Source organism: Taurulus bubalis (assembly GCF_910589615.1).
Source record: "Taurulus bubalis genome assembly, chromosome: 10".
NCBI classification, from domain to species: Eukaryota; Metazoa; Chordata; class Actinopteri; order Perciformes; family Cottidae; genus Taurulus; species Taurulus bubalis.
This window is the reverse complement of record NC_136598.1, coordinates 10,755,736-11,044,093: the sequence shown is the minus strand read 5'-3', so window position 1 is coordinate 11,044,093 and position 288,358 is coordinate 10,755,736. Positions and strand designations below refer to the sequence as shown.

The following is a 288,358-nucleotide window of genomic DNA, read 5'->3' as shown; positions in this document are numbered from 1 at the left end:
TGACCCCAATTCTTTCTTAGTGTCCACGAACGCTTTCTCTTGGGGTGCTCCCCATGTCCAGCTGTTCTCTGTCTTCAACAGATCGCGAATGGGCTTTGTCAAGTCGGGCAGGCGTGGTGAGAATTTTCCTACAAAGTTCACCATGCCCATGAAACGGCGAACATCTGCCACATCCTTTGGCTCAGGCATGTCACGGATCGCCTTTATTTTATCCGGGTCTGCTCTGGTGCCCTGTGAGTTTATGACGTGGCCCAGAAAACGGACCTCTGTCAGTGCAAACTGGCATTTTTCATTCAGAGTGAGCCCAGACTCTCTGAATTTCTGTAGCACCCTGTGCAGCCTATCGTCGTGCTCTGCCCGGTCCTTTCCTGTGATGAGAACGTCATCAGCATGACATAGCACTCCGTCAATGCCATCAATCAGTTGGGAAATCCTCCTTTGAAAGTGCTCAGGGGCCAATGATATACCAAAGGGTAACCTCTTGAAGTAGTATCGGCCCTCTGGTGTGATGAACGTGGTCAACAGCATTGAGTCTTGATGGAGTGGTACTTGCCAAAAGCCTGATGTCGCGTCAAGCTTTGTGAAAACTCTGGCCCCTTCCAGCTTGGCCAGCGTCTCGTCCGCTGCTGGTAAGATGTGTCTCTCTCTGATGACGCTCTCGTTCAAATGGGTTAAATCTACAGAAATGCGTAGTTTCCCTGACATTTTCACAATAGGGACCATGCCTGTGGAGTGGGATGGCTACACGTCGTGGGGCAGAGAGGGCATAGGGTGGTGCATTGTCTTTCAGCTTAACTTTATAATCACCTTTAAGCCTACCTAGCCCTGTAAAGACATCTGCGTAGGTTGAGCGCAAGTGTGTCTCTGCACTGTCTATGCTATGGAGCTGAGGAATCATCTGCAGTCTGCGAATAGCTGGGAGGCCCAATAAGGGTGTTGTCAGGTCTTTCACGATGAACACCTCCTCCTCAATCTTTCTGTCGCCTCTCTGAATGACAGCATGCACTTGTCCTTTGACCTCCAGAGGTTGACTGGCGGGGCCCAGCAGAGGTAGGCGTGTCACTGTGTAACTGCCGTATTTCTCTTGCGTGTATTCTGTTTCTGGGATGGCAGTCACAGATGCCCCCGTGTCCACTTTAAAGCACATTGGGCCACCATTAATGGTAAGCATTTCAGTCCATGTAGACACCTGTGGATGGTCAATAGCTCCCAAATAAGCTGCCACATAATCCTCATCAATGGATTCTAGCTTTTGGGATGATCTGCACACAGATGCAAAGTGTCCCCTCTTTTGACATTTTCTACATTCAACATCTTTTGCTGGGCATTCAGTCTATGCATGTGTAGGGGTTCTGCCACACTTCCCGCACTGTTTTGGGTTGGTTGAGGCAGGCTGAGGCTGAAAATGGCTAACGCGTTGAGCAGAGTTTTTCCTATAAACCTGTCTCTTACTGTTGTAAGCCACTGCATCCATTTGCTCCGGTGAATCGGCTGCCCGGAGAACAACTTGCTGCTTTTTCACCTCTTCGTGCTGCCTCACTTGAACTATGGCTGTCGCTAAATCCAATTTTGGGTTGAGCTGCATTTTTTCTGACAATTTGGCATTACGTATCCCGACAACAATCCTGTCTCGGATCATCTCTTCACGCAAGGCGCCATATTTGCAATGTTCAGCTAGCTTGTGCAAGTTCTCTGCAGATTCGCTAACTTCCTGACTTCGTTTATTAAACTTGGCTCGTTCAAAAATCACATTATGCACTCGTACAAAATGTCCATCAGAGCATTTTATTACCTCGTCATAGTCATCTTGTTTATCCTCAGCCAACTGCAGTGCGCTCAGGATATCGTCAGCCTTATCACCCATTGTGTAAATGAGAGAATTCACCTGGTAAGCTTGGTCTTTTTCTTTCAATCCAGAAGCAAGCCTGAAGCGTTCAAATCTTTTTATCCATGCGGGCCACGAACTTGGCTCGAAGTCGAAAGGTCCCGGTAGTGGGATGGTAAAGATGTGATCCATGCTGTGCGCTAGTAGCTTCCGCTAGCTTGTTGTTAGCTTTCACCGTCAAACTTTCTCTCTAGCTCCACACGTCACCGTCTTCTCTCTCCACACCGTCAAACTACTCCGACTAGTTGTCTGTACCACTAGACTCTGTCTGTCGCGGGTTACAAGCTTCTGACACCATGTATTGTGCCTATATACTCGGTACTCAAGGACACAACCATCAGGATGCAACTCGACAACTTTAATAGTACTTCTTCTCACACGTATATCACAACATCATATATCAGTGCGCCCTCACCTGGCCATAGCCGGCCACTACAAACAGAAAGCCAGATTTGCAAATAAGAAAAACCCTATTAATATATGTTTTAGTAACAAAATGTTTGATCAACTATAACTGTTGACCTTTATTTTACCTCCGAGTGGACCTCTGTGTACTGTCAAGAAAACTTCACCAATTATGAATTCCTCAACCCAAAAAGTCTCAAAGACCACATACTTATAATTTATAATTGGAGGTCAAAACATTGAAAAGCTAATTTCTAACATGGCCAATGGTAGCCAGTTTTGGGATTTGGTGCTCTCATTGAGTTAGCCCCCATTTGTGTGGGGGACACGGGAGCTAAATGTGTATTTCCAGTGAGGAAAGAACCTCTACTTTCCACGGTCACAGAATTGCTGGATATGACCCAGCTAAAGAGGGAGTCACTCTTGGCTGTGCCTCAGTCTGTGAATCTCAGCAGGGCATGTAGGCATCACAAGAAACCAATCACTTTGTAAATGAGATCAGTAGGAAGCTAATAATACACGTACACTCCAGTGTCAGTGCTTCAGACAGTCCTCCACCGTGGGCGTCCACAAACTTAGTTGTCATCTACTTCCAGCAAACAACAGACAATACCCGTAATAAGTCCGGCAAGGAGATACGTCTAGTTTGTTGCTCCAGTTTTTTTTCAGCGCTCACCATGATGGATAGACCGCAGCATCAGTACAGTAGTAGTCTTTCTGTCTCCTCTGACTTTGAGCTGGGGATCCGCATCGGCTCGTCTGTCGGTCACTTACTGAAACAGAATATCTAGAACACCACCAATCACATTCTTTTATACATACAATTTGTTTCGCCATGTTCTAAATTGCTCTGATTGAACAAACAAAGTGCACCATCACTGAATGCATCTCCTCCCTCCCCTGGCAGGCAAGTAACACCAGGGAAAACCTTTTCAACTTCTTGGCCCATTACCGCTCTGCATCATTTGTGGGGCACCGTGTGCATGTGTTTGTTGTTGATGTGCTTGTTTAGTCCAGCTGCTCCTACTGTCTTGTCTCCTGCAGGTTTGCTTCCCTGAAATCAAAACAAACGGACGCTCAGACGAACACAGCGCTGCACTTGATGGATGTGATCATTCATTTTTATGTCCATCCAACACCTCCCTCTGTCCTTTTGTCCGTCTGCGACCAACATGTCTCTCTAATAGGCCAAACGTTGACTTACTTTACATACTTTTATCAGTAATATGTTGACATGAACGTTACAGAGTGTAACGTGCTCTGGCATATACCACCACCGTAAGGAATGTCGGAATTATTTTAACAAGGACCTGTCCTTTGGCTCTCACGTGAAACAGATCTCAAGGACCGCCTTTTTTCACCTACGGAACATCTCAAAGATCCGGCACATCCTGTCTCAACGCGATGCAGAAACATTGATTCACGCATTTGTTACCTCAAGACTGGATTACTGTAACTCCGTATTATCAGGCTGCTCCGGTAAATCCCTTGGATCTCTCCAACTGATCCAGAATGCTGCAGCTCATGTACTAACGAGGACGTGGAAGAGAGATCACATTACTCCTGTACTAGCTGCTCTCCACTGGCTTCCTGTAAGATCGAGAATCATATTTAAAATCCTTCTCCTTACCTACAAAGCCTTAATTGGTGATGCACCATCATATCTTAAGGACCTTATAGTGCCATATTACCCCACGAGAGCATTACGCTCACTGAATGCAGGATTACTTCTGGTTCCCAGAGTGTTAAAAAGTAGGTTGGGGGCTAGAGCTTTCAGTTATCGGGCTCCTCTTCTGTGGAATCAGCTTCCACTTTCAGTTCGGGGGACAGGCACGGTCACCTCATTTAAGAGTAGACTTAAGACTTTCCTCTTTGATGGCGCTTACAGATAGGGCTGTTTCAGGCTTATAGTTAGGGTTGGCTCAGGTTTGCTCTGGTCCAGCCCCTAGATATGCTGCTATAGGCCGAGACTGCTGGGGGATACACTGATACACTGAGCTCCTCCTTTCCTTCTCTTCCTCTTTTCGCTCCTCCTCTTCACCTCTTCTTTCTCTCCTTCTGGATAAATGATTGTCTCTTCAATGCATATTACTAACTCTACTTTCTTTTTCCATGGATTCGTGGCTGCCTGGAACCAGGGGGAGGACACCGGTCCTCCCCCTGGCCCTGCTGATGCAACCATGGCCCTGCTGATGCAACTGGCCTGGAGCCGTCCTGCCAGCTGCCATGGCCCTGCTTTCTCCTCCCACTGCCCCTGGGATGCCCCTCCTCTCTACCTCCTTCTGCTTAATGGGTCGTGGCTATCTGGATCATGGACCATGCATACTACTCATTATATGAATCATTTCTGTCACATTCATTGAATGTGCTGTAACTCCGTTATGTTATTCATTCTGGCCACATGACATCTATTGCTTCTGTCCATCCGGGGAGAGGGATCCTCCTCTGTTGCTCTCCCTCAGGTTTCTTCCCCTTTTTTTCCCTGTGAAAGGGTTTTTACTATCTTTTTGGGGGAGTTTTTCCTGATCCGATGTGAGGTCCCGGGACAGGGATGTCATGTGTACAGATTGTAAAGCCCTCCGAGGCAAACTTGTATTTGTGATGTTGGGCTGTACAAAATAAACTGAATTGAATTGAACTAAAATAATCAATAAGACAATTTATGAAAAATTAATTGACAGCAATTTGAATAATCAATGGACTGCCTGAGTCATTTATAAAGCAAAAATACCGTCTTCCAGAAACTATGTATGTTTGATTTGTTTTGTCAATTATGTAAAACAGCTGACTTCATTTTGTTTCCATGGTAACGTTTTTTTCTCGTAAAAGAAACAGATTGTATTGCAGGAAGGGATACTGAGCTAAAACTAAATAAACAGATTCGTGAAAGTTTTTCTGATACATTAACCATCAATAGTTTTGTTCCTTTGAAGATCTGTTAATTTACAACATTTCATCATGATGCTGATATTATTTCATGAAAGTTGAAATGCCAAATATGTTGTCAATTGGATAATTTTGAGTTCTGGACTGTTGGTTAGACTAAAATCACATTTGCACATTACTAACTTTACTTCTTCTCCGGAGTCTTCGTGCTTTCTCGCCTCACAGGTTTACATAGATCGTGGTTTTATCTGGACCCTGGTCCTGGCCGACACCTACTGCTATTATCATTTATATTATTTGATAGTTGCATCGCAATCTGTGTTGCCAATATCATTCCTGATTTTATTAGAATTATTATTATACCACTTTTGCTGTTAGTTTTGGTAGTTCTAACTTTGAATCGAATTTTCTCAACATCAAAATGTTGGGTTTTGGAAATATATTATTGGTATTTTTAACTTCCTTTTACATTTTATAGACTAAACCATCAATACAATGTATTAATTGATTAATCAAAACCGTAATCAGTTGCAACATACCATTGAGTTATTTATTTGAAATGTACACTTAATGAGGTCTGAAGATAGAGTCTATGATGCATCAAAACCTTCCACACTCAGTAATTGCAGGTTTTTGCACCTCATTGGCATGAATAACAGTAGGCAAAGAAAACATTACCGTTGCTCTTTGAGAGTGCAGTTTGCAGAGTTTGGTAAACATACAGTAATTGTGCCCTTTTGCCCTTTTGCCATGTATTGATTGAGTGTTTACTATGTAGGGAACTGTGTGAATTATTTTGGTCCTTTAAAGCAAATAGTGCTTTTCACCCTCTCAAGGCACGGAAGGTACCATAACTAATCCCAAGCTTTCACCAGTGAACACATTCATTTCAGTCAACTGAAAGCGCTGAAGCAACACACTCCAGTCGGAGGTCATGGGAAGTCAATAACGAGTAGATGCCTCATTTATCCCTTTCAGTTACAGAGTGTATACACACAGACCCAGTAATGGAAAGACAGGTTATGTAGAATATTCATTTGATGATACATTTATACAGGTGTGACACTTCTCAATTTTGTGACAGTGTTACTCAAGGCCATCACTGAAGGTGTCAGTCTGCATCTGTGATCCTGTCCCCAAAATGTCACTGTGTGCACACTTACAAGGCTGTTTGGAAAAATGAAAAGACCACAGTGGAGGGAAGCGGGTGTCTCAGATTGCTGCATTTGAAGCCTAGTAGAGGGAGGTAATGAGTGAAAATAAAGTGAAATCAAACACGACATCTTCCTCAACACACTGATTAAAACAAAGCGATGCTATATTTAAGATGAGGTTATGATTGTTCTTAAATACTAAAACCAGATGCTCAGCCAACAATTAAACAGTTCCTCTTTTCCTCACGGGGCTGATAGCTCATGTAAATGCAAGAAAAATAATGTCTTTTAAGTTATCGCTCCCAGACAGTTATTGTTTGCAACAAAAAGCCCATCCTAAATCTGGTGACACTGATGATGGCTGCCTGCTGAAACAGCTTCACTCTGACTGGAATGGAATAAATTGAATAAAAATAATCTGTACTCTGCACCCTTTTTCATTCTACAGTATGGACACATTTCTATCTGAAGATGAAATAGCTGACTACCTTTAAGACTACAAAACCTTTTATGTTTGATTATAAAGCACTATTTAGTGATACAACTGTCTGCATGGATCACTAGATCAGCTTGATTTTGTTGTTATTAAATGTTTTGGTTGGGAACATGTTATATTCTTATGAATTATGTCTCTGAGCCAGGATTGACAGTGAAAGGGGTGAATGTGAAATGTGAAATAAGTACTTTTCAAGGTGATCACTGCATGATTTGATTCAAAGGGGTCAATATGTTGTGACAACTGTGAATAGTGTATGTATAAAATAACACAATAATAAATATTAGGAATGCAACACATTTGTTTGTAGCATGTAGAGCCTGGAGCCCGGAGTCTTTTTTCAGAGCAACCTGCCTTTTTTTATTTAATTTTGTAGATTATGTTTATTCTCAAAAGCACAGAGTACACAGTCATACATTGCACATTTTCCATTCCCAAATTCCCCCGCCCCATCCCCCACTCAAGTTCCTACCTCCATATTCCCCCAACACAGAACAAATCACACTGCCTCGATTGTCAAAACTCACATTTCCACCCTGACTTTATTGTGCGGCCGCTGCAAGCGCTATTAGTTGAACATCTTTTTTAGAAGGACGCTGGGAGGTCGTCTTCGTTGAAGCGCCCGGCCGCGCTTTTCTGCGAGAGAAAAACGCGACATGAACAATAAGCATTAAGCACGTCATCTTTATTGGTTGCTGTTCAATCGATTGGTGGTGAATTGCGATCATATTTGAGAGCCGTTTGTTCATGTGGAAGCTGCAAAACTGCAAAAATATTTTTATTGTTGTCTTTTCCACAATGCACAAACAAACACAAGACAGAACAAAACAAGACAAAACAAAACAAGGCACAACAAAATAACGTTTAAGCATTTCAGATAGATATATCAATATCAATGGCATGTTCTTTTTACATTTTTTTTTTTTTTTAATATATTTATTTATTTTTGTTAGGCGTTACTGACTGTTCCTCAACAGAGATCCAAAACATAACAATAGAGGGTGACAGATATGCATATGCATATAATACATACATATAATATCCCACAAGTGGAATGCTCCCACATTCCTTAAATGTGACCTGGGCCCTATTTCTTGTATCTGGCTTACTGAGTTAGCGGGCTAATTGTCAGGATAAGATGACGTAGGTCTGGCTTTCTCGGTTTCTCGAAGCAAGCTTAGATGAATCACCATAGCAACACATCCAAAAATGTAAACCTGCTCCCGTGAAGGCTTACTAAAATTCACTGGATAAACTGGACACTCCCACCGGACAAAAAAGGCAGCTCCCTTCCTCATTGACAAAGGAGCGATATTAGTTATATTAGTTTTATAGGGAGAAAGTTCTTCCAGATCGCCAGGATCCATCCTTTACATCATTATGACTTCCTGTACGCGGCGATATAGATTTTGCCGGCAAGAAATAATTTATTTACGAGAGCTTCTCAAGCCGCGGACATTGATCACCACAGGCGCAGCTGATCGCCCGTCTCAGACACAGACTATCAGCCGCTGCATGCCGCGTTGTTCTTAAGTTTATTTAGCTCTTAAGTAACTTATGGATGTGTTGAAAGCACTCATAATTATACGACAGTGTTATCAGTACACCATACATATCATTATTGTAGAACATGATTAAGGTGATCGTGATAAGAATACAGAGAATCACACACAATTTATTTTCACTGCTTCAATTGATTGAATTTCTGATTATGAATAATACATACATACTGATCCGCCCATACACATATTCAAACTCCTAGTTATATAATATGCACATACATGTATATACATATAGTACATGAGTCATACGTGCATACAGTACATATATCCTCATAAGTATATATTTATTCGTAAATATAATCTGATTGATTTGGGTGATGAAGCACTTCAAATTTGCCGATACATTTTACCAGCACTGACGCATTTAACTTGTCTGATATATTTGTGACGCTTATGTCTCGCAGCGGGCGATGTTAAAGTTGCGTTCAGGGCAACAATGTTGCAAAAACGTTGGAATATTCGCAAAGTGTTTGCTGTGAATGACTACGGTATTGACTTCCTCATATGCCTTCATGATCATCTCCTGTTTCTCATCAGAGGAATACAAATAGGTTCCTCTGAGTTTATATGCCATTGTACTGTTAGAACATCGTGGTGTCAGTGCTCGATTATTATCCCTTCTGAAGAGGAGCGGGCGCGCGCATTTATCCAGATGACTAACGTCTGGCTAGAATTAACGAGACCGTTTCAGCGCGGATCAGCCGTGAAGAAACCCATATAGCCTGATGTCAATCATCTCGCTAATTTAAGATGGAGATTAGAACATTTGCTTGACTTTGTTTAGCCAGGTACGAGAATCAGGGCCCAGTAAGAGAAGAAATAAGAGAGGACCAAAAGAAAAGAGAAAAAAAAGGGGAAACGATAGACTACAGGGTTACAACAAAATCTTCCCCCTCCAGAAACTCCATAAATGAGCCACAAATGTTTGCAAAAGTGTTATATTTCTTTTTAACTACATAAGTAAGTTTCTCAAGGGCAAGGCACCGCAGCAGTCCCTCTATCCACTTTTGTTTGCTCGGCCTGTGGACGGATTTCCAAGCCATTGCAATGTTATGTTTAGCTTCAAGGAGGCAAAATATAACCATCTTTTTTTGCTTTTGTTAAATGTACAGTTTGCTGGGAAACACTCAACAAGACAGAGTTTTGGACACAGTGTAATTTGTTCGTTGATACAGATAGAATTAATTGTAATGTAGCTTCTTTAAGGCTTATTGCTTGGCAGAGATTCAAGAGTCAGTTTATAGGTTGTAATGTTTCAGTAAAATTGTATATTTACATTAAAGACTGCAGATGTAGGCGGGACTCCTCTGTCCCCTGTAAGTGTGCCAAACACACACACCTGCACAAATATACAACAATCTGCGGTTGTTGGGCTGACGATGGCCGCTTGGAAAATTATTTATATATATTTCGTGCAACCCTATTTCACATTCACAATATCTCAACAAATGTAAGTGCCTTGTTGGTTTCCAAATCTGCTATGAGAGCATCCATAATTTCAGCCATGATACCTACTTTTTTGCCAGAATAACTACTGTATGCGCTCCTTTTACATATGGCCTACTTTAAGTATGGATTTCTTTTCAAATCCAAACACCAATCTAATGTCTCGTGTATATTTAAATGTCATTTACAGCGCAACATTATAACCCTGTCTAAAAGTTTCACCGCTCAATTAGAAAAGGTCACCAGAGCACCATTTCAGATCTCATTCCGTTTTCAGTCAAGCATGTCTTCATTTTGCACTCCCTACTTTCTATTTCCCTCATTATTTATTTTTTATTAAAAAAAGGTGCAAAATGTCACTGGAATATGTTTGTCTATCCAGGTATTGAATGGCAGAGAAGTCAGATTAATGTTAGCAGGTACGCCCTGAAAATGTAAGGTTTTGTTGGAAAATATTGTATTGTAAAAAAGCTACCTAAAATGCACAGTTAAACCTCAATGAATTTAAAAAAATAGTTTTAACTTAAGGCTACATCTGAAGAACAGGTAGTGTTTGAAGCAGCAGTGGGAGCCCGGTGGTGGATTTGGAAGAAGGAATCACACCGACTGGGGTCATGCACATCGCCAGTGGGATTCCCCTGAGTATTGGAAGGTTTGAGTAATGTATTTATTTGAAGCATGCTGGCTTTTGTCTTTAGTAGTTGAACTGGATACTTGCTAATTTTTTTCACAGATTATTTTATTTGATTGTTGTTGTTTTTTAACGTTTGCCAGGATATTGATTATTGTGTTGGCTTATTAGTTTGAGACTAGAATTCTGTGTGACAGAGAAGTTGAAAACATAAACATTTGATTAATTTTTATTTGTATGGCCTACTGTCACAAATCACAATTTGGCCTTAGAGAGCATTACTATCTGTACAATACCCGAGGCCCTCTGACAAGGGAGGGCAACCAAGAAGAAATCCTCTCCCAGGATGGGAAGAAGTGTAATACATGTACAAAGTGAACATCATAATACAATTACAACATAGACAATCCATATGTCAGAAATGTTATATAGAATGAGAGAACAGTAGCAGTAATAACAGCAGAAATAATATAGAAAAGTTGAACAAGACTTACTACAAACAATAACAGCAGCACTGGATACAAAAAGCAGTAATAGTAGCATTACAAGTAATAGAAATGTAACTCATAATACTTCATAAGCAGCACCAGCCTGCCGCTGACAGACCCAGAGAGATTTTCAGACCATCAAAGCAAAGCTTTCCACAAACCCCTACACCCCTACATATTGTAGGTAAAAACTGCGGCAGGTAGTGTTCCTCAGCCTCTAGCCAACTCGGCAGGTGTTGAATCTAATTCTGACACTCATATACAAAGAAACAATCACACTGGCCAACACAAAGCAGAGTGTTTGCGAGGATACTGACAGCAGGTCTAAGCACTGCTGTAATTTTCTTTCATATTAAAAGTGGGTGATGCAAATGAGAGCAGTGGAATGTATGCAAATTGGAGGGTGTATTGATTTATCATTACCAGTTGGATTGTTCATCTTGTACCTTTTTTAAACAGCTCTGCCAATCAAAATGACATAAGATGGAAATGGCTCTAAATGGAGGGAGACTGCAGATTTGCCTCTCGCATTGGGACATTACTTAATGTTGTGAGGGCTCAGATTGGATTTACACAAGAGCAGGTGATGTACCTGAACCTGAGTGTGAAGATTTGGTAACCATGTTTTTTGTGAATGTACATGCTTTCAATAAAACATATTTAAAAACAATTGTATTGCTATAATGTTAGCTTGTCAGTTAAGCTTTAATCTCGTCAAGCCAAGTGAATTATAATTATGTGGACCATAATCAAATATTTGCATTCGACACCCAGTGTACTTGAAAAAAAAATGAAGGAAGAAAACCTCAGGAAGAGCAACTCAGAAGGGATCCCTCTCCATGGACCGACAGACATGAAATGGAAGTTATGTGTACAGAATAACAAACATAATACAATTACAGTAGAGACAATAACAATCAAATTAAATATACATAAAATGTTAACATGTCATATAGAATGTAAATATAGATTGTATATTAAATTAATACATGACATATTTTCATAGTCCGAAATACAAATATTTCACATTATTTAAATCAGTGCTATTTCAATTATGTGAGGTTACGAATGGTCAAGTTTATCATCATCAGTTCTGACTAGATGTGAAGTCTGCACTGTTAATGTATCCTTGTCAGGTCAAATATATGATCCATTTTCTATTAGCTAGTTCTGTCACTCGGTCACCTTATGTATCAACTACATCTATAGGTGTAAATAATATCTGCTGCATGAGAACTCGTTTGTGGGGAACCAGTTTTAATCTAGTGATGCCAAAGTCTCAACGCTTACCTCTGCCATGTTTACTGAGTAAGCACTCAGTCTTTTCAGATATTTCTGTTGACATGGAAATTATTGTGAACATTTAATCCCTGTGCACAGATTTCAATAAATGTAAATGTATGGTTACCTCAAAATGATAAACACATCATTGCATAAACCGGTATTTAAAAATGCATCTAACAGTCTGAGGAAATATGAAAATGTAGTTTATGCATATTCAATTAGACAGGTTCTTAAAAGATTCATTACGCAAAAGCTAATGGGCTCTGAAAACTGTAACACTTTTTGGATCCTAGCTTCATAGAAGCATCCGAGCAGAACATCTCATTTTAATAGTGTACCCATCGTAATTTAACGCTCAAGGGGTGACAACTGTCAGCTATTTATTAGAAAGCGGTAGTGTATATGTTGAAATGTACTTATATGAACTGCGCTAAAAAATTTGGGCTCGCCTCCCACAAAAGCGTGCTTCGTTACAATCCGATGGCTGGAGAGTGCTACTCTACATTTTTTAATCGTCTTTCAAGCTTCTAGGTTGTAGAAGGTTTACAAAAAAAAAAATATGGAGAACAACACGCTTGACATTGGTTCAAGCAGACACATGAAAGGGCATTTGTAAAATAAAGAGTTTCAGTGCTAGGTGCACGATAATGCATATAACCAGTTGGAATTTTAACATATTACACATTCAATAGAAATAGAAGGTTCGTCCAGGGTTAGCACTATTGGTATTGTATCACCGAATATGAGCTTGGACTAGATAAATCTACCCACTGAGGCAGCTGCAGAGGGGCCAAAGAAAATGCTGTTTCCCAGAATATTTTGAAGCCAAATGCACTATTATTTTTTCAATAATAATTTTCAAATTCTGAGCCCAAACTATTTCAAATATAAGTAATACATTTGTTATCTGAAAGATACTTTTAAAATAGTCCTTATTAAAGAAAAAACTATAACAGGTGACCATACACTTTTGAACAGCAGTGAGTGTCACTGGAGAACTTTTGAAGGACGATCGATACTTGTAATATTCATGTAATATTTGTAATTTTTTTATACAAGTACGCAATCATAATCCACCAGAATATCCCATTACCAGGTGGTATTTTAAATATCATATAGGGCCTTTTCACACACATGAGTGCGTGTGATGATGTTTGGGGGCAAGTCAAAATAAATGCATCATCGTTAGTAAGGATTTGTGATTTCAGTGACATTTTGCTTCCATTATTATGTATGTTTTGAACTCTACCAGGTAAAAGCGGAAATTTACTTTTTGAGAGTGCTATCCTGAGATAACAAATCAATAGCGTTATCTTAAGTATAATATTATTTCCTTAAAATCATTATTAAAATGAAAAAATAATCGATGAATAGCAGGCTGCTTTATTGTAAGCACCAGAGCTTCAGCCAGGGGAAGCAACTCAAAGTCACGTTTGCGGGCCCTCTCCTCCTAAACGATGGCATTTTCAGGTTGCTCTTCTGCATTTTGCATGCCTCTTCCGCAATCCTCGGCCTCAACCACGTATGTACTGCTGTCTGCGGTGGCTTCCGCTCAGCTTGGCTCGTCTCCTTGACATGACTCGGGAAGGGCTCAGTCAGTCTTCCCCCCCCCCTTTTCGGCTTTCGATATTCATTTGTAAGGATTCTGTTATTCTGCAGTATTATATTTGTATTTTTATTTGTTACTGAAGCATTTTCTTGGTGTGTTTTATTCACGTTTGGAATCCCGATGGGATAAAACAAAAACTAACAAATATCTGTGTACCAAAATTGAAAATGGAATACCTACCCAACAAACAAATATCCATCTAGTTGGTTATTTGGGTTTCATATGCTTTTATTGTCACAACAATGTAGGTTGCGTTATGGAGGCATCACACAGCATTAAGTAGCAGACAATTCCCTGACTGCTGAAATGGGAGTTTGTAATATTGGTATTAGAATAATATCAGTGTCTTTTCTTATACCAACTCCTTGCTGTCTTTTGAAATAATTAAATTTTGAATGAAACATTTGAAATGGTGCTGACCATTATATCAGTGGACTGTTTTTCTTGAATGCGACTGCATACTTGAAGATTTATGACTCCCACTGTCCCCTTGAAGTCTGTATAATAGTAATTGTGTACAGATTTGCATGTCATCAGCATGTCACTTCCCCAATAATAATCTTCTGTATACACGCTGTGATTTGGGAGAGTCTGACAGTAACAGCAAACCCTTCATTATTCACCCCACACATACAGTTTCATATTTATCTTTGTATTCGCACACTCCTAAAACCCTCCGACAGTCAGTCTGACTGACAGCATGTGACAGCTAAACATAGGTTTCCCATGTATTTGAGGGTGTGAGTGGCTCGGATTCTGACAGAAATACATTTTGAATATGATGCACACCAAAGTTTATGACGAGAGTGCTTTTCCATAAGCAACTTAAACTCATCAAGAATGCTTGTACGAATAAACACACTTTAGTTTGCCAAATAAATCTTATTTCGCTCCTCAGAAACAATTATATCCGTGGTATTGTAGTCCTGATGTGATACACAAATACTGCATAATGGAAACTGGATCAGTCTGACTGTGTACGAATAAGCAGGTTTTGCAGACAGGAGGAATAATATCACATGCTACAAATTGAACATATGTTGCAAGCTAGCAACCACAGTTTCTCAATGCAATATGAAAGCACATGAGCAAGATGACTTAATATAGTTTACATTAAAAGATAAAAACCCCTGCATTAAGGCTGACATGCTACGTTTACACAACGTGCTCTTTCAAGCTCAAAGAAGCACAGTTTACTGAGACAGCTATTTAAAGCCCTATCTGATATTTCTATTCTATTATGCATATGCAGCATACTTTACATGTAGATTAGGATCCAACTTTGAATTCATTGCATGTTTGGTTTTGCCTATTTCTTTCAGCTACAATATACTTATCAGCTATGGAAATAACTAGTCCTCTGACATAACTACCCGACTGTGTGCCGACATGAAACTATCATGCGCTTACTGCCTGTACATTGTGGCCAGCAATATATGCATCTGCAGCGCATAGATATGTATATCTTTGTGCATATTGATTCTAAAACGTATTGAACAATGTACAAAATTAACTTGAACAAATAAGCTCGATACAGTTCCCCTTTTTTAAAGGATTTGTGCTTTCTGGTAGACAAACTATTTAGTTGATTTCCAGTTACTACATTTAAAACCTACAGAACCCATTTTTGTACTGCAAATCTCTTGTGTATTATTGGCTGACGTATACTGATATATCTGCAAAAAGAAAATATATCAATCGTGCCAAATTTTTGGTCTAGCTCAATTTTTGATTGAAAAATGCACGATTTATTATGACTGAAGTTGGACATGAACTTAGTTAGCCTTCTCAGAGCCCAGTAATTTTCAAAATGCTGAACAATTTTGCTCCATTTTGATAAAACCTAGTTATTTAGTTACCTGTTCAAACCTTTCACAGTGGTTCACATAAATGGTCAGTCATTATTATATTTACAGTAATTAAGGGAGCCAGTTGGGTCAAAGCAATGCCGAGGCCTTTGCATGACCTTATACAAGTCAGTCCACATTTTCCACAACAGTCAATCATCCAGCAGCCAAAGCCCACAACAACACAACTACATGAGGTACATTACTGCCAAGGAGATTAATCATTTTACAAAAGCATTAATTATATTTGATCCACTTTATATTCTCTTAATCTCATCTACAGCAGCCAAGCACTCGGAAAAGAAAGAACTGTCATTTGGAGATGGGTTGCTTACATGACATAAAACAAGTAGCTCAAAGTTAAAACTAAACAGCTGAGCAATTCCTAACCTAATCAACAAAGCACATTTATCTAAGTCCGATCTAAGTCCATTATCAGCATGAAGCTAACAGCTGCTCTGTTGTAATGGAAATCTTAATTACACACATTAATTATACTGGGATGAATGCAAGAGAAATTATATATAAGCCATTATCATCAAAATAAATTGAACCATGCAAGACGTAATGGACGCTTGCACTACATGCAGAAATGTGCTATACTTTAAGCTGAAATTGTATTACACAGACCCCCGCGGAGCAGACAAAAGTCCCTCTGAAGACTCAGGGCCTAGCTTTGTTTCTATCAGTCCTCACCCCTCGCCCATGATGGGATTTTTATCTGGAGGCCTGAGGGAGGGATCTGTTTGAATAGAATGTGGACAGGCCCTGAGATAGCCTGCTATTACCACCACCCAGCACCACAATAACCATCAATCTCCGCAAGTTTCTCTGTTTACACGCAGGACAGCACAACAGTCATGAGTCATTGCTGCTTACGATGCTGTTAGAGTGAAATTATGTTTCCTCACCTCCTCTGCCCATCGCCCGGACACTCGTAATCAAGCTCTGCGGCCGATATACTGTCAGAGACGTTGTGAGGAACAGCCGATATCCAACCAGTTATTACACCCAACATTGTTCACCGTGATTGCAATCACATGTCCCGTCTTTGTCTCGCATGAGCTTCAAGGCTCAAAGATCGTTGTGATTTGCTGCTTCTATACAAACTGTCAGATACACCAAGCCTGTCTGATTTCGCACTCTGGCTGCACTGCCATGCCAATTAATTGTCTATAACAGCAGACGTTTGCTGGGTCTCTACCATGTAACCCTCATGAAATAGTTTAGTGGGTGTGTACCTTCACAGAGTTATTTTGTTTTATAATTTTGAAACAATTTGAACAGGGCACTGTTGAAAATAAAACTCTGGTACAAAATACCTAATTCACACAAAAACTCTAACATGTTAGAGAATATAGAGAATAGACAGGATTGATAGAGGAAAACTAAAATCAGATGTCTTCCTGGCTCTCAGTAACTCACGCAAAAACACACTGATGCAGACACAGACACCCCAACGCTGCGTCCCACTGAGCAGTAGATTACCATTACTTCACAAGGAAGGAAGGAAAGAACATGTTGCCAGAATTTTAATTAATTTCGTTTACTTTTGTTGGAAGAGGCATGCTGCTTTCATTGGCAATTTACCATACAATAATCATGTCAGAAAAATCTGACAAGTCAAGCATAAACAAAGCCCTGTGGGAGTTGATAGATTGACAAATGACAACAAAGCACAGACATCTAGCTTAGATCAAATCAAAATAAAGAGGATTCTACAACCAATCATTGTGTCAATTTTAGGCCCCCTTCTTGTGCCTGATTCTTCCAATGCCCCTCTTAAGCATTCATTGTACCCACAGGATTTTGGGAGGCTGTGGTGGGCCAACCGTGGACCCTTTAGGGGTGTTTAAGATGCTCTCCCTGAACATTTTGTTGTATATTTAAAGTTAAATGTATCCATCGGGTGCACATTGAGAGCAAAATAAGGAGGCTAGATCTATAGAGTACTTTTGTTCCCCAGTAAAATATTGAATCATAAACACATGTGTTGTACAGATATGAATGGAGATTATATCGCAAAAAAAGTCACATCAGTCACATGATGGTAAACGAGACGAGGTCTTTCAAGACAGGTCAGGTTGGTTTCCAACATCGTCACAGACCCTTGATGCTCTGAAGACAGTATACCTAAAGTTTATAACACTTTTTTGTTGCGTTAACGATATATTTTCATAGCATTACAAATGTAAATGGATACTCCACTAAAAACACATGTATACCTCTTTTTACTCTTGGCAATGTAAGGGGAAAACAATAAAAAATGTAAAATCAAATTCTGTGAGGAATTTGTTGTATTAATCCACCACATGATTAGACCCTTTCTGATGACAAAACATGCGCAAATTACAAAGCACAGAATTTAAGAATAACTAAAAGGGAATCTGGGAAAAATGGGTTTCATACAGCCTGATATAATTAACGATTGCTTTCTATAAGTCAAGAGTAATGCAAGGCAGGGGCAGCGAACAAGCTAACTGTAGCCGAAGCTAGGTTAAGGTTAGCCAGCTGGCTTTAATTAGCTACACGCATGGATCTGGCGTTGAATGCTTCTTAACTTTAGCTAATTGAGTAATTTTCAAGTGGTGACTTTGTTAGTAATGTTGATGATATACATTTTATTATTGCAATTTCACATCACTGTTTTGTGTGAGGCTGACTGGAGTTCACTTCACGGCCACCGGTGTCATTAATAACGATTTTCTGAAAGTTACACACATAGTATAGTACTGGTTTCTATTGGATGGTTATCCCTATGCCGTTACTGAACTACTAAACACACTTCAATTATGTGTTTGTAAGGAGCTACAATAAGAGTACAATGGGACGTTTGTCATTGCTAAATGTACCTGAATCAAAGTTAAACCACACAGACCTTCCCTCAATAACACATTATTGGAAACAGAACTGTTATCACAAGGGAAACATCTTAATCTTCATCTCTGTGATAGGTTGTGTTGCTCTGAATATCTCATTATAAATAACTTTTGTACATTATGTATCTTGGCTTTCATAATTGCTGTTGTTTGCTCACAGCAGGAAGAGGACTGAAAGCCAGTGCACCACTGTTTCTTTAGATCACTCCAGGCGATAACTGCGGCTCATTATGCAGAGGAAATCAAATCATTTCTAATGATTTTCGAAAACAATACTGACACTGAATATGATGGCATTATTTGTCGGTCTCCACTCAGCGTCATTCAACTTTTCTAAGGATTTCAACTGAATCTACCACTACTCTAATTCATCGCTTTAATTAATTGTGATCATGTTATTTTATTACAAAAACAAACACAAACCACGACTGTCCTCTCCACCTTTTCTGCTCTTTTCCTTCAAGATGTCTCTATTTATTTTCAGCCTCTCATTGAGTCTGTTCTGTGTGTTGCAGAATAAATGATTTACCCATTTGGAACCATAACGCCTTTAATATACACTTTACTGATAGTTTATTTAATCTGTTTTCCATTTAAAATTCCCATTTACAGCAACTGCTGTCACATACGCTACTACTGTTTTTTATATAATGAACTCAGTCAAGCAATCTGAGAGGGCAAAATTGGCTGTTGAAGAATGAAATAAACATAACCCTGAGCTATTAATTAGGACAATGGAGCAAAAACGTCAGTGACACTAAAGTACTCACTCTTGCGTTTGTCACAAAATGAATTTACATTAACAGACTACGGCTGTTTGGTTGTTGTGTAGAGACTTTAACGCTTCTCGTGAACTTTCATTTAGATTTCAAACTGAAACAGTCCAAAGAAATCCTGCTGGTTTGTTGTGTAAAATTCTGTGAAAAAGACAATGATGATTTTTGTACTTTTAATGGGGCTGTCTTCATAAATAAAGGTTCAAGGAAGGTTAAACAAAAGTAATCTAATAAACTTATTATCGTTTCACCAGAGGAACGCTCCATTATACAATGTCCTGTGAAACTGTCAGAGTGATAGACTAATTTCCCCTAGCTGATTCTCTTTTCCCTCCCCTGTTACTATTTTTGAAAGCTGTCACATCTGGCTGCTCCTCACAACAATATTGCTCAATGAACTTTCATTTCCTCTCTTGTTAAATAGAATTGAATCTGCTCTCCATCACAGGTGGGAGGCAAACTTAATTGACTCGTGTTAACATCTCACTATGCCTTGTACACCTGGTCTCGTTCAGTATGCACATTTCATCAATGCATTTGATTCCAATCTGGTGATTTGATAGTTAACCCGCTGATGGACGATCAAATCACATCAATTTACGGTCCTAGACTTCCATTTTGCATGGATGCTCAAATTATGTGGCTCAAATATATTAATACGAGTTTTACTATACATGCTGGATATCGGAAATACATATCAGGAAAAATATAAAGTTGCAGACTGATGGTCATGATGTCAGAGTGGTTTCTAGTTTGTGAAGTGCAAAAAATAACTCTAAAGCCCCACATAGGGAAAATAAGTAGCAGTCTATTGCTGCGTTCACACCAAACGCAGCGCGAACATTCTCGTTGCGTTTACCGCGTCAGTTTACTCGCTTGACAAAAAAAGTGTGTTCACACCAAACGCGGCGCGAATATTCGCGACACGTGAAAGGGGCCGTAGCTTACCCCCCGATGCTTCTCTCCGTGAAAAGAGCTATCATTTCTGCCATCGACCATGGAAGAAATTACCATTATTTCTGCCTTATACTTGTGGAAGTCCCAAAAACGTCGGAACGTCAAATGCCCTTGTGTTTGGGTTCATAACACCATCAAAAGCGCACACAGCTCAGTGAATTTCACCAACTCCTCCAGGAACTGCGTCTGGCTTACCGTTTCCACCATCCACCATGGAAATAACCACAAGTTCTGCTTTATACTTGTTGTGTAAATTCCACATACATCGGAACATCAAACTCCATCTTGTCTGGGTTCATAATATTATCCGTATTATTATTATTATTATTATTATCGGTATTTCAATAAAAATTGGGGGCACTTTTTGAAACTTGTGAAATAACATTGAACCTTTGATCAAAATAATAAATATACTTATTTAGGCTTACAGTATATGAGCAATTGTCATCAAATGGCAACAATCCGACTATTAGGTAGTAGTCTACAGATTCAAAGTGTTTTTATTAGATTTTTTTAACAAAAGAACAAACAGAAAACATAAATCAGACAATCATTTTCAACTGTATTCTTATTTCTTTGTGGTAATTTATTGTTATTACATTTTTTAAACAACTATTAACAATTATAACTTTTCCTTCTTTTTTAATAATTTGTTTGTTATCTTCCCACGATTCTATTTTATACTGCGATATATTGAGTATTGCGACGTATTCCCTTTTCTTCCACCACAAATTGACCCCAAAGGAAAACTTCGTCAACATATTGTATCTAAGAAGATCAAGTTTCATCTCACTGCAATCATTTTTATTGCAGCAAAATGTGATTGTCAAGCAGACAAACTGACCAACATGTCTTCAATAGGCTTGTTCAAGATGAGCCAGTTCTGCGCAGAATTGATTGGCGGCGATCGGCGCGCAATGCATGCCGGTTAGATTTGTGTCCGACTTGGTCCCGACTTGCTCCGACGTCATGCACACGTGGTCAACGATACTCTCACGAGATCAAGCTGTCATCACGAGATCACACTAGCATAACGAACGACAACACACACGTCACTTCCTCCCTAAAATGAGATGAGGAATGAAAAGGGTTTGACCACAAAATCATGATCATTTTTAGTGAGAGATAATTACGTCGGTAATTTCCTGATGCGAGGCAAGTTCTCTAAACATCATGGAGGAGAAAGATTATGGAGAAAAGACGGACAGAAGCAGCGAGAGCACTTCTTTACATCGGTGGCTGCGTGTCATCCTCCACCCTGCTTCCAACCGGGTTAGGGTTAAGCGATTTACTGACCAGGCAGTCAGTTTTATAGTCCCATATGTGCGTCCCGTGCATCCCGGGACTATTTTCTCTGTCGCTGAAATGCGATACACAACGTTTGGTGGCTAAAACTATTTTGTGCTGAAAGGAAGCTTACTATTACTATTTATAAAGTCGCAGGTACCCGTATTATAAAAGCAATAAGGTACTCGAGGCAGTACTGTGTCTACAATAATGTACAGTTCAAGGGTTTGCCAGCCCTCCGCTGCGCGTCGGGCCTAACAACTCCCTTGAACAGTACATTATTGCATGACATAGTACTGCCTCTCGTACCTTATTGCTTAATTTAAGAAGCCCACTCTGGATCCAGATGTGTTGGCTAACTACAGACCTATCTCTAACCTTCCCTTCCTCTCTAAGATACTGAGGAAGGTAGTCGCAAACCAGTTGTGTGACTTTTTATATAACAATAGTTTATTTGAGAAGTTTCAGTCAGGATTTAGAAAGCATCATAGCACAGAGACAGCACTAGTGACAATTACTAATGACCTTCTAGATGCATCAGATAGGGGACTTGTCTCTGTACTAGTCTTGTTAGACCTTAGTGCAGCATTTGACACCATTGACCATGACATCTTATTACAGAGACTAGACCAGTTGATTGGTATTAAAGGTACAGCACTAAGCTGGTTTAAGTCGTATTTATCAGATCGATCTCAGTTTGTATTTGTAAACGATGAGGCCTCGGTTACCACTGCCGTTCGCCATGGAGTTCCACAAGGTTCTGTGCTTGGACCAATTTTATTCACCTTATATATGCTTCCTTTAGGCAATATTATCAGAAAACACTCCATAAACTTTCACTGTTATGCCGATGATACTCAACTATATCTGTCTATCAAGCCAGATGAAACCCACCAGGTCGCCAAACTTTAAGCGTGTCTTAAAGACATCAAAACCTGGATGACCTGCAACTTCCTGCTGCTGAACTCGGACAAGACTGAACTTATTTTGCTCGGACCAGAACACCTCAGAAATCAAGTATCTGATGATATGGTTATCGCTCTGGCATATACCACCACCGTAAGGAATCTCGGAATTATTTTTGACCAGGACCTGTCCTTTGGCTCTCACGTGAAACAGATCTCAAGGACCGCCTTTTTTCACCTACGGAACATCTCAAAGATCCAGCACATCCTGTCTCAACGCGATGCAGAAACATTGATTCACGCATTCGTTACCTCAAGACTGGATTACTGTAACTCCGTATTATCAGGCTGCTCCGGTAAATCCCTTGGATCTCTCCAACTGATCCAGAATGCTGCAGCTTGTGTACTAACGAGGACGTGGAAGAGAGATCACATTACTCCTGTACTAGCTGCTCTCCACTGGCTTCCTGTAAGATCGAGAATCATATTTAAAATCCTTCTCCTTACCTACAAAGCCTTAATTGGTGATGCACCATCATATCTTAAGGACCTTATAGTGCCATATTACCCCACGAGAGCATTACGCTCACTGAATGCAGGGTTACTTGTGGTTCCCAGAGTGTTAAAAAGTAGGTTGGGGGCTAGAGCTTTCAGTTATCGGGCTCCTCTTCTGTGGAATCAGCTTCCACTTTCAGTTCGGGGGGCAGACACAGTCACCTCATTTAAGAGTAGACTAAAGACTTTCCTCTTTGATAGCGCTTATACTTAGAGCTGACTCTGTCAGGAGAGGGAAAGTCAGACAACTCCCCTCGCGATTCAGGAGGACACCCATCCCGTGATTCAGCCTGATTCCGTCAGAATCCCCCCCCCTCTTTAAACAAGCGTATAGTTATGACTGGCTCAGGTTTGCCCTGCTCCAGCCCCTAGATATGCTGCTATAGGCCTAGACTGCTGGGGGACATCTTAGGATACACTGAGCTCCTCCTTTCCTTCTCTTCCTCTTTTGCTCCTCCTCTCCTCCTCTTTACCTCTTCTTTCTCTCCTTCTGGATAAATGATTGTCTCTTTAATCTACTTTTACTCTACTTTCTTTTTCCATGGATTCGTGGTTGCCTGGAACCAGGGGGAGGACCCCGGTCCCCCCCCTGTCCCTGCTGATGCAACCATGGCCCTGCTGATGCAACTGGCCTGGAGCCGGTCCTGCCAGCTCCCATGGCCCTGCTTTCTCCTCCCACTGCCCCTGGGATGCCCCTCCTCTCTACCTCCTTCTGCTTAATGGGTCGTGGTTATCTGTATCATGGACCATGCATACTACTCATTATATGAATAATTTCTGTCACATTCATGTAATGTGCTGTAACTCCGTTACGTTATTCATTCTGGCCACATGACATCTATTGCTTCTGTCCATCCGGGGAGAGGGATCCTCCTCTGTTGCTCTCCCTCAGGTTTCTTCCCCTTTTTTCCCTGTGAAAGGGTTTTTACTATCTTTATTGGGGGAGTTTTTCCTGATCCGATGTGAGGTCCCGGGACAGGGAAGTCATGTGTACAGATTGTAAAGCCCTCCGAGGCAAACTTGTATTTGTGATGTTGGGCTATACAAAATAAACTGAATTGAATTAATTAAAACATGTCTTGTGTGGTTGATAATACAAAATCGTATTTATATAACACATATCTAAATGAGTAGTAATGTATTTCACAGGCAGATATAAAAAGAGCAAAAGATGCAGCTCCACATACCTTTCTACATAAATATATATTTATAAACACACGAATAAATCCAAACGTCATCTGTAAATTACAAGTAGAAAAATCTTCGGAACTAACAGGAAGTCATTTTTTCTGTGACTTCCTGTGTATACTTTGAAGGCAGCTGAAAACTGTCCGACTTGATCGCAGTTTATTAGGCTAGTTCGAGATGAGCCAATTCTGCGCAGAATCGATTGGCGGCGATCGGCGCGCAATGCATGCCGGTTAGATTTGTGTCCGACTTGCTCCAGAGGGGGCGGGGCTTATCTCTGTGCAAGCAGTTTTCATTTACGCCTTCCACCATGGGTTTATATTATTATACGTAGCCACACAGCTCGGCGGATGTCACGCGAGGAAGTGCGTCTGAATGACGGCCGCTTCCAGCGCTGCTACAGGACCCGTAGCCAGTTTGATGCTTTTCCTAAAGTCTTTGAGCAGCGGCGTGTCGCGCATGTTGTCCTGTGTGTTGCGCAACAGCTGTGCGAGCAGCGGCACTACTAGTGACAGGAAGTCTTGACGGTTGATTTAAACGCGGACGGCGCATTTCTAATTTCTAATTTCTAAATTCATCATAATTATTAAAGGAAATTATGGGGGCATTTTGTGTCCCTCTCCAAGTAATATGAGGAGCAAAATTATATTTCTTAGGGGCAGTTTTGCCCTTTGCCCTCGTGTATTTCCGACGACAACAACAACACAAAGAAGATGCCTACCTGTATATCTCTCCCTCTCTCTCTTCATTAAACATGACAAACGTCAGTAAACTGCTGGACAAGGCTTTGAAATTACGGATTTCTTGAGTTATTTGTTTGTTTATTTTTTTAGGAAACGTCGGACCAGTTGTGACGTAATGTTTTCAGCGGCGCTAATGTTGTGGTTAATTTATCACCAAACAACTTCGGAGGATTGCACACACACCGTCATTACCTGTTTGTCTGATGTTGCGGGTCAGAGGAGTTAGGAGTCCCTAAAGTAGGCTGCACCCGTTTGGCGCTCAGCACTGCATGAGCACTAATGCCGTGTTCACACCAAAACAGTTGCGAAAATTCGCAACGCTTTTTCGCTTCTATCGCGCCGCTGGTGTTTTTTTTCGCAACCATCGCTGGGGAAAGGGGGCGGGGCTTCAGTCCCTTTTATGGTTCATAAAGTACAACAAATAGCTAGAATAAAAGCATATAAATACAATAAAAACTTACCAGGTAGCCCCACGGCTTTGCTGACGGCTCTCCATGCGGTGTCCTTTTTAATTCTATTACGAAACTCGTATGAGTTTGTGTTGTAAAGCACCGGGTGACCGCAGACGGCAACTATAAGTTGGTCCTCCATTTTGCTGATGCAACATAGACGACCGGACGGCGGTGACGAGCGGAGCTTCTCAACGCTGATTGGCTTTCGCAACTCCGCGTCATGCGAATTATTCGCTGGAGTTGAAATATTTGAACGCCAGCGAAACAGCGAAAAAGCGGCGTTGCGACGCCGTTTCGCTTCTATCGCGACGCTCGGCGAAAAATTCGCTTTAACGCAGCTGTGCATTGACTTAACATGTAATCTGGACGCGCGAATATTTCGCAACTGTTTTGGTGTGAACACGGCATAAGAGGAGGAGGATGAAGGGGCGCGCAGGGGCTCGTGAGCGCCGCGTAGCATGTCGGGGCAAAATTCTCACACAAAAACTCAAATAAATGCCCCGTCAGATATCAAAACACATTTGGGGGGAATTGATGACCGAGAGAGTCATTTTTATTCTTAAATATTGATGAATGAAGAAAAAATTGGGCTCCAGCAGAAGGGGCACTTTTCTCATCCAGGGCAAAAGGGCAGGTGCTTGAGCACCACTAGGGGTCTATCTGTGCACTTGCCTGCCGCCACCTATCATTGTTGTTGATTCAATAACTTAAGAAGCATTTCATTTAAAACTGCAGGAACATAGTTAGAACTTCTCAAACAGAAATTCAAACGGCTCTCACAGAAATGTCATGTGCTCAGAAGTTATTTTGTTATCACAAATGTCTGACAATGTCTGAGTCCAGCTGGAAAAGGCTCATCACTTTCTTGAAGTAGTCTTGTGTACTGCCGACCAAATATTTACTATTCTTCCCTTCAACTTCTCTCCAAGAATGTTTTAAAACTTGACGAAGCCTCTGGAGCATGCACCATTTAATGTCAATTCCAGGTAATTTTTTATAAACTGTAGTGCAGAGCCATGATCATTAGTGCACAATGCAAGAGGACCTGATTTATAATAAAGTATCCCCATATTTCCTACACAATTAACCTTGGGCTAATGCTAATTTAAGCCTTCAGTGCCCACAAGATACTTGCTGAAAATGATGGGTAAACAGAAGAGGGCCAGGAGCATAAAACTGTAAAGATTAAAGACTAAAGAAATATGCAAATGCAGTTTTTCAATGCCCTTGAGTATACAATGTTCTATAATATACATCTCAGGCATGATGAAGAAATTAGCATTTGCAGGAGTCTATTGCCAACCTCCAGTGATCTAGAACTGGATGTCAACAAACACTCCAACCATAAATATATGGAGATAATGATTGTTCTGGTGTGCAGTCACGGTACTAAATATTGCTGTGGGCCATAGAACCTTGACTGCTGATGGTTGAATTTACATATGGGTTTTGGGTGATGGATTGCAATGGGATAGTGCCTGACCACATGAAAGTACAGGTGTAAATGCACCCAAAGTGCATTGGGGTTATGATCCGATTGGGCAAACCACACAAGCGGAAACGTAACTGCATTTTCATTCCACATACAACTACGTGGGCGTTAGAGATTTCCGGATCGACCCACAGGATTCGGGTGAGCTTCCGAGAAACATATCGCACATTTTGGGCAGGCGAGTCAAAAAGAGAAATAATAAAATAGCTTTCCGAAGTAACTTTGCAATAGTCCACCTTCCACACACACACACACACACACACACACACACACACACACACACACACACACACACACACACACACACACACACACACATTGTTTTGTGTTGAGTTGCGTAAATCACTGGGGTCATCATTAAGATGGTTTAACTAGTTCACTGTGAGTACTGTGATCATCATGGTCCAGTGGTGTTTTTAGATCAGAAGGAGTTGAGAGAGTGAGAGAGATAGAGCAAGAGAGCCAGAGAAAGAGAGAGAAAGTGAGAAACCTGCTTACGCCTTTGATCATCTGCGATGCTGAGTATACTGATTTACTGCTCTCACCAAACCCTTTGAACGCCCTCATGCTGGGCCAGGTCAGTCCTCTGAGCTTCACTTATTTATTTATTCATCTCTCCGGAGCCACACAAGAAGATAGTCTTGACTCGTTTTGGATGCACACTGAAAAAGTATTTTGAGAGATTTAGCAGCATCAGGGACAGCCGTTTCAGATATTGTTCATGCTGGACCTATTGTTAAAAGTATTGTAAGTTCGGCATTGTGTCAGTCACCATCTTGACTTTATTGCAAGTGCCACGAGAAAGTTAAGCTAATTACAACCAAACACTGAATAAGACATTTTTAGATGAGCAAAAAGGTTCAAATAAACTTTCATGAACTAAAAAAACACGTGGTGAAAGGGTAGAAGTTCCATGACGAAACCGGACACAACTCACAGACCATTAGTCAATCACAATGTAGCCACACCCTTAATACTATTCGCTTTGTTGTTATTTGTTATTTTCCAATAGATGGAACAATCATTTACTAAATGAACATCATGCTGTATTGAAGAAGACTTGAAACTTGAAATTACCATAAACTTATGTTTACAATGTTTACTGAGGTAACAAATCCACTGAGAAATAGGTTAATTTAGAATTCTATACAATCAGACTTTTTCTTTCTACCAGAGTTGTTGCCCCCTGATGGCCATTAGAAATAAAGCACGTTTAAGACGCTACCTTATTGGCTTCACTTTTCAGACCTGGAGGTTACCACTTCAAGCCTGTACTTCAGATGTTGAGCTGCTGGTCTGTGTAACAAAATGTCCACTCAGTGATATAGTATGAAATAGAAAATGTTGAGGCTTCTAAAAAGAAATGTTTGAACTCAGAGCGATTACATTTGGACACATAAGATGATTCTTCAAATACCACAAAACAAGTCTGTTATGAAGATTTTCTTTGCATTTGAAATGGGATTGTCTGTTGACTTCAATCTGTCATCAGTGATCAATGTCCGCGGCTCAAGAAGCTTTCGTAAATAAAGTATTTCTTGCCGGCAAAATCTATATCGCCGCCTGTTGATCTGAAAGAACTCTCTCCCTATAAAACTAATATAACTAATATTGCTCCTTCATCAATGAGGAAGTGAGCTGCCGTTTTTGTCCGGTGGGAATGGCCAGCTTATCCAGTGAATTTCAGTAAGCCTGCACAGGAGCAGGTTTACATTTTTGGCTGTGTTGCTATGGTGATTAATCGAAGCTTGCTTCGAGAAACCGAGAAAGCCTGACCTACGTCATCTTATCCTGACAATTAGCCCGCTAACTCAGTAAGCCAGGTACGAGAAATAGGGCCCTGGAGTTCTTCTGTTTTCACTTTCCTCAGAAGTTTGTTCTCTTTCACGCAACGTAGGAGGCACATTCTCCACAAGGACGCAAGTATAGACTTTAGTGTTCTTGAACTTGATAATTACTTGTTATATCTTGAACAGTGGGCTTCACAATGACTAATCAAATTATAAATGTGATAAAGTAATAGTGGTCAAATTAATTGAATTACTATTAAAGTACAATCAGAAAATGCGAGGGCTCTGTAGGGAAAAATACCTTTCGAACACTTAAGTCTTTTCTCTTGATTAGATTTATTGATATCATCAAGTTAATGATTAATGGCCGAGAGAGTCTTGAACTAAACCCGCTGCTCATGTAGGGTTGGCTGTGACTCAGGAGAGTAGAGTGGCTCTGCATGTCCAAGTGTCAAATTTCGTATATGTATGCATGCGAAGATAAAAAATAACATTGCACTTTTAGAAAAGACACAAAAGTACCTTAAACTCCACTTGAAGAATTATGGCCTCTTTTCTTGCATCGCCCCTCAATAAACACAAGCGCCTGCATCAACATGTTAACACTGTAATACCTCCCTCAAGTATCCAAGCATTGTCTATGTTCTGCTTTTTCCTTTGTGAATGCCCTGCAGTGTTTCTGGATTGTACTCTCAGCGAGCACAAAGCGCAATATGACGCTGATTTTAAAAAAAATACAGGAACCTGAGAACTGCGCACCTGCTACAATATGCATGCTCCAAGACATTTGATTTGTGCCTTTCATGTCCTAAACCTCTTGTCTCTAATCTATCCCACTTGATGTGTAGGTGTGTATGGGTGTGAAATATGCTTTCCTTCCATGGCGAATATATATATATATATATATATATATGGTCTGGTGTGTGTTTTTTATTCAGAGCATTCAATTATCCACATCCTTTTATTTATAATTAAGTTGTATCTTCGTCATTTATGATAATGATGTTGATACTTAATCATAGCAAATCCTAAGCATGAATTAAAGCTGCTCACAGCTGTGACTGGGCCCTCGCTCCAACACGTTGGGGCAAGCCGAAGGGTCGCCGGCTCGTCCGGCCGAGAACGTTCGCCTGCCAGGCGGAGGTTCTTGGCCGGGTGCGTCGGCGACGCCTGCGGGTCACGCCTGCGGGTATATATGCGACACGCATATATATATTTTATATATACACACAGATAAAAATATGTATTAAAAGTGATCAAAAGCTCAAGGTTTCATGAAACGGCGTGGAAGTGGTGTGGCGACTATTTCATATTGTTATGACCGGGAAGCAGAATGTGTAACCAAATGCAGCACACAGGAGTCACGGGTGAAGTGGAAAAATAAAAAGATTTATTTACACTAAACAAAAAGATAAAGTGAGCAGGACAGGGTTGAATCCGGCAGCGGGTGAGCAGGCATGTAGCAAGTGGGGATTCCGGAAAGCTAGAATGAAAAGGAACAGGGTGAGAAGGAACCAAGAATCAAGATTATGGGACAGCCAAAACAAGGCGGCCTGAATGTGTCGCTACCACTATGGTGACGAAACGATCTGGCGATGACTGGCAGGAAGACCTGGATTAAAATAGAGCAGTCGCCTGATTGCAGATTGCTGCCAGGTGCTCCTGCAGCCACCACCCAGGAGGAGAAGGAAGAGATGTCTACGCCTCCTTGTTGACAGACAGACAGACAGACAGGTTAGAAACACACAGGAGACAAGAGGACAGGGAAGCAGAGGAAACACTGGGGAGCTGCCAGACTGGCTAGATGAAAACATGACACATGGTTCTTGATCATACAGCAAGCTGTTGTAACTCAACTGTACTTTGTCAAAACTGTTCCAAAGTTAACATGCTTTACTTTTTGTTTTGTTTACCTTTTTTATCATCTATTTCTAAATGTATGTTAGCATCTCTATGTGGTCATATTTTGTCCCTTTGTAATCATTTTGCGTCTCTTCGTTGTTGTTGGACTGGCTTTTCAACCAGACATGTTACGTCAAACAGAGGCTCTTGCACAGAAGCCCCTTCATACCATAGGCCCCTCGCAGACCTGTTCAGTCATCTCCACTGACAACTGTATTTTTTTTTTTACAGCGTTTTACACCCTTTATTTATTACTTTTTTTCCTCTTTGCACCAACTTTACAAGTTTCGCAACTTGGAAAATGGAAACTAAATTCATGCTGTGAAAAGCTCACTGAAGAAGCATTCCATGTTCTATTGTAACACCATTTGCACCGTCTTTCACAGTACTAAGCCTCAGTGTTTAGTGCCGCAACAAATGAGATTCACAGAGCTATATTAGATAACGATAAATGAAATCCATACATCAAGTTAAGTTTCTGCGTCTGCCGGGCTCCTGAGAAGAAAAATCTAATATTGTTTGTGGCATTAATGCGCCTTTGTGGGTAAATCTTTAGAACATTATTGAATCTTTGTTTGCTGGCTTTCTACTGCATTTTATTTTTATTTTTCCAAACAATGTGTGTGTAAAGTTAGGAGTTAAGTAAAAGGTTGCCTGATGAATGCACTGTACTTATGAATGGTGGTAATAGTGGGTTGTTAAAACAGCATATTTCTCTTTTACTAACTGCATAACCTAGAATCTGTTTGATCGTCCCTAAAATACAGCGGTACTGTTGGCCAGTTAAAACACAATATGAATCCCAGCTTTATGAAGTAGCAGAGGGTTAGTTACACTACAGTTGTAGATAATGGTATGGAATACATGGAATTATAGTTATGTAATGTAAAACAAACGTAATCATCTCTTTTGTGTGCATTTATGGCCAAATAATTTTCCCATTTGCGTTACCTTTTCCACAATGGACAATGTGTCCATTTACAGCCATGGAATGCCCTTGAGCGAGACACCAAAGGCCTACCTACTCAGTTATTATAAGTGAGCTTAATACCTTCTGAACCCCAGAGCCCCCAAAAATGGGGACTCAGCCCTTCGTCGAACCTCTTCATTGATCTCCCAAGCCCTACAAGTCCAAATAGGGCCTCTGGTGTGAAAAAAAACAGCACATCATGACCTTACAAGTGTTTAATATTAGTAGAATCCCGGGTGGTCGTGCGAAGGAAAAGCTTCCGCTCTACAGACCGTTCCTGTCTCCCTTCGACTCAAAGACCAACGCACAGGCACCTAGTCAGCACATTCCAACACTCCAGCACATTTTCCCAGTCCCTTCGTGTCCGTTGGTCCTGCGCTACCAGACCCGGAGATATTCTTCTTCTTTTTTTTAAACATGACTTTTCTTATTGATAGCATTAAGCCACACATTACCATACTGTTTTGGAATCCTTAGAATCTCCTGAATCCACCAATAATGCCAAATCCGCTGGGAAACCAACCTCCAACCAATCAGTATTTTTACAATCAGGTGTCGAATGTAGCGACGAGGGAGAATTATCTTCCAAATCTAAAGGTCCCGTCAGCTGTTTTAGAGTCTTTTAACTCATTGATTTGGTTTAACGGCCTGCAACTCTGTTATGTAATACAGCTTTAACTATGCAACGTACAATGCATTATGCTGTGTTCCTTCATTTTCAAGATGCAATTGAAAGCAAAGTCCAATAGCAGCAGACACCCCCACACCAATGCCACAACGCTATGAAGAGAAACTAGTGAAGCTTGTTGTTTTTCTGCTGTGACTTAATTACAATAGTAACCTTTGGCCCTCATCTGCCACTGAGTGGATAGTTTTAAAATGATCCCTCCAGGCACTGTAAACACAAAGCGTGCATGCAAGTATGTAAATAATGGTGTTCACATCACAGCTGGTAAAAGCACATATGTCATAAGCCTGTGTCTTTTTCAAGTCATGTTGATGTCCCGTTTTGTATGTCTGTCCACAGGTGTTTGGTTAATGCGTAACGAAGCCGAAGACACCTCTTCATACTCATACATAGAAAACATACAGTAATATAAATAAATACGAAAATAAAAACATGTAATTTTTAATATAAAATGACAAGTTTAAATTTAAAAACTGTAATTTAAACAGTTTCCTCAAGTTTCACCAAGTTGAGTCTTTGTTGAATCTTTGCCACACATTCAACGTCCCCCTGATTATATAAGCCTTATTGGAGCTGGTATGGATTACACAATAAATCTGGCTCAATCTATGCGCCGCCACAGAATTTTCCTGTCCATTTTCATCAGTGGTGTCGACGTGACAGGCAAAAGCAAATTTGTCAGTCTGACTCACGCAGGAGCTGAGAGTGGGCTGGTTGCAAGGTTAATTGGCAATGGGAATAATTGGCCACTGGGCTCAATTTGTCTGATGGGAGGAATTGGAAACCAATCTTACTGTCTGTTTGGAAGCATTCCATGTGAAACCTCAATGGAGGCATCTTTATCTGCTGCTCTCTGCTTGAGCTGTATCACCTTTCTCATCACACTTGGCCATGGGCGGTTGTGCTGGCGCAGATCTGTGAACAACTGGGACATTCTAACAGCAGTAGTTTTGGTAATCAATTAATTTAAATCTTTCAATTGTCTTCATGTGCATACAGCAAAAATACATTAAAAAACATAGTGTTATGCTTCACATGACCAGGATGTGAAAACAAATAAAGAAAATGTGCTTGTGTGAAGATAGAGGTATTAAATTCAACTGGATGATGCAATGAACCCATTGGTACCAACCATTCCATATTAGCTGGTCTTAAAGGGGCTGAATAATGCTCCAAAGCAGAATTTTGGCACAGGGAAAAATAAATTGCATGGGGCTTTTTGAAGAGGTCCCTTGAACCTTCACCCCTCATATCTGAATGAAAATGGTTTCTCTCAGTATTTGAATGTTTCTGCATACTGGGCAGCCTAAACAGTCTTGGATTAATCGGGTGGGACTCTTGTGAATCCACTTATCCCAACTGTATTAATGTGTGATGATGTCAGTCCCCATACTAGCCATTTTACATAGTGAGACCGTTTTTTAAACTTAATATCACGCTATACAATGGCCTGTAGTTACCTTTTTGATAATCCCAGGATGTATAGCGTTCCTAGGTATTGTGACGACCCTCTCGAGACCCGCTTCGTGACAGTATATTGACAATATCCATTCAATCACGATCCAATTTTATGAGCCAAATCACAGGACTCTCAATATTTTGGTGTTTTAATGTGGCATTAAGAAAGGATTCCCCCACCCCCTATAACAAAGACTGAGTCTCTATGGGTTGAAGATCTGAATCATTCAAACTAAAAGTAAAATTTTCTAGATAATAATTTTTGCTCGTACGGGTTGTATTACGATCAATTTCACTGATAATGCATTTTATATTGGAGAAATGCAGGGACACTCCTATGTATGCCGATGAAGGGTTATGCTCGATAAAGTGTTTTTTCAAATAAATTGTGTGTTTTTTTTACTGCAGACCATTTCACTCCTAGCTGCTTGCTAAGCACAGCCTTGTCTCCAGGGCATGATTTGCCTGCCTTTCTGTTGATGGCTATTTGTATCCACAAAGAGGGGATCAACAGAATCAGCATGTGATATAGATTTTTCATGTACTTTCCAATGATTTTCAAATCAAAGCCGATGATGCAAATTTAATGGCGTTCTGGTCTTGTTTTTATACTCTAACTCTGCTCAGACTGTCTAATGGGATGACATGTTGCATTTCCTCAGTTAAAATTAAATCATTTTTGTCATGAACACTTTGGTTGAGATTTAAATTCTGTCAATTTTTTAATCAAATTTGACATATCCATACTGTTGTGGTATTTGAATATAATTTGATGCTTGAGTGATCTTTTTAAATGTTTAATATTAAAAAGAAATGTTAAATTGTAAATATTAAGAGAAAAAATTAGAAGCAATTTCCACAGTTATGGTGTACAGTTGAGTATTGTATACTTTGTGGCCCTGATGCCTATAACTAATATATAGAAAATATGACAGTATTTTGTTCTATTACCATCTGCATGATAAGAGCTCAATGCACTCACAAACTAGTACAGGTAACATGCCGTTATAACTTGGCCTGACTAAGAGCTTACTAATATTTTTCTGACAAAATTATAATCTCCACGTAGTAGTTAGAAATACTAAGGGACCCAAGTTACTGTAAAATCTTCCCTGTGGTATCTCATCCTTAGCATATGCAAAGGGAGTTTTGCTTGATCGTATTAAACAACCTGCTTGACTTGTTTGACAAGAGTCAAGAAAAGTGTTGAGTGGGGAAAACAAACTACCGCGTGATTGACAGTGCCACAAGCTTTGCAAAGTACATCAAATAAATTAGTTTAGTGCGCATTTCTTCAGTACATTTGAATTAAGATGTCACATTTGATGAAGATGGTGTTAAATCGTTTTTTTCTCGTAACTACAACATAACAGGAATTGTGCCATTTTGTGTGCAGGAAACGTGAAAAGACAAATAAACCTGCTTTTAGAAAGTGCAACCTAATATGTTAATGCCACGGAATACAAACTTCAGAGGAAAGCTACATAGTTGATTTTCATGATCACTCTTTGCCTTTTTCATGATCACTCTTTGCCTTTTTTTTCAGGTTTTCATTTACCTAATACACTCCATTGGACATATTTATTTGTATGTTAGACATATTATTCATGTTTATATTTATTAGTCTAATTATGGACTGTTTAATTTGACCCAGGAGTCCCTCGGATCAGAACCCCATATATAAACGCCTGTTGTAAAGGAGGCCGGAGTACACACAGTTTTCAGTATATTAGATGCACATTTAATTTATCTAATACAATGGTTATTTTCATAGTCATTTAATTTATCTGTTAAATTCTCCACATTACTTTGGAATTACATTGTCTTACTTGTTTGATGTGTAATGAATTTCTATATGAAGTTCATCCCTTCTTTGTCTTATCCAACATATCAATATTCAACATGCAAATATAAATACCAGTCAGACATCACCAGTGTCTTTTAGAAGTTGATGTAGATAACATTTGAAGGATATAAAAAATACATTTGCATATATCGCTGCATTGCAAAGTTCTTCACTAATGATAATTCATTCCAGATATTTATAGTGCAGGCAACTGAATCCGTTTAATATCCAGTCAAATTCCTGAGGCATTTGCACTTAGGGGAATTTATTTACTCTTCTTCCATAATTCAGCTGCCATATACAATCAAATTAGAAAAAAGAATTTAAGATGAAGTTTAAGATGAAAGTCAGGTGGGTTTTTCATCCTTTGAGACTCCAGGTCTGTTTTAGTGATGGCACCGTTTCATTGATTGGGCTTCGTTAAATTAACTTTTGCACAATCCTCAGCAGCAGAATTCACTGAATAAGCCAGTTTGAAAAGCAGTGTGGGAAACCTTTTTCGAGATCCTTTTCTGAAAAAGTAATATGATGAAAAAACGTCTTTGTTTTCTGTCTCTTCGAACAAGTGCTCCCAATCGCTACATAATTCCAATTTTCCTTCAACATTTAGTTTTCAAACTAATCCGAATGTGAACGGGGATTTTTTTAGAATTAAGCCCCTGAATACCCACATAATCAACATTATGAGAAATATATTGAACATGAGTAACACAAGTATACAATGTAAAAGGATTGGAGTTAAAAATGTGTTCAATGTCATCCCCCTTGTAGAACAATTTAGTTCATTATAATGCAGTTGTGGGATGTTCACCTCACTCTGACTTTCTGCTCAGACAATAGCAAGTCAACCTTTCATCCAGGGGCTCTGCTAAACAATGCTTCCCCAATCATTAAAGTGGCTAAGCCTGCAGATGAGCTTATCGGGTATAACGCACCCATCACAGTAATCATTACTGACAGGACATGCAGCTGCTAATGATCTTCTCTTAATCACACTTAATCAGGTAATAATGATTTTGAGGTGAGCGATGAAGTGCCTGCTCTCTGCTTTCGCCATGGAGATGTGTTGTTTCACTTGACTGGTTTTGGTGTCAGTAGGGGGGCTAAGGGAGGGGGAAATGCTTCACTTCTCCCAACTCACAGGGTCACTTCTTAGGATTGGAGGGCGGGAGGGATGTGTGTTAGGTCCATATTCTTGTCAGGCCGACGGACCAAGATAATCAAGAACAAAAAAACAAGACAAACTGGGGTTTACTGTGCTGTGAGCATAAAGTACTACACAAACATTTTGGAAGTTTGGGGATAAGGTTTTAAAAGATCCAACAAAAGTATAATTATACATACTCCAATACTGGATACACAAACTTAAGTAATACCCATTGTATATGGATTGTTTCTGCACTACAAAAACTGAGAGAAGGTACATGTTGCACTATCGATCATACGTGTGTGAGCCAGAAGGCGATCTGAGGCAGGTTTGCCTGATGTGATGACGGGAAAGACAATTTATTATTATGTTGTTCTGTATTATTTTAGGCTTTGCTCTGATTTCAGAAATCCACATCACATTTTTGCTTTACCTTGTTTCTGTATTTGGGTGGAGTGGAAAAGGGGAGCTTCGTTTGGAAACAAGCTGCATCTTTTTGGAGGATTTACACTATTGATGTTATCCTTCTAAATCCAAATGGCACTTCTTGAAAACATGCAATTAACACATTCTGAACTCATGATTGATTGTTTTCTTGTGATTACAGATTACATATCACAGTGATGCAACACAATGTTTTCTCTTTCTGAAAAAAAAATAATTGTGGTTGTGCCTCTATCATAAACTCAAAGAAAAATGTATACATTTTGTTCTCTACCTGATTGTTTCTCAACATGGCAAAATCATTAATTTGGTGACTAAAATACAAGGATTCTTAAATCTTATCTCATAATGAACATATGGTAATTAAAAAAAAATTAGCCCAGGAGTTTCTAGCTTACATATCGGACTGCATGTTGCACAGGAAATACTAAAAATTATTATAAACAGAACGATTGAGCAGCCCAACTGTGCTGCAGAGATTATGTTTACTTTCATTAGAACTATACTCTGATTCACTTAATCAGAAAAAGACATGATGACAATAGCTTAGCAACGAATGTTGGTCAAAATAATAGTTTAATTTAGTTTAAAACTTTTGTATAAATGGAGATTATATGAGAGAACCTTAAAACAACAACCACCGCTCAGACGTCCTCACTTTGACTTTGTACGGTGTGATATTAAACTATTGCGATATAAACTGATTGTAATAGTGCCCATCCATCCATTTACTTTCAAAATCTTTTATTTCCTCCCAGCATGCATTGGGCATCAGGAATGGAAACACCCTGGACAGGTTGGTGGTCCATCACAGTGCTAAAGCATAAGACAAACAAGCAAAACCAAGCTCCCACCTACAGGCAATTTAAATGATTCAACTACGGATGGACGTCCGTCCAACTACTGAGACTCCATACAGATTAAACTGTCTTGTGGTAACTACTGATTCCAACACAGTGGTCATTTATTTATCGAATTACCAGTAAACTAAATCATGATGTATATTAAAATGTTCATATGAAGATCGGGAAACAGGTCATGGCCATAACCCTTGAACCACTAGTCTTTTCAATCTCAACTACACACCTGTAAAGTGTTGTGACTCCATCTTGCACAGTTGCGGCGCTATCACGTTGACAAAGTCTATCAACAGACATACATATGTAAGTATAAACACCTGACAAAGTCCTTAAAATCGTGTCCGTGAAAAGTTATTGCTACATTGGGCGTCTCCAGGGCCACATTTAGCCGTGATGTCACACAGACTCACAAGGTGAAATCAACACCAGACAGACACACTTCCGGCGCTGGTAATTATAGAATGATGATACATTGAATGTTCCCACCTTCATTTAACATCTCTGAAGGCCGGTGCCTTAAATGCATGTATCATTAGAAACCTTACGGAGAGCGAGTTGAACAAAAGAAATAAAAAAACAAAGTCCAAGCATAGGTACTTTAAGTATAGCAGTAGCACAAGATGAAAGTCAATAAGTCAGCTAACTACAATAACAAAAACAATGCAATATTATGTTGGTAAATAATGGAAGTTTAACCAACAGTGGGCACAGCCCCTGAAACGTGGAAGCATTAAATTCCCAGCTGAAACAGTCCTAAAAAAATGAACGTTTTACTTCGTAAAAAAAAAACAGGAATATATATGTAAAATGCCCAGCTTTTTTTTTAAATTACTGTTTTGGGAAAAATTAGCAATGGGCTCAGAGAGGCAAAATCAGGGTCGGGAAATCTGAAAATATTGAAAGACATTGTCATCTTTTGTCTTTTCATGTAATGAGTTTAAAATAATTAAAAACATCATAATACACTGGACATGTTTGACTTACTTTCATGAGACCTGTTGGATAAGTATGCCTGATAGTTTGCCTCCGCACACAGAATACAACTCCAACTACTCTCCCTCCCACTCGAACATCAAAGTGTTACAGGCTCTTGGATTTGCCCACTCTCCGTGGTCACACAGCCTGGCAGTGAACCGTGGCCTTTACTAATTGTAAACTCAATGAGGCATTCTTAACAGATGCTGGTGGAACGGCTCCATTAGGCCTTACAGGGGGCTGTCATCCACATATCAAAGCCATGAAGAGTCAAACTGTCATTATCAGGCGGCTCCAACCGCATCTATCCACCCGCCAATTTAATTCTTATTAAATGCACATTATGAGTGGCGATGGATGGTCTTGGTCGAGTGGAGTTAGCGCTTTGGAAAGACTTTTGATAGGACACACACTCCTGGGACTCAGCTGCACCACAACAGTTTTTAAAATGTCAACTATCAAGTATTTATGAACAGAAAAATACAACTCATAATGATGCCAGGGGTGGAAATATGGAATATTTACAGCTGTGGGCTGTGATTTGAATGGATTTAATAGATAAAAGGTGGTCCAGAATGTGTGCAGACCCTCTGTAGAGAGGGATTGTGCAGGCAAAACAAAGCTGTGACCGTCCTGTGTTGCTCTGCCAGCTTGAGTGAGAACAACTGCATGTGACACAACAAATAGGCTTTGGGCTGTGTGATGCAGAGGTTATACCAAATGACTCCCAGACCACAGTCCCTTATCTCTATGCAGCTTTATTTTATGTATTTTTTTTTATAAATGAGGGATTAATTATTGCGTCCAAAAAATGAGAAGGAAGCTGCATTGAGAAGATAAATCTATCGTAACGGTTGCCCACCCTGAGGGGTCGTGGAAAAATAATATCATGTTTAAAAAAAGCGTAGGATTGTTTTGTAAGTAAGTAGGTAAATAAAACTGGCAAAAAACACAATTTAACACATTTTCTCTTTAATTAGGAAAACTAAATAGAAACAATTACTCCTGCAAATTTCTCAACTGGTGAGTGATGAATGTTTTGGCATGTTTAAATGATTAATTGATACACTTTACAAAGTAATTAGCAAGCAATCATCATTTTCTGTTCCAGCCATCCAAAACAAAACAAACTGATAATAAGCTGTTATCTTTATAATATCCGTGAGATTCGGGTTCCTCGCACCGCAGGACCCAGAGTTACCTTTAAAAGGCCGCTTCACATTCCACAGCACCACTGGTATTTCAAACAATCATGTGATTGTGACAAGATGCGAGGAAAGCCTCCCATGTGTGTGCAACAACAAGCCAGCTGCTCCTCAGGGATATTACCACAGACAATCTTACTGGAATATTCATCAGGCACTGTTGCCGACACACACACACACACACACACACACACACACACACACACACACACACACACACACACACACACACACACAGACGATCATCATATACAACAATGCTCCTCTGATCAAAGAGAGCTCATTATCTCCCTGTCGTGCCGCAGAGTTCTGCTGAAATAACCAATCAGTAGAAGCTTTCAAAGTTGGGTTCTCTTTCTGCCTGTCTCAGCACACCATGTCCTTTGGCTGGCAAAACATTAACCGAGGCACATTTGATTCCTTTCCTCTAACCGAATGTTGATTCGAGAGTCTGTTCGGAGAGAGAGCCCTTTGATTGCATTAACGATAAGTGAGAAATTGTGTCTGATGTATCTGTAGTGCCGTTTGATTCTGACGCGGTGAAGATGCCTGTCTGATAATCAGCCTCTTGAACTGAGTGGTCGAATCGTTCTTCAAGATGTCCCATTTGATATGCGTGGGTAGGCATTAATGCATATGTGATGACAGTCAATTTCTGAGAAGTGAGAATGAGATTTGACCCGGATTATCCACTTTTGGAGCAACCTGAATTAGATCAGATTTGTCAATTGACCTCCACTCCCATCAGACAGACCTGCAGCAGGTCTGCTAATGACGACACCCACAGGAAGCAGTTTGTGCAAAACTGTGATGCAGTTTGTCATTAAAGTGGCACGCGGACAGAAACTAGGTGGTGTTTTGTTTCTATATTCAGTGGTTTTCATTAAAAATTCTGCTTTGTTCCTTTTGAAAGATTTTGTGACACATTGTGGTAAGGGGATTTGTATGGTTAGGATATATTGTTTATTTTATCCTGTAAATATAAGTAATGGCACTTTGACACTTTGATGTATAAATATAAAGAGAAAACAAATCCTCAACCAGGAAATTCTCAGTTCACGTAAATGCCTGTATTTATTAGCAGCATCACCAAAAGCAGAAAGACACCTCATAGATAATAAGCTATTTTTAAAGTGCTATGGTGTTTATGTAATTGTAAAAAAGTCTGCATAGCTCCAAAAAGCCCATTTAAGTACTGTACTTAAGTAAATAAGCAGATGAAACATATTTTTTTCCATTTATCCACAGTCTATATTGCAGGGTGGAGGGGAGCTGGAGCCTGTCCTTACTCACCCAGGGAGAGAAGCACAGTACACCCTGAACAGGTAACCAGTTTGTCATAGGGCCGATACTCCGTAAATAGACATACAACCATGAACGCTGACATGCACAGATAGTGGCAATTTATATTCTTACCTGTGTTTGCCCATGCAGAGAGGCCCATGGCGGTCAGTGGAGTCAGACCCAAGCCATTTGACAACTGGTCACAGAGTCAGTAGCTTCAGTCCCTCATCAGTGTCTATACCGAATGTGTTCGTAGATTTCCCTGTCGTTAACCCATTGTCGTTGGTGATTCTTTTAAGTAATCTGTTTGTAATATAAAAAAATAGGGAAAACTGGCATCAAAATACGCAAAAATACAAGTTGACGTTGAAATTCCAACAGTTCAAAACCAAATAATATTCAGTCTACTATCATAGAAAATAAGTAATATTTCTATTTGAGAGACTTTACCGTGTACTTTTGTCATTTTATCCATGAGAAATAGCTAAAGCACGATACATCTGATAACAGTGAATGACACGTTTCCTCAGAACTGTCAGAAAAGGTGTGACCCACTTTGAAGTATGTTTTCTCTCCTTCGATTGGGGGAGTCGGAGGTGCTACCCAATCAGCAGCGACGTATTTGCCTTTGACATCCTGAAATGTGAGGCAAATGTTTGATCACTATAATTAGGAAGCACAGTTTCCACCCCTTCACTCAATTGGGATGTTCTCTGCTATTCTGGAAGGAAACAGCAGTAACTGTAACATTGAGCTTATTTTGAAATATTAAAACACATTCAAACTTATTTCATCCGGCTCCACAATTCACAATGAACGGCCTCCTCAGCTGCCGTAGTTGCAACTCTTGCCGAACACACCGAGGGTGTTCAACGCACCACCATTTCCGTTGTGGATGTTTACTTGCTAATTTACTGATAACAAATACTTGATAATAATCAGCTGTAGCTATCAGAATAGGAAGGTTACAAATAGCTCCATGGACAGGGAAGAGAGAGATCCAAAGTGATGTTTCATGCATAGGTTCAGCAGGGAGATAAGAAGCAGGGAGATAAGAAGCTTAGGAGCACAGGATAACACAGACTAATATATTCACAAACATCTGGGTTTGCATGAGGTACTGATACTTTCATAGGTTTCGAAAGTAGCAGGATCTAATCGAGCACAAACCTTGATGCGGTGTTTAACATTAGTGCAGGTTTTTTTTTCCTTCCCCGGCTACTCTTGACTGATCCTTCTCCGCTTGAAACAGCAGGCTTTTTATTATTGTTTATTTGCCTTAATTTGGTTTTATTTTACCAGTCCACTCGGCTAATGGTTTTCAGTATTCTCACAGAAGCAGAGCCCTCCTGGGGTGTTTCAAAGTAATTTTGTTCCACCTGAGGTGACACACACACATGCTTGCTCAAATGCAGAATCAATATTAATCGACTTTTTTTTTTGGGTTGTGGGGTGATGCATGTCTTGGAGTAGATGTTGCAGCCTGGAGATAATATTTTAGGTGGGTTGAAGTGTTCGGACAGTGCTGCTGCGGCCTACGCTGGGGTTATTGATGACCTCGAGAGGCTCTTTGTCTCTATGTTTCTGTCTTATTCATCTTCTCGCTCCCTCTCCAAGAGCTTTGCGGCCATCGTTCCATCACTATGAATTTCCTCTCAGTTTCTTTTTCTCCGGGCCCGTATTTATAATCTGAGATGGATTGAATTAATGCAAGACATGGCTCCGAATTCGATATGTTCAAGGCTCACATTGGGATCTGGTGGATAGAATATTGATCATTAAATGATGCCTTGATTAAAATTTTAGAGTTGCTCAAATGGCTTCTGCTGCTCAGTCTTGAAAGACTAGGTGGCCACGTTGGCCGGGTTCCTTGCTCCACTGCACTGTGATACAACTGCAAGCTACTTTATTTGCAAATTGACTTACAATCCAAAATAATTGCCGGAGAACTGGTTCTTTAAGTATTCCTCACAATTTAATATACTAACCAAGAAATATTTATTCAGTAATTGTTTCATAAATAAGTACAAATTAGTGTTAGAAGAATGCCCTTCCTCGTAAAACATTTGCAAACACAATGTTTTCTATACTTTAAATTGTGCATGGTTTATATATCCCAGGATGCAGTGTTCTTCTTCACTGCCTTTGTGAATGTACTGAGTTTTTTTTTGGTGCATTAAAACAAAACAAAATGGGGACCCAGTGCCTTAACATTTTATTTTTGTTTGTAATTTTATTGTATGATGTATTATGTGTACATATAATACATTGATTGTAGCGAACTGATGATCTCGTTCGGTCTTCATTTAATTTAGGAATAACTCTTTTTCATTTAGAAATTGAGTGAATTTTGGACTCAGTTAAGGTCTCAGGATAAGGATTCAAAGTATTTATAGATCTAGACTTCCTTTTTAGTAATTGACACATCAATAGTAAATATGAAGTCTGAAACCCCCCTTCAGAAGCAAAAAGGAAAGACTCACATTTTGAGCAGTTTTGTCAAAAACCATCAATGTTCAGTGCTGGCAAAAATGCATCATCCGAGAGGAGCATCAATAGTTCACAATGCGGCACAGCAGAACCAGATGCTGTGTTTTGACGAGCAGGCGTGACCCGTCTTCCTCTATTCTCTGAAAAACAGTTGCTTTAAACTATTGATATTTTTTACACGGCCACGTTCAGGCCCCTTTTCAAAGCTGAAGATACAACTTTTCATAAATATGACTGAAAACACTGAATATCACTTGATAGAAAGGAATCCTGCAAGAATATTCTCAGGTGAATGTTTTCCTTTTCATTGCATGCCTTTAAGATGCAAGTAAGGATTTTACTGAGACACTTTATCAGTTTTGCATTGGCATCTCACAGTGAAGGTAAAATGATGACTTTTCTGCTTACTAGCCCACATTTCTAACCTTTACACCTGAAATGTTGAGGATTTTTAAACTGGCATGACACAGCCTCCGGCAATACTGCAAGCGTTCACAGTAACAAACCACAAAGAGACTTTGAAATTCAAGAGAAATGTAGACTTTATAACAACCTCCTCTGAAAATGGTTTCATACGTTACTTAAATGATTTCATCGTAGTAGTTGTTTTTTTAAGTTTCCTTAGCCTTTGTTTATTCTACACAAAGTGATGTTACCCATGTTGGCTTAAATGTGCATCACATTAAACAGAAAGGCAAAGAAATAAATCAAAGCATATAATATATTGTTGCTAAGAAGCCACAGTTGTAGTTATTATCCACACTGCCAAAGAAAAACACGTAAATGTTTTATTTGCCAGCTTGCATGCATTGAACTAATGCTTGGCAAGAACAAAATATCATATTAAACATGGTCTGATTTGACCATTTGTGACCTGTAGTTAAGGACAGCATCACTTTTAGTCGTCATTTTAGTCATATTGACGATAGTGTATTTTGTTTTGTGTTACAAACAAATACTTGGACAACAGAATGCCTGCGAACCCCGTCTTGATAAATTCCCATTTTGAGCGCCACAACGTGCTGTCAGTGGTGGGAGCCGTTGATTGATGGGGCTGATGCTCTCAGCGGCCTCTCAGCACACCCAGTGTGTAGACAGGTGTGGTTAAAATCCTGTCACTCAGCAGTTCAATCTCCATTACTTATTCAATACTCCTGCATTTGGATGGTGCAACAGAGAGGGGGATGAACACAGTTAATGAAGCTATGTCTTCAGGATTAGGCAGCGCAGCACACGCAGCTCTTACCACTAGACGCCTGGACCTTGAATGGATTCTCTCTTTATTATATTCCGGCATCCTCAAAACTCAGCCTGCGTTATCTCTCAGTATGCCTGGAGGATAAACAGTTTCTCCTGCCCTTGAGGCGAAGCTTCTTTTTCTGCATTTGTTTCAAGATGACTCAGTCAGCACATAACGCTGGAGCCGTAGCAGGACAGTCAGAATTGGCGGGGTAGAAACTCGCCGATATTGCAACAATCACATGAACGTATGAGTTCGGTGAGATATAGCCCTGTGTTCACGCTGTTGGTGCGAGATAAGACGAGGCCAATTTAATATTTTACTCTGTCGACAGCGGCTGACAAGTTTTATTCCTGTTGGATGGTTTGGCTATTGCTCATGTGTCAGAAGTGAATTCCACTTGGCAAGATTCACAAACTTACACCTCCCCTTGCGTTTACGTTTGGCCTCAACACACAACTTTGCTTAACACCTTACCAATATGTGCTCTTTTCCGAATTTTTTTTTGATCAAACAAACTCACAAGAAATAGTATAATGAACTCAGTTGATGTGAAACAATTATTTCACGTTTAAAAAGCACAGTATACAGACTTAAAATAATGCCAAGAGGATGCTGTGTGTGTGGGATTTTGTCAGGATATACATACAGGTATGTGCCTGCATTTCAGACTTGATAAGAAATTGTATGTATTAATGTATGCTTTGATTGGATGAGGTAAAAAAAACTATTGTATTATAGGTTAATCCAAACAAATATTGCACAAGACACATAACAGTAAAATGTCAAAGTGTACACTATGCCCGAAATCTGTGACAATTTTAAATAAAAGAGCTTGTTGGACCCTCTTCTTCTGAAATGTGCTACCAACTACTCATGTTTCTCAATGCGCTAAACTTCTCATATCTTATCACATTAATAATGGAAATGCATATTGATTCAAATCCTCATTTTATAATCTGCACTACATTTAGAAGACATGACTATTGGCTTTACTACTCCTAAGGATTGCTTTTATACTAAATAAGGAACAATTTGTTGTTGAACTATTGTTGTTGTTATATATGCCATGTGTAAACAAATATATATTAATTTAGTTTGGCAACATTCATTAATTAGTCCCCGGAGGTCAAACTCCTTGTAAGATCTCAAATAAACAATCTCAAATAACAGACTCTTAATAACTCTTAATTGGTCTTTTATTTGGTTTTGTATTTGACTTATGAAAAATGTCATGTTAGAAATTATGTTATAGCAAACAAAGTAATTAAGTATTTAGGTGATCAAACAATGTTACATTTTACGGCAGACAGCAGTCTTGTTAGGCTCATATAACAGCTCCTCTTTTAAGTGCAGAGATTCTGGATAAGATCCAACACCTGCACCTTGTCTTAACACCCCTGCACAACAGATAGGTGAAGCATTTGATTTCCATCTATAATTACCTTCAGGTTGACAGTTGCCAATCCACTGTGTATTGTAAATATAATCTTTGTAAGCATGTTTTTCGTAGATTCTCCCTCCTGTCAGAGAGGCTTCGAGAGCCCCGCGCACCCGTCTTTGAAAACTTGTCACAGAGCTCAGCAGCTACAGCGTTGCCCCGGCTCACCGGCAAGAAAAGAAAATCATTTCACATTTGATTAAGTATTTATGAGCGCATCTTTTATTAATTTATTTTGATCAATGCGTCCCGTTTCATGCTGCTGTCGTTTTGTATGTCGGAGATCCTCAAATCGCATCTTGAGTAGACATTATAGGTTTCCAGTGCCAGCTGATACTCAGGGAATCATGTAAACTGTGAATCTCAAATGCAATCTTGAGCAGAATGTTTCCGCATTTCCTCCAGCCTATGCATCCCTCCATTATATTCATCAAGGCTGGATGAATTACCCTCATTGTGGCTGAATGTGATGGCAAATGGGGAATCACTGAAAAATCATTGTGTTCTCCCTCAACACAGAGATAAATCTCAACAGAAATGATGAGTCTTCAGCAGACAACAATGCAATCATGATTACATGTACGGGAGAGCAGGTAATGGACATGCTTGGTGTTTCACTCTGTAGTTTTTTTGATTGTATTTCTAATGCGAAATGCATTCCCCTCACGAGAGGTTGAGTTGCCTGAGTCAATACTGTAGCACTGTAGCAGACCCAATCTCTGCCATTCACTCGTGCAGCGAGATAAGCCCCGAGTGTTGTGATTGTCGATGAGGATGCCAGCGGGAGTTCTCCAGGATTACCAGGTCTCGGTCTTCTTTTTGAGCTGACCCACCGGGCCCCCGGCAAAAATGGCTTGATCATACACCCAGACCTCTCAGCACTGCTTGTCAGTGTGCATTACAGACTGACCTCCAAGCAGAATCTCCACTGTACGATTCAATGAGTGGTAAAGCTGCTGGAAAGTGCGAGGACGGGCCCGAATCACAACGAGAGCCAAACGTAGTATTTTCAACATTAGCATTCGTGGCTTTGCTCTCCAGGATGAATAAACATGAAGGCATTTCAGTATTTCTGGCACCTGTAGAGATGGAGTCAGAATTGATCCCTTACAAGGCTTTAAAAAGCATGACTCATTTCTGATATAAACTTTCTCAAGCAGCGTTTTGTGGAAGTGTTTCATCACAACTCCAAGGCACAAATGATTAAAGCGGTACACAATCAAGATACAGTGCAAAGTTCTCCTTTCATTCTATGGGTTTCTTTGCAAGAAAGTGGAACACAATGCCTATTTATCCCTTCTAGTTCCTTCAGACTAGTACTGTCACCATACCAGCATTTCTAACACAATACCTTAAACATATAGATTATTCAATACCACATAGAGCAGAAACAGTTTAGATTTTTTACTTTAAGTAATAAATATAAAAATAAATATAAAAATGCTATAGCATGACAACAACATTTCTTTTCTTGGCTAGTAGCAGAGAACAGCCAAGAGAGACTAAAGTGATATGAGCGATCTCAGCGATGAACTCGGCCATATACCACATTTTATATACACTATATAAATGTTTCCTTCTTGACTCCCAATTACACGGCTAGCTGAACCAAGGTAGTGGTCAGGGGCCACAATACCTTTCCAATTCCTTGCGGATTTTACAGAGAGAAGAATCGAAGTACCTGGAAGAGCTGCACCCTCCTGTCGCCATCTTGAATGGCTCGTCTTCCACATCACAGCTTGAGAGTTCCCGGTCTGGCCTCCCCAGGAAAAATAATTGGAGCACCAAGGTTCATCCCTTGTTAGATGTGCCACCACCACTGCCACAATCCCCCTCTCTGCTTCACCCCTTGACACTGATTCTTGTAAGCTCTATGGTAAGGAACAGTGCAACCAAAGGCAGCCACATTGACTGGTTTCCTGGGGCCTGCATTCTGGACATCTGCAATAAACTACCACTACTCTCTATCCTAAAACACCATCCGGACTGCTCCACAAAGCCAACAGTACAGACCCGATGGACTCCATCCAAACCCACATGGGGAAAAGCTGTTCTCTACAAACTATGCACTGGTTAACCTGCAAAATGCCAGTCTGTCCATGCCGGCATGAGATAATTCACGCTTTAATAAATTAATGTTCACTGCCACTGTACATTTACTGGCAAGGTCCCTGTCACAGGTGAATGTTCTGCAACATCTGGCCAAATGTATCTCCTTCCACTCATGGTCGTTAATACCACTTAAAAACTGTCAAACTTACAATGAGCTACTCTACTTGTCCAACTCTCTCTTACACTTGTACATCGTAATTCTGTCTCCAAGGTAGGGGTGTAACGGTACACAAAATTCACACTTTGGTACATACCTCGGTTTTTGTGTCAAATAAAATATGTTTTTATTTTTTTAATACTTCAACAGTTAATGCATACAAATACGTGCATGTTGTCAATAAATAAATGCATTGATGACCTCCCTGAACGTGGCTGTAGCTCATGCTTATTATTATTATTGTAAACAACTAATCAAATTGTTCAAATCAACAGGAGAACTAGTTAATGATAGCAGCACTGCTAACGGCCAGCAAAGAAAGGTTCTGTTCGATTACATTATGATGCGTTAAGGCTCTGTTCAGTGAAAATGGCACAATCACATTAATATAAAATAGATATTAGAGATGAATTATGAGCCGTTTAACTTACTAACACTAGCTCTAATGGTTTACAGACTTCACAGTGGTTGAAATAGTGGCAAAAGAAATAATAGTCTGGAGCCTTGTAGACCAGCTGCTATACTCAAACAACTAATTATTGGCAATTGATATCTGCAGCAAAAAGAACATGATCAGAGATTTTTTAAAGTTATATATGCTCCCTTTTTATTTTGTGCTGATCCGATCTGTCAGCCGATCCGTGACTCTGATCCGTGATACGAGCCGAACCGTAAGTTTTATGATCCGTTGCACCACTACAGGGCAGGCATGACGGACTGACTAAAATGCACACGTGAATGCACATTTTAGTGAAGCTCAAGCACTTTAACCATACGTTTTAAATCTGTTTCGTCTACAATCAAGTGTATATACAGAGCACAGTAAGAGAATGTTGCATACCGAACAACCTGTGCCGAATGCTTTAATTAATACAATACACAGTGTTACACCCCTACTCCACAGTATTCAGTATATTATGACAATCTGCTTCCACACCCTATAAGTCCATACCCGCCTTCCCTTCCCTCCAAATGTAACTGCAACCACATAATTGATGACCTCTCCCTGCTCATTAAAACCATTCCTTCAGGCTAGGTGGTGGGGTTATTTTAAGGTGGTGGGGTTATCCTAAGTCACACAATGCCCTCAAGAGCTTCTTTATATCTATCGAACCTTTTCATCTTTTGAATTTCTGGCTTTTGCGATAGATAGCACCCCGCTGGTCTTCTGCCTAGTACTCAGACCCCCTAAGCTCACTATTGATTTCATCAGTGCATTCTCTGATCTCCTCACATACATTGCTCTAATAATATCATTCTCAAGAATATCATCATTCTCTGAGATTTCAACATCCATATTATATCCCCCTGAAGCTATGACCCATTATTGTATCCTTGTACTTGGTAAATGGATGGTAAATGGACTTGTACTTGTCTCGAGCTAATCATTCATATAACATTCACACACCGTAGGCACAGCTATGGGGTTAAGTGTCGTGCCCAGGGACACAGCAACACGGACTATATTGAAGGACGACCCGCTCTTCTACAAAGCCACAGTCACCCTTGATTCCTTTGGAATTCCTTTGATTTAGCTCTCTCCTCCTAAGTCTCTCCATCTCCAACCCTTTAATAGAATATGTTGACCTGATTACAGTTACATTTTTATTTTGGTTTGCCACACGCTCCTACGCTAGCGAGGCCCTCATCACTACCAGAATTGAAGCTGATGGACTTGTTTCACTATTCAACTCTACTGTTCAGGCTACCCCTGACTCTGTTGCAATGGCCAAAACTGAGAAAGCTAAGCCTTTGGCCTCACCTTGTTTAAAAAACAGTAATACTTGAGAAACAAGAGGAGCACATAGAAGGACAGAGCATGGAAGGTGGAAGCAAAATATATCGCTGATCTCATTTCAAATTCTTTCAGATAAATACCAGCTGGCTTTCAAAATGTCCAGGGCTCAGTACTTTAAAAACATGTTATTGACAAAAGTGTCATAACCCCAGGGTACCGTTTAGCATGTTAAACACTTCTAAGCAGGGTGTGGGAGTGGAAGCGTGTTTGTCTTGTCTTTAGATGTGAGTAAAATGCGACCATAGGCGGGTTCACAACTGAGACTTCTGTCTTGCTTATGATGCAAAACTGAGTGTTATGGGGACAGGGCCTTCTCTATCGCTGCCTTAAAACTATGGAAGTATCTTTCGCCCACCATCTGATAATCCCTCAACTATAGGGATCTTTAAGTCATTTCAGGACACACTTCTACTCATTAGCTTTAAACTGTGCTCTTACTTAACCAGCACAGGAATTTCTCCAGAATTTGCAACTCACTTTGAGTCATGGAACTTGAATAATGTGGACCTGCAACTAAGGAGGATTTTTTTTATTGTGATCATTAATTAATGATAATTTTTTGATTTGTAGTAGTCTTGTCAACTCTTTGGTCTATTAAATGGGACACAACTAAATGGGACACAACTGTTAAACAGTTTAAATACAAAATATGTTGAAATTGACACTAATGAAATAGATGCAGATTGTCTGTAAACCAAAGGATTTTATTATCCTGACGCTCTGTTGCTCTACCTTCCTGCTGAATGCTGATGTGTGTAGTCTACTGTGAAAAGATCCATTGACCATACATTCCTGCTGATTAAATTGCACCTTCAGACAACCAAGAGATTACAGGTTCATCCACACCTTTAACAATTTAAATATTGTTATATTATTATTAATATTATCATTATCTAAAAAAGGATTACAATATTTATGCTGATTCAATACCTTACTGGATTATTTAGACTGCTTGAGGAGTAAAAACATATTTTCGAAATGTCGGATTTTGGGGGTCCTTTTCTGAATTTAGTGATGTTGTCTGAAGCACTTCATGAGGTCTGGGCTGCAGATTGATGAATAAATTAAGATTTACTTACAGCTCAGACCTGTTTTCACAACCTGAGAAAGGCCTAAAACAGACAGACAGACAATCTCATGGTTCCTTTTATCATCACTCGTGAAAAAAAGTCCCAGAGATATTTGAGGTCCTTCACTCGAGGAAACCGCTTCCCCATTACCACTTGCGGATGATGGTGTCCATTTGGTTCCATTGGGCCGTGAACTCCTATGTGCACTGTAATGGTTTCAAGCTTCAGTGTAACTCAGCCAATATGAAAATCAACAGCTCCAAATGGGAGACCATGTTTCTCTCTTTAGTAAAACTTCTGTTGGAAGGTGGTGAAATGCAGCTGCTCCGGTTAATACCGTCTTACTGCATCAGTTCAGCACATAAATAAAATATTCATGTCACCTTGTTGAGAGTCTTTATCACAGACATACTGAAAACGAGGTGAAGGATTCAACAGGGGATTCACATCAGTATTGATTAAGCAGCATTTTTCCAATTGCTCAATTCATTGTTTAGTCGATAACATGTCTGGACAAAATAACCCAATGAAAGCTATGACATGTCATAGCTTTCATTGGGTTGTTTTGTTCGATCAACAGTCGAAACCCAAATATCTTCAAAATAAATACAGAATAAAAGGTGAAAAAAATCTGAAAATCTTTAGAGGCTTGAAACCACAAATGTCAAATCTTTAAAAACTCACTTGCCACTCCAACACGCCTATTTTAAGAAGCTTTTTTCTAACTGTCTCTTCATTTCCATCAAACCCATCGTAGTTGGTTCCTTCTGCCCCTGTGTGCACTGCTGCGTGCTGCAGAGGGGCCCTACTCCACACTAGCCTCCAAGGGTGATTGAAAATAGGATTTTTAGAGTGCTGGGATTTTAAAAAGAAAGCCTGGGATGCTGTACAGTGGATATACATTTCAACGGCCCCTGGGAGCTTGTTTTTTTTGGGATATATCCATACTCTGAAGTATTGTGCCACTAAGGTTGAGAAAATTGCTTTTTAAAAAGGATGCTTTTGAATGATGCATATTATAGCTCTCTTTTTTATCCCCCAAGGGCACAGTTTGGCCTTTGAGACACGGTGAAGAGGTGAATTAAGTAACCCTGGTGTCCTGGCTCCGTTTATAATAGTTTGCTCAGGGCAGGATAGGTCCGCACTATCCCACGGTTTTGTTAGAAAAAGCCATTGTACCATTGTACTTTGTTCATTTGCTGCAACTGTTCCTCTGTTCTCAAGTCAGACATGAAGCTTAACAGAAACGAGAAGCGGAAACAAGCGATAATCATGTCATTTTCAAAAAGCTATATAAGCTATATGCAAGTCGAGAAAGAAATCACACAGCTTAACTATACAGATTGCTGATGACCATTCCAGGTTTAGCATGTAACCAGAAGTGCAAGAAGCGAGTGCACTGTGATGAACATATGTATTGGGGTAATAACTAGAATAAACAGTAGTTAAGAATACACGGTATGAACAGTATTGTCATGTGTAAAGCTTATACTTACTTTGGCATTATTTCCCTTAAGAACCTGGACCCATTTCTCCTTCAGGGAAAATTATGGGGGACATAATACAGATTAAATAGACCACATCGAACACATTTCTGACCCAAAAATGTGTCCCACCACGTTGCCCGGTCAGAAATAACTCCGGCCAGGTGATGGGACTGGGACTTTCTGACCCGACATTGTGGGACACACCGGGTCCTCATAGAGCAGTGATTCTCAACTGGTGGGTCGCGGAAGAAAAAAGTAAGAATTCTTTGTTTTTTATTTATCCTGTGGTTTTATTTTGAAGGGACTTTTTTATGCACCGGAGTGTGGTTTTTTAGCTGGCTCTGGTTTCAACTTGTTTTGCACTTGTCCCTCCATGTTTTCAGCAGCGTGTGCCAGGTTGGATCAAACCATCCTTATATGGGGGAGACTGGGTTTTTAGGATAATTAAGTTAAACAGCCTACTGAATATAAAATTCACAACTGATGGCGCTGCCTGCATGACAGGAAAAAACTTGGGGGTCGTGAGTGGAATTGAGTGCTGCATATTTTTCTGTAAAGCACAATGTTTTTCAGTATTTACTGATGAGGACATCACAAGAAAAAGTATTTTTAGTTTTTAGTTGTTGGACTTTTTTGTTTGTGCATGGAAGCTATTGAGTCTGTTTACAAATGGCTAAAGACAATTCTGAATGGTTATGTATGTTGTAATGCCTCGTGTCCTGAAGATGCACTTTTTGGTTTTTAATTCAAATGCAGCTAATTCAGTGTAAAAGGGAATAGTTCCCTCTCTAGTATCGCCACCAGCTGGTTGTTTTGGTTGATCATTACATTTGTTTTTGTGTTGGCATATATATTCTGTACTATCTCAGGTTTAAACTGCACCATATTTTCATTAAATAAATTTGAGATGTTGAGAATGTTCCTCGATTTGGGTCGCGGCTTGTCATTCAGGGGGGATGGTGGTTCCTGGAGCCAGACCAGTTGAGAACCACTGTCCTGGAGGGTAAACGTGTGTCCCACGTTGATGACTGATCGCGCCGTGATGCACATCAGTGGCACGAGTGTTGACATGTTCCTCAGTTTGCTGGTACAAATGATTGATTATGAGTAGGTCACTATCACCTGGATTGGTCTGCTTACAACTCAGGTGGCGCAAGCTGTTGTGTCTATTTCCCTTTTATGTTGAGAAGATAACTGAGACTTGTGTTAGCTTTGAGGCACTGCTTATACATGCTTTGTAAAGCATAGATAGTCTTCACTTTAGATGAGGTCACAGAACATACTTAACTAACACTTAACTAACGAGTCGTACCTAGTATGTCTTCCTAAGCCATATTGAAACATGGCTCCGTTGCAGCTAAAAAGAACATTAAAAAGAAGTAACTATTGAGACTCTGACTTCTTGAGATTTTTTGGAAGAGGTGATGGAGAATTTTTCACTTGACATCTACACAGTTTCCTTGGAGTCAGCATCTCACCGCTGCAGTTGTCCCTTATCCCATCCCAGACAGCCAAATCAAAAGTTGTATTTTCCCCGATTCTTTTCTGTACTCTCAGGCTGACTCTCATCACTGTAATTTACCAGTTACACAACAGGATTAGACCTTTCAATGATTTGCCGTCATGACGACTTTGATTGAATGAATGATGCCGTGTTTGCCGAACAAAAGACGCCTTTTCTGACCAACAACTCAACACTGCAATAGTAAGGTAAGATTCGAGCTTTCATGTTTTGTGGTGGTTTTTCCTACTCAGAGCGCACTGAGAAGGTGAAACTTTTAATGTTACAAAGAAATCTGCTCTTTTCCTGGCTCTCCATATTTCTGTGTGTCATCATTGGTCAGACTGAGTCTTACTTTCACAGATATTGAATGTTATTTTAATTTAATTTCCCACCAACTGTGCTTTAAATTAGTTCTGAAAACTTTGTATTACCTGCCAGGCTTTTTGTCCTAATATAATCTAAGGTATTCATATTGTGAACACAGTATCTTTTTTTTTATCAAAGTTAAACATATTTCAATTATTTTATCATATAGTCTCCTTCTCTCCCATTTATAAATGAACCTGTGAACATGCATATACAATGGAGATTATTGTAAATGTTTGAAAGATGCTGCACACTTGTCAGGCTTTACATTTAAATGCTAATTTGGAGAGAGTTTGGGGAATATTTCATGCCATTACTCAGAGACACTCTAAAATGAATCCTTTATTTCTTAAGTCAAAACTTGAGTAATATCTGAACAAAAATACTGGATATTTGTTACATTTCCCTTTTATTCTCAGTACATGGCTACATCCCCAATGATACATTGATTCACTTTCATATTTGTACTGTAGTAAAATGTACTGTATAAGTTTTTTTGTTTTTTTTTACAAAACACTGGAACAAATTAAATGTATATTTCCTATTTTCATACAATGAATCAAAGTTATAATCAACAGATTAAAACATTTTCAAAATAGTTGGTGGTTGCAGCATGAAATGTGGTTTAAAGTTCCAGAATCAAGTTAGTAAATGGATTTCAAGTTAGCGACTGTTTCCAATGTCAAGAATGAACCTTGATGCTAATACCATGCAACGGTTTTCATCATCCCAAAAGAGTTTTACTCATTATGAAGAATTAACGGTTGAATGGTTTTCAAGAAGTTTTCCATTCGTGGTTAATTATTTGGATCACACCAATTAGCTACAATAGATACAGTGTACATCAAGTGAAAGAAAAAGGGCAGTCTGTTTACCGAGTCAGGGCTATTACAGCATTTTCATAAATATGGATAACATTTACAAAAGCTACTAATATCTTTCTTATTCCGACTGATACCAGGACTGTGAAGAATGAAAGAGACAGATGGACGGAGAGATGGCAAATTCAGTCAGGCTCTGCTGCTATAGTAACAGTAATGGGCCAAAGTCCATTCCTTTGTGAGTAATTACTGGCCCATGCTTACAAAAAAATTGGCAGTTTTCTTAGTATCTGACAATATGAGTCCAATAAATCAGCAGCATGTTTGAGAATAGAGCCAGAGCCATAGGGACACATCTCACTCACTGCTCTAGGCTGTTCCCACACAATGGACTTTGGGTATGTTTAAGTGTGTGAATGATATGCCTGCATTTGGATATCAAAACAGTCACATGAATCACACTGGGCACTTTTTTCTTTGGGGACTGGAGATAAAAAAGGAAACATCTCAGTGAAGGTTTCTGTAGATTTAGCTCCCAACTGTATGATTATTTTGAAGATTACAAAGGCTGACTGTCTGCAGCACACACACACCAAAGATATTATTGACCATTGTACTTAGAGGACCTCCCCAAGGACAAGTCGCCTCCTCCCTGTAGAGCCGGAAATGAAAAGTGCTTTAAACAGTTTTCACTTCAACACGGTGGAAGTGTCCTTGCTGGACCCAGAGTTGGAGTGCTGACGGCAGAAGGGCTGCGTGATTAGGCTGGGCATCTGATAGAAGGTCAGGATCGGTGGTAGGTCAGAGACGAACACAGATGCTATCAGGATCAGCCTAGAGAGCGGTGATAGTCCACCAAGACTGTGATTTACAGAGTGACAATACTGTCAGTCCTCCTTTCCGCCAGCCGTCCCACCGGAAGATATCTAGCAGCTAATCGATGACGATATAAACCGCGTTTTAAGCCACTCTGCACAGGTTTACAGTTCTCATGGTGTAAATCCAACTGTGGAAATGTACTAAAAGCTTTAATGAATCTTACAACAACAACAAAGTGTAACATTGTTGCCATTATTGTTTACAATTATTGGTGATGAAATCGAGCCTGGCTTCAGGCATTTTGTTGTGTTGACTGCAGTATGGCCGGGTCATACGTGAATTTGCTTTTCTCCTCTTCTGAGGCATCAACTTATCCTGACCATTACATCACTTCTTGAGCAGTTGCTGGCCTGCTTCATGGTAAAACGGGATGTCCAGGATTGTTGCATCAATAAGTATAAAGTATTTAATATGTCCATAACTGGACTTTTCCAGAAGGTGATCATTCTATCAACAACAAGGTGTCTCAATTGAGCATCCAGAAACATTGCAAGATCAAGAAATACAACTATTTCACAATATAAAATGACCTATTGTCACAACAGAAGATTCCATCTTTACCGTCCAACCCTAGTAAATCATACACACTAGTTGTTTGGTCCCATATGCATCTGACCGGGCTGCACAAATTATTTATGCAAGTGTTTCTACACTGGATGTAGGCTGCATGCAAGAGGCTGGATAAAATCATCCTGTGCAGCAAAATCTATAGAAATCATATTGATTGACAGTATGTGCTCCAAAGCTATTGGTTAGTCAGACACGATATCCTTCTGGTGTGACAAATCGTTCCACTCACAGTTACCTGGCAGTACATAAAACACCTAATCAAAATATATACTGATACTGAGGACATGGAATTACTTATACAGGGATATAGGATTTCATACATGTCGTCCACCCGTATTTTTATATCCTAAAAATTCTTTTTAGTTTGTATTATATGCAAAATCAAAACACAGTTTAAATATATAGAAGCACATACGTGTTGTGTTGCATGTACAGTTTGCTGTTCCACACTAACTGGCGAGTTTGAATGGTCTTACATTAGTTCTCTATTGGTGACTAAACATGACAGGAAACTCTTCTTTAAACGTGGCCTAGAAGAAGAATAAAACTGACATCAGAAATGCAGATTTAAGTGTGGTCAAACTTCCTAAAATGCAATCACAAAAACTGCATTAAAAAATTCAAGTGCAACCATGGCTTTTTGTTACATTCAATATGACAACCGTAGGGGAAAACAACTTGCTTAAAGGGAAACATCTGTGTTTTAAAGCCTTTTCACTAATTACTATCATTTATTCAACACTCAAGACTCTCCAAAAGAACAAGTGAGCCACTTCCCTGCTAAAACCGGACAGTGTGTGTTGTGAGATATTCAGAGTCTGATTCACATTCCTCTCTCACTGCTTACAGTTTCCCATTGAGCTTGTAAATCAATTAAATGCAGTATGTCTCGGACAGGCTTCCGACTCAAACATCTATCAGGATGAATTTTGTTAGGCTCCTTTTCCGTCCTTGTGTATAATGACGTGCGATATGTGCATGAATAGCAAAAGAGAGGCAGCCCCCATTGTCTGCTTTGTTGGCATTTCTGTATTCACCGCATGGAATGCCTCCATTTGAGAACTGGATTGTGTGTCAACATATCCACGCTTCCCATCTTCCCCTCAGGCGCTTTTCTCGATGCAAAGCGGGCTTTAGCCCCTGCTGACCTGTGTAGTTCTTCAGGAAGACATTGTTTGCCCTGGGAGAAACAAACATAAAACAGACCATCTCTCTAACTCTACCTTTAATAGTAATATGGGCCTTGTGGGTGTGCCTCATTTCCTTCGTGCTCCGACACAATATCTCAGAAGACCGGCAGCGGCGGATTCACTGAATCTACGGAGAATAATATAGACTGAAATCCCTCTCAGGCCTGTTAATCCTTAACATAAAAAAAGGAAAGAAATCTCAAAATGAAAACTAATTCTCTGAAGTGTGTATTGGAAGTAATATCTAAATTGTGTCAAGATGAAATAGTATATATTCACTTTGCTCATTATTGTCTCCGCTGCAGTTCCTGCCAGCAACAGCAGGTATAACAAAGACAAATGACAAAACATTAGACATGTGAGATGTCACTGTGCAGTTCATAAAATCACTCAACTCACTTGTCAGGCCCCTATGGCTTGATTAAAATCGGTTTAGTTTTTGTGTCTGGAGAGCATAGAGTTCATTCATCCCCCCCTCAAGCTAAAAGGTATGAAGAGTGTAGAGTTATCGTCCGTCTCACCAGGAAGGACAGCTACTTGCTTGACTTTGGGCAAGGACGGGCAGAGGCAGACCGGCGCCACATGGGACGTCTGGATTTTCACACTTCTCGACACCCACGTGTAATCGACAGCGACAGGCAGTGACTGACGGCATCAGCTCCCGAGTCGGAATACTCAGGTGGACAATGATTCCTCAATCATCTCTGTGGCTGGAACAGATCAGCGTTCTCGCTGCGTGCCGATAATACTTTAGCTGCGCGAGTTGGAGCAGAGTCTCTTCAATGCGGACTTTGTCAGTTAAAAACCCACATTTACATTGTTTGTTTTTTTCGGGAGATGGCAGGTTATTTGGGAGACGGGTGACAGCTGCATTGGGATGATAAGGTTTTCATGAAATGGGGGTCCACATACAATCATGCCGAATAGAGAGCCATCTTTCTTCATATATCAGATGTGAAGGAGGGGAAAACCAGTTACTGATCAAAGTCAGAAGAGATAAATTAAATCTGAAAGAAGCTAGGGAAAAATATCAATGAAGAATTTCTCATAATGCCGTCAGTATAATGCTGTTATAAATACGCCCCTTCTGTTATAAATAATCAGGGACCAAGTAATTCTGGATTGGGAAAAATAGTTACCACAACAATAACAACACCGGCTGTCATGTAACTCTTAATTATTTTCTTATAATTAGGTGTACTTGTATGGCATTACATTTCATAAGTGTTTCAGTATGTCTACACCAAATTAAGATCAACACCCACTTAAAAGTAAAGTGATACTATATTGTAAGTACCACCTCTTACAGGTATAATTAAGAAAGCTTATTGTAAAATTGTTTACCTTGTGACAATTGGTCACAAATAGATGAAATTGTTTAGCAATTGTACAATTATTAATACATCACTCCAAGGTTGAATAATGCAATTTAACTGTTTAAGCTCAGCCCCCAGTGTCTTTTAAAACAACTTAAACTTAATTATCTCCGCAACCACAACGTTTATTAACTTCATTTAAAGTGCTACAATGCTGTAACCATTGTGAGAAGATACATATGATTACAACATTAAAATAAAGTAACAGTTAAGTTTAAGTACTTACTTAACTCTGTGAACTTGCTGCGGCCACCGTAACGTTTCACTAAACTTGTGATAAGTAACCCTTACAGTACTGTGTTTGTTAGTGAAATTTCACTAACAAACACATCCACGTAACCGTACAGGCTTGTGGGAGTCTAGCAAAGCAATACAAATCATTATAAACCCCCTATTAGTACCTGTAAAGTCACAAAACGAATTTTTTTTTTGTCTCTCTGTCTCACGTACTGTGCCTTTTGTGTACCGCCCACTTTTCTAAAAACACGTCATACAGCAAGGACGGAGGCTTATGCAAATTATAAGTCCCAGCATGCTTCAATGAGACAATGTTTTCCCATACAAAAAGTATTTTTTCCAGTTTTTCCATCGAAAGATTAACACAAGTAATATAACTCATTTGGGGTGCAGAAGTGTTTGCAAAGGTGTTTTCTTCCCTCCATCATCTAATGTGGATGAACTCTTAAAAGCATCATCTCACACATCAAAATCCAGCTGACATCTAAACACAGTTCCCCCTCTTTAACGCAGCAAACTTTTGACGTGCTGAAAATGGGCATTTCTATGGTCGACCATGCATTCAGAGAAAGCTCCGATACGAGTGTTTTCACCTTCACCGGCCAAGCATTCTATTTACCTGCAGAAATTTCTTGAATACGTATTCTGTCTTTATTCCCTCTGGCCGTGGTGAAGCCAATCAACAATTTTCTTTAGAATCTAACAAAATGTCTTGAACTATGCTCAAACACTGAGCTAACCTGACATACTTGTCATATTGTATCTAGTGTTATTATTTCTGGTTTCTCTGAGGAGCAAAAAGGTTGGCTGAGCTTGAGTTGAACCTGATCCGCACAACACATTTCCACCATCGATCCCAATAGTTAGCATGCATGTAAGTGATTGGTTCGATAGCCACCAATCCTTATTTGTATGCAGTTTATTGCAAGGACACACACCGACTGCCCAAATTGACAGTTCATGAGTGACCACGATCTAAGACCTATTGAGTCCACTGTGGCAGACTGCAGACTCTGCAGAGCCTAACAATATGTCTTTCTGTCAAGATGGTGTGTTGAAGTTTCTTAAAGGTTTTTTCCCAAACTTCCCAGCCACTCATCTACCAAGCTGTAGTCTGCCTGACAACCTGGATATGTTAAGGTCTCTACATAATACATGAATGGCATACAGGGAGAGAGAAAAAAAAAACAGGTCCACACAGAGGTGCAACAGACACATCATTTCAGAGGGATTAAGCGAGACGAGATTCAATTCCGTCTTGCCTGCTAGACCGCGTCCCTCTCGTCTTTCACTTCCTCCATTTGCCAACACTTCCTGAGCCAAAAGGACGCCATCGTCACATTTCCTATCACGGCTCTCTCCTGTTCCTATTACACACTGGACATGGTTAAATCGACATACTTGACACTTAACATTGTCCTTTGGACGGAAGTCCATCCATTCCCACCCAAGTGCCAGCTCCAGCCCATTGCAGTAGTTGACCAAAACAAGGGCGAAAGCCATGAATAGAACTGCAAAAGTAATTTGAGGCGGCCAAATGTTCAAATAGTGAGAGTGTAGGTAATTGGTAGCTCGGCCAGTCTGTTCTTTTCAGACAGTGGCATGCTGGAATCTGGAGAAATGTACTGTGACTTTATGTTGTGGAGGGAATAAAGCTTCATGATGAAGCAAGTTAAGATGTTAGTTTAGTTTTTGTCGCATAAAAAACAGTCAAAGATTGGTCAGGTATTTGTAAAAGCCTAAAGGGCTCTTGTACATTAACTAAATACTCATCCATTGAATGAGAGCAATATCCACACAAAGAAAAGAATGCTCGAGCTATTGAATACTGGCTCCATTTTGCAACGCACTGCAGCTTGGCATTTGAGCCAATGTCTAGAAAAGGAAAAAAATAAAAAAACACAACTGCTGTGCAAAATGTCTCAAAAACGAATCAGAATTATATCCGAGTCCAACTCTGTTATTGAACTCTGTGTTATTGATTTTTCACACAGCCTGTCAGGAAATATTATAGTGAAATGATTAAATAAGAAGTATACGAGGATATTGAAACAGTTTTCGGGTTTTATCTTGAGGGCAGTGTTGGAAACAGTTGAGAACAGGAAGAGTCGACTGCAAGGGGATTTCCTGTTTCCACGTGAGACCATTAGCAAAGATCTGTTTCAAGAAGTAAACAATAATAATATAACAACACCTATGTATGCTGCCAGACATGTTTCATAATAATGTACTTTTGTCATAAAGACATGTTTGTTCAACATAATATAAATAATAATAATAATAATAATAATAATAATGGCATAATAATAAAAAGAAAATCTTTTTTATATATATTTTATTGGAGAATATGCACAATATGATGTACAGGGATCAGCGAACAAATATTTTAATTTGTGTGTGTGTGTGTGTGTGTGTGTGTGTGTGTGTGTGTGTGTGTGTGTGTGTTTGTGTGTGTTGATCTGTTCACAATAGTAATGAAGAAAGTGACAGGAAAGTAGAGTAAACAGACAACATAAAGTAAAAACTGAGAGGAAATACAACTAGTAAAAAAAGAAGAAAATTGAAAATAAGGAAAAATTTCTGTATCTGTATATATTTCTGTATGTTTCTGTATCATATCTGTTAAAAAGGAATGAAGTCTCTGAATCAAAGTGGTCTTAAATCCGTTTATTCCTGCAGGAAGGAAAAGTCTGTCAATGCTACTGGCGCAGCCTGTAACACAGAATTCTCAGAAGCGACTGCCATTCAGCCCATTTTATAACACCATGAGGTCACCATGAGGTCTCCGCCTCTAAACCCCCCAATGAAGGAGACCAAATAGCTGATTCTGTTACGAGAGACATGAACAGGCACTGTCCCCATAAACAGAATTCACATTCCTTTTGTCCTCACAATCAACACCTTATCTGTTTACGACCCCTTCATAGACAAATGGTTTAGATCAACATCCCTTTGATCCCAGTATCTCTGCTTCTCCTCTCCATTTGGCTCTGAGGGTCATTTAAGATTCAATTTAGACTCTCTTATCCTCACAATATTACCACACTATATTTTACCATTACAATGGTCTTTACATTTGTTCACAGAGTTTATAATACAGTATATTTGGTTACAGTAAATCAGGCAGATGAAGGACAGAACCTGACGCGCCTCAATCATTGGGCAACACTGACAGGTCTTGAAAATAGGAAATGAAAGGCTGCCACTTCGTCATTAGCCTCCAAGTGTATATTTTATTTTTTTCAAGACTCAGGAAAAACATTACATCCTTAAGCCAGGCAGACTGAGATGGTGGACTTGGAGACTTCCAAGCAAGAAGTATTCTGCGACGAACCAGAAGAGTGGTAAAGGCAATTATATAATTTTATTTTGGTACTATATAGGATGGGTTTGGCAGGGATTCGAAAGATTGCCGAAGAGGCCACGGTTGTAGCTTGATCCCTAAAACTATAGTTCAGATATTGAAAACATAACACCAGAACTGTCCACGTTTAGGGCACGCCCAAAACATGTGTGGTAAATCTGCTTGAGGATAGTCACATAAAACAAAAGGTCGTCAGCGTACAGTTATACACAATGTTCTATCCCACCCCGCCGTACTCCCCGCAAAAGTGGAGATGTTTTCAATGCAATGGATAGTGGTTCTATCGCAAATGCAAAAAGCAAGGGGGAAAGTGGGCATCTTTGGCATGTGCCTCTCGTTAAGGATAAATATGTGCTAACACATGCTTGTGGAGATGAATATAAGAGTCTAATCCAGGAGGTGAAAATATCACCAAAACCGAATTTCTGGAGGACCTTTAAAAGATTCTCCCACTCAATCCGGTCAAAAGCCTTTTCAGCATCTAATGAGAAAACTGCTTCCGGAACAAGTGCGGAGTGGGAAGTGGGAATTATATGAAGTAACCTGTGGGTGTTGGAAAATGAGTGACGATCTTTTATAAAAAACAGTCTGGTCTTCAGAAATAATTAAAAAGGTGTAATATTTTCAAGTCGGCGTGACAGTACCTTTGCAATGATTTTTGAGTCTACATTAAGAAGTGAGATTGGTCGGTAGGACCCAGTCAGACGGGTCTTTGTCCTTTTTTTTAGTAAAAGTGTGATGGTTGTTTGCGAGAGAGTAGGTGGGAGAGTACCCATAATCAGCGACTCCCGAAGAATTGGAGAAAGCTTGTCTTTACATGTTTTGTAATATGTTTACTGGTATCACATTAGCCTGGGCACCTGTATCTATCTTGCGCTTTAGCTTGTGCCTTGCTTTTCCTAGTTCCACCTCTTTAAATGCCTGTTCCTTGCTGTATTTTCGTTTTTCTTTATAATAGTGTCAATGTACAGATCCACTGGTACCTGTTCCGTGCTTTCTGTAAAAGCGTGTACTTTCCTGGGCTTGTACTTTGTTGACTGATACTGTGTTTTCATCCTAATGAAAAAATGGATGGGCTTCTTGCACTTGTTACACTGACGTTATTTTCCGTCCATGATACCTTTGTTCGGAACTGAATGGCCTTCTGCTAACTGCATGGACAGACTGGATGGCTGTGTTAGCAGCGGGGAAACCCATCGTCTTTAGCTGCTGCTGTGATAGCTTTTCTGAGCGTGCAATGTCAATCGCTTTCTCAAGCGTTAAATCCGGACCATGACAGAGTAGTTTCTCCCGGACTCTTGCAGAGTTTGTAGCAAAAACCATCCGGTCTCTAATTATCTCATCAGCGTTAGGGTAGTTGCAGTCCTTTACTAGCAGCTTTAGCTCAGTCACAAACTCGTCGAAACTTTCACAATCCCTTTGTAGCTTTTCATGGAATTTATATCGCGCGAAAATGCGGTTAGCTTTGGGTGTTACATATGCTTCAAACTTCCCGTAGTACGTTTGGAGTACCTTTCTCTCATCTGCCGTGAGGGTCCATGTATTATATACATCTCTGCCTTTCTCCCGATCCACAGGAGTAGATAACTGCACTTTTCTTCCTCCTCTTTAGCGCTCAGCCGCTTAGATCTAAAGATGAAGCCGTACAGGCAGAATTACCAATGTCAGGGCTCTCAAGTGTCACGCATGGAGCGTGACTGTCACGCATTTCGGTCTTAAGTCAAGCCCTCCCGCCACACATCGTATTTCTCATGCTGAAAAAAAACTAGGCTATTTAATGTGCCGCAGCGCGCAAACATGACCTGGTCGCGCTGCCCTCACCATGGAGGAATCAAGCACGTCTCCCCCGAATCCCCAGAGATGGGCAACACGAATAGCCAATCAGAAAAACGTATCTGTTGTATCTAAGTGAAATGTAATCCCGGCCGTGCCTTTTTATCAAAAGTGTTGGCAACGAATTTCATTATCGATTCGTTGTGTCGCGCGATTATTACGCCGGCAATAAGTCGCGGAGAAAAAATAAAAAGAGCGGCGCAGAGCAACTGGCCGGCCAGCGTTTCTGAGATTGGAGTGAGACACGAGAAAAGCTGAGGTCGTGATCATCTCAAAAATAGAAGATCTTTGACGAGTCTTGGCCAATCAGCGTCTTCATGTTCCTCAAACTTGTTTTTAATGGAAGCTAGTCAGCTTGCTATCACGTTAGCTAACGTGTTTGGGTTGTGTATTGTCGTTAAAGTTATGTTATGTTCCGTTACAGTTCAGTCTTGCTTGTAAAAAAACGTAACGTGATGAAACATGCCGTCACCCCCCGGTCTGGTTCAGTTCACGCTGTCACTCGTTAACGTTAAACCGGCACACCGGTGGATCTGGCTGCAGGTTTTTTTTTTTTTTTACTCAAAGTAGAATGAAGCAAATCACGTAGTTGGGCTTAGCCAACAACGTGACGTCGTGGTCTTAAGAGACCCAGAATGAAAGAGTTAAGGAAGAGGACGCTCTATATGGAGCAGTACAGCTTCCCTCTGTCCCAGTATTACATACATATTGATAACGCAGGGTATGCTAAATGCAGCCTCTGGAGGGATCAATTACAGTAAAAAGGGCTCACATTTGGCAGATGTAAAGTATACATGTGTATGTTTTTAGTGTTAGTCCATTTTGTTGTTTTAATTTACAGCTCAGGGATGTTCAAGGAGCAACCTGTTTGTGCACTTCCTGAAGATATCTTGCACTGTCACTTCTGTTTTTGAATAAAGGGTTGGAAATGACCGCTTTTTTATTTTTTTTTATCCGATTCATCGATTAATCGAAAAAATAATCAACCGATTAATCGATTATTAAAATAATCGTTAGTTGCAGCCCTAGAGTTAATAATGAAAAAGTAGGGAAGCACGGGAGTCTCCCTTAGACACGTCTATCCCCCCTTGCATGCTAACCGGAAGCCGAAAAGTACTCTTTTATGTAATTGTATGTATGTCTGTATTCCAATGCATGCCATTGGAACATGCCATTTTTTAAATGTGGGTAGTATATTCAAGAAACAGTTTGTTATATTTGTTAAAATTCCCTTTTTATCGCAAAAGCAATCAATAAATCAAATGAGAAGACAAATGAGAAGACAAATCTGTGGTTGTCCCAAGACTGTAATAAGCCTGTCCAATCATTTAATTTGCCTACGTGCTCGTCTACCTGTGTGCTCTCTGCCCGTGCACTCATTGCTGATCACTGAAATATTCCAGAAACTGTGACCTTAACAGTTTTGATTTCAAACAATAGTTTGTCATGCGCGTCATTATGATTATTTTGGGGGATTGGCCTGAAGGGATGGGCTGTAAGTGTTGCCTACTTGGCGACTTTTGGAGCTTTGGCTGCTAGCTATACTTTCATTAAAACATATTGTATATTTAAGATATATATATATTTTTTTTTTTTCAATTTAACTTACTGTTGCTGGTTTACCAAGGTTAATGGATGGAATTGAAGGTAATGGATTTGGTTGTGCAACATACAGTAATCATGTAGCATTGTGATGTAAAATCATACTGTACAATGACGCATCAGGACGACAGCCTACATGTTAACTCACTGGGTAAATTAATCCATGTGTCATTGCACATAGAGTAACGTAAGATAACGGCATTGCCCGCTGTAAGCTTTTACAAACAGAGTCCTGACTGCAAAAATAACTGGGATGAAAACAGAGGGCAGTGCAGCTCGCTCCTGTTTGCTGCTCCAATGCCCTCCGCCTAGGTGCTGAACGCTGGCAAAGTCAGCTTAACAACTTCTGAATCAGACACTGGCACAATCTCCTCTGCTGTTTAGTGTGATTGACAGCCAGGCAGGAGAGACACTCCGAGGTGAACTCAGATTTTATTACTGAACAATGACCAGGATGCACACTTTTTAGCTTCTTTGACTCAGTGGAAATGTGATGTATTTATATGACAGCTGATGAACAAAAGGCATTCAAATGAGAGTCACATGCAGGCTGCTATCGGAGTAATTCAAAATATCTCAAAAAAGAAAAGGCCACAGATACAGGATGTGTTCACCTCATCCGCATTATCTTTATTGAGGTTAGAATAATGTTTTCGACCACAGTTGAAAAAGAATATCCGCTCAAAATTATGTGAGAATGTTAATTTTGAATTTTGTGGGACTTTTTTTCAGTCTCATGAGTCTGCATTCATAAGATTTCATTCCAAACTCCACACAGAAGGGCCGCTCGGGATCGAACCCGGGGCCCTCTTGCTGTGAGGTGACAGTGCTAGTCCCTACACCACCGTGAAGCCGCAGTCAAAACATATCACGCAAAATATTGATGCTATGCTTTTTGGAACAACAAGTAGGATTATGATATCAACTGAGCTTTTAGTGGCCATCTCAGCACTCCAGTGTAGAAACTGCTGTGTTTGCTCTTGGCTGCTGTCCTTGGTGCTGAAACGCACTGCTTATGGCCCTCCTGTCACCCAGAACACCTCCTGATTTACAGCACACACCATCACCGCGTCCTACCTGCACTGTTGTTCTTCATGTGTATATTCAATCTGCAGCCTGTTGTGCTGTACTTTTAGTGTTTGTTTTCAGATGCCTTTGCTGTTGTATTACTTCCAGGCAGAGAAGGAGGCCTTACTCTGAGAGTGAAAAAATACATGAATGACAATAAGTGAAAGCTAGATTGAATCTATACATTTGGTTTGATGAAGGCAGGGAAACAGAGCAACAACATAAAATCCCCCTCTAGTAATTTAACAGACGAGAAGTACAGTAGTGAACTAAGCAGGACATGACTTCCCCGATGTACCAATTATTCATTAACTGGGAAAAAAAGCCAGTGAATGTATACAGTGACAGTCGTACGCATGTTAGCTATTTTAAGTGTCAGGTTTTATTTTCGTTACTAAACAAGGTAGACGTATGCTGCTACTCTCCAAGGTCTGAGTTCAATTTTGCTGGATAGCTTCCAGATAAAAGCTTATAGTTATAGTTGTGCTCTTGGATCGAGAATCCTCTATGAGTTCATGCTCTACAATCACAGTTACTGATCCAAAAAACTTAAAATTGGGTTTGCTTTTTGCAATCATGAATTAAAAGCTGGGAAGCTGACCCAAAGTCAGATTATGGACAAACATCAAAATTCTGATTCACCAATGGGTATTGATTTATGAGCTTTGGTTTTGTAGTTTTGTAGCCATCTTGGTTTTTGGCCGTCACCATCTGTTATTTCTGCTACTGGAAGTGAAAGCCAAATTCTCCATTAAAGTAATTTTTGTTCGATCAGAATGTTACAATTAACATTTCACATGTTTAATACATGTCTAATATATTTATATTGCCTTTCTTTTGTGTTGTTCTTTCATATAACTAAGAATATTAAGTGTAAACGTCAAATTATACTAAGGGACATATATGAAGGGGTTTCTGACATAATCCCCAAGTTGTATATAGCACTATGAACACTAAATCTGTTATAACATCACTAAATGTTTTAGTATATAGTATATATATATTTAGTATATAGTTATAGTTTTAATTCCAAATCCCAAATTATTCAGAGGTTTTTTACAGGGCACACTGGACATCTACAGGGCACACTGGACAACATCTAAATTAGAGTCTTAAAAAGGCTTATGCCTCTACATGTACAGTATTGTGTACTTTTACACTGCACTCATTTGAATAGCATGTGCCACCAATATTACCTCAAAATGGCAGATTTAAATAACGACTGCGGTCTTTTTTTTACAAGTAGAGGCCAGTGCAAGTAATGGTGAGAGTCAGCGGTTTGACCTGCCAGAGCGTCGGCTTAGAGAAAAGAGAACACGCACTGGTGTCTTGAGAGCTGACAGAGGCAGCAAATGGGGAGCATGAAATGATAGCACTTCTTGTTTGAACTAATTTCCAGAGAGAAAGGCTGCTCTCAAAGCGCCAGAGCTTCTAACTGACGGCTGATATCACCTGTGAAAAAAGGTTGCGACGAACCCACAATTGCTTTGGCAGCACCCATTTTACAGATGTCACTGCAATATGTTGTGCCCTACATTTCTTTTGTACTCTCTTGTTTTTCAAAGATATTTCTATACTTTTGTTTTAAATTCCTACCAAAATGGAGTATCACAATATTAAAAGACACAGATGTTTTATCAGTAAAAAAAAAACATGACATGATGCACTATATCTACCATCTTCAAAGCTATTTGTATATTTTCTTATAATGGTTTTTGGATACAAGGCTTCCTTTCATCTATCTTTGATCTTACCATCTTTTGGTAACCCAACCCTAAAATACTGCTTCTATCTACTTTTGTCACATTTACTCTCAGAATACATTAGTGTAAAGGATGCTCAAGTGGACGAGCCCAGTGAAGGAGATGCATATCGTATATGGCCAGATTATGAGCCGTGATATGTTAAATTAAAACCGGAACAAATCAAGTAGGAGTCTTTTTGGTGTTCCATTGAATATTAATTAAGGTAATTAACTGAGGGAAATTGCAATTTAGAATGTAATTGGTAGCGAGATGACATTTGAAGTTCAAACGGGACCGAAATGCAGTCACCCCTAACCATATGCTAATGGAATTTCCCTAATCTTTAGCCTCACTTTTGAATGGATTGGATTTTACTGTCCAATTAGTTTTGACCAAACAACCTCTAGGTCGACAAAGAAAGTGTGAGCGAAAGGAGTTGATGGAAAAATAGAGGGATGCGTTGGCTGTTGGAAACTGTAAGAGCTAGTGAAGCCCATGTACTGAGTGTAATGGAATACGTCAGCAGTGAGCAGCAGGTACCAGTGGGCGGAAGTCGAATGAGGGAAAAACTCAGCACAGGGTGCAAATACAATTGCCTTAGAAATAGGAGCTGAAGGCTTTGTGCTCACCCACCAGGGATACGCTTTGTACTCTTCCATGATTGAAGAAAATCACATAGTATGGATCTGTTGTACTTCCAAAACGAAAATGATCCCTGTGCTTGAAACACAAGATTTGGGGCTAGAGAAAAGAGTTGATTGTCGGTTCTATCAGATATTAAATTGGTCACAATGGAATAAAAGGGTTTGATGGATAAAGCGTTTTTCTCTTGAATAACAAAAGTGAAATTCAAACAGGTCCTTTTGAAGTTTGTTCCCTTCATTTACATCATATACAGATATGATGTAAATTAACAATCTGATAAAGCTAACAGAAAACATCGTCGTCGTCATTGAGTACTTTTAAAAGAAATCGTAGAATTGCAAGTGAAAAAAACTTAAAAGATTTAATAAAAAAAAGAAAACAAATCGGCATGTAATGTTCCTAAGACACTGAGCTCCTCTGACTTCTTGATTGAGGTTGAATGACCTGGCTTGAGCGCTTGAGCTGCACAACGGTGTGTTGGAAAACAAGTGAGTCATCAAGGTCATCCATTCAACACCACATGCCACTGCTGCACCAAAAGACGCTTCAAAAATATGTTTCTACATCACACTGCTCTATTCTATCCTACCTATCATGGTCATAGTGGACTTAAGAGGAACACACAACAGCCACATCACAAAGTGTTGTATGATCTGATGTGAATCCTTTGATGCTTGCAGCCCACATAGTATGTCATACGGACAGCGTTGCATGTCAGATGTGGAAGGTGTGCGTTACCCTTGTTTTAGCCTGTAATAGTTGTCTTTTGTACCAATTTACTGTAACAAATTAAAACAGCAACTAATTTCAGGAATTCAGGAAGCTCATAGAATAACAAAGAAAAAGAAAAAAAAATACCAGCTCACACAAAAACAGTTTTTAAAATTCTATGAATTAGTTTATTCTGGAACACAAAGAACACTATAACGACTTTTTTTTTTTTTTTTTTACTTTTACAACTGTGATCTACCACATTGTCATGCATTACCCTTTTGTACACCATCTTATAGTTATGGCCGTCCACAGGAGGAGTTATGGTTGTTCACAAATGTACGATAAACACTTATATCGACTTACTACTTCATTATAGTGTGTCATAAACCATGTAGTAAATGTTTAGTGCTTATGAATGCATAATAGGGGAACTTAAAAGTGTTTTTGTCTACAATTGTGCCTCTATGTTTACACCAACTGTCTGAGCAGCTACTCGGCACCACTGACACTCCTGTTCAACATGTGAGGACTCCAGTGGAAGCAAAAGTTCCCCTTAATTTACAGTATCATTACATGACACTTGCACAATGTTGAATTTGTTGTCTAACTGTTTGTGTGTCTTTGGGGGCTGTGGCACAAAACACATATTCTGACTGTACTTTAATTACGACACGTTGCTGTACATGAAACTGATCCCAGGATGACAGTCTTCCATTGCCTGGTTCTTAAAAAAATTGTCAGTGACCCCATTTAAAAATCTCTCTTTGTGGTATAACAATCTCTTTGTGGTATAACCACAAAGAGATGGTATAACCACAAAGAGAGGCTACTGCCGAATGTAATTAAGGTTGATTTTGTGATTGAGCGCTGCCCGACAGGACCAGCTGGCACTAAAGACGTATCGATTAATGTGTTGCAGGCTTGTTCTGACGCATTGCTTTTCCAAATGTCTGTGTACTCGGAAATATTCTGCCATTTTTTTCTTGTGAATCTACTGCCATCACTATGATACTGATGCATGAAGCCTTTTTAAGCAGTGCAGCGTGGCTTCAGGGACGGAAATGACCATCCGTCTGTCGGTCGGCCAACAAGGCAAACATGTTAGCATTGTTATTGGGAGAAGGTTAGCATGCAGCTGTTTAGCATTTAGCTCAAAGCACTACAGTGCTAAAGTACAACTTCACAAAGTCACTAGCATGACTATAGTTTCTTAGTCCTGTGTACAGAACATTGGACATTTAAATCATGCGTTTCATGTACTTAATGAATGTTTTCATTGTACTTTGTTGCATTTTGTTTTTAATCAATACTTTTCTTCCTCGGTCAAGCATAAAAACTTTTTTTGCTCATGCACATGAAGGTGGCTGGGAGCACACCTTATGACTGGCTCGATTGGTGCATGGGACCAATTGAGAAAACGTTAACAGGTAGTCTTACATCACCTCAGGTAGGTAAGGTAATAGGGTACATTTTATGCCACTAATGCTTATATTCATCTGACACACTGTAAAATGAAATGGAGCGTAAAATGATTTCTGATAATCGATACTTGAATCAGTACAAGCTTCCAAACTAAATCACATAAATCTGCCCCGATTTTTGCGTCATTTCAATCAGCACACGTCTGAACCAAACTTCACACATCTGTGGCTCTGACTAAACACAGATCCTACAAAGAACAATAAGTGTCTGAAATAGAGCCATTAGTCTCCAGCATGCTTTGCTGCAATAACAAAGGCACAGAAAAGTCACGGCGAGTGGACCGAATGGAGAAGTGCATATATCTAAATGAAAGTTTTTCAGAGATCGAATCACACAACAACTCTGAGAGGGAGGGAGCCAAATGAGGGAGCCAAAAATGAGCCACCTCACAGATAGAAATCACACCTTTCATTTGAACGGTAGGTATTGTAAAGGCTCACTGACGGCAAGAGCTGGCCACACAAAGGTGTGAATATATTCTCTTTTATACTTGTCGAACCCAACAGCCACTCAAAGCCACAATTGAGGGGGCAGTATGTACTGTACAGTATGTTCTCCGAGCTTGAACTGCTATCTAAAACACCATTGGAAGTGTGCTCCTGTTAATGCCCAAAGTGCTTCAAAGTCTGCCCAAAAAAAACCAAATTGCTTAATTTACTACAGATCATTTTGATGTTTATTTTTTCCAAAGATTGGAAGTATGCTGTGTTTTCATAAGTGTGCTGCAGGGCTTTTCATGGAGTTTGGAATTCAAGAATTTAACATCTATCATTGGTTCCCCAAAAACAAAAGTGCACTCCTGAGAAAGGAGTAAAAGGGCACAAAACACAAAAGCATAGATCCTATAAAAATAGGAAATTAATAGAGCATTTACATAGACTTACTATTGTAAAATTATCAAAGTAATGAAATGGTTATATAGTATTTTAAGTGAATCGCCAACAATTTTGATCACGCAAAACCCCCAAAACGTCACTGTTTCCACCTCCTCAAATGTAAAGATTTGGTATGTTTTGCTATTTTCTGATACCTCACAGACTTTTTTAAACCCCTTCAGTGAAGACTTTTTCATGGCACCCCTACATTGCAACATATGCAACATTCATAACTCTTTTATCCAAACAACTAAACAAATATGACTGATCCAACTTTACAAGTGAAATAAATACATCAGTCCTTTTGTCACTCATTCAGAATGAAAAGAGATCATCATGCAGGCCAATATGAATAGTCTCTTTGCCTAAATAGGGGTATATTGTATCAAGCCTGCTCTCCCTGCAGATGAAGACAGTGAGCTTCCTTTCTGCATGAGAAGACATAAGCCGAGCAGCTTCCACCACACAGCCTGGTTTTATCTCTTTGGGCCGGCTTGGGTTTGGTCATCTCATACTGTTCTGAGCCGAGATATATGAGCGTTTCTTTGAGCTGCATTTACAGCGATACATCTTTTTGTTGCTCAGCGCTTGAGAGTTGTTATTTCTGACTGTTGCGCATAAATAATTACTGCATTACTATGTGACATGGAAATATGTATCTACTATCTTTAAAGTTTATCTTCCAGTTTAATGTGTTTTAAAAACAAACCATAACATTCACCTTTGAATATGTCAGTATGAAGCAGTCAATGTGGTCCATATTAAGAGCTTTATGTAAGCTAGAAGGATTCTCCGTGTTGTGCTGCCATGGCCCCTCTGTCACATGAATGATGGGGATTATTCATGGTCCCTTGGAAACAGTCTGAACTGAGGACTGTTAAGGTGGGACTCATTGACCTATTCTAGACTGGCAGTGACACCAGAGACCGCCTTGTGTGGGCCAGTGGGGTCAAATTAGATCAGTGTGAGGTCAGCGCTGACATGGAGACCTGGACAGTTCCGCTGAGTAATTGGGTGAGGGAGGAGGCCCTGCTGCCTCCAAAGGTTAGCCTCCATCCCTGAAAGCCACCACCACTTACGACATCATTCTGCCTTACAGGGGCAATAAGTGAGCTTTTTACCACTCTGTAGCACAATATGGCCACATTAAATCTGGAGGGAGTTGATAGAGCTCTTGATAAATACCAATGACTCTGCGATTACCTCACGAGGGGCTGACCTTTTTTGGCCGGTGAATCTCACTCTATGGACCAGTCTGTCTATTGGGCAAGAAAAAACAGGTTTCCCAATGCACATGCCAGAATTCTCCAGGCCCTCCACTGCTCACATGTCAACTCCTCCTCAACATTGATATGCTCTAAAATAGCTCATTGCACAGACCTATGTGTAGTAAATGAATGCACTACATTTCAAAACTCCTGATACCTGTGTTTACCGTGATTAATAATCAAGTTAATGTCTGAGCAGTAGCAGACGGGCCCGTAGGGAACAGCAGCATAAGGGCATGTAGTGAGTTGATGTACACGGTTTGTACTTGCTGTGTAAGCTGTAAAAAATGAAAAGCAAATGCTAACCTTGCTGCTTTTTTGTCAACACGCGACTTTGCATCTGGGTTACAATTGTGGTGAGCAGACATTTACCACAAAGATAAATCTTTTCAGGCTGACATTACTCCTCACACGGAAAACCATATAGCTTTGGTCTCATTATTACAGTACTGTGATACATTATGTTGAGATTCAGACTAACACAGTCGCTTTATGTACCATTTGAGAGAAATGATCTTAACAACTATTACCAACATTCATGGTCCCCAGATTTAGTTTTACAGCACCACCATGAAGTTGACATTTGTATTTCTGAGAGAAATATCATAACAATTATTAGCTTCACAATCATGCTCTGACTTTTCATATAACTCAGGTCAAAATTTCAATTTGTCCAATACTTTATCACTAATACCTGCAAAACTAATGAAGTTGGCTTCAGCCTCAGCTGCACTTTGTGTTGAGTGTTATTTAGCGAATGCTAGCCTGCTCCCAGGCCCCCAGTATTACATTAGAAGAAAGGGCAGCCCGAAACTTGTACAGAAGAAGATCAATACTACAATTCATTCTGTTTGCAGGATATAAATGTAATAGATTATGTTTTTTCTCTGTACTTTCAGCAGAAAGCACCAACTTTTTCAGGTATACAGTTACTTTTTCGGTGTGTGGTAACAAATAAATAAGTTTTTCAGTTCAGCTTTTGATGCAAAAATATATTTCACAATCGTCATTTTCATTAGATTCTTGGTTGCTGTGTATCTGAGCTCCTACATTGAGCCCCAATAACCTTTAAGACGACACACATTCAGGGGGAAGTTGTCCTGAAGGACTGATGGAGTCATTAGTATGCCAAGACCTCGGAGCAGATAATAATCTGCAGTTCGTCTCCGCCGCACGGATGCAGGCCGGGAATAAGCAGCACCTCGGTGTTCAACATTCGAGTGAGCCTTTACGGGGATGCTCTAATATGCTTAAAGGAGCTCATCCAAAAATTCACCAGCTCAGCAATGCCTCTCAGATGGCCCAGCCCAGATATTTGTGAAATGAGGTTCTGATGTGTGCTTCACCTGTGTGGGCTGGCCAGGGGGCTGGAGAGTAAGCAGGTTTTACCCGAGTAATGTTTTAATCATGTCCACTTGAGGGAATTTATATATATATATATATTACTTTAAAAAGTATTCTCTTTTTTTTCTCTGTGCTACAGTGACTTTTTAACTTTTGAGAAAAGATGCAATTAGTAAAGTGGCTTTGGATAAAAACATTAAACTAGTTCAGAGTTCAGAGAGATTGTGCAGATGTTTTACTTTTAGTCAGCCATCTCAGCACAGTTAGGTCAACCAAAGGGCTAAAAATAATGCAGATGAAGTTCCCTTTTACCCAAATATAAAACACAAGGACGTTATCGAGCACATTTCTTTTTTCTGCATTTGTGAATGTGCCCTTCTACTGCACATGGAGGACATTTGCTGACATTCTGAGTGTATACTTTGCCTTTGGATGGGTGTTTTTTTCTGACAAGCCTTCGAAAAATAACAGAGGTGTTTTTTGATACGACTGAAAGCTCAGTGGGAATCTGCTACAGCATGTGGACCTTTACTCAATATATGACACTATATAAAGGGGCCGCTCGTAGGGATGAACCTGCAGATAATTATTACTTTGCTTTTTTGGTTTACTCTCACTCATAGAGGCACTTTCAGTTGCAGCAGTTGTCAGTAGCAAAGCTCAATAAGGTTCAGCCATAGCAAAGGGCATTGGGTGCATTTTAAATACATCAAGTAAACAGGGAATGAAATCAGTATGATTAATTTTGTTGCTATGGTAAAAAAAGAGGCACATATTAACCCGCATATTCACATTGCTGTATGGCAAAACTAGTCTTGCCCTTAGTTACCGGAGGCTTAGTAGTTGGATGGCAACACATCTCCATGGAGTTACCCTATTTAACACTCTGGGGTCTGGGTTCATTTTCTTGATTTTACATCATTTTTAAATGTCTCTTTTTAAAGTCACTTGCATATGATACATACATACAAAAATTACAGAAGAATCTCAGCTATCTATATAATGAGGCACCATTGTCCCAAGGCACAAGTGTAAAGAGAAAATATGACTAAAGCTGAAAAATGTAATCTTGATTTTGGAAATTGTTCATATTTGTTGTGAAAACATAACTTTACTCATGTGGTATAGCGGTTTTGTTGATGGGAATTGGTTTACCAAAGGTCTTTGGTTCACAAAAGCAGTGGAATATATGAATAAAATGGTAGACACATGTAGATAAATGTCAAAAACCAAATTTATTATTATATGGTGGGGGGGGATGATGAGGTGTGGCTGGCTTTGAGGCCTGCTATGGTGATGTGTTGGCAGGCAGACGGACAGGGAGACTGCTGCAGCTGCATGTTGTCCTCTGGACCCTCACAGCTCTGAATACACTCTGTAAAATACATTAATACAAGTCAGTATGAGTTCACTGAAATAAAGTTAACGGTGATAGAGACAACAGTTGATTACCAACCGTTTATAGCTGTAGTCAGCTATCTCCGTTAGCTCTCGGTAGCTCTCTCTCAAAGCTGTAGGTGAAGATGACTTTTACAGTTATATGACATAAGGAAGGTACGAGACAATATACTTCCAACAAAACAACTATATGATTGCATTAGTCTTACTTCCTGGTGAAGACAAGCTCCATGTCTCAGAAGACGAATTTAATCAAAAACTCTCCAGTATTTAGTAACAGCCGGATAAACTGCAGGCTTTGCTTTTATATCCTATAAGTATGAATTTCCCTCATCAATGGAAATCAGTGGTGGGCCGTCAGGGCCTTCTAAGTCTTCTTTGCTGGCCTAAACAGAATCACAAAGTTTAAATAAAAAAATGGTATCTACCTATATGACCTCCCTCCATGTTCGTGGTGGTGCCGTGTGGCGTGTGCCACGCCGTGATCAGCTGTTAAACTAAACAGCAGGACAGCAGGCGTAGGTACAAAATCCACGGCCCGCCACTGATTGAAATGGAAACAGAAGTTTTCATTAGGCTTAAAATCCGTCCAGGTTTGTGAAATCCAATTTCTTCCTGTACTAAATGGTTTGATAAAGTCATCCATGGAAAACTACATGTGTCGTTGAATGATGGCCACCGTCAACAAACACAACTCTAAATCTACAGTTATTTCAAACAGAGCCTCTGTCATTTTTAAAACATACTAAATAGGGCTTGAAATAGCAACTCTAAGCTTTTGTTGCTTTTAGCATGCTCAGCTCATTCTATTGTCCCTTCGGCTCGTAGCCAACAAGTTACTGTACAGATGTCGTCAAAGATGAGATGTATAGGCCGACTTGCACTCCTCAGCCTGTTTTTATGCCAAACTTTACTTTTGATGATTTAAAAAAAAAAAAGATAGGCAGAGAAACGTAAAACAATACAAATGATTCAAGGTTAATTTTGAAAATGTTTGCGTCAATCAAGGTTGTGAAATCTAAAGGTCCATTTTGACTTGATTATTTGTAACAAAGAAAGTTAACGTCACACACCATTAAGTTTCTTATTTTTATTCTTCCTCTACTTGACAAACTCATCCTTGAACACATTTTTGCTAACAACATGTGATGACATGACACCAAGTGGGCCTCATTATTTATACCGAAGGCGAATGAGGAATTCTATTTGTATTGTGGTGTCAAGGAAAGCTGGATATTAGTGGTACTCTCACAACTGTCATTGGCTTCAAAATGTAAACCGTCTACACATACACAGCAACATATTAAGTGTCTTTTACGGTTTTGAAAGCAGACATCTTCTTATTCCATCATTTCCGCCCGGAGTCAGCCGACTGGTAAATATGCCACTTGAATTCATTAGACACTTGCTCATAAAGAGAGTAATTATTTGGAGTCCTGTGCCTCCATCCGGTTAGTGTAAGAGTCAATTAGGGTGAACAACTGAATCTTAACTGGCTCATTAGATGGAGGGAAACAAAGAAAATGTCACATTTCCATAGGGGTACTGCCACTTTGCATAGTGGGGAGTTAGTTAGCAGGGCAGTTTAAAGTAGCGAGTACAATTCATGCAGAGCTTCTTTTACTTTGCATTATCACAACTCACAGGTAGATGGAGAACTCAGGCAATAGTCAAAGTATTTGTTTTCTGTATGGAAATTGCCACACATTAACTTGCACACTTTATTTCTACAGAGAACTATATTGAAGAATCCGAGACACACTGCAGATGACATTCAGCATTCCACTTCAAGCAGTGCAAAAGTACAGAAGTTCATCTTTATGTGCTGTTCTGATGAGGGCAAAATCAGTTGGTTAAAAGGAGAAACAAAGAGTTGCTGTATTTCTTTTAAAGAGATCAACGTATGACAAAATGGCTGGATGAAATATTGCGATAGTCCATAACGAGAATATGAGTGTAACTCATTTCATGTCAAAAGTGAGATCTTATCGAGCAGTTTCTGTCCTGTTATTTATTCATCATCTTAAACATCACCGTATTTGTGCAGTGTTAGCCAAGTGGCTAATCTTAAACTGTTCCGCAGCCTGATAAGTTAAATTGGCCATCAAAGAAAACAAATAAAACACCTGTTTTGAAATTAGGAGAGGAGAATGAAAAAACATGAACAGCTGAAGATGATAAAAAGCTTTGAGGAGTATGGAAGCATCGTGCAAAGTATGACATTTAAGCAAAGTGAAGCAGACAATCTGCACAAACAGTTAAAACATGACAACATAAAACCACATGGCATCACAGAAAACAGGTAAAACCAGAAGGGACGTAATCTGACAAACAGACAAAAAGCCAAGCAAACAAGAGCAGAAGGGGAAAACATGCAGTGACTAGTTATGATGCAGGGCTGTTTTTTTTTGTATAAGACAGAGTGATAGACCGGAAAGGTGGAGAGGAGCGGGGGGGGAGAGAAATAATTGTATTATATCAATAAACTAATCATTTTAATGTATCAAGAATGTTGATTATCTCTGTAATGTTGTTATTTTAATGCTTTGCAATATTGTCTCTTTTTTCACTTTCATGCCAATAAATCCCTTTCAATTAGAGAGAGAGAGAGAGGGAGAGAGAGGGAGAGAGAGAGACTAGCTTTGGTAGGTTGAGGGCCGCTCCAGCAGGATAGCTACCAGGCTGCGTCAGGTCTGTTGTCCTTTGTTGTGTGCAAAGGAATGTTAAGCGTCGCTATCGGCTATTTAATGGAAACGGGGAAGCTATTACTGCTATTGTCCTCCTTGGGACCGCCATGTCTCATTTTAGAACATGGACCCGTATGTGTATAGCGCTTTTCTAGTCTTCCGACCACTCAAAGCGCTTTAATATGGGTGACTGTGGATAAGTGGTTAGCATGCCCATCTTTCAATCAGAGGATTGGTGGTTTGCGCCCTGGCCCCGGCCTTGCTGGGCCCCGCCCTGGCCCCGGCCTTGCTGGGCCCCGCCCTGGCCCCGGCCTTGCTAGTCCCTGTTGTTGTGTCCTTGAGCAAGACACTTAACCCCGAATTGCTCCCCGTTGCTGTGTCTACGGTGTATAGAGCAAACATGTAAGTCGCTTTGGATAAAAGCGTCAGCTAAATGTAATGTAACACTACGTCATTCATACACTGATGATAGGAGCACCGTGCAAGGTGCCACATCAGATTATCAACCATTCATACACCATAGGTGCAGCTACGGGAGACAATTAGGGTTAAGTGTCTTGCTCAAGGACACATCAATATGGGCTAGCGGAGCCGGGGATCGAACTGCCAATCCTCTGATTGAAGGACCACCCTGCTCACCACTGAGCCACAGTCATGTGTCCCCAATGTGTTTTTTCCCCGACCGCTCAGTGCCCCATCCTGCTGCTGCCGTTTGAAGCATTGTCAGTCATGATGAATGTAACTGCCACCGTGTTTCTTAGTATATTACAAACAAGTTTGACTCCATCTACAAAAAAGGATAAATTTATACATTTATCAAAATGTATTTCTTGAGAATCATCCACACAGGAAAATAATTCTAGGTCACTATTGTCCACATACCATAAACATAATATAATTATAGCGTACGAGGGGTTTCTGCTATGATTACTGTACTTCCACAATTATAAAGTTACGCCACTAATTTATGGGGCAGAGCAATTCACTGTACTTTCCATATCACGGTCCTGTAAATATTTCAAAATAAAAGCTTTGTGTTAAAAAAAGATTAAGGATTATGTCCACAGAAACACTTGAGGGCTTTTAATTCTGAAAGGAAAGGGGAATTGTTAAGTTAAAAATGATATTTGTTGCATGTCTATGACATATTCGACAGATATTGACATTGAAAAGGTGTAGTGTTGCTGGAATGTTGTCAATATGACTATCAACAGATCATTTTCAATGCAGCTTACAACCACGCGCAGTACACAGAAGAAATAGACAGCATGACAAAGCCGCAGCCGCGCCTACACTTTCCAAGACTTGATGTGCCTGACAACATTTGAGGTTGTAGAAATTATTTGGTGTTTGAGTATGTACAGTGTACCAAACAAAATTAGAAGTTTGCACTTTTATCAAATTAAATTAAATTTTAGTTATTGCAGAGAGAATAAAGTAACAAAAAGGTGCCCTTGGTTAACGGTACCAAATTACAGGAAACAGTGGTGATGTCAACTGTACCCAATCCTACTAGAAACACTTCATAAAAGAACTCTGGACAAGAAATTACATTGAGTCGTAGCACTGGGTGTCCACAGACAATACGTGTGTCCTTCATTTGGGATTATCAATGACCTCTGGAGAATTTCAATGCTGATAGGCTTCACAAAACAGAGTCATGTAAATTATCAGTTGAAGTTGAAACATTTCAACTTGTGGATGTGGTACAATTACATACAAAGACAGCCAAACAGTGGATTTCCAGAATATTTTAAGCAGACACTATTCTGCCAATGATTAGGCCTTGAATTTGAAAATATAGAAAAAGAGAATTACAGACAGTTAACTCTTCCGCTACAGCCGACGCCAAACTGCGTTTTGACAGTGTTTATGTTTTACCAATATTCATATCTTCGCGATAATACATCGCAGAAATATGGTTTGACGTCTACCGGAAAGAGACTTCCTGCTTCCGCTGCCTTCCTCCTGTGACATCTTACGCGATTCAGACAAGAGGGGCGTGTCATATGACGCGGTGCCAAAAAGTACTCGTCACACAAAATCCTTCACCGTGATTTGTTGAATCATGTGTCAGTCGACATTTTGTGAAATAAACTAACCAATGAACACTCAAGAAAATTTTTAAAAAATCACAAACAACAAGCATGTAACTACACACTTGATCTCTGTAAACACGCTGGCGTTTTCACTCATATAGATCAAGAGATATTGTGGCAGGATGCACTTTATTACGGAGGAAGCTATGGCGGTGATTTTGGCGATGAGGACGACAGGAGCGTCAGACCCTGAAGGCTTTGACTCCTGCGACGAAGAGGAATATGCAGACAGAAGGGATCCATTTGAAGATGAGTAAGTGTATTTAGATACTAAACGTTGTGTTGCAATAGCATATTTACGCTAGCACATTTAGCTGGTACCTTGCTGCTCGAGTCTGGCGTTACACAGATACGCACGTAGGTTGTTTACATTAGCAGTTCGCACATTTAGCTCAGGCCCTGAGCATAGTCCCTGCTGGATCTGTTATGGGTTTTGGTGTGCAATCGTAACTTTCTTTCGGTGAACTTAGTAGTGACCAGTAGTCATTTATTTTACAGAGAGAATTCACATCTGCAGCAGTGGACAACATGCAGCTTCGCTCCTTCCACTACGCTGTCGTGGAAGCCTGACAACGACCCGGACACTGTTTACCAGGTACACAGCTCAGCTGCACATGTACACCTGTTGAACTGTTCAAACTGTGTGAAGTTAGTATTGACTATGTGGCAGAAGGCTGCTCTTGTCATTGGCTGGGGCAGCGGCGCACCCCTTAATCACAAGCGCATCGCTGGCCAATCGCAGTGGGTGGGCAGCTATAAAGTCTACGGGTATTCCCTCGGGCCCCTCACTGACGTCAAGCGCGTGCCCGGCTTCCGCCCTGTTTGGATTTCCGCCCGTTCGCAGTCTATCCCTGGGGCTCCCCCTCTTCCTGCACCGTAGACGCACGGCAGATTCGTGTTGGTGAGCTCCAGCATTTATAGTACTATGTGTCATAATAAGATTGTTTTATATACTGGAACCACGCTTCTGCCTAGAAGTCTGTAAAGTGAACCTGTGTGTCCTCGGAGTCCTGCATTTTGCAGACATGCTGAATCTTCCGGTGTAATTCCGGAGGTGGCGTTGTCGGGCGCTGACATATAGTTTCATACCCATTCAAACCAACGGAAACCACGTAGTTTCTCCCTCTCGCCACAACTAGTAGTCATATATTTTACAGAGAGGATTCACCACCACCGGCCCCTCTAGCACAGCCATCCCCACCAGCCCGGGTCTGTTTTCTATTTCTCATTTTTTTTAAATTTATAATACATATTTGATTTGAATTTTTTTGTTGTTGTAATGGTCATTTTTCATTTACACACACCCCATGAAGCTTGATCTGCAGTGTGAAGTCATTTCTCAGTCCCATTTTTATCATTTTGGTGAAAGATGTGAAAGACCACATTTCTACTCAAAAAACAATAATACAAAATGTGGTTTTAGACATTTATTTACATGTTTCTACCATTGTATTCATATATTTCACTGCTTTTGTGAACCTAATTCCTTTGGTAGACCAATTTCAAGCACCAAAACCGTTCGACCTCCTGAGTAAAGTTATGTTTTCACAAGAGGTATGAAGAATTTCCAAAAATCGAGATTACATTTTTCAGTTTTAGTCATGTTTTCTCTTTATGCTTTTGCCATATGACAATGGCGCCTATGTATATAGAGAGCTGAGATTGTTCTGCAATTTTTGATGTAAAACATGGGTATTTACCTTATATGCAAGTGCCTTAAAAGGTGAATTTAAGAAATTATGTAAAAGAGTCAGAAGGGTTAATACTCTTTGCCGTAATAGATATAAGGGGGCCCCTAACTTCCAAACAGATATGTTCATTTTGTGATATTTAGAATTTCATGTTGAAACAGCAGAAGCAACAACAGAAACTAATTTCTAACCTTTTGTCTGGATGATTTCTGGTGATTTGTGACTTGCGTAGATTGTTATCTGTAGCGAGAATAGATACAGCTCAACAAAACAAGCCAACATCACACACAGCCACAAGGGAGCGACTGATATGGAGCCTGACAGATGTAACAAGCAGACTTTTGGGGTGGTGATAAAACACATGGAATAAGAAGAGTGACTCTGGACAACAGAGGACCTGCATTTTCTTTCTGGGAGGCAAGGGAAGTAATACTCCAGTATCTCGAGCATAGAGCTGGCTGCAGCTCTGCTCTGATATGAGAGCAATAGCCAGCAAGACAGGACTTCTTCCAAAATAACAAGAAAAGAGAGAATTCAAAAACAAACAGAGATATAACTATGAAAATAAATGGCCTCTAAATATCTAGACTCAATCAAATGAAGCTGGTTTTCTTTTCCTGGCCGCAAATAAGGGGTGGATGGAGAGAATGTGAAGTTGGTGCAGGAGAAATATTCAATTTTTATTCTCATCCATCTCTGTATATGCCCACGACTCCACTGAAAGTGTTTTCCCATTGGCAAACGTGGCAGCGCCTGTGTAATAAATCATGAGTAAAAGCCGTGGCCCCCCCAACTCTGAGCTGACAATGATTCTGACAATGATTCTCAACAATTGGATTTTTCTCGCCGTACATCTGTTATCCTGGCACCAGCATCAGGTGCTGGTGAAGCCAAAGCAACAGAGGTTCCATAAGTGCATCTTCTATTTATAGTCATGAGGTCAAGCAGAAGTCATTAAAGGATGAGTATATTTCTTTTCCCACAGGTAAATATCAAGGGCGTAGGTTTGGTCTCAGCATTGGTAGGGACCCCCCTTTTTCTGCCCCAAAAAATTGTCTGGAGCCGCAAAAGCTATTTGATATCACAGCTTATAAAGTTGTATATATAGTCATATTATATATACACAAACTATAGTTTGTTGTATTTATGAAATCATAGAACAAGAATAAAGACAATTATTGACATTGTATTGCTATTTCACCTGTCAAACTCTTATAAAGAAGAGAACAAAAATACTGTCATGTGTTGACTATGAGACTAGACAAAACTATGCAGAGCCAAGGTCCTATCAATATTTGTGGCTAATCTGGTAGGGTGGTCGTCCTTGGACTGCAAGGTAGCAGGTTTGATCTCCACGTGAGGTTTATATTTTAAACGCATATTCTTTGCTACGTTTACACTGAGCGTCCACACTACGCTGGAATTTTAGATTACCGCAAACGGAGGAGGACGGATCCGTTTTTACTAGCGGCCTCAGTGTCTCATGACCTGCCACACAACCAGCAGCAGGAGTGGAGTTTACGGCTCCGGAGCCACGGGTTGCCGACCACACTTCTTCAACCTGCATGTCAAGAATCACATAGTGTTCCTGACTCGCCACTTCAGCCAATTAAATGACAGCGTCTTGTCTCGAGGCTCGAAGGCGCAATGGAAAACGTGGAAATGTGTTTTTCTCTCTTCTGGGCGACGAACATAGTATAGAGCCCACACTTTTTGGCTTGCGAGCTACTTTTAAAATGACCAAGTCAAAAAGATCTACCTTCAATAATAATGCTTATGTATGTGTGTGTGTGTATATATATAGCATTATTAATGTATAAATATACAGAGTTTACTTTCTATTTACAATAGTGGCGTACCTTGCATATCTGCATGAACCCTTATGACACAATACAATTCTGTACATTTTTGGTCATTACATTTTACTCTGGTGACTTCACTGCATGGAACCAGCAGGTTTGCACAGTCCGGACAGTAGCTGCTGATAGCCAGCCTCAGGCAGACCAAATTGTCATCTGTCAAGGTGGAACGGTGTTTGGACTTAATATTTTTCATGTGGGAAAAGGCGGACTCTAGGGCTGCAACTAACGATTATTTTCATAATCGACTAATCTATCGACTTTTTTTCCATAGAAATAAAAAATAATAACTCAAAATGTTGGAATTTGAACTTCAAATGTATTTGAGTAACAAGATCTGAACATCAGAACATCGTCATAACAAATACATTAAATAGTAATACAAATTAAAGTGCAAATATGCTTTAAAAGTAAAGAAAAAGTATAAAGCTTTAAAAGTAACTCAAAATAGCAATCAAGCCTCTGAAAGTGCAAAAATAACTAAAGAATAACTGGGCTGCAAGTGCCATTCAAAGTCCACCCCAAAAAATTGTCCAATTAAAAAAATTGTCCATGTACCCGATAATTAAAGTAAATCAAAATTACTTATTGCAGTCCCACTTCTTGCTTCTCCCTCCTTCGCCCATGGTAAATAGTATATCTATGCAAATAAGCTGAAACCATGCCACTCTAGTAGGTACACATTGCATATATTCAAGTCTTACTCTCCTTTCCAAATACAGCCAAAAAAAACTCGAGGCATAACAATTGTACCTGCAAGCGAGGTTAAACATTCACAGCTGTGTCCTCTACCTGCACTACTTCTGCCTCTGTCCAGCAAATGGTGAGTGGTGTTCAGTCGGAGGGAGCGGAGAAAAATAAGTAAAAAAATGCACCAGAAATTAGATTTGTGTTTGCCAGAGAAGCATCCTGAAAATATGCGATGCGCTTCACGCAGCCGGAAACAAGGAGAGCGAGCGAGAGGGGGGGGAAAGAAGGCAGTGGGAGTGGAGGTTAGTGTGAACAACAGCGACTGTACGAGTTTTGAAGAGACAACAAATGATCCATGGGGCGAAATGGAGAGCGCAGACCTTGTGACCTGTAATTTCCTCTTTTTCTTTAATTTTGTAGAGTCTGTTTGGACGCTGTGATTAGAGAATGATGCCCATGCACAGTTTCTTAAAATGCACACAGGGAAAAGCTTTTGTGTGTGGTGGGGGATTTCCTCTGATTTAAAAACCCAGGAATTATTAATTGTCATTCCCATTTGCCTTCCCCTCGCGCTTGGGGCCATCCATGGCCATTGGGTGCCAATGAGGCCTGTGAAGTTGTCGGCAAAGTGCTTGTGTGCGCTAGCAGATGGGAAGCAAAAGAGCATCAGAGCATGACTAATGAATCCACTAATCATAGCAATCAGCCAAGCAGACAGCAAAGCTTTTGTCAACAGTTACAATGCCGTCTCTGCAAACAGAGGGAAAAACTTTCATGTAGACGTTCCATTGTAACACTGGTCAATGACGGCAGGAGTGCTGTAATAATGTGTATGTCATGTTTGTAAGACTGTTTGGGCTTCGCTTGCATTACGTATCAAATGAGCCAGCACTTTAAAAAAGCACTTACTGAAGCAATTTATGTTAGCTTTAAAAAAAAAATAAAAAAAATCAAGGTTTATTACACATTTTCTATTTAGGTAAATACCTCTTTTTATGTTTTGTTCTTGGCTATTTGCCCATAAAATAAGTTTGATAGAAAATATTTCTCTGTATTTTAGGCAGCCATTTCAGTGGTTTAGCATATGAATTCCCTCAGGAGTTGGTTGAGACCAAAACAGAGCTAAAAGAGAGATACTATTGACTTTCATTCATCAGGTGGCAAGACATAACTCACCAAATCAACTTTCTTCTTTGTCTGCTGGATGTGTAAAAATTAATCTGGTAATCTCAAAATACATCCGTCTTGTTATTATAGTTTGTACAGCGATGCCCCCATTTAACCCAATGATGTTGAAACTAAACTAGCCGAACAATACATTTTATTAAAGTCAGGAACTTCCTGAACTACCTTTTAGTTAGGAACTAACTAAAAAGAATAAATACAGAATAATTCATTTTGAGCAAGTACTTCCACCACTTGCTAGAGACATATTTTGGTCTTTACCAAAAACAAATGGTACACATCAGCTGTATAGTAGACCTTTGATTATCCATACCCTTCTCAAACTGTGAGAAAAATCATCTGGTGCTACAGAATATTGATCACACCTCACCGAGAATGTGAAATATGCACAGACTAACAGGCTCGTCTATATGCAATATCAGTGGAGCTGGTCTTTTATTCTTGCATTACATAAGAAGAACAAGCACTTTAAAACAGATACAAATAAGTAAGTTCATTATTTGATGCCTTGTTATCTTCCTCAACACAGGTTCACTATTAAAAAGCTTTCATTCTATCTTGTAATAGGCATTGATTTTGTTAATGTGCATGACTTTAATGCACAGTCACTTTAATGACTTTAATTTTTTTATTGTATGGCTGATGAGACACATCAAATTCCCCTGCAAAGTCTAATAATGACAACTAGCACTGACATTGTTAAATATTGCCTTTGCGACATCAAATATTTTAGGTCACATAACAGAACTAATGATGATCTGTCTAAGGCATTTATGGCTCCTGAACTGACACTGAATAAATGAACAAGTATTGAATGTCAAAAATAAAATCTGTCACTATAGGGCATTTTAGGACAAATAATTAGGCAACACATATAAACATGCGATACTGCAGGTGGAAATGCATGTTTTAGTAACTCAATCATGTATTTTTCGATTTTAAAATACCAGCTCGTCCAAAAGCTATTTGTGTACTGAATGGCAGCTGTTTTTAAATTTCAACTCAATATTCAAAAGGATATATATATCTATATATATATATATATATATATATATATATATATATATATATATATATATATAGATATATATATATATATATATATGTATAAATAATAGACCTTCATCACTTAAGCATTTCAAATCACACTTTATCATTATGATGTTATGCATGGTTATAAAATTATATGAAAACCAAGCAATGCAAGGATTTCAGCACCAAGGACAGCTCCTAAAGTAGTCTGCTTTCAACCAGGAGCATTGATTTAGGAGAAGCAAATACATCTCCGATGACCTCAATACTACGTCTGAGAAATGGTTGATGAAGAGGCTTGGGTGATTACTATTCACATTTACACTCTATTTAGCGGCAATGCAATCACCTTGAATATCAATGGTGCATAGCATTGGCACAGCATATACTACACACTTCATTTTTAATTCCCTCTTTGGGTTTTCCCACAACGTTTGTCAGAACTTATACAATCCTTCGCGACCCTAAGCTGTCAAAAAGTACTGCATTATCTACACATCTTGTTACACAATCACAGAAACTGTGGCTTCACAAAATTAGACAACAAGGATTTTAAAACTGTGCATTTCAAATCTTTTTTTCTTTGATTTTTCCACACAGGTTGTAATATCCAAATCCAATTATGATTGGCTTTTGTGCGTTTTGTCAATCGGAGAAGATACTTCTGTGAAATTGCGGATACAACTTGTTCTTGTGATTTGTCAAACAACTTAATAAGCTGCAACATTGCACTGAAAATTGTAATGGTGTATAAATTATGCTTGTGTGTTCAGAAAGCGGCGGCTTCCTGCCGCAAAGTGCCGTAAAGAGAAGTGAGATAAGGTGGCTATTTGACTCGCAATCTAAGGTGAGCAGGCTTGTTTATACTAACTACTATCTTGCTTAACACGCTTTACATCAAACATACGTTGTTGTTTTTTCAATGTATGTATGATCTTTACTGTTAAGGCTGCCATTCATATATTTGAGATGCACATGCATGTGAGCTGCTAATTAATTAAGTATATGTGTGTGTATGTACAGCCTCACAGTACCGAACATGTACTTAGTTTATATTTTTCCGATGTGATTTATCCATCTCGACAACTTGCTTTCTTGCAAATTAATAATAGCTAATGCAGACACAAAGTCCAAAATTAGAGATTGCAGTGTGAGCAAATAAATATTTAGCTAATGCAATTTTGCATTTAAGTGTAAAGTGAATAGATTTACACATTATATGGAGATGGAATTATCGGAAACGTTTGGAATTTGCCAGATAGGATATGGAAAACAGAGATGTAATTTAGTCATTGTTGTATTATTATAAAATAAATACAAAATTCACTCCGGTATAAAGTTGGGATTATGGTCCCCACTGTACACCCAAACAAAAGACCAAAAACCATATTCATAAGCCAGTCCGACTAAAATGGCAAAAAAAATAAAATCCTTTGAACTTTCACACCATGGCTTTTGGCTGCCATATAATAGCTCGATCCGTTTTGGGGATTAGTGACCAGTGAAATTAAACTTGATGGTGTTCTGCTCCACCACCCAGCTGTATTAACCTGATCCATCAGAGATGACCAAGTGTCAACCTCTGGTGCTGAGAAATGAAGCCAACGCATGAGTGGCAAAAGGGGCAGATCCTCAAATAGCCACTTGAGGAGGAAAGAGTGTCAATCCAATGGACATCCCCAAATGCCCAACTTTCCAGCAGAAATAAACATGCAAGGCTTAAAGTGTTGACATAATTGAAGGCGTGGCTGTTTGAATGACAGGTGGGTGCCATCTCAGGTCGCTCACCGCTAGCCTTCTGCTCTGCTCTGTAACCTGGGCCCTCCTCAGCTCCACCTCTTTGCCCATTGTTTTGGATTGGCCAGGGGTTGAGCCGTGTCGTCACGAGCAATAAAGCAACAGCGGCTCTTCAGATGACATGCAGCATTTTACCGCCTGTACGTGTGGGACATCTATTTCAGTACACCTTATCATTTCCTGCTGTAATGAAGGCATTGACTAAGTTAAATATATGTGTTTAGTTCTGAAGGTGAAGTAGCACAACCACTGTAATTAGCTAGAGAATGTGAGTTATTTTTATAGGGGATTATGCTGGCATCTCATTCCTGTTTTCGTACACCCCTGGTGTTATTTCCAGAGACGGACACTCCTTGCTGAACTTACATTAGTGCAGAACAGAAGAGAGAAGGTTAAAAAATGCAGCTCTTGAAGGTTGATGCAACTTTAAAGCTTAACTCGCTGTTTGTTGCGAGTCTGTAAATGAATGATCCTCTTAAAGTGATGCTGAGAATGACATCACTTCCTATATCTACAGAAGGCTGTTTGATTAGAAGAACGATAAAATAGATATCATCTGCTCTATTGCAGATTAACCTTCTTCATTCAGAAGAGCCTACTTTCCAGTAGATTCTGTAATCCACTTCAGACACATTACAAAGTTGTATTCCCTTTCATCTCTCACATGCCCTACAGGCCAAAACAATTCTGCACATGGAGAACCTTGAGACGAAGCAAAATCAAAGCTAGGATAAAAACAGGAGAGCTGTGCTGCTTCTTTCCCAGTGACATCTCTAAGGACAGAACACCAGTGATGGCAGCATGTTTTTCTCACCGACATTTCTGTGATGTTTACTATAACGGTGTCTTACACGCAACAAAACGCTGTCGCAGGAGTAGTTTTGTTTTGCAATATTTCAGATTAAAAAACAAGTGGCAGATAATCTCGAAGCATTCAGACTTCTTTTGTTTTGAACTACTTAAAGTACATTACTGATCATTTGACCCCAGTTGAGACAGACGGTGGCCCGACCTTCTTTGGCAGTTCTCTATTGATTTAAATTGTACATTAAAAATGTCTGATAGTGCCTTTGCTAGCAGGGCTTCTATACTTCAGAATAACCTGCCTGTGGCTGAATACATGTTATACCACTTGTAATTCTAAACAGACCTGCTCCCATGTGACCTTCTTATGTTTTTTTTTAAATATTGGGAAGTGCTTTTTAAAGTGATTTGTAGTTTTAACATGTGGCACTAATTATATTCATTATTTTTGCAGTTTTTTGCAGTTTTCTGTTCTAGCTACGCTCTCTACCTTTGCTATTGGTTTACCCCAGCAAGGCTTATTTTCAGCCCCCTGACACTCACCGCCCAATCAATTAAATTCAGTTTATTTAATATAGCCCAACATCACAAATACAAGTTTGCCTCGGAGGGCTTTACAATCAGTACACATGACATCCCTGTCCCGGGACCTCACATCGGATCAGGAAAAAACTCCCCCCATAAAGATAGTAAAAACAACTTGATCTCATCCTAACTCATCATATTTTGACGCATGGTTAGCGGTGTAAAACTGGGCCGGTTAGGTCAAGGCAACATAAACACCTGATTAGATTTAGAAAAGAAAAAAAGAAATCATGCTTTGGCTTACAATAAGTACGCCTGTAACATAACTTAAACTACCAGGCTGCCAATCACGAGGTAGCAAGCACACACACTACCAACGCACACTCAACAATCTGCACACACCCCCTGGTGTTGTAGAGTTATTTCTTTGACCGCCAGCAAGGTCTCCACCGTCTGCTTTTCAACGCTGCCGAATTGTGCATCATGCTCCACCAGCAGCAGCAAGAGAGAACAGTGCGTTTGGCTAATACACAGCTAAAAGCTAACGGACACGGCTTAGTATATCGCAACCAATCAGCTACTTTTACAATGGCAGATAGCTTGGTGAGAGATTATAGTTATTGTTTTATTGTCAGTGATATTTTTTTCCTCAATCTTGTTGCTATATTGCTGTTGGATGGTCTACGTTGTTGTTGGCATCGTTGTTGTGAGACCGCACATATCGTCCTGCTGAGTCAAGAATTTCCTCAGAATTTCTCACAATTGACCTAAGACAAATAAAGACATTTTTTCCCCCTTTTTTCCACATCTATAAGAAAAGTAACTGCAGCATTTGACACTGTTCTAGCTAGAGATAAGACACAGTAATTGGAACAGACTCAGTGCACCACAACATGAGTGAATAATGGTCTTAATCTTCGCCGAGAGCCTCATTAGTATCATCAACCACAGAGGTAGAGCAGGACCAAAGCGGCTCCCTGAGGCACACCAGAAACATTGCCGTATTGCGCGCATAAAAACATGACAATCCTACTGCAGGACACAATGAAAATCTAACTGGTGAACAGGTTACTAATAAAAAAAAGTAAAAAGCCTTTTGGTGAACCTCATCTTGCACTCCTCAGTGGTGCATTACCATGCCTGATTAATTCAGCATAAAAAAAAAGTATAAATCCATGTTTATATATCATTATGAAGGTGACTTTCTCCACATTTAAGTTACTATTCATAATGATGAACAGCTCTAATGGTCACATTATGGAAGCTGTAGCAAAATAAACAACAGAGAACTCCCTCAGGGTAATATATATTCTAACATTTTATTGCAGAATAAGTCGTGTTTTCTCGTTGTTGACTTTACACTCTAAACTGCAGATGCAGTCTGAGGCGCATCCTATATCCAGGATGTGTGACAGAGGCATGCAGAGCTTGCAAAGCAGGTACTAGCTCATCACAGGCATGAAAACAATATATAATTATTTATAGGTGTAAAATATGTATTTGGAATCTGCCCCCATTGCTAAATTATAACATAGGTTACTGAGCAGAAAACCTACAGTGGGCTGGAGACATTGACTGATTAATCTCCCCTTATTTCTCTGCTCCAGCACAATGGCAACCTATTTGATAGTTTTTGGGACCATAAAACCACAAGTAATTAAAGTAAAGGTAATTGTAAATAAGTGAGTTGTAGTTTTTTGCCCTAGGATACAGGACATCATTAATAACATCTAAAAGTCACAATAAACACTACTGCTTGACAACGGATATAAACGGATATAAAAACATCCCTTCATATGAGAAATATCAGATATTAGACAGTACATCAGAAATGCAGTGACACACCTACAGTCAGCAGATTTGGTTTAGGTGACTTGTTAAATCATTAATTAACTATTTTGCGCGAGGCTAAATAGAAGTCAGGATTGACTTTGTTCGAATACCGTTGTGTAGCAGGAATACAGAGAACGCCATTTGTTTTTTCAGGCTCCCGAGAAGAAGAAGAGGTTCATGGGAGCTGCTAAAAACAAGACATTCTACTAGTGAGATATCTGTACGGTTCTTGATGTTTATCAAGAAGGACGCTGGGTGATTCAGAGTGCCGACCTATGTATCAAAGCAATAGCTGCTGTGAATCACCTGATCTCTAAAGATGAGATGTTTTCATGACAGCTTGATACATTGGAAATACGTAAGTATTTTGCATTATGAAAAGTACCCGCTGTGTATGTCGGAATGGAAGACCAGTCTTTGCCAAAAACAGGTTTAAAGTGTTTAAATTTCCTTTTTGAGTGCGTCCTAATGATGCTTTCAACAAAAAGGCCGATGTAACCAGTCAACTGCTTTAATTCTCTCAGCACTTCCAACATCACAGACTTGCTTTAACACACACAAACGCCCCCTTGAAGCCAAGGTAAAGTCACCAAGGTAGCAATGCGGAGGATAGTGTGACAGTTTTTAGTTAAAGACAAAAAACAGACCTAATAATAGCGATCCATCATGTCCCATTTCACAATGAACCTGTCCGCCAGCCAGCTCGCATAGAACACATTTATTATGTGAATAGAGGATTGTGGAGTTAATATTTGACACCAAGTTCAATTACAAGTTCTGATGTTGTCACTCTCAGCAAACATCCAGACAGATGAATGACGATCATGAACTAAAGCCCTCATAACTAGAATATATCCAGAGCAGGATGCCAGCTGTTACGCAGAATCTACTCGGCTATGTGTTGGCAAGCAGGGCAGTCGTTTCTCACAACCACCACAGAAAATGTATCGTGAATTGAGTTGTATAAATCGAAACCAAGCAATGTTTGCAATGCAGCAACAGGTTTAGTCAGGTCAGCTATGCAGCAGATAGTTATGCACGCATCTAAAAATCACAATAATTCATGGCAGGTAAAGTACTCACGGTGTGAAGCTGAGAATCTCCTCTTAAAAACAGCAGATAACCGTTCAGCTGAGTTAACAGCAGATAGCCTTAACCACAGAGCAGCATCTCAGCAGTTTACATTTAGGTCTGATGTAGGGGATAATAAAGCAAGCCGTCACAAAGCCATAAAGCCAGTACATCATAGGGAAATAATTACCGGTTATGTGAATAGGCTGCAAGGGGGGGGGGGGGGGGGGCCGCAGAACATCCCCAAAAAAAGCTGTTAAAACAAATTTGAGAGGTGGCAGCAACCAGCGGGGAAAAATGATGAAAAAACAATAACAACATAACATGACCGTTCATAAGCCACCACTGCAACGTCGACAAAGGTCAGTCAGGAAGGACAGAAGTACAGAAGGACAGCTAATCCGTCACAATGCAAACAGGTGGCAGACATGCACGCAGCAAAAGCAATTAGCTGCAAACATGCTGGAAACAGAAACACCGACACAGCAACTCCAACGACTCACACTCCAGCACGACTCAGCCTGCTGAAGTCCACTAAAGATCGTCTGTAATCCAGCTGTAAGTGAACCCTTCGGGGGAATGGCGCGCAGAAAACTCCGTTGATGGCAAACTGACACCGGAAGCGGCGGGGGAAAGGCCTCTGTTATTTGCTGAAGTTAAACAATCGGACTTCCGGCCTCCGGTCTGTTTATGAGCAGCAGCAGTAGCTAAACGTGTCCTGGAACTTAAAGAGAAAACACACGCCAGTGTGCGGTGTCTGTACTGAACTTAAATTTGCCACGCTCGCGTAAAAAGGTGCGCTGGGTATATGCGACATCAAGTGGTGCGTCTGTGTGCGCGTGCGTGGCAGCATCGTGATCAACAGGGTTTAATTAAGCTTAGTGAAATAGGCTTTTGACAATTGTACTGCATTCTAAGAGCTAATTATATTAGTCTAAGTCTTTAGCAATACATTATTATACATAATCATCTTAATATATGTTTATTTTACATTTTGGCTCCTTAAGGCAGGACATTATATTGTCGTTAATAACATTATATATATATATATATATATATATATATATATATATATATATATATATATATATATATATATATTCAACATCATTTATTTGTATTATTTTTTTTTAACTTTTATTAGAACAAGTTCCTTAACAGTGAGTCTCACACAGCATATCATACAATATTATATATGATTATAACAACCCTATAAAAAAAACAATGTGTAATACAAGTGTATACCAAATACAAATAGAACACAAATGACAGAAGGAATATCCCAATGAAATCACCTAGTTTCATATTCAATCTAGCTTGTCCAGTCCAATGTCAACCGAATAATCATTTTGATCAATACATTGTGACAGGTGACCATCTTGCTAGGTAAATGTCCATCCGGAGTTGTAGGCTTGCAGTTAAACTCTCCATACAATTCACAGCCTGGAGCCTCTGGGCCCACTGGTCCACAGTGGGTGAGTGGGGCCTGAGCCAGTTAACTGTGATCATTTTGTGGGCAATTAACATCATAACCCTGATTATATACAGTTTCTTTTTCCCTAGCCCCCTTGTAGGTGTAGTTCCCAAAATCAGCTGTTGTAGGTCAATCGAACTGTCTAAGTTCAAGATCTTACCTATCTCCCTCTTTACCTCCTCCCAGAACTTCTGTAATTTCGGGCAATCCCAGAATATGTTAGAAAAGTCTCCTATTAGGCCACAACCTCTCCAGCAGAGAGGGGAATACTTCTTGTCATATTTAGCTATTACTAAGGGCGTTTTAAAAAATCTCATCCTTAGCTTCCAACTAAATTCTCTCCAGGTTGGACTACTTAAACATTTGTGCCAGGACAACCAAGAGCATTCCCAATCATCATCTGCAATAATGATGTTAGCCTCCAATTCACATTTACTTTTCATATCCAGTGTGTCGATGAATGTATCCATATGAATTCTGTTGTTTAAACAAGATATTACATGTTTTGTTTGGATTCGATACTCAGCTATCTCCACCCAGTACTCCTCAAAATTGCCTGGTATGTCTTTAATTTTGTCCCAATCCTTGTGTGTGGTCAAATAGTGTCGAAGTTGGAAATATTGGAATAGATCCTTGGCTTCAATACCATACTTTGCTTGAAGTTGTGCAAAAGCCCTGAGAGTTGTTCCTACAAATAATTGATTTATTGTGGTCAAACCCTTCTCCGCCCATTTACTAACACCCCTGTCTAAATTAGCAGGCAGAAAATCACAAAGAGCAGCAATTTGTGTTGCCCTAGATACAGATAATGACAGGTTTAATACCTGTTTTATTTTCCTCCAAACCTTTAATGTATACTTAACCCATTCATTTTGTATTTTTAGTTTACTCAATGCCTTTGTCATCAGAAAGGGGAGTGCTGACAGTGATGTGCTTACTGAACTTTGCTCTCTATGTACCCATTTTGTGTCTCATCCAGGAGTATTGATCTCATCCAGGAGATCAATACTCTAAGTTGTGCTGCCCAGTAATAACTTCTGAAATGAGGCAAAGATAAACCGCCCTTCTCTTTCCGTAAGCAAATAACTTTGAGTCTCACTCTAGGCCTCTTGTTCTGCCAGATGAATCGGGAAACAAGCCTATTTACGAACTTAAAAGTAGATACCGGGACAGCAATAGGAAGAGAGCAAAAGAGAAATAACAGCCTTGGCAGAACATTCATCCTAATGTTTCTACTCTCCCAACCAAGGAAAGGGGAAGCATCTCCCACCTTTCCAGGTCCTTTTTTAATATTTTTTTAATAATTTAGAAGCAATAGGAGTCAAAATCACCCCCAAGTACCTAAAGACCCCTTTGACCATCTAAATCTTGCAAGTCTGTCCAATTGTGTAGGCCAGCTTCCTCTAATCATCATTGCTTCCGATTTCCCCTCATTAACTATATGTCCTGAAACTCCCCCATAGTTCCTCAGACATTGCATAATCGCTGGTATAGATGACAATGGATTTCTTATAAACAACAGGATATCATCCGCAAACAACGATATCTTATGCATCATGCCCCCCTCATCTACTATACCTTCAATTTGATCATTACTCCTTATTAACTCAGCCAGCGGTTCAATACTCAGTGCAAACAAAATTGGAGACACTGGATTTCCCTGCCGAACCCCCTTCTTAAGTTTAAAGAATTGAGAGCAGTGTCCGTTAACCCTAACTCTAGATATTGTGTCTTTATTTAGAGTGTTAATCCATCTAATAAATGTCCAATTAAATCCCATTCGTTCCCTAGTAAAATTTAAATACGACCAGTCCACCCTATCAAACGCCTTCTCTGCGTCCAGACTGAGAAGCATTGAAGGACAGGCCGAGTTATTTGTATTATTAAGCTGACGCTTTTATCCAAAGTGGCATAACAACAGGAATATTCAACCGTGTGGATACTATCCAAACAATCAACTTTCTCAAATACGCATAATATATTAGGTCGAAAATGATTGAGTGCTAGATGACAGAAATTGAAACATGATTTTTGCCTTCACAGAAGCAATTTCCTTCCAGATCGTGGATAATATAGCCAGGAAGAACATATTCATAAAGCACTGTATAGAGAGTACAATACTGCAAACAATAAACAGAAATGTCTTGATGTATATCTTCTCGAGATAATTCAGTGAAACATAATCACCACAATAATTGACAATCCATTATCTTATTTTGTCTTCAGAAACACTAATTGTGAATCGAGAAGAAACACCAGTGGGAGACTTCTTAAAAGAGATCCAACACATCGCAATAAATTGTCCTTTGGGGCTAGTCAGTCTGGAAAGCATTGCAATAAAATAACCTTTGCCTTCACTTGAAATAATGAGCAGGCTCTCTTTTCTAGGACAGCACCATGTGTAAGCCATTAACTAATCCTTATAGTGTCTTTATTCAGCCAGGTCTGTCCATTTGTTAAGATGACCTTTTTCTGTATTGACTGTACCTATTATTTTTGCTGTTTCCTGTCCACTCTGCTTGCCTCGGGGTCACTGCAATCATTAAAATGAAACGCAACACTGACAGCTCTTTAGCGCACACTTTTCACAGCTACAATGAGTCGGCTTCATTTGGATTAACAATGAAAAATCCCCATGTGCACAGACTGTGTAATACCTGGACTCGTGATGATATCAACTGTTGTTATGTCAGTCAGGATCCAGATTTTACAATTAGTCAGTCAATACCACAAGACATAGGAAATGTATACTTTTTTCTCTGTGATCAGAAATAATTTGTCCAAGAATATGGGCAAAGATCTTTATTTTTCATCGACAATGAGGAGGGAAAGCACACAGTTTTTACGCTGCATAAATTGCAGTGCTGCATGTAAAAAATCGGTGCCATAAAAATACAGTCAAGTCATCTATTATTCACACTGCCATATCTTTTTCTTGTGCATACATACGCGAGACATGCAGTGTGATAAATACTAGCATTCCTCTCCACATTATCCATTTCTGTACAGTATATGTTCGTCTTTGATGTAGTGCATTTGTGGAATGGAAGAAACACATTCAGTGTAAACTAGGAAAGCAAAAGGGAGCTCTGTGTGAATGACTGCTGCTGTCATGTATGGAGGAGATGTGACCCCACCATCCTGGCAGTGTGTTACCTTGCAGTGGCCCCTCTCCCCAGCCCCACACTCTACTCCAGTTGTGTGCTCCCTAGGTCCATCTGCATCCGGTCTTCTTAGGCTCTAAACCACCAGGCAGAGGAAGATGTAGTTTCTCCCAATCTCTCCATGGTTTCACATAAACATAAGCCTCCAATGCCGTGCCTGGCATTATTTTAGGCCCTGTTAAATTAAGCCAGACATGCAAAACTGAACTTCTAATAAAGTACATTAACCTGGAGCACAGAACATCCATTGTGTTGTTGTCTTGCTCTCACCATGGGAGAGAAAAAAGAAAAAAAGAGTGAGGAGGAGATCAGAGAGAAGATACACTTGACAAGCATATTATTGAGGAAAAGAGTCTGCAATGATTTGCTGCCTGAGAATACACTGATACATTTCAGTGTCTTCTTTAAGGATAGAAAAGATGAAACACTTTGTTCGATATCAATGATGCTGCTGACAAAAGAAGACGAAGGAGGAGAGAAAACAGAATACTCTCCGGGTCACATTTGTCTGGCCGACACCGCCGATGTGCCCACAGACCGCCGCGTCAAAATGAGCTATTGTGTTTCCGGCTTTTTGAAAATGTATCCAGTCGTACATTTGAGATGATTCAGTGTCGCCAACCTCCCGTGGAACACACACTAGCATTTAGGTTTGGACTAACACTGAGATCTGTCAGCCCTGTCTGGCTACAGAAACAATAAATACATTCTGTTTGTGTCAGGGGGTTTATTAAAAGTGCATCAAGTGAGATTTGTGTCTGATGCACAAAAGAATTGCCATAATATGTCTGCAAGGGCCTGCAATGTTTGCCAAGGATGCTGATCAATACCAATGGCTTTTATTATTTGTATACAGGCAAGAAGCCTGCAAGATGCTTCCAAGCAAAAGCAGTATATTTTAACCTAAATAAACTTTAAAGAATAACTTAAACAAAACGAAAAGTGCATTCTGTTGCACCTCATTATCTTTCTCTGCTTTTTTTCTGGTGCCAATACAAGCTATCATAAATTAATGGCTATTTAGTAATCAACAAGAATATACACTGGATGATATGTCACATTGTTTAGTACACTGGCCATGTTATAGTGGAGAAGCAGAATGTGTCCTTCATAAAGAGTGGAGCTCTTGGTTCACACACACGCAGGCACGCACGCGCACACACACACACACACACACACACACACACACACACACATACACACACACACACACACACAGATAATATGGGTGGATCAGAGACACAAGTGAGGAGTTTGTGGAGGTCGACGAGCTGCTGAGCGGAGTTTCAGTGCTCAAGTCGCGCACCACTGAAATGACATCTGCTATTCTCCATTAACAAGTACAGGAGGGAAATACTGGGTCAATACAGAGATTTTAACTGGACGGATTAATTATAATTTAATGATTATATTGTTCAATTAATATTAAAATAAAATGGCATTTTATTTGACAAACGATTATTCATCTCGGCATCTTTAGACAAACTGGATCAGTTGGTTCGTTCACTTTAGTGCAGACTGAAATATATAGAGAACGATCGGCTGGATTGATACAACCATTCATGGTCCCGCGAGGATGAATCCTTCTGACTTTCGTGATTCCCTGACTTTTATGAGGAAATGGCTCAATAGCTATTGGATTGATTACCATGACATTTGGCCCACACATATATGACCAACTCAGGATGAATTGTAATAACTTTGGTGATCCTCTAACTTTCGATCTAGCACCAACATTAAGTTGAAATATGAATTGTCCAATACTTTGGTTTAGAACCAAATACTTGCATGTAAAATAATCTTGAGATGCGGGTTCTTTTTTGAGCTACCATAGTGCAAAAAATAAAACTGGCAATGCCTCTTTGAGCTTCTTTTCTTTCCTGTTAGTTATCAGCTGGAAGTGTTTGCCAGTGTCATTGCCTTTGCAAGTGTGAAATCCAATTCTATGGGCGCAAATGACTCAAAGAAAAATCTGAAAAGACGTTGATTATAATGATTTTGCCGCACATCGCACAGGCGCTAGCCTCACAGATATTCTTGTCTTTGCAGATTGGACATTATTTTTTTTTTTATGTGGCCAGGAGGAGACAGTGTCAGAGGCACAAGTCAGGGATAATGAGAAAGCTAACAGCATAGGAGCTGAGCTAACTGACAGTAGTTAACTGGATTGTCATAGTTTTTAGAGCTGAAAAGTGTGAGGAGCAAAAAGAAAAAAAAACATTAAATGGAAAATTGGAGTCTAGAAGAAATTTGCAGGAAAACTTAAACAGGTAAATAATCTAGTGACTAGAGTTAAATTGCATGAATATGCACATCAATATATGTATGGGATGTTGATTTTTGTCTTATTTTTCTTCATTAGTTCATCAAATTCCTGGTCACAAAATGTGGTGACCAATGACTTAAAACTATGAGGTCAACTCTAATGGCAGTGCCATTGCTTCACATATGCCATGCTCAGACAGAACATTTTCTAATGACTTGAAAGCTTCTTCTTTGCTGTTATTTTCTGTCTCTAAGTCTGTGACACTGAAAGTGCTGAGCTTGGAAAGTTGGAGAAACTTCTACAATGAGTAGCATTGCGTCATCGGCGCTGTATCACTGATGCTGCTCACCCTTATTATGAAATCCACGCGGCCTGTCCATCACTGAAGTTCGCTGTCAGCTACCATAAGTTTGTAATGCGCTGGCACTGGGATAATTGGCTCGATTTATTAACTTGATTAATCCGCCTCATGATAAATTGAGTTTCCAAAGGGCTCCTGACGAGTAGTCCGACTGAAGGGAGAAGCTGTCAAAGGTGTCTCTTTGTCAAAATGTCACCCTCAAGGACTTCACGAGAGGAAGTTTCCATTGTGTTACCTCATCCTTCATCTACACAGGTATATAGACATATGTATGTTACCTGACACATCGTGCAAAACATTAAAAAAAGACAGTAAATAAACATATTGATGATGAACATTGAATTAAAGCAGCCACAGATTAATGTATTTGCTGCAGAATCCATTTCTTGAATTGTGTTATGATTATTCTCCCTAACCCTAATTTAGCTTTACACTCTAATATTATGTTATAAAGGTATTGCTTTAGGACTACGTTTAGACTTATAGACATTTCTGATTAATGTAAAGGTTAGTTGGATAGTCATTATCCACGATAAAATCAAATTGACAAGAAACAATAGAAGCCTAACTTTGCAGTTCTACTTTGTCTGAATCTGCTGGTGCTGCAGCGCCTCCCTCTGTGTTAATGGTTGTACATGTGTTTGATGGAGCAGCCAAGGAAACCTAACTTGACATGATGACCATATAGAGCAGTACCCGCTTTGCCTTCGGGTCAGATGACGCATAAATAATGCACGTCAATATGATAAAGCAGCCTCAGTCAGCTCGTTGATTAAATCACACAACCTTCTTTCCTTCGACCCGGAGCTTGTCACACAGTAAGGCCACAGTGTGACCCGCCGCTGACCAGTGACACCACTTCCCACTGACCTGGGCTGATCCTCTAACTGGTTGAGCTGGCTGCCCCCTGGTCGATTAGTTTTACCTGCTTAGTAAACACCCTAAGGTTCAAGCTAGTGGAGATGCCTGAATATTTCATGAAAGATGTGAGACAACCCCATCCCCCATCATCTTAATATTGTTCTTCTTGGTGAGTTATTATTTCAAGAAGAGCTTCTGTTTATCTTAGCTTAGCACAAACTGACGGGAACAGATTGCCTGGCTCTATTCAAAGTTGATAGAATCGGCCTATACCAACACACCTAAAGCTCCCCTAGTTTAAGACTAGCTATTTCTCCCTTTTCCCAGTCTTTATGCTAAGCTAGACTAATCACTTATGGGTTTCAGCCTTATAATTAAAAGTACAGTGTGAAGCATTATGGGTCTTTTGTCTGTTTGTTGCAGAAATGGAATAAAATATTCAGAGCCATGTTCATATTGATGTATAATAGGGTGACCAGATTTGCGTTTGTGAAAAAGAGGACACTTCGTCGCGGGGTGTGGGGGGGCATATAGTCATGACACAAATGACTATATGAACATCTGTTTATTCAACTTTAACAAAATTGCAAAGTGCACATGTAAAACAAATCTTTTTTTGTGGCATTTAGTCCAGTGCTTCTTTAATGTGTCTTGTCCATATATTGAAGCAATAATGATAACGAATAAAAAATTCTAAATAATAAATACTTTATATAGCCACATATTAAAATAAGAAAATGAAGATACTTTTCAGTCCTCCTCATATATTAAAGCAATAATGATAACACATACAATATTCTAAATAATAAATTCTTAATATGGCCACATATTAAGAATAAGTTTTATTTTATTAAGAATAAAATAAAATATTTTATTAAGAATTAAGAACGTAAGTGCCTGCTCTGCATGTCATGCACTCAGCTTCCGAAGCATCACGGCCGAGGCGAAAACATGGGTTTTTGTTTTTTAGTTCATCCATGAACTTACATTTACGTTTCGGCGTGGCTGCAGATGTCATGTGCTGCTGTAAACAATGCAACTAGTGGAGGTGGCAAGGTGCTCAGTGTTGCCAGATTGGAAATGGCGAAGTATCGTACCAAAGGCTCAAAATTGTCGTATTTGGAGGATAATTATCGTGCATCTGGCAACACTGAGATCGGTCGACCAATGACAGTTCTCTCTACAGTCAGAGCTCGCGCAAGAAGGTGGAACATAAGGGAGATACCATTTCCAAAACTTGTAAGGGTGTAGTAACTAGTTTGTGAAAGACCCAGAGAAACACAAATATCCAACGAGGCAAAATCCCGGACGTTTTTAGAATCCCTGCCGGACGCATTTTTTAGGTCTCGAAAAGAGGACATGTTTGGGAAAAAGAGGACGTCTGGTCACCCTAATGTATAATCCCTGAAACTAAGAATTGTTGTGTTTTCATTAGCTTAGAATGAACCCTTTCTATCAACAAAGGGAGCGGGTAAGGTAAGCCATCGAGTGCAAAACTGTGGTACCGCCAGCCGCTGTCTGACTTCCGTTGCTCTTAACCTTGTGTTATTATGGTTAAGATGGCCTCTGATGGAGCAGAAGACAACCTAAAGACTGGTGCTTTGCTTAAGGGCACCTTGATGGAAGCTATTAAAGGAGCTGGGATGAGAGAGATCAGCTTTTCCTGTATTTTCTATCTGGAGTGTCAAAAGTCAAGCTCGCAGTCAGAAGTCAGGCTAACCTCTAGGTTAGAGCTCCCACACATCCCCATCTCGAGGGGATACCACCTTAAATGGTTAATAAGCACAATTTAAGAGCAGCTGAATAAAAAGAAAATTACAATCCAAAATCACATGACTATTAAATTAAATTGAATAACATTACATAACTAAATAAGGTGTGGAAAGAATTGCACCGTGACAGGGTTTTGGTCATGGAAATTATCTGCAGTTGAATAATAGTACTTTTATTCATTTTAATGATACAGGCTTCCCTTTTATGAGCACGTTTTCAATGGGTCTTAAATACGTTAATTGAAATATAGTGCTGTGGTGATAGGAGCGCTCAGAGTTGAAAAATAATCATTGTTAGACTTTCGTCAATTTGTGCAGGTTTACAACCAGGTCGTGTGAGGGGAGAGGGACATTCTATTACAGTAAGTTCTCAGATAATACATTTAAGGTCACGGTGAATGGCTTGTGACAGATGTATTAATGGAATATTATAAATATGATTCTTCCTCGGAGTAACTAAAATTAAACCTGCATTATGAAATCTAACGTTCATTTTAAAACCATTGTGTTCAAGCTGATAAACACCTTTAATAGATTGAATCAACTAAGCCAAATGTCATATAGATGTACAGATAGGTAGACAAATAGACAGACAGACAGACAATTTGCTGCTGTTTAAGTACCTCAAACATTTGCATATTTGGATGAACTTTTTTTTCTTTATGTCACCTTCAGATGGAGCCATCAGAGTTTAACTTTGATGAAAGCCTTTTGTGGAATTGTCAGCTGGAGCCGGAGCTCCTGCCGCGTTTACACAGGGTTCCTTAGATTGGACAGAAAGATGTGCGACACAGACAGTTTCATCTGATCTGTGTGTGGTTTTAAAATGTCTCCTCGTGCACAGTTGCTCTCTGTGTCTTTTCAGGTCTGAAAGCCAGCAGCCGGTGCAGCAAAATGGACAGAATCAAAGAAAGTCTCGATTGAAAAATGACAAATTTCTCCTCCCCTGGGCCTTCTGCAGACATTGTATTGAGCTGTTGCAGTACATGAAAGCCTGCCAATCACCCACAACATCGATGTAAATGCCGCAGTGGAACATTTGAGAAATATTTTCCTTTTAAACACCCACAAGACATGTACTCGTGTAACGTGGGCAATACAGATAAAGAAAGGTTGTGAGAAAAATACTCAATATTAATGGAAATAGCAGTTAAGTGACAGTGGTGTGAAAAAAGAAAATAAATCCCAGATGATTAAAGTCGATAATGAGTGACTCAAGGTGCAACGAGTTAGAGGAGTTAATTAGTTTGACATGTCTCAATCTCCAACACCCCTGGCAGCAAAGAATAAGACAGGTCAAAGGTTACAGCCACACTGATAATAGAGGTAACAAAGTATTACAGTGATCATGAATAATCACTCTAGTGTGTTGTCCTGCTTCCAGGATCACACACGCAGACACACACAGCTTCAATCTTTTGAAGTGTAATGTATGAAAATTACTTTCTACACGATAGCACGGAGCACCCTCCCAGTCCACAGGCGCCTTATCTCGGACTGTCTTTTGTTCATCTGTCTCCTCACCGCCACTTTCCATTTATCAGCTGCTCTGGCATTCCCGTTAAAGCCTCCCCCGTAGCTTGTCTCTTGGACATGATGGACACAGGTGGTCAGAGAAAGTGTCCACATGGCTGAGACCAGAGCTCTGTCCTGCGGCTCTGGCAGTGGCCTTGAAGGCTTATCATCTCTCCACAGAAGTGCTCTTTCATGCTTTTGATCTCGTGTAAATTAGTTTCCCTGGCTTTTCTGTTAAAGCAATTTTCCTCCCCGCCCCTGTCCCAGAAAAATCCCAATGTTGATGGGTATGATCGGGAATTTATGGGAGTGTCATTTCTGCTGCCCCCCTGTCTGCAGCTGTGACCTTGATTAGCGATCTGAAGGAGGGTAGTCCATGAGATTACCAAACCGGTAGGACCACTTTCAAGAAAACAACAGTGGAGGGAAATAACATATACTTATTATCTGACCTCACAACACTGAAACAGAACTGCCATAAATATGTCACAACGAACTACAATTTATTTTGGATTTTTAAATGAATTAATTAAAATTAAATCATTTAAATCTTCAAAAATTCAGAAAAAAGCTATTTTTAACACCCAAAAACAGTGTCATCCAGACTTCATAGTACAACGACAATAATAAAAGAACAATAATATAAAGTAAAGCTAGAGCTAAAAGGTTTTCTTTATAGCAAAAAAACTGAGCTACGCACAAAGAGCAAAACAGATGCTTTTGATATCCTTGTCTGAAAGGTCAAGTGTTCTAAGGAAATTGCCTCGTCCAACCTATCGGAGAATGTAATGAGATGGAATTGTTTATGCACCCGCTAAACACTTGTCACAATTGATGTTTTTTCCCCAGTTATTCTAATTTGTAACAGGAAATGAGAAATTACTTCAGGTGCCTTTAAAATATGCTCCCGGTCAATACAGTGATAGAAAATAGTTCCTCGTTTCATAAAGCACTTCTACTCTCCCTACCAGAAATAAGTGGCCTCTCCAGTGAAGTGACAGCACACAAGCAGGCCTTCTTTATTGTACCATCTTTTAAGCAAGCAGTAAAGTAGTTTTAGGCTTTAGAGTCCAAGGAACTTTTAGAGCGAACCAACATGCATTAATGTTTGAAATGTAAAAAGCATCTAACATTTTTTTACATTATTTATGTATTATTTAGCAATCTTGTCCCTGACTCATGTGACATAGTCATCAACTTGTGTAAAATATTAATAACGTTTTGTTATGTACAATATCCAATATTCTTTTCACAGGTTTTTATTAGTGAATTTGTACCTTGACATTAATGCAATGTTATAATAAGCCATGTATTAGTCATCTGTAGTATCAATACTTTCAGTTTCAACCTAAAGTATCCAGACAGTGACGGCCACACTACAGATACCAAGTCCCTGAGTTAGCGACAACAAATTAAAGGTGTCTCATGTTCTCATTCTAGCCACATGGGCATTTATGCACACACCTTTTGCTTTGCAATCACCTCAATAGTTCAGAGAATCCACGCAATAAACATTTGCTATTTTCCACAAAAGGCTGTCGTGTGTTTTAACAAGCATGTAAGCAATTAACAGAAAAGAATAAAGAAATGCTTAATATTTGTAAAATCCCTAGGAGGTAATTAAATGATGAGTTTTCCTAGATTTAAACATAAAGATGTAGATTAATCTCATATGACAGTGTTCTAAAATACATACTTTAATCAAAACATGTACACATCATCAACTAAGAGCAACACATCTTAGTTAGTTTGAGAGAAGTTTGACTCCATTTTACTCAACCTAGTCTCCCTTTTTCATCAGCCTCACATCACACAAGCAGAAACACACAATGACACATGGTCACCGTTGTGAACATGTAAACTACACCGCTGCATGAAACGATATTACATAAAACAATGACGCAGCAAACTGGGCTGATTTTGTTACACATACTATCCATATTGAGTTTAGAAAAATAAGAAAAAAAAAAAAATTGACAGACTGATAAAATGTCCTCAAAGGGATTTGTAATTGCCTGTGACCAGAGGAGTTAATCAAATGCATTACTGTCTGTGGATGTGATGAAAAGCAGATATTTTTCCAGTTCCCTATGCATTGTGTGCCTCATTGTGTTTTATTGCACGGGGGGGGGAAAAAGGTTTTGTGTGATCCTCAGGAGTAACTTTAATTTCTCGATGAGTTCTTGCTGATAAACAGAGTCTGGGTATGTCACTGCTCTGCTTCTGTGCTTCCGCCCTCCAGGCTAAAAATGTTATCTCCTATTCATTACTTTGCTTGTCATATCATATGAACTGCCAGACTAGAGGACCTAAATAATATGAATCCGTTTGCAAAACTTCAATAAACTTCAGCAGAAAGTCAGTCGACCAGAGCTGCTATTCCAACAAGAAGTGATTAGGAAGAGGGGAAAAGGGATTTACTATAGGGATTGGGTATGATGCATAGCAGGAGGGATAATGCTTATTGGTTGTGGCCACTGTGAGTTAAGGGCCCATATCCCTCTGCTGAGGAGTGTCACATGGAATTTGTTTCCATTTGTGCAAGGCAGCGAATCAGTCAATTTCATCTCTGGCTCCCCTTTTCTCTTCTATGCATCCCAATGAGGTTAACACAATATAAAAAAAAACCAGCAGAGAGCTGATGATAAAAAACGAGCGCAGTGCCCATCCGAGTAGGTTCCTGCGCCGCCTGTCCCTGTTTCGTGCATCCACAGATGATTCTGACTGCTCAAGTTTTCGTCAAATTTAGACGCATTAGCAGTCCACACGCCCGCACGCACAAAGAGCAAAACAGATGCTTTTGATATCCTTGTCTGAAAGGTCAAGTGTTCAAAGGAAATTGCCTCGTCCAATCTATCGGAGAATGTAATGAAATGGAATTGTTTATGCACCCGCTAAACACTTGTCCCAGTTATTCAAATTTTTAACAGGAAATGAGAAATGACTTCAGGTGCCTTTAAAATATGCTCCCGGTCAATACAGTCTTTCATTTTGGGTGTGACAGGGATCTCTTTAAAGCCTTGTATGCACACTCTGCACAGTAATTGGTCACAGACATGTTGCACGTGTGCTGATAAATCCCATACAGCATGCCAGAGCTTAGCTTTGCCCATTGCTATGCCACCCTGCTTGGTAACCAGGGAGCTTGTTAGCGAGCCCAGATACAGGAAGTGGAAAATAGGAGAAACTTGTTCAATATTACACAATCCAATCCAATACAGTGGGTCTGCAATATCCAGTCTTTGTGAGGCCTATATTGTGTTATAGAGGTGTTGCATCAGCTGCAGCAGTGCAGCTATTTCTCAGGTAAGCCTGGAATTGTGTTCTATCAAGTTACATTTAGTTTTACAGAAGCAAAACACAGTTTTTTTTACAGTGGTGAAATGTTACAACCTTTACTCAAGAGTATGGCTACTTCAGTAAAGAATTTGAATACTTCTTCTCACCACTTTTTTATTGACAAATGTTTAATTTTCCCACACGTCTTCTTGTGTGTCATTGCGTGTGAACGTTTTAGGATACTAGACATGAGCCTGCAGTGTATAGCAGTAATGTTTTTAACACATTTCCCTGGATGAGAACATCTTGGCAACTCTACTCTGACCGTGTTTAGAATTAAGGTCAGTGGTGGGTGGTTGGGTATATATATCATCACAAAATAATTAAGGTTGACAAAAACATCATGTAGAGATTGGGAAGATATTGTTTGACATATATACATACGTATATATATATATATATATATATATATATATATATATATATATATATATATATATATATACGTATGTATATATATCACTAAAGACCACCGCTCACAGCCCATCTCCTCCCAACAGTTATGGTTCTAGACCATATGTTACCACTTTTTTTACTTCTCTACTTTTATTCCCTGTGTTCAAGTAGTCGTATGAACCCCATTTAGTTATATTACTTGTATTATTTTATATCATTTTTTTCAGAATGTTTTTGTGAAAAAAATGTATATTTTCAATAAAATTACTTTTATACCATATTTTGATCATAACTATGAACATCCAACATGATCTAAATAAGATTTCTCAAACATATCTTTTGGAGCGATCACCGACATGTACTACCTCCATGGTTCAGACCCTTACCAACATCCCACATACTAATAAAACACCTTTTTGGAAAGGTTATGACCTAAATAATCGGAATATGCAAGAAAATCGAAGCATATGGGGTGTTGGCATTTATCTTTAGTAAAAAAACTGTGTCGTTTGGTTGAAAAATGGGAAAATTACTGTTTCTATGTGAAAGCCTTCTCTCACCTAGAGCTGCCTGACCTTAAAATTTGCATAAGCCTTCCCCCTTGCGCTGTGACGTGGTTTTACAAAGGTGGGGGTCGCACAGCACAGGGAAATGTCCAGAGGAAGCGATTTCTTTTCAAACTTCTTGCCGTTTTGTGTTCTTTCAGGTACTTGTAGGTGGTTTGTAAGCCTACGGATTCTTTTGTTAGAATCCCACAAGCCCGTACGTTTACGGAGATGTGTTTGTTAGTGAAATCCGACGTTGTAAGGGATACTTATGAAGGATCTTGTGAAACCGTTTTGGCCACCGCAGCATGTGACATAGGGTCGTTGGAGATTACGTAAATACTCCAATTTAACGGTTACTTTAATTAATTTCTACAATATATTTCTCTTCTCACAAGGGTTGAGGTATTTTAAGCAATTGAATGAAGTTAAACAACGCTGTGGTTCCGGAGATAATTAAGGAAACGTAAAAAAAAAAAGTTGAAATTTTCATGTCTGATAATAGGCGCAGGGCGGCGAGGCTTACAACAGGTTAAACCTGACCTACCCTTAAGGGAAGTGCGATATCTTTACACATAAAAGTCGGCCTTGAAGATTACTACTGCATATGCTCTAGACCAGGGGTGTCGAACTCAATTGCACAGGAGGCCAAAATTCAAAACACACTTTAGGTCGCGGGCCGAATAGAATAAACATTTATTGAACACACTAAAACTAAATGTTTTTTTAACATAAATATGAATAAAAACAGACAGGAATGTTATTCTGGAATAAATAAACTTAAACTTTAAATAATTTAAAATATCTTGCTCTCCATAAAAAAATATCCAGTCAAAATTATACAAGTTAGACATATGAACATGCTGCAAAAAACGCCTGAAAAAATAAATAAAAATTGTGACAGTGCTTGTGCTTTAAGTAAACATTAAAATAACAAATCAAAACATTTGAATTTCTTTGCTTTTATGTCATTTTATATAAAAAACTTAAATTTTAAATATCCCAAATGATTTTACTCTCCATAAAAATATCTCCTGTCAAAATTATACAAGTTAGAAATATGACATGCTGCAAAACAAAACCTGGAAATATAAATAAAACTTGTGCTTTTTTAGCAATAACAAATAACGAATCAAAACATTCAGTTTTCTTTGCTCTTATGTCATTTTATCAGAGCTGGATGCTTGGCATCTTTTTTTGGCAACAAGTTTGTTTATGTTTGGCGTGAGGTCCCGTGCTGTGGAGACTGTCAGGATGGACTGCAGGTGCTCATCAGTGAGACGACTCCTGTGTGCTGTTTTGTTTGTCTTCATCACTGAGAACAGCTTCTCACACAGATATGTGCTACCAAACACAAGGTTCGAGCCACAAGTAGACAGAGCTGGGGCATTGCTGCGGGAATGGAGTGAATAAACTCTGTGGGCCCTGCAGTGTCGTACTTTGCCTTTAGTGTCTCATTATACTGCAGCTCAATCAGCTCCATCTGAATCTGCACAGGTGCAGTTTCCACGTCGACGGCAAATGGGTTGCGAAGCAACTCAAAATTCTTTTTTTGTTCTTTAAAGTCACCAAAGCGCCGTGTGAACTCTGTGCGCAGTGCGCTCAGTTTATCAGCAAAGTGCGTATGTGGGAACACCGTTGTGCCGACTTGGTTCAGCATTACTTGGCAACAGGGAAAGTGGGGCAAGTTGCACTGGTGCATTTGTGTCTCCCATAAAAGCAGCTTCACTTGAAATGCCTTCACTGCGTCATGCATGTCAGTGATCATGCGGTCACGTCCCTGGAGCTGGAGGTTTAAGGCATTGAGATGAGCTGTTATGTCAGCCAGAAACGCCAACTCACATTTCCACTTTTCATCCCGCAAAACGGTGGAGTCTTTTTTTTTACTGTCCATGAACTGACAGATTTCGTTGCTGAGCTCAAAAACTCTGTTGAGAACTTTTCCCCGACTTAGCCAACGCACCTCTGTATGATAAGGAATGTCGGCAAACTCTGAATCTATCTCTTGCATAAAGGACTGAAATTGCCGGTGATTTAAACCTTTACTTCGGATAAAGTTTACGGTTTGCGTTACAGTGCTCATTACATGGTCCATCTTCAGGACTTTGCCACATAGTGCTTCCTGGTGTATGATGCAGTGATATGCTGTTAACTCACCAGTACAGTTCTCCTCCTGCATCTTTACTCGCATCCTTCCCACTAGTCCACTTTTTTCACCGCACATAGCCGGTGCTCCATCAGTTGTAAGTCCAATAAGTTTGTCTCAGGGCAGTTTCATGTCGGTTACACTTTGACATACGTTTTCAAAAATGTCCTTTCCAGTCGTTGTCCCGTGCATCGATTTAATGTCCAATATTTCCTCTGTAACGCGCAAATTGGAGTCCACCCCACTGATGAAGATGGCTAGCTGTGCAGTGTCAGTCACGTCAGTACTTTCATCCACAGCAAGAGAGTATGCAACAAAGTCTTTGCTTCTTTCACTCAACTGTGTTCTTAAATCAGTGGCCATCTCACAAACTCGATCAGCAACCGTATTTCTACTCTCTACTGTCTGGACATACGACGTTGCACACCTTCATCATGCAGCTCTTCAGAAATTCTCCCTCGGTGAATGGCCGGGCTGCTTTGGCGATCTCCTCCGCCACGATAAAACTTGCTTTCACAGCAGCTTCCCTTTGTAATTTTGCACGGGTAAAAAACGTCTGCTGAAATGTCAGCTTCTTTTTTAACTCTTCTACTTTCTGTATCTTCTGCTCTGTATTCAGGTCTTTCATGTTATCCTGATGTTTTGTCTCATAGTGCCGTCTTAGATTAAATTCTTTAAATACAGCCAGATTAGCACCACAAATGAGACAAACGGGTTTACTGGCAATGTCAGTAAACATATACTCAGCCTCCCATCGGTTTTGAAAGGCTCTGTTTTCAGAATCAACTTTTCTCTTCGGCATCATGAGGGGCTAGCTTCGCAATAACTTGCAGCAACAGGCACTTGACCTGATTGACGCGGGAAGTGCTCAGCAAGGCAGCTGAAGCGCTGCATTATGGGATCTGTAGTTTATTGTGTTACCAGCGCTTCATATCGCCGGGCCATTAGCAACAATAATATAAAATGATCTCGCGGGCCGGATATAATTGCAAGCCGGGCCGGATGTGGCCCGTGGGCCATGAGTTTGACACCTATGCTCTAGACGTTGTATAAAGCCATTTGTGGCTTCAGACGGGGATGCGTGAAATCGGATAAATTAGTGCTGTCATTTGTGTAGTTGATCGTAGGGTAAATGTAAATCAAGTTGAAAAACCTTTTTTTGCTTGCTTTTAATCTGGTCTGAGGTGGCCCAGTAACTTATTTCTAATGTCCTCTTACTGGTTTTTAATCTTGTATTGTTTTAATGTATTATACTATGCATTATTGCCTGTTATGCAGCTTTGTATGTCTTTAATTGTGTATTCCTGTATACACAGGCATATCCTATCATCCATGTCAACTCCTTTTGTTTTTAAATGTACTATATAAATAAACAGACTTAGCTAGTTAGAAAGAAGCAAGCTCATCAGACCTCTACTTGAGGCTAGCAGCTTGAGGCTACATAACCTCACCAAATGTCCCACGGAACTGTCTGCAGTTGCATGGCATTGTGGGTAATGTAGGCAGGTTTCAACAAGGAAGAAGAACACATGGAATAATAGCACATGGAATACTCTTTTAATCAAAGAGATGGCTCGTATGAATTAATTAAGTATCAGTCATATGCATTCTGGAAAACACTGACAAACAGTAGTATTCTAATGAGAGGGATGCTGCAGCAAAAATGCTTTTGCACATAACTTCAATAGGCCTGGATATCAAGTCCTACTGTAACGGGTATTACTAGTCTGTGCATATATATCAGTGGCGGGCCGTCAGGGCCTGCTAAGCCTTCTCTGCTCCCACATGTACAATTTCCCATGAACATCCACCAAACATATATGAACATAAATGTACAACATACAACTATAACAAACACCACATCTCCTCTTTCTAGAGAACAAAGGGTAGACTGCCTTTGTCTCTTCAGACCTTAGAGGATTATTCTGCCTCTTACGTTGGTAAGGGTCTGTTCCTATCTAAACCTGAACGGAAGAACATTGTAAGCAACATACTTAGGCATTTAAGTGCTTAAAACATACACTTTTAGCAACATTAACAGAGGATTGATCTATTTCCTTTAAACAATACTTAATACTCAATAATAGGTTTAACAATGGCTCTCCCAGACCTAGATCTGAGTGTAGGAGTCTCTGTAGGTGTGACTTGGGGTATGACAGCAAGTGACACAGGAGTCTGCTCAGAAGTAGGCTCTAGAGTGTGTTGTTGTGATGGAGACAGTCTGTCTCGTGCAGATGCGTGTAGAGGTATCAGGTGTTGACAGTTGCGTCTCACCACCCCCTGAGGTAGATCCACCAAGTAAGACCTCAGAGTGGACTGGTTCTGAAGCACAGTTCCAGCTAACTTTGCATCAGTTACCCAAACCCGTTCTCCTGGTGATAGGAAACTGAGCGTTTTGATGCGGTGACGCCTATTGTAGATTTCAGCATCAGATATCCCTTTCTTCTTTTCCTTCTGATCGATTGCGGCGCTGTCAGGCAGTGCAGGGTCCAGCTGAGAGGGAAGTGTGGGCACTGTGGTGCGTAGACGCCTCCCCATGAGGAGCTGAGCTGGGCTATAACCACACTGAAGTGGGGTGGCTCTATAAGCCAGCAGAACTAGGTAGGGGTCTCCTGCCTTTTTTAGTAGATTCAGTCTGAACTGCACGTTACTCTGCAGAAACCTCGGGCTGCTGGTTACATGCTTGAAACCATACAATGCTGCAAAGGAAGTGAAGGCCTGTCAAGAAAACTGAGGCCCATTTTCTGACATTAGGACCTCTGTAATGCCATGGCGGGCAAAAATTGATTTTAAGGGGTCAACAATATCAGTAGACCTGGTGTGGGACAACGGAGCAATCTCAACATATCTTGAGAAATAATCAATAACAAGCAGATAAGATTTTCCTCCCAGAACAAACAGTTCCGCCCCCAACCTTTGCCATGGTCTTTCAGGGTGTTTGGATGACATGAGTGGCTCCTTGTGATTGTGTCGCTCCTTTATGCATGTTCTGTAGTTGAGCACCATTTCGTTCAGTTGCTGGCTGAGTCCAGGCCACCACACCGGCTGGCGAGCGCGCTCTTTGCACTTCACCACACCTTGGTGTCCTTCGTGTATTTTGGCTAGCATCTCGTTCCGCATCACTGAAGGTATTACGAGCTGTGTGTCCTTTAGCAGTAAGCCATCTTGCACTGTGAGTGTAGCTTGCTCTTGCCAGTAGCTCTTTAGCACAGGTTCCTGCCTTCCGTGTACAGGCCATCCTTCGGTGCACAGCGTCATGACACGTGAGCAGACACTGTCAGCTTTTAGCTGCTCCCTAAGATTTTCCATGTATGTTGAACTGACAGGTAGATTTTGCATAACACAGTCCACGTAAATGTTGGTGCTCTCCATCAGCTCCTGTTCTTCTGTGGACATACGTGAGTCCACAGGTGAGCGTGACAGTGTGTCCGCTGTCCAAAGTGACTTTCCACTTGCGTGATGGAGTATGTGTAGTGCATCAGTCTCATCCTCAAGCACTGGATTCTTGGTGGAAGAAGATCAAGTGTTTGTGTTCCAAGCAGGTTGACGAGAGGTTTATCGTCGGTCTTGTAGTGTTTTTTAAGCTTAGTTTGTCACACAGAAATCTATCAGGAAATCCCGGAACTGTTCACAGGCTCATGTGATACCCAGAGCCTCCTTTTCCACCTGCGCATATCACTGTTCTGTTGGAGTAAGCGACCGCGATGCATAAGCAACAGGCTTCCATTCCTCCTCCCACCTTTGGAGAAGAACACCTCCCAAGCCATATGATGATGCATTAGCTGATACCTTAATGTCTCTGTTTGGGTCATACATGCCCAGCACCGGAGGACTTGAAATTGTTTTCTCCAGCATCTCAAACGCCGTGGCCTGGTCCACATCCCAGATCCAGCAATTTTTCTTCGAAAGAAGGTCGCAGAGTGCCTTGTCTTTATCCGCCAAGTGAGGAATAAACTTTCCCAGCTGATTGACCATCCCGTGAAAACTCCTCAACTCACTGACAGTAGTGGCCGCCTTCATCTCCATGATGGCCCCCATCTTCCTTGGATCAGGGCAGATGCCCGTGGCTGTGATGATGTGACCCAAGAAGACCAGCTCGCTCTTTGAGAGTTCGCACTTGTCCATATTCAGGGTGATGCCTGCTTTTTCCAGTCTTTGTAGCACAGCATGGCCGAGCATCATGCTCTCCTTGATCTCGCCCCCACACCGATATATCATCAATGTGACAGACCAAGCCTTCTAGCCCCTCTGTTACCTCAGCCATCATACACTGGAAATGTTCAGGTGCTGAGGCTATGCCAAATGGAAGACGGTTAAAGTGGAACCGCCCGAAGGGTGTAATGAATGTTGTGTACTTAGCTGTTTCCTTAGTAAGTGGAACCTGCCAAAACCCCATGTTGGCATCAAGTTTGCTGAATATTGTTGCGCCGGCAAGCGTTCCAAGGCTCTGTTCTACTGACGGTAGTATGTACTTTTCTTGGCGCACGTCCCATATTTGCAGTGTTCAGCTAATGCATACAGGGCAGTGACAAATGCATCAACAGTCTTGTTTTCTTCTTGTTTGCGCATATTAAAACGTGCACGTTGGTAAACGATATTCTTTTTTACCACAAAGAATGACTGAAAACCATCCTTCACATTAGCATATTGGCGGTGATCTGCATCACTGAGCTTCAAGCCTCGCAAGACATCATCCGCTTCGTCTCCCATACAATAGATCAGAGCAGGGCTCTCAAGTGTCACGCATTGAGCGTGACTGTCACGCATTTCGGTCTTAAGTCACGCCCTCCCGCCACACATCGTATTTCTCACGCTGAAAAAAACTCTAGCGCACAAACATGACCAGGTCTGCCCTCACCATGGAGGAATCAAGCACGTCTCCCCCGAATCCCCTGGAGTTCTGCCGCGAGGTGCCACTCATCAGCCAATCAAAAAAAAGACATGGGCTACACGAATAGCCAATAAGAAAAACGTATCTGTTGTATCTGGGTGAAATGTAATCAGAGGTGTCAAGTAACAAAGTACAAATACTTCGTTACCTTACTTAAGTAGTAATTTTGGCTATCCATACTTTACTGGAGTATTTATTTTTCAGACGACTTTATACTACTACTCCTTACATTTTCACGCAAATATCTGTACTTTCTACTCCCTACATTTTAAAAATAGCCTTGTTACTATTTCATTTTGGTTTGTTTTCACTCCGGCTTGTCATCGTTCAAAAACACACACACACAAAAAACCTCTACGCCCCGTTGCCCACAGATACGTGCGCGCGCACACAGGTGAGTGCTGAGCACACACACCAGCGGACAGAGAGCGTCGAAAAATATGTCGCGTGAAAAGTAGACCGCTATATCTGCGTTTTAAACGCTCCCAGGGTGAAGATGCAACAGCAGCTCTCCTGTGAGGAGCACCGGAGTTCTCCTCGCACCGGCGCAGCTCTCTGAACCCGGAGCAGCTCTCCTGCTCCAGGTGAAACGAGCCACGGTGCTCGTGTCTTCTACCAACAATGAGCTGCTGGCTTCACATATTGCAAAAGTACAAAGTACACGGATATAAAACTAAGTCATTAATAAATACATGGACAAATGCCTGTACTTTCGGGTAAATGGTTACGGTACGCCGTTAACAGGTTACGCTTACGTATGCGCGATTTGACGCGACGCCGTGAGCTACCTGAGCTCGACTTTTCCTGCTGTTGCGTTTCTCAAAATAAAAAAACAGATCTAAGCTCAATATTGAGCATGAATTGAGAGAGGCCGTCTCAAATCTACAACCCCGTTTATAACATATGTGTCGAGGAAAGCAGGTCACTGCTCCACTAATACTGATACAACGTGATGGTTCACATATCTGCACTCATTCTGTTTTGTTTGGCAAAAAAAATTAAAAGCTTAATGTTTTCCACAATGAGCTATTTTGTAGTAACTAAATATGAGTATTTTTTTGCACAGATAGAACTTACACAAAACATTGTCTGATGGGGCAATCTGATTTACTTGAAAGTGATTGCAATTTTCTTTATTCTGTTGTTTATAAAAGCACAGATGAGTCACACAATTATGTTATTTACAGAAAAAGTTTGAGAACCACAGCTTTAAGTGTTTGTGTCGGAGTCGCCGCCCCCTATTTTGCACTATTACAATACTTGTAGGCAACTAGTTATCATGTCTTCCGCTCCATGAAACGCATGTTAATGCTCAGTACACATATGGTACTTTAATGTATTTGCATTGTAATAAAATGTGATCATTTTAAATGGGCATATATGCAGCTGAAACGGGTAGCCTAGTGCATCCCACATTTTTCAACATAACATTTTAAAACATTATAGTCATTATGGCCTTTAGAAAACTGATTGTTTTGGGGTAGGTGGGGTAGTGCACTATAGGCCCGAGACACGGCTTAAGAGTTTGTCCTTAATGGAAAAAAAAACATTCCCCTTACATTACTTTTATACTTTTAAGTAGTTTTTAAACCAGTACTTTTACACTTTTACTTAAGTAAAAAGCTTGAGTTGATACTTCAACTTTTACAGAAGTATTTTTAAACCCTAGTATCTATACTTCTACTTGAGTAATGAATGTGAATACTTTTGACACCTCTGAATGTAATCCAGCAACCAATGAATATAAAGCTAATAATAATATTGGGGGGAGAGGGGCTGGTCTGTGGGCCTACGGCATGGGCGGAGGTGCAGCCGGGGGGAGGAGGAGGAGGATATGTCACTCTTACATGTCTTAAAAACTTGAGAGCCCTGTCAGAATATTCACCTGGTTTACTTCAGAGCTCACTGTAAGGTTGCTTGCTTGGCGGAACGTTTCGAATCTACGGCACTCTTGGGGCTTGGAAAAGTCAAAGGGCTCCGGTGGCTGTATGCTATATGTAGCGCCGGGTGTGTTAGCCATTCTGCTAGCGCTAGCTCTGTCCCCGCTCTGTCCCCGCTCTGCTCGTCTTCAACGTCACTCATTGAGCCTGCTCAACGGACCATGTCCTTCTTTCCAGACAGTCCTTTCGTCCCGAGTTAACTTAACAGCACTTCTGACACCATGTCGTGTTTTATATATACACATAAGATGTGAGTAAAACTGCTTTTTAATTGTAAGTCTTTATTTCTCCAGCTGTCATGCCGTACCCTGATACAGACCCCCTGCCCAGGTTGTGCTTCCCCCATGAATCTGCTCTTTAGTTATATCTGAGGCTGTGGTTTGTGATGTTGTAACATTTGTTCATGTTATTGTGTCCAATTAAGTTTGAGGAATCAATCCATCTGCATTTGTTACACCTCAAGCCACAGGGGAATTCAAAATTACAGTTTGTAGTTACTATCGACCATTTGTCTGTCACATAAAACAGCTAATCCACCTGCAAAACCTGCTCTGTTCTGATGTCATACTGTAATTGGTATCGCTAAAGTCTGTGTTACTGAAATGTCTGTTACACAGATATTAGAAAGACAAAGCAAATTAGGGAAGAGCAGAAGAGTAGCAGAGCGACGCGTTACATCACAGTGACACAGAGGATTTGTTCCAGGAGACTTCACACAATCCAATCAAGTGGGCTTTTCTGGATGAGTTCTCAAGCGATTCTTGCATCTCTCTGGAGAAAGCACTCATGTTCACCTGTCCTTCAGTAATGAGGAAATGAGCTTTTCTTCTTGGCTACAAGTATGCTACTCTGTAGTCTTCGCTGCCCACACAGACAGACATACAACAGCATCACCGAATGATTTTAATAGAAAACAGGAGAGAGGTGATCTTGTTATGTCAAGTTGTCATCTCAGTGCTCGTTGTCAGAGATTTATTTTTAATAAGTTGGCTGTGCATGTACAGCATCCTTTGCAGAGATGCCTCAATTCCAGCACTCCAAATCACTCCGGGGTCTGGTCTGAAGACGTGTTAGGCCGCTAACGGGGCCGGTTTGAAGACCGCTTGGCCGCCGCGAGGCTGGTGTCAACCTCCTTCACGCCGGGTCCGGTCATCTCTGAGTCGGGTTGTTTGGGAATGCAGCCCAAAGTGGGTGAAAAACTCCATCTAGTGCAGTATACCGCTGCACTAGATTCCAAACTCAGCAGACACTCGGATCTCCACAGCATTTTTTTCTGATATAGAGTACTCTGCGAGGAGTGGACACAGCAACACAATCATAATCAAACATGTAGGCTGGTACAGCGTAGATACAAATGCTATGCCTGACCTACCTAATGCTCGGCAGTATGGTCAATTTTGAGGGTGTAAACATAACATTTAACTGTATCCTACAGTCGGTGACTTAAGTCCACTCTGTATGAATAAATCACTAATAATAACATTTTTACTACCGATGTGTAGCTGGTTGTTAAGGGAAGAGAAAATAAAGAATTACTTGAATTGTTTGGCTGAATCTGACTAGATAGTAAAGCCCTAAACGCCTCAAAACTCACCCTGCAACTTCTATCATCTGTGACATAATCAATGAACACTGGTGACCCAGTTCTATTGGCAGCCATACAAGCCCATCCACGCTTCCACCATGTTAACAAGATGATGTGGTTTCATCGGATCAGCAGCCGTTCATTTCCTTCTCTACACTTTTCTCTTCCCATCATCCTGGTTCAAGTTAATCTTGCTTTCATCTTCCAATGAACCTTCATCTAAAACTGATCAGTTTTATTCAGATGTTTTCAAGTCTATTCTGGCCTTCCTGTTCTTCAGTGTTCCCAGTGGTTTGCACCTTGTTGTAAACCTTCTGTATTCAGGTTCATGAAGGCATCTCTTGATTGTAGACTTTGACAAAGACCCTCCTCCCTCCTCCAGAGTGTTCTTTACCTCAGTGTTCATGTTATGAAGGGTTTTCCTCACCAAGGAAATCATTCTGCTATTACCTACTTCACATGTCTTCTGTGGTCTTCCGGGACTTTTGGTGTGGGTGAGCTTGCCAGAATATTCCTTCGTTTTTAGGAATATACCAAACTGTTGATTTGGTCAATCCTAATGTTTCTGCTATCTTCCTGATAGGTTTGTGTAGTTTATACTTGCATTGACATCTCTTTGGTCCTTATGCTGAGAGTTTCCTGGACCAGCTACCAAATACTACCTACTCCAGACCTTTTTATCTGCTTAATTTGTCATGAAATAACGAGGGAAGCGGCCACACCTGGCCATCAAACCATTTGTAGGACAATTGTCCAATTACTTTTGAGCCTCTGAAAATGTGGGGGACTGTGTAAAAATGGTTGTAAATCCTAAACCGTTGATGCAATAGTTTTTTTAATATCCATAGGATTGAAGCTGAACGTCTATACTTCAACCACATATTGACTGTGTCATTATAAATCCATTGTAGTTGTGTAAAGAGTAAAATGAGAACAATTGTGTCACAGTCCAAATACTCATGACCCCGACAGTATTGGATCAATGTAAGATATAGTGTGGCAAACCAGGGGGAAAAGCTCAGCAAACACAGCACAGGGGGCGGATCCCCAAGCACAGGTTGGGGGAGGAGATAGAGGGAGTCTACTTCCCAGGGCAGGTGCTGCAGCCACTCGGCCGAAAAGCAATTCAGATTTCGGTGCGTCCTTTTTGTGAACTGAGCCGATTTAAATACTTCTTTTACACTACTCTGTAATGTTTCACAATACTAAAAAGGTAGCGCGGTACCCGTACGTTAAAAACAATATGATTTTGCATATTTTTAGTATTGATAATTCATCAAAATAGCGCGGATCAAAGCACACTCACTGCTCCCTCTCTCATGCAGAGACTGCAAGGGGGCGAGGCTGCGCACGCACACACAGCAGCACGCTCACACAGCAGCAGCAGGCAGCGCACACTCACAGAGTGATCAGGGAGACATGCAGGAACTTTTTTCCTTGGCTTGTGGGAACAAAGCATTTCCAGTTGATATGATATGATGATATGATGACGTGTAGTCCAGTAAAGCAGCAGTTTGTAGAATCCCACAGTTTCTGAGTGGAGTTCTGTTGCACACGGTCCCAATCAGGCCACCTGATGCTTGTGTCTGTTCTTTTTTTTAAATATATATATTGTTTATAGTTTAAAGTTAAACATTTTGAAGCTGTAGTTTGAAGTCAAGTGTTTTGTATTTATTTATGTATATGTATAAAAAAAATTGCCTTGGCAATACAAAAGTATCAGTTCAGGCACCGTTTAGGCACCGGTATCGTTTTAAAAGTATTAGGCTCGTTCGAGATGAGCCAGTTCTGCGCAGAATCGATCGGCGGCGATCGGCGCGCAATGCATGCCGGTTAGATTTGTGTCCGACTTGCTCCCGACTTAATCTGACGTCATGCACACGTGGTCAACGATACTCTCACGAGACTAAGCCGACCGTCGATTTCAGAGGCAGGCGCTGCAGTGGCTCTCCCCCGACTGCTTGGCCCAGTGCATGATGGGAAACGCCTGGCTCTCGCCACATCAGAGAGCTGATTGGCTCTTAAATCTGACAGTAAACACCACGTGTTGTAGAAAATTCGTATTTTATGTGTAGTTGGAATACTTAACGCTGGATTGTTGACTATTAGTCTCATGTTTGATCTAAAAACATTTATTGTATGGGTGATAATACAAAATCGTATTTATACAACACACATTTAAAACTACTAGTAATGTATTTCACAGGCAGACATCAAAAGACCAAAGGATGCAGCTACACACTCATTTTTACATAAATATATATTTATAAATACATATAATAAATCCAAACGTGATCTGTAAACTAAAAGTAAACAAAAGTTCGGAACTAACAGGAAGTACTTTTTTCTGTGACTTCCTGCGTATACACAGCTGACAGCTGACAACTGTCCAACTTGATTGCAGTTTTTTGTCAACGCCTCTTGCTGCGGCCGCCTGCTCTCGTCTGGATTCCATGCGAGGCGCAGCTCTAACGAACGAGCCTATTATTTTAGCACCGGTATCGAAAAAAAACAAAATGATACCCATCCCTAATTATAATGTGTGCATTGTATTAATAAGATGTCCTTATTATGTCAAAGTGTTGGAATAAATGTTAAATATTTAACTGCAAAGTAGTAATGCGTGATACCTTTTTTTGAATGATACTGGGATTAGATGGCCCTCCCAAAAAAATTGCCACCAGCCGCCACTGCACTCGGCACATGGCATTGGTCACACCTGCAGCCCATCAGCTAATTAGAGTGAGCATATGTTCACAGAGCTGGGAAGCAGCAGACCGACAGGGTAGGGGACTACAAGGATCTCCTGAACCTCTGGAGAGGAGCCGCATCGGAAGGGAGGTAATCAAGCACACTCACCTCACCTATCTCCTCTGCTCTGCCCACACAGGCCGAAGGACCCGTCTCACACCGGGTGTAGACCAAAGGCCAAGGATCAACCTTGGCCAAAAAATAAATACAAATAATTAATAATAATTATTTTTTTATTTTTCTCCAGTGGTTTTATTTTGAAGGGACTTTTTTATGCAGCGGAGTGTCATTTTTTTGCTGGCTCTGGTTTCAACTTGTTTTGCACTTGTCCCTCCGTGGCCGTTTCTCAATACCCAAGTACACAAGTACGGACTTGTGAACTTTTGGAGTCTGGACTTGGGAGTCCAGACTCTCAAAGACAGGAGAACAGCAGGACGGTCTTTCTGCAATTGGAACAGCAGCTGACTTGATGACATCACCACCTCAGCTGTTGTTGTCATGAGTAACTCTGATTCTTCACTGTAAAGTATTTTTACAGTCAAACAAAATATGACAACCCTGCTTTTTTGTACTGGCTTCACATATACACATATCATTGTATATATATATTTTGTTTATAAATATGTATTTTATATAAATACTTATATAGATACACATATAATTGTAGATATAATATGTTTATAAATGTGTTTTATATAGATACACATATAATTGTATATATTATATGTTTATAAATATGTATTATAAATATGTATTATATATATAATACATATATATATATAATACATATTTATAATTGCAAACAATTCGGTCAAAAGTAATAAGACACCGCTGTAGTTCAAAGTGAAAGTTAACTTGAAATCTTAAGTTATAAACCTTAACCTTTCCCTCAGTCAAACTGATTTAATGTGACTGTGAATAAATAATAATGATTGCTTGTTAAATCCTCGAAACTGAATTATAACTCATGTTTAATCGATACGGAGACATCGGAGTCTCCTGATCTAGCCTAAAGACGTCGGAGCAGAAAACGCCTCTGTGTTGTTGGGGTAACAAAGTCTGCTGCTTAAATCTTCCCACCAACAACAACGTTTTTCTTGCTTCTGTAATGATTTGTGCCACAGCAACAGAGAGTTTTGCACACCATCCTGACGTTTCTGTGTATTTGTTAGTCTCATGTACGATCCTTGTGTTGTTTTGGTTCCGTATATATAATATACTACTAAATTATTTAATATGAACAGTCACAAATGAAATAATTTGCACTTCACAACGACTTTTTAGAAACCTATGACGTCACAGAGACTACCGCCATACGTTAAATATGCTATGGTGCTAACGCCTCGTTAGAAATAATAAAGGAGCAACAGAAGTCAGGCGGCGGTTGATGTTACCCAGCGGTGGGTTAAAGGAACACCGGTTTAAGTGGGATCACTCATTATTGTTATTATTACTTTTATTTGTTGGCTGTGTGTAATATAATGTGACTGGGGGGAAGTAACGCAAGGGTTTTTTTTTTTGGTCGGTAACTGACGTCTGATATGCGGGCAGACTGGCGACGCAGTCGACGTTTAGAGACTTCAGGACGGCGTATTACGGCGACTGCCCTGTTGGATGCTACTAACCTAAGGGATTAAGTGGATTACTAACGGAGGACTGCGCCGAAGGTCAGCATGCTGGGCCCAGCCGCTGAGAGGACTGCGGTGAGGTAGAGCGGGGCAGGGGAACGTGGCGTCCTTCAATTTAGCGTAGTGCTTTTCCCCTTAATCTAAGTCTGAGGGTGAATTGTTACAGTATGTTAACAAAAACATAACTTTTCTTAGTTTTAGGTGGTTAACATTATATCCTATTTCTGCTAATAGATCCCCCAAAATGTTTACACTGGCGCTACACTGGTTTCATCGATTTATTCCTTCCAGGCAGCCATTGATTAATAATGTACTGTAATAGCATTGACTTGCTTTTTATGGCTTAAAAAGGAAAGAAGGCTATATCTGAAAATATAAATGATTTGAATAGATTCATGGCAACAGAGTGGTTTGGGTTGTGAAGGACATTCTTATATTGGAGCACACTAGACCGGCTCCTCAGAGTGAAACTGTAGGGGCACAAGTATGGCTAGAAAAATAGCCTATTAGGGCCAAATTACTTCCTTAAACACACTACTTAGTCACAATAACATGCACTGTAAGAGGCATGCTGCCTATGGCCAAGAAACTATCCACATTAGAAGAAAGTAACCTGTTCTGTTTAGCAATTTGCAGAGTCGAAGGCCAAAAGTTTACCCAATGCCTCCAAACAAAGGTGGGCTGGGATTTTGGTCATAGTTGCCACCGGAGGTCACATTAAATCCTGGGATGCAAAAATACTGTTTAGACTACAGAAATGGCTGGAAAACTGTCAATACAAATTCTCGAGTGTCTCACATATTCAGATATTAAATAGATTCATCACAGTTTGAACCACAAGGTCTAAAAACCACCACAAGCATATATTATTCTAGTGCCATTCATGTGGGCAGGGAGTCAGCCAGAGAGAGACACTAATACCCATGCATTATGGGTAGCAAAGGGAAGCAGCAGGGTTTATCTACAACTCTTTTTTAGAAATCAGCTTCCAGTGGTATAAAAGGCCAACAACACATTAAATACACTATCTTTTACTAGACCGTTGGGCAATTGTTTGTTTTTGTAAAAATTATCTAATATAAAAGGATGTTTTGTATAGAAGGATCTAATTAAGAATATAGAGAGAGTTCTTTTTTTTCTGTTGCCCAGGAAATGTTCTTTTAATTGTGCAGTCAGATGTGTACGGCGAAAACACCTTCAGGCTATGAATTCTTCAACATGCAGGTCTGACTTTATTCCTTGGGACTTGCTGTAGGCTACACACCCTCTGGCAGCCAGACTAGATCTCCTCCAGCTTTGGCCAACAACAACTGGGTACAGCTGATTACACTGTTGTTATCCTGACTTGAAATAGAATGGATTAGATATGACTGATGTTGTGCTTATGTGTGATTAATCAGCATTTTAACACAAATAATTTGTAATAAAGTGAATGTTAGCTTGCTAGTAGCTAACTCCAGCACATACACTTATATTTTTTTTCTACTAAGGTAAATACGCAGCGATCAGCTGTTAAACTAAACAGCATGCGTAGTTACCAAATCCACGGCCCGCCACTGGTGTTTAGCTTGTTCTGCTGCCACCAAGTGGCCACAAAACTAAAAGTATTCAACATGTATAAATGCGTTGACAATAGCAATACAACAACTATAACATGGGTTGTTTGTGAAGTTTAATGTTAAACTGCATGACTTTTTTTTTTCACACATCAGATACATTGTTAATATTTACATCAAACAAATACAAAAAAAAAAAACATTTTCATTATCTCAGCAACAGAAACAGCTCATTACTCTAATAATTATTCAGGTATTATCCTTCCACAAATTTACAATACATGTCAAAAAGAAATGTGCTGCAGGTCTTTATATATGTTTAAAAAAATAAAAATTAAATGTTACAGTCTTACAAACCAAGGGTGAAAACCATCTTCAGGACACTCGAAGTATGACATGTGACTGAAAACATAAGGATTCAACAGTAAAAATGAATACATGTAAATGCCATTTTCAGCATCCTTTTCAGCAAGTAGCACTTACACATAGTATTAATGATATTAATAATTACGAAAAGGAAGGATATCATGAATAGTAAATGTGTCACAAAAAGACAATGTAGTGTTTTCAGTGTTTTATCACACGGCAGGTACAGCAATATCAAACTCCTTCAGTGGTTTGAACCAGAGACCACTGCTCAAACTAAATGCTAGCACACATATTGAGCCATTGCAAGACAACACGGTGAGCACAGGAGAAAGTCTCACAAGTTTTACTCTATCCCATCAACCACCAGAGTAAACACTAAATTATCTTCAACACCTCAAGAATACATTTTTTTTCACACTGAGCACAAACACAAAGTATTTTCTTTTCTTTATTTTTTTTCCAAACCTACATTTGACATGGCCCCAAAAAAAAGTGAACTTTCCGTTTATGCAAATTTGCTGTGTCTAGAGGGCTGGTGTAGGAGGCAGTATCCTGAAATTGGCTCGTCAAGCACATTAGCTTATATATGGTTCGAAATGAACAGTCACAGTGTAAAATTGACTTTGAGAATAAGTGCAGTGCTATGGTATATCACTAAGCATTCTATAAAAAAATACAGTAGCAAGCTTTTCTCTCCAGTGATTCTTCGACTGATTTAAAACTCTTCCGGCTATATTAGTACAAATCATATTCAAAAAGATATTTATTTTAACGTGTGGGCTGTCCTTGAAAAAGTTTTCCCTTTAGGTGTGAGTATACCTATTTTAACAGTTTTCTTTTCTTTTTTTTCCCAGGACAACCCAATTATGTGATTGTCTTCACCTATTGCACCTGCATTTAAGAACAAATCCTCTTGGTTGATAACTCCGCACAAACAGGAAGGGCTGACAATGCCAAGGACCTCAAACCAACCTCTGTGAGGAACCCAGGTTGTCACATACAGATATGGAAAATACAGCATATGACAAGTGAATGATGTAAACTGGGAAAGTGTAGCACATTGCCAATCAACTATGTTTATTTCCCATTGAACCAAGTAGTTTTAATGTAAACGCTGGCGTGAGAGCAAACGGACAAAAAGATGAATGTAACTATATGTCTTTGGCAACTACTGTTATCTGATAATAATAATAATAATAATAATAATAATAATAATAATAATAATAACACCCTGGATGGATGGATAATAACACATTGAGAAATAGAAGAAAGTAGATACTGTTGGATCTCAAGCCCTTTGTTTTTCTTCATAGCTAATGAGGCTAACATTCACTTTCAATAGTCCGAAATATCCAATAAAACTCCACAACAGCAAAGCCATTATTTAAAGTAATGAAGGATTCAGTTGAGACTGCCAATTCACATCTTCACGTAACAACCCTGTCATTAACTGTCATTAAAGGGGAAGTCCATGTCATTATAGATTGATAATTAGCTTTACAAATCAAATGGAATATTTTTTTTTTTCTTCACCAGAACACACTCGATCACACATACAGTACATGACTTTCAAAGAAGCAAGCATATGATTGACACACAAACAGAAACAAAATAAGCACATAGCTATAAAAGGTCACTACCACTGTGGGAAATGTAAAAAAAAAAAAAGGACCCAAAAAAAAAGCATCTTGAGTGATACATGGCATATTCTGTACACGGTTTAGACGATTGGCAAAAAAGCAAACTATCCAAAAGGTGAGGAAGCAATCAAAAACAAACAGGATGAGTGGGCACTCGAGAGGGGTGAAGGGCGGTGGGAGAGGGCAGTTGGTGTCGGCTACGCTAACATCACAAGGTGAGCGGGTTCCTACAGACAGCCTCAGTGGAGCAAGCGGTGCACAATACACAGGGGGATTCAGAGCTAGAAATTATTTTCACGCGTTTTAAGCTTTTAAAACAGACAGAAGCGAGGTGGGAATGGATGCACACACGTTCAGCGGAGCTTGGTTCCCCATGAATCGTTTACGGCACCATCATGTTGCCTCTTGCAGAGCCAAGAGTTGCACATGGCGCGTCACACGGATTGCTCCTTGGGGAACGTGAACGGGGCTCGGGGCCCGGGGGCGTCGGGGAAGCTGGTGTTGGAGTACGTGGGCTCGCTGGGTGGGTGCTGCGCGTAGGGGTGCTGGGGCAAGAAAGTAGCAGGAGGGAAGGCCGGAGCGGGTTGAGACTCGGGGAAGTGTTCCATGTTGCAGACGCGCTGGTAGCTCATGTATTCAGCTGGGTTCAACAGCTCTTCTGGACGCATCCCAGAGTCCTGCGAGGAGGAGACAAGAGGAGAGAAGACAACACTGCAGGGTCACAGGGTGTTTCCTTTATCTGAGGAAGAGTTGACTGAACCCGGAGTGGAGCGCCAACACATCGATACATTGCAGCGCATAGCAGAACAGTGAGGGACGAATTCACCAGAGGATTGTGCGACCACTGGACCTGTGCAGAGCAACAGTGTATTTCTCAAAGCACCCCGCAAAGGGTGAAATGTCCCGCTGCTCATGTGCTACTTTCATATATTTAAATTAGGTAATATGCATATATTTAGTACAAAATTGGCCCCTTTCAATGCAAATGAACCTCTTTGGAAAGACAGTCCAATTCACAAAGCTCAGCGCTAATTACCACACGCAGTTACAGATAAATTAGTAGCGTCTTCAGAGGATTGGTGGTAAATGAAGGGCATTGAGGTGTCCGCTCACTTATATATGTTGGGATGAAGTGAGAAGATAAAATGACAGTTGTGTCATGACAAATAAATGAATATACATCGCCCACATGTCGTTTTTTGAAAATACACGAGGGAAAAAAATGAGATTTAAATAATCGTTGTTTAGTTACGCTGCTGTGCCTCGTGCGTTAAATGCGCCCGACTCCCACCCGAGCCGAGTTCTGGCTCCAGCGACTCTCACCCCTCACAACTGATGCATTGGCCTCAAGCACATTTACAATTTGCCACATTGGTAATTGCAATCAGACGCAAAACAAGGGGACATTGCACTCACTTTCAAAAGTCTTCGGGAGTGTTTGCACGGTAATATCATTAGTGCAATAACTTGTGAATCGGACTGCGGCAGATAAGAGTTGATACACAATGCATGGTGCTATCAGCGGCCGCAATCCATTCTTTGTGAATTCGCCCCTTAACCAGTGAAGATAACAAATGATTTCCTTATCAGACATTAGAAACACAATTTGTAGTATAGCATAAAACTCAAATCTAAGTATTTATTTTTCTCTAGGGGGTCAGGATTTGCTATTATCTACTGTATTCATGCGTTTTCATACTTTTTTGAGTTCTTCAAATAATATTGTGTTGTCTGTCCTCCTGCTACCATTTGTATTACTTGTCTTTTTGTTTTCTTTTTCTATGACACATTTTTACTTTTATATTCATAGTAAAGGGAAATTGTAGAAGAAGCCTGTTCTTTACAATACCAGATGTGGCATTAAATATGCCATATGAGCATTACTGGCCACTAACACAGGCCCTATTTCCATGAATCAGAAAGGCGCAAACTCAGATGGTGGTGCAAACTGGTTTAAGCCAGCTGGGGTTTTGGTATTGTGCCTTTACAGTGGTGAAAGGCGTTGGATAAAGATACAGGCAATTGTGGCGGTGTTTGGTTTGGGTTCTGGGTCAATTATCATGCATCAAATCAGCCCTTTGATCTCGATTTGCATCTGAATGATGTAAAAAATTGCTTTTATCAGTTGTCTATATTTGTCCAACTGACCTAATTTAAATTATTGCATTCAGCTTGATTACACTTGCATGCCTACAATGATGTCAGCGCTTAGTGTTAAACTGTGTCTGTTTAAAGGTCACTCCAGCAATTAGCATTTACTTTGGTGGACTCACACAAGAGACAGAATAAAACACTACAACTGATCAGAATGAACGCAGCGGTAGCATTGACGTTGAGTCCCTAATAAGTAAATACTGGATCCTACAATTCCTATAATGCAACTCAATAGCATCTTTTAATTTTGTCTGGCAAATGCCGACTTCTTACATAGCCCCATGTCCAAAGATGATAACATCTTGTTATTGTAAAGCCAAAGTTATACTATACGCCGATCCAAATTAACCCCTGATGACATCATCTGTGTCATCTTCTCATACAGAAGAAAGCTCACTCCAGAGCCACAGAAGACTGTTTTTACAGTAGAGTAGAACTCCTCCTGACAGTGCATGCAGTGCCCTTTAAGCTGTTTACTTGATTTGAGAAAGTAATGCCTCCCTGTAATTATCATTACTTGATTGGGTTGTAGAGGGTTGGTAGACAGGGTTGTGGGAAGCTTTCCTGCCAATATACATTTCAACCATAAGGACTGTAGCCAGTATTCTGCTGCACAATATGCTGTTTGACGTATACATTGTCTGACTGTTTACAAATCAAAACAAAACACTTCCAATTCCTACTTGGAAGTTGTTAAAGGCTTAATGAGTTTTAATGGCGCTGTGTACACAGTGTCCTTGCTATGCCATCACACTGATGTCCTTGTGTAAACCTGGAATTGAGTTCCCAATATGTGACTTGGAGTTCTGAGTTAGAGTCAATAACTCTGTCGAAAAGTGCAGAGGTTCATGTATTTATTTTGCAGCATTCGGTGCTGGCTTTGCAAGTTTTTAATCAAAGTACTGGCACAGGATGAGGAATGCAAAACTGTGTTTGGCTTTGTGAGTGCACATAGATTTAATCCAATGAAAGAAAAGGCAATCATACATCCCACTTGAGGGTGACATGTACTGCTTGGATTAGATTTAATGATTACTTCCTGACTCTGATGCCTTCTCTCAGTTAAAATAATGCACCAACATGTGTTTTGGGTGGGCGGAGAGTCAAGTTCCAGACACCACAATTGTATTTTGCTATTAAATTTGTACCAACTCTGCTCTCCAGAATGCTCCTCGCTCCTTCCAATTATATTTAGATTTTATATAAAAGCACAACCTTAACAGGACATGCAATTCCCACCAAATGTTGATCTGCACAAACATGAATATAATGCCTGAAGCTGTACCCTGCTGGCCACAAGGCCCTAAGCAGCTCTGAACAGCAATTATTTTTTAAGAAATCCCTTGACTGTGAATGTGTCTTGTCTTCAAAGAAAAAGGATTAATACATGATAATGAAATGACATGCAAAAGAAAAAAAATGTATGAGAGTGAAAATGGAACTTACGAATATTCCTCAACCATCTCTACATCTACGAAAACGACGATTCCAACTCTGAAAATGTTTTGGCGGGGCAACAAAACCACAAACAGACTTAAATCTGCCTACATAATGTTGCATGTCTTAAACATATAATAGTAATCATAATAAAATATATATGTGAATATTAACATTACACAAAGCTGTCATAACAAAAATATGATACATGATTTAGTGGGTAAAACATGGGGAATAAAATGAGAGATATTAATAAGCAGGCCATAAACAAACCAAAGTTCAAAAGGTGTAGTCTCAACATAAATGGTGTCTTCACTTAAATCAATGACCCTCAACAGGGAAACAATGCCATCTAATTTGAAAAGACATGGTGAGGGATGAATGGCAAGTGATTAAGTACAGTGGATGTCTGGAAGACAGAAGGGAGAGCGGACGGCGATCGTGTGTAAAGGTGAAACTGTGTTTTCACAGCAGAAGACATGCAAATAAACTCTTCCTGACACACATGCTGGAGACAAAAGCGTCTGCAAAGCGTATTTGCTTCACGTCGGTATTAGGGACCTTCAAGCAGCTGAAGAAAACTTTTTTTACTTTGTCAGGTTATTCATTTCTTTGCTTGCTGAGAAGACCTTGGTGATTTCAAGCCAAAATTAAAACCAACAGTCTGAGCAGCAGGCTTCTTCCAAATTTAGGGGGTTGTCAAGACATTTGGGACTCAGTCCTGAAACTTAAGCAAACTGCTTTGGATTAAAAGTCTGATAAAGATGTTTGGGATAAAGGGCCACTGTGAAGAAAAATAAAGGCAACTAAACCGGTCTCAGACCAGTGAAAACCATGAATCAAGTCTAGGCGTTAGTTTGACAAATTGTAGACGCTAATTGACTTTCTTGCCCAATAGTTTCTGTTTGTTATACATGAAACTTGAGCCAGCAGCTAGTTGGCTTAGTTTAGCTTAGCACAAAGACTGAAAAAAAGAGGGAAACAGCTCGTAGCAGCACACTATGTCTCCTTTTATTAATTGGTACAAAAACCAAAGAGTAAAAATGGCATGTTGTGGTTTTATTAGTTTTATGTGCCTAGCTTTTTTTATTTAGAATTATCCTAAAATATAGGACGATTTTGTTTTTTTTCAACTGCGTAAGCAAAGTGTTTTTACTGTCTTTGGTCTTATGCTAAGCTAAGCTAAGTTGTAGCTGTATATATTTACAGGACAGATACGTGAGGGGTATTGCTTTTCTCATCTAACTTTTGGGAAGAAAGCAAACAAGCGTATTTCCCAAAATGTCAAAAAAGGGCATTGTGCACCAAGGTTATACAAGGATCTTTTGACAGAAATGTATATTGTAGTTCGTAACAAACAGATATATCTATGACTTTCCACGGGAAGTTGTTTTTAATCTAAGTCCTATTATGTTAGTAAGACGAGCACCTGCTCTATATGTACCACATTTACGTGGATAAAATACGGAACACTGTCGGTATTTATTATCAGGTGGGTTCATTCTATCAGAGAAGTACAGTGGATAAAAACAAATGCATTTCCAGGAGGCCCCACAGTGCAGTCTGAGCTGCAGAGAATCACATATTTCTATAACTGCTGTGAGCAAAACAAATTCAGTTCACCAAGTACTTTCAAACAATAAAGAAAACCATGTCGGCATTGCTTTTAGCCATCGTTGTTTATTCATCAGAGTTAAAGCCTACACAAAGATACTTTACATTTTTCCTACCCCATACTTGGCCTTAACTAAATGTCTGTAACTTTTAGAAAAGTTCAGTCTGTTTGTTATTTGCATTGTTTGGCATATTGTACAAAATCTGCTTTTATTCATTTCATTCAAATCAGATGCCCCCAAATGCTTGTCTGCTTGGTAACAGCATTTGACACTAAGTTTTGTTAATCAATACATTTTCTTCATGACTGCAGACTCTGTGGCCTTAGGGTGATCTAGCAGAATACAAGCTGAATGTGTCTACTTCTGTTTCTAAGCATTTCCAAAGTTTCAATATCAAACTCTGGGCAGCGGGCCAAGGATTTCGATGATTCAGAGTAATGGACTATCTGCAGACTTCTACGGCGTGCAAAGTGAAAAGCCAAAAGCCCTGAAGAGTAGCGAGTGATTGAGCCCCCTGTTCAGAGAAAAACCTTAAGCAGTGTCTCAGCAGACACACTGACTTGTGGCCGCTGCTCAAGTGACAACAGAAGTTCATTGAGAGTATCGACTGTTAACTCAAAAGCTCTCACGCTAATTATTTCTTTTGAACATCTCCGCAGATGCAATGTCTGCGGAGATGTTCAGCAACATCTGGAGCTTTCTCTTTACAGGATGCTATGAGCTGAGATTGTGTCCCTGTACCTGGTGTCTTTAAAAATTGTCACAATTTATTGTAAGTCCACTACTATTGTCCACCTTGTACTTTACTTGATGGACCTCGCACAGCATCAGCCGTTCATGTGTGATAATGTAACATTCATTGCATTACCATTCTAAAAATAAAAATAAAAACTGACGATAGATTGACTCTGTTTTTTTATGTTAAGTTCTCACCCTTCCATTATTATATCATAGAAGAAACCGTCATTGCATTTCTTCTCTTAAATCTACACAAAATGTATGTTTTTAGCTGAAGGGGGCTTTTTGTTGTGAACATGTTATGTTCTGTGGTGTCTGAACATCACTGTTGTTGCTAACTTTTAGCTTGATAAATATTCAAAATTATTGAGTGACTGGGTCATGCGTCTTTGTAAATCCACTTGTTCTTCATCTAAGACTGTTGCAAAGTATCTTTAACCATTGATCAACATTGATCCAGTGTTTCTCGATAATCAACAACAGATTGGTCAAAAAGGGAACTAAAGTATCGTAAACAATAAAACTGAATAAAAAAACAACCGTCATTTGGTTTTAATATGATCCTATTTTCATCCAGGGATAATGTGAATTCATTTCCATTTGGGGAGCAGAGCATACTGTTTTGCAAATTAATGGATATCCCAGTCTGTCTGCTTTTGTGGCTTTTCCTCACGTGCTCATGTCTGTCTGCTCAAAAACATCTTAAAAACCATGAAAGAAGACGGCATCTTGTGTTCTTCCCAAGTCCACACAATAAACAAAAAAGGTAACCGGAAATGAAAAAGGTGCAAATGTGAAAAGAGAAAGGTCTTCCCTTTGATACCATTCTGCTAGCTTGTCTGTCTTCAGTCATGGTGTTTACTCTGCCAAGGAATCAAACACGAGACAAGACATGCTTCAGCACGTCCATTCAGCTCGCCCAGCTGCTTACACAGCGAGAACAGAGAAGACGACGGCTTCAAAATCATTCTGTGAAGATTCAACAATTATTCAAAGAGCAAACGCAACCAAATGCTACATGTGCTTGCACTTTGTGTGATCTGGAGAAGTTGTTTTATCCTTAACGCAACATCTGTGGCTCCCTGTTGCTGATATGTGAGCGGCCAAGGTGTATACATCAAAAATCAGGTCAAGATGTGAGTCAAGGCCCAACATCGAAGCTCAGCAACCCTTTACAGAACTGGTTCTAGGTCGGTCTTGCCACTGTTTCACCTTCTGTCAGGTCAGACTTCCTCCTCTCCACTGAAATAATAGCTTTGGGATTTATTTCGACCTTTGTACAAATGTGAAGCAAAAGAAGACAAGAAGAACATTCTCAAATGCATACATTTAAAAATGGTGTTTAATCTAAATGAAATCTGCCTCACCTTGAAATAATTTTTAAGCAGCAGTATATGTTGAGTAGATAACATAACCTTGGGCGAAGTACGGCCCAAATAAGTTTTCATATCTGATGATGTAATAACTCTGTCAAAGCAAACGGATGAGAGGAAAATGCAATCAGGCTGTGATTAACAGTCGCTAGATTTAAGTCACTGGCCAAAGGTGAACTTAAGAGCCTTTACTCTTCTCAAAGAATATGAGGATTTTCTCACCGGATATGAACTAAGTTCAGTCTTTGGCTCATCAAACACAGATTTTATTGAATGGTGTAACCTCATGACTGCAGCCAGTCAAGGCGCGGTTTAATGGCTTATAACAAACCAGGAATGTCAACAGGCAATTCCCCAGAGGACTGCGACAGTATGCCATCAACCACAGAGGTGTGGACTGAACACAATGTGACCACCAATCAGTATCCTTTCGTTTGTCTCAGAACTGTGGATGGACATGTTTTCAGATTTAAAACATTCCTTTCATCCTGTCTTGAAATAAAAAAAAAAATTGTATTTGCGGTATAGAAATATTGAAGAATATTTTTCTTTTTAAAAATGTAGATTTACACATGCACTGTATGAGCTAATGTTTTGCATGCTTGTTGAAAGACATCATCATTATGTCAGTATTTCATCACTATTCAATCCCAAAAACGTTTAATATATTTGCAATAGGTTTACAAACTACCCGTAAATGTAAATAATATCTCTTGTTCTAATTCACTATTACCACTTTTTTCAAAGAGATCCTGAAAACATTACGATATTTTGAAACAAGGCTCTAAAGATCAAGTCTACTTTTACCCTTGATTCCTGAAAATTGAAAGTATTCTAATGTGATCTTTTTTAAAGAACCAAAGCCAGAATAAATTATGATTTAGTGTGGATATTTTTAAGAGAGTTTAAGGAGCTTCCTTCCACTTGCAGCTGCCAAAGATGTAATACCAAAGATAAGTCTGGAATGTTAATATGGACTGTATGCACATGGTTTTGTATTAGAGCTATGTATACATTACTAGTTCAACCTGCTAATTTGCATGGCGGAATCAGGATATCATTGCCATTTTTTGGTATATTCTTGTGCCAGAACAACATTATTCTTGTGCCATTAACAACCTTATATAATCCATAGAGGTGGTGGGCAAAGCCACATTAAAACAATTACAACTCCTTTCTTAAGGAGATTATATATATCAATATAAGCTCTATTAAAGAATATCCTTATGATAAAAAACACTTCTGGGTTAAACTCATTACCTACAACCTTCCACCAATCTTGTTCATCACCAACTGCTAGTTTTCAATTGGCAATACTACCGCGTGCCAACGGTAGAACACATTAGCTTAACAAATAGTACGATGCTGTTCATTAGTCACAATGCTGAATAGTTCTATTGACTAATAGGGAAGCCTAAATCTATAAACATTATAATCCAGCCCAGGCTCTAAAAAAAGACAACGTTAAGTCTTTTCCATGTTGATATCTCGGTGATTTTATTATTTCGATAAAGTTATTGTTGAAAATGCATAATAAAAGTCTGCAAACTTATTCAGGCAAATGCTTCTCATGATGTGCTGCAGTGCTGCATGTATTTGCTACTATACTTCAGCTGAAGTGGCTGCTTCCTGCTTCCCATGTAGCTTTTCCTGGCCTGTCTTCACCCAGAAGACTCCAAATTACACAAGCACAAACTCTTCAATCACTGTACACCTGTGGACTGCAAATATATATTATTTCATGTCATTAGATTTTCTTTTATACTCAAGTCTTTATATATATATATATATATATATATATATATATATATATATATATATATATATATATATTTAATAGCCTTGTCGGAGGGGGGCCCGACAACTGCTTCTCTGATATTGTTGGGCACATGGCAAATACTTGAATCTTGAACCTGTGCGGGGTGTATGCTTGCGGGGAGCAACCCTGTCTCATTTAGACAACACTTAAGTGTTTCTATGGAAAGCGTTTTCTACAAACGAGGATTTGTTATTAATTGATGTATTTTGTTTTCCCTGCAGTTTCTTTGCAAATAAGGATGATGCATTTTGAATGCCTATATTTAGCTACTAGCAGCACTTGGATATGGTAACGGAAAGATAAACAGTGACTTGACGCTTAAGACTTGACAGATTTACTTTGTTAGCCCTCAACCAAAATGCCAAGCTTCTCTGTGCTTAGTTAATGTTGCTGGACCGGCGTGCATGTTAGTGCACGTCAGTCTCCTGTTTGTGTGCCACGCTGGCAAGCTAATGGCCACCGCTCTGCGCTGTGCTCATACGGCTAGTTGCCATTGATAACGGCATCCCCACCCAAGGCGTTATCGCAGAGGTGTAATGCCCGCCCTCTGGTTCCTCTTCAGGTAAACATTTCTAGCTTCGTCAGCACTGTTGCTCTTGTTTGGTTCACGCTGTTTGCACAGTTAGCAGCTAGTGGAATATCGTATAGAGGCACTGTTAAAAGTGTTGTATTTAACATTCTGAACATAAATTATTTACAATGTCAAGATATAGTGGATATAAATGTCGGGCCGGTCGCACATGTTTTTGGGGTATGGTTACAGCTGATAACGTCCGACAGTGTAGTAGCGGAAGCACTGTGAGCACTGTTAGGTTCTAGCTCAGACCTGTGCATTTTACGGCCTGCGGGCCACACCCGGCCCGCAGGCTCTCCCAGTCCGGCCCGTGTGAGGTCAATAAAAAATGAAAAATAAATAAATAAGATGCACGTCATAAATGCAATACAACGGCACTGTTTTTACTTTAAAGGCGATTTATGTATGTGCGCGCGTGAGCTTACGCAGCCTCGCCAACAGGCAGTGTTGCCAACTTGACGACTTGGAGACTGACGTGAAAGCACGTATTGTTATGCAGTTTCTGTACTCAAGAAGCAACATATTTTCATAGCCTTATTGTAACATGTATTCTTACCAGTAGCAACTCAAAATCATATAATGTACACTTTTTTTAATAAAGTAATAACATTAATATTGAGTTAATTGAATTAAGTTCAGCCTATTGGTTCGGCCCTCCACAACGGCCACAATGTCTCTTGTGGCCTCTTGGGAAAATGAATTGCCCACCCCTGTTCTAGCTGCCGGTTCGCCTTATTCATGTTGAGAGCTGTAAGAGGCAACCGAGAAGCTCCAAATCTCGTATCTTGCACCTTAATGCAGAACCTTTTACGCCTGCTATCCGCATGGACCTCCCAACTGCTGGTGCACAAAAATGTAGCATATCTTTTTTGTCTTTTCTTTGTTTTACCAGACATTGATTGGGAAAATAAATATGTAAACATCATTTTCACATGACAGGGTCGTCGGGAAAGTTTGTTGCCGTCACTCCCCGATCACTTCTGTAGCGTTTGTTTAGGTGTCAATTAACGGAAAGAGAAGCTTGACAACAACAAATGTCATAATTGTCTACCGTGCATGTCAAATTATTCTTAATTGAACTCACTGTTACGTATAAGTCTATAATGGTACATTGAGGAATAGCTAATTTATCATTGTTGCCACAATGGGTCGAGCAATCATCACAAAGCAAATAATTAAAACTCAGAAGGATGCAAACTGTCTCCTGGCAACCAGGCTCTTTGTCTTTGTAGTGTAAAGCGACTGATATTGCATCCTGTGATTTCTGGCCACAAAGCTGGTCAACATTCAGACAGTATCTTCCGGAGCTGCAGTTCAAGATGGCAAAAGACAATAATGTGTTTTTCTGTCTTTTCTATATACATGACATTGAATCCCACTCTCTGCTTTTTAAAAACACAAACAACTCAATCCAGATATGGATTTGACTCTAAGGCTTTGTGGGCAATAATGTATATGGGTTTGACTTTTTAAGGCTTTGTGAACAGTAATGTCCATTACACCTACACGTACACCTTGGGAGGAAATTGTTTCTAAATGAGAAGAAAATTGTCGCTTCAGTATTACAATAACACACACTTTGCAGTGCGCCCCCACATGTCTCAGCAATCGTTTCAAGAAGGCCTCCTGAATGCCTGTAGAATCACCTGCCTTACGCATTGCCATAGAAACCACTCCAAGCAGTAGTAACATGACGATTTAAGCCTTATTGCATCTCACTTTCCTGTATGTCTCTAATGATGAGTTCAAGTGGTGCAGGGGACTGTGTTAGTGTTTGATGGAAGGAATGCTCTCCTTCACATGAGACATCAGAGCAGCGTCTTGTAGATAAGGGCTCTGCTTTGCCCCGCTTTTGCACCAATCAAGGTTGTCAAGTGTGGCATAATCACTTGAGAAAAACATTTTGTTTGTGACTGATCAGGGGAAAGAAATATTTTACATGATATACCTTCAATATTATGCACCGCCATTGCTGTTAAGAAGCAGCATAACATACATCTTGAACATCCAGAAGCACTGTCTATAAATGCGACTGCACGGAGGGCGCATGCCTCTAGGATGCTCATGCAAAAGACTCATGCAGCTAAATGGGCCCAATCATTGACATTAGTAGGAAATGTTCACACTATCTCGGCAGATTTCTGTATGAACAGGATTAAAGCATGCAAAGAATGAAAGAAGAGAAGATGATACAGTGTTTTACATGACATTTTCTGAAAATACTAAAGCACATCTATGGCTCGCAGTAATGGGCAGGCTTGATTTAGGTATCATTGAGTCTAGGTTGTAAAGTCCTGAAAATACCTCCGCCTCAATCAAGCTCTCTGCAGAGCAGCAGCGGGAAATCAAAAGACGGCTGAGACTCAAGAGGGGAGACAAGGGAACCATGTGAAGAATATGAAGGGAGGACAGTGCGTGTGAGAAAGGGGATGGACGAAGGGAAGGGGTGCATCAGTCTGTGTACCTTGAGGCCAAAGTCTGAGGGGAAAGGCCTATAATGGCATGCGCTAGTGTGAGCTAGGCTGGATGGTTGCATACTCGACAAGGTCCCCAGTGTGAGCAGAGCTTCGTGGGCTGGGAGTAGAGGCCAAAGCTGCAGTATCCAGCTCCGCATACTGGACATCGCAGTCCTTGTGGCCAGAGTTCTGGAGACAAGAGAGGCGAAAGGTGTGTGAAGAGTGAGGCAGCCAAAAACATGAGAGAGAAAGAGAGAGAGAGAGAGAGAAAGACTGATTGACAGACTGACTGAGAGCGAGAGAGAGCTTGTGAGCAGTATTGTTAAAAGAGGAAAGCAAATGTGAAAGCATGGAATACATAAATAAAATGTCAGATTAAGATTTAATGTGACAATCCGACAAACAGATGGAGATGTCAGACAGAAAACAGTCATACAGAAATTAATACAAGACCATAAATAAAAAGGTTAGAGATGAGGAAGGACTCAGACTTTGTTTACATGCACAAATTGATAGGAGTTCCAGAAAACCGTTCAAGTGTTCGCATGTGTAACAGAAAGTTGTTTCTCTTCAGTAACAATGTGTTTATTTCAGATCTGTTTTTGTGATTCTGATGCTTATGTGAGCATTTGTCAGAAATAATGCAATGCTTGGAGTCCACGGACATTAAAACCGACTGTAGTCAAACTAAACTAAACACACAATGAGCATGGTTTTTAACTCTAATGGTTGGATTCTGGTCAATGCATGTCCACACAATCCTTCAGAAAAAACTATAACTATAATCACGTCATTTTGTGTTCTGATCAGTGGTGTATAAAGTACCCAAAAGCCATAATTGAGTAAAAGTAAACATATATTACTGAAAAATGACTCCAGTAAAAGTAAAAGTCACATATTAAAATACTACTTGAGTAAAAGTCTTAAAGTATCTGATATTTTCTGTACTTAAATATCAAAAGTATTTTCTGATATAAAATGTACTTAAGTATTGAAAGTAAAAGTACAAGTAAATGCTGTTAATAAAAAAGCAAAAGGTCCGAATTTTGGGAATTATGAAGTTTATTCTTTTAAGTGTGGTGAGCCACCGTGACCGAGGACCAGGAGTTGTGTTGATGAAATAATTGGGTTGGCTGTGATCCATCCAGGAGCAAAAATGTTCAACAAAATATATTGTACAGAAGTATATTTTTGCATCTACTATGAACTTATCATCATAATTCTCCAAAAAGCAATATGACACTATGAAGGAGTTGTAACAGTGAGGTAAGTATGCTTATTCTGCCCGGCACTGGTCCGTGGGTCCCTTGGTACCAGGCAACGCAGAAAGAATGAATGAAAAATTAAAATTAAAAAAATCAAGGCCGGAAAGATGTTTTATTGTGAAAAATGACCGGATACATCCGTCTGTGGTAACCGCAGACGGAACCTCTTGACACATGTCAAGACGTTACCAGTAGACTGGACATACCGGTTTTGTTAGGAGTAGTGTCAGTAGACTGGACATAGCGAACACACGTCGGGTGTCGCCGCTCCCGTCTCCCCGAGATGGAACCCGATCCTTGAAAATATTGTCTTCACGTAACCGGTCCGTGGCGCATAAAGGTTTGGGAGCGCTGGACTAGAGGATGTAGGGCAAATGCATAATATTGTGATTCGCAAAACCTGCTTCGTGGAGTCTGTGTTCCACCACAGTCCCCGATGTGTTTTTTTTTCTAAAGATAGATTTGATTGTAGCGAGTAACAAAGGTTTCAGGGGAAATGTACCGGAGTAAAAGTACCAGTTTTCTTTGCAAAATGTAGTGACGTAAAAGTAAAAGTCAACAGAAATATAAATAGTAGAGTACAGATATCCCCAAAAACTACTTAAGTACGGTAACAAAGTATTTCTACTTCGTTACTATACACCACTGGTTCTGATCAGTGCATGAATTCACTGATTATGGCTGTAACCACAGTTATTGTGCTGCAGATGGAGATATTTACACAAAGCCACAAGCTTAAACAACTGGAATATCAGCGTGCATGTAAACACAGGCAAAGACCTTCACTGAACCAGCATCGGACCAATGTGAACAAACACAGATGATTGAGCGACAGATTGACTCAATAAGCAATTGTCCAAGTGGATGATTGAGTAAATTATCTTAATGGGGTAGTCAATAAATGACAATGACAGTTTTCAGCGCTGTTTATCCAATTCCAAAAATACTTCTCAGATGGGTATCTTCTGCTCTAGAAAGTAGACTCAAAGACACTGGGTCAATACAAATCTAAAAATGATGATGCATTTAGACACCCACTGACATGCCTATATGCATACAAAACGTGTTTAAAACATTTTTTTTAAAAGAACATAATTGACAGACGGGAGAGATTACAGTGTTGATGCCAAAAAACTGTCGCTATTGGGTTTATCCCTGCATGCATGCACCCTTGTGACCTTCACGACTGCCCATGCATTAGCGGCAGCTCTAGGAGAGCAATTATTTTTGGGGCCCATTTGGGGCCGCGGATATCCATTGTTTCAGACAGTTCATAGATTGGTTCAATCAGAAAGAGTGTGATTTTGCTCTGTAGTTTTGCTTGCATTCATTCAGTATATCATAACAGAAGAGACAGAATTTCAGGGTCATTGTGAACACAAATATGAACTTTTCTCAAATAACGAGAGAGAAATACTTTTCCTGCTTGTAAAGGAAAGACGGATAAACTAGTTTTTACAAACCAGTTATATGTTATGCTCATTTGAACACTATCGCTGAGATAAAGATGAACTAGTTCAGTGTCAAATATACCATTCAATAGAAGAAAAAACATTAAAAAAAAAACACATTTCAAATACATCTTAGTTATCGAATGATAAATATTGTATAATGGTACTGCTTGGTATAGTTTACTGTGAGCTAAACTGCTTGGTATAGTTTATTTGGAGCTAAACTCCCATGTAAAGTCCTGCTGTCGTTGATGAGAGATGTTACTTGGCAGAGTGAGAAAGCCAGCGCAGCAGCCTCCCCAAGGTCCTAGTGCCCTATTGTTAAGTATGATGATAGGCTATTGGATTGTAATTTGAAGAGGGAGAAAACGTACAAACCAGAACGCACGCACGCACACACACACACACACACACACACACACACACACACACACACACACACACACACACACACACACACACACACACACACACGTAGCATTTTAGAGTTATAAATAACTTGTCCATGTGAGAAACAATATATGTATATTTTTTTTCAAGCCAAATTATTTGGGGGGGCTGAAGCACGTTTTAGGGGTGCTTCAGCCTAAAACGGGCCTAACGACGCCCCTGTGTGGTAACATCTAGTACATTACAGCTTTACAAGTAATAATTTTTTTTAGTCAGAGAACTAATGTTTATTTGTTATGAATACCATTGTTTCATCATGTTGAAATGGATGCTCACACAATGATGGACTGCCCTATCAACAATGAAAAGCAAGACAGAGTGCTTCTTTCAGCACACAGCAGGACAAATGGGAGTCATCCTGCACTGATGTTTGTATTCGCGAAAAAGTAGAATTACGGATGAACGATGACAGGAATCAAAAGATAACAGACATAGTTTGAGGGGTAGCACTCTAGGGTCTACTTTGCTGTGTTTTTTTTTCTTGATTTTCTGACAGTAAAAATGACTGTATGAGAAAGTCAATGATTGGATCAAATGGTAGTGTCTCTCCTTTTAGTCTGTCTGCTTGTTCCTGGTAATGAAATTAATGGAGTCAAAGAGAGGGAGTTATGTGACGAAGCAAATGCAGAGCAGAGATGTCAGCTGTCCTGTATCTACGTAAACAACATCAGGATTCAGGAAGGATAGTGAGGGTTGTGAGGGGGGAAATGCAATGGGATGATACCTGTCCCCCCCATTACAACAGTGTACCTTATTTCCATCCGAGAAAGAATTACAAAGAAATGACTGCAGATTTTACAGAATTTAACATTAATAATTCCAATCTACTGTGCAATCTCTCCATCGTCGCATATTTCCACACCACTCACATCCTGCACTCGCGTGCTATTTAAATATCTGGAATATTTGTCATGACCAGAGTGCAATCAGGGGGAAAATTACAGCCACATCGCAATTCAAAATTGGCAGATAGTGCTTTGCCCCTAGAGAATCATCATTAGTAACACTCAACAGTCAATGCATGTCTCTCACAAATAGTGTTTTGAAAACCTCACTGATACCCTGCTCATCTTAAGAGCAGCCCTAAACTTCAGTTTAAGTGGAATGTTATCAGAGATAAGAAATAAATCTAAGAAATAAAATGTTTTTCTCTGCGTCAAAGAATTATCTGAATTTAACATCCAGCTCCTTTGAGTATTGGATTGAAGATGATAGTTTAATATCCTTGAATAACTACACAGAAAATACAAATCAATTCGTCAGGGGGAAAACCTTGATAGTAATTGAGTTATCCCTGCAAAATTTGTTTTGAGACAAGATAAGTAATTTAAAAAGCACACCATAAATGTTAAAAAGCTTGGCTGACAGGTAAATATAGGAAAACACAGAGCCTTTTGTTAATCAAGGTGAAGTCGGGGGATGTTTAAGAGGACATTTAACTGAAGTTGTGTGCACCAATTTCTTGAAGAAAAGACACTTTTACTAAGCACACCAGACAGCAATTTGCTTTAAGCCAGTTATTCAACGGACCAAGCAGCATTTCAGAAATATATGAAACACACCATTCACTGTAATGTCAATCAGATACTAAAACAAAAGCCATTGAATTCAACTTAAAAACCTGAACAGCTTTGTAAGTTAAATTGACTAAACAGTTTGTTTCCTCCTCTGATCGCTTGTTCATATGTAAAACTGACATAACTTAAGATCATGAATCTGTTAAACTTAAAAGGAGAAGGATGGTGGTTATTTTCTTATCGTCAACTAATCCCATTAAAAGACCAAAACCAACAATGTGTTGGTTTGGATGTCAGTTCCAAGCTGATTGGTTATTAAAGACATACAGTAAATATTTCATGTCGGTCACAACTATATAAAAATCCATATACCATATCTAGGAAATGGACACAGGGATGTCACCCATTGGTTTGTGGACTACAATGTTTAAACCTTGAGTTCTGCATAAAATGCTTTATATTTTATTCTAAATTGAACCATAATTTACTAAAGGATCATGCTGTGTTGATGAAGACTTAATAAATCAAGTGAAAAATAGGGTCATTGTCGCATTGACTTCTTTACGATCAGTTGTCTTGTTGCAACCAGAGGAGTTGCCCACTGATGGCTATTAGAAAGAATGCAAGTTAAAGGCACTTCTGTATTGGCTTCACTTTTCAGAACCACAGGTCTGTTAAAAACACTGTAGTTATAGGAAATAGAGGACATTTGTTGGGGGATATATATTTTAAGTGAGTATTCATGGCAGCAGGATGATGCTAGCTAGCTCTTGGACAACAATGACTCAGAGGAACACAAACAAAACTGTAATTGTTTTTTTTAAATATATATATTTTTATATATATATTTTCATGATATATGCTGACAATAGGACAAAACACTGGAAGACTGGGACTTGTGTTTTTAAAAGTGTAATTTAGAAATTCTAAGTTGATTTAACTATAAACCAGCACATGTATCTAATTACACCAACTGTCTAGTAACAGATGAGTTGATTTCATGAAACTGGCCCAGAGACTGTACAGTGTATTCTGAGGTGCATGGTGTTGATTGCAAAAGGCTGTCCAGGTTCAGTGTTGGGGGTAACGAGTTACAAAGTAATGGATTACAGTAACGATATTACTATTATAGGTAACGAAGTAAAGTAACGCATTACACTCAAAATATTGGTAACTACACTACTTTACTAGACCTCAGGAACGCGCTTTCCTGCGTTACTCAAGCCATTTTTACCAGTCCGAAAAGTTATCTTTTAGTGGCGCGCGAGTCACACGACACTTCCTGCATGAACAATAGCAACAAGCTGCTAGCTAGCGCTGCTGTTGCTACTGCCCGCGACCCCTCTGCCCAAGTCGGGTGTCGAGCCTGGTCCCGCTACCTTCGGTGGTTTTCGGGGAGCTAGCGGAAATTAACGGAGAGCTAGCGGGGAAGTGACGGAGCGCTAGCAGGAGCCCCAGCTGGCTACAGCGGGGAGCTAACAGGGATTCTGACCGAAGATAGTAGCGGCTCGTAACCCGACGTTTGCGGTAGATTGTTCATGCAGGAAGTGTCGGGTGACTCGCGAGATTATTATTATTGGAAATTATATTAATTAATAATAAGAAATTATTATTGAAAAATGAAAATAAAGTGATGAAAGGGCCATGATGTTTGTCCATGTATCTTTGCAGTTAATTTGAACATTTGCTTAAAAAAATGGAAAGTAAAGTAACTAGTAGTGAAGTTACTTTTCAAATGCAGTAACTAGTAAAGTAATCTAGTTACAATTTTCAGAAGTAACGTGTAACTCGTTACTTTTTCTGAGTAACTACCCCAACACTGTCCAGGTTAACACCCACGGTATTGTCATCCGTTTCCACACATTACCTTTGGTAGCAGGTGTAAGTTTGTTAAAGGTGACGTGACACTTCTTGCCTATGCAATGCAGGTTTTATACTGTTCGATGCGGCATCTACAGCAAGCCGGAGGGATGATTTTTTTTTTCTGTAAGTGCACAAAACATTGTCCAAAAGTGTGAAACAGTTGTATTTTCTTTAACTCAAAGCCAAGTCTCAGGCCAAGGCACACAAAGACACCCCAAACAAAAAAACTCAAGCATCTGTGCCACTGAGGGAGGCTAACCACTGTTAGCAGAGTTGTCTGAAACAACACAGTGAACACTTCACAGTCAACAATTAACACTCACAGTGCAATTATATACCGTCGAGCATCACACTGCAATTTATCGGCGCACGGTTGCCATGCAAACACACAAGTCATTACGAGGGATTAGAGGTGGAGGAGGCGAGACGGAAGACCAGAGCAGGCAATGAGTTTTAGGGTCAGAACATTAAAAATAGTCCACACATACAGAGAGAGAGAGAGAGAGAGAGAGAGAGAGAGAGAGAGAGAGAGAATGTCGACTGGCCCAGGTTTAGAAGGTGAGTGCTGATAAAAATGATGACATGAGCTTAGTCAAAGCACCCACTGGGTTTACTGGTCAGCAACAGCAGACAAGCAGCTATGTGAGAGATCCTCAGCGGCATTCGGGAAGCATGACAGCGTTGCATTTGCAAATCAATTTCTTAAAACACCTCTAAGCATAATGGCACAGAGAGCACGCCCTTTCACCGGTAATTACCACTGGCCCGCGGGGCGGCGGCTGTAGGTGACCCCTTCATGGAGAAGATCCTTTGAACCCACCCGTGGCATCTCTACTCACCAGCTTATCAGTGAAGGGGGTGGACTCGGAGGGCGCCATGTCGTAATAAGGAGGCTGAAGAGGAAGCTTCTGCATTTCCTCGTCCTTGTCGAGGTGAACCACCTATGGGAAACACAGAGAGCTCAGCAAGACATCCACAAAGCAGGCAGGTCAACGTTCATGCTGCGGCTGCTTCACAATCCTCAGTAAGGTTCAATTTGCTATAGGGAGGCAAAGTCCCGCCCCTGTTTTGTCCCCCATGACAACTTATCTTATCAATAGCCAAAGACAAATGTCCTGTTCCATGAATTACACATGTGATGTTTGTTGATTTAAAAGACAATTCAAATGGGATCTAAACATTATTTGTCTTTCGCCATAGACTACCGTACATATTCATTCACAAATAAGGTCCCACGGATGTGAACCGGAAGGGGCGGGACTTTGCTTCTTTCTCTATGAGCCCATCGCTGAAAACAACCACCTTTACACAATTTACTTCAGAGCTACAACAATCCAGCAGCAGAATATTATTTGCTCACATTTGTTTTTCCACCGGTAATGAGCAGAAACGAGATGTAAAATCTGACAAGGAACAAGGAAGTTGACATCAGTTTGAACTTAAGGCGCTCCGCTGAACTTTACAAGAGCATCAAAAGTTATTTTGTCAAAGTAATCGCTTCGATATCATACAAAAGGTATGATGCAAACTTCTGAAATAGTGGGGCAGAATTGTGAGGCTCCAGGAGCTCGCTGTGCTGCACAGCGGCCGAGGGAAAGACACGCAGGGAATTCAATTCACACATGAAGGTGACATGTGATTACAGAACAGATACGCTGCAGATTAATTACAGCATGGCAAACACAGGTTGTCAACATATGGACAAAGCTCCTTGAAACCACCTTTTAGTAGTAGTATTTGTTAATTAATATCTTTATTTTTTACAGGGAAACCAAAAGATAAAAATGTGAACTGCAATAACAAACTGGACGCCCGGTCTTGATGTGAAACCTCAGTTAAGTTAGCAGGTTTCCTTCAGTGGTTTGATGCGTCTGAACTGAAATGTTGGAATTGGGACTTATCCACCAGCAAAGACGCCTTTGAATTAAGCTTTTCTGCAACTGTGCCTCGGCTTTGTCATATTCCAGAGGAATATCTGCTGTTTGAGGATTTTAAAACTGGACTGTAGATAGCTTCACATTTAAAAATACTCTTTCATGTGTCAAATGTATGCTATGTGCTCTCTGTACAAAACTAAGTGATATGCTTATAAAATATATATACGCTACTAGTTCAATCAAAATGTTTTTAAATATCAATTACGGAAAACAGGAGGTCTAAATATTTTTTTTTTTCATCTTGAAAAAGATTACGCTTCAAAGCAAAAATTACACCCAAAGTCAACATCAGATTTGCAGAGGATAATGTTTAAAGATAGTAATATAATACACGACAAGATCATGTTGACACACTATCTAATGGACTATTTGACATAATGTCATAATAAAGGGGTAATTGTATATTTGTGTCATATAAATGTCTCTTTATCCAGCAGCTAAAGATATTATTCCTACATTGTTGATAGGAGTTTATAAATGAAAAAAAAGACTTGACAGCTGCCTTTTTTAAAAGAATGTTGTTTTTTTTACAGTTCAGCATTGAACCCATACATCTAGGGATCTCACTCTGAAAATCAAGATGCAGATGTGAGGTTTTCTGCAGCATAATGGGAGCAACGTATCGAGCAGGGAGGGCGGCAAAGTGCTCCTACATAGTTTTCCTTCAACAAGTTACCGTTTTAAAATGTTCCGTGCGGCATGCTCCAAATTGTCATAATCACAAAGCAAAATGTGATGCCGCTGACAGAGAAGTGCCTTAAAAAGTCCGAGAGACTATTCATGCCATGAAGGAATTAATTAATTTTTAAGAGGCAAATTAACACAAAAAAAAACCTTTATTAAAACATGTGCCAGCGCTGCGGCATTGCACAATGAAAGGAAATAAAGGTGAATAAGGGAAATCCACGTTGTCCAGATCAAGTAAGTTATCAACGCGATAAATGTGAGATTCATATAATAGGTGTTGAACAATGCATTTCCTCACCGCACCTCTGCACTGTTGAATTTGACAGCTCAAAAGGCTGTCTAATGCTGTTTGATACCCATTTTTCTAAAATTCAGAAATAGCAAGAATTTCAGTCATTATGCACTAGGTTGGGCTTTTACGTTAATTACACTGTACATCAAAAAAGCTGAGCACCAGAACTCCTGCAATTAGCTGGGGGGAGCGTTTCGAGACATAAAGACATCGGCTTCCTGGATGTCCGTCGTGTGTGTTTGGCTCCCCGAGTCCACCTCACGGCTACGCACACCGACTGTTGTGATGGAGCGAGCGCAGATGTTGATACTTTGGCTGTGCTGCCGGTTTTTAGCTCTGTGCATTGGGCAATGATAAAACCACGACACTGCCAATTTCTCCAGGCCAGCCTGGTCACCATAGCAACCCATCCTGAAATAAAGCTGTGATATCCAACTTTCTCAGGGTCCAATTTCAAGAATAGGATATACTGCATTACTCATTACCTGTGTGTCTGTGAGGCTCTTTATTGGTAATCCAAACTTTTTCTCTCTCCCAAAATTGGGTTTTCATTGCTGTTCGGGGTGTTTTGGACTGAGCAATAACACACACAAAGAACAGGAAGAGACGAATATTGAGTTCATAAATTATCTATTGCTATTTCTTTATCTTAAACAGCTAAATAAGTTATTATACATACATTATGATAACGATTTATTATGAAAGATAAAGCTACTCTCTTGAGAGATGGATCAAAACAGGTCAGGTAACTTTTGGTGAAAATGAAGTGGAGCAAATTATTTCCCGACGGAGCTCAAGAACATCGCGGACAATAAATAGAACAGTGATATTATAGCAAATTTGTGTTTTTGAAAGAAGCAGCTCATCGACATGATTGACATGTTTTTGGGGGCAGGAACTCGTGCAGCTAAAGGGGCGAAAGTGAAGGCAATTCATGGTCTGTGAGTCAAAGACGTCGCTCAGATTATCCCTCAACAACTGATGTCGAATGAATGCTGAAGGTGCAGCCGTTGCTGTGTCACGACCTGCTGTGCAGAATGAATTACAGCCACAGACAGTGAGAAACCTGAAAGCTTGAGATCTTAAAAAGGATTTTGGTCGGGTAATATTTTGCTGTGCACATGCCCCCTTGTGTAACAGCAATGGGTATTGTTTATGCATCAGTGATCATTGTGCATTCATGCGCGCATTACCCATCGTGTTGCGAACCTGCTGTTATACCCCTTTCTTTTGCTTACTTTTATTTCTTTACGGATGCTAGCTTGCTGAGCGTGCAGCTTCTTTTAAAGCAACTACAGCCATAAAATTGAACACATTAAATCCTGTAAAGTGTCTATTACAGCCTCATCTGTCCACTAATCACCACGTATTCCTCTGCAGGACCCGTGCAGGGAGGGGAGCACATAACTCTCCCCTCTCTTCATTACCTTGTCTGTGCAGATGTCCAGGTGTTTGACCTTGGAGCTATAAAGAGTCTCATAAAGTTGGATATAAAAGCTTGGCAGCGCCGATACACAGTGGTCAACGTGGCCATAAAAACTTTTCCCCACCTTTATCTCCCGAATTTGGAATCGTCAATTATTTCTTTGATTAAAGGTCTGACGGCCTCTGCGGACCTATGCGTGTTGTCATGTGTGTTTGTGATGTGGAAAGAACTACAGCAAGCACACTGAGAAGTTGATACAACACCTGGAAAATCATTTACATGGCACTGATTCTATTTAAATTCTCATGCAAGCTTGAAAAAATAATACGGTTCCATAAAATCGGTTGATCGCACAGACCCGGAGCCAGAGTTGGTTCAACCAGCGAAGTGATGTTTCAAACTTAGTGAGAGGGGCTTGGGAATATTTCTTGACCCAATTCACGATGCGTGCGTCAGGTTAAGCTGCACTTTCGCCGCACGGCCTTAACTCAGGATAGCCAGAAAAGCACGCTGGCTTCTGCAAAATGCGACTGGAGGCAGAAGCACATCCTGGTAATTTTGGCATACTGCATTTGACACACTATGTATTGGGACACAATATAACCTTTTATGGCACACTAAATAGTATGGTGGTATGAACTCATACTCAGTCCCATGCAACATATACATTCTGTAGATTATAGAAAAGTAATATTTATTAGTTTTCTTTTTTGTAGTGTAGGAGAAATCTACTTGAGTGTAACAGGGAATTATTTAATATGCCCGCCATGCAAAGGGAATTAAACTGCGACTTTATATGGACGTGCGTACGATATGGACTTGGGGACATGGCGACAGTGTTGCCTGCTTCACTTAACCCCCCAGGAATGAACTTCAGCAGGCGGACGTAACGGGCACATTGTTCATGTGATTGCCTCATCCTCTGCATGTCTGTGCATCAAAGCACTGCAGGGGATTGAACACGGGTCTTTGCGGTGGTGGCGAGTGTTTTGTCCCGGATCAGTGATCTGAGAAAACAGTTATATGAGTAGATTCAGCTCACTAATCCGGCCGGTGTTGACGTTTCAGTTTGTCTCTGACTAATAATAAGACTGCACATTCAAATTCAGTATACACATCTCAGGGATTAATAAAAACAAACACTGCTGTGAAATGAAGCTGTTTATCAGACTTGAGTGGTACTTAATATGCTATACTATTCATCCAATACGGGCAAAGTACAATAGAATGAATTAACAATATAGTGCGTGAAGTGATAATGTCTCCTATCAGACATATGCTGCATAAGCAATAACCACGGGGCCGACTGAAATACTGCCACCGGCACACGGTGTCCAATGCAGAACAAACACCAAGGTACTTATTACATATTATATTCATTCTGCAGTGTGAGGTCAGTATTTATGTGTCAAAGATGACCCACTTACCATTACTTTGCTTATCAAGAGGGAAATTAATTACTGTTAGTTGAGTAATTACATTACATGTAACTGGCTTCTCTCAGACAAGGGGGCCTTCTTATATTTAGATATTGGAGCACTGAGCTAATTGAACTGCATGAAACCAGAATTGTTCAAGGAACTCTGTGACAATCGCCAGCTTTGTGAGATGAGAAATACTGTACAACATATGAAAAAAAAGCCTCCTAGAGTCATGACAACTGACATTTCACTAGATTCCCATAAATACCTTTCGACCACTAACGTGATATATTGTATTTTGTTATCTATCCATCTCTATATCTATATTGATTGATTATGTTTGAATTGGCAACGTTTCTGTCAAAAAATGTGGCTGAGATTTGAAAGAGAAAAAAGTTCTCAGACTTTGTGTCAGATCAGCCAGAGGGGACACAAATAATATACAAGGAGGAGGAGGTGGAGGAGGAAGAGGAGGAGGAAGAAGAGGAGGAGGAAGTCTTACCTGGATGTCATCGGATGTCAAGTGTCCCTTCATGTCGCTGTTCTTCTTTTTGGGCGGAGGCGGGGCCGGCTTGTGGGCGGGTGGAAGGTCGGTCCTGTTAAGAGAGTGAAAAGATAACATGACACTCAGCACAGACAGGGATCGCCACTCCTTTCGTCCCTCACCTTCCACAGCACTCTATAATGAGAAGTCCTGCCTGCACTTGCCTTTTTCCACTCTCTCCTCGGATTTTGATAGATCTCGTGTTGGCGGCTTTGTTGCGGCGGCAGCAGCCTTTCCCCCCTGCCCTTTCAAAGGCTCTCGCTGGAGAGACACTGTGCTAATGAGAGTGGGCTGTAATTGGACACTGAGGTGAGGAGATGGGGGTGGAGGGAGTATAGGGGGGCAGGGAGAAGGGCATGTGTGAGTCAAGTCCCTCAGGGTGGATCGAGCCTCATCTAGAGCGCCGCTCGGACAAACACCCTGCCCGCTGTGAAGAGACTGTTTGTTTGACACGTCGTCCCCCGGTGCTGCGACTCAGGGAGCTCAGCAGGCGGCTCCTTGCTCCCCACCTTCCCCTGGATCTCTGGCACTGACACACCCTCTAACCTCCCCTCCGCCCCTGAGGCGCTCACCCCACCCTTTCTGCTGACACACCTGGGGAAGATCAAAGCCTCGACAACCACACACCTGAACTCGTTCGCTGGCAGACATTAACAGGGCAAGTATGAACCCTTTTCCTTCAAATCGACAATGACGTTGCGATAGAGGCCCCCCCGACCCGTGGTAATAAAAAGGGAAACTTAATTGTGAGCAGGATGGACAGCCATGATTGAAACGCTTTGATGTTGAAACGGATAATTATTTCCGACAAGGAAGCGGAGAGATTGTTGCTACGGAAATCGCTACAAAGGAAAGCCCTTCCCTCAGACACGCTGGCAGTCAGATGTCATCTGTCCCGCTCTGACACGATATCAGGAGTGATCAAAGATAATGAAGTGGAGCACAGATACTGAGCTGTGTACCTACACGCATTATCTCCGGCTCCTCCCCGCCCGCCATTCGCACTGGTTCACGTCCTTATTGAATAACATGACCTTTCCGCAAGGCCAAGCCGGCGTTTTAATGTGCAGAAAATTTGTGCATGAGTGCACCCCTTAACTCTCTTTTTCACGCTCATTATTTCCGGTCCATATCACCTTGTCTCCAGACAGGGCTGCCGTGCCACTGCCAGATTCATGTGGCACCCTCTTCAGCCTGCCTGCAGCACCGAGGCAGCACGCAGCACCCTTCCCTCGTCTGCAGAAAGCTCTTCCCTCGCCGAATCTTTTCCGAGGAGAGGCATCCATTTTTTCCCGAGACAGATAATTGCGAGTCTTGTGGAACAGCGACATGCTCATTATATAGTATTGTAACCTGTTGCTTTTGATTGACTGGATTTTGATACAGATGAGAACGAAAAAGGAAGAAAAAAAAGGTGTGACAGCCGACAAGATCATCTGCTTTCAAGAAATGCACTAAAGGAAATGCAATGTTCACCCTCTGCATGCCCTGTGTGTACTCTGAGTCACCGAGTCATGACATTTCTTCAATCAGCTGAAACAAAAAGCTGATGTGCACATCATGCACCGCCCTAATTGCAATTTTATTAAAAAGAAATGCAGCATTATCTGAGATTTCATACAGTGTGCCACATCTTCTTGCTGGAATTACTCATCGTGCTGTGTTTATATCTGATGCAACATTTGCATTCAGATCTCACAACATTTTGCAACTTACATTTGATCCCGCGGGACCCCCCCGATGATTGCATTTCAGTGCACATTATGCAAAAGAGCCTGTTCAAATAGCCTGTTTGTTTGGGGTCCCGTATGCAGAGTGGGTTTAATAAATCTGACCAAACATGAAGGAACTCCCTCGTCTCATGACGGCCACCAGCAACAACCACTTCCTCCCCGTCGCGGCTCCCTCTCTTGACTCAACTGGGCTCCCTTTGGAATATGGTTACGCACAAACAGCGGCCTCGGGAGACCGTCAGTGCACATGCCATCACTTGACACACTGGCACTAAAACAGAGCGAAAAGTGTCATCGGTGTTTAATGAAGCTCCGTCTGTGCCGTGCGCACAAACATACAGAATGGGCCGAGCTGTGCCAAGACAAACACACTATGTGTGTGTTCAGCTACTCAAGCTGAGTTGCGATTCCTCCAATACTCCAGACTACTCATCAACACATGGTTTCTAATAGGAGGCGGGACATTAATGTAGTGTCCGTCACTTGCAGGAAATAACAAGTGAAGAAAAGCTATTGGAAAAAAGGGAACGCGAAATGCTTCAAGATTTAATACTTTATGTTTTTGTTTTCTGGATCCTGCAACTCGATCGACACATTGTGTTCATTTATTTCTTTCATGTAAATATGACATGCTGACATATTTGAGCTGATTGCATCTAAAAGGATGATTGCAGTTTATTCCAACTAAGCATGGGTTTTCTTATTTTTAGCAGCTGAGTTTTGACACTGATGAGCTCCTCAAAGTAACTGCTGAGATCTGCTAACAAAAGTACATTGTGTCAAGGAAACAATTGGTCGGGTTACCAGACTTCTTTTTTTTTTTTTTTTAAAGCCAACTAATTAGCCAGATTATCCAAACCACTTGATTAGGAGGCAGTGCTGGAAGTGGAATCACCCGGAATATTGTGTGTGCTGTCTGTGAGCCAGGACGTCTATAAACTGTGATAAATGTGTGGACCGGACAGGACAGCTCCTCTTCCTCACAGTTTTCTCAAACCCTCTGTGATTGTCTGTCTGCTTGTGTTTCTTGCCCCATCTGATATTACATGTTTCAGTTTTGTCACCACATTGTCAGATCTCAGCAGAAAAGTAGGTGATAATTATAACTGATAGATAAAACTATGAAAAGCAGACCCGAGGCAGTTTGTACCAAAATATTATGACATTTGTTGTATGTCAAGATGTTCCTGAAACTGTCAGAACATTGCAGTCCTATTTTTTTCTATTTTTTTTCTCCTACACTTTCTGTTCAGTGCATTGTGGTAAAATAAATTTCCATTCACACAGTACTGAACAATTACTCAACTTTAGTAGGCATATACAGATATACATATGTGCTTGTTTTGCCACTTCTCCAGTGTGAGCACACTTCGTGCTCAGACCTAGCAGAGAACTAGCATGTAGCATTTGGAGCTACGTTCAAGAAGCAACCTACCGGTCTGTAAAGTGAAGACTACGTGGGAGGTCTTTCATAGTGTGTTTTCAGGTCATGAAAGTTAATTGTAACATTTTTGATTTCCCAAATAACTTCAAATACTTTGACGTTACTTCACCCTCTCGAGTCATTTCTGGTTGCAAAAAAACAAGATGGTGGCCAAAATGCAGAGGTTGAGGTTTCAAACCATAGTCCACAAACCAGTGTGTGATATCATGGTTACTACTTCTGACAAACAGTCCGTGGCTGCAATTTGAGAATCCAGGTATCAAGAATACACTCAAACGCACGTGTCAAACCAAATGGAGCTGGATTGAAATTTGAGCAATTTTTATTGTTTGAATAATTCACTGTGAAGCTTTTGCTTCACAGTGTCATCTGAGGAGTCACTCAGGGAACGTTTTCTTCGCAGGTGAATGCATTTTTCTTCACTCTGGCTAAATAATTAAACGACTCCTTTCCCATCCAAAACTTGCTTTCGAGCTAAATAAGATATATTTTTTATATGCCATCTCGTGAATGGTGTTGATTAATATATGCAGCCTTTCTGAGCGTACCCCCCCTTATCGTTGCCCCCATGCATTACAGCTCAAACTAATTCTGCAGCATGCACTCTGTTTGCTCGAACCGTCATTAGTCAGATGCAGCACGGTGATGCACATCTCAGCATCTCGGCTGTGCGATTGCACGCAGGCTTCCTCGGAGCTGAGCGCGATGCAGGCCGCATGTGGGTGTTGGCTTCGTGAGGCACAGACATTAATGAAAGCTGACAAGCACCACAGGCCTGTGGGGAGCGCAGTGAGCACTGGGGCAGGGAACCATAAGCTACATTCAAGTTTGCACTGTTTCTTACTCAGACATCCACCTTGAAGACCTCGCTCCTCCTCGCTCTGTTGGCCACAAAAGGCTCAGGGCAGCTTAAAAGGAGATTTGAAGGGGGATAGCGCGGCGAAAACATAACTAATCCTTAAACTGAGAAGAGTAATCTGTGAGGGAAGATTTACAGCAAAGGAAATTACTTTTACAATGCACTCACAAGAAAAGTGACCTTTCTATTAGGAGCCTCTGGAACAACGATGCGGTTTTAGAGCTGCGGATAATCGTGAGTCGAGATGCTCCGCGTTGCGACAGTGGGAAAAAACATTCTTGCCATCCGCCGCATGTGAAAGAAAGTGAAGTGTCGCATCCCCAGAAGCGTTTGGATTAAAAAAAGACGCCGTATGACCACAGCCGGGCTCATGGAAAACAATGTGAAGTGTTTGAGCTGATCCTCTGTGCTCTCATTGATTTCTGTTGATCACAATCTTATTTGGCAATTTAAATGCTAATGATACTTTTAATTGCAAGACGGGATAAATGTGATTTGATCTTTAGGAGGCAATTACTTTCATGCTTTGTCTCGCTCCGATCTTCTGAAAAGGCGGACAACAATTACCCCGCCGAACTCAGCTTTTTCCTTTTTTTTCTTTTCTCACAAGAGAAGAAAGAACAAAACAAGAATAAAACAAAATGACTTCTGTTTTTGTTCTTTGACAAGTTTATCAAAAATTATTTCTCTTGCTGGAGGAAGGGTTTTTGCTTTTTAGAACATTTAACTTTACAATCACACACACGGCCAGTTTCCAAACCTTTTCCAACACCTCAGGCATTGATGCTAGATTACATACACGGCTATACAAAAGAACATAGAAATCAAGGTGATTGTTCTAGACAATTGCACTGCATGTATAACATTCTGTACAGGCTCCATTTTACTCATAAACAACAACAGTGGATGATTCAAATTCACACCCGGTACAGCACGTCCATAGTGAGTGACTCACAAAGACAAGAAAGACAGTCCTACTTTGGTTACAGCTTAAAGCTAGGTGTCCAACAATAAATAATCATTTATCACATTTTAAAAAGGTCTCCACACACAGCAATGGTGGTTTAGGAATGAAAGGGTACAAGTACAAGTAATACCACTACCAATCGCTTCTCCCAGTGTCCTCATTCAAATTGAGCTGATAATCTATTTTTAAGACTTCAGTAATCCCATTTCTTCACTTTGACTTCACTGGAGGGTCTACTAATAATTTAAAATGTCCAAAAATCACAATGGCCCGACATTTCAGTCCTTAGGAGACCCCTTTCCAGCCCCCTAAAGTGGGAGAATTTGCACCTACGTTGAGAAAACAGAGTTGATGTTGTTTGGTGACAATGACGACCCGCTCATAAATGCCCCCACCCCCCTTTTAACATTCTGCATGTGATTCTTTTTAGATGTTGTAGTAAATGTGGGCCGGGGAAGTTGGAAGTGATTCATGCCGGTGATGAATTTGCAACTGTGTCAACACCGGCTGCATGTCAGGAACACTCGTGAGTGAATCCATTTTTGCCAGGGCGGGGGGCGTGGAGGGGGACAGGGGACGGGCGCCACTATTGGCCGAGCTTTTTTCCGGCGTTTTGGAGGTCATACATCACGCTTGGGCAAAAGACAGAGCAATGGACACATTATTCCGAGAACATCGCTTTTGACAATGCCCCATCTATTTTGATAATCAGCCGACCATTGTGCCAGTGCAGCCTCTGAAGGGCCGGTGATTTATTAGGATTGACCAATTTCGAGTCACATCATGTGCCGCTTTGCGAGGGCAAACAGAGGCGTGACTGGCGGTGCAGCCAGGCATGTTATCAAACGGCCAGGCTTGATTAACAGGCTCATCAACATGCAGAATTAAACAGTCTGGCTAAATGGTTCCCCTTTACCCTGACGCCAGACACTCATATAAAACTATGAATCTCTCGTCGGACTGATCCACATTTACACAAAACCCCCACACATGCGCCCCGCAACTTATCTGCATTGGCATAATCACACATTTAAAGTAAACAGTTGCTTCATAAGACACTGAACATGTGTTGACGACATGCCACAGGAAGATGGACACAGATATTCACCTAGGGCTTTAAATCACATCTCGCTACATGCCGAGCTACGAGTAGCGGGGGATGTGGGGGGCAATGACAACAGTTACACTGCACTGACACGACTAGAACTCTTGTCATGCGTGGTTGACGACAATCATGCACACAAAAGGGAGGTGAGAGAGCAAGAGGAGGAGGAGGAGGAGGAGGAGGAGGGAGGTTGCACAATGTGGTCCGCTAACATTATCAGTGAGTTTCAGATTATGTGAAACAAAGACGCAATGAGTTTACAGATTTCCCTCTGAATGGCAATTTGATATGTACTCTTAGTTCAATCTCAAAAAGTCAAAAAAAGGCTCCGTTCTGTCCACGCTCCACCCGATCTGATAAACTCTGAGTGGAGCTGGATATTTGATCTGAAGACTTAATTGAGTTGGATTTATCTTGGCACTGTTTTCACGGAGTTTAATTCTCATTCATACTTGTTTATTGAGCTAGATTTATAATTGTTTTGGGTCACGCACCAAATGGAGACGTTTGAATTTCACTTCACACGTCTCCATTTGTCGGGCGTCGTCAAAAGACATGTGGACATTTCTTTTCAGGTGTTGAGTCCGGTTGCGAATGTCTGGCGACTGAATTGTGTCAATGGACCGCTCTCAGCGCTCACAGCGGCGTGCTCAAGTAGGTCACTTGCAGGCCACCATTGCATGCGGGCAACAGAATAGAGGATTCGGGGGGACAGGATTCAGCGGGGGACAGACTGGGGTCAGGTGCCTCTACTTTCCTTGTGGGGGACTCTGGCTTCTCTGGAGCCTGTGTCACACAACTATCAGCCACAGCAGCAACAGCAATGCTGAGGGAGGGGAGTGGGAAACAGAGAGCAGTTAAACTTCGGCATCAAGAGTGAGAGAGAAAGATAGATTAGCAGGGAGGGAGGAGGAGACAGAAAGCAATGGGAGAGGTAAGTCTGTGTGCTTCATTTGTCTTGAAAAGTGTTGGCGAGCGGTAGAGGCGGCGTGCTATCTGGGGTCGCCGCGGGGCCACTGGCTGCGCGCTGCGGCAGCTGCAGACGGGCGGCGGGAGGAGTTCTCTGAGGCCAAAAAAAACCTGCATCGCTGCTTTGAATATCAAATTAATTACAAGATTCTGGAGGGGGGGCTTCTAAAATAGGCCCTATAATCTCATCATGCGAGTTGATTAAAGGCTCATGTGCACCCTCAGCCAGATTCTGCACACCCCCGACCTCAGTTGTTTTGGTAATATTCCCAGTGAGGAACATAGCCAGCCCCTGCACACAACAACATCATTCCCATGGGGATGTGGTTTGCACCTTGCATACCCAATATTGCCAAGGGCATCGCGGAAACCGTGGCAACCAGGTGTTAAAGACAAAGTAAAATTCACAATTCCTCCTTTGTTGAAAACTGATGTCTTTCAATTCTCCCTCAGCAGATGGAAGATACTTGTATCACCTCTGGAAGAACACATGAAGATATTTTGGATTCACAAAGCTCTGTTGCTTGTTGTTCCCCCCTCTGTGTACGGGCGGCAGCTGGCAATGTTCAAAATTGTCACGGCTGTGGTTTGCAGGCAGAACAAAATTACCTGGTTGGCTGGAGGAGGGGCGGCAGGAGTAAATAAAGCAGGAGAGAAACAGGGTCCTTAAATCTATCTTTAACAGCAGTCTGACTGGCTTAATTGATGCGGCGGAAGACGTTCTACTCATTCTGAATTTAACTTACTTGACATTGCCTCTTGCAGGGTTCAGACTATAACTAACAAACTACAACCTCAGTGTTAATATAAGGAGATCAATATTTGAATCTGATTTGTGTCATTCCCGCATGAGATTTTAGGTCTGTATATTTCCAAACAACAATGATCAAATCTTTGATCCGCTCGTAACTGTTCCTAATAAAAAACACATTTTCATAATGCCACAACTGTTTCCCCGAACAGCATTTAGAAACAGCCCAACCTCTGGACCTCCTGCGTGCTCGAGAATCTCTCGGAAAATCTCACTTCACTTCCTGATGATATCTTTAACAAACAAACTCAACAGAGGTGAAGCTTTCCCAAGGAGAGGCTGAAGCAAATGCTCCTGCAATCAGTCAATGGGGTTTTAATGGGAAATGGGCTTCACTTCTGCCCACATTGCAATCAAGCAACGACTTAATGAGTGCCGCTTCAATGATAATCATCGACTGTTTGCGCAATAGTAAACAAAAATGAACTTGCTTTTAAAAGTCAGTTCGTCATAAAATGAGCTGAAGTTTGGGGAAGGAGATTATCGGCCTCAGAATGAATGGAAAGGAGGCAGCGACGTGTTTGTAGTTCTGTCTCTGAACTCACCGGGGAAAAAAAATAGGGTGTTTTGTCTTTTTTAAAGTGTTTCTCTCTTGTGGACCGACCGTATAGTGCACACCTAATCTTACCACCTGTCCAGCCCCCTGCAATACTCTCTGGCAGAGGCTCGGTACTCACAGGTCATTATCCGTCTCAGTGCGGGTCTTCTGCTGTCGCCGATGGACCATATAAACAGTAACAGCCACGCCGACGATGAGTCCGATGGCAACGACACCTCCAAGAATCCCGATAACGCCACCCGGGGGACCCTGCGCCATTGGCTTCTCTGCAGACAGGAGGAGAAATAACAGTGTCAGGACAGGTGCTCCCTGGGTAATTGATGCTGCTGGATTGAACTTCGGAAGAAAAAGAGTAAAAAAAAAACAGTAAAGCAGTGAGGACAAAGACACACAAATCTTACATCTGCATGACGCGTCTATGGCAAGAAAAAAATAGGTTTTGCAATAAATCACAAAACATTTGAGACATACTTCAGCAATTGATGAAATAAAAAACATAAATAATAAAGAGAAAAAACAAAAGACTATTCTTCACAAGCCATTCGGCGCAGTATTTCTCAGGCTTGAGGCTTTCTGTCATAAAACACATTATTTTGGGAGACATATTTGAGGATGGGGCCATTGTCCTGCTCACCCTGGCACTGCATGAATACCACGCAGTTGTGGTCACTCAGAAGCTGCAGCTGTATTTCTAATGTGCACTCTGTCAACTGTTCAGAAGGAGCCCAAATTGGCTTGGATTTGACAGCAAACCCGAATGCACTCTTAAGAGCACGCAAAGCTATTATATTTTAAAAGTCCTTGCCAGCAGGGGGTAATGGGTGCAAAATACATTTCCAGAATTGCAGAGACAGACTGTGTGCGGTTTGCAAAATAAAACAATTCACCTAATTCTGTTGAGAGCAAAACATGGGAAAGTTAGTGAGCAACTGTCAGCTGGAATGACATGTCGGCAAGACCCCGTAAACATTTCAGATTGTTGATGTTGCCCTCTCTGCTTCGCATTCAATAATCCAGACACCGTTCTGTTGATAGGGCCAAGGCTATTAACTTATAAAAAAGGCAGAGTAAATAACAGTGGAAAGATAAAATTCAAGACTTTGTTGTCAGCTATTTCTTTTAAGAACTGCACCAGGCTGTGATCATCTGCAGTCAGCGTATAATTGTCTCAGCTCGATACATTGCGAGAAATGGGACATGCTTTGAAATCACTGCCACGTCTTCGCTTAAGGGCCTGCTGGTTTTACACTTTTACATTTGATATCGACAAGGAATCGTCCTGTAGCAGATCAGAATACATCAAAAATGTAATTCGCCTGCTGTCACGTAGATGAAAAGCTGAATTATCGCAGGTCCCATGAGCACCTCTTCTACTGTGTCCCAGATGATGTCAGGTATTACTAAAATAGGACAGTTGTCTCTTTTCAGAAGCATAATGGAGCTTTTTTTGTTCTGAAGGCAAACAGCCCTGGCATCTGTTTTCCTGGACAAAAGCGGTTCGAGCTGTCCTTTTTAAGACAGGCCAGGGACCAATCAATGGCTGTGAGCCTGTTGTGACGGGGCGCTGCAGATTCTCCCCGTCTCCCACTTTGAAAAGGAAAGCCTATCTCTTGCCCTCATGATGTCTCCATTATTATCTGGCCGTCCCTCCCGGTAGTGACTGGACAAGGCCCCGCTCCCCGGGGGCCTCTCCTCAACAGCCCCTGCCTGCTCGCTTGATTCACTGCCCATAATGACGGATACACAGAGGACTACTATCACACGCGGCCAAACAATGGCAGACGCGCTACCCCACCTTGTACCCGACACCGGCTGCCTCAAAGTCAGCGGCCTCGTATCGTGTCCATCAGCTTGTCCTGAAGCGCCGCAGTTCCTGCTGTCGCTTTCACGTTCCGTCTTCTGGTCTCAGTCACGTCGTGTCGAATCTACGCAGTAAATTAAGTTAAATAGGTTTTCTAGGAACCTCACGATGCCCTTCTTTTCTTGTGATGCCTTTTAATAAAAAAAACTTTGAAGAGCGGGCGTCATTGTGATCTTGCCATAGCATGGCAACAGATAAGCCGGAACTCCTACTGTTGTCTCAACGCACAGGCACAGCCAGTGGGTTGAATTTCATGGCCCTAATGCAAATGCCAGACACAATAGTCTGTTGTATAACACTAACACGCAGAGGAGTGGACTGGATCAGAATGCAATTTCCCTGTTGTGGAGCCGTAGGCACTCTGCACACACAGGATTTAGACTGTCACCTCCTTCATAAAGGTAGGGTGAGCCATCTGGCTCACAGTCTGAGTGCTTTGTCTGCTTCTTATACAGCTGCAGAATCATCATCAAAAATTAAAGCTTTCATCTTTTTCAGCACACCAGTTTTACATTAAAGCATCCCAATCGCATGCAAGATTCCTACTCGGCCATTGTTTTGGCAAAACGTTTCTGCTAGTGCGCAATGATGCTGACCTGGGATCATCTTATCACAGAAGGAAGAGCTACGCTCCACAGAAGTCAAAGTAGGCAGCAACCTTCTGTTCTGTGAAGCCAATGTGGAAGTCCTTTAAACTTGCATTCTATCTAATTGCCAGCAGGGAGCGATGACTCTGGTTGCAACAAGAAGTCTGATTGTATAGAAGTCTCTGAGAAAATGACTCAATTTATTCCCTCAGTAAACATTGTAAACATGGTGTTATGGTCTCAATTGCTAGTTGCAAGTCTTCTTCAATACAGCATGATGTTCATTTACTAAATTCTGGTCTCATTTAGAGTGAAATAAAGCAAATATGTTTACGGTGCAACACTTTGTAGTTGACAGGTCGCTACCAAAGCCAAATATGGGATACATCCCAAGTCTCTTAATTGTTGTTTCCTTGCTCCGCGATTGAACCGGAAATTGTTCTGCGCTGCCATATTGACGGCCGCCCCAAATCTCTTATTCTGCTCTAAAGGAGTGAGGATCGAGGAGCAAGGAGGCATGAGAGCGGGCTTTCAGGAAGTGTTTTAACGCTGAATACGCCCCCTCATTGATGATCATCATGATCGTCTTGATCGCTGGAGTGAAGATGATCACAGATTAAACTCAAGTTATATATTAGATCTGTTTTCTGATTCACCATCTGGTTAAAATGTATATTCATTTTAGGTATGAACAACAAAATGACCACAAACAACTTTCTTCATTTATAAAAAGATTTGTCTTTTATAAATACTCAATGCAGTTTGTTTAACACGTAACAGACTACAGAGAAAACATCTCCACTCTGAGACTGATGATAACTGTGTATTTATTAGTATAAGTAGTAGTTTAACACCACAAAATAAACTGAAAACATTATACGTTATTATCACATTTATTATCACATTTATCAATCTTTTAAGTGGATTTTTATTGGAATGTTCGCTAAAAACGGTCCGGACCAGAAAACAACTCCAGTAACTGATCATGTTTACAGACACAAACTCCATCAAAAGTCTCTCTGGCTGTTAAAGCCGGCAGTCATCAGAAACTAACGTCGCTTCACGTTCATGTGACGCTTCACGTGACGCTTCACGTGACGCTCCAGAGGAAAGTCTCATGTCTCTTAAACCATATTTCCTAGTGTCCTCTCTCCTTGCATGGTTTCCTTAGGTCTCGCGATGCATCTCGGGAGGGAGGGACTAAGGATGCAAGGAAAAGACGCAAGTGAGGGAAACAGGGATGCAATTAAGAGACATGGGATGCACCCCCTGTCAAAATCAATAAATCTAAGTAAGGTGCAACTGTACCAGCTAACTGGATCCTGACGGTTTCACTGCTGGGAATGTATTTTCAAGGGCATGAATTGCTGAACATTTGAAAAAAATGCTGGAAGGACTACAAAGTTAAAATCTGTTTCATTAAAATTATTCCAGTTCTTATCACATCTAAACACAGAGCTATTTTCTTTATTTTTTATAAACAATTTAAAATTGTTTTTTTAACCAGTCCTTTGATAGTGTGAACCTGGGTTCCTGCCAAAACCACTCAAGGTCAGCAGGAATATAAGAGCGTCAAGACAAGAGGGAGAATTTGGAGTTCAGCTGTCCAGGTGCTGCAAGAGTTTAAAGAAAACAATAAGCGATCTGGAAACAACACAGTCAAATGAGTCACCGACAAACACTCATGATTAGAGACACAGCCTCTGCACTGTGGTTCTCATCATTCGCAGAGTCTCAGTATTCACTATAGTATTCTCTGATGCCAAATGACTTCGTCCCGTAACAGCTATCGTTTGGAAATTCGCCCTTGCTGCTGCACACAACAGTCGGTGCTGCATGAAGAGGGCTTTCCTTTGTTCTTGTTGGAGAATAAACGGTGGATTGGCATCAGCAATGGGCACGGGGGCCGAGATACTGTACATGCCATGTCTCTGCGTCCTGCTTTCACAGCCTCCACCAGTGCCATTACCAACACCATCATTATCTACACCTTCAGCAGGAAAACAGAACAATTAACACTGTGCAGGTCGTAGGGATATTAGTCTCTCAACTCACTGCGTGAGACGTGTCAATTTAACACAAATCACAATTTACAGAAAATGAAATTCCCCCAGCTGAATCTAATCATTGTATCTTTTTTTGTCCGAGCACATACCTGCACCTCACTGTTGTACTGCTCAACCTGCTACCTGTTTGGGTAGCTATGGTTGCCCAATTTTACCGCGTTGTCATGCTTCTTTCATGTTTGGTAATCCTCTCAGAAAGGTGCTGAAAGAATAACTCGCAGGGGGCAAAATAATGCACCCTCTCTGACAAGCTCACTAGCAGTTAGCCTTTTTTGTTCCAATAGATCAGGGATGTACTCGAGAGTAAAAATATAATGGTGGTCTAATGGTGTAATAATTAATATTAAACATAATTTAAAAAAAATTAAGTAGGATTTTTTCATTATAAAAATTCCCTTTGTAAGATTGAAATTTAAAATTAAAAACGTACAATTTAATAAATAGATGCACTTCCGGTCCGGCCGCCAGACTGTCTTTTAGTACACACTAGCTAGCCTAGCTTGTGCACCTAACGTCATTTCATTCATTCAGCAACATCCATGAAAATATGTTAAACTGGCTGAAATCGGGGAAGCTGTCAGGTGGGACATCTGAAGCTATCAGTAATAAAAGAGGAGAGGGACAGAGAGAGAGAGAGTGAGGAACCGGAGGGAGAGAAACGGAGAGGTGCGTTGGGGAGAGACCGGGAGAAGAAATCGACCGGGAGTTCTGGCTAACAGCCTCTTATTTGCGCCGCCACCTGAACACTAAGCATGCCAGTGCAAGTCAGAAGCCCCTTACATTTTTTAGATCAAAATTGGAAGAGTTATAAAACAGCCTAAAACAATTGCAGTCTCATTCAGGGGGAGAAAGGGAGAGACGTGAGTCTCTCAAAGTGAGAGACTCACGTCTCTCACTTTCTCTCCCTCCCTCTCTATCTCTCTTGCTCATATGGACTCCTCCTTTTTTATTTATATCAGTTTCTGTGCCTATGCATGTGCCACTCTTTGTTCTTTACGTGGCTTACTGTGTTTAAGTAAATACATGTGAAATGCAATCTGCCTCTGAGCCTGTGCGTGTGTCCTCGCCATCCTTATTGCTCTTAAAAAGCGACGCCTTGTGTAACTGAAATTTATACAGCGGACTAATCTTGTAACAAACGCCACGCGCGAGCAAACAGTTCTCGCATTGGTCCGATTTTATGCGACTATAAATAGGCTCTGTTGCGTTTTTTTTAAAGGTGTGGGGTATTGGGGGTGCGTGAACCCGGTCGGGATGTAGAAGGGGGTGCGTGGCCTAAAAAGTTTGGGAACCGCTGCTATAGATCAATAATATTAATAATATAAAATCTGCTTTGGGTTTGGTTTGGAACAATCTCAAGTTTTTCTTCAAAAGGGCCCACTTTCCAATGAATTCTGTAGGATATAATCCACACCATTCATGGTGAGAACTGATATACTGTACATATATACTTAAATTGTAGAATAAGGATAAGTAAAAGCAGCAACTGAGGATTGTTATATCATGCATTAATCTAGAATTGTATTAATGTAAATGATCTTTAAAACCAGAAGGCTTTACCTTCACCTCTAAAAACAATAAACCAAACCTGGTTTTAAATGAAATACCAGATGTGTAGTGATTTTACAGATTGTAAAGCTGAATGTTAGATAGAGTAGGCTCCACTCTTTGTCCAGGAAAAATCTCAGAAGATAAGAGCGCAGACCTCAGCCAAGGCCAATACAAACAGGTTATTCTTTGGTCCATGCTACACCATTCAACCAAGTTTTCATAAAAATTTGGGGCAGAAGGTTTTTCAGTAATCCTGCTGACAGACATACAAACAATCAAACCAACAAAGCAGCAACTGCAGTTTATTTAGCAGAATCTGGAATGTATTGTTAAAATATATAAGGTGGAACTTTCCTGTGATTGCACTTTGCTGTGTTATTTCAATGTTATACTACAATGCTACATTTCAGAGAGACTAATGCAAAACTTTTAACATTTTGATATGTTGGTACATTTCTCTGTTCATAGCCTACATATGTGTTTTACATAAGTACACATTTAAAGTCCCCTGTACTAGAGTATTTGTACATTATGGTATTGCTTCTGTAAGTTTAATTTATCAATTTGGGCCACAAGGGGGCACAGAAACAAATCCTTAGAAAGTACAGAGAGCATTGTCTAACATTTAAAGCAAAACATGAGCTCTCATCATAAAGGCGTCACCAAAACCAAGACACTTGTATAAATAACCCTTTTGACCTCCTATGATGTTTTCACCAGTGGAAAACTGGCATGAAATTTGACCAAACTCTATTGAGTAAAGGCTGTTGTTGAAATATGTCTTGTGGCCGCCACTGAAAGATTGCTATTGATTTTCAATAACTGTAATGCACCCATCCATGCAGCGGCTCCCTCTGTGCGGTCGCTCCACCACTGTGGAACATTTGAGCTGACGGGACTTGACCTTGGCTTTTCTGTGGCTGCAGGTCCCTTTGAGGTGGCGGCAATCTTCAGTCTTGTCACATCGACCCCCCTCCCCAGAGTTCACTGAACTGCACCAGATGTATGAGCTTTTGTTTTTCTCTGCTGCACAGCCAAACATAGAGTACAGGCCTGCACATAGTCCTCCGTCGGCTTTGATGAGCTTTGTGGCATTACGTTTATGTCAGCTGGTTGCCTGAGGAGAATCACATTTCCCTGGCAATCCATCAAGAAGGGCATCATTGGCTGAGTGCAACTTCTCCCCAGCAGGTTCTTCTGTTTGCCGCAGAGTTCAGTCGTTCAGCCTGCCAGAGGTCTCATGGGATTCGATGTGGGGGGTGGAGGATGCGGTGAATAAATGCTTTGCATGTGATTATTACTTATTCAATCCTCAGGCAGAGCCTACAGATGTCCATGCACGCTCCCAACAGGGGGGTGGTTACTACTTAGCGAAAGATCTGGCTCCATTTTTATGGAGCAAAGAAAGCAGCTGACCAGCTGAAGCTCTGGTCTGAAAATTGATTACTTCCTCACTGCTGCTCATTGGCCCCTCATTTTTGATTAAATGTGACCCACATGCAGAGTGACACAGCAATGGAGCGTCTGCGCCGTCCAAATGTGTGAAAACGGTGTAATCTCCTGCGCCAGCTGCACTCGATAGCCAAAACATGTGGGCTCTAGTGTTACCCGTCTCCCATAGAACATGTTAGTCACACATACCGGAGCAGGGAGAGTTCAGGTGAGAGGCCAAAGGGTGAGCAGTCTCCAGCTGGAGCGGGCTGTGCCCACTCCCAATTCAATCCGTCACAGAATGCGGGATTTAAATGGTAGCAGGTTTCTCTTCTTCTTTTTTTACAGCAGGACGCTGCCATGTACCTGCTGAGGTCTGGTGTGGTTCATCAAACACTGGCATAGGGAAGACAATTCACAGCTTAATGCCTTTAAATGTACAGTCCCCACTGGCAATCTGACAGTAAAAAAGGAAGTGCAGGCTCTAGAGAACCTGAAAACTATAGGCATCACACTGATGGCGTTAAGAGGACATTTGTGTGGTGGCGCTTTGTATAAAAATGTTCCAGTCACAGGTCTGATCATATTCCAAGAATGGAAGCTGCTCCCCTCTCTCTCTCTCTCTCTCTCTCTCTCTCTCTCTCTCTCTCTCTCTCTCTCTCTCTCTCTCTCTCTTTCTCTCTCTCTCTCTCTTTTTCTCTCTCTCTCTCTCTCTCTCTCTCTCTCTCTCTCTCTCTCTCTTTCCCATCAGAAATTGTAATTGCCATCTCCTCCACAGGGGCTGTAATACTTTCCAGCAATACTGGGGAGTTTTCAAGTGGACAGATTGAGAGTCTGGCTCCAAACCCATGCCAGCTCCACCTCAGCGATGCCAGTCTGAGATGGCCACCTGCTCCAAAGACCACAGTGGCTGCTTTTTTTTTCTTTTTGCTCTCGAGTTCGGCCTGCACGAGTAACCGTCCGACCAGGAGAGTGAAACGGTCAAGGTGTCTGGTTGCTTTTTATCTCTCTATTCATGAGTTGTACAGCTACCTTATGTGCAAGTGAATGCCCAGGCTGTTTGTAATTTATCTGGAGGAGATTTCTTTTCTGCCCTTCTCCCCCCACACACATTGGGTAAATGCTGCAGGCCCCAATAAAGAGAAAGAAATGTGGTTTAATAGAGTTCATAAATCTGTATTTCATGCTGCCAACTCCAAGCGGCACATGCTGTTTTGTCTCTCTCTCACAACCCGCCCCCCTTCCCCAGTTGGTAATCTCGTTAAAGTCCAATGTTTCCAGAACTGTCTCCTCTGGGAGCTGAGGGGTTCCTGGTGTCATCCTCTTCTCCGTCCCATTTCTCCCAGATTCACACTGATGGTCCGTCCTCTGCACCACCTCTCAGACACCGATGCAATAGGGAGCCGGGAGGCAGTGGGAGCAGAGGGGTCGTGATATCTGCGATGGTGGTTCTGTCTCGCTCCGCAGAGGGCGGCACTTCATTAAACGCAAATTGTGAACACATGGGACGTGTTTATTAAGAGGAAACCAGGCCCATTATGAACTTAACTGTCTCTGGCCCTGCTGGGCCGCCATGAGAAACACCTGAGGCCAGAGTACGACACAATGCCATAACGGCCGTTTTTATTTAGTTTTATCAGATTTGTCATTTGGTTTAATTTAGTTTTATTTTCTCAGACAGCCACTTGCAGTTAAGGACCAGACCAATGAATGGATGTCGCTGCATGGCTGAATAAAAGCCCGCTGAGCGAGTCTGTTCTACTTTACAGCCTCTCCCTGTTCAATGTTGTGACTCAATGCCACATTTAAGCAATCTGGGGAAGTAATCACAAGCCTTCGATAAAAAAAACAACAACAACAATTAGCATGTTCCCATGTTTAAAAAGCCGACGCTCAACGGCAACGAAAGACAAGCTCTGTGTGACCTCGCAGACAACGTCTGGAAGGGCCCGGCGCTCCGTCGGGTCCGGCGGGGTAGATGAAGCGGGCGACAAGTGGCGCCAGATCCCCTGTCAATGGATGCGAGATTGCGGGCTGCCAAGTTGATCCTGACGCTGTCATGAGGTATTACCTCCTGTGACAGCCTAAATAACAACAGGTCTAATTAAAGGATGATTGGAATGGGTGGGCCACTGCCTCCTAATGGGGGAATAAACCGCAGCATCGCTCCAGGAAGTGAATTGCGCTCATTTATTAACTTCAGGAAGCCGGTAGCTGCTGTCAGAGTGTAATAGCTTGCTTTAAGAGCTAGGCTACATCCTTTTCCATCCGTTCTGCCCACTGGCTTGTTCACTCGTGCACTTTAATTAGAAAACATATACATAGCAGATTGCCCAATAGGAGGCTGTTTTTCTGTTTTATGACAGGGGAGATTTGAAGTGTACAGTAGCTGTGCTGCCGGTCTCCTCCGCCGTGCCTCCCCATTAATCTAAAAAAACGTCTTCGACCCTGTATAAAAGAAGAGCTGGCCTTGCAGCGTCGGTGATAGGGCTCCCTGTCTGCTTTAGCGGGCACTCTCGAGCTCTCGAGCTCTTTCATGCCCTAGCTGAACTCCTCTCCATGTTGAATGTTAATGTATTGGCTGCTCCCAGCTCTAAACTGGAGGGACTGTGGTGCTTAAACAGATCTGCAACCCTTGCCTCCACCTTGCCCCCCCCCCACCACCCTACCTTCTTCTCCTTGTAAGCAAAATGACTTCTCAGTGTCTCTACTCGGCAAGCGCCACGAGGTCAAGGCTGTAATTTCCTTTGCCTGGTTAAAAGCTGACAGAGTAACCCAGTCAGTCTGGATGTGTTCGAGAGCAGCTTTTCAATTTAGCAACACTCAGGGCTGGCGAGTCTGCAGATCCCATCCCAGAGGCCGGCCCCCTTTTGCTGCACCCGCTGCTAAGCAAGTGTGTCATCTCGAGGAGCGTACACACTCAAATGTAAAAAGAACCTCTTTGTGGTTGAGTGTTAGATCTGAAATACAATATATTTATATTCCTAGACTGGACCGCTTGTGTTCTCTCTGGGAAAATTACCATTGTTTTCTGAATGCACACCAGCAGCATAAGAAATCACTCTTCAATATGCATTTGGAAAGCGCTTCTCCCCTGTCTGACATTTTGATTATGAATATATTTCTCCTCCACAGAGTCATTGTCCCAGGGTATCTGTCATCAGCTGCACTGTTTACCTTTTCACAGTTTATTGCGTGCTTTTGTCCTAAGCATTTTTACAGAGCTTTTTTGATTTACCAACTAATCTCAGAACCCAACGGCGATCTGTATGACGGCGGATCCTCCTCTGGGGACAAGGAGCTGTATTAGGGTTTTCGGTGTACCCAGCGGATTTCCGGGAGACGACTTCCTTTTCAGTGCGCTGCTCATTATTTACAGTCTGATTACCAACCTATAAAAAGCTAAATTGGCATCAGACAGTAGCCGGTGGTTTCGGAGATTGCTCTATGGCCAATGCTTTCCACTTGTTTTACTCGCGACACAGACTGTTAACCTGCATTCAACCAAAGCCTGTGTGAACATGACTGGTCAATATTGCACATGCTATAAACGGAAAGAAGAAGAAGATTCAGCATATGAACTCAGAAGAGATTTCTAATCAGCTAACCGAAGGAACCATAGCACCTTTAATAACTGAGACTACCAGCTTGATGAAGATTGGTAGCAGCTTTTTTATTTTCCAGGTACAGTTTTAAAAGGTGTGCTTAACATGATTCAATGAAGTCTCCATCCATCTCTGCAGGTTTGACCTTTTCAGAATAGTATTTTCAGAGTAAATTGAATAAAATGTATGATTTGTTTAAGGTTGCCGTAGCCATGCGGTTGTCCCCTGAGATGATCAAAATAATACTGAAATAGAAATCGCTAAAAAAAACTATGGTTAGAAGACGTTGTTACACGGTGGAAGTCTGAGGTACAGTTCACTGTTCAGTATATTTATCTGAATGTCAAGTAATTAATCAAAATGAAAACTATATTCTAATAGCATCTGGTGATTAAAAATGCTTTCATCCAGGAACTGGAACTCTTTATCACACTGGTCACAGGGTTGTTGTCATCTACACAGAAATCATTTTCCAAATCTTAATTAGAAATCACCTAAATGTTGTGATTGATTGGGGTGGCCGTGTCTCAGTAGATGTAGTGGTCGTCCACCAGTCAGCAGGTCGGCGGTTCAATCTCCATGTTGAAATGTCCCAAGGCAAAATGCTGAACCTCAATTTGCTCCCGATGTGAAGCAGGAGATGGTTAGCAGTCTGAGAACGTCTCTCCTGTGTTTGGTATTTTTAGATTCATCACTTAGTGATAATGAATGTCGACCAAAGGTAAGATTAATTCTCATTACAGTATGCTATAATTTAATGACAATAAGGCTTTTATTTTCTCATCTTAAAGCTGTTAACTGCGGTTATTATTTCCTGTGCTATTCCATCTGCAGTGCTGTGTACGCCATAAAGCAACAACACATAAACTTCCAGAGAAAGCAGCTCAAGGGATGATCCAACAGTCAAAAAGAGATTTCACTAAATGGCATCCATAATTAACCCTTGGACTGATCAATGCAGAGCAACAACAAAACATGCCCTCGGGACATGACGTCTTTCTAAAGTTACTTGGAAAAAAGACTCAAGAGATGACCATCTCTGACATGACCATCTCTGAGATAACCATCTCGTCTGTCCCCATCAGTTTAGAGTAGAGACAAAAGTAAACAAGCAAGTCCTCCAACATGGCAAGACTTGTCTGATGATGCTTTTCCCAGTTTGGTTGGGAAGGTAGAAAATCTTTTAAAATGTATGAACATCTTTGGCCATAAATGCATAAAAGTAATGCGTATGTAACTGAACCGTTCATGTAATTCTGAAATGATGTCCTCCCCAACGGATGTGTCTCATCTCCAATTTAGGAACAAAAATAGCATTTCCACAAAAAAACTCATAAAGGCTCTGGAAACTGCACGAGTAAAATTATTCGTAGACCGGCTGTTATCTAACATATTAATGATGTTGTACAGGAATAACCCTAACTTCACCCCATTTAAATATATATATTTATAATTTTACATTATGTGTTTTCTGTTCAGAAGGTCGTTTCAATTCAGATGCAAGAAAAGTGCATAAAGAGGGCATGTGAAAAGGTAAATCGAATACACCTGTATAGCTCTTTTCTTGTCTCGCGACCACGCAAAGTGCTTAAACATTACATGTCATCATTCATCCATTCACACACTGATGGCAGGAGCTACCATGCAAGGTGCCACCAGCCCATCAGAACTATCTAATCATTCAGACCCATTCATACGCCGCAGACTGCGGGAGCAATTTGGGGTTAAGTGTCTTGCTCAAGGACACTTTGACATCGACTAGCGGAGCCGGGGATCGAACCGCTGTTCCTTTGATTAAAGGACGACCCGCAGAGCATTTCTAGTCGACGCTAACATTTTTGTGGCTAGTAGATTGGTGTTTAGTTAGCCATTGAACAAGCAAAGTAATCCAGAGTCCTACTACTACCGCGTGGCAATGCCGCCCACGACACAACAATACCACATTTGCTATTTTTAGAATGCCTCTAGAACGCTACGTCGGACGTTGGACACAACGGAGGGTTTCGGTGCAGTCATATCCCTTTTCAGAAGGTTGTTATCCAGCATGGAACAAGAGTGTATTTTCGAGACTTTATGAAACCAACAACGAACATCTTCTGTGGTTATTTATCAATGTTGAAAGGAGTTGTTGTTGTTATAAGCCGTGAGCTAAAGGCTACCGAGGGCTAGACGTATCCCAGCTGTGTTGCTGACTGCACATGTGCGTAATAGTGCCGATCTCAGAGGCCACGCACATGTGGATGCACATGATATTTACCACACCCTGGTACCATACCATGGAGATCTGTGCTGCTTGGGCCACAACCAAAATAGTAAGTAGAATATTGTGAGTGCAATAAATAATGTGTAGATTGTTTACGCATGTGAATAGCATTGTTTAAAAATAATGGGAATGAAAAAAAATATAGTTAAATACATTGATTTGCCAGTTAGACAGGAAGTGACATAAGAATAAATGGAGCTTCATGGCACAAAACAAATTAGAATTGTACACAGTCTTGGACACTATTGTGCTTTGTGTAATTTGAATACATATTTGTGAGATTGCATTGCAGTTTTTCTTTTGTATTCATGGTCATATAACTATGTTTACATTTGTGTGACATCACTGCGTCATACATATTCTGAGCCCAGTTTATCGTGGAAAATATATTAATTGTAGGTCTATAAATCTCATGATTGTGCATTGAAGTGTTGATGTACATGCAAAAAACTCACACAAGGAGACCATGTGGACCAAAAAAAAGAAGAAGAAGAAAAGATGCTCAGACCTGGCAGGGTTTTAAGCCTATTTTGTTGAAAGATAATTTTATAAAAATATTTTGCTTTAGCAATGACAATGATACATGCATTTACTAATAACACCTGATTAGAATGACCCATCATGTTGTTGTGATTCCAAACTAAAAATGTATGACAAGATACAAAACAAAAATACAGAATCAGACAACCGATGTAAACATGTTTCTGACTGTTGAATCCCACCAGGCTGGTTTCCTATTTGCATCTGCAGGAGAGATGTCTTCATGCTACATATATATACATGTTCATACCAACCTTTATGCAGTGACTATAACAGCTGTAAGGGAGCCACAACAATTGCGCTGGTAGGCACAGCCTCCCTGCTGCTCCACTGGAATGCAGATACCACAGGCTGGCACTGATGTGCAGTTCATTGTGGTTTATGGAAAGCCAGGTTGCTATAATAACTCCACAATTGACTGTTTCCACAGTGCTTGAGATTTCAGGCAAACACTTCAGTGAAAAACATGATGCGGCACTCACGGTGGAGGGAGCAATCGATGTGTGGATGAAATGCTTTCGACCTGTGTTCCTTGCTCCCACAGACGAGGAAGGAAAAGAGAACAACACAGAACGGGTGCATACTGAACGTTCCAGGTGGAAATAAACCTCTTAAAATTCACACTGGGGATTCTCTGTCTCTCAACAATCCCCACCTCCACCGCTAAGTATCTATGTGTCGACGAGCTGTTATTGTCTAAAAAAATCTAATCCCCACATGGAGCTGAAATCTGTTCTTCTGATTCGAGAAAAGGAACATAAGGCTCGAGCCGAGTGGGTTAGAGCCATTCAGGACTGTGCTGACCTAGCAAAGAATGACCGCCGGGACATACGACCCATCACCTCAAGCCGCAATTGTAAGGCTATTACAGTCAATGTGGAGGAGAGCTATTTGAGATTTCTGCCATGAAGGTCAGGTAAAGAAATGCTTGAGCAATCTCAACAGAGGATTTAAGTCTCTGTGTATTCACTGGAATTGAGATGGTATTTAAAAGAAAGATGAGTCGAGTGTTCAAGAATATTTTCTTCTACTTCACTCTGATTTACATTATGCACTGGTATGCTGAGTATTTTCCACAGGCAGATAGATGGATATTTAAGAGCATACCTGACCTGCCCTCTGGATTCTAGTCTAGTCTCCCTCACAGAAGCTGCCTGAACTCAGATCTGCTTCAGCCCACGTAACAGGGGTAACTATTAGGATTCTGCACGCATACCATCACCCCCTCACCCCGTCCGAGTACAGCGGTGCTCCGAGCACACGGGTGATCAGACAGACACCGGAGTTTCAAAGGCATTTCATCGAGCTGCTGAAGCTACTTACTTCCACTGCTAAATACTGCCAGGGAATCTCAAGACTCTCCCATGGTCACTGGAAATTATCTGTGGTGGGAAATCTGTGAGGGGAAAGTGCACGGGGAGAAGGAAAGAGAAAAACGACATCCAAAGAAATTAAAGCTGTGCAAGTCCTTCGAAACATAATCAGTGCAGTCTTTTTTTTTTTTTTTTTACTTCATATAGACCTTGTTTTCAAACCAGTACACAAAATGGGCCTGAATGTGCACACATAGAGTTAAAAAATAATCTCTGCAGTTGTACAGTACACTGAAACACCACAAGCTTTAAACATTTACTCACTTGCCTTCTACGGACTCTGTTTGTTACTTTTGGAAACTGCTTGGTTGTGGCAAAAGAAAAAAATGTCAAGACGGCTCAGTAAAAGCATACTTTATTATTCTCCGAGAGCCAAGCAAACACACACTGTGCCTCCCAGAATCCAAAGCAAACACAGCTAACCTTAACCCTACCTTGACAGCAGAGACCCAGTTCAGTTAAGTCCATCAAGACTTAATGAAGATGTTCCCTCACATCAAAGCTTCATATTTCATTTCAAGGAAAAACTATAGATTTTGTTCCTACTGCTTGGGCAGATTGAAAAATGTGCCGTGTGTGATGATGCTGTATGTATCGTGACTGCCTGGAATCTTAATTCATGCCGTGTTCCAAGTCACAACAATCGCCGCAGTGTGTGACAGCTGCAAACAATGGTGAGTCTAACTTGAAAACGTATATGCATTGAAACACACCTCAGAGGCTCAAAGGAACTCAAAGCTGACACAGAGTGAAGAGCCCTGCTCTGTCCCACAACTTGTTGTACCCGGACATTGCAATGATTGCAGCGTTGCCACCAACCATCACGCGACAGTGAGAGAAGATGATAAACATAAAGTGCAGCGTCGGTTTTTGGCTGGTAAATCGTGTGGAAATCAGGGGAACTGCTCCGGAGACAAGTCGCTAAATGGTCTCGTCCACAAAATGCTACCATGTGGAGGTTCGCGGCACCATTTACAGCCACATGTTTCTTTGTTCGGTTTCAGTGGAGCTGCCTGTAATTTCAAGGCGGACTGGAAGCGAGGCCCCCGGTGGGCTTGTTTCAAACACCAAATGCACAGATGATCCATTCAGTCTAGATGAAAATTTGCTTTGTAAAATAGATTTATTTTCTCCTCCTCAATTTTACTATGGATTCCATGATTGCTTTTTCACCAGGTTTAACATGTCGTATTGACCTGATGAAAGCAGGGCTGAAATGCCACAATACCTCTATTGAATCAAACAATTTAAAACCAATCAAAATCACGTTGCGCCACACAAACAGGGAGGAGGCGTTACTCACGGCTGACTGGCTGCTGTTATAAGTGAGCGTGTGGTATTGGCAATAGCTGTGGACAGTTATTGTGAGTCAGTGTTCGACATTTAAAAAGAGTTTAGCTCAACCAAATTACAAAAACATATTTTCTGAAGCGGTCTGATTGAGTATTGTTGCCTCTTATCATTTGTGCCAATTTGACCACGATACGATATCTGGTGTCTGCGTTTTCCTTTCAAAAACAGCAATAAAATTATAATATTGCAACTGTACAGATGTTAGCTTGCATTGAACCATGAATGGGTTCTTTCGGTTATTTTTGGCCAGTGTCCCCTCTATTTCCTTTAATCTCGTTTGTTTATGACGTGCAGTCAAACAGCATCAGGATAAGCACTTGAGTTGAGACTTTTTCAACTTGCCAGGATGAATATCTACTGTTCAATAGAGTGCTGAAGGGACGACATATTTCACAAGTTCACAAACACAAGTTTATGATATACACACAATTTGTTAAGCAGGATTAGTAAGTATCTGCTGTCACCACAAAAAATGGAGGTAAAAAAAAAGGTCAGCTAAAATTGTCATAAATAAACAAATAACGTTTCAAAAACTTGTGTCTTTCTCCAAACAACGATCTATTCAAGCCAATGGTATTGGTTACGCAGCAGTAACTACCAAACGATTCCTTCACAAATACAACCAACATTATCTTCTTGAAAAGATTCTAGTAGCAGTAAATTAGATTGTGTTTTTTGTGTGTTTTGGGTGAATTGACCCTTTAACAATCCCCACTACAACAACAGTGTTTTACGATTCAAAGGACCATTGACTTTCAGAGTGTACCTCGCTGATTAATCTTAACAACAGAGGGACAGATAGAGAAGCTTCGGTATGTTTCAGTTAGGCTCAACCGCTCACTGTCTACTGATCTCTTTCAAACAACTTGATTGCTCCTGTTGGATTATCTGGCGGATGTGCGCCTGCATGAGCACGACGAGCATGCCAGTGTGTGTTTTAATTAAAATTTGAGGAGGACTGGGAAAAGTTGAATTTAGCAAAGGCAGGGCGAAAAATTTTCTCGTTTTCTTGTCTTCATTTCTGTGTCGGTTCTTATCTCCCTTTAAACTCGGCCACTGCACAGGTTATCTCCAAATTACCAACAGAACTCATTTATTTTTCAATTGAATTAGGTCCTGGAGAGAAGGCCCACACAACCATCTTTTCTTTATAAAACACCCCACCGACAGTGGCTAGCCACAGCTTCAATGATTAGACCGCAGCGTGACCTGGATCAAACACCTCAATCAGACACCACAGCTTGTACTCTCGTTCGCTCTCTTTGTCTTTCTCACAATCCTCTCTCCTCTCAGTCTTTCTCCTCCACCCACTCTTGACAACAGTGACAAAAAAGGAAGCATTGAATTGAAAAACAAGTCTTTTTTCTTTGTTCTCCCCACAAGAGAACATCAAATCTTTAGTTCATACCTTCAATAATTTAACAGAGATTCAAATATCTGTAAATAATATCGGCAAAACGTAATATTCCAGCAGGTCTGCTGTTCATTCTTACAGTCTATATATGTTTGCATGCATTGTACCTATTTTTCTTCCTAACTCTACCTCTTGTTTAAACAAATGAACGTGTAACCAATCCAACATGTGATTTATGTTAATATTCTAGAAACCGAAATTCAACGCATTAAAGGTACTACATTTCGAAATTCAGAGCATTTCTATAGCCTCCACACGGCTCTCAACATGGTGACAGCTGACCCGGCTGCTCGCAACTAACGGTGGTAACGATGCTAACGGCGCTAACGGTGCAAAAAATGAAAACCGCGCTGGCAGCGTGAACGGTGTTTACCAGAGGTGGAACCTTGGGCGCCACACTTATGCAACGACACCCGCCATATGAGCACAGTGCAGAGCGGCGGCCATACCTGGTGCTGGAAATGGGAGTTGTGAGACATTAAAACAAAAGCAATGAACTAAAAGACGCTAAAAGGTCCCAAAGTGAGGCAACATTGACAGGTAATCCTCTGTGGGATCGTAATGCAAGAAAATCCTTCTCACACAGTAATTTCATTCATTGCTGAAATATAAAAAAATCCTTCCCATATAATTATGTTATTAGTGGCGCTTTCTTGTATCTTAGCATGTTCGCCAAAAAGAACTGTGGTTATTCTGCTCTGCTCACTCAAGTGAGATTTCTTTTCGCCTGGTGAGAAGGGCTTGCATAATTAAAACCCCACTTGGCTAACTGTTCTCTCTACAACATATATTGCTTTGCAAATATTGCTTTAGATTTATTCCTACAGTATCTATTGCCTGGGAGACCTCTTGTCTTTGATGATTGCCTCTCTCCCTTCCTCTCCCCTCTCCCTTTTGCTTCTACATCTGCTTTCATTTTCCTCTGTGTGTATGACAAACAGCGAAGAAATTCCAAACTGTGGTCGTCCTAAGCCAGCAGCCCCTCCTCCAGCTTTCTCTTGGCAGGGTGGCTCGTGTCTCACATTTAATCATAAATGCTTTGCCAGGCAGCAGGGCCTGAGGGAGATTCACTGGGGGGAACAGTAGAAACCTGATCCGGTGAGGCAGGCAGCGTACAGTTAAACCTCTCCACAAAGACCCAGGAGTCCGGCCGTAACAACACCATCATGATAGCTTGAACTGAAAAACAACGGTGTCCGACTTGCTTTTGGTCGGTGGCATCGAAGTACAGGAAAGTGGCAGGAAAACACTGAAAGTCAAAAAAATAAAAAAAAGCATCGGGAGCACTTTTCACGGCAAATTAATTGAACAGATGGAAAAGGGAAACGTCATTCTCTCTGCATGCTGTTCCCTCTCCTCCCCCCTATTTTTCTTCCATAAAGAATATGACTCTTGTCTAGTGAATAAAAATACAAACACTGCCAAGACATGTGTGATCTATTAAGCCGACCAAATTTAAATCTCCACCATTGGCCAGACCCACATCACAGTGTCCAACATTCTCATTCACATCCATCCTGTATAATTGCATCCTCAAAGAGAATGCTGCAAGGGAACAGATAATTGAGTGGCACATGAACCTAATCATCTCTCCAGAGTCTCTTGGGGCCATTGGGAGTGACGAACTCTTTATCTCACAAGTCAAAGGAGAACATTTCCCTTAATCTCATTCTGGATTCAAAGAGTATAGGCCATTATAATGGTGGCCACAAATCTTCTTCTTTTTAGTCCATCGAGTAGTTTTCCCCGACTATAGAGAAGCATGGAAGTAGTGTCTCGGAAAAAGAAATTTGAAGCTTCAATTTTATCCTTCTTTGGCATCTTGGCAGTCGCTGAAGCAAAAAGAAAATCGAAAATTAGTAAATAGAAAGCGAAAACCAAATTGAGCTAGGTGAGCCAAGCAAGCAACTGACTGTCATTGTGGACTTGTGTAAATTACGCTTCAAAGCACATTGATTTTCAAGCCTTAACATCACTCAACGAGACACACTATTAATGGGAACTATCACATCCTCACTGTTTCCCTCTGTTTCTATTCTTTGTGCTAAACTAAGCTAATCAGCTACTGGCTTTTACCACCCATTTCCAATCTTATCAGCTGTTTGAATGGACGTTATTGTTGGTTATCTCTACCATAGCTTCAGACAGGCCAAACTACAGGAACCAAGTTGGGAAAGTGAACGTGAAACTTAACGTTTCTCAATGAAACAAAACAACTTTAGGTTTAGGCAACAAAATGACTGTAAGAGGTGTAAGAACAGATTGTGCTTTGGGTTAATATAAGTATGCAAGTTTTTTAACGAAAGTACGGGATACAAACAGCATTGAATGTCCTGTGTTTTTATGAACCATCCAACACAATCAACTGTTACCCTTTATGGACTTTGTCATTATACGAACTAGCTACTTAGCTGTATATACTATATTTATTTACTTCATATACTTTGCATTTTTGCACTTTTATTATTTAATTTTCTTAAATGTCTTATATGTAACTCTGATTGCTGCTGCCACAACCACATTTCCCCTTGGGGATGAATAAAGTATATATCCTATCCTGTCCTGTCCTAGCTAACTAACTAACTAACTAACTAACTCTTTGGCAGTAAGCGAATAGGTTCCAATGTTTATGAGTCATTGGAGACATTTGTAGTAAGCATGTCATTACCCACTCCCACAACACACAGCTGACAAAACTAGTCTACAGCACTGCGTGGGAGCCATGTGGGTCTGAGCTGGTAGAGAGTGGGAACACCATATTTCCAATTTTTTTTATACTTTTTTACTTTCACACAGCGACAATTGAAAAGCTACACAGCAGTTTTTGAGAACGACTGAACCTGAACCACATTTGAATGTCAGCCTAACAAGCACAGTCACAGGCTGCCGTCATTATGAGGGTTGGAGGATAATTACGGTGCAGCGTGAAAACATGAGGCAGAGAACCCGAATGGAATTTCAATACAAAGAAGACCTGAGAAAGAGATAAGCATGAGGTTGATGAAACAGATATCTGATATAAAAATGCAGAGCAAAAAATCAATAGTTTCATGTGAGAAAGATGATTCATTCACACAGCTTTAAAACAATTTATGCTGTAAAATGCTACTTGGAGTGTTTGCCACTGGCATACCAAGGGAGACATGTAACTGAAACATCTCTTTTAAAAGCATACTTGTGTTACTCCCATCAAATCTGCAAAACTGACAATGAACAACTCTTAAAGCTAAATTGTGCAACGAGTTTCACCTAAAACAGCTGCTATAACATATGAAAAGGTAGAAAGTGATTTCATAATAAATAAAAAGTAGTTGCTGTTGCTGTAGGCATTTGCAAGTTTTAGATAAACATTTCTGTATGAGAGTCTGAAAAATAACGTTAGTTCTGCTGGGTCCTGAAATACTGCTGCAAATACTGAACAATGCTGCCAAGCCGCAGTTTTGACATGAGTATGGTTTTGGAAATCACTAACATAGAGGCTCGTCAGAATATTCTCATGTTTCTCTTTTAAACCGAAACAAACATGCATTATTCCCAAAGCCCTCATCCGCAGAAATGCAGTGACTGAAGTGACTGTCAGAATTTCACCAGGATACTTGATTTGTTTCTGGTTCCCTTCCATCCGTGGCTCTCTAAACAGAGCCTACACTTTGTTTATCCTTCGTCTGGGCAGTTACAGCCAAAAGGACACAGGCATTGACTGACAATGCCAGCAAATAAAGACTCACAAAGTACATCCCAAGTTACTCTGCACTCTTTGAAGCCAGAAGTAAATGTGTTCCCGATAGCTCATCAATCAGCCGGAGCGTCGGACAAAATGTACTAATCCAAACCAACTCTCTGTTTTCTGTGTCTTTTTCCACCCTGCTGAGATTCTACAAAATCTTTCAACATTTGGTTGCTGCATGGAAAAGATTGCTCATTTTCAACAATCTTTCGTGAAACAAACGCCTTCAAAAACCTCAATGATGGGACGATTAAAAAGCTGCAATCAGAAAGATTATTGTGCTTTTTTTTTTTTTAGAACAGACAATTAAAAAACAGTTTTACTATCAGTAACTGGAAAATGACAAATAATCTGACCCGCTCTTTTTGTTTTGTGGGAATCACTGTACCAGAACATGGTCTGCTGAGGATAATCATGAAAGAATATCAATGTAATACAAATTCTGTCAAAGCCGAGCCACCGTCCAATGGGGTCACCTCGTCCTGAGTATAAACTGGCAGTGAAATCATTATGAAGAACGGCCCCTCGTCCTTCACTGTGGCTCTTTCACGTCAGATTATAATGTACCCTGCAAACTTTCAATACCTTTGTAGCATCTGCTTTTTGCAGCAAGTGATGAATTCAATAGAAAAAGGTCCCTCACTAACACAATAGATCACCTGATTGATGGCCATTCCTGAAAGAACTGCCAGAACAAAACAAGACCCTCTCCTCCAATTCCCTTAGAGGCGATGAGTTTTGTCGGGTGTCAAAATGAACAAAAAAGGGAGGAGAGGCTGATTCATTCTGGCCTGAAAATAGATGACAGGAGAGGACTGCTGCTGCAGTCCTCCCCCCCCCCCCCCCCCCCACACACACACACACACACATGAAAGATGGATGAACAGGCACTTGATTATGAGATATGCAAAATCATATCAAGCTCCTCGACAATGAAGTTGCTCAGAAACATTCTGAGAGCTGTCGTCATCTAATGGGCACATCTGCTCTGGTGTAAATCTTCATCGTTCAGATTAACAACAGCATATGATTAATGAGGGTGGACACAATATCATCAGCAAATTATGCATTTAATACAATGTGATTGCATACTACCTACGGTATATGAACCTCATTAGGCACAATGTTGTTGAGACTGTGTCAGAGGTGTTCATTCAGCTGCATTCAGTTCTTGTTCTCACCTTTTCTTGATTAGGTTTTGTATATATTGTTAAACACATTTTCAAACAAAATGACATTTTTGTTTTCTAATGTCCTGGAGAATTGCTGCTTCTGAGCATCAGCAGAAAACACATTCATTAGAAATTTAAAAAACAAAAACATATTTTCTTTAATAGCACTTTTTTGCCATTATATCATGAGGTCTGCCACTTTAAAATTCCCCCTTTTTTTTATCAAATTGCCGATGATCTGTTCATTCCCCATGATCACATTCACAGCTCGGACATGAGAGCCACTTCTGAGCCTGATGTCACTTTCCTGAGAAGATGCCAAGACCAGAATGAATTTATGAAACCCAAAACTGGAGTAATCTATTGAAAAATGGAATAGTCTACAAGATTGAATAAGGAAATGCTGTCTCTGAAATCATAGATCTAACACAAGTGTATGTGTGTGCGCGTGTGTGTGTGTGTGTGTGTGTATGTGGGTACGTGCGTGTGTGCGCGTGTGCGTATGTACGTGTGTGTGAATGCCCATTCATTGTTCCTGTCTTTTATTTCTTTTCATCCAGTTATTTTCCTCATTCATCTCTCTCGTGGAGCTCTAATTCGTGAGCCCTGCAGGTATTTTCAGCCTGCCCTGCAGCTCTGTTCCAGAGCTGTCACTGTCCCTTGTGTTGTCATTATTTTATAAACTGAATAAAGCAGCATGATTTTTATATTAATTAAAGCATGTCAGCCGTGCTTTAGTAAATGCAGTTCACAAGCTCCTGTTAGAAACAAGTATTGAGGACTAAATTAGCCTCTCTGTGGTCAGGTAGCCAAAAACACATTTTGAAAGAGCCAGGAAATACAGGTTTAAAACTCTGTTGTGTCGTTTCCCTGTCGATATGTGTTTCCCCGTACCTGAACCTGAATCAACCCTTATCCCTAATCCTATAAAACACCAATGGAAACACTATCATTTTAACAGCACGGAAACTAGAATTAGACTTCACACCGGTACCGGCTCCACCCTGTGGCAAAGTTACAAAGCGTTACGATGGAAGATGGTCTGTATATCCATAGGCTATGGTTTTGAAAACCTGGGGACGTCATCTTATAGAATCTCAAAATCCAATACTGTGTCCTAGTACAGAGTATTTTAACAATAAAGCCAGACAATGATATCCTTCATAAATAAATTGACAAGTTGGGTTCAAAATATGTGGGATGGTGTTCTCATCAGTCTACAATAACATGTTTGGTATCACCAGTAACTATGAATTCAAAATTTTCTGAAACACATCATATGTAAAACATAGCATGACTCAAAATGCACAGCGTCCACTTTTAATGAGGCAACGGAGCAATCAATTCTTACATGGTGAAATGAGTAAACCTCTTAAACCACTGTGGGGCGTTGGCTTCTTCAATAATCTGCTTTATAGCATGCAGCTCTTCTGTCGTATATGAACACTAGTTATTATTCATTGTGTTTATTACATTTTCAATATCTTTGGAAGATTTATGTTATTTGTAACATGGCAATATGGCAATAAACAAGCATGGCCAAAACACTGAGAGTATATTTCATGAATTGTATTATAAATGGGGTATTTTAGTGTATTTTCATCACATTTACAGTCACAGCTGCAGTAAACAGTCGGATAATAAATTCAGTTGCATCATTATAATTGTCTCTTGGATATGACAATGATATTGCCTTTAAAATTAAGATTATGTAGCAGGGAGGATAGAATTCTTATTATTTTCCTTTACTGCTTCTCCATTTATTTATGTCATAGACATATGTTTGCTTTCAATGGATCCATATTTCTTAACTTTTTACCCTTCAAAGGAGACCACAATGTATGCTATGCATATAAGCCTTGTGATTGAGGAACTACGGCCTAAGAGAATACAACTGGCACACAATAATAGATAAATAACTATTGTGTTCCTTGGTCTCAAAGTTTATCATATTTTACCTGATTTTGTTGAAAATTTAATAACCTATTCTGCTGCCACTACGGAGCTGCTGTCATCTTACTCGTCCTGGTCAATCATGCTGATGTTTGACAGCTCTTTACTTTGGTTAATTTACCGTCTGGTTGCTTAAGGACAAGATTATACTAAAGTGAAGCCACTTGGTTTAATTGTTTGGCCTTAAACCAGTTAGAAGCGTGGGAAGTATTTGGAAACACAAAGCTAAGTATGCAGGTCTAAGGACTGGTTTGACTTCTGTCAATCATGACATGCGAGGGACGGGGATGATGAGTCAAAACAGCAGGTATTTCAGGGTCCAACGGTTCCAGGCCTGTCTTTGGTTATCTCAAAAAATGTAATTTGCTGTCAAAATAATGTCAACATAAATCCTGTTGAGAAGAAAAGTTGTTAATGAGGAGTAAAATCTGCTTTTTATTTGTACAACTAACTATGAGCACTGCTTCAAAGCAGAAGCACACACAAGCAAGCTCTTCCACTAGTAGAGTTGAAATGCGTCGTCCAATATGAAGGTGGAAAACCAATAACACTTCCCCTGTTTTTCTGCACTACAACATATAACACAGCAGCATTTAATCAGATTCAGCATTTAACCAGCACTAAAAAGAAACTGTGCTTCATGTTTTGTATTACAACATCACTCCCAAGTGCTGAAACTCCATTTCACAACGATAAATGTAACTGAACTATATTTCTTTACATCCCACAACACTGTGCTTATTGCTGCACTGGAGGGTATAGTTTTTATGGATCAGTGTGTACAGCTGATGCAGCTTTGTATACTGTAACATGTGTTTGTTGTTTTGTGCCTATGGGGATGAAGACGGTTTATTGAACTCAACGTTTGTTCTCTATTTACTGGGAGTTGTTCATCTAATATAGTATGTATGTCATTGAGTGGGACCTTGAGCATATCTGGTTAGCTCGGCAATGGAATAAATAAATAAATAGCTTCAAAGGAATAGTGTGACGGATGGGAGCAATAATTTTTCAACCAAACTTAGCCAAAACAAATCTTTACATAGATCTTATTTGCTTATGTTCCATCCAAACAATGTGGTGATGCACAATAGCCCAGCAGCCACAATGTGTACCAGCTCCCGTCCCTCCAGATAAAACGCTGGGTGTAGAGAGACGTCCTCTGACGACAGCTCTCTGGGAGTGGTCATCATTCAACTGTTATTCTGACATAGAAAAAAATAAAAACCAAGGCCACGTGAATTGTGTTTCAACATACTTCTCATGTTCTGCAGCAGGTTGATAGATGGGTTTTGTTGGGGCTGTACTTTAGTTGTTGTTGTTTTTCAGTGGCATGCGCACACGTAGTGCTGCAGTTTGAGGCCTCAGGGTCACTCACAAGAAAACATCCTTCAACTTCAAAAACAGCACACAGCAATGTACTATGTACACTAAAACCTTTTTTTGTGAATCACTGAAGGCCACAACAACTCACAAATAGACAGAAATATTTACAGTGAGGGTATGAGCTGAGGAATATTTTCTTCAAAATAATAATACATTTATTAGGTTAGAACAGAACAAATGAATGCTGACACAGTTATCAGTGGCGTGAAGCAGCCAGATCCCCTGAATGTGTGTTAAGCTTTGTGGTGATGCTGTTTAATTGTAGGTTTAAAGTGGAGCTTTGTGTTCTCGTGTATTTTCCTGTATTTTCCTGTCAAGAGCCACATTATGCCGAGTTACTCATGAAGCAATCAGCCAGGCCTCCGCTTGCCGTCGCTGAATACCTTCTCTTCAAACAGGAAGCTTTTACCACACAAAGCTATTCATGAGAAGAAAGGAAACCTGTTGAATAAACACATGTGTATCATGTTTCCTTTTGACAAGATGCTTCATGGCAGGAAGTCCCTCGCTTTTTGTCTTGAGTTAGCCAGCAGGGCCCCAAGATGGATGTGTAAGTGTAAGATGTTCTAAACATTATTCTACTGCAGCCTTTACGGCGAGATTTCTTTTTGGCTTTGGACGTTTCTGCAAACTGTGGATTGCACTGAATGTGAAAGTTTTTGCATACGGTCAGAGCAAGTGACAGCCGTTATTGAAAGTTATTTGGTATTAAAGTAACGTGGTATATTAACGAGTATAGCACGGAGGCACGTTTAATCAGGGTGGGTAAGGGAGAAGGAGAGGGAACAACAAACACTTTCACCCCTTTTACAAGGACTTTCACCCAGGAGGCCGCTGTGTGTGCCCTGTGTGAAACAAAAAGTAAACGTTGACTTTACGCTTGTCATGTAAAGTTGTTATGTTGGATGCGTCATTTTACATAAGAAAGTCAGCTAGGAGCAGCTGTTATGTATTTATGCCAGTTACTTTGTTACGGTTAAAGACAAACACAGGACTTTCACCCAGGAACTGCTACTTATGTCTCGTGTGCAACCAAAAGCAAGCGCTGACTTTCCACTTGTTACATGAGCAATTCCACTTAGGGTGTTTGTTATTTATTCATGCAATTTACCTTCTTACTGTTGTCATGTTGTTAAGTTATTATTTTAACACAAATCATGATGTATAATTTATTATTAATATTTACCATGTGGCCTTGTGCATTTCTGCAAGCATGATTGATGCATGGCTGATACAAAACATATTGCTACATATTTTTGGTTCAGAAATTATTTAATGGACAGTTTGTCAGTTTGCACATTTGTTCTGGTGACTGGATTTTCTCCTGAGAAATTACTGTTTGTACTACTGTTGAGATGTTAAATCCTAGACATGTCATTTCACAGATGTAAACAATAAAAGTGGTGAAAAACAAGTATTGCAAGAAAGTGTTGGATAAACTACTCACAGATTTAAATGAGTCGACTTTATGGCAACACATTCAAACCCTCAGCATCCTTATTGTCTAAAAAATTCTAACTCTTTTCAGGCACAACAGCCTGAAAAGAGATTTGATGATTGAGTACAGAGAGCAAGCAAACACCCCAATATGCCAATACTAAGTAATGAATAACAACAAGTAGTAAAAGTAATCAGAAAACGGCCACAGCTTCTACCAACTTCTCAGGAAAACAAGATGACAAAGCCCTTAAGAAAAAAGGGCCCAAGTGATTACCATCTTGTACACCTTCATCATCTTCAGGGAGAGAAATACATAAATAAACATGTCATCAGTCATAGTGAGCATTACATTATGCTAATATATTTCCAACTTTGATTAGCAAATTAAAGCTACAAAATATGTTAAAATCTCATGGCGCATCAACCAGAAAACATAAATTTACTTCAGTAATAATGTGTGCTTGGCAATTATTCATGTTTTCTAAAATCACTTCCTCCTTAAACTAAAGATACAGTAGCACAACTCCGGCAACATGGGGGATCTAGTTCAGCAGAAGCTGCTGGCGAGCTAATCTGATCAGGGGAAGCAGACTGATTGCAGAGAGAAGAAGAGACAGTTGCAGACAGACAAAATGCATTTCTTCTTCATCTTGGAATCTTAGTACCATTTTGTATCTTAGCAATAGAAATAAATACAGTGTTTGCTTTTTCCCCCGTGGCTCACCGATTGAAAAAGGTTTTACCATACCAGGTTGGAAGAATGAGTATTACACTGAGACTGAAAAAAGTAGCTTACTAGCTGGTTAGCTTGCAGCTTACTGGTATTTTATACAAGCTATTGTAACTTCTGGTTTTGTCCCAATGCTCGTGGCCTTTTTGCAATCCTGCCACCACAATTGGCAGCTGTTGTGCCTGTGTGTTCCAAGAAACAAAGGTGGTGTATCACGTGTAAAGCCATTCAGTAACAATGTGGGGATTCACTTTTTGACAGAGCATATGACCTCAACACAGTTCATGTCCTGTCTTGTACCGATAGTCAATAACCAACGTGAACTCATCCCTACTCATCGTATTTTTCGCTTGGGCAGAAGCTGATGCCGTAACGGTAGTGAAGCGGCAGTGATTAACGTTGTAACACCTGGTTAACGTTGTGAAACGTCGGCTGGATGTCAGGTCACTCAGTGGCATAGCCTCATGTGACATACCATTTTCAGCCATCATTCAACTTTTAGTTTCACACTGGTGCCCTGAGGAAATGTCTTAGTTTTGTTTCAGCCATCCACCACATCTCTGTGCTCAGTATTAAGACGCAAGTATTGGCCACTGTCCAAGCACCGCTATTTGACGCCTTGACAGCAATGTGTTTCTCACCTTTAATTTGTGATTCCTAAACTCAAAAGACCATAACCATAGATAATACAAGTTTCTTCTGTGAAGGTCATATGGGTCAGGCAAGAGTACTTGTTTCATCAAGAGTCTGAAGATATCTGATCAAACCTGATCATTTCAAAAAGGTATGAAGAAGAAGTGCACCTTTTGAACATCTAAAGTGGGTCCAGCAATGGCCTACCCACTCAAATAAAGCATTAAATACCACCGACACACTCACAGCACAAAGCAATATCAGCTCTGCGGATGTGGGCTCTGTGACCGACCTCAGTTTTGGGCATTGCAACCTGCTGCTGGAGAAAGCCAATCCTCCTGAGGCAACTAATTGGTTGTGACTCGTCATGGCAACCGGCCATGAGACTTCAGGGGAATTAGTCCCGAGTGGCTGTGTTGTGAGGATCAGTTAGTTTGTTTGCATTTTTGCATGGATCAGCTTTTCAAGGATGGAGTTGCAAATAGCGCCGTAATCTAATCAATGTCTGGCTCCGCATGTGCATTTGTAGCCGATTAGGAGATTTATTTGTGTTAGCAGTAATGCTGAACCTTCAAAGACCAGATATTGGGAGGTGAAAGCCCAGAAGTCCACAGCTACAGATTCCCTCAGATATGAAGCGGTGTAAGATGTAGCACTTTGGACTCAATTAAATATTCTCTGGTGACCTCTGGTGCCCAAAGATAATTGAGTGGTTAAATCAGCCTCCGCTGCAGCTACCTGTGTGTGTCCCTGCTGGCGTATAATCAGATTCCACTGATTCCTTTCCTCAACTGAATCCACACCTCGCTCTGCCTGTTTCATTTTAAACTGCAGGGGAAGAAGAAAAAAAAAATATCCGTTCCAAAAACTTCTGCTCTTTCAACAATTAATCACATTTAAATTCTAATGGACACCGCTCACATTTTTTGGCTGGGTATAGCCTGCAGTGTGAGGCACTGACACAAAGAGATGGTGACCATGTGAAATGAGACATCTTGTGAAGTGCACGCAGCCTCGTGTGGTGCATTATAACAAAGAAGGACAAAGGTTCAAATGAGGCACTATATCTAACATATATCTATATCTATAACATTGATGTGTCCGCGGTTGAGAAGATCATTCAAATTATTTTGTTCAATGGTTTAATTTTGTTCAATGGCTAATGTCCAATTTGATTTGAGCATTAAGTTAAATTCTCTGGCATCTTAGTTTGGAAGACTTTTTTCATGAATAGGAGCAATAACTCAGGCGCATACTGGGTATGAGTTTATATACTACCCTCGAGCATCATTTGTTTTGAGTTGAGGACGGTCTCGAGGCTGTAGCAACTGGCCGGTAAAGCCTCGTCCTGGTGGCCCTGCTGATGAGGATTGCTTCTGACAAAGGGTCATTGGCTCTGCATGATGACAGACATGCCTGTGTGTGCTGATGGGCTGCCTCCTCTGGCACTGTTAGTCCAAATGTAGACTGGCACTGACGCTAATGTACACTGATAAAGCTGTGAGAGTCAATAGTCAGGGAAGAGTGTGGGGGTGGGAGACAGCGGATTCTTAATTTACTCCATTTGTCAGGCGCTGGATCTTGTGAATGTGGACGGGAGAGCTATCCTTCAGGGATTCTTAAGAGGTTTATTTCATGGGGTGATCTAAGGAATACTTCACCCCCAAAATAATCATTCGTATATCAATAACTCACACCGTGTCACCTCAAATTCATAAAGAAACAAAAAATGGAGAGAATTCTTGAGGAATTGAAGTAAATGATCTCACACTCGCACGTCCAAGCGAACAGTGTTCATGCAGAAGCGATTCAAATCGTAATGTTTGAGCAAAGATGCTCGTGTTTGGGAAGCAGCATTCGACAGGACAAATTAAATATGGATTATACTGCGCCAGTCGTGTGCGAGTTTGTAAACAGATGTTTTGATATAGTTTTGCTGTTGTTCAACGCGGCCTCTTATTTGCTTCAATTCATCAAGACTTTTCTCTGGTTTTCGATTCTCTGCTCACCGTGGAATTCAAGGGAACACAGGGTGAGTAATTGATGTACAAATGATAACTTGGAGGGTTAAGTGTCCCTTGGATGTCTGGGGGCCAGGAACGTTTCAATTTCAACTCACATAACGATGCTGAGTGAGATCTAACTCTGCGATGCATTATTTGTTTTTCTCCAAGTTAGAGCTGCAGATTCATGCATGATGATCAACAAGGACACTACAATGTGGGTTTAGCCTGAGGACAGCAATTCTATCCAGAAACATGTCGATACAGACTACGAAGAGACCTAATTGGTCCTTCTGTTGAAGCTCTGTGTTCTGGTGATAAAGAGCATGTCGATATGTTATTCCTCCGCATCATCTTTCCATTTTGCATCACACTGCAATCCGCATGTCTGTCTTTGCGGTATGACTTCCTATTTCACCACAATTATATTCAACTGAAGTCAAATTAAATCAATAAATACAGGTAAATGTAAAACATATGATGAGGATAGTAAATTAAATCAGCACAGGAAACTAGGGAGCTAAATTTAAAATGAGTGTGCATATTTTAATTTACAACCATGCACTGAAATTGCAAAACAAATGGTGGCAAAATGTAAAAAAATGTAAAAAAAAAAGAAACAATCTGGCCCTGGATATTACTGCAACTATGCTGGGTGATGTATAATGTGCTTATGTGCATTAGCATCACCAAATCCAGAAGGTTGTCCTTGAAATCTAACTCTCGCCTTGTTTCTGTGTAAGACTGCCAGTCACAATCAGTTTTTATCATCCCGCTCCTTCAGGAATTAATATTCAAAGAGATTTTAATTTTAGCCCGTGACAAGACAGGACTTTGTCCTCGACAAACAATCCTCAGCAGCCGAGTAGCACCAAATATGCACAGCAAATGCCGCAGATTCCTTCACACGCGTTCTCTCCGGCATCCAAAATGTGCAGAAATACAGTAATTCACGAGTTACTGTGTGTCTGAGGTCACAGTGCAGAAGAAGCATCAATCAACAAAAGGGATGAAGGGTATGCACACTAACTCCCTCTCTGCCCCTCTTAAACCCACACTCTCTCACACACACACACAAGTTCTTTGACGCTGGGTAAATGGTCACAGGGACAGAATATTCCCAGCAGGACTTTGTAGATGAGGGTTGTCAGCACTTTTCTCACCAGAGGGTTTAGGCCTTTCGTTCTGCTCTGGGATGGCTGAGTTTAATTGGAGAACGCTAATGCGCAGCTGGATAGCAGAGCTGCTCATGCCATGACTGCCTCTGAAAATGGGAGGGCGTGAAAGCAGGGCTGGTGGGTGTGTGTGTGTGTGTGTGTGTGTCTACAGCAGCCACTGCAGGCATCCCTCAAGATGCCAACAAATTTATTCATGGGATCCGAGCAGTTTGTTTATGAGCCGACTCATTTACAAAATAATAGGCAATAATAATTTCAGCAGATTGATCCTGGGTTAATCCAAATAATTGCCAATTCATTATAATACCACATTTTCTGGAAATAGAATTGGCTTGTTCTGTCTGTCAGTGGGGTATAAACTGCATGCCCAATCGATCAGGTTATATGCGAAACATGTCTTCTTCTTTTTTTTATATCAAACAAAGACAAAACTACACCGAACAATGTCAGAAAATATTCGGCACAATAGAAAACAAATTGGAAAACGTGGAACTATTTCCCTGCATGATTGTTTCATTATTTAAATAGAGAGACAGATCCCAGAATAATTAAAATGGCATTAATAACGGTGGGTCGGGACGAGTCGATGTACAACATAAAAGCTTTATCTGGGAACAAATCAGTTGTGGTTTGTTTAAAGCAACCGCCTTTCAGTTTGTAGATGATCAATGGAGTCTGGTGCGTCTTAGATTTGTGCTTTATGACCGTTTTCATTATTGTATGGACTTAAGGATGTACTCAGTCCCGACAGATTCACAATAGAGAAAAAGCAGTTTGTTGATCTATGTTTACGTTCCTTGTCTCTTTATATGCATTGCCGTTATTCTATAATTGCTTTGAAAAAAGTTTGAAATACAAAGACTATGTGGCGGTCAGGGATACTGTTTAGCTATAATTTTCCATCTAACATGTCTGAAATAATTTGTGAAGAAAAGCTTGTACTTGAAGAGCGGTTTTCATGAGAAAATCTGTATGTATTTCAATAACCGACTGTTTTAGAGTCATTAAAAAACATTCATAGGATATTTGGCTTCCACTAAATACAGAAATAAATATGGTGGTTTTGTTGACCTGAGGCTGTGAATGGTTTGTACTGGGTCATTGTGATGATGGTGTTTTTTACTGGCTACAACCCAAAGATAGAGAGAGAGTGAGAAAGAGAGTGAGAGAGAGAGTAATGTATAGTAAACGTTAATCCCACTGGATATTCATCCAAACACTGAAGATCTTTTTATTTATTTTGAACAGCCTTTGATTCAGTTTTTGTTTCAAGTCTGGAGTGGTTTAAAAGCTTCCTGCCCTCTTATTTTAAGCTCCAAGTGATGGTGCACCACTGTGGAGACCATAGAGGTTAAACACTCCTGGGACCTGCGGGTTAAGTCCCAGTAGAGGTGTGTGATATGACTGTAAGATTGCGGACGATTACAACGCTTTCACAATCTGCCTTTCCAGAGAGATCGTTAATATATATATTCTGTCAGTTGCAGTTCTACGGCTCCAGTGGTCTCTCCTGCGGTTAGCGCAGCGGCTAAATAATCAGCGCTGACGCTGTAGGAAAAAATATCCCATAACGCAATGAACTTGCTGTCTCCACTTGAAGAGGCCGTAGTAGGGGGCGAGCGAGGATAATACATCGAACACCCCGAGACATTGAGGCGAGGAGAGACCGGTGGAGTGAAGAGAACACTGCCTATACAGGTTGCTAACAGGCTCGGTGGTGAATTCTTTGCTTTTGAATATTTGGTTAAAACAGACCGGTGAGGCTGTTTTGCCCTCATTGATCTCTGTGAAGTTTCCTGGAAGTGATTTAGCCCGTTTTTACGTTGAGTGAGCCAGACACCTTTTGAACCCCCCACCCCCAAAAAACAGTGTTTTAATTGCTACATTGTTATTCAGAAAGCGGTCGTATGGTAACTTAGGAGGCAATTTGACCTTGTGTGCTCTGATTAATTTGGTATGCAGTTAACACACCAGTTCTAATTTAGTTTCATGAAAACTCAACTCCTGGAATTTGCTTCTGGTGTTCTTCAACACTGTTTTTGAAGAAGGAAATAACGGGAGTAAAGATAAGCTTCAAAAGTGACACTTTTTTTCAATGTGCTGTGCGGTGAATCTAATTTATGAGAGATGTAATAGATGAGATGAGTGGTGAATTTTGAAAAGTATCAAACAAACTTTCTAAAAAATTTTGATTTGAATTTGGAGAGGTGTTTTGCTACTTAGTGGGGATGTATTTCTGCATGCAAAATAGTCTTAAAAACCAACATGAGGATTGTGCTCCTGCTGGAAAGATATCGTGATATAATATTTTTGCCACCCTTAGATCCCGGTAGATGTGTCTTTAGATTAGGAGGAGGGGGGCAGCGGGATGATATTGCTGAACAAGCCCTCTGGTAGGTTTGGTATGAACGTCCACATGCATCGTCTTCTCCTGTGAAAGTACTTGGTAAGCAGCTACAGAGAACTCATCAGCATCAGAGGCATATAGATCTTCCACAAGGCCAATACAGGGTCAGCAGAAAAAGAAAGAGAAAAAAAGCGTGGGTATAATTTGTTTCCTTTTTTTCCTGCGCAGTCTATAGGCTCAGGTGTGCACAGCTGTATTCACAGTGAAGCACACACACATGCATTGATAAAAGGCCTAAATAGAATACCTAATCAGCTCTGAAAATGGCAGCAACACTCAGCCAGATGTCAGCATTAGCGTTTCAACAACACTTGTGATCTATTCATTTGCAACGCTGTTTGTTTCATTGTGCACACTCAGTCAGCTGCAGCTCCACTGTGCAAAACACAGCTCATTGTCGAGAGCGGTTTAAAAGGGATGTGAGATCGGATCTCAGCCTGAATTTACTTATTCATTCCACTGGTTTGGCCATGGCAGGAATATTCTCTCCAAAAGCGTTTCAGATGGCGCTCCAAGTCAAACATGAGTCAACAGTCGCGACCACTTGTTTGCCTCAGATACAATCTGAGAAGACATGAACAAAAAACTGGGAGTCAAAAAGCAGACAATTGAGTTACAGGACATCTTTGATCAGACCACCAATGGAAATACCACAAGTGAGAGGGGAAAATATCTGCAGCTAAGTAAGCAGGCTCTTTCCTGCTCATTATCATGACTCAACGGTTTTATGTGGGGTAACACCAAGTCTGGACAAAGCAGGATGGAGGCGCTGACATCACACTCTGCAAGTTAGAGGACCAGGATGTGTTTTGCATCACCAATGAAATGGTCAAACTCTTCATGTGTGAGACTCACAGTTGCACGGTCCTGAGAAATAAAATGTGACCTCAGTGACAGATACGCCACGGACGAATAACATGTGTTCCAGCAGTGGCTGAAAACCTGGCAAGGAAAATACTTCAAAGTTATGTCTTATAACTAGACTGGTAACTAATACTTTTGTGGTCAACCCAGCAAAGTGAACATACATTAGTGAGAAAGCTTACATGAGTTGTGCCTAAATACAGAGCCACCAAAATGACTCTTAATCGTGTTACTAAACAAGACACCTTGGGGCACATTATCTTTTATCTTATTCCCCAAAATAACCTACATTTTATCTTTTAACAGCTCTACAGTACATTAACTTTTGAGACCACTTGTTAAAAATGAAGCTCAGCGTAAGTTCAATTAAAAAGACTATCTTAATGCTTCATTTATTCACAGCTCTCTTTCTCTCACTCTCTCTCTTTCTCTCTCTATGTAGTTCCTCAAATGGCCACATGATGTTTGACTATTTTAATCATATTAAGGCTTAAAGTTTTGCATAGTTGAGGGCGAAGCCACTTTCCTCTGCTGCGTCACCCAGGCCCGCCTCGGCTCCACCCATCTGCCCATTTCTAGAGTTACGCTACGTCGTCACTGCCAAGATGGCAGTCGGAAAAGACAAAAGGAAAAGAACAGGAGGAGAAGGTAGCAAAGCTTCTGAATTAAATTATGGTAACTACCTTAAGCCACTGGCCCAGGTTGAGCTCATCAGAAGTCCAGCAGCATCAATGTCGAGACTTCATCGGCGTGTTCCCTCTTCTATTGGCGGCTTCACCACCAACAAGATATATGAATAGTCACCAAAGACTATTCCCATTTCTCCTTTTGTGCACGTCAATTCAAATATGTGTTCGTTCAGAATGAAGTCTCTCCTCATTGTAATTAGGAACCGTTAAAACATTTCCCTGATGATGTACTTGATTAACCTGAGCTGATGAAACACATCTTTCACACTCGCCGAGGCTGAAAGCTGTGGGAGTGACTACCATCACCTCCATTAAGCCTTTGAGAATGTTTAACATATACGAGTAAGGACATCATTTACAGTAACACGTTTTTTATTATGGACAACCTCATGTGACTTCAAGTCTGTACACATTGAAAACAGATAGAAAACAGGAGCAACACATATTTCTAGAAGCCATAAACAATCTGTTTATCCCAAAAACAAACAAACAACAAAGTTATTAGAAATAACTATGCATACCATGGTGACAAAAAAAAGAAGCACTTTTTAGTTTTCTGCAGGTTGTGACACAGGTTAGGTTGCACAACAGCAACAATACGTACTGAGAAAAACATTTCATAACTCACACAGGAGAGGCCATCGAATATATATCTTAAGATGAAACACTTGAAGAAATCAGATATATTTCCCTTCTTTTATAGCAGTACATAGATCCGTACACACAGCTACAAACTAGGGCAGCTAAAAGCCGCCTCACCGATCAATGAGTAAAACTCTCCGCCTGTATCCAGCACGATGAATTGCTCATGCATATCCAGCGGTCATTAACCATTTAATCACTGTAGTTTAACAGCTCGTGGTATTGGCCGTCTGTGTGCTTTCCTGAAGCTGTTTCGGATTGACACATTATTCCAATCATCGACAGCTCGACAACTCACGGCAGCAAAGAGTTTCTTCCAGCTCAAGCTAGCGTTGTCTTTCTTCACCGAGTTTAGTGAGCAGTGTGACCTATAAAATCAAACTGAGTGCCAAAAGAAACTGCGAATAGCAATGTGATTCTGTGAAACTCATCAACTCATTGTAACTATTGGGGACTTGTTCAATTTAAAATATAATGCTCATCCGAACATAATAGCAGTGGCACCATAAATTATGATAATAATAAGTAAGAAAACATATAGATCGAGACAAAAGCCTTTAAAGGTACGGTCAGATCATGTATTTATTTTTCTCCACAGTGATTTTAGTCTAGAATGTTGAGTCGGTTTAATTTGTATTCTATGATTTTAGGCTACGTTGAATGGAGTGGCGCTTTAACAACCCAGCTTTTGAATTTACGGCCCATGAGGAACATATTAAGAAACAAAAACAAAAAATACAGCCATATTTCATCCTAAGAGTACTTTGATAGAGGAGACTCGCGGCTCTGTTAGGATGGGAGAAAAAAAAACTGATGGCCATGCATGTTAATGCATGATGCTTGTGCCATCAAAGCCCCAAGGGCTACAAAGGGCTCTTTTAGCAAATGGATGGCAACAGCTGCAAACTCTGGGCTGTTCTTAATGTGCACGGTGCAGATGTCTGCACTCGAGTCCCACAGTCTGAGACAGATCTGTCTGCTCTACACTGGGCCGCTCTCATCATATCACTGTAGCTTCATTAACTACTGAACTCAATACCAACATCTGCTTGACAGTTCTCGCTCTCCAATTAAAAAGGGGGAAAAGCACACTTAAAGGTACAGTAATAACCACTGCAGACATGTGTTATATACCATGTGCTATATACCCTTTATCTATCATGGCCTCACGTGAATTGATTATAAGGTTACGACACCATGACCCTTTTTCTCACTGACGGAAGCCGTTTTGGTAACATGTTGTAAAGGTGGTTAATACCTTCCACACCTGTAGGACAGAAGGTGTTTAAATCACAAGGCATTTCCTCACCATGTCTGATTGTGTTCATCATCAGATTGGTTTCATGCTCAGGCATGAAATATAGAGCGAACAATGGAGGAGAGCGTCAGAGATATTCATCCTTTTGATTTTTGAAACTGGAACGGCAATGGAGAGCTGATTGCTGGACGTTACAACATGGCTCTGTCTAAAATGGTGGTTCTGTCAAATGGCTGGATGGGTGAAGAGCAATATTTTGATATAAATATAGTTGGCTTCACTTCCAACTCGCCAAATACCAACGCTTGGTCGGAGGGCGGGCTTTGGAGTCGTGACATAGAAAAAAAAAACAGGACTTTCTTCCAGGAACGTGTTTTTTTTCCCCCTGAGATTAAAAGATAAATGTTAACAATGGCACTCGCTAATCACGAGTGGCTATTGCCGTTGTCACATGTCTCAACTACTTTGCTAGTCACATGACTTGTTCGTCACTCGCTAGCCACGGGCCTCGCTAATTACATGAGACGTTTGTGAGTCAGTCAAGTTAATGTCAACCGCGTTTTTTCCCCCTAACCAAGCATCGGTATTTGGCGAGTGGGGAGGGAGAAAATGTTGTCACAGGAAGTGATGAGGCTGCAATATAAAACCGAGTAAGCACCTGCATGAGGCGGGTAAACATTACTGAGCAAAGCTATTGGGAAAGAGCTGCAATTAACAAGATCAATACACAGCGACAAGAAATGTGTTGCAGACGTGAACCAGATATTAAATCGGAATCAGATAACACCCATCTATCCAATCAGTGAACTGGGACAGAACATCGTGGACTATTGAACTCATTTAATGCTTAAAACAAATACAAGTTACTTCACTGGGTCATCACAATTGAACAGGAGATTTTTTTTTCTTTTTCATATTTGTAACACCCTCAGAAATATACATTCACATGGCTGCATACAGACAATTTCTCTCTTTTAGATTTTCTTTCAATAACATTAAATGGACAAACTGTATGCGTCACCCCTTTTGTATGACAGCGAAGCCGCTAGTGGCATATCAAAAACGTACCGGAGGAGCATTGCTAGGTGGGACTTTGGCTTCATCTATCCATCATCGAGTCGCTAGGCTTGCAGTCAAAATTGGTATATTTTACATGAACAGGGTCCCTACGCAGTTGTCCCTAAATAAATCCCAACTATAATCTCAACCGTATGTACAGTATTTACAGTGGAATGTTGAACATACTGAATACAAAAAGTAGATTAGGATGGAATGGAGTTACACTCAGTATTACAAAATAGGAACTCATAACACCCCGACAACATGAAGACAATGTTCACATCTACCAGTATACAGAACGTCGACCCCGATCTGAAAGGTTTCTCTTCCTCCAACATGTCTGAGAAGCAAGTGTGTGGCAGTGGTTTCATAACGGATGCAGGAAAAGCATACGATGAAACCTTAAACTTGTGCTTTAAAAAGGGGGGGGAGGGCGCAGGTTGAGTTGATCTTTCCTTTGGGCCATTTTTTTAATATTTGAATTCAATCTCTTTTCACTCTATTAGTGTTTCAATTGTTGTGCTTAGAAAGGCCAGCGATGTGCGACTAAGTGGCGAAAGTTTGATCTCTTTAGGACTTAAATCCAGTATTGACGGAGAAAAAGTGCTGTGTCAGCATCAAGCCGTCATTAAACTTTAAAGTGGTAATGAATGCAGCTTTTAAGAGATATATGGACTTAAAGATCAAGTACAGACACCTTGTTAGCATTGTGCTGGAGTGCCACTATATTACCTACAACTCACTGCAAGTAGAGAACCATCATTTGTCTGATTTTGCAGTCCATGTCATTTCTCAATATTACTCGATGACGTCATTCTATGGCGTGAATAACTTAAATGGTGGAGCAGCAACTGTTCCGACTCCTGACTTCGATAGGCACTGAATGCAAGAATAAAAGATAAAAAAATGTTTGTCTCTGTTATGCTGCCACATGCAAACTATGAGAAATCGAAAAGTTACAGCAATCCAGTTCACCTACAGGTGAACAATAAACTAAAAGGCATTCTAATTGTGATTTGCTTGAAGCAACCCTGCGGCTGTGGTTGAGTTCTCCCACTCTGATGCTTTCTGTTGCAAACCTCATGTACGTTGTAAGAACTGTCGTGGATACACTGAACCAAAAAACCCCAAATTAACTGAAATCAACAGACTTTTTTCTTTTATCAGAACGTGATATTACCCCCTTTTGCGATGTCAATTTGTGTTAAAGTACAATATAAATTGAGGCTCGTGAGTAACATGCTCATCTAAAACGATACAGTAGACAAGCATGGACTGTAAAACATTCACATCTCCAGCCGATGGAGAGATCTGCTCTCAGAGATGTTATTTTTTCATTTTTATTTATATATTTATTTATATACTTTTTCTATGAGTTAACTGCAATATTGTTCCTGGGTACTGCGTGCCCATAAACTCATAAATCTGTCAATACTGACGACACTGACAAAGTGTCGTCTTTAGAGCTGCAAATGAGGACAAGCGCACTGGAATCGATACAAAAAGAATAGCGACGTACGCACCTCCACAAAAAAAAATACATGCATAAAACAAGGCTTGATATAGTATTTATATTGTTTATATCCACGATGTACTCCTTTGCTTCTGATATTTCACATTGAACTTCTTTTTTTTGTTTGAAGCAAATGCTTTTTCGCTGATTATTGTGTCATGGACCTTTCTGCCTTGTGACAGTCCTAGATTCAGATGAAAACTGAAATTATTTTTAAAAGAAAAAGATAATAGATGAACAAACTAACGAAAGCAGCAGGTGACCTCTTATACTCCAGCATGGCCACCTTCATGTTCTTAATTCCCTTTACATGTTAAACTGTTTATTTTTTATTTTTCCATAGATGCAAATAAAAGCATCTGTTGACATTTCCCCCCCATCCGTGTCCTTTGTGTTTCCATGGACGACTCCTCATAGAAATGCTGTTGGTGTAAGCGTGGAGAGGCTGTGGGGGCGGGGTCGGGGGAGAAGAGGCTCGAGCCAATTCTTCAGTACAGTCACACAATTATAAAGGAGAGACAGAGTCATTATTGGGAATATCCACGGTCACTTTTCTCTAACATCCATTTGATAAAAGAAGGGTCAGAAGCAAACATAATTATGACAACTCAACACACTCACACACACACAAAACAAAGACATTTCATTATAGTGGTACGATGGAGAGCTTGTGTACAAAGGCCAACCTGTACAAGTCAAATGACAATCATTTCAGAGCATTATTGAAGGTTTCTGTGGACACGGAGGATCACCAAAACCTCTTTTGGACGCGACTGTGATGCACTACTGGAAAAAAAAGAGTATAAACTGTTGCAGCCCTTCTCTCCCCCCCCTTATTCAGATTCACTGATGTGGAAACTAATTAGACGTGACTGACATTTGGGGACTGACATTACGCTCAATATTAACCTTCCACATGGCTCTGTAGACTGACTCGCTCTCTGTAAACAAACAAACCAAGCCTACGAGAGTGGTGGTGGCGGGGGGTTCAAGAAGGACTAAGCGTGTCTTTGGAAAAACAGCAATAACACATCTGCTTTCAATGCTGTGAATATACAAAAATGTGTCATTTCATGGACGCTAACCCCAGTGCGGAATGGGAGAAATGGTACAGGTGCTGTGTGGCTTCTTTTTTTTTTTTCTTTCTCTGAAACATCTGACCACAAAATTACAAACGCTTACAACTCCACCTGTAATCATGTCAAACATTGAACTCTCAATTCTCTGGTCACTTAAAAATCATACAAAAAGACATTATAAAAATAAGAAAAACGGCAATGGTCATTAAAACAAAAAAAAGGTCGCACATCCAGTGTAGGACTTTCACAAGTGTGCTCGGCAAAAACCTCAACCTGCAGTCTCTTTTTACACATTTAATACATTTATAACATGAGGAAATACACAAAAAGAATATTACACCAGCACTGATGGACCTCGGTCACATCCCTGGACTCTTGTGTCCATTATGTCGAGTCCTCTTACATACCTTAGTTCGTACTCTTTGCCCATTTGCCTGATGGAACTGATACCAATGATGTCATGTTGAGAAGTTGACGTCGCTAGCATTTTAAATAGACGCTTGATTTCAATTTTTCCTAATTGAGATTAGTTGGATGATGTGGTGGCGGGGGATTCAGGGGGAGGGGACCTAGTACCTAGGGGGTACTAGGTAGACCCAAAGAGGAACGGGACGGTGAAGGGTGCAGTCAGACGAATGGGAGGGGGCGAGGAGGGTCGTGATGGAGGTGAAGGGTGCAGTGGAATGCAGGTGTGGGGGGGGGGGGGGGGGGGGGGGGGTCTAGGGTTTGGTTTGGTTGCTGCATGCCACTACACGTACCACTCTTTCTTAGAAATGACAGAGCCATCGGTTTGAGAGATCATATCGTCGGCTATCTCAGGTTCAGGGTCATACTGGAAAGCCAGAGTCCGCTCATCATAATCTCGGCTCTCCCCCTCGTCCACAGTGAAATAGGGCCTCTTCAGGTCCTCTTGCTCTCCGTCAAAATCGCGCTCGCTCGCCTCGAAACCCCCGGGGCCGCCGATCTGGGCGGGCTTCTTCTCGTCGTCGGAGTCGTCCGGGTACTGGAGGTTCTTGGGCATGGGTGGGTGAGCGGGCAGGCCGCCGGCCTTGCTGTACCCATTACCGAACACGTGTTTCTTGGTGCTGTAGTCCCCCTTGAAGGTGCGCTGGCGGCGGCGCAGGAATACGAAGAGCAGTATGGCCGCCACGCCCAACAGGGCCACTCCCCCCACAGCGCCCCCGATGGCGGCACCTGTATTGTGCTGCTCCTGCGGGATCTCTTCGCCCCCATTGAGCGAGTTGTTAGGGAAGTCTGGGTAGGAAAAGACAGATGGAAGGGAGTGTGTCAGTGCTCTGGTGGGAGGAGGTGCATTTGTGCAGGTGCAGATTTTTTTTTTTTTTGAGGAGAGATGAAGTAAGGGAGACAAGGACGGAAAAGCAAAGGGAAAAGGAAGGGCCCCCGGCCCCCGGCCCCCAACCCCAGAAGAGCCCTCCCCGAGCGTGGCAAGGCTCCGCCCAATAACAGTGGCATGCAGTTTCAGACATGGAACAACACAACACCATCAAAGAGTAAAACGACTGGAGAGACTGAAAGTGAAGGATGTTTATCAGTATGCATTAGCCATCAATTCCTCTTTGTTTGGAAGGCGGAAGAAAATGAGACAGTTTAATGAATAGTTTAATGGAAGAATTAATTCATGGTTGCGGCCTTTCAGGTCACACTTTCAACTCTTCTGGGGTTTCACACACGATCAAAGTGAGCACAATGGATGACATACTGCGGTACAGTCCAGCATTAAAATAGTGCAACATGACATGTAACCGACTTCAACATCGGTGTGGCGGTAATGAAATGAAAGAGCATTGCCAGAGATGATTAAACAGCAGCTGAGCATACACATCATGCATGCATCAAGGGAGCTGATAAGCACGAAGCTTCTGCACGCAGGCAGCAGGGCACACAGCAGAGAAAGAAAGAAGAAGAAAAGGTGTACCGCTCAGTAAAGAGAAAAGTATCAGATGAGTCAAAGAGTCAAAGGTGTGCTCTAATCTGGAGTGACAATGACTAACGGACCGCTAGAGACAAACAATAACTACGACTCGAGAGGCTGGGTTTCTGCCTTGTGTTGAATTCAAAACTGCCTCAATGTGGAGCTCAAATGAAACCTTACATCAATTCCACCATTTTTTCCTTTTTTTTTTTTTTAAAGAGATCACGCAACCTCCTCACAGGAATGCAGGGACGCTCGTGACGAGCACAGTTGTTGATTATGGTAAATTCTGAGCATTGGAAACCGTGTCTCTTACACACGCTTCACATGAAAAAAAAATATGAAAAATTTAAAAACGTGCAAAGCTCCTTGAAGCGCAGAGACGGAGAGAGGCGTCTAGTGTGAAACGTGATCAAAGGCTCGAGGCGCGCAGGTAGCGCTTGTCTAAACCTGCAGAGCAGAGGCACGTTAACTTCAATGGCTCCAACGCTGAATCCTTAACAGAGAGGAGGTGGTGGTGGAGGAGGAGGGAGGAAGGGGGGTAACAACAAAGAGTTAAACCACCTATCTCCTAAACAAATGGTGTGGGAGAGATACTGAAAGTAGGCAGAGCGAAGCGGTGAGGAAGAAAAGGAGGGGGAGCTTCCCTGTTCACGCAGGCCGAACCACAGACTCGGTTATGCAACGAGGCACGACAAGTCGGACGAGGCACAGAAAAAGATTTACAGCTTTTGATACTATTTCTGCCTGCCGCTGTACTGAGTTATTACCGTCCCACCATGACGCGTCACAATCTGACAAACGCCGATCGTAACGCTGCTCATCAGTCGTCTTCTCAGAGGGAACATCAGTCGGGATCTGAGCAAATCAGTGAGATTGATCTAACTTTAACACCTTAAGTGGAAGACGTTTTCCACCGTTTAGAGGATGCTATTATATTCAATGTACACGATTACGGTTCATTAGGATCGGAAGATTGTCTGAAAGTGGAGACTGACTAATCACAATCGAGGCAAAATGAAGGTTTCTGTTAAGCAATCCTAAAAGTTCGAGGAGATATTGAATTATCGTTGCCAAATATCCCACGTGGGCAGAACATTTTTTATTTTTTATTATTGCCCTGCGCAGTTAAATCAAAACCATTACACTCGATTAGAACTGCTTTTTTCCTTCTTCTTTTTGTGGAAACGATAAATCTCTGCATAACTCTGGTAAAAAACGGAAGGTATTGGGCACGGCAGAGGAACCGCCGAAGCCGTTCTCCTCTCCTTTAATTACAATGGCACTCTATCAGTTCAAAGCAGCGACCTCCCAAACACAGTCCACTCTCCTCAGCTGCTCCTTCTCCTCGCCCGCTCTCCCGGGGCTCAGGCAGCAAAGCTCTCCAATTTCTAAAGCGGTGCCGGGCACAGTCTCAAATATCAGCTCAGGTTTTAATCTGACCACCTAATGGGATTATTCAGACACAGGCCTTCATTACACACATGAATGAGAGAGCACCGCCAGGTCACCCCCTGGTCACGAGAAAACACAGCTTCCCAACCAAGTCCAAAAAGGGGAGAAAATCCAGAGGATTGAGGGAAGTGAAGAGAGAACATCCTCTCCTCTACTATTAACTGCCTTCCTCTGCTAGGATGCTTCTTCCCCTCACATCAGCCCCTTATTCAATCTTAATTAGGCGGCCCTTTGCCGTTGCATTTTCTAAGGTTGCCAAGACTCGATATTTACCACTTAGAGCGGTGACGAACACAAGGCCGGAGCATTAAAACTACAGAAGGAATGGCAGTAAAAAAAGAAGATGGTGTGATGGAGAGCACCTTCAAAGGTGCTCTCCATCACATCCGTTTTCCATAAGGGATCGGGTGACGCCACCTCTTGACACCCATATTTAAAGAATGTAAACGTTAACGATTGAAGAATGTCTTATAGTTCGTACAAACCGCAGACATAAAAGCAGTTGTAAACATTCAGGTATTTTTGTTGGTCTTTGGCCGGCACATCCACCTCCGAGGAAGCTGGCGTAAAAGGAGAATTTTCTGACAGTGTTTTTAAGACGATGTACTGGAGGGATGGAACGGAGGAGCATTGGTGTGTTACAGGAAGAAGAAGCAGCTCAGAGAACGCCATTAAAGCGTCCAACGGATCACGGATCGTGGAGGAACACAGCGCTTTTATTTTGAAACTCAAAAGGAGGCTCTCGCGGCATGATCCGGCACACTCCTACTCCCCTCACCCCTTCCCCACGCAGGGTAGCATCGACGCGCTGCCCTCCCATTCAGCCCACTGGCCTTCATGCGCACGCGGGGAGATAACAGGAAGGGACGAGATCTCTCCAGCGTGCCGGCTTTTGTCTCCTCCGTGTGAATGAGAAATTAGAGTGGCCATGGTGCAAACTAATCACATTACAGAAACACTAATAATAAGACCATTTTTTTTCTTCCATGGTCGAGGCACACAGGGTCGTTTGACAGCACGTGGGAGGGAAGAGGCGTTCCACCAGCGTTTGCCTCACGCTGCCGGCAGCACCTGCCAACAGATAGATAAAAAAAGACCTCAAAGCAGCACAACAGGCCTGATAATGTTCCGGGCAAACAAAAGGCAGCGTCTATTAACGCCACGCTGGAAATATGCAGATAGCGGGGTAACCTTGAGTAGCAACCACTAAAATGAACTATTGAGATTAATAGGTACCAAGATGTGCTCTGAGAGGCGATAATTCAAAGCAAAGGCGTGATAGATGCATACAGGCAGCATATCCCGTGAAATACCGCAGTGAATTTTTTAACGCTGCAAACCCAACGCTGTTTCATTTTACATTAATCACGGTATTTTGAAACGCTCACATTTGGGCTCGATCGAGTGGATGATTTACCCCCCCTGAACATTCCACGACTTGATGAGGGTTCTCGTTTGTGTTCAACAGGAGTGAGTCTTTAAGAGAAACAAACGGTAAACAAATGTGAAATGTTTCTTTTTTTTTTTAAGCCTGACATCTTGTTGTGGGAATGACACATCAGCCGAATGCCATATTTGTGGCTTCAGAAAACAACACACACACACACACACACACACACACACACATACACATTTGGAGCGGGTGTTTTTCTTTTTCTTTTTTGCATTTCAGTGTAAGCGACAGTACAAAACAACCAGCAGCAACAAACGTTCAAAGAAACTGAAGGAGTGGAACATCTGAAGCAGAGAGGGGCTTTAAAAAAGAAAAAGAAAAAAACACTAACACAAATAAGGGAGAGAAACTGTATCACAACTCTGTCCTGCAGGTACTGTCTCTGGGTGTGCTCCAGTCGTGTCTGAACATGACAAAGAGAAGGAGAGAGGCAGGTACAAACATTCCTGAGCCTTAGCGCAATCACTCGGACAAGGTGTTATGACAGCGGCTGGGAAAATGAGAGGGGATCTCAAAAGAGCGGTGCGGGGAGTGGTGTTTTAATGTGACTAAATGAGGAACACGCTGCACACAACAGAGGATGAAAAGAAAACAGAGGACTACTCAGAGTTTGAGGAGTGGCAACAAGGAAAGGGGGGGGGGAGAAGAAAGAAAATAAAAGAAGATGGAGCGAGGGCCTTTGAGAGGCTTTAGGGAGTGACAACGGCAAATAGAGGATGGCATAATGAATGGGTGAGGACGGAGAGGGGGAGGTGGAGACAATCGGGGAAGACGCATTAGTTCAGTGATTCCAACGATCCTCATTACTCCCCCTGTCTGAATGTGCCAGTGGTCGTGAAGTCATGGAAATGTAATGCTGCCACAACGAATGAAAGCTCATCACTGACGGGAATTTAATATGCTGCCGGGGAGCCGAGGCGAAGCTCTTCTTCTCCACTCGCCTCCCAAATATCCACCGCTTTCTTTCCCCGTCCGTTTAACAGATTCTCTCGCTGCTATCGTCGACTGAACAGAGAGGCCCGAGCTTTCCTCGCGCGTAGGTAAACGAGGCATTTTACGACCCTCTGACTGGTAATTCAAATTCAATTTCCCTCTGAACAAAATATATAAATAAAAAACGGATGAGAGGCACCGGATGGGCCGCCGGAGGAGAAAACGCTGCCAAAAATAAAAACAGACTTCATCCGCGGTGAAACGTGCAACGACTCCAAGGGCGGTCGCGTCTGAGCAACATGGACGGGCGCAGAAGCAGCATGGCGTCCATGACTCTCTTTTTGCCAGCTGGTGACCGAGGACATTTACAGACTCCGAATTACGTTTGTGGCTGTTTATGGTCGAAATAAACACTAAGAGGCACAGCAACAAGAAGCGCGACTAAGATGATGAATTAGACCACATCAATGCTGTTAAGCACTTGGAAAACAGTTCTGTTTCCAAAAGACTTTGGAGAGCAGCGTGTTTCAGGCTCTTGTTGATGTAATACGGTCATTTTGTGCTATGCGGGTTGTGATAATCACTCTTAATACGCATTTAATGAGCAATGAATATTTACACAGGCATCTAAACACTAATGCTCTTTTAAGAATCATGTTTGCACATGAGGTACCATTATTAATGCATCTCTACATTTCCCTGCTGAAGTATTAAGGACAACTTCTGGGGTCAACATACGTGCAGCAAACTAATCGGCACGTTTGGAAGGCGTTAAGCCGGTGAAGTACAGGTCGGTGCGGCGATGTTTGTTGACAAGCGCCGTCCAAACCCACAGTTTCTCCTCCGTCTCCTCCTTGTTGTTATTTCTTTCTGCCATCTCCTTGTTGTTATTTTGGAGCTGTGTGTGTAATGAGTGAATCACCGTGCAGCACTTGGAGCCAGTGGTCAGACCCTGGGACAGCGTCTGACCTACTTCATCAGGCTCTCAGGGAGGCGTGACAGATCCAACACCACACTGGTTGGACAGCGAGGAGGAGGAGAAAGGAGCAGAGCTGGGCCGAAGGGGGCTCAACCAATCCCCACCCCGCTCCATCTGTCCGCCACATCCCTCTCCTCTGCATATCCTCAAGAGAGCCGAAACAGCAAGCCGGGCAGAAACAAACGTTGAGATAAATCACCGTGATCTCGGCTGCGGCGCTCTCACATGCCCTCCCCTGGTGACATTTCCATTTCGCTCCCACAGCCAGGCTATGTCTCCTTCTCCAAATAATAAGAAGAAAAGAGATCCCTTTACACAGTGAGGAGCATCCTCCTCCTCCTCCCATTTTATGTGAAATGCAGCCACACTGTCTTTCCCCCCTCAGTGCTCTCCCGGGCACAGTGCAGCGCTAGAGAGGCTTTATGGGGCGGCCTATGGTGTGCAAGCAAAGGAGCGGCTCATGCTAATGTCTCATTTGGATAATGAGGTGTATTCTTGGCAGGATCTGAGCAGCGTACGGACCGTCCCGTAGCGAGGACCTCGGGAGGTGTGTGTGCGTGAGAGGGTGGGTTGGGGGCGCGAGAGAGTCACTCCATCAGCCCGCAGAACCAAATCCTTCCAGGGTTTGCAGCTGCCTGATTGGGAATCTCAAGGGTGATGAGAAACGAGCAGGGAGACCACGACGGCGAATGAGCCGCCCCCTAAACCCGGCTGCGAGCACGTGTCTACTTGGAGCGAGCGCTGCAAATGATAAACACGATATACACATGATATATATAAATAAACATATACGCGTGGCCTTTGGATCTATGAATAATGCAAGCGGCGAGGTGAGACGGCGACACTGCAAATGTGCTACGGCGCGCAGATTGAGACAGACTCCACCGTGACAGGCAAAGACAAACAAATTTCACATTGCTGGGGGAGCCACTGCAAAGCTGACATCATAATGCCTCTTGTCTCTGTCAGGAGGAGAGAAAGGAGACAAATGGCTGCGTGGAGCCATGCTGCTGTTAGATGTCAGCAATGTATGGCGCGAAACTTGTTTTATCGGAGGGAGCTTTATCGCACTGAGAGCGATCCCGCGGAGGAAGAGGAGACGACGGACCCCCGCGGTGACACGTCTGCTTCTCACCTGATAACAATGAGCTATCAGCTACTCCTCGGGAGCTTTTTGGGGTTCGGCAGCCGCTGTGGGACAATTTACAGTCAAATGGTTGTAACGTTTTTTTTTTTTTTGGGGCTTCGACAACCACAAAGTCTCCCTTCAAGTCCCGTGAAATGGTACCGTCCCGTCTTGAATGTGATGCAACTCGAGACAGGGAGGAACAAAAAACTAAGTTAAGTAGTAGTTGAATTTGATAGGGCGGTCTAATAGGAGTGACTGTTTTCTTTTATAATTTTTTTTTCAGAAATGGTCCATTTCATTGGATCTGTAAACCATCCATGTCCCAGCTGTTCATTTCTTTGAAAAAGAGAGAAAAAACAGAGAGTGATTTTTAGAAAGAATATCTTGTAACATGAAGACTAACGAAGCCAACACATGTCTAATAAACAACACATGTCGAATAAATATTTAACTGTAGCTACAGCAATTTAATTCAAATCAAAAAATGTGTGTTATGCCTCCAGCTGTTGCAATACATTTTTATTTAATTTTTCCATACAATTATATCATGTCATCTGAGAGTAACATATCCTGCTCGGTAATTTACATTTTTCCTGAGAAATGCTCCCTCTGCCACTGCCAACAAATCGCTGCTGCCTTCCTGCCAACCTGGTGGCAAGCATTCGCCATAATTATATAGACACAGCTAATGTTCTAGGCGATGGCCTCGTTTGCTTGCATCGCTTATGTGGAGCCAAAAATAGAAAACATTTCAAGTGGTGAATAAACAGTGAAAAAGTCCAGGTAGGAACTTTGTTTTATTCAATATAACGTCGGCCTCTCTCGCCAGCACTGTCTCCCTGCAGCACCGAGAGTTCACACCGGCTGTTACAGAGAGGCATGGACACAGCATCCCTCCCTCTCCTCCATCTCCCCATCTCCTTTTGCCACTGCACGGCTCCCAACTTCTGTTTTCCCGGGAGCCCATTTCTGAAATCCACTTTGCCTCTTTAACTAAATCCCCCCCACCCAAAAAAGATTCAGACCCACTGAAGCATCTCCTTCGGCCACATGGATACCTTTACTTATGTATATTTCCATTGGACTGCCTATGTTTTATTCATCTCATTTTCACACTGCGGGTAAGATGCTTCCCCCCACACCTCTTCTCTATCAACTTCATTTGCTCACACGGGAGCGAACTATTGCTTGTTCAGGCGAGCGTGAACAGATGTCGGCGCCGGTCGCCTGCGCTTGCAGAAGGATCCGTCCTCACGCCTCCTCGCTAAATTGATGAGATCGCTCTCACTCCATCCAGTTTAACCTGAGTGGTGGAGGCCCGTAGCAGAGCCGGCTGCATCGTCGCTCTCCGGAGCAACTTGGTGCCTCAGCTGCGACGAACGGCGATTAAAGTTGGCGCCAATGTGAGTGGTTTCACCGAAAGAAGGGTTTCGCACACTGGCGTGACCCTGAGCTGCTCCGATATTATCCTTCACAGCTGATCCCGCTAATGCGCTGGGAATTATGCATTGTCTTTCACTCGGTCTGGCCCCCATCTCCATCTCACAAAGATTAGCGCTGTGTGTGTGTGTTCTGGAGTCAAGGTTAAAAAATATCGAATCAAGTTGAAAAGATTATTGAAGTGTGTAAACAAATTTGCTCGGTGGTGAATGTACTGTTTCACCGAAGGAAATGTTCCCACAAGGCACATAACTGTGTTCTGCTGAGAGAGAAAACACACACACACACACACACACACACACACACACACCTCTCCGTTCTCAGTGGTGATAATGACATAATTGTAAGGCCATCCTGACAAAACGACTATTCATCACGTCTTATTATGCGCTGAGAAGAAATTTAAGATGGCAGCATTGATTAGTTTTGAGTGTGATGGCGGAAAAGCTGCAAGGAATGAAAGGCAGATTTGTGTGCTTTCTTAAATTGGGGGGGGTCTTTGAGGTGTCAGCCCACTTCCCGCGGCCTCCCCAGCTGCAATACTTCACCGTTTGACGGACAGTTAAAAGCTGCCGAGAATGAATCGTCAAATATAACGTTCAATGCGAGGCTGTTTAATTGTCTTTTTTTTTTTTTTTTCTTCATGGCCTCTGATGCCCGCTAGTAAGCCGCTGATTAATCAGATCTGACGACTTGTCAACTTTCTCTCAGGAGATTTCTGAACTGAATTGGAATGAGAGAGGTGTTCGCCAGGAAGACACCCATCAGATAATGCTCCTCGTCCTCCTCGTCCTCCTCGTCCTCCTCTCTGCTCATTCTTTTTCCCTCAGACTTCCTCTTTTACCTTTATATTTTTCTCCGAGAGTGAGGTTTGATTAAAACGGGGGAACTGTTCATTAGATTCTGACAAGCGACACCATATCTGTGGAACACATGTCCTTGGAAAAAGCCGCCTCGGCCCACGTGACTAACCGTTGTCGGTGCCATCTCCACAGCAAACACCATCCCGAGACTAATTGAAACAAGGTGCTCCGTGGCCCACGCTATCTGCCGAGGTGACAGTTACGCGGCTCCCACAAATCCGTCCACGCAAAACTGAGGGGCTTGATTAAAATGCGCCTTCCTTAAGTGCTTACCAGTGTGAGAAAATGGCCTTTTTTCTTTTCTTCTTCCTGCGATACAAACAACTTGTCACGGATGTTTTATCTTCAAAATGAAAACAAAACACGCTACTACCCAAATACCCATGCATAATGCAACTAGCAGGAGTGCATTCTGATACCTGCGGCTCTTGATAGTGACAGAACATCGTAGGTTTGTCGGTGCTTGAGTACAGTTTACTGCTCCCTATAAAAGCCCAGAGTTATTGACTCCGGAAACACAGAACTCTCTGGACTGCCTCTCAATCCAAAACCATTGAAATGTGTCCTCCAATGCGGGCAGAGAAACAACCGTTTCACGTTCAGCACAAGTCCGGAAATTGTCAGCTCTGGTTGTCTCTGTAAGCCGATGAACAAAATGCGGTGCAGCTGTCGCCTTGGTCACCTTCCCTCTCTGCAGAGAACACTTAGCTGGCATTACCAAGGGCCAGTGCTGCAGGCTTGAACAGCAGCCAGCAGCGGGGCTCTCTCACCTGCCACGTCTCAGCCGGGGCCGGTCGGGAGGCACAAAGATACTCTTTGAAGTTAATGAAGCATCAGCATACTTCTTTACCTCCACCATCGGGTCATTACGCACCGCCAATGTCAAGGCTGCAGAGAGCACATGGGAGCCTTTGATGGGGTGGGGGAAGCCGCGCCCACCCTCAAGTTCACCTCTAACGGTCTTCTCATTCATGTCTTCAAAACTGATGCTAAGTCCCTCCACGAGCTGATGTACGTTTAGAGAAATGCATTCTAAACAGAAACGCTTCCTCTTTGCACGTATCCTCGCAGCTCGATGGTGGTGCAGGAGAATATGCTGACAGGCCTGCTTAAGACAGGAAGAGGCTAGCATTTCACGACATCAGCAAAGAGGACAAGCGCTGTATGATCCCACTGTCACATATCCATGTTGGAGCTGTGTGAGGCACAAGGGCAGGACTGCTCTACCCTCGTTCCTACATGGTGCTGCTTCTGCTGCTGCCTCCTCTCTGCAGCCTCAAGCAGCAAACCATCCGGATGTTTGACAGTCAACTCAAGCTGTTTGTGAGCTTCTGCAATTTGACTGGGCGCCATTTTGGAGCCGAGGCTCTGTGGGGCGCTTCAGGAGACGAGGCTGGCTCTTCTCCATTTAACTTGTCACGGTTACTATGGGAACTGGCAACATGCTTTTAAAGGCTTGTATGGGACCCTTTGGGAATGAATCCGAAACAGAAGAAATCTGGACTTTTGCCATCTAACAGTACATAACCTCCACCTGCAGCTACACAGAAATAAGGGTTCCAAAAGCGTTCTTCCTTCAGACCTGTGGTCCAACCCAGAAACAGTGGCTCTTTTTTGAAGAACGGGTTCTTTACGAGACGAACGGTTCCATTAAGAACCCCTTTAATCCAAATAACCCTGTTTTTGGAGGAAAGAGTTCTTCAACTGGAATGCTAGTTCCAGACTTCTCTGAGGACCTTTGGCTTAGACAGCCAGAAGTCATCTTAATTCACTATGATAATGTCACTGAACAGCCGGGCAGCACTGAATTAGCAAAGAGCTAGTTTCATGAAATCTCTTCCCCAAAAACTGTGAGAAAGGAACCATGAATGTTTTGGTTTGCGCTAGACAACATCAGCCTGGTCCTTTATTAAGGAGCCCCCTAAAGCCTAAGACAGCTGGATTGGGTTCCCCCAGTGAAAGTAAAGCCAGGGTTAGGGCTCAAGGTTTTTATGGGTAAAACCCCCATAAACCCCCTGGGTGGGTTCTATATGAAACCCTTAAAATACAAAAGGGTTCTCAGTAGAACCCCATGGATGGATTTTTGTGGAACCCAGAGACAGTGTTCTGGGTGGAACCATGCCAACATAGAATGGTTCTCTCATAGTATAGAAAACCCTGTATGGCTCTAGCTAGCACCTGTATATAAGAGAGTAGCATTCAGCCAGCTAATTCAAGAGGATATGAAGAGACCACCGAGTAATATATGACATTCAATATTCAGAATATGTGTCGGCATGACTGTACTTGAACTCCAGATATCAAGGATGGAGTTCTTTCATCTGAAGGAAAAGTGAAGTTGTCAAGTAGAAAGTGTGCAACAGTATGGGTCTCTTAATGACATGTAATAACTAAGTGTATTAATTACAGTAAACATTCAGAGTAATAGGAAGTAAGCCAACCTCCCACTGGGAGCCAAGAGGGTTTTCACAGCTTCAAATGAGATCATTACATATCCTTTATCCTGCTGCTGAACAAACTGCAAACCTTTACATGGCTAAAATAAAACAATGGAGAAAAGTGTCGCATTCAGACTAAATTGTAAGTGAATGTGCTCAGATTATTGTACCCACGCATTGTTCACCTCACTGACTCGATAAAATTATACGGACAAATGATGAAAATAAACAGAAAGACTTCTGGGACAATAGTAATGGGGTTTGTTAATTTAAGCAATCAATGAAAAAGCAGAAATATAAAATGACTTTGGTGCCTTTGTTTTGCCTTTCCAAAAAGGGATACAGTACTTTATGCCAATACAGTTGCAATCTCTTTGGAACACAATTACTCAATACAAGCCGAAACCGGTTGATTTCCTGACACTAGATTACTTCCTCACTTTCCTGTTTGATAAGTAAGGGCTGCTCATGCTCCTTTGAAATTTCTACTATCATACTACTAACTTGCCTACTTTAGGACGGGCAACTTCTCACAAGGCAGGTAATGACATCACATCCTAACACAGCTCCTTTGTTCTAGCCTTTTCCCTTTTACCAGTATAGAATAACACACTGAAAGAGAGGAAACAAGGAAGAAAAAAAAGAAAATGCAATGACACTGTAAGGCACAGCTGTTCACTTCACACCAAGCGCAGCGTTCCCAGAGACGCAACATGAGTCAACATGCAAAGCAATGCGAGTTAGAACACCCCCGCTTCCCAGAAACCAAGCAGCACAAAGAGTAAAGTATAGGGATTTTTTTTTTTTTAAAGCCTTTCCAGTCCGACCAGAGCAAAACTGTGACAGTCTCCCAATACCACAAACACAGCTGCTACCAATAGAAGAAGATTCCCACAATGGTAGAACGTACAGCAGATCTCAGATCTGGTATAGATTGTAGCAAAGTCTTTTGAGTGCAGAATCTCGTCTCCTATGGAGGAACCGCAGTGCGTGTGTGCCAGCTATTAAGTGGCAGGCGAAAGGGAACTGATTCAGTTTTGTTCAGCATCCCCCCCAGAAGACAGAAGAGACACAAAGAATGAACCCGGCTACAGAGAAGAGGCACGGGGCCGTTTTGGAGAGATGACAGCATGATGCAGGCTAACTATGACCAACACAGTACCCTCACCTCAAACCCCCGCCTTCTTTTTTTACTTGATGTTATCTCAGGCACCAATAATAGAACTGCTTTGTATCACTCCCACACATGCGCCTGGGTGCGTACCGGGGCAGGGTGAAAGTGGGCGGCCGTTGTGTTCTCAGTGTGTGTGTGTGTGTGTGTGTGTGTGTGTAGCTCTGATACACAAATAGAGAGGCTTTTTTATTTGTGTTCAATTGCAATTTTCTTGTTTTTTCAAGGAGGGGGGTACTGTATTGATGCGAGCCATGCCAAAGAGAGATCGGAAGCGACCGCCGCCATCGGACATACCTGTGATGTTGACGTCCACGATGGCGGGGCGTGTCCCGATGCCGTTGGTCGCGTCGCAGACGTACGTGCCGGCCAGGTCGTAGGTCACTGGGCCCTTGAAGAACAGGGTGTTGTTCTTGATCTCCACATTGCTCGGCAGGGAGCCGTTCAAGCTGTGGTAAAAGAGAGAGAGATAGAGGGGGAGAGAGAGAGAGAGAGAGATAGAAAGAGAGGCAATAATGTAGACACCATTAAAAAAAAGGCAGAATAAATAAAAATCCCTCTCCCAGGAGCGGCAAAGCAATTCAATGCGCATGAAAAATACAGTCCCTCGTGCCAAACAAACCTGGATGGGAGTGTGTGAGGGTGAGATAAATACCAGAAATATTTGACAGCACTATATTTCAGCCATCATCCATCAAGTCCAAACAAAATTGTGAGGACAGGGAATCCCAGCAGGTCCAAACAGGTAAGACATAGTTGATGCCTGAGGACACAGGCCTATCTTTTGGCATGTGGGATACAAAACAGACAGTGGTAGGAGGCGGGGGGCTTCGTTCCTCTTCCACGGCACAGCTCTCGCGGCTGGACTTAAAGCTCAGGGGAGCCGTCAGGAGAGGCAGCTGATCAAGCGATAAATGCAGAATCCACCAGCAATGCCAGGCTGTCAATGCGAACTGCAGCCCAGTCTCTCACGCCTGAGGTGTTTGTCTTCATGGTTGGCTGTATCTCTCTACACCGCGCTCAGACTTGTTCATGTCTTTTGATCAGGTCAGCACACTTCTAAGGTCACAGAGCACACCGCACCCCCTCCCTTGTATTATCTGGAGCGCTTTTTATGGTGCCCGGAGGCTGGGGGGTGACAGGGGACAAAAGGTATCAAATTCCGTGACAATTAGATGTTTCCTGTCCACTTCCCCTTCGATCAGCTCCATCAGCTGCTCTGAATGGATTTAAGTAGAGTTACAAACGCGACTGTGATGGTATTGAGCGGCGCGCCAGTCTGAGCCTGGTGAGCTGCTGTGTGTGTGGGTGACATTGGGTTTCTTTTGAACAATAAAGATGCGGCAAATACCTCCCTTCCTTCACTCCTGGGCCTGCTCTCTGTCGGAGACACTTTGAGAACCGCTGGTGTGCGGCGGGAACATTAAAAACAATGTGACGCTCCATTTATTGCAGCCAGAGAAAAACAAAAAGACACTGCGGGGAGACACCAAATCGAGGTCTCGCGCCAACAGCGGCCTTACGCCAAGCACTCGGGCTCTCAACAAGGTCCTTGATGACGAGGGGAAATATATACAGCGACGGGCTATTTGTTAATTAATCTTTCGTGAAATGCCGATTAGAAACTGCTGATCCATACATGGTTAAATCCAAATTATGGAGCAAACTCTCAGAGTCAAAAGCAGAGAGTTTTTTTTTTTTCTTGTTTTTTTTCTCTCTTAGCAAGCAGAGAACAAAAGTAATAGAAAGAGCCGTGGCTGAGTTGTTTTCCATCTGCCACCCTGGCGACGCGTATCGGAGAGGCGCTGCAAACAACCCTCAATACAGTATGTCACGACTCAATAATCAGGCACCTTGTGAGCCTCTATCAAATGCTGAGTTCTGCAAACCCCAATTGATTTGCAGCAGAAATGAAAGGCTGGCTGTGATTCACCACAGATCCAGAGCATTTGTATGAGACATCTGAATGTGTGTGTGCGTGCTTGCGTGCATGCGTGTGTGTGCGCGAGGAGCCTGAGGTGCAGCGAAATGAAAGGCTGACAAACAGCTCGAGAGGGATGCAGATTCTTTGATGACTGGCCTTGTGTGGAGGGGACGGGAGGTGGGGACACAAGGACACTACATCCGTCAGCCCGCCATTAACTGCACAATCGTGTGTCGGCGACTTTAAACTTGAATACAGAAAATAAAAATAAACTGTGCATCCGTAAAGGCCTGAATTTAAAATATCACTGTTATTCATATTGAGGTCTAATAAGACGATTCACATTGGCAACGGGCGACGCATTAGAAGAGATTACAATATTCATTAAGGGAAGAAACTGAGTGGTTTCTGTGCTTCAAACTAACAGATAAGTAGCATGAAAGGACAACATCTTTAATCAAACAGCCACCTGTTCAGTTGGCCTGGATGTGTCCTCACTTTCATGTTTAATGCTTATTAATGTGAGCTTTCATTGTCTTTGGGGCGCCGCAGAGAACATACGCAATATTAACTAACTGCTTATGTTAAATACGAGGGGCAATAAACCCACCTTAAATAGAAGTGAAAGGGGCATCAGGCAATCTGTGAGTCTACTGGTGAACTGACATCTCCTTACGTTGGCCTTTAAATCAACATGAATAGTGGAATCACTTTATCCAGAGAGGTAAGTGAGCGGGCTAATTAGAGAGGAGTTTGAGGCGATCACGCTGCAAAATACGTCAGGAAGAGGACGTGTGAGCTCCAATGACGCTTTTCAGGGACAGAGGAGAAAATGTTACGTATGAAATGATCAAGTTATCTGTGATCATGACCAACTCTTTGGTCCTCCCTTTCCCCGGACTCAGTATTCCTTTGCCCACTGAAAACTGCAGGACCCACTTAAAACTGACTCAGTAAATGAGCTCTACAAATAAACAATAAAGTTCAAACAGGGTGTGTCGTGTAATGCAGCTCCCCATTAGCCCATGTTGAGGAATAGCTTTGGCTTTGTGCTCTAAGAACAAAAAGATAATATTCAAAAGATGCACAGATTATTTTTCAGGATTGTAGCAGGCTTTCTGCACACTCCACACAATGCTGGGGAACACGCACAACAACAAAAAAGTGTGAAAAGTGATTTCAGATAGCTGCTACAATAAGCAAAGTAAATAAAAAATAAAATGTATGATCTCATTGAAATAGATAGATACTATACAATAGATTCTCTATGGACATACTGTGGCTCTATATCGGAGGCATTCATATTCATTGGATTTGGCTGCACCTCACATGTTTGTGTGTGTGGTGTGTGGTTGAGTGAGTGTGACGCAATCCTTCCGGCCTGTTCCAGATCCTTCCGTCACAGCCTTGTGCTGACCTCCACAGTGGAGCCCAGGGGAACCTTCACAACAGATTTGGCATCTCATTTTCAGTGCAGCAATGGCCGTCCCCTCCTATCTGTCAGCACAGTGCCCTCGTCTTTCTAGATCACATCTCTTCACCCTCCTCCTCCTCCTCCTCTCTCCCTATCCTTCACTATCTCCCTAAATCTCCCCTTGCCTCCGATAAAAAAAATCCAAAAAATCCAAGCAGGTCAAATATTCTCTATCTTGTCTTCTTCTTTTGCTGCTCTGTGTGTATCAATGTTTCTGCCCTCGGAGCTAAATCCATGCATAAGAAAAGAAAAAAAATGAAAAGGGGAAGAAAAGAAAAACTCCCTCCACCTCATTAAAATCCAACAGTGGCCCGTAGAGTAGATACAATGAGGGCACAATGGTGTATTAATCCACAGCCACTCAAGTCCAATGACGTATTTCTCAACCCCGCCTTCACCGAGCAATTACACAACAAATTGACACATTTATCTCTCAATTTTTTCTTAAAATTCGATTTTGCATCTAAGCTTGATTGGTGCAAATTACAGCAAACATCCAGTTGCGTCCTGGTTGTCTCAGTGCTTCAATGTAAACCGCATCATTTCCACATGACCAGCTTTCATGCAACTACTCAGAGCAGATCAAACCCGGGGTTATTTGGCGATTCCCAGAGGCCTTAAAAACATGTTTGCGTCTCTTTTGCCCAATGCGTTTGCAGCGAAAGCCTCCGAGGCAAGAAAACAGTGATGTCAGCCCCGCGGTATGCCTGCCTAATCCTCGGCTCCGACTCCAGCTTCCCCCATGTGTCAGAAACGGACCCCCACCTTCTTTGCCCTCCGGAGAACACAACGACACCAACAATAGCGCTTTCTTACCGCTCCCTACCTGCATGCCTGGTCCTCCTACTTCAAAGTGACCCCCCCATCCTTTCCTTTCCTTTTTGGTTCCACAAGGGAGAAACAACACGTAGCAATGCTGTCGTGTCAAAGCCTTAATGGGTTCTGTTAGGGTTCAGTCAGACTCACAGTTTCCACTGGTAGATGGTGACAGGGGGGTTGGCATCAGCCCTGCAGGTCAGCTGAACATTCTGACGGTTCAGGTACCAGTTTCCATCGAAGCCCTCGATCTTCACCTCCGGTTCGTCTGCAGAGGAGACACACTGGAGTCAGTTCATCGCCTCACAACATCATCCAAACACACTGCTGTATCACTGCACTGCACCTCTGTGGAAGCAATGTAGCTATCACTTCCACATTTTTAACACTTTACGACTTTTTTACATTACTGTAGTTACTGTCAGGGTAAATTATGATAAATTAGGTAATAGTGGATAATCTAGTCTACACCTTGAAGACAGGTACAAAGGAAAAGCAATGAACTCCTACACACTTCCATTGTTGTTGTTTTTCACAAGACAATCTCAAAAACAATCTTTATTGTTATTTCTTATTATGAAATAATTCATATTTCTTTAGTGGGAGTCTGGTGCCTACTCAGCAGCTCATTTGCTTTTTTGCTCCAGACTTTGATCAACTTGAAAAGCTGTGTTGGCAAGACATTTGTTTACTGTAAACTGTGGTGATGTGTTTACTCTTGTAGCAGGAACCCAAAAAAACATGATTCATGAGAACATACGAAATACAGGTGAAAAACAGTTCAAACCAACCTGCACATTGAAAGAAAAGAAATTGTGCTTTTGTTTTTGAAGTAGTTAAAAAGTAAAGAACTTATAACATATGAAGCTAGTTTTCAAGTTCATACTTGTATTTTGTGTTTCTCCCAGAACATGTTGGCATAATTCAATGTTAATATATACACATTATTTTTCTCATATTGTCCGTTTCTGTTTTAGCACTTGTCTCTTTAATGTTTTCTGATCTAAGTAGCCCACAGAAAACTAACAAGGTGGTCTTATTTCACGGTTTCTAGGTGGTAGACACTCCAGATACCCAAATATATTTGCAAAAGCACAGAAAAGGTGAGTTTTTTTTCACAATATGTCTCCTGGCTTTGAGAGAGATTCTTACACTGCACGTTGAGCACCACGCTGTCAGTGATCCTTTCACTCCGGTATGTCACGATGCACGTGAGCTTCTGCTTGTGGGTCTCGCGGCTCGGCACCACCACGTAGTTGCTCCGCACCGTCACCGTCCCGTTCTGGTTGCGATTCTCCTGGAAAGTGGCCTCGCCCTTCAACCTGGTTTCCCACTTGATCACGCTCTGGGGCTTCCCGTTGGCCGACACACAAGTGGCTACGGTCATCTTGCGTTTCGTGGCCCTGGCCACGATGGTGGGTGTTGTCAAGGTCATGCGTGTCATGGGCCGAGCTGTGGAGAGGAGAGGACGGGGCGAGAAAAGTTACTTCAGTGTAACTAAACCTCATTAAACGGAGATCTTGTGTATATTCGTTCAGTTTCCTTCAGATTATAGTGTCTACTTCCCCTTCAATCAGATATTCAAAGTAAATCAAACTAAGGGGGTTAGATGAAAATAGGGTTCTACCTCAAACCACTCAAAGTTTTGCCTCTTTCCTTCCTGAAAGCCAAAGCCGTTGTCAAAGCTCTCACAGATGTACAACCCTCTTGCCTACCCGAATGCACAGTCATCCAATTTGAATCCTTTGTGAGTTGCCAATTAGCCATCTACTCTCAGCACATCAAAAGGCAGGCTTGAGCGAATGCACAGCTGAAAGAGATAGGACGTGAAGAGGCCTCTTTGAATGCCGCCGCTTGGTTATCTGCACGCAGGTTCCTAGCGTTCACTGAGCCGCGGAAGCCTTAAAAAAAAGAAAGACCTGGGACACAAAATGGGGACTCAGAGCTGACAAGAGTAATCTGGCAACAGGGACTACTTAAACCAAGTGTTTTTTTCTCTTTCTGGGACTTAATGGAAAACACACCAAAACTTAATTTCTAATTAGATGTCTAATCAGAATGAGCGTGCAACCTTTTCAAAGCTGCATCTCGCCCAAAATAAACTAAGTCTCAGGCACTCCTCCTCCCCACCCTCCACAAAATGAGATTATTCAAGCCAAATTACACACTTTGAAGTGGCCTTATTGATTTCCGTCTCACCTGCCATTTTTATTGACTGCTCTCTGCAGCTGTTTCCTATGTTTTTCTTTTTTCTCAAAGACGCATGGGCCAATCTGGGAGTGGTGTTAAACGACACGTCACCCCTCAACACTGAGCGTTGTATACACAACATGGTCCTCAATGGAATTATTCAACCGTGATGGTGACGGTGATGGTGACGGTTGAGGGAGCTGCTCACCCAATCACAGGCCGGGCAGGTTTAACGGTGAAGAACATGGTTTTAGCAGCAGCTTCAGCAAACAGAGAAGCAGCACCTGGTTTCAGGTGTTCCAAAGGCATGCAACCTACTTAACAAGGAAGCCTGTGGCAATGGAACATTGAGCGATACAAGTGCTTTTGTTTAGCTTTTCACTAAAAAGGAAGATGTCAGTTTGACCCTGTCTTATCTGACTCAGGAGGAAGGGAAAAAAAGTTCTTCTTTTTGCTGCCTCAAGGTCGAAGAGAAACCACATTTAGGAGACAGGTTTTTAAAGTCCCCGTGACTTCTCTTCAGGGCAGCAATAAAGTGCTGGAGGAAGCTGATGATACATGCTTTTGACAGGCAGGCAACATTTTTTGGGACCATGAATCTTGTCACTGAAACAACTTGGAAAGGGTTATGTCTTTATAGTTCTTAACTTTCTGATTTGACAAGGCAGACATTTATATTTGGACCAAAATGCATTCAAAATCTGTGTGTGCAACTATTGTGTCCATGGAGACAAATTCAATCTAGATAAAGAAGGTATTCCCAAAAAGAGCTGAGATTAGATTACTTTAGATTTAGCCAGTTTGATTTATTTAATTAAAGCGGTTGCAGATTTCATCTGAATAATAAATATTGATAATCTTCAAAATTGTAACCTTTCACTATTTCACTCACCGAAAACAGTGAGGTTGACCATGTTCTCCCGGTTTCCCGCGGGAAACGTGGTGTACTCGCAGATGTAGGCGGCTTCGTCAGACAGCTGCAGGCTGGAGAACACAATGGTGGTGTCCTCCAGCGAGGGTGTGCGGTGGCGGACCGCCGCCTGCTTGAAGCTGACGCGCTCCTTGAAGGGCGGCAGGACAGACACGCCGAGGGCCGGGTTGGCTATGGCCACGTTCTGCTTGGTGCCGTTGAGGAGCTTCTGCCAGGTGACTTGGGAGATCTTAACCGGTGGGTTGCTGTTGATGAAGATGCAGCGCAGCTCCACTTGTGAGCCCACAAAGCCGGACTTGCTGGAGTCCATCTGCACCATCTGCCCGTTGCCAGCTAGAGGTAACAAGCAGAGAGAAGAGAAAAAAAGAACATTTAATTACGATTAACAAGTGTCCAAGGCCAAGCAAAGCACTCCAGTCAATAGCGAGTACATGCACTGAGAGTCAGAGAGTCGATTCAGCCTCCTAGGTAGTACTGGCACGCACAACACTCACAGTCAACACACTCGCCAAACGCCTCGGAAGCGACGTCTGCTCCCTATACATCGGTACCAAGAGTCGCTACATGGTGGTAGTGTGGAAAAGGGGGTGGGGGGGGGGGGGTTATTAACATAATGGGCACATCTACACTACCCCGTCTTTGTCCACGAGGGTGCTGCCGCTGAAGGGCCGATGGAGGACCAATGCATCGCTAATGAATGAGCATGAGGGCGGTGAGGTGGAGCCAAGCCATCGTCTGCAGCCCCGCTTACCCAGCAACACACTGGCTGGCCCATTGTAATTTTAATTACGTTTTACACACAAATACTTCAATGACTGCCAGGAGCTTCTATTAAAAGAAACAATGTGGAGTCCTGTGTTAGCACTCCAAACAGCGGGAACACACACATTATCTATATATAAAAAAACAGCAATTACGGTCCTCTCCCCTGCTGGCTAAGCCTGCAGGGAGTTTGGTGGTGGAAAAAAAGAAATAAAAAAAGGTCAATTAGCCAGGACGGACCTTCTGTAAACTCCCCTGTGGTTTATTCTTTCATGCATACGCTGACCTCTTACTAAACTCAGCTCTTTCTCGTGCCCCCTGGCTTTTATTTGATGCCTCGTGCGTCTACTCTATCCTGGCAATGACTGTCCTTTCCTCTGGTGCACGAACAATTAAGTAATTGCGGGAGAAAATTGACTGGCAACAGTTTTTATTGATCAATTATTCACTTAAGTCCTTTGTTTAACAAATATGGCTTCTCAAAAGAGAGGATTTGCTGCTTTTCTTTGTTTTGTATCATGGTACACTGAATATATATATATATATATTTTTTTTTTATGGAAATTATGAAATGATGAATCGGAAAAAAAGAGAAGAAAATCAACAGAAGAATCAAAATAATAAATAAAATAATGAAAAAAATAATTTTAGCAGCTCTTCTTTATTCTTTTGTCCTTTTTTCTTCCTTAAATATGAGCCTTCAGTGCCTAAAAAACAACCACAACTTTCACTCACACCTGATCTGGGGTCTAAAAATGAGTGCGGCCTGAACAGACGTGTCCCTGAACTGCCGCAGGGCTCCAGCATACCGTGGTTTTCCACACATCTTTGTTATCTCAGGCTCTGATTTATCTTCCTTTCCAGGTGAAGTCTGACGACGTCCCGTTTCCTGGTCCGACAACCCCCTGGCTGGGCTTCGTATTTACAACTAGCTGCAGCTATAATTATCTCCCATGGATGGACGAGGACCCACAGGAAGAAACTCTGAATCTCCTCCGTTAATCACACTGGACTCATGAAGCCAAATGTGTATGTGAAGTCATAAACAGAGAGGAAATATGTTGTGGCCTTAAAGTGGAGGGCTGGGGGCCCACTGCACGTGTGCCACACAAACAGAGCGGCTCCTTAGCGCTGAGTAACCGCATCACAACGGCGGATAATCGCTGCGTTCGGAGATAAAACTTTCCACAGGGGGCTTTAAAATGTGGAAGAATATGTGAGAGAGGGATCGGTTTATGTATACACCCACTGAATACAATATCTGATGCGGTCTATCTTTAACTGTACATGAATCCGCGGCGGAGTGGAGGGAGAGCCGTTTGTGGAGGCTGTCAAACTGTCTCAGCAGCGGCTGCTCCTCTTATAAAAACTGTAGGTAGGCAGCCGAAGGACACCGGATGCAAGACGAGGAAATATTTTGCGCAGACTCGGGCTGGAAGACCATTAGGGCGAACAATGTATTTTCTTTCCATCTTTCACGGCGGGGCGGGTTGAAGGGCTCGCGCCGGGAAAAAAGGCAATTTCTACCCATTGTTGTGTACTTTCGCTCGAGTACAGCCTCCGCCGCCGACATCAAATCATATATAATATATAAAAAAAAAGCACTAAGTGACAACCTTTTGAAGTTACTGAGTGCACATCATCTTTCATTTCCTTCGGACCACATCAGCCAGACCCTCTCTGTGGAGATTTAGACTTGGGGGAATTGGACGATGACAGATTGATTTGCTAATATGGTTTGACAGGGAGGACTGGCAACCTTGTCATCTGTACCTTGAGAAACACCTGTGTCCTTGTGCACCTCGGGGGCAATGCTGTACTCCATTTTATCACAGCTTAGATTATCAGTTGAGGCGGCTCCAGTATGACTTTTTTTTTTTGAGAAAGCAAACACAATTTACTGTGTGACAACACCAGTTAAAGTTTAATCTTAAATTGGAGCGATGTGGGGGTGGGTGAGGGTTGGCGGTTTGTACAGGCGGGCTGTACAAACTCATAAATATGTACCTGGCCAGACCTCACCCGCTTGACTGCTAAAACAATACTGGCAGGGACTGGCTTTGTGAAAAGCTGCAGCCCCTCCCTCCCTCCCTCGCTCTGCTCTTCCTCCTCCGAGTCCGACGCTCCCCACTCAGACTGAACCAAATAAACAGCAGCTCATGCAAATGGAAACCAGAGGAATAGGCGTAATTACACAGTCACAGAGCCCAAATCCTCCTCTCCGTGAAGGGGCCGGGGGCGCCTACGGGGACCCCTTTCACTCGAGGACTGGAGGAGTCCTTGGCTTAAGCACACTAGAGCTGTAATTACAGACTACACCACTGCGCGGCAAAGCCGTGGAGGAGCAGAGCCACATGCATGCGAGAAGCATTAAGGGGGGAGATTTTCTGTGAGCGTTACGAGAGCCAGTGGTGCAGAAACAGAGGAGGGAGAAAGAAACAGACAAAGTAAAGTAGTGGAGATGCGGTACTGGCGAGGAGTCAAGGAAGGGGGCGCTTAAGGGAGATTTATAGGTGTGCTACGGAGTAAGGGGTTAGAGGCCGGCTGGCGTTGTCGCTACTTGCGATGCTTTGTACCAACACTGACGTGAGGGTGACCGGGGGAGGGGGACAGTCATGCTCCAACACACCTGAGACTCGACACCCTCCTTAAGATAGGAGCCCTATTTCTGGAAGGAAAGGCATCAAACAAAACAAAGTATGTCCCAAGCCGGCAGAATATCTACAACAAAAGAGTGGCTTGATTCGCACCAGGTGAGCCGACTTGGATCAAGGGGGACATAAGGGGCACTATTCAAACAGCTGCTGTACCGTCTGGCCCTGCGCTGATAGTGAGAGACTCCCAAGGCCACGGCACGGAGCCGTGCACAGAACATTCAGCCGTAATAAGATCGGGCCTGTCAGGCAGCAAGGAAAAGCATGTGCTTTGTGTTGTTTTGCATATGGCACATTGGACAATGTCCTGCACCAAATAACAGCCTTTGGTTAGATGGGCCTCCTATCGCGCGTGGAACATAACCAGGGAAATGCAAAATCCTCACTGCAGAGAGTTCTGATCAGAGAGGCCGAGGGCTGAATGTGTATGAATCCTAGAGTCTGTATAAGAAGCGGACAGTTTGCTTTGTCGCCATTATTTATTTATTTTTGACACCCAAAGTGACACGAGGGTGAAGCTAAGTACAATCGAAACACCTGTCAATCACAAGGTAGCCACGCCCGAAAGCATACTCCGCTTTATGGTCGATTATACTCTCAAAGGACCATAATTTAGTAAATGAGCATCGTGCTGTATTGAAGAAGACTTGAAACTAGCAATTGAGAGCATAAACCTGTTTTTACAACGACTACTGGAGTAATAAATCAAGTAAGTAGTAGAGCCATTTTCTCATAGACGTGTATACAATCAGACTTTTTGTTGCAACCAGGAGTCGCTTTCGTCTCTTTAAATCAATCAGAGATGTTATCACTCACGTGGGGAAATAAACACGGATATAGAAAAACAAGCTTGATTCCTTTTCTGTAACAAATCAAAAATGAATGAGAAACATTACATTAACAATTCATATTTGCTTTTTGTCTCTGCTGCAGAGCGGGAAAGGAAATGATCAAATTAGAGTTGTAACACTAAATATACGACATTCATCCATCTGTTTAATCTCAGATATTCAATGTAAAAGCAGACGTTGCACTACGTTTAAAACAATAACAACACCATAAAGCCCTAAAATGAAAACCAGGGCATCTACCCTAAAGCATAGGAAAAGCTTAATTTCAATTTAAAAAAAAGCTGCTTCTTGGCAGCTCATCTTGCAATGGATAGATATATATATATATATATATATATATATATATATATATATATATATATATATATATATATATATATATATATATTTAACACTATTGTCTTTTCTTTTCTTTTTTCCTCAGCTGAACTGGCCCACAACCAACAATATTTCAAAAGACAATTGTTGGCTCATTTACCACGGCCAATCTTATCCAAGAGGAATCCATTTGAGCCCCGAGTCAAACAAAGTTCAGAATAATTCACCTCTGGCTTCTGCGATGTGAGGAAGGCAAAGATTAAATAGGACTCGATGCATATTTTAAAAGAGGCACTCATTACTGTCTTCTATTTAAAGCCGCACCAGGCAACTTAGCACGCTGTCAGTCCCAAATGGCAGTGAGATGTCGGTGTTTGAAGTTTGAAGACTTAAAGAAAAAAAACTAGAAAATGTGTAATGCGATGTCATTAAACTGCACCCTTCTTGGGCCTAAATGTCGTCTGCTTTTATGGGAGGAGAGAGGGACGAATTTCCATTCATTCCCGCCGCGGCTAAGTGCTTTCTCCAGTACAGACGGGGAAGATTTCTTGCTCCTGTCCAAGTGCGACGCCACAGTTTAATTCAGGCAAATAGGTCGTAGGTCATCTCAGTTTGCAAAGATGCACACGGCCTCTTTTACCGAAGCTCCGCTCAGCGATTCAGGCAGATAAATCGGCCGTATTTTGGTATACACTTCTTGCCAAACGCGGAATATAAAGCTTATCACATCTCTTCGTGCTCGATATGCTTTCGTTACTCCATTGTTACTTAAGTGGGATGCTGGTTGGATAAAACACGGCTTGAGCCACTGGGGATAATTACTGTTTAATGCAGTCCCAGTTCCCACGGCAATGGGACAGGCTTCTGTGCTCCCCCTATTCATGACCACACATGAGGCGTTCAAGGGGGAGGGGGGGGGGGGGGTCCACACACACACACACACACACACACACACACACACACCATTAGCTGTTTGTTTATTTCCCTGGTGGAACACATTTTCACTCTTTGGAGCTCAACCGGCGGCATTTTGCTGCTAGAAGATAGAAGTGTTTTTCAAAATGCATTATGAAATTAATGATTAGGGATACCTGGAAGCCATCTCACTGGAGGCTTTACCGGATCCAGACAGGGCACTTCATTTAGCACGACCAGTCTATGTTTAATGTTGCTTTTTTCATTGCTCACGGCCATTCAGCTTCTTTTGTTCTTCTCTCGGAGACGGAGCAGCATGTGTCGGACCATTTGCTTTAATCTATACTCAGACACTATTTGAGGGTGCGTCAGCTGGGTCTCTTGGGTAAACAATGGCGTACCTGCCAAACCGGATCCCTCTACCCTTCGTCTCCCCGAGCAAACATTGCAACTGCAGAGGCGGGCGAAGCCCTCGCTGGAACAGATGGATAGTAGACCTGCTCCTAATTTGCCACTATCTGGTTCAAATTTTAAACAGTCTTTTTGTACAACGCACCCGTTCATTGAGGACGATGTAACATCTGCTGAGCTGTAAACGTTAATGATTATCGGGGATATTTATTATGCTCGGCAACTTCCCAATCTGGGATCGCTCCATGAAAAGAAGGCGTGCGCTATAGCTTTTTTAAATATTCCCCGCTGGCCGTTTGTAATGACTGAGCACCGCTGCTCGGCAGCAGTGTGTTCTCCGTATGGGTTAGAAAAAACAAAACTTTCAGGTTGGCGGTGTGGCCAGTCAACCGCGTGCACCGATTCTCACATAATGTGGCTGCATCCATCGTTGTTTATGAGGCAACGCGGGGTTCACAGCACAAGCCCCCCCCCACACACACACACCCTCGAGCAGCATCAAGGCTTTTCAAATGTCAAGGGGATGCATCAGCTCGCCTGCAATGGAGCTTCTTGCTTATTGCAGCGTAGTAATGATTCAGCCATGAATGAAACACTGGGAAAAACGCTGCTTCTCCATTTTGTTATCAGAGTATTTAAAGAAGTAAACACAGATGACACCGTGGAGCATGTTATGCCCTTTGTTTTCTTCTTTTTTTTAAGCGCTTCTTACTATATGATCTTTGAATGTAATATACGTAGCAAGCAACAGTGCCTATGGGTTTCCTGTAATTCATGCTTTGAAAAACAATTATTGTATTCTGGTTGAATGGAAAATATGCTGGAAGTAATCTGGGATTTTGGTTGTCTTTGACCTCGGCAATGACAAATGAAGCTGGCCCACAAATAAAATAAGGCTTTTGCCCCAGAGAGAGAGAGAGAGAGAGAGAGCGAGAGAGTGTAAACACAGTATTAGAGAGCTCTGACCCTCTCCCCTCCCCCCTGCAGCTTAACTAAACAAGGCCACCACGGTTTCGGTTCTACGACACAAAATAAACAGCCCTGACGTTACCTGACCAACTGGCGAGATGACATCACCCACTGATACCAGATAGCAAGCAACTGTCAGTAAACACAAAGTCTGGACACAAGTGGACGGGAGGGAGAGTGTAGCTGGTAAATGAGTGACTGAGCGTTACAGTTTGACTGAAACTGACGGGAGGGGGGATTAGGGGGGGTGTAACAGGGCAGAGAGCCAGGTGCCCAGAGAGTCAAAGTGCGGGATCAGAAACGAAACGATGCGGTGGGAGAGCCATAACAGCGAGATAATAACATGCTTTATGAGACAGATCTCAAGCCAAGACACTGGGGAGCACTTACGCGGACCAGACAATTAGTCAACAAAGCACCTCGCCCACAAGATGGGCTCAGCGCTCATGATGATGAGCGCTGGTTATTTTACAATAACGCAGCACGTGTTCCTGGCCTTTTAAAAATGTGGAGATGGGGTGCACGTTTGAGCTGGTCAATGAAGCCTCGGCGGCCACAGGCACAGGCTGAATAGCATCGCAGGGGTTAAATGGGTGGGTTGAGGATATTGCATAAATGTGATGTAGAGGATTTCGGGGAGTTACGGGGGAGGGTAAGCAGCGGTAGTGACACGCAGCGGGTCAGACGTGGCGAGCAGATTATAGCACTCAGGCTATTAAAGCGGAGAGGAGACGATGCCGCAGGCAACACACCTCCCGTGGAAATCTCCATATTAGCACAGGGTGACACGGAGGCTACGTGCGCACACTTCTTTCGACGCAGTCGACATTTGCGCTACAATAACAGGGCGGCTGCTCCTGCAGGAGCACGCTTCTCCTCGGGAGGCCCTGAGGTCAGGATGCGACCCCCTCGTGGGAAAGGTCAGGGAGGATCAGACGGAGATTCTTCCTAATGGAGCAGTTTAAAAGGTTCCCTTAAGCTCACCTGACGTGTCACCTAAAAGGAATGTTTTAAAAAGTGTAGATAAGTAAAGCTCCGAGACAAACAAACAAAAGCGTTGGCTGCGTCCAATGATGATAGCAACAAGTGAATCAGTCTTCCTCATCTCTATTGACACATGCTCAGTACGGATCGGATCACAAGTGACTCAAGTTGTTGATCCTGTGGAGTGTAAATTAGCTGATAAATGATACGATGTGGGACCGGTGCGTAGACTGGCGTACCCTGCCAATACCCGATCTGGCTTTTTAGACTGTATTGGGGGCATTCAACCGATAATTAATCGTTTAAGACACCAATGAAGAAAAAGTGCCAAACATTTGCTGGTCCACCTTCCCAGCGTGAGGATATATTGCTGTATATATATATTTTTGGACTGTAGGCTGGATAGAACAAGCTGTTGGAATACATCCCCTTGGACCGTGAGACTATTTTCAGACATTTATATATTTCTTATATATATAAAAAAAAAAATGACAGAATTATTGACAATGAAAATAATCATTTGTTTCCTGCCCCAAATCCTGCTGGTTGTGGCGGTTGCTCAGATTGTCAGTATTAATGCTGTTTATCAAACTATGAACCGCATACAGTCAGGATTATGTGTGAGAATGGTTTCGGTGTGGGACGTATGGGATGGGGGCGGCTCAGTGTGAGACGGCGCCGCAGCGGTACCCTATACCTCAGTTAAGCACTCGGCACATACAGCATGAAACGCATTAAAAAGTCCCGCCAAAAAGAAAATAGTGCTGAGAAAGAGTCTGGCCCCGGACAACCATGCATGACAAATCCTTCCCTCACACCATCTGTTCCATTGTCCACAAGTAAAGATAAGTCTTGCATAGTGCACACACGCTGAATACATCCATGTGATAATGGCAAGCGCTCATGTTGGATACATTACAAAACATTACGATTTAAAATATACCTAACTATCCAGCTGAAGCCGGTCCATCGATTATTGGCTGTGCGTAAGCGGGGGGCGTGTTGCGGAGACCTTCTGCATGCTCGGTGAAATGCTCGGTGAAATGCTCGGTGAAAGCACATCAGATGGGTGTAAATCCATATGCCCCATGGAAGGTGACCTTTAGAAGTACTCAGCAAGAGCACGGAATATCGTTTTTGGCATCTGACCTGTGTCGACCTTTGCTGCTGGAGTTTTTCCTGCCTTTTCTCTGACAAAGGCCAGCTGATATCTTACAGGCTTGCACGAGGGGAAAAGCTTATGGGAGGGGCCAACAGTATAGGTCTGGTGTGCGCGTGCCGATGAGCACTGTTGCATGACCGGTGGCTCATTAAACCAAGAAAAGAGATCGCGCAATCAATATTTGATTAGATTATTTTGGAGCGGCCTCCGGAGACTTCTTGAAAGAAATGAATGCTGTGCATGTCATGCATTTTTTAAGATGTGTGTGGCTGTCATCAAAGTGCATCTCTAATTGTGATTGCGACGTAAACAGGACAGCGGGGCAGTGTGCTCACGCTTGCTATTTTTCTCCAGCAATACTGGCGCGGGCCATTTATATGTTCATTACATATAGCGGAGGGAATTCACACTCCAGTTGGAGGGTGGAGGGGTGTGTGTGTGTGTGTGTGTATGTGTGTGTGGGGGGGGGGGGTGTTCGCTCAAAACAAGTGTTGTCACAATGGCAAAATCTTTAGCCTATTTTTATATGGCGGAAAAAATTAAGGAAAAGCATCTCAATCAAACCGAAAGTAAAATAATCATCTCACCAGTAGCATTGACCTAATACTGGAACGAACCAGTCGTCTCTGTACACGTGTAGAAGGAATTAAACACAAACAAACACGATTATGAATTTTGCCCCGTAGTCATATCATTTAGGCATGGATTAGTATCCTGTTCTCACCACTGGAGGAATTCATGTGCACAGCTCCTTAAGCTGATAAAGTGAGATATGCTGCTACTTATTCCATCCCTGAACATGTTATCTTGTTATGGAAATCGTTTTTTCACATGTACATATTCTAATAAGCTGGAGTTCATCCGAGACATTCGCTGCGTGGTCGCCCAAGCTCTTTTTTTTTGCCTTGGGATCATTTGGCCCTGAATTCGTTGTAACGTCGACACAGAAGTTATAGAGTAGAAGCATCAACAGCGAGTGCAACGTGTAAACAGAGATTGACGCTAACACAATGTGGCATAGATGGCTGCGTGGGAATGCGCAGCGCTTCAGCGTCGACTCTCGGCTTCTGGCCCTGGCCAAAATACCCCCTTTTTTTTCACGTGCGTTTTTGATCGTTAACCTCTACGAAATCCAGCGGTTCTCGGCAGAACTCCCAAGACCGGGACTGAACCATTTCCTAAACCACGACCACAGCCCCCACTTTCCAAGGCGAGTGGGGCTCCATGTTCCACATACATATAAGCGTTGGAATGTACACCACATCTCAGGACCATGTTCATATTCTGCTGCATGTGCTTTCCAGCTGTGATGGAGTATTGTCTTACCCACCCGTCTCTGCTCATACCTCGGTCTGACAGCACATCCATTTCTCGTATGTGTCTTCTGGTCAGTTTGGACAGAATACACAATATTGCAAAACATGTTTGTTTTTCCACGCTTTTCTTTCTTTGTATTGTGACACTGTTTTTGATGGTGAGAGATTTAAAAAAGAACACATGCAATAACAGCACTTAAATGTCTGCACATTTCGGGGAGCTGGCCCCTTCATGAGAAAAGCAACTGGCATGGAGGCATCAGTAGGACAACCACAAAGCCACAGCAAGGGGAAAGGCACAGGCTGAAAGCCGAGTCGGGGTGGTATGAGTTACTCCAGTCTCCACTGGTCCGCGGATGTCTAACAATGTGTATTGACTCAGAGACCCCGGACACAGAGACGCATTAGGTGTACTCAAAACGATGAACACGGCAAGACTAACAGAACGGGACACTTCTCGGATGTGACTGGAAAGAGAACGAACGGGTCAATCACAGGAATTAGAAATCACAAAATGTTCCTCTCAGTCTGGTCTGAAAACACTGCAGTGGGTGGGCTCGGGGGCAGGGGGGAAAAAGCCAGGAAATTAACTCATAGCTTCTCTTTTTTTCCCTAAGTGGAGCTGTTTAAAATCAAGGAGTGGGATCCGACACGTTGAAGCCCCAGTGAGTGTTGAGTAAGAGCTGAACCCAGACTACGAGCAGCGGGATCAACGTCTAACTTTAAAAACTTGATACATCCAGATGAAAATGAACAATGGCGGACAGAGAGAGAGCGAGAGCTGCCAGAGACTGCAGATAATTGTGCCGTTCAGCGCAATTTCGGCGTGGCCAAATAGTTACCGTGGGACTGCTCTGCTGACAGCTTGCGCTATTACCTGCAATCAAACCGGCAGCGTGATTACCCTCCGTGTTAAAATATATTCCGTAGTTAAAGATTTCACAGGGTGACAATTCGGACTTGGAATGCAGAGGGATTGCAGGACTTTGATGAAACAAAGAATAAGAAGAAAAAAAGCGTAGCTGACAAATCCTGATAGTGTATTACTATTGATCAGAAGCAGGGGAAGTGAAGCAGGCAATCGCAGGGAGACTCAACGGCTCAATTAGGCCGTGTTGAAATCCTTGTCACTCACTCCGACCGATGCAGCAACGCACCGCTTTATCGGACGGAGAAGGAGTCTGATTAGCATGCGAGTTGTGAGCGAGGATGAAGGGAGCCGTCTCCCACGAGACTGAGAGTCCCCCTTAAGTGATGGTATGGAAGTAGCTTTTTGTAGCCGCAAAGAAACGGCGTCCCGGGTGAAAATGGTTCACGTGAACGCACACGCTTTTGACATTAACGGCCTCTTGAAATCTGCTGACACGGTCCGAGACTCCCGCTGCAGACGGCTCAAAAGACACCGGGGCCTGTCCGTTGGGAGCAACCAGACGAAATTGCTGCACACTGCATGTCCATGCTTTTTTATTTATCTATTTTATTTTTACCTCGGGGCTGCAGGAGTATTATTTGGAGCCGTTACCCTCGCATTGCCCTCCCTCTACTGTGTCTATAACGTGGGCTCGCTCATTGTTTGACAGGATTGACAAGCTCCCTGGCAGAGCTGATTAAAAGCTTTAAGGTCAGAGAAGTGGGACAGATATCGAGCGAACACCTGTCTGCTCGCTGTGAGCCAGTCCCCTACTGGGTGTGTCCTCCATTGGCGCAGGATCAATGGCTCCATTAAGACCCAGTGCTTTTTTTTCTCTTCTTTTTCTTCTGACAGCACTCTTTTGGCTTGCAAAGAACCTTTCACCTTCCTCTTTTTACTTCCCTCTGCTTTTCGTCATAATAAAAAAAAGCTTTAGTAGAGGCGAGGTCATCAGCCGGCCTTTGCTTCAGTTAAAAACAATAAAGACTAGAATGCAGAGTGACAAGCGCACGCTGCAAAAATATTCACTTTTTTTTGGTTTTCCAACTTCAGACCTAATTTTTCTTCATCATGGATTTTCACATCCTGGTAAAAATAACTTTGAAAAGCCCGGCTGCCCACTGAAGATTTGCCAAAGGATTATAGATCATTAAAGAGATGTTTGAAGTTCACTTGAAGTCTCTCCAAATAAGTTTCTCGAATCACAGGGTTTATTGTGCCCTGCCACGCGTTTTCCCTCTCTCTCTCTCTCTCTCTGTGACCCACATTATTTTCGAACAAAAGACCACGGTCTCTCAAAACCCCCCAATAGTCGGTCACGCTCTCTGTATTTATAATCCAGAAATGGACATTTCAATTTACTCCGGCCTGAGTTTGGACGATAGAGAGTAAAGATACCTGCTGCTGTGGACACCGAACCAATTCCACCCCCCTCTGGTAGGCTTTCCATTCAGAGTTTCACAGAGGAGAGAATGTTCTTCTTTTGACATTGTATCTCTCAATAATCTATGAAATGAAACCTAATACCAGGGCTTTAGCCATGGGATAAGACTTCAAAGGACTGGCGACTTTTCACTAAAAGATATCTCGAAGCGTGTCCCACTCGCCACTCATCGCTACTTACATCTCCAGAGTACTTCCAGTTTCACGGGTTTCTGGGTCCCTCCCCCACTCAGTCACCTAGCTGGTCTGTCTTGATATGATTCAGTGTCTGAGCACAGAGGTACATTATGCTGCAGTTTTCTTTTTTCTTATCACATTAATATGGTTTGCCATCTCCTTACTGGTTGTGGCAGGAAAATAAAAGTACCCGACAAAACTGACTTGCATAACAAAGACACTACCAAACAAAGCACTATCAAAGCATCAGACCTCACATGTCTCATCTGTCTCACTAAGGAGAATCCCACTTACAATTTTATGACATGATTATGATTTCACTAATGAGCGCACAAGATTGATAGGAAGCCGTTTGTTCATTTGATTAGAATGGATCAAAAGGTAGACTAGAAAGAGGCCTTGATGCTTTCGGTTGTGAACTGGTTAATGACTTTTTGCAGAGAATAAGCCGCTACAATACCCTACTAATCTGGGGAGGCTGTGCTTCATCACTTTGTGTCTCCACATTTAGATCTTTGGAGGAGGAAGCGAGTTCACACTGCTCATGCTTGTCTTTTCAAGGAGGTGTGAAACCGGCTCTGCGGGAGGAAAAGGTGAAAGTTGTGATGAAGTGCTAGGTCACATCTCCACGGCTCCAATATGAATGTGTTTCTTTTTGGTTTCAAACAAGGTCAGAAGGACATGGAGGAAGAGTTTTGTGGTGCAGTGTCCTGAGGCGACACGAGGAAGGAAAGAGTGGACAGACTCGTCAAAGCTATGGAATTTGTAGGAAATGTTTTGAAGACATTTTAATGGACATTTCTGGCATATTTACGACTGGGTATTGGACCCCACTACTTTTATGGTCGCGAAGTATGTGGCATCAGTTATTACAAAACGGCATCGCACGCCCGGTCCAATTTGAAGTGTTGCTTAGGCTTTCTTTATTTAGATATTTATGGCTTTAAACCACACATTTGTCTTTTCTTCGCCAAATGGCAGGCTTTTAAAGAAAAACACGTTTATACTCCTTTAAAACAAGATATATTGGCAATGAAAGTCAGATTTAGAGAATTGAGAATTGATTCAAATTATATCCAGAATTAAGGCTTTTGCACACCAGGGGCTTATTATTTTGTGTAATTATCTTAGACTTAATTATTTTAGACGTCAATAAGATTTTCAAACTGTCGTTTTATTTTTATAATGTTTATAATCAACTATTACACGGCAAAAAAAGAGTGTAAAGGCCTCGAGACTGAAGCAAATTGAAGCGCAATTTAAAAAATCATTCTGTCATGAACGGTAAGTGAATTTAGACATTTCACATAACGCGTGAAACAAAAAAAAGGTAAGAATGCAGAAAGATAAGATAATATAAGGTAAGATAATCCTTTATAAGTCCCACATCTGGTAATTATTCAAACAAAAAGCACAACACGGCAGTTGTAAAAGCACTATTATGTGTACTGACTAACCATGAATTAAATATTTAATTATAGACTACCAGCGACATTTTCTGCCCTGCAGCCTGGGTGTTTTTATAGACAGGCATGAAAACGGGTCAGGGGTGAAAAAGGTAAGAAGGATATTACCCCTCTAGGGGGGTCCGGGGGCATGCTCCCCCTTAAAGAAATTTAAATATTCCATATTTTAAAGCTTCAATCTGATGCATTTTGAGATGCTTTTTTTGCCAACCTGGGGAGAGCTGGAGAAACTTAACTTCAGCCATGAGTCAAAAATTATTATGGCCTCCTTACTAAGTATTATGCAAGCCATTTCATGCCAGCCTGTCACTGGGTCTAACATTTACAGTCAGACCTGCAAACTCATGAGGGGTGAAAAGGTGCCACCAGCGGGGCGGGTGGGCAGTGACGGGCGAGTTAGTGTTGAACAGCGTCACTCGTCGAGAAGCTGACAAACTATGATCATTATGGGTTTGAATTCTTCTTTTGTCAATACCCAAGTGTACATATACTGTATACACACACACACACACACACTACCGTTCAAAAGTTTGGGGTCACCCAGACAAATGTTCAGTTTCTTTGCAATTTCTCGCATGGAATAGTCTTCATTTCTAAGAACAAGAACAGACTGGCGAGTTTCACATGAAAGTTCTCTTTTTCTGGCCATTTTGAGAGTATAATGGAACCCACACATGTGATGCTATGCATAGGAAAGCCAGTTGTAAAGCTTCTCTCACCAGCATAACTGTTTTAAGCTGTGCTAACATAATTGCACAAGGGTTTTCTAATCATCCATTAGTCTTCTATGTGATGAGCAAACACAATGTACCATTAGAACACTGAGTGATAGTTGCTGGAAATGGGCCTCTATACACCTATGTAGATATTTCATTAACAACCAGACCTTTCCACCTAGAATAGTAATTTACCACATTAACAATATATAGTGTATTACTGATTAATGTAATGTTATCTAAAAAAAAGTGTTTTTCTTTGAAAAATAAGGACATTTCTAAGTGACCCCAAACTTTTGAACGGTAGTGTGTGTGTGTATATATATTTTGTAGACTTAATACTTACAATATACAATACTGCTATACAATACTGAATATTGTTTTGCTACTACTACATTTAACTTCATAATATTACACTTATATGCCATAATATGTATAATGCACCATCCTTTTTATTTTATTTTAACATATTATGTCATACTGTTATACCACTTTACTTTGAGGAGACGTCACTGTTAGTCTCGAACACTGAATAATGTTTCCACCAGGTAAACCTGAACATGCACACCTCTCTCTGTGTGATAGTGATTATAACCGCATAATTCTATAGATTATAATTAACTAGAGGATACACTTTTTCCTACACGTAGATCTTAAACCCTTAAATATAAACAGTAGCCCGGCCACCCTACAGAGGAAACTGAAGGGAAATGAAGCCGCTGTAGACATTTTAACTCTGATTGGCCAAGACTCGACACGTCAAAGTTCTTCTATTGCTAAGATGATCACGACCTCAGTTTTTCTCTGTGTCCCACTACAAAATCAGAAACGGCGGACAGTTGACGCCCCCCCTCTCCCAAAAACAAAAACTCTTCGGATCTACAACATTCACGTAGGTTACCTATTTTGGTTTCAAAACGGCGAATTTCGCCGAAAGGTGAGGGATTTTCATGTCTGTATAGAAACCAGAGAAACACTTAAGACTAGGACTGCCAGGGTGTTTAGCCACAGTGCATGACACTTTCGGTTGCCTCCAAATGAGAGTATCTCAGGTGAAAATGTCTCCTCTTCTGTGCCCTTCCCAGATTGCAACTCACTCGCCTCCCCAGTGCTGGTAAGGCAAGGCAAGGCAAGTTTATTTGTATAGCACATTTCAACAACAAGGCGATTCAAAGTGCTTCACATGAAACCATTAAAAGCATCAAAACATAATGCAGATTTAAAAACAGTAGAAAGGTAGAAAGTGTTTGAGCAGAAATGAGCGTTGATATCTCCATGCATTGGTGCGTTCTAAGTTATAGAAGCCCACCCTGCACTGAAGCGCTGTGAACGGATGCTGCAATAAGCCCGGACATATGGGCGAATGCAGGCCGGGGTAAAATAAAGGTCAGTGGGCCGTGACGGGGCATTCCTCGTGGGCATACGCTTGTGTTCAATCTTGTTTAAAAGTTTATCTATAATGTTAGACTGTGTTTCGCATCAAGCTGCCATGCATGCCAGGGTGGTAATTACAGTGAGCATTAATTTCAGAATGATGGATTTGTTCAGGATTAGGAAAGAAAACGGGACAAATAATCACATCAATCATTTTGTCGAATGGAGCTATGCGCGACAACGAAGCACAAACATGCAGCTCTGACAGCTACTAAGATGCAATACAACTGACTGAGATGCAGCTTTGTTATTTCAAGCTAAAATAACAAGAGGCTGCGTTATTACAGGGATCACATTGTAAAATACATGCTAACCCGTCGCATGCGGTCACCAGATCGGAATAAAAACCCAATAACTCGCTGACTGATGAAGGCCAGCGGTGGTCTGAAGGTGTTCAGCTGAGGCCGAGCTCTTGAAGCTGTTTTATCTGCTGCAGCCTTGCTTTGCCGTGCGCTCACATGCTGTACAGTGACACTGCCGACCCTTCATACATAATAGATGTGTTGGTGTCCGTGGAGCCGCAGAAGCGCGAGCGGGGCTGTTGAGAGAGACATTTCTTTCCAATGTTTTACCAGGCTGAAACGCTTTATACTAATCAGCAGCCTCTCATTCATCACGCTAATGCGCCGGCCGACCGTGGCGCCATCTTTGCACTGGTTAACATTTGAAAACAGGATGATTGCTGGTGCTGCATCCGATTGGTTTGAATCGCCTCTCGCTTCTTCGTGTGAATTAAGCGGTGGGGTAAATATGTATTATTTTTATATTTTTTTAAACAGTAGCGTGTGCATTGTATTATAAAATCATCCCATAAATGCACATCTATAAACCATGACTTCTTAATTTTATGTCAGAGCTTACTGTTCCTAATGAAAGGGGATAAACAAACTATCTTTTAGCCTCAGAGGTGGGAACATCGGTGGTGCGCAGCAATTTAAAATGTGCTGTATTACTATTCCCCAAACAGTTAGTTATTTAGCAATTATCATGCACACCATCATTTTGCTATAGTTTTAAAATACAATCTACTTTATGAATACAAATATCCTGTGCCCTTTCTATTTTTTTATCCTGTCATTGTCTGGAGAAAAAAAACTGTTTAATATTTATACATCCATTTTCTAGCTACGAGCAGATCTCGCTCGACTGCACTAAAACGAAACTTGTTGTGACCTAGTTAGAAGAATGCCACATGACAAAGCCGCGCTCGCCCTCCTACTCTCTCTCGCTCTCTCACCGCGAGACTAGCCGAGCGGAAGCGTCCTCATCGAGCGTGATATTTTGCATCGGGGACCCACGGCGACTGTTTGTTAATGTAGGGGGCAGCCAGGTCCGGGTCCTGCTCCGTGGCCGATCAGGTGGGTGAAGGACGGACCCCCGGCTGCCTCGGCGCCCCGTCGCATGGAGGCCGAGGTGCTTTGGTAATGCGCTGCCACTCCCCTGCAGGGCGAGCAGGCCCGGGCAGGCTGAGGTGACGCTCCCCTCGTTCCCACAGCTCAGCCAGCTTGACTTTGCCTGGCTGATGAACTGTGACGGGACACGGCTCCAAGGTTGTTTGCACTCCCCTTTTTTTCTTTTTTTTTCTTTCACCGGGCAAGCCAGTCAGAGCGGGAGTGCGAAACATTGTTGAACTCGGCTGATGGCTCTCAACCTTCGTATCAGCTGGCCGTGGTCCGCGCCCCACGGCACGCTACAGTGAGCACTTGAAGGATCCCCGCTGTCAGGATGTAAGAGTTGCACATTGTACGAGCCAGCTGCCTCTGTTCCCATACACGAAGAGGAGCATAAACAATGACGGCGACCTGCCCGGACATGATTTACCTTGCACAACTTCAAAATGAGTCAGGCCCCGTCATCGCACTCACAAGTCACTCCAGAAAAGATCTCGGGGTGTGCGAGGAGAGGTTGCTCTTCTTTTCAGATAATTATTCCAATCACCTCCATGTAAGCCATTTCTACTTCCGCTAAAGAGCCTATGGAGTTCTCTGCTGCTGGTTTAATGATCATTCTCACCTTGTTTTAGAAAAAAGAAAGGTTGCCCGTTTTGTGTCATTCTTTCAACTTTCTGCAAGTCAGAAACAAACAACATCCTCGAAGATGGCAATCACGTTTGCTGAAAGAGGATCCAACTGCACCATAAATGGTAACCCCCGCCACTATGAGAGCAATCGGCGAGGCCGTTGTTCAATTTTCTTGCTTGACAAAATCCCCAAAGTGGGAGAGTCAGCCAAACACCCTGCTGTCTATTATACAAAGAGCCCTCTTTCTTAAAATGGTGCGATGAACATTGTTCGTGTTATGGCATGGAGAACATATTTCTCATGGCGCTGCCTCGTGAAAAGTACAAATTCATGCAAACTACTCCCTTTGATGCTTTTCCTTTTAACTTGTTTTCTTTTTTTACAGCCATAACACACCTAGCAGTTACATTCAAAAGCTTGTTCACACCCACTGTGTCATTTACGCAATTTAGCACTACAGGTGAACTGCCCAAAAGCCGACCACTGGGGCCGTCTCAAAATGGAAAGGCTTCTAATCTTTCAGCAGCCGACGTCCATGGAGACTTTGCTGGAGGCAGGCTGTTTGTACTCACACATTCGAGTTCGGCACACAAACGGTAGTTAAGCCGAGTGATTACAAGAGACAAGCATTCACGTTGAGGAACGAAATAAAAAAAAGGCAAATAACTGGCATTACAGCTTCTACGCTTCAAAACAAAGAACATGACTTGTTTCTCTGTGAGTTGTTAAATTCAAACGAGGCAGAGAGAGAGAGAGTAAGAAAATCACAGGGTAACAGCAATGATGTAGCAATCTACCATTTTACTGTAAAATTGCTCCTCCAGCTTAGACCTTCATCCCTCAGAGTTACAGTTAACCCCACTCCAAATACTCCATGACAGGTCTCTGCTGGTCTCCTACATCCAGCCAACAGAGGTCGGACTTCCTTTAACTTTACTCAAGTTTTTTTTGTTTTGTTTATTTCCTAAGAGCTAATTTAGCAGACTCAGCATGTGTGGCCATCAGGGGATTACCAGTCTAGATGTGCGCTGTTTGTTGGTTTCACTACATAAACCAATTAAAGAATGAGGCACCATGAGAGAATTAAAAGTTTGATCAGCCGCAGGGTGGATGGCAGTATAATTGGATTGGATAACAGTTGGACGGCTGCTATCTGTCTCCAAAAAAAGGAGCTTGTTCATTTGTGCGGTAATATAAGTGTCTGGCAATGGTAAAGTGGTTGTAAATTAAGGTAACAACTGGTGAAATGTTGAAATAAATACATTTCAATTGTTTTGACTGATCAAAAAAAATCTATAAACTGTGGGACCATCTAAGAAAACTGCTCTTGAGCTTGTTAAAGCGGGAATATGTACCTTTGGAAAGATGCTTCAGACTGACCTGGTGTGGTAAAACCAGTGCTTTCTGGTAGCTATTGTTAGCACACATCAGAATAATTTATTCCCTCATTAAACATTGTGAACATGAGTTTATGGACGGTTTCAAGTCTTAGTCAATACAGCGTGATGTTTATTTAGTAAATGATGGTCCCATGAAGAGTAAAATACACATATAACGCAGGGTATGCTTTAGGGGCAGGGCTACCTTTGATTGACAGGTCACTACCCCTTTTCAGTGTGCTTTCAGTTCATGAAAGTTAATTATGACATTTTGGTCGCCTTAAAATGTCAATTTTAACGTTATTGAGTCAGTTCTCCAGCTTTATGGCTCTTCTCTACTTGTGCAACTGTTACACTACATTCTACCTTTTACCATAATCCCGTAATTGTCACTTGCGGCTGCAGCGGCAGTCATTTTAAAATGACATGATCTCGCTTTAACACTTTGTTGTTGAGTTGAGTAGCACCTTTCCGTACAATATCCCTGCACATGAGTCAATGTGTTTTACAAGACCAGGTGTTGCACAAGCAGTTTGTAGTAAATGTATGTGCAACACATCTGTGACTAGACGGCATTGCACAGTGCAAGAGAAAGCCTTAAATCTCATCGACCTTCATTTGGAATCTAAAAAGATCGCACTTTCCGCGCAGTGCTGTAAATCTCAGCTGCTGTAAATTGCATTCTCATGCTTGTGGCTAGAAAACACAACCGCTGCATTGCAGCGACGAGTCAATCGCAGTCGTAACAGAGCGGCACGCCATTTAAGGATACCGGGTGACAGGTCAGTGATGTTTGAAGGCTCTGACTTACAGTTTGCGATGTGCAAAGGAGTGTGATACATAGAGGTAATGTGTAGCCACCATTAGAAAGGAGCATCACCGACTCAAGGTTCCCCTGCATCAATCCATAAAATCCAAGGGAAATTAAAATGGTAATGTGTTGTTGAAGGAGACAGGCCCACTGAAATAATTTGGCAATAAAATCACCCAAATGGGCGCATTTATTTTTGAAAAGCCAACTATTCCTGCAATCTACGGTACACATACATTTCCTGCAGTCGCAAAATTGCCAGAGAGATAAATGAATTCACAAGAATAGCATTTCTAGTAAGTATGAAAGCTCCCGTTATTAAATGCTATACCAGTGATTACAATGCCAAAAAAACAATTATGAGACTTTGAATCAGCTGCTGGGAACGCTGAGTGGGTGGAAGAGCGTTCGAGTTTGAGAACCGGAGCAGTTCAACAGTGTGGGACGTGCGGTCGAATAGATGTCACTATAAGAAATGAGAATTCTAAAACTGTGAGTTGAACTTTATGAAGCTGAGGCAACAGTTTGACACAGACTGGGTTGACGTTTCTATTTTAACCGCGCTGACGGTTAAAGCCATCAGACGCATCGCTGTCTCCTGCTTGACACGTTTAACTCTTGCCCATATTTCCTCCGTATCACGACAGTGTGCCAGGAACCCAGGACGTATTATTACTTCTATTCTCTTCTTGGCGAATTGTTGCAGTTCGTCTTCCAAAGATCTGGCGGAGATGCCCTTGAACTGGCCGACGCCTAAAGTAACGCCGCAATAATTCAAGAACAGAGATTGTACGGAGATTACAGGAAAATGTTCTGCAGAGCTGTTGCAGATTAACTGCGCTTAATTCTGAAATCACGAGTCGAATGTTTGACATAGAGTTCATGAAGAGGGAGTCATTTAGATTCAAACACCTACAGATAGGATTAAAAGGGGAGGGCGGGGAATTAAGGTTGGAGTCTGTTTGGAATTCATTGAACTGAAATGGCCCACTTCTAAACCTTCCGCCCCTGATGAATAACAACAACAACAACGGCGTGGGGGATGTATTTCAATTTCATCTTGTCTCAATATTCAAGCATGAATAAAAAGAGCAGCTCAGCGTGGTGGGCGCTTGTGCGTCCTCTCCTCCGAAACGCAACGCCCTTGACTGACCTTGCTGCAGCCGTCACCTTGAGATGTGGCGCTGACGTTGTTTACACTGACTATATGGCCCGCTCCAGGTCGCTCACGGAGTCATGTGACAGATCAACTAGCAGGAGAACTACTGCCAAAAAAAAAAAAAAAAAGGCCATCTGCAGCAGTAAAATCCTCCAAAACCCAAGATCTGTGTCGTTACTTTCATTCATATGTCCCAAACACTGTCACATTTGAGGGCTTAGAGTATCTTCCTGGCATTATACAGTACTTTCACGATGAAAGAAGGCAGTTGTTAGGAGAGAGGCAGGGGGACTCACAAAAATAGATGAACGGCGGAAGGAGAAGGGGAAAGACAGAGATGAGCCCTTTCATTCCTCAGAGATTTATTTTATCAGGCGGAGAGTCTGTTTGCCATTTGTCTCCTTTGTCTCCTTTTATGTGTTTAGCGCTCTACCTTGTGAACGACAAACGCCCACACTGTAAACAATGAAGTTCCCGATGAAGGGATTGGCAGGGGGGATGATTATTGCAGGGAACGACAACAAAGTCGTCTCGAAAAGACATCGGCGAGAGATTACCAGGGTAATTAGGCGTGTGCTTTTCATGAGGAAAAGTCAATTATTTATTTCCCTTTTTTGTTTTGAAATCAATGAGAAAATAAAATATTCCCAGCAAGTGACCAAACTAAGTGCGTTTCAGGACAGTACTGCTGCAGCGTTTCCCCAGGCGGTTCCTTAAAAGCACCCAGACGCGATGTTCCTCCACTTCCACGATTCCTGACACCCAAAGGGGTCAGCCAAGGTCAGTGAATTTTTCATGAAGGGGATACACAAACTTCGAACTCTGGAGGAAGCACACCAACTAGAAAGACCTAAAATTATTATTATTTAGATTTTCGCACATTTGAAGCGACGAGGAGTGCACCAAAAAAAAGAGGAAGAAGAAGAACCGGGACGAAGACGGAGAGGACCGAGAGCAGAGAAACCAGCTGGGGCGCCGGATCGAATGGGGATGCGAGAGGAAGCGGCTTGTTTTGCCCCTGTGCAGCGATGGGGGAGATCCGAGCGTGTCGTGCATCAAATTTTCATGCGAGCATCAGTGCACAGCTTAGAACTGCATTATGGAACCAAAGCAGCAGAAAATATCCTTAAGAAACAGCTGAATAAAAATGAGGCTTATTTATAGACCACAAGAACACAGTCGAATGATTTAATTACGCTAATTGAAGGACAGTGAAGGGCCATCGAGCAAACATTTATATCCATATTGTAATGTGTGTGCAATTATTCTGAAATGTGCCACATTATCTTCTAATCTATATGTGATATTGCCATATGCACATACTCACAATTACCGAGAGAAGGGCTAATCAATACGCTGAAGCGCGGTTTCAAGTGAAACTCTTATTCCAGCGTCATTATGTTGTTTATGCTTTTCGTGTTGAGTAAATATGGGCAGGAACGTCTCCATGGTGATCATTGACAAAGTGCTTACACAAACCAACGTCAGGACGAGTAGTGTTGATTGTAAACAAGGCCATGGCTGTGTACGTGTGGTCCTGGGTCTGTTCAGACGGGGAAAAAACAATCACATACATACATACACACATACACACACATATATATATATATATATTTATTTACTTCACACGTAGCCATGTCCATCCACTACCTGTGAAGGTAATGGCTTCTGGTTTTTACACACGGGTCACTGCTCCAGATAGAGCCACGATACTCACATGGCATTAAGAAATCTGGCACGCGAGGCGAGATGCTATATAATGTACGAGGCGGGTCTCCTGCAACATACCAATAAGCTTCAGCCTCTTCTCTTCTCTTTCACAAAAAGAACAATGTTACCTCGCTGTCGCTGGCCTTTTGGTTGCTTTTATTTGCACTTGAGGCATGTAGAAAATGCTGCAGATTCACTTTCAAATGATTTTTTTTTTTTTTAAGAACGATGTGGAAGAGGCACTCACACGTAGCGACAAATGCGGAACAAACAAAGAGGCAGAAGGTTCAACTGACATTTGACAAGCTTTTGTCAGCCATTTTCTGACGAGGCTGTCATCGCTGTCGAGTTCGATAATGACAGCCGTGTCAAATAAGAATAAAACGTTAAAATCCCCAGAATACATATATATATATATATATATAACATGTGAACCTGGCGTGGCATTTCCAGAGTGCAGTGCGCGTCTGAGAGAATGAACGGTGCTCAGTGAGGGAGAGCTGAGAAATGAGTGTCTGTGTCGTAATACTCGGGTCTCGTTCGGCAGCACACCTGGTTTCCAGCCTCGGCACCCGCGCCGCAGATGTATTTAGCAGATGTGCCTCTGAGAAGTAATAGCACTCTGTAACGTGGGTGTGAAGAGAATGAGTAAACAGTCCACAGGATTACAATATTCACAGTAGCATAACACATTTTTCCTAAATTGTAGACAGGCTGTCTGATAAGTGCGTCCAATAAAATGTGTGAACAAGCAGTCAAAATAAAAACAAGGAGGCACGTCCACCACCTTTTTTTTCTCTCTCTCTCTTTCCCTTCTTCTCTCCTTGTTCAATAACTGGAGACGAGGCAGCCTTTGGTTCAATGTGGGTCAATAAAGCTATACGCAGAGTGCTTCTCGGCAGTGGACTAGGCCTTAGAGCTAGAACTCGGGGCATACAAATAGAAAGATGATGCATCAAATGTAAATAGTTCCAGCTGTGAATGTGCACACCTAACAGCAGCAGGCCGAGAGGGCCGGTCGGTGCGGTAAGGCTGTTTCATGGTCCGCGGTGTGAAATTGTGATATCTCACAATGGCACGGTAATTGTGTCAGAACCGAAAAAGTCACACGTTCTTCGGAGTGAAATTGCCAATAGGCACAACATTCTTGTCTGTGTCATTTTGAACACCTGTGAAGAGGAGGCAGTGGTTACATAGGCGACTTCCCGCGATTGGACGCGCCGGATCAGAAACTCAAACGTGCCCACATATGGTCCACTTTGATGCTGGTGGAACCCTATGTTTGATAAATTGTCTGGATCGTCCCCACATGCTGTCCCCACCTCACTGGGATCAGAACTTAGCGGGGTCTATCTGATCGGACCCCATAACAGCGAGAGCCGTGCATATGTGCTAATGTGTGCTGGTAATGTGTGCTGGTAATGTGTGCTGGTCATGTATGCTGGTAGTGTGTGCTGGTAATGTGTGCTGGTAATGTGTGCTGGTAGTGTGTGCTGGTCATGTGTGCTGGTAATGTGTGCTGGTCAGAGGATGACAAAGAACCCATGGAAAGGTCAAGTGTAAAGCAAGTGACAGGATAATTAATTTAAGTAATACTACTCTGGCTTTTGAAAATAAATAGCTGGATTCGGTCCTGATGTGAATACCTTTCAAAGCTGAAGGAAATTCATTGCGTTTTCTTTCCAAATGAACGTTTCAGGTAAACACATCAGCAGGGTGACATAACCACATAATGAAGAGAACAAATGTGACCATGTTGCCTTTGGCTTAATTTTAACGGTTCTGTTACGAATCCAGTCTTTCTGTTCGTCTAGCTCCCATATGAAGACCTGTTTGTTCAAACTAGTCAGTCTGGTATTACCACGGTGCTGCAAGCTTGAGAAGAAAAAAGCAGCGTCATCGGTGTCACGCAACATGTGAGACATATCAAAATCACAATTGAACTTCTTCTTAAATAGGGCAAATGGGTATTGTTTCTTCTTTAATCAAAGCTGCAGAGCTTGGCGCCTTCAAACGGGAGTGAGAGGAGACCCAGAAATCCATGATGATTGACAGGTCAAAAGAGGACTAGAAATATGGGTTAAAACTCTGCAAAAAAATCGGGTTGAAAGTGAGTCATTTTTAGACCTTAGTGTTACACGTAGCAGCCCCTTCTACAGCACTTCACTGCCTATGTGTAGCGGGGAGCCGGCTCTAACCACACTCTTCTGTTTAATCGGTTCAATTTGCACTTGTCAATCAACATTTTTAAGAAAGAAATAAGAAAGAAATCAAGAAAGGGCTTATTTGACAGATTATGCACTTGAGGTGATTTCAAGAACATGCGTTAGTCTTGTGATGTGAATCAGAAACACAGATGTATAACTGCCCTTCCATAATATGCATAACTATGTATGCAACCTAATTTAGCAATGGCAGGGCCCACTTGTGCAAACTCCACCACACTAATCCCCCAGATTGTTGCAGTGTCTAAATAACACGCTCAATACACTTCTCCCAAACTTAAAACAGATCCCTCATGGAAATACACACTATTCAAACACTCCCTCTTCGACGTACACACACACACACACACACACACACACACACACACACACACACACACACACACACACGTGCAAAACCACCCGAGGGTGAGTTTAACGGCTTTTTCTAGATTACGCGACTCTCGTTCACAGACCGGTTAAACAGCCCGGTCCACGACTGAAGTCGCCCATGCTTATTTTTCTTTCTTTCTTTTTCTTCTTTCCTCTTTGGCGCAGACACGGGGGCGAGCCCGGGTGTGGCCGCCCGCCGCCGCAGCTTACTCTCTGGCCAAAGTGACACGTATAATTTCTACACATTTCACTAACCGCGACATGGCCGACGCAAGGCGCTACTGCCAGTCAAACCTCCGCGCCTCGGCCTCTGCTTTTGTGCAAACGGGCGTCAGGGTCTGACAGCCATCCTCTGCCATGGCCTGCACGGAGCAGTGGCTTGGAGAGCCGTGACAAAGAAAGAAAAATAAAAAAAAACGAACCACACATGACATCCTAACATGTTGTACCAAGGACACTCTGGAAGGAAACAGGTCGGGCAGTAATAGAGCCTGTTTGGTCCCTTTTCTTCTGAGCAAATCTATATTTTTTCTTTGAGCCGCCACAAGGTGACGGTTCTGTCGGTTAACACCCTTGATACCTATGACCAACGTACCAAGGTCGAGGTCTGTGTGGGCTGCGCGGGTTTTCGGGAACATCCAGAATGATTGGCGTGGGGGAAGGTTTGCATGGCAACAGCTGAACAACAGCCCCATTCAGTGGGCCGAGCCCCTGGTATTATGAGTAATTGTTTCAACAGAGACGGTTGGTGTGGCGCTGCGGGTGCAGGCAGAGACTTGTCCCTCCCGTCACCGCTCAAACCTGAACTTCCAGGAGACGAGAATACAGAGCTGCCGTCTGATAAGTGCATATTGCGATTATTTATTTAAGACCCTCGGTGACATGTTGGCAGCGTGACGTTCTTAAAAAGGGGGCTTGGGGTGGAGGGCAAACAAAGAAGAGAATACCCTGGAGAGCCCCGGAGAAATTATTCAGAGCTCTCCGTAGCTGCAAAACTCACACAGGGCTCGGCGACATTACAATCCCCTCTAACGCGGAGCATCTGCTGCACTAACAGAAATATAGTGTCTTCCAATTGGTTGGCTAACGGGGGCGCATCATTCCTCGGCCAGACTGCTGCTGATCTCGCAGTGTTCCGCTTCAGTCCGATGGCACATCTTTATTTCTGCAACGCCTGCTCACTGCACGACTCGTTGTTGATAGACGTGACACGGATGAAGTGATTTAAGAGTGTATTAACCTTAAAGACGATCAAACGGAACTCTTTTTACAATCTCTTTTAGGCGTTTATCAAATACCGAACATTTTCATATCATCGACTGTTGGTTGGTTAAAACATGACTTTCTAATGGATGTTTTTCCTTTTTGTCTGACATTTTATGGACTAAATGATTAATTCACTGTTGACAGATAAATCAATATCAATAAAATGACCCCTTTGTTGCAGACTTTGTTTCCATCCATTCAAATCAACTGAAAAGTTAACTAACTTCGAACAAGATGATTGAACAGGCTCGACAGGGTGCCTAGTTAATGCCTAAGTGCATAAGAAAGCGTAATTGCTCGCACATGAGTATTTCAGAACATAAATCTACACAATCTGGAAACATGCCAGATCTCATTAGCACACTCCCTGGCCTACATATTGCATATTAAAAAGAAACCTGACACGACTTCTGACGTTGTGCTCGATTGCCCCTCCGAGAGGCTTTGTGTCAACACAAAAGCGTCTCCTCCTCTCCGCTGTCACCAATCAGGTTTGGCCGAGAGTTTACCGCGAAAACATCGCCGCCGTCATCACAAATTAGTGCTTAATTACTACAGAAATACCCATTCACTATTGTTTCCCTCAGGAGAGCTCCCCCTGCGCCCCACCATCTGCATTACTTCAATAATGTTATCCGTTGTTAGACTGAGTGGCCTCGCTTTCCCACAATGCCCCTCCTTATTAAAACCCAGAAAGCATGCTGTGTGTGGATAATTTCCCCCACGTCCTTCCCAGTTTATTGTTTTTCGTACACTGCAACTCTTCCTCTGGGCAAATGTCCTCCTTTCTTTCTCTTTTTTTTTACTTTCCGTGGCCCCAACAATCCCATCTTTATGCTTTGCCAACACTTCTGTGTTCCATTAGCGTCTGGCAACCCTCCACTAATTGCATGAAACTAGGTCTGCAACCTCTTTTACACCCAATCAGCGGGGGGCAGACGGCTTCCCCTCCCTGATTATATGCCACAGTAGCCGGGGCGCCGGCATCGGTGCGGACTAGCTCAGGTGGGTGCTGGGCTTCTCGCCGTGTCACTCCGGTTTGCCGTCACCACGAGAAGTAAAGGGGGAGAGGGGGAGGAGCGGACGGTGACGAAGCCAATTATTTTCACCTATCTTTCTGCTCCCTGCCAGCAGACATGTAATCTTAAACGGTCTCGGTGATCCCTGAGCAGGCTTTGAGCCCTTGGAGAATATGGTTTCACAGATGAAGCTGTCACAGGAAACAGCTTCCATTCGGCAGCGCGCCTTTCAGGCACTTCTGACCTGTCGCCTATTAGAGTGCGGTGACAGGAATTTACAAAACCTTCATTTCTCGAAAACAAAAGAATATAAAAACACCAGCTTCTGAGCATTGGTTCTGAAGATGCCCGTGCAGTCAGCAATGGTTGCGTTCTTAAAGCACAATGTACTTCCTGCTCAGTGTCGTATTTATGTAAATGACGAAAGTGTGCGGGGGCATATGTAGAAAATGATCGCAGCAGTGCTCTCTCAGAGGGAGTGTGGGGTGGAATTTCAGCTCTGCAGCAAAGAACCGGCAAGGTGTAGGCAGGGATGCTGTTACAGTTTGAGGATCCGGTGATGCGAGATGACACAAAGCTGGACTACAAGGTCTCCCCGGGTTACTGCTATAAATAAACGTCAGAAGGCCGGACGGGCAAAATTGTTAAGTGAGTCCTCTTGCGATGAGTCAGCCTTCCCCGTAGCAAGCGGGATATGAATGGAGTTTACTTGAAGAGAAAGTTCATGAAGGCATCAACAATCGACTCATGACTGCAGTTAACACACATTTTTCAGTCTCATAATCATTAGAAGCCAGTAGTGAAGCAAACGCATGCAATACAGAAATGTCTGTTTTTGTTTGTTCTCCTGCCCGCATCCCCCCACCCCCGGGCCCAGTGGGGGCTCAAACCTGTGCATTCAAACAGGGCTAATGCCGAAGCAAATGTCAGGCATTTAGGCTACGGAACGCTAAAGCTGACACTTGCAATTTCTGCACTCCTCTGGAGATTCTCTCTCTCTCTCTCTCTCTCTCTCTCTCTCTCTCTCTCTCTCTCTCTCTCTCTCTCTCTCTCTCTCTCTCTCTCTCTCTCTCTCTCTCTCTCTCTCTCTCGTGAATCGCTAGGCTGCACACTAAATCCATATCTTCTCCTAATGGCAAGTGTGAAGTACCCTTTTGAAAAGAAATGTAGCTGTGTCATACCCGTAGATGGTGTCTGAAATGCTGCCGTTAAATAGGGCAGACTTTCTTCTTTAACAGAAAGAAGACATACTAAGTAGTCTGATATTCCAGCAGCCCACGAGCAAGTCGGCCTTTTGAGACTCGGGTAAACCCATTCAAAACTGCATGAAAAGGTGTCCTTCTATGTGTGTTGACTTAAAAACAACAAGTTTGGTGAATGGAGGCCCCTCCCCTCCCCTCCTCACGCTGCCCTTTTAACCCTTTAGACAATGACAGCTTTATGAGCCATCAGTGCCTCTCTGCTGTTTAGGACCCTTCTTTACAAATGGGTTTTGGCACTGTGCATCATAAAGGTTGTCACTCGTGGACTAAACAGGTGGACGGTTTCATTCGAGCCAGTTTAACCCCCTTTTCATCCGAAGCTTGGTCACTTCTCAGTAAAACAGGACAAATATTCCATTACTTTCAAGCAATGGAACATTAAAAAAGGGATTTTCCACGTGTGTTTGAATCGTGGTTACTTGTAAGATGTCTCCTGTCACAGTTCCTCAATTTGAGAGCGTGACTCAACTGTTGGTTTCAGTTGCAAGCTCTTTGTAAAGGTGTACATCCACCAAAGCAGCACAGTCAATATTCTATTTATCTTGTCATTTAAGCAAGGGCTGAAATTATAGAGTATAGAAATACCATCTTGTAGCGTTTCATCTTTTTTTTATATATATACCTGGGTTGGGATCAGCACCCAAAACCTAACAATTAGTTCTTAGTCTGTGATCTAACCGTTTTAACTACATTTTTAAATGTAAAAACAAAGTGACCTCATCTACACAGATGGCCTACGGAGCACGGACATGAGTTACAGCCCACTATGAGTCTCCCGCATGTGTCAACCTGTTGGTTCCAGGTGAACAATCAGTCACCTGTGAGTGTGTACCGCAACGTGTCCTTTGCTTTCATCTGCATTCTCATCACTGTCGGGTTCAAAGAGGCCCATCCTCGCGGAGCCACCTCACATCTATTAATGCCCTGCATTTATATTTCATTCACTTCACTAGAGGCAAACCAACGGCAGCGTTCCGTCCCTCTAATGGATCCCACACAATGAGACTGACTGGACATCAAAGTTGCATAGAAAGAGCTCAGAAATGAGGCCATTAATATCACACTTTTCTCCTTTCTGGTGCTGGACACATGTTTGATCTTTGATCATCTGAACAAATTTGTCTTCATTTCTTCAACAGATACCTTTTGTGAAAAAGTAAGCTTATTAATTAAATACTTGGGGCATTTTTGCATTAGATTGTGTAGACTTTTTTACATGACATCTACAGTGAAAATGGCAGTACAGGAGACACGTTTACAATCCTACAGGATTACAGCCCTCAGCTGATACGGTAACTGACAAAAAACAGACAAAACCCGCCTCGATACCGATACCACTATCTGACATGCCTACGGTGCGGCCTAAAGTCCTACGCACCAATCCGATATCACGTTATCGTATAATTTATCAGCTCATTCACGTTCCACAAGAACAACATCGACAACACGCTTCACTCTCTGATCCGTACATCCTGCCGGATCGCAACAACAATGAGAGCAACCATAGTACATCCCTCCAGGGTACATTGGTAATATTACATAGTTAATAAAACATATAAACATAAATGCATGTATTATTATAACGCACTGGTATCAGGCGATACGCAAGTTCATGTATCAGAAGCAGTATTGGGAATGGAGAAAAACACACCAAAGCAAGAAAGACAACTTTGCAGATGACAAGACTGTAATCTGACGACAGTGGGGAAACGTGTATCCATATCCCAACAACAGATGCGACTGCAGATATGGACGCACTTCACATTCTGCATTTTCACAAAAGGTTTCGGAGCAGCAGTTCTCCCCGCGGGGCATCGCAGAAAATGGATACAAGGTAAACTGAAGCGGAGCAACGAATATAATCATTACTTTTACTCTCGGGGCTCTTTGGCAAACGCTCTAATCCAGGGTGAGCACAAAAAGAGAGACAATGGTTCGGTTTCGAGCTGCAGGACGCACGGTTTGGCGTTACATGCTAGATGGCTTGTAGTGGAACGGTCTCAGGTTAGAGGCTCCACCTCAAACTTCAATAACAAACCAAAAGTGTAAGCCTTTAAAGCCGGAGTGACATTTCTATTAACCCGCCTCCAATCATACCTATACACAAAGACACTTGATGAATATAATTGTCAGGCAACACGGAGGCAAAGAAACCACAAAGTACATTTCAATCTGACACGAAAAGTGTTTCCAATCGAGGGAAATTACCAACATCAGAACCAGGCCAAAGAGGTGTCAGGAGCCGGGCCTGTAATCAGATTTTAGGGTTGGGCCTTTAAGTCAAGTCAAGCCTCTTGTCTATGGAAAACAGCTCTGTCAGGACCTGCGTGGTGGGCCCCCTCTTTGTGTCACTGTCATTTAGCATCTGCACCGGCCTGTCAAATAGAATGCCACCCTCGCGCTGGCTGCTAGCCCCCGTATGAGACAGGATGCTGAACAAAGGCCCCAGGATGATAGATGATGTTATACAACGGCCACTGTTTTTGCGAGTGAACGGAGGGGGAGGTGGGGACGACTCTCCCTGACATCCACTGATGGATATGATTCAGAAAATGCGTCAGCGTGTGAGATGAAGCCATCAGAGGTAGCAGAGAGGCCGGCGAATGGGTAATAAAAACAGGAAACCTGAGAGTGTCAGCAAAACGTCTGAGGGACCTATAGGTGATAGTAATTACCTGTGACATTTTCATTTATTTAAATGTTTGATTTGCTGGCATTAGTTCAGGAAAAACACAACAATATAAGGAAAGAAAAAAAAGAGAGAGAGAACCCCGGGTCGTGGTGGCTTTTAAATGTGCTGTGCCGAATGCCTGAGGAAGAGAGAAGAAAGTGATGTGGTTGGAGTTTGCAAAAGCATGACACAATAGTTGGTTGGAAATAAACAGGGAGGGGAGGGGGGAGGGGTTTAGCGCGAGCAGCACTGTGACTGAGCAGACGAATAAAAGGCCAATGCCCAAACAGATCAACTAAATCAACAGAAAATCTAAGGAAGCAGATGCCGAAGAGCTGGACACGCCGCTGGCTCGCAGAGGGATCTCTGGCGAAATGCGCCGCGAAAATCATGACGGTTGTTGCTGAGAACAAGATGCCAAGTAAATAATAAAAAATAGCACCTTTAGCACTGTGAAATTACCTCTGCAGGGCCAGCTGCTGAGAGGAGAAAATATTCACCAACACCTCCTCGTCGTCAGCCGCCCATCCCGTCCCCTATACCAAACACCGACAAATGCATTTCCGGGTGCTGAACATTAAACTCCTGTGTCTCCTTGGTGAGCTTCGGCACCCGGAGGATTTGTGTGTGTGTGTGTGTGTGTGTGTGTGTGTGTGTGTGTGTGTGTGTGTGTGTGTGTGTGTGTGTGTGTGTTAGTCAAGGCCTGATACACCATGACAGACCGGGCCTCGGGCGGTCAGGACAAATGCCATCACGCCACACTCTGCTCGCAGCGCTGCGGCACAGAAACACAGCCATTAGCTATCTAAGTAGGCAGCTGTGTCTTAGGGAGAAGCATTCAAAAGAGGAGACTGGCATTTTACCACAAACGTATCACTGGGAACCGAGAGGAACGGTAAGCATGTAACAGACTTAACGGGAATTTAACAGCGGCAACAGCGGCCGGGAAAATTCCACATTATGTGTTGTTACAATGCGAGGCCAAGAGACAACCTTGATGTTCTTCACAAGATATCAACCTTGTTTTCAAATGAGTTGGATACAGCAGAACTAGTTGTTGACGAGTCTCTCTTCAAGACCATGCAAACAAAGTCAATATGCTGCCAAGAGCCGACATAATAGAAAATCTCACTGGCATATTGATATACAACTCTGGCCTAACTCGAATGCATGCTGTCACAAGCAATACCATCTGAGCTACGTTGGGAATGTGACAACAAGTTCACAGTGTTCCTCTTTGGTTATAGTGCCCCTTTGTCGTCATCAACTCGAGACGTTGTGCTCAATTCAAGACCCTATCGATCATCTCTCTGGACCACTGTACTGTTTTACTTTCAGACATTAATCACAATTTGTGGCTTCTCACAGTTCGATGATCATGATCGACTGAGATATTGATGCTAATTATTGCTTGTCCCGTTGAATAGCAGGGGGTTGGGGGGCATTGTAGCATAACCTGAGTGAAAGCAGTGCTCTGATGGACTTATTGAGTGATGGTGATAAATAAATAATTGGGATCTTAATATTCATGAAAAACATTATCGGGATTATCACTTTGGCAATAATGGTGCAGCCCTACTTTCCAGCAATAGAATTTGTCCACTTCTTTGTCAAAAAGCACGACACCGTTGAGTTCAGACTTCGCTTTGCTCACTTCCTGCCCATTCTGCAGAACTGCAATGCAAACAGGAAGGCTGGAAGAAAATCCATCAGGATCGGGATCTCATATAGATCCTTTTGGAGTTTTTTTTTACGTGCTCGCAAACCCTCTTGGTGTGACGGACAGAGGTCAAAAGGCAGCAACAGGAGGGGAAGCCAAGTGTACTTTGAGTGTGTCACACCTGGCAACACCGCTGCAGACCTCTAGATGAGTGCGATTAACCCCCTGGCCTGCCAGCTTTTGTTTTCTTCGGGCTGCATCTGCTCCAGTGAAGCAACGCAGGCTGCGGGAGCTAATGTACCGAGGAAGGAAGCGGGCCGGCTGCAATTTTCGGGGGAAAAAAGTCCGGGGAAAAGTGGGTTGGGGGACTTCCGTGAGGCCGGGACACTGAGGGGAGACATGGCGGAAGACAGATCCGTCTGTCTTGGATCACCTTCTTGTTTAAAAATACATTTGAAAAAAGACAGCGAGACATTCGTGCCAACCAATGGTGGGGCTGCCGCTTGTATATAAGACATTAACCTCTGTGTTTAGGAAGCAGCAAAGTGTTTTTCTCTTCCACTGCAGAGCACTGCAGAGCCCCCTCTGAAGGGAAAGGCTGGGGCGGTGAAGCAAACAGTAATAAAGCGTGTCAGTTGCTTTCTAGGGATTGAAAATATTAAATCTTCTTCCGTTTTCAGAGATGGGGCTCCATTTTAATTTTTCACTGCCGCCGCCTTTCCCTGCTCACACAGTCTTGAGGTTGAAAAAAAAAAAAATGAAGAGAAGAGAAGAAGTTAAAATGCTCCTGTCTCGGATACGTGTGTGTCAGGGAAATCAATCTATTAGCTATAGAAATAAGTCGATTTCTCATTATGTGGAGGAGAGGCTGCACACTGAAGCTGCAGAGAGCACTTACTCATGCACACAATGAGGTCAACACGTGACCTCCTCCCCTCCAGTGCTGGGTACAAACACATCCCTTCTGCAGGGCTCCGGGGCGAAGCATTAAGGACCATCTGACTGAATCTTTAACATGCTGCCCTGATCGCTGCGTGTGCATGTCGCTAAAAATACTTCCACGCATGCATGCATGTGAGCTCTGAAGAGGGTGGGGGGGTCTATCTGGTGAGTATCTTGGTAGTAGTACCTCACTGCTGTGTGAGGCCACTATGCACAACACAAACGCCTACGCACACAGCATTGCGATGCGTGAGCTCTTTTCAGTCCCTCGGACATATTCATTCCCACGCCAATGCTTAAAACATATGATGGAAGGAGGAGGAGCGACCGGCTCCGCGGCGATAAATCACAGAGTAAGTATCTCCGCAGAAAGGTTACACGTTTCTAAATGGATCCTTTTTTATTCATCTAGGTGGGATTTCTCCCCGCCCCACCTTTGATTTACAACACATCAACTGACTCTTAAGTTCTGAAGCCTTGTTGATTCACACGGGGCCGACAGCCACTGACAGTCCCCTATAAATATTAATCATAAAACTAAGGTTCAAGTCACGACGGTAAATAATCTGGAAGACATAGCCGGTGGTGAATGTTAATCGACTTTGTATAATTAATCCTCTGCATAAACTACGATGCAGGAAAGTCTAGAAGACTTTAAAAGTCGTGTGAAAGTAGCTGCATTACATTCATTCAGCGTGCAGCACTTCTTCTTTTTTAAATCAAACATTTGTTTAACCAGGGAAATTGGCTGAGGACTAAAATTCAGTTTTCAATAACGTCCCGGCAATGTTGGGCAAATGCATCTGGAATATTCCGGTCGTCAAACCTGCGGGAGCACGTTTTGTTTCAGACTCCCGCAAAGATTGAGAGATAATCGACAATTATGTGGATTCAAATAAACTTGCATTATTGCGGAGCGGCAACGCCTGTAATCCTCTCGTTATTCATAAAGTCTCATCTCTCATCCACCGCATGAGAATCAGCAGTGTCTGTCTGCATCGAGACGCGCTAAACAAATGAGTCTACACATGCAGTACAAAGGGCTTATTCATTGCCTAGGAGAAGCCTCCTATCCAGCCTTGAAATGCCTTTAATTCATATATATGTAGTATATAATGGTAGTTTTAATTGGTTTCCCTCTTAAATTTCTGCAGGCTTTTCAAAAGAAAAAAGGAGATTTGTTCGATGGGAACGCTGTTCAAGGTGTGTGGGAAGGCAAACCTCAAAAGGCACACAGATAAGCCTTTCATTCCTGGTTTTTGTTTATCTCACAGGGCATTTTAAAAAGGATATCATTCATTATTCAGAATGTATTTGCAAAATAAAGACTCTTAGCTGTGCTTAGTTTTGGAGACGCTCTTTGTGTAAAATGTTAAATAAAGCGTACCTTTGCTCCAGGGATTACCTTTTTCAAACGCCTGATTGTCATTCCCATACTCAATAGAGAGATCCTCCACTATGGGCCCGTACTATTACACACAATCTTCTCGATAGAGCTCAGAAACTGCTAACCCACCCATCATTTCCCCATTTCTTTACCACCAGCCTTCAGTCATCCAACAGCCCACTTTCCTTCCAACGCAATACCAGCGGCCATCTTTGCAGCCAGTTGCACTTAACCAGTTCTTCCTGCTGTGTTTATTTTTTATCTCGTGATGGAAGACGCCCAATGTCTTTTCTTTTCTAAAACATTTTTTTTCCTGTGATTATCGCTTGGCAGGAGCGGTTGCAAAGTCAAAGGCCACCGTTTTGTTGATGTGGGGTTGATGCGCTGCTGAGGAATCATGAAAACGACAGCTACCGTCGAAGGGAACCGCTACAAACCATTAGGATGTTTAGGCGGAAGCAAATACTGCTGATTTTACGAGGTGTTCACATTTTCTTTGTGTTTCCAAATCAATGCCATAATTCCTCGAGGGACTCGTAAGTCTGCTATCCATCCAATTATTTTACAAATACATACTTTCAGAGGAAGTGTAACTTGGGGAATTGGCCTGATTTTCACACTGCGTGAGTATATATCGTCATCATTCATAAGAGAGGAAACAAATGTACCAGGGTGTGTGTGTGTGTGTGTGTGTGTGTGTGTGTGTGTGTGTGTGTGTTTTGGTTTACTGGGTACAAACAAGCAGGGTGAGTCAATTATCTCGTACAATCAAATAAAGCACACCACTGAAGTGTGTATGCCTGAGCATGCAGCAATGTCTTAATCTAAGTGGGGAGATGTATTCTCAGATGACACAGTTTCTGCCTGATGGATCCTCCATGGCCGACGCGTGAAAAGCAGTTGTGGATGTCTAGATTCCCCTGACACTCATTTGCCGATGATCAATTGCCCATCCTCCATCCTCTGGCCTGCCCTCACACATCCGCATCAATCCAACACAAGTAAATACAGTGAGTGGCTTAATGCATTTTCCCTCCCCGGGGATTCGGCAGACCAAAAATGGCATCGGGTGGGTAAATAAATAAATATCTCGCTGAGTGGTGGAGTGGATTTTGAATAGTGAGCAACCTTTCTTCCTCATGCTGTCCATAAAAAAAGAAAAGAAAAGGTAATATGGTTCTTTTTAGTAAAGGGCTTCAGAGTAGAAAGAGCCCTTGTTGCAGAGGAGACTCTGGAGTTGGATGATACAAAAAGTAGCAATAAAGCTCAGTTCAAATAAGGAGAGAGGAAGCAGGGCCCTTGTTCGGCAAAACAAAAAGGCACCACGGCATCGTCAGCGTGTGCACTTGAGGAGGGGTAATTAGGGGCCTCCTTTTAGCGTGGCCTCCAGTCAAACTGCAATCAGGATTTTGGCTCAACAAGGACTATGAAAATCACTCTGGCTAACTAGGTCCGTCCACACAGTGACATAATCCTATTGAAAGACAGTTTATTTCCCATCACTGCACCAGTTCATGTCAAGCTATAAATGCGATGCCCCTTCGGGCAAAGGCAGGCGGGGCGAGCAGAAGCAACATTCAACACAGCGAGACTGGCCGGCTCAAACTTCACTTGGTCACTCTTCCATAACGTCCTACGATTTGATTAATCTCTCCTGAGGACATAATCTAGGCTGCTGCCACACAAAGCGCGGCAACAGCAGCAGCAGCAGCTGGATGTGCAAAAAAGGGGGCAAGGTAGGCGAACACAACACATCCAGCGCTCCGACGCCATGACCTTGACCGGAGAGCAGGCCTCTCTATCATTTCACACCGCCAAAGCGTGGGCCCCCCAGGTCCTATTACAGGCACTGGGTACATAGTCTTGTTAACTTGAGCCCTTCGACTGTACATTTGGCAGCAGCTCGGAGATCAAGCGATCTCTGCGGTTGAAATTGAAAGAGCCACCCTTTTCTTGCTGTCACAGCCTCCTGTGTTACTCTGTCACCGGCAGGTGATGGAGGAGCAAAATAAGCTGTCTGAGGCATCCGATGCAGATGGTGACGACATCAAAGTCTGCGGATTCTGACAGGTCTGACTTCTTGTTAAGCAGTCTGGGAGAAACAGACACGGAAGAGGCGTCAGATGAGCGCCGACCAGAAGCCGTGGTATCCCGAAGGAGCAGCTTCCCTGTAGCCTGTTGGGTTGCCAATCTACGTCGCCACGGTGAATTTTCAAGAAGTAAAACGAGAATATGGTTGGCGTATTATTTCTCATGAATTGCAGAGTTCAAACTTCTTAGTTCTTCTTCGCACTATTTGTCCGACGTTGATTCCTGGTCGATGCAAACGTTGACCTCAGTTGATGAGGTAAATATGGCAAAACCGAAGAAAACTTCAGAAGCGTGGGGAAAATTAGTAATTTTGTTTTGTTGTGAGCAAATCTTGTATTGCGATTTACATTGTTGTTTTTTGGGGATGTTTCTGTTTTATTAAGCAATATCTAGCAAACTGAAGTTATTCTTGTAATTACTTTGACTTTTATACAGAAGTCAAGGGGAAGTGTGTTGGCTATACTTTGCCAATAATAATAATCTGTTGTATTTACGAAAGAGTAAAATGTTAGAAGACACTAAGAAACTGCACATCGGTCCCGCACTGTTTTTGGGGGGGGTTTCTGATCTTGAAACTGTCCCTCAAACAGAAAGGCTTGGCCAGCCCTTGCTGTAGCCCAGCAGTTAAAATAGAGCTGGAACGTTGTGTCAATTAATCCAATTTGATTGATATAAATGTATTGATAACAATTAGGATCATTTCTCAATCAAGAAAAAATATTAAATGTTCCGTTTTCAGCTTCTCATCGCCCAAAATATTCAACATATATACAATATACAACATAAACACAATGACTTCTAATAAAGATAGGGGAAATTATTTAAGTTACAGCTTAAGCCGAGACTTCTGAACAAAATGATATTAAAGAGTTTTAAATCAGTTTAACAGAATCCGGTGGCTGAGCTTGAAAGTCAGTGGCTGCAGACAAGACAGCAGCTGCATTTGATCCCAACTCCGCCAGATTACTAATGAGGTATTGACCTATAAATGGCACTTCAGAAATGACAGCTACCAATATTGACCTTTAAAGCGGAGTAAATACAAAGAGTGTCTCCCAAAGCACAGTGTTGAGCCAGAGGTCAATACCAAGACTCCATTATAGTCATTTAAGCTTTTTAGCTAAATAATCCTACAGAACAGTATGAAATATGTGAACTGGGCCGGCTTGATGCGACTGCCGAGAGGAGGAGTCGAGAGGAGTCGAGAGGAGTCGAGAGGCGACCACGGCTCCGGAATACCCCCAGGTGTTAATTGGCAACACAGTGCAACGGCTTCTTCGCTGAGGCGTGTCATTGGAAAGGAAATAAGCACGAGCAGCAAAATATACAAAGACGCTCGTGAGGGTAGAGGAGCACGGCTCAATGTAATCGGAGCAGGCAGATGAGACAACGCTAAATATGCATCTGACTGAGGCGACACTGCAATCTTAACACAGACAAATAGCCCAATAGCCTCCTCATAGCAAAAGTGAATAGTGACTACAACTGTATGTAAAAAAAAAAAGAAAAGTTCCCTATAACTTTTTCATGGGACAGTCTAGCCTGCTATTGGTGTTGGATCAAATCCATGTAGTTCAAAATGTTATTATGTTCATGTTCTGGGCTAAATGTAGGGATTAACATTCGCTATGCCCCTCAGTTTTAGGAGAAACTCTCTGGCTCTGTGGAATCCGTCGGATCGTACATCCTGAAAGACTGATTTTGTTGTTAGAAATGGCATCTGCTTCGGACGCATCATACAGGTGTGTTACTGCGCCTCCAGCATCTCATACCACAGTTCTGGAGCCCCTGAGACCGTCCCACACCCTACCCCCATCCCCTGACCTCTATTTCCCTGTTGGTCAGTCCGCAGCAAATCCGAAAAGCCTCCCAGCATCTCCATGGCGACGGGCCTCAGTCGAGCAGATGGCCTCAGTGTGCCGCGCGGCAATTAAAGAGGGAGCGCCGAGCGGGGAAAGGAAAGTGGGTCAGGATCAGGGGGGTGGGGGTAGGGTGGGCGTGAAGCTGCATCTGCCTCGAGACGACGCACGTATGCGTTAAGCGCCCTCCAGGAGCCCGTTTGCTCATGCCCCGGTGAACTCCTTCCCCGGGTCTTACCAGGATAAACAAACACCCGCCCCGCGCCCGTCGCCGAGCGGCAGTGCTGTGAGCTTGGGAAGGGGGGTGTCGGGAGGGAGGGGGGCATCTCACACGGCGGATCTCCCCCAGCGGTGAGAGGAAGTCAGGAAAAACATCCATCATAATTCCATGAAGAAAATCCCACAACCAAATCAATAGGATTAACCCTTTCAATCCCATACGACGACACACAGAATCAGCTCCCTTGTTATTTAGATTACTTCCACTAGAGCACCAATCACTACCGGCTGGAATTGCTTCTCTTTTTTTTTCAGCTTCACCAAAACTTCCCCAAACAGCTGAAACCAAACAGCTGAAACACACCCATGGCGATGTAACACAGAGCCAATCGGTTCATCCCCCAAACTGCTTCCATTGCATGTTGAGCAGCTTCACTTTAATCTCGACTTGAACCCACTTGTTTTCAAAAGATCTGATTGAGCTTCTGACTCGTTCATTACTCAAATTAAGAGAGGCTTTAATTAAGCTAATTCAGCAGACAATTATGATCTTTAGCACATTAGAGCTCGCACACTTATGCAACAGGCAATGCGTTTTGTTTGAAAATAGCTATAATGGAGAATATTTGGTTGCTGTTGATGTGTGTGTGTGTGTGTGTGTGTGTGTGTGTGTGTGTGTGTGTGTGTGTGTGTGTGTGTGTGTGTGTGTGTGTGTGTGTGTGTGGGGGGGGGTCGCCTGGCTTCCCGCATGGGAAAAGAATAAGGGCTTAATGAACCGGGAAAAAATTAAATGAACTTCTTATTTTCTTCCAGTGTGCCGAAATAGAACTTCAGCCAAGAACACTATTTCAAGACAAACTAGAATCACCCTTGGAACGCAGCCTCATTCAGCAGCAGTATGACCCTCTGCGAGTTCCCATCCCCCGCGGGCTCCACATGTAAATCTCCATTTCCCCCTCTTCCTCTTCACATCTAGGCTGTTATTTTTCCCTTGCAAATTCCCCTACGCGACTTAGCGAAGGAAGGAAGCAAGGAAGGAAGGTACGATCTTGAAACACGTTCTGCAGAACACTTTTGAACCTCGGCACCCCGAGAGGCACGGGGCCAGAAGACCGGAGGTATTTGAAGGGTTTTGCTGCCTCATACCAACATTTGTTCCGCCTTTAGCGTCTACTTCCATTCCAAGAATACTGAGCATTCAGTATCGAGGAACAGTTGCAACCCCTCCGTTTATCCACATTAATGATCACAATCCTCACGCTCTTTGTGAACCAGAAGACATGCGGCTGCAGCGTGAGATGCAATCCAGCTCGGACACATCAATAAAGGCAGGAAGTTGCACTTGTTCACTCTAGCTCTGTGAGGCCATGAGCTACGTGGGCACAAGTTCATTGAGTGGGAGTTCTTGTGGACACTTACATCTGCATAACTTATCATCATATGAATGTTGTAGCTCATATGTTTGGCCGGTGGGCGGCAGAAGGAGAAGGGGGAGGGGCTCTTGACCCCACGAGCCTTCTGTTTCTCTGGCCTGGCGTGACATTTCGCATCTCTGTGGCTCGACTGACAAATGCTGTGAACTACAAAATGGCCCCGCGTGATTCCTTTGCTGGTATCAAAGCCCTCTTCAGATTCCTGACTGGTTAATTCCACTCGCGGAACCCGCAGCCAAGCAAGACGCGCGCTGCCAGAGTGGAAGCTCCCATGTGGAAACCCCTGGCAAAGTTATTGAGCTGGAAGAGGCAAGGAGAAGTGAGGAGGAGGAGGAAGAGGAGGAGGGGGGAGTTGGGTGGGTCGGTTAAGCACAAAATGCATTTTATATGCAACCATTCTGCATGAGAAAGGACCACCTTCAGGGGAATCAGGGAAAAGTAACAGACAAAGTCAATGTCGTCTAGAAGTCAGGTTGAGGTCAAATATGACCTTGATCATTCCCTGACCAGAAGCAACGTGTTTTTTTTGTTTTCTAAACTCAAGCACAGCTCAGCCCTATGCTCTGGTTACCATGGCAGTCTTCTCACCTAAACACTGGGTTTTCGTTGCCAAGAGCTGCTACAATACCAACTGAAAGACTTTACCATTTCCAGCGAAACTTAAAGAATAACGTTTCCCTGGAGGCATTACTTTTCTTTCCAAAAACAATATATCAAATAAATGCAAAACAGCTGCAAATGAATGTAACCTGTAGGAGAGAGACATGCTGGTGTCACCACCAACTGCATGTTGGCCGACTGAAAGAAGTGCATTAAATCACGGCAATAAAGCTCTATGGGATTCATTTTTGTTGACTCATGTTTTGTAATTTAAGTTTATTGTGTGTGAACATTTCCGTTTACTGTTCAAGATCTACTATACTTGCTGTCATCATCCATACTAACTAAAGTTTATTATTCATGCATATCTTTTACTACAACTCCATCTAATTTGATGCCAAAGCCACAAAAGTCAGCGGATATAACCCTGAAATTAACTCATCATATACTATTATTATAATTCCACAACTTAATGCATCTTCCCTTGTTTGTTTGTTTGTTGATGTAGTGTATTAATGTTACTGCATTTAGATGAGTAAATAGCATTTAACACAGTTCAGACATGCCCTACAGCTTTGTGTTGTGCACACAAGTCATTAGTTAAAATAGTTGCAGTGCTGATGCTGAAGCAGACTCAGCTGAAGATAAAAGAATGAACACAACCCCTTTTCCATGCTCCGAGGTGGGACTACTCGTTCACTTTCTCACTCGCCCACCTCATTGATTTACACATATTTACATACAAAACCTACTTATTGCCACATATAATTCTCCTAAATTGCCTGTTTGAAAAAAAAGAAGAAAAAGAGGGCATACAGTAAGGAGGCGGAGACCATTTGGCACACCTGACTTTCTGAAAACAATGCAACATTGGAGTCAAATTCAGCATGGCTTGAAACTGGGAAATCGATAGCAGACTGCATTAGTTGCTTTGGAGTAGACCCTACGAGCAAAAATGGAAGGATCAATGCCGAATTGCAGGGCAGGCCAGGCCATGTTTGTATTTATCCCCATCTCTTTCCGCTGCAAAGCTTGAACCTTGTGCGCTAACAAACGGGCGAAAAAAGTGAAGAATTTCTACCACCCATGCGAGGTTTGACCCCAATCTCAGTTCATGACGAGCACCGAGTGTCAGCTGTGGCCGAGGTTAGGGTGCGGGGAATAATAGCCAAAAATACTCTCTGAAATGTTCACACAGAAGAAATTGAAATCCCTCTGAATCAAGCAATTATCTCCAGAGCCGATCACAGCGGGGAGAGGCGCAAACAGGGAAATACACTGCGGACGCAGAGCTGACCCGCTATCAGTCATATTCTGCTCGTCTGTCTGCACAGGACAGGGTTACTAAGGAGCTTTTCACCAAGCTGCAGCACACGGGAAGCTTAGCTCCATGTCAGGGAGAATAAATAAATCTGCCCCCCGTACCCTACCCCCTTTATAACAACACCACCACCGCCTCCCTCCACCTTCACCCACATTCCCATTTACAACCACGCTGTTGCTTTGAAACGCAGCCGGCTCCCGGAGAGGTATCAGCGCGGAATATTAAATGAGTGAACACCATCACTCATTAAAAAGGGAAACATTTCAAGAAAACAAACCCCCTTTTGTATCAAGTGCTCACCAAGTCGACTCTCAGCGAGCACCGTCCTCAAAGGCAGAGCGAGGAGACAGGAGAGAAAGGGAGAGGGGAGATGAGATAGGAAGGGGTAAAGCAAAAGAGATAAAATGTGAAGTTCTGGCAGGAGATCAGCCCTGAGTCTCGTGTAACAATGGCGGAAATTTCGGGTCGACTTTGATTTCACACGTTTTCCGCGTCAGAAGATTGTAACCGCTGCTAAATTGCAGAAACGCCCGATATTTTCAATCGAATATGCTCTGCAAGCTGATACTCCACTCCGGCTTCAGCCCCGGAGGTTATTTAGCAGTTGATGCCATGTGCAGTGGGTGAGCTGGAAGGCTCGTAATGCGATTGACAGATGTGGTTCTTGAAGGCGGCGCCGGATGTTTTCAGTCAGATGTTGAGAGGGCAGTTCATGGAGATATTCAATGTCTCATAAATTGACCCGTTTTGAGGTCGCACACTCAGAAAACTGTCTTGCAGGATGGTAAAGCAACTTTATTCAGCAACCGGGAGTCAAAAGCACGAGAAAAGCTCAGATGAGAGTGAGTAGAAAACAGCTCTTTCCAATGCTTAGGGCAGGAAGGAAGACCCTCTGGGGATATTATGGGCTTTGAAAAATATGCTATACGCAATAAATAGCTCATCTTAACAGCCGGATGATAAAATAGTGGCAAAGACCAACATCAGATCGACATCGCTGTCAGGGAGATTGAATATTCAACTGTAGGCTGTTATTGGCCCAAACACTTGAGCCCGCTGATGCATCGGCCCGACCCACGACGGTAAAGAGGCAGCGCTGCGGGCCAGCTCTTGTCAACAGACCGCACGAGTCAGCACAAAATTCAACGGAGTCGAACGGCACAAAAACATGGCAACGGCACCGACCGGTCGATCCAAGTTTTTGTTTTCTTCTTCCAACTAGTTCACAAAGTAGATGTGAAACGCATAAGTTTGACCAAGTTTGACGCCACCTCAAAGTTGATCGAGCTAATCGGGTGGCAGAAAACATTGCTTGATGGTATTTCAGTTAAACAATCTGGCTAGAGGCTGTATTTCTGCATTACACCCCCCTACTTCATCGTCAGACTCAGCAGGTTGCTCGCTGACTGGTTATCAGGACTCCTTTGCTCCTTAATGGAGGCACATCAGCCCAGCTGCCTGTTGTAAATTGACTTGTTCAGGCCGTGGGGGGGCGGGAGTTGAACCGATCAGATCTGCTTTATTTTAAAGACATGCAGTGGAAGACCAGGAATCAACCACTCCCTCAATCCCGGATCAGCCTGTGACTAACTGCCCCCGCCGTAAACCCAGACACAAAGCACGGCATTCCCATGAGACGTCTTGTTATTAAACTGGTGAGGCAGAAAATACAAGACGACTGCATGAAGAAAAATTGAAACGATGCATTAAATGGCGGGGGGTTCCCTTCACACAGGGGCTCGGGAAAAGAAAAAAAATATGATGGCCTTTCACTGAAAATGACTGATTGCAGGTGGTAACCACATTAAGTGAGCTCTGAAGGAAAACACTGTGCAAAGAAACACGACAAGCTTATTGGCAAGCCAAGACGCAGTCCCAGAAAGAAAACACAGAGCAGACTGTGAGAATCCCTCCAACATGTGAGATTATTTACTTTTTTCCTTCAGAGAAGATTTACATTGACTCGGGGAAGCATAATAAGCCTGTCCTCAGATGCTGGAAACACTTATCTGACAAACTGCGAGGAAAATTTGGAACAAGGGTAGTCAGTGAATGCTATTCTCATTCGCAAGAGCAGAGCAGGGAACTTAACCATTTAATCCCTCGACAAGGATCGGCTAAATAAAAAAAAAACGGACTCGGCAGATTAATGCCAAATCAGAAAAACTCAGGGCAAGATTTGATCCCCTTTATTGATTCCTTTCTTCTTTGCTTAGCTGATGCTGAGATCTGAGTTGAAACAGAGACACACATCGAGGATTTGAAGCTGCGGCTCCCTGATAAACGTGTTTTCCATTCTGAGCCAACATGGTCGACCGTCTGGTGTGAAGAAAGCGAAAAAAAGGCGCATGGGGCGACACCCAGCAGACGCCAAACACCACAAACTCACAAACCAAATGGAAACATGGGATATGATGCAGAATGGCGTGTTCTGACAGAACAAGCTATCTGGTAACATGAGGCAGCCGGTGTCTGGGACAAACATTACTTGTGATATTTGAATATCCTTCCATGTTCCTAAAACGGCATCACACAGCAATCCAAGTAAATTCGCCATCACAGAGGTGAACGGCAACGTCCCCCTCACTCGGAGGCCTTGAAGTATTAATTTACTCCTCGCCGCCCGTGACCTTAAATCCTGCATTGTAAACTACAGCCTCCAAACAATCGGAGAGGCGGACTTAATTCGACATCCATTCAGTCTTTAATGCTATTTGTGCAGTCTCCTGCACCCGGAGAACACTCCTAACCTTTCCATTATTTAGGTTCAGTGCTTATCGTCATGTTTTATTAATCTATCTTGTGAAACGCAGCCTTTATGCGGAGGAGACCACGGGGGCTGGAAATGCGCATCGTGGAGCTCCACAAAGACAACGGAGAATGTGCCTTTCAGATCGACTTACTGTTGCCGCGCAGTGCAAAAACCCAAACCAATTTCAAAATACTTTGCCGGAGAAAAGAAAATTAATGAAGGACAACTCTGTTTCCAAAATCATAACAGACGCACACAAAAAGAAGAAGCTTTGCAGAGACATCTCACGCGGTGTTAGGAGAAGGATTTGCACCACAATGAGCTAAATGCGCAAAGAGATGAAGTTTGAGTGGCCCAAGTGCCTCCATTAGTTTCTACGGCAAAATGGGAAGCTTAATCTCCTGTCAGCTCCCCTCAAACTAGTCTTCCAGGACTCGGCGCTCTCCCTCTCTCTCCCATCCATCACCTCAGCGGGGACCAAAGGGAGACTCCCCAGAGGAACGGGGGATCAGACCAATTTGCATTGGCACTCAAACCATCAAGGCCTCAACAATCCCGTGGTGGCTCTCCTCCGTTTCACTAGAAACTGTCATCTGACATGAAATGACGCGGCCATTGCAGTCTTTTCATCAGACGAGAGAAAGTCAAAATGCTAATTACAATGTTACGTGCAGTATTCCTCCAGCGAGCCGTCTGAGGGAAATACTCCCCAGCCTGTTTTTGGGGCTCCACATCAAACATCAACACTATTGAATATGCCTGTAATTGATCCCCGACTGCTCGATCAATCCAGCTGAAGTACGTGACATTTCATACACACAAAGGTAGACTTCAGTGTGCTTGAACGGAGTCTGAAAAGAAGTCTGTCTGTCATGAGTCAAAATGAGCCGTTGTGAGTCAGGCTTCGGTGACAAAGTGTGTGCATAGAAGGGAGAAGAGAATCAAACGACGACATTAAAAGTATGAGAGAAACTTAAGGCCACGGCAATATTCCAAACCATGATTATTTAAACGTTGTCTGCTGAGCTTTATGGAGCTAAATTAAAGGGGCGGGATCGATCAAGAACTTTGTGCTCTCGTAAACAATGAAATCATAAATGCATCGGTCGTGAAGATATGATTTGTTGGCGACAACAAAGCCCGGTGGAAAGAAACGCCGTCGTGCGGTTGTCAGTCCGCCCCGACTGACAGGCGCTCCGGACCCCGGCGCTTACCGGGGGCAAGGCGTGCTGTAAATCTCGCTGCCGCAGCCGCGAGCCACCTTCACCCAAAGCCTTTCCAAACCGCCATGGAGGACATGCACCCGGCGAGGGCCAGTCAGCGGCCTAGCTACTGTCAACAACAAAAAAAGGGGTTGCGTTCGATTTATGACCTAACGCAAGATAAATAGAGAGCATCATTGCAAAACAGATTGGGGTGCAAAAATCCTTCTTATTGTCTGGTTTTCAGAATCGACGGAAGCCAAAATCGTAATTAAGTATGAAATTCGATTAATTGCCCGGCCCCACTACCAAACGGGCAAGGCCGACAGAGCTGGACAACAGGGATCTCCGGCAGAACGACCCAGCTGCCAAATCATTACAAAACATTATAATTCACAAACTACACAATTTCCATTTCTGAATAATAACGCATTCAAAATAGATGCTCGGCCACTATTCAGCCCCGCATTTCCAAAATGTTTAATCCAACTAAAATGAGGAATTAGAGCTGAAAAATCGCATTATCCTGCCGCCGAGAGTGATATCTATATGGGCTCGTACAGCCCCCGGACCAGGGGGATGGAGCCATAAACAACCACCTGGTTGCTAACTCAGTTCACACTCAATTAAATATCAGACCGGAGAGGCACAGTGCTAATATAAGAAAGCAGGCGCAGAGCAGCTACTATTATTCACAGATCCATTATTCTCAATGTTCCTTTTATTTCATAATCTATTTGGCGAGCGGCTCGGAATATTTCCTGTTTATGAATTTGGCACTCTTGCGCTTTCCTCAAATGGTTATTACTGTGACAAGCACAAAATGGCCTTCCCTGATGGATAACTGCAACAGGGTTTGCTGCTACTTGCATTTTTTAGTGCCCGTTCTCCCACTTGTTTGTGCTTCTGTAATGAAGGAAGAGTCTGGAACACGTTGTATATCAATTAAGCCATCAAAGGCGGGGGCATTTATGGCAACGCCCTTTAACCTCAGGGTGAAAGACCAGATCGGTGTTTTTGCATGTCAAAAGAAATGGCTCCAAACAACTGCTGCAGTAAAAGGTTGTTTTTTCTCTCTCCTCCAAGTCCTCCCCTGCATGTAGAGAGCACGAAATGTGCCGTCACTTTGATTTCAAATAAACTACAGCGATGAATAAAGGAAAGGAACAAGAGCAAAGTTATTCATATGATGCCTAATTAGGCTGAGGGGAAAAAACAAAACACCTCCCAGTTCTACTCAAATATGACGTTTTCCAGGAGGCTTTTTAAGTGCAATTTTTGAGACATGTTCCGCCCTCTTGATTGAACAGCTTCAAAAGCTTTTCCATCGTGAATCCCAAGGGAACCAGTTAATCCTGATCTTCTCCACAAGCAAAGGGATCATCTCAATGTAAATCAGACAGGGGCTTTTGATCAAAGTATTCAATTGGCCTCAAAACGCGTGACGCCACAAGGAGCCTCGCCGCGAACAAGGTCAACGTCTCCGGTGGTTCCCTCGAGCTCGAGGAAGGGGAAAAAAATAAAAATAAAAACAACACCGGAGATGTGAGAAACATATCGGCCCAGAAAACACTTGTCGGAGAGAACGAGGATACCATTGCCATTCAAAACATGTTCTGACATTTCTGACCACACTTGACCCTCTTCCATTCCTTTCTGAAAATGAATTAGAGGGGCAAGACAGAATGTACTTGCCCAAGACGTAGACAAACCAGTAAACTTTCAACTAAGCCCTCCCTTCTGATAATGGATCTCTCTCTCACTCACACACACACACACACACACACACACACACACACACACACACACACACACACACACACACACACACACACACACACACTCATCTCATTGTTGGCTTGTTTTTTTCACCAATTAAAAGGTTGTCAATACAACCAGAATAGATGCTTCTTCCGATCAGAGTCAAACACTTGTATCAAGCGAGTATTTAAATAATTAGGCTCACTTGAGGAAGCTTTAATGTCAGGATAATCAATGTCAAATTATCACTCCATTTATCAAACCACCAGTGCTTCCCTCAACACATCACCCTCCGCCCTAAAAAGCACGCAGACGCGCGCGCACACACACACACACACACACACACACACACACACACACACACACACACACACACACACACACACACACACACACACACATTCCATCTCTCTCCTGAAATCTATAACGTATTCAGGTCCAGTTCTCAAATGTAGCACCACAGCTCGATGTCAACACATCCTAAATCACTCTTCCTCAGGAAACGTCATATAATGCCCAGTAAGAAATGACGGGTTTGCACTCAATGGATTCTTGAAATTGTTTTAATAATTTACAATATTCGACTAGCATACAGGAGCTGAGGATTAACAGGCCGCTGGTTTCAATTATGAATCAAGGAGCACTTTAAAAAAAAGGCACTGGGCAAAACTTCTGGCCCACACGCTTTTTTGCACACATCGCCATCTGTCTGCAGCCCGGGTTACTGCGTCATTTCATTTTTGCATGCCAAATAAGTATTCCGAAGCCGTTTGGATTGTAGGATTGAGGAGGGAAGAAAAAATGTCCTATTACTCATCTGCACATCTCGCTGCAAAAAAAATAAAAATAAAATAAACGCACCATCACATCGATCCACCCGTTCATGCATCAACAATCAAGTCTGTGTCACTGCAAACACCACGGCGCACAGCACGTAGACACGCACACGCGCGCACACACACACACACATGCATTGAGGATAACAAAATGAGGCGCGTCGTGTCTCGGATGAGGTCTGCGGCTTACCTTGGACGTGCAGCCCCACTAGGAGTATCCATATCCCCGCACACATCGCCATGGCGCCTCCTCAAACTATCCGGATCTCGTCTGATAACCTGAGAGTGGATGAGGGGAGGGGAGTGGGGGGCACTCACTCGAGACGACAAAGACCGAGCATGCAACTTCTGCAAAAAAATCCCACTTCGGAAATCCCGAGCTTCAGTCTTCCTCCCTCGCCGCGCAGTGGGAGACTTTCGCAGAACTAGAGGATCGGTGTTGCGCTCCTCTGTGCCAAAGCATCAATGTTTAAGTCTGCGGCGATTCCTTTTAGCTGGCGCCGAGTTTGCACGAAGTAGAACCTGGGTTCCCCAAAAAAGAAAAAGAGAGATCCAAGCTGCTGCAGATTTACAGTGGAGGAGATGGGAGTTTTAAATATATGTTTTCTTTTCGGGGTGCAGCAGGCGAGGAGACAGAGACAGAGTTGTTATCGTATCAAAGCAGCGCGTCTAGTTGGACCCTCTGGCCGTTGTTGCTCCCTCCATCCACCGCAGCGGCTGCAGGACTCGCTCCCTCCTCTCCAACGATGTGGATCAGGGGCAAAGTGGGCGGGAGGTCCTCGATCGATGCTGCGCTGGGGAACTTTCCAACACTTGCAGAGTTCCTCCGGGAGGGGTTGGGGGTCGTTTATTTTGCTTCCGCCCGCAAAAAGAAAATTGACACACACCTAACAGACAATCTGCAGGCACCGTCCCGGTTTTAGTTCCTTAAATTCCCCGGTTTTCCCGGTCCGCAGCCACGGCCAAGCCGGAGAGATCAGCACGCCAGGCCGGTGAAGTTGTTGTAACTGTGGAAATGGTGGGATGCGTAACCACCCTTTCCTCGTTCTTTTTGGATGGGGGTGTAGATGAAATACAGTGTAGCGTTGTCCAGCTATGCGCACCGCCCCGCTGATCTGCCACCACAGTGTGCTGCTGAATAGCTCTGACGCTTTGGGAGAGATCGGGATCGGGTGACGTTGTGAGAAGGGAGGAGCCTGGATTGTCCTGCGAAAAGCAAATACACCGCCTGGACAAAACGCACACAGACACACACATACATGCAGCAGCAGCAGCCTAGTGTTAGCCACCTAGGAAGTGCTGAGACTCTCAAACTTTTCCGGGGTCTTTAATGTGACTCGTTTATAACGGGATGCGATACAGTTGTGCGTAAATGGGGTAAAAACAATTACACGAGGGTTGAGAGAGATCCGTCGCGGAGACAGGATGTGGGGAGAGGACAGTAACGCAGCATGTGCCGGCATGCCGAAGTGAAAAAATGTATTGGGAAATATGTTGAAATCCCACTGAGCCACCGAAACCTTTTGAGACGTAGGAGAAATGAGAATCACAAGCAGAGCTGACATTATGTGACCGAAACAAATGCTGAGCCCTCCTCTTATATGGTGAGGAAGCTGCTGTAGCCACACTATTACTATATCTACTAATACTGCCACCCAAATACACGATGAAATAAATCAAATTGAATAGGAATTAAATGGAAGGAATTTCATTGATGTGCAATGACCAAATGAGCACCCCCTAAAAAAACCACCTATTTATTGATTATTACAGACCTTCAAATTAGTTTAGTAAGTGAGGAAGTGTCAAATACCCCGAAACCTCACGTGAGCCACAAGTCTAACAAACATGTCAGGGTGGAGCAGCGTTTGGTCGATTAAAACTAGGGGAAGCAACGCTGGATGATGATCTGAGAAGGGAAACATTTCCCTTTTATATGGATGTGTGTGCCTGGGAGGTGGTGGAGCTGACAAACAGTACCCAACACCTTTCTTTCTTTTTTTCTTTCTTTCCTTCTTTCCTTCCTTCCTTCTTTCCTTCCTTCCTTCCTTCCTTCCTTCCACCTCACCCACAGCATCCATCCTTCTCTCCAAAAGCGACCAAACAGGATCAGGTCTGTGAAGGTACTGCCTGTAAATGAACGGGAGGGTGGATGTGATGACACTTCCCTCTTGTGGACAGTATTCTTCTGATAATTAGAGCAGCCCACGTCCATCATGCTTAATGACGCAGGGTCGGTCAGGCAGTTTGGGGTCTGCAGGCGTGCGCGTGGTCAAATATCACGTCTTTGGTCATGATTCACGATCACATCCACGAAATTATCTTTGCATAGCATCAAGAGAAATTATCTGGCATGACAAAACAGCACTGGGACAATTGGGTATTAGGGTCAGTGTAGTGTTGCAGGGCACGGTAACATAAATCACGCTGGATAAAGTGGAAAAAACGCATGCGTCACGCAGTATCTCTTTCCTATGTGAAGGCTGTGCAGTTAATCAACATGCTGACAATCCTGTTAAACGCAATGAAAAACAGACTAGTGCGTCCGTACTGGGAGCACACAGATAAACTCTGTAGGATTTGACATTCCGTCTTGTGAAATACAAAGCTGCGAAGGGAATACAAAGAGTCTGCCGCTTGAAATTCTGGATGCTTTCTCCGAAGTCGTGGTTCTCGCTTAATGGCATCATTTTAACCGAATGCGTTGCAGCCGAAATGAATTACTGTCTATTGACAAGGCACACATGGAAAGAGGAAATTTAGTGGTGTCATGTAAGATAGCAGGGGGATGTTAAGGGTTGAATAAAATATACAGTATGAATTAACAATGTCAATTTTGCACCCTTTTTTGCCATTCAGAAGATAATCACTTTACTTCATAAACCTTGAAATGTCAGTGCAGCAGCAACAGCCTGGTGGTATATGAGATGGAGAGCAGGCTAAATGGATAAGATAGACGGGAGGAAGGGAGCACAAAACCCTCTCCTTCAAGGACGACAATCCTAAATGTGCCCTTGAGCAAGGCACATCCCCAGTAGCCGCTCCAGTGGCGGGAGCTCGCTAGTCAGCGGTGGTTTCACATCAAGAGATGGAGTCGAAATCTCCCGGCAAAAAAAAAAGTAAAGTCTCCCCGGTCGCCCCAACTTCCTGTGACACATAATGTCGGAAAAACTCGGGGTTTGCCCCTCGCCTTGGTGCATTAACTCCGATGCCCTCTTCATTGATCGGCCGAGGCTGGGATTGATTTACAGGCGAGCTGATGAAATCTGATGCACTCGTTCTGAACTACAGCTTGCGGCAGAGCTTGGGGCTGGGTCTCAGCCAATGTGGAGATTTGGGAACTGTTGCATGTGGAAAAAGAACGATGGCTAAATTAACGCGGAGGCCCAAGGAAGGTAACGGATGAAGGGTCTTTTTCAGATGAATGCATCAATGTCAAATAAACGGCCATGATGCTTTTCACTGCAGGGGGAATTGAGTATGTTTGCTAATGGCAGCCTCACTAATGTATTTATTTAAAGCTATTACAAGGAACTTTCTTTTTGTGTTATATTTGGCGGCCTCTGTGGACAATGTGCGGTAGTGTCTCCAAGCACCGGATTCCCTTTAGATCAGCGGTCCCCAACCTTTTTTGAGGCCACGGACCGGTTTCGTCTAAGACAATATTTTCACGGACCGGCCTTCACGGTGTGGGCGATAAATATGACGTGATAAATATGACGTAATAAAATGATACTACCCGGCATAAAGACAATTATAAAGTGCATAAATATACAACTCACCATTATGCCCTGAGCTTGTTTCTCTGCTACGAGCCGGTCTCATCTCGGGGTGATGGGAGACTCCCGATGTGTTTTCTTTATGTCCCGTCTACTCCTAACTTAAACCTTTATGTCCAGTCTACTCTGTAAAAAAAAAAAAACGCTTCACAAAGACAGGATGTTGAAATGGAGTTTTTTTGGCGATCTCAGGATATTCTGCCTTGATTTTAATTCAGAACACCGGCAGAGTTGAAACATATTTTTAAGTTTTATTTTTGGGGTAACATATCACATGACATTTTGACACGTGTCAAGGCTCAGTCGAACAGACGGATGTATCCGCTCATTATTCAAAATAAAACATATTTCCGACCTTGATTCTTTTTTTCTCAGCATTTTTTTCATTCATTCTTTCTGTGTGGCCCGCTACCAAGGCACCCACGGCCCGGTGGTTTAGGACCGTTGCTTTAGATAACCTCTCATGCAGTCCTCACATGCTTCCCTTCCTTTCCTCCGGTGGGCCCGGCAATGCAGCCCGGACCTCCAGCAGCGCACTGTTGGTGTTAGCTCCCAGCGGGGGACAGCGAAGAAGTGAGGCAAAGCCCGGCTCGTTGCCGGAAGAGGCGGCGCAGCTCCAAGGCACAGAGCTCTCCACCTTTTGCTAGAGCTCCGACTGCAGGTGAGTTTCTGGTGAACCTGTGTGCCGTAAAACATTTCGTCTGATCTCAAGGGGAATCTGAGAATAGCCATATAGAAATAGCCTATATTCTCACTGAGGTCTAGTTTGCTGATGTAGGTCACAAAGAGGTATCGGTAATCTGTGACTGTTTCATCACAAGTAAAAAGCGCCTCACAGTAACAGGAATAGAGGCTGTGGTACACAATGTGGTTGACTGTGGCTCAGTAGTGAGCAGGGTCGTCCTTCAATCAGAGGATCGGTGGTTCGATCCCTGGCTCCGCTAGCCATGTCGATGTGTCCTTGGACAAGACACTTAACCCCAAAATTGCTCCCGTAGCTATGCCTACGGTGTGTGAATGTGTGTTTTGTTAGTTACTCCTGATGGGCAGGTGTAACCGTAGCCCTCCCATCAGTGCATGAATGGGTGTGAATGGGTGAAAATGGATGAATGATGTCATGAAGTGTCAAAGTGCTTTGAGTGGTTGGAAGACTAGAGAAGCGCTATAGAAGTACAGGTCCATTTACAAAAATCTGTCACCTGAAATGTTGTGTCCACAACAAATACATGCGTGGACCACATGTTGTAGACTTCCAACATTGTATTACCTGTAAAAATGATCACATCACTCATGTGATTTTTAATTATTTAATATATGGTAACATTTTATTATTTTGGACGTTTTCTACATTGAAAAATTATCTCAAAGCTGATTCCCAGCTTCATGTTCACCACGTCGGGGACACATTTATACCGAATTCATTCCAACTCCATAAAACTCAAACGGCACACTTTCTAAAGAAAAGCCATGAAATACAGCCCACTTGAATTACGTGATGTCATTTATCAACAACTGTGACATAGGGTGTGAGTCTAATCTGCTTCAGTCCCACATTCTGTCATCACCTCTGCCATGTGATGCAAACACTGATTCATAGAACACGGCGTGTCGCATTGGTGACCTGATGTAAGCCGTCACAAACTTGCAATTGTGAGCTAAAAAAATGATGGCAGAAGTTTGGCAACGTGCTGATGTGCGAGACACAATCCAGGTTTTTTTTTTTTTATCGTTCAGAATAGCATGAAATCTGCATTGGCCCGACCCAAGTCTTCCTACCTGGAGAGCAGACAACACTTTTGATCCAAAAGTGTTAGTTTCCCTGGCCTGAAAAACATGTGATAGAGGAAAACTATGTCCAGTATGTTCTGAACAGCTGGCTGGCACATCCTTACATTACATTGTATATACTGCTCCCAAACACGAACGCAGTCATAACATCTGGAAACAACAAACACTGCTTCGCCTCAGCATTTAATACACTACTACAAGTATATTGTCACAAACAAATGATTATTTTAAAGTAGTGACTTGATAAAGTGGACAGTAATTGTTTCGCCTCCCACTTTGAACACGTGGAGGCAAAACTTGAATTACCGACTGTTTATTTTTCAAAGTTGTTTCATCTCCCAGCCGTCGATGGACAGGGACACAGTTGGTTAGACGCCATTTGCAGACATCATTTCTGAAGGACTGCGCTGGACACACTTTAAAGATCTTCGGTGACGCGTTCACATCCCCAAAAAAACACACAAACGCAGCGTCGAAGAAGGAAGAAAGCCAACAGCGCGCCGCGTGAGGCAGCTAATCTGTATCAAAGCGAACCGGGGAGGCCTTATCAACCTTTTACAGTGTTTCTATTGATGGAGGGACATAAATGGTGTCCCCAGCATTAGCAGCATGTATGCCAAGAAATCACTGGAAGAAGAAAAGAGAAAGTCGTAGAGTTTAACTCCCCAAGCAGGTTCTGAAAAAAGCCGAGAGGAGAGGGAAGACAGGTCACCTGTACTCCTCTCACCTCTGGTGCCTCGGTGTCGGACAAATTGAAGGGAAAATACCTCCGCGGCCAAAGGTGAATTCTTTGTGAGGTTTCTCACAGTGGACAATTCTGTAATATTTTAACATTTGACACCAGACCTCCTACCTACTTACTGTACCTCTGTGGGACACATATGCAAATGAAACATTTGCAAAGGTACAATATATTACATATGTATAGAATACATAATGCTGTAATAAAGTGAAATACATTTCACCTTTAACATGTGTTGGTGTTTGTGAGTGAAGCTTATACTATTTAACATTTCTATACGGCATCCGTGGTCTCCCACATGCATCCTTGACATTTGAGTATGAATACTGCATCAAACATCGTAAAATGTGTTTCAACACATTCTGGATGACTTTGGTCCCTTTTACGAAGGCAACATACTGAATATACTGTAATGGCCTGTAGTTTGCAAACAAATCAGAGATCTAATACAAATGAACAAATGCAAACTTTAGCTTTGAACTCATCAATTTACTGGATTCAGGTCTTTAACAGAAGCGATTACTTACAGCATTTCATAGTTACTGAAAATCTGAAGATTTAACTCGAATATGAGGGTAAATCTGACATGTGCACAGATATGTTTTATGAGTAAAACAAGGATCCAAACAGATGCCTAATAATGAGCAAAAACCTGTATAATACTAGATCCTATTTCACGAGAATGGAAACAGATTTTGTAATAAAAAAGAAAATACCTCCTAATCATAACAAAAGACCTTGTTACGGCAAGAAAGCCGGGTGATTTTTCTCTGTCAAGCCAAATGTAATATGCCTCCATAGCTCAGTTCTGTTGTTTTTTTAAACACAAAAACGATGGCGAGGCAAAGAAATACAGGTGATGCTCTGTAGCCGGCAGCATTTCAAACTATGGGTACGGAGAAGGTACTCAGCCTTTAATGTATGAGTCATGTTTGTGTTTCACTTACAAGACACAGAGGGATGGTTCGCTTGTGTGTGTGTGTGTGTGTGTGTGTGTGTGTGTGTGTGTGTGTGTGTGTGTGTGTGTGTGTGTGTGTGTGTGTGTGTGTGTGTGTGTGTGAGACAGACTTTGGATAATTCTTTCCCTCAGGGAACATTTAGGAAAATGCCAGTTCCTAACTGAAAGAGAAAATCAATCTCTAATAAAGTAGCCAAAGTCACCTCCTGTTACTCACCGGCTCCAGTACACAAGTTAACCAGGGAGCTGGTAAGTGAGTGAAGAACTACTCTCGGTATACTGCCACAGTTGTATCTGCAGGGACACAATTGACCTCAGTCTGCTTGCTGGCTGCCACTAATGAGTGAGCAGTATGTGCTCGTGAACAAAGAGAGAGAGCTATTGTGGCAGAACACTGAGTCGACAGAAAAGGGGCTCGACAACAGTGTAGCCTATATCTTGTAATGTATCCCACGAATGAAATTGAGTATTTTTTCCAATGAGTTTCTGAATTAATAGATTCATCATAACTATTGAGTTCAACTGCTCCAGTTCTACAGAATCTGCCCTGTCCCTATCATTATACTGATTATTTTCATTTTTTCGATATTTAAAGCCGCACAAACGCGTCGATTTTCTGTGGTTTGTGTGCAGAAGTGTTGCACGTGCAGCCTTCGTGAGCTTTGGATCCAGCAGCCACATCTCAGCACGGAGGCTCTTTTGCAGCGACAGCAGGATAAAGATCTCCGCTCTGAGGATAATGAGATGGATCACATGCATGGCAGCTCTTGTTAAGTTACACGGTTTTAACTACCGGCTTTCTTTCTTCTTCAACTAGCCCCTTCAGCGTCCAAGAGCCTTGCTGGATGGAGGCTGACTCCACTTTGGCCGGCTGCCTTGTTAAAAATGTGGATGCTCCCGCTCTCACACAGGAGCAGACTAGAAGAATTAATGATTATTCTGAGGGTGGTATTAGCCGTCCCTAAATCACTCACAGCTCCATAATCACAGCACCTTTCCTGATGACAATGAGCCACATTTATTTGACTCATCTGTGCTAAAAATAGATGAGGCTCAGTGTTCCTTCTGACGCTGGGCAAGGTTACTGTCACTGCTGTCCACGTGTGCCAGCCGGGGTTGATTCGCTTTCAATCCAATCAATTCAAATAGTAAATAGAAACAGCCTCATTTGCTAATGGTCGAGTATTCCCTCTGATATCTCCCAGTTTTGGTATATGACAACCTTTTCATGCCAAAAGCCTTTCACCGTTTTGAATTTTTTTAAGAATATCCACTTCGCGGAATTGATTGCTGAATGGAGAGCAAATTGAATCCAGCTTTTGTTGCCGGTGCTCAAAAGCCCCGGTTGAGCTCAAATTTGCAGAGAATGTTCCAGGCCTGTCCTGTCTGATAAAACGCCTAATATAATTGACATCCTTCCTGGTCCTATACAACAAGGATTTAGCACGCTGTGTGAAACAATCCCCCAGTGGTGCCGCGACGGCTCCTTGTAGAAAATAAAGACTCCCCTCGCCTCGGCTTCAGGACACAACAGGGGTATATAAGGATAATTTGTTTAAAAAACAGCTATGCCCACAAACCATACCTCTGGACCTCTGGAGCTCCCAGAATGATGTCAACACAGAGACTGCATCAGCAATCCTACAAAGCAATAAGGGGAGAAAAAAAATCTCCCTCCGTCAGACCCTGAGGAGACACCCGAAGGTGACGCAGCTGCTCCGCCCCTGCGTTCCTATCAGAGTCTCAATCCTCCAGTTGGGACGCTTAATGACGCATTACCTGAACCAAATAATTTGTGTCTAATTATATTGCCTTTTATCCGCTGTGTCACCTAAGATGTGATTGTTAAATCCAGCCCCTTGTTGAGCGAATGTTTCCAGAACACTGCACACACACACAAACACAATGTGCTGTTTGTAAACAAAAAACATCAGTTATTGCAATAAGAGGGTTTGTTTACCGTTATATTTATCTCAAATTGCCATTTCTGTGCTTTTTGACTGCGAGTAATCCGAACCGGCAAACAAAACAGAAATTGGGTGATGACAGAAAAAGAAATGGATTCATGGGAAACACTGTTCTCCGCAGACTATGTAAATGAATGCAAAGTAAGTGTATAAGAACCTAGATTGGATATGTTGAAATGCTGACTGCATCATGCTCAGGCTATTCCAGACCGCTGCCTGAGGCGGGGGATTGCATTTCTTTATTTCAAAGGAACACATCATTAAAAGTGTTTGCAGAGAGACACATGCTTTCTGTTGGTGCCTATATTAACTTATATTTATATTTCGTGATTTATTTACCGGCGGGATATTAGCATGAATTTAAGGAAGCAAGGAGTGACACGAAAGGCCACTCTTGGTTTCACATTGATGAGGAAAAAAAAAGACCAAAAAACTGTAAAATAAGCTGAGGCTTGGAATATGAAAATAAACTTAAAAGCTGGTTGACATCATGCTCCAAGATTAAGTAGGGATCATGTCACAGATGTCACTGTGCTGACTGACTGTTTACCTGCAATTTGTGTTTAAAGTTTGCTGATGTGATTATGTTGGATTGCACTTAGATTTGATGTTGTGTCATTTAGAGACACGCATTTCCTTTCGCTGCTCACCAAAACAGTACAATCTCCTCCAATTTGTCTCATTTTACAACAATAGAATAATCGAAGCAGGAAAAGGTTAATCAATCAGTGGAGAATATGAGGGAAAGACTGTCTGCTGGTTCATGCACATAATAAGGAAGACAGACCATGTCTGCGCTCCATAAATACACTTTAATGCTTTTAACAGCATGGCAGCAGACAGAACATGATTTCACTGCTCGTGTTCTTGCAAATTTCATTGTGTCGTTCTGCACTGCCATCAATATTAACAATTATAAAAGCCATCGGATGTGCATCCAAATTCAATCAATAGCTCTTATGTTTAGCGCTCAGAAAAGGCACTGCGGGCAGAATAGTTTTTATTCTGTCATTTGAGTGGGACTATCATTTTAGTTGCCGGTCACAAACTCAACACATGAAAAGGTTTTGCCATCAGAATGTAACTTGTTTAAGCTAGAAAATAACATACCAGTATACAACAATTATAGAAAAAAAGCATTACCCTCTATTAATTTAAAACAACATAATCATATAGAGCACAATTAATATTTCAATTACAGTATTTGAAGTGCAAAGACCTTTAAGCCCAGGGGCCATTGTTAATTAATTTGCACGTCAGACAATTTTTTTCAAACTTTCACACAGGACTGGTACAGCGTTAAAGGCGTATGAAAGCCGCTCAGTGGTGCATGAAGCAAAAAAAAGTTCAACCTCTGAGTACAAAATTACCCAGATCTCCTTGTGATCTTCTGCATCCATGGGGCCCAGAGAGCAAGTGTTTCGTTTAACTCCGCCTCCCAGCCCTCGGTCAGCCGCAGTCAGGGGCTCTTTACCGTCAACCAGTGGCGGCTTGCTGAGCCTTCTCTGCAGAAAACAGAATCATTAAGTTATAGCTATTTTATAATGTAATTGTTTTTCACAAATACACTACATGTATTATAATTATGTTTCCCTATTAGCTTATTTTCTCATTGCACAGCTTCCCCTGTTGCTCTTTGCTCAGCTGTTGAACAGCTGATCGAGACTATGACTCAGACCACTGAAGGCACAGGTAGTAAACCACGGCCCGCCACTGGAATGATAATAACTCAGAATTCTGCTATAAGTGAATTTAACACCTTTTAGGACCAAATCATTACAAAATAAATGCTACCAAAGTGTTTGTAGTGGGAAGTTAATTTACCATCTATCTGGTAGCAGAGGTCTCTTTCCCAATCTAAGTACATGGGAAACATTTTTTGGGATATATGGCATCATGTGACGGACTCAGAAGTTGCCATACCTACGTTTGGCCACTATGTAAAATTATCTTTAAAGCCTCGCGCTCTTCCTTGGGGCTTGGCCCAGACCGGATCCACTCCTTCTGTTCTTGCATTTCCCAATAAAAGGCCTACACATAATACTATCCGCATTTTGCATTTTCGTGTAGTTTGTTTTTCGCCCTGCAGGTGAGTAAAGTTTTTTATTTGAAACATAGGGATATTTATCTGTTGAGAAAAGGTCAAAATATTCTCCTCAATATAGAATGACCATGTCTTGTGGCAGATTCATTCTTTATGCATCTCCATCTATATCATACAATACAATTAAAGTCACAGTGCTGTATAACAGTATACATGATGTTACCAGGCGTAGCAAAGTCTGCAGAGTTAAACCGCTGAGCAAGATGGAGAGGGAAGACCCAAGTGCTGCAAGGAAAGAATTATATCTGGAGATCTTTAATTTCAGTCTTGGGCTTCAAAGGTCTGCAGAGAGAAAATGAGAGCGCTGGTGAGTGACCAGTGGGCTATCAGCAAATGGGTGGGCAGTGACACAGGGCTCATCACAGGGACCATTCTGGAGGTGCACACCAGACAAAAATACTCTGTCTGTCTGAATAAATTCTCGCTGTGGGCAACAGCCGGCTCCATCATCATATTTCATTACTGCTGCAAAATATGTCATGGAACTTATAGGATTATCATTTATTGTCTGTGGTTATACCTCAGGGAGGTGTCACACTTTTTTTTCGGGGGGTGGGGGGGCTTTGTAGAAGATCAGAACAAAAGAAAAGCATGTTCTGTTTGACAGAGAGAGATCGGAAGCTGCTTGTATCTGGAGTACTCCAGTGCATCTTGTTTATTTTCGTATTATCACAGAGGGGGCTCTGGAATCGGCTCCAGATCAATCCTCTTTAATGCTTATGTGAGAGAAACATCTGGTTTTCAATTAGATCTTTAGCGAGCCCGACAACAGGGGGTTACCTCAAAGTAGCGGTAGTGTCACTGGGCCTGCAATAATGATGTGGCTAATGTGCCTATCGAGCGACACGCGGATCGAGAGCTCAGCCTGCTGCAGTATCTTAAGATAGCTCTGCGCAGTCTGTTTCTTCTGATAAGGTGCAATCTGATTCAATTGGGGTGAGCATGCTGCAGGAATATAAGTCGTGTGGCAGGAAATAAAACCCAGTCAACAGCCACGCGTTAATAAATCCACGCCCTCAATCAGGGCAAAAAATAAATAAATCCTGTCATGTTGGTCTCCCGTTCCCGTTTGAAAGCCCCACCGTCCATCAACCTATCTCTGACTTCTTTTTGCTCGCATGAGTTTGAATAATACCCGTGAGCATGCCTGGGGG

The 288,358-nt window shown here is 41.9% G+C and overlaps 1 protein-coding gene across 1 annotated transcript; it reads right to left on the bottom strand.

Annotated features, from left to right (window-relative positions):
- Positions 1 to 129,478: 129,478 nt before the first annotated feature.
- nectin1b (nectin cell adhesion molecule 1b) lies at positions 129,479 to 276,108 on the bottom strand (the record flags this gene model as incomplete). The annotated part of the gene is made up of 10 exons (XM_079225165.1): positions 129,479 to 129,721; positions 148,597 to 148,698; positions 154,023 to 154,116; positions 160,903 to 160,998; positions 162,630 to 162,777; positions 218,380 to 218,531; positions 222,447 to 222,564; positions 223,449 to 223,748; positions 225,379 to 225,750; positions 276,057 to 276,108. The coding sequence occupies 10 exons, from the start codon at positions 276,106 to 276,108 to the stop codon at positions 129,479 to 129,481; spliced, it is 1,677 nt and encodes a 558-aa protein (XP_079081291.1).
- Positions 276,109 to 288,358: the final 12,250 nt, after the last annotated feature.